A 268,426-nucleotide genomic window follows, 5' to 3' on the forward strand; every position below is an offset into this window, starting at 1 on the left:
TCTGCCAAATAATGAACTGAAGAGTTTTCAGAACAAAAACAATTGGACCAATGGAATGAATTCAGTTAGTGGGCGGAGCTTCAGCCAACATTTTACAAAAACAAGAGAGGTGAACTTTGGCCGTTATCCATACTAAATATTTATTCTCAGCTACAGCACATAGTTTCTTTTTCTTTTTTTTTTTAAACATTTTTATTCATGTGTGTTTCTGAACATTAAAATGTATGAAGACATTTGAAAATGAGGCTGTATGTGTTGCATATGTTTTGTAATGTTGGTTTGTAATGTTTACTGTTTATTTATTGTTTGGAAATTAACATCCATTTCTAACATACGCCATAGACTAGCCTGAAGTGCCAGTGATCTGTTTAATCAGTGAAACTGGTGATGGGAGGTAAATTTGATATTTTATTATTTGTCGTTTGGAGTGCTAGAGGAAATGCACATGCATTGCGCTAACCATGACTACAATGGAAGTTTATAAACCTGCGTATAGGGGCAAAGTAAAAAATGGTACAATGTACTAGGCTAACATGCCTGACATGGTGATGGTGTGGAAGTTCCTTGAACCTAATCTCCACAGCATGTTGCCAAACTGTGCTACCAGTCGGTGCCGTGCTTGACATCTCTGATCTGTGAAGTTCACCCTGGAGGCCTTTGTAGGATCCTTCTTCCATTATATTGCACCACAGGAAGAAAGACTGGTTTGACTGCATCACTCCCTTGGTTGGGCTACATGCGTGGCAGCGCCCCCTGCTGTCATGGACTGATTACATTAGTCTGTGACATGACAAAGACATTTTTACCTGTTGTGTGTTTGAAAAGAAGAGCTAGTTTGAATCTTGGTGTGACTGTCACTTGCTGCGACAGAATCACCATTTTGGAATGTCAGAGAAACTCCGAACTCCAATTCTCAAACCACTGTTTGAGAATTTGAAGGCAGTACCGATTGAGTTTGATCCTTTTAATGCTGACATCTGGACAGTGTTCTTTTGGTTCTGGAGGCATTTGGCCCCTTAAGGAACTTAGTTAAGCTGCAATGCTAAAGGCTTGACCTGAATATCAGAATATGCATGTCATAAAGGCATGGATCCTGTTTCCAAAACTAAGTAAAACGTTGTCTTTCTGTTTTTGTGATGGAGACATGGTGAGACTGGCTTTTGGGGCTTCCAACACGAGATTAATTTTTTTAATTCATGGGATTTAAAATAATCTCTGTTCAAATGTCTTTTTTGTCTGTTTTTTAATTCAGATAAATGCTGTTTACATTTTACACCTAATGTGTATGGCATTCTAAAATAATATTTTGTATGTCTATATTTAATGTCTTAAAAAATACTGAAAATGAAAGTTCATCATTGAGTTGACATTACCTACTGCACTGATATTGTAGTATGTGGTATTGTGTACAGTATTGGACTAGTTTCTTCTAGTGCTAAAAAGGTAAAGCATAATATACTACATGTAAAAGAAGAATAAAATAACTTATTTGCAAATTCTTCATTGTCTTCTTCCACATTTTTACAGTTAAAGGGCAGTTCATATTCCTGTTGCTTAAGTGCAAGCCTTGACTTCTATACACCATACACCAAAAAGGCTGCTTTGAAATTACATGAAGTAAATTTTCTTGCTTTAGACCACAAAGCTCTGAATTCACTGATACATGTGATTGTAAAGCCAACAGATCCTCAGAAACTTTTGTAAGGATCTAAAATATCATTCATCACACATAAAAACTGTCTGGATCACTCAGACATACACAAAAAAATTGGTATCAAAACCTCCATAAAGTGAAGGCAGAAAACCTGTGTGAATAGTTTATGAAACACCTCCATGCTTTGTAAAATACACCCCAGGATTACTGAGCTAGCTGGATAACTGCACTGAGTAAAACCTGGAGCAGCCCTTTTTACTTCAGTCCATCCTACAGATTTGGTGGGGTTCTGGGTTTTACTCAGTGCAGTTATCCACCTAACTCAGTAATCCTGTGACGCGAAACTTGAGCAGAGTGAAATCTTTAAAATACGATTAAGCTGATTAAATAATTGAAAGCAAACTCATAAAATGGATCAGCCCATGTTGTGCACCCCCTGGTTTATACATTTCATAACATGACCACAAGAAAATACAACAGATCTAATTCAACAGTATTCTAACAAGTCTTCATATAAATACAAACAACAAAAACTATAGGCCTACACATGTTCCAAAAATGATATTTCTGGCAAAATGACTGTCAAGAGATCACATTCTATTCAGAAAATCATTACTAGTAGTTCAAAGATGATTAAACCTGTAGGGTGGAAGCAACAAAAAATCAAATACAATGCATACGTAAGTAAGGTGTTAGCATACCATTACATACATTTTGCCTGCTGTGGACATTTATAAGTTGCTCCACAGGAAATAATACACTTCCTCTCAATGAGCAGCTCAGTGGAAACCAAGTGGTTCACGATATAGTTTGCAAAAGCATGACCTCTGCTGGTGACATTTAAGACAACAGACTATATATTTGTCCAAGAAAAAAAAATGAAATAAAAGGAAATAGGGTCTGTACTGCCATGGAGGCCCTAGGCAACATGCAACTCCTCAAAATCTTCGGTATTCTTCATGAAGGTTATCATATTTTTTCAAGAATCTTCATTGTCTGAATTTGTGCCAGACTTGTGCATGGCAAATATTGGCATCAGTACTCAAAACCATTTGGATATTTTGAACACATATCCCATATCAGTCTTTGAGTCTGAGTGACTCAATTCGGTAGACATTTGAATCACAGCACAATCCGTGGTAGTCTAACAATTTCTGTATGAACAAGTCATTGTCAACGTAAATATAAACAACAAAGAAATATTAAACAAACTTTTTGTATGTTGTGTTTAAAAAGTTTAAAATTAATTGGTGAAATAGTAGATCATACTTACACTATAAAATACATCTCTTCCTAAATTTTAAGGACAGTAGGAACATTAGGCCAATGCAATTGGGCACACAAGACAAGAGGCAAACACAGGTTCTTTCCATTATTGTTTTGTAGGAAGATTAAATCAATAAACAATATCAGTTTGGATTTAATTTCAAGGTTGCATTGTTAATTGTGTTGTTAATTTAGTTCTGTTAATTTAAAGAAAACAACTGTTATGACTCAGAAAGGTGGTCACAAAGCAACAATAACTTATGAAGAAATTGTACAAAAGTCCAAATAATTCAGGCTTTTACATTTAAATAACCACTTTTTTTTACTGGTTAATTATTATTATTAATTTATTTTGGGGGGCTGGGGGTTGAGAGAAACCTAGGAGAGTATGTACCTGAAACTTGAAAGTATTAATGATCTGAAACCTGAGAGAGGTAGTACTGATCTGAAACCTGAGAGAGTATTACCAATCTGAAACTGGAGAGAGTATTACTGATCTGAAACCTGAGAGAGTAGTACTGATATGAAACTTGAGAGAGTAATACCAATCTGAAACCTGAGAGAGTATTACCAATCATAAAACTGAGAGAGTAGTACTGATCTGAAACCTGAGAGAGTATTACCAATCTGAAACCTGAGAGAGTATTACCAATCTGAAACCTGAGAGAGTATTACCAATCAGAAACCTGAGAGAGTAGTACTGATCTGAAACCTGAGAGAGTATTACTGATCTGAAACCTGAGAGAGTATTACTGATCTGAAACCGGAGACATATTTGGGACATATGTGTCACATATTTGGGCCAGATGTGCCTCTCAGATAAGCCTGGTGGGTCTGGCAGTGTGAAGTTCCTTGAGCACCTCCTTTTGCATTGTTTTGTATGCAATGGAAATAAAGTAACGCTGGTTTAGTACAGTAATCAATGGTCCTCAGTCAGAAAGCAGGAATCACTCAGCATTAAGGATGCAAACGCCCTCTTAAAAGAGTATGACAGGGCCGTCTGGGTAGTGTAGAGGTATAAGCACTCGCCTACCACCGCAGAGACCCAGTACTTCCGGCTTGGTCAGACATTCCTACGACACAATTGGCAGTGTTCACGGATGGGAAACCGGTGAGGGTATGAGTCCTGATCGTTGCATTAGCGACTCCTACTGGTTTGTCGGGGCGCCTGTTCAGTGGGTAGGGGATCTGGGGGAGATAGCGTGAACCTCCGTGCGCAATACGCTCTCCCAGTGAAACTCCTCGCTGTCAGGTGAAAAGAAGCCTCTGGTGACTCCACATGTAACAGAGGAGGCATGTGGTAGTCTACACCCTCCCCAGACTGACACAGGATAGCGCATTGACCAGGACTGTGTGATACACACAGGGAATTGGTATAACAACTAAAATTGGGGAAAAAATGGGAGAAAATGGAAAAAAAAGAGTAGACAGGAACAGAGAGTGAGACTCTTATTGATATTGGTCAGTCCATGAAGGTAACACCTCTGGATGCTTCACCCTCGTCTGATAAAGAAAAAATACAAATGTTCAAGATTTGTAAGGGTTTTCTGGTGAAGGCCGGAAAGATTCTGGATTTGGTGTGTCGGACAAGGTGTGGCTGTTATCCAGGTCGTACTTCCCAGCTCTCCCAGACAGTCCTGTGGACTCTGGATCTCTGTTGATCAAGGCTGAAAGCAACATAATATACTGTGTCATACATGCCTGTCCTTACTGATTGCACAGACTCCACAGACTTTCCACATGATCAGCTGCATTCTTAACATTGTACATTCTGTCTCTTTACTGAAACATTTGAATTTAACTCTATAAAAACACGAAGGGTGTGTGCAAGTGAAAGACAGGTGGCATAGATGATCCTTGAACATGCCTCTCTATGAAAATTCCTAAATTATAGCATCAAAAACTGTTACCAATTGGAACCTCGAAAGGAAACTTCTACCGGATAGAAGGAATGTAGGAGCTGACCATCTGGTTATAACAAAATCTGCGCTGATAGTCGCAGATAGTCAATTAATGTAAGAATTATGATGGTTTTCCCTACAAATATGATGAGGTAGGACCATTAAAAAACAAGTATTAAAAATCCATAATAATTTAAAAATGTGTCTGACCTGTGTTTGAAAAGTTGAAAAAATCTTCCTTTAGAAACAGAAACCTTCTATCGTTGCCGAACCTGAAAGATGAACCAAACATTTACCAAAATGTTACTAAGTTATGTACTGTGCTAATGCATTTTGGACTAAGTGTATAACAGTTCAAGGCTAGTGTCAGCATATTTAAAATATATTTATAAGAGGATCTCAACACACTCTTGTTGACCCCTCCTCCTCCTCAGAACCAGTACCACCGCTATGAGAGCGATGAAGAGCAGCAGCACGGCTCCCAGCACGCCGAACAGTAGCCCGTAGAACCCTGCTCCCCACTGGAACATCTCACACTGCTGGCCATGGTACTGCACTAGTGGAGACTCATCACAGCTGTGCAAGGAGCAAACAGGAACTCCATCAGCAGGAGAAATGTTTATGCTACCACCAGGGGGCCTCTCAGTCAAATTTGGAAGCGCAAAACATTTTCTGTATGTAAAAAGTTGTGAAAATAAAAAACCTGATAACAGATAAATAGATTTTTGTGTGCACACACACGTATGTCCTTACAAACATGTGGGTCCAGTCTTCATGTTAAAGCACTCTCCATGCTGGTGACAGTAGTCAGGCTGTGTTTTACAGGGGCCCAAACACAGCCAGACTCCACTGATTATCTCCAAGGTGTAGTTGGAAAAATCCAGTGAGCAGAACATGAATGGCCCCAGATCTGAAATGTCTGTACAGAAACACTCAGCACTTTAATATCTCAACTTTACATATTTTTAAGGCACTAATCGCCCCATCCTTGCCCCTTTATGAAGGTACAATGAGCTCTAACAAGGAAAATACTCTATGGATAGAAGAACTATGTTTTAAATATTTAAATTGCAGTGATTTTTCAGTTTGTTTTCATTACATCATTTATTAGATTTTTAAAAAATGTTTTTACAAAGTTTCAGTATTCTGCTACTTCAGCAGACAGCAGACATTTGAATAATATTTTGACATTTAAAGTGAAAAACCCTTAATCATTGCTAGGATATTACAACTACACTTTATTAATATAAAATGGTTTACACCAAAAACTTGTTTTCCTTGTACTCACTCTTTATTTTTGATGGTTGCAGAATGATACTGGTCTCCTGAATGGAGACAGCTCCAACGGCTTGACTCAGGTTTCTCATATTTTCTGTGTTATTAAAAATTGCCACTAATGTGTGCCTCAGACCCTCATTTAGGAACATGATTTCTGTGTTGTTGTTAGGATAGTTGTATTGAGCCACACTCTCAGCAATAATGCTTCCATTCCTGCAAGGGGGGATAAGATAATATGTTTTCTATATTTGTTGATATATGCCTTTACATACTTCACATTACTTACCCTCCCACACACACACACACACACACAAATGCATACACACATTCGCACACACACACACACACACACACACACGTACACCCACACACACATGCATACACAGTTGATTTACTAACACAAAGAAGGAAAGATAAGCAATAATCTGTCCTGGAATTAATACATCTACAGTATAGACAAAAATAGTTAGTAGAGAAAGGGTTTCTGACAATATTATACTGATTTTAAAATAGTCAGATGCCTGTGACATGAACAATTATGTCTATCTTTGGCTTTGGATCCTAGGCAGAGATAAGGTGATTTAGGTAGTACTTCAATAATTCTGTGACAAATACTTTATAATAACTTCCAAGTTAAGCAAAGATGTTTTCTGTTTTAATGGATATCCCTTACTTGAGAGCAACAACTTTCACATCTTTAAAGTTTCGTGGATCCGCTTGTTTACAGAGAACCGCAAGCTGTAGAAACAAAAGTGAGAGTACTCTAAATTCTGCATCATGTTTTCCTCCACATTATGAATTCAGTGACATTTTCACACAGATTTGGAAACATAATACACATACCTGAGGTGTTAAGCGATTGGTGAAATCTATTGATTCGGTTGAATTAATCATTTCATATCCCAAAATGAAATCACTTAAAATTCTGAGTGTGATGTTCACCTTTAGGGTTGGTCTCGATGTGCTGTCTGGAGAGATATTTTTTGTTTTGTTTAAAAAGAGCAATAAATCATGCCAAGATGTCAATAATTCACATTACCCTCAAATATATCAGAAATCTAGACAGTTGGAATGGTGATCAATATGTTTATGCAATTGGAAATGCTGCATATGTGTTGATAAGTTATGAGAAACATAGCGTCTTATTTATCAAACGATTGAATTTTTGTTGTCGAAAATTTGGCGTGTGGGTTACTCAAAATATTTGAAATAAAAGGTCTGCTAAGCATATTCGTTCATTTGTATTTTAAATGACAAAATCCACATTTTACGACAATAGCCTCACCAAAATACCACAATGGCTTTGTGAGTACGTGAGCAGTGGGCAATCAGGTTTGAGTATGATCTCAGACAATGACAAATATGAGCCCATCCTATAGCAGGTTTTACGTATTTAAAATATTCTACTCGCATTGGGTTCTTTATTGTTGGTATAAAACAGTTAAGTGGATCGATTTCTCCTCAGTGCACACATATACTATATGTAATATTTATGAAATGCTATATGTAATATTTATGAAATGCTATATGTAATATTTATGAAATGCTTGTGCCTCAACATTTATTATGATATTTGGAAAGACATGATTTCTTGTTTCTTCAGGGTGTTTTCCTTAACTGGATCATACGCGTTCGGTAAATGGTAAATGTGAACATGTGACACATTTAATCATAGTGTCAAAATGGAAAAGAATGCTAAATTTCTAGGCAATCTGAACAAGGTAAATATTTTTCTTTATTCTTTCACCTGCACTTCATAAATTGTGTGGGGAAACATGTGAATGCACACTTTTTGTTTAAATTTGAGCTCAAGTTCATTTGGTAAATGAGGCATAATTTCTGTCTTGTCGCTTACTGGATTCACCACGACATACTGTATATAAACCTATACCAAAAGAAATAATAAACATGATATTATCATGTGACAGCCACACCAAATTAAGTCTTACCAATCTCGGTATGGGTGACATTGATCCCAAATTGACACGTGTCTCCAAACGTGAGATTTGATGTACAGGTACACTGACATTCTTCAGAGGTCTTGTTAAAAAAACAAGGGCCACCATTGCATTGACACTCTTCGTCAGAACATGTTCTTAATGGCGTCGATTGTGAAGAAATGTTGGAGGTTTTGGTTGTAGAAGATTTGTGTGAGACAGTCATTGCATGGGAGGACATTGCTGAATGTAAGGGTGAAATCAGTGATTGTGTGCTTGCATCTGACATTGAGGGCACAGACAACGTAAATTTTACTGTTGAGGATTCTGTATATTGTGTCGATGTAGCAGTAGATTGTTTATAGATTAAGGCTGACGTTTCTGGTTGTGCAATTGATTGAGACTGTGAACTTGTTTGCAGCGGCAACAAGGACACTTCTGATTTGGAAAATCCTGATGTCTGTGTTGCTTGTTCTGTGGAACTAACTTCGCTACTTGTAGACAACAATCCACGTGTAGTCGTTTCTGCTGAAGAACTTATTGTTGTCGAAGCTGACGTGTTCCGTGTTGTGGTCAAATTTTGAAATGATGATGTAAACGTGTTCCAGTGTCGATTGGAAATTCTGTTAGTGTGATCCTGATGTTTCTGTTGCTTGTTCTGTGGATCTAACTTCACTACTTGTAGACAACAATCCACGTGTAGTCGTTTCTGCTGAAGAACTTATTGTTGTCGAAGCTGACGTTTCCGGTGGTACAATTGATTGAGATGTTAAACGTGTTTCCAGCGTCGATTGGGAAACTTCTTTTGTTGAGAATCCTGATGTTTCTGTTGCTTGTTCTGTGGATTTAACTTCACTACTTGTAGACAAAAATCCATGTGTAGTAATTTCTGCTGAAGAACTTATTGTTGTCGAAGCTGACGTTTCTGGTGGTGCAATTGATTGAGATGTTAATCTTGTTTCCAGTGTCGATTGGGAAACTTCTGGTGTTGAGAATCTTGATGTTTCTGTAGATTTTTCTGTGGATCTCACTTCACCACTTGTGGACGACAGTCCACTTGTAGTCATTTCTGCTGAAGAACTTATTGTTGCTGAGGCTGACGTTTCTGGTTGTGCACTTGATTGAGATGTTAAACTTGTTTCCAGTGTCGATTGGGAACCTTCTTTTGTTGAGAATTCTGATGTTTCTGTTGCTTGTTCGGTGGATGTCACTATACCACTTGGGGAGGACAGTCCATTTGTAGTCATTTCTGATGAAGAACCTACTGTTGATGCGGTTGACATTTCTGGTTGTGCACTTGACTGAGATTGTGAAAAGGCTTCCCGTGTTGCCTGGGACACTTCTGGTGTTGAAAAACCTGATGTTTGTGTTTCCTCTTCTGTGGATCTCACTTCACCACTTGTGGACGACAGTCCATGTGTAGTCATTTCTGCTGAAGAACTTATTGTTGCTTTGGCTGACGTTTCTGGTTGAGAACTTGCCTGAGATTCTGAACTTGTTACCAGTGTCAGCAGGGACACTGCAGGTGTTGAAAAACCTGATGTTTGTGTTTCCTCTTCTGTGGATCTCACTTCACCACTTGTGGACGACAGTCCATGTGTAGTCATTTCTGCTGAAGAACTTATTGTTGCTTTGGCTGACGTTTCTGGTTGTGCACTTGATTGAGATGGTAAACTTGTTTCCAGTGTCGACTGGGAAACTTCTGGTGTTGAAAATCCTGATGATTCTGTTGTTTGTTCTGTAGATCTAACATCACTACTTGTAGACAACAATCCATGTGTAGTCATTTCTGCTGAAGAACTTATTGTTGACGAAGCTGACGTTTCCGGTGGTGCAATTGATTGAGATGTTAAACTTGTTTCCAGTGTCGATTGGGAACCTTCTTTTGTTGAGAATTCTGATGTTTCTGTTGCTTGTTCTGTGGATCTAACTTCACTACTTGTAGACAACAATCCACGTGTCATCATTTCGGCTGAAGAACTTATTGTTGTCGAAGCTGACGTTTCCGGTGGTGCAACTGATTGAGATGTTAAACTTGTTTCCAGTGTCGATTGGGAAACTTCTGGTGTTGAGAATCTTGATGTTTCTGTAGATTTTTCTGTGGATCTCACTTCACCACTTGTGGACGACAGTCCACTTGTAGTCATTTCTGGTGAAGAACGTTTTGTGGTAGAGGAAGTCATGTCATGTTCTGCACTTGATTGAGATTGTGAACTCGTTTCGTGTGTCAATTGGGACACTTCTGGTGTTGAGAATCCTGATGTTTCTGTTGCTTTTTCGGTGGATGTCACTACACCACTTGGGGAGGTCAGTCCATTTGTAGTCATTTCTGATGAAGAACCTACTGTTGATGCGGTTGACATTTCTGGTTGTGCACTTGACTGAGATTGTGAAAAGGCTTCCCGTGTTGCCTGGGACACTTCTGGTGTTGAAAAACCTGATGTTTGTGTTTCCTCTTCTGTGGATCTGCTTTACCCTTGTGAGGACAACCATGTGTAGTCATTTCTGCTGAAGAACTTATTGTTGCTGAGGCTGACGTTTCTGGTTGAGAACTTGACCTTGAGATTGTGAACTTGTTTCCAGTGTCAGCATGGACACTCTGGTGTTGAAAAACCTGATGTTTGTGTTTCCTCTTCTGTGGATCTCACTTCACCACTTGTGGACGACAGTCCATGTGTAGTCATTTCTGCTGAAGAACTTATTGTTGCTTTGGCTGAGGTTTCTGTATGTGCACTGGACTGAGATTCCGAAGTTGTTTCCCTCTTCGATGGGGACTCTTCGGGTGTTGAGTTTCCTGATGTTTGTGTTGTTTGTCTGGTGGATCTAACTTCACTGCTTGTAGATGACAGTCCATGTGTAGTAATTTCTGATGAAGAACTTTCTGTTGCTGTGGCTGACGTTTCTGTATGAGATTCCAAAGTTGTTTCCCTCTTCGTTTGTGACGCTTCTGGTGTTGAGAATCCTGATGTTTGTTTTGGTTGTTCAGATGATCTAACTTCACTACTTGTGAATGGCAGTCCACGTGTAGTCATTTTTGATGACAAACTTTCTTTTGCTGTGGCTGACGTTTCTGTATGTGCACTGGACTGAGATTCCGAAGTTGTATCCCTCTTTGTTTGTGATGCTTCTGGTGTTGAGAATCCTGATGTTTGTGTTGGTTGTTCGGTGGATCTTACTTCACTATTTGTGGATGACAGTCCATGTGTAGTAATTTCTGATGAAGAACTTTCTGTTGCTGTTGCTGACGTTTCTGTATGTGTACTGGATTGAGATTCCGAAGTTGTTTCCCTCTTCGTTTGTGACGCATCTGGTGTTGAGATTCCTGATGTTTGTGTTGGTTGTTCAGATGATCTAACTTCACTACTTGTGGATGACAGTCCATGTGTAGTCATTTCTGATGAAGAACTTTCTTTTGCTGTGGGTGACGTTTCTGTATGTGCAATTGACTGAGATCGTGAAGTTGTTTCTCTCGTTGATTGGTACGATTCTGGTGATGAGAATCCTGATGTTTGTGTTGGTTGTTCAGTGGGTCTAACATCACTATTTGTGGATGACCTTCCAGGTGTAGTCATTTTTGATGAAGAACTTTCTGTTGCTGTGGCTGAGGTTTCTGTATGTGCACTGGACTGAGATTCCGAAGTTGTTTCCCTCTTCGATGGGGACTCTTCTGGTGTTGAGTTTCCTGATGTTTGTGTTGTTTGTCCGGTGGATCTAACTTCACTACTTGTAGATGACAGTCTATGTGTAGTAATTTCTGATGAAGAACTTTCTGTTGCTGTGGCTGACGTTTCTGTATGTGTACTGGATTGAGATTCCGAAGTTGTTTCCCTCTTCGTTTGTGACGCATCTGGTGTTGAGATTCCTGATGTTTGTGTTGGTTGTTCAGATGATCTAACTTCACTACTTGTGGATGACAGTCCATGTGCAGTCATTTCTGATGAAAAACTTTCTTTCGCTGTGGGTGACGTTTTTGTATGTGCAATTGACTGAGATTGTAAAGTTGTTTCCTTCTTCGATTGGGATGCTACTGGTGATGAGAATCCTGATGTTTGTGTTGGTTGTTCGGTGGATGACAGTCCATGTGTAGTCATTTCTGATGAAGAACTTTCTGTTGCTGTGGCTGACGTTTCTGTATGAGATTCCAAAGTTGTTTCCGTCTTCGTTTGTGACGCTTCTGGTGTTGAGAATCCTGATGTTTGTGTTGGTTGTTCAGTGGGTCTAACTTCACCATTTGTGGATGACCTTCCAGGTGTAGTCATTTTTGATGAAGAACTTTCTGTTGCTGTGGCTGAGGTTTCTGTATGTGCACTGGACTGAGATTCCGAAGTTGTTTCCCTGTCCAATGGGGACTCTTCTGGTGTTGAGTTTCCTGATGTTTGTGTTTTTTGTCCGGTGGATCTAACTTCACTACTTGTAGATGACAGTCCATGTGTAGTAATTTCTGACGAAGAACTTTCTGTTGCTGTCGCTGACGTTTCTGTATGTGTACTGGATTGAGATTCCGAAGTTGTTTCCCTCTTCGTTTGTGACGCATCTGGTGTTGAGATTCCTGATGTTTGTGTTGGTTGTTCAGATGATCTAACTTCACTACTTGTGGATGACAGTCCATGTGTAGTCATTTCTGATGAAGAACTTTCTTTCGCTGTGGGTGACGTTTCTGTACGTGCAATTGACTGAGATTTTGAACTTCTTTCCGCTGTCGAATGGTACATTTCTGGCATTGAGGATCCTGATGTTTGTGTTGGCTGTTCGGTGGATCTTACTTTACTACTTGTGGATGTCAGTCCATTTGCTATAATTTCTGGTGAAGTACTTACTGTTGTTGAAGCAGATATTTTTGGTTGTGCACTTGTTTGGGATTTTGAACTTAATTCCAGTGTTGGTTTAGACACTTCTGGAATTGACAGTGCTGATGTATGTGTTAGTTGTTCAGTGAATTCTTTATTTTTTGTGGATGACTGTCCATCTGTAGCCATCTCACGTGAAGAACTTACTGTTTTTGAGGCTGGCATTTCTGTAATTGACATTGACACTTCTTCTTGTGTAGTTGTTTCATATACTGAACTATTTTTTGTTGATATATCAGATTTCATATTTGATTGGGAATTAGAAGTTTTTGGCATTGTTGATGGTTCTTTTGTTGTTGAAGACCACTGGCCTGTCGTTGCAAGAAAAGAAAGTTTCATTAATTATTTGCACATATCTTTTTGATTAAACTGTCAATGCTTATTTTTCTACCAGTAGCAGCTATTTACAGTAGGTTTTATAGCTCTATCATGCCAATTATGCATTTTTGGCCATTATTGTGCTGCTTACCCTGTGGCGGCAGCTTGTTACGACAGGCCCTCGTGCATGATTTTTTTATTACATTACATTACATTACATTCATTTGGCAGACGCTTTTATCCAAAGCGACGTACAAAAAAAGTGCATTTCATGGTCGTAGACAACTGCTAAACACGGGTTCAGTAAGGAATGAATGGGCCCTGTGTCACCCTCATATGCACTCAAACACGTTTAGGCCTACATATATTACAGCAGACAATGTGTTGGGCTGTACTAGTTACTGTAGGCTATTAGGAAAGTAGGTCAAGGTTGACATCAGAACCATGAACAATACTCAGCCAAGACAGTCACCAAAACAAACATCACATCTAGCTAGTTTGATAACTTGCTTAGTGCTACAAACCTATGCGAGCTGTGGCACACAATTTAACATACCAGGAAGTGACACGCTTGCTCCCACAAGCCTCACATCCAGAGACTGTAAAAAATATGGACAAAGCTACTGTGACATCACCCATTGACTCTCCGTGTGTCTCTAAAACACGTTTTGAAGCTCAATGGCGGGGGCGGCCATGTTGTCGATTTGGAGCCAAAACCATAGAGTTAAGCGGCTCTGTGATTTTTACAATGTGATTGACAGTCCGGTGCGGAAAAGCCCATCAACCTGAAGGAACGATTGCAGAACGAACTTGAGGCTAGCTGACTGTCTGCCGTTATGTTTTAAAATATATTATCAGATGTTTACGGAGTTTAATTTCCATCCGTGACTGTACTGTGTCATGTAATCACGTTATATGTATGACATTAAAAATACAATTATGTTCAGTTATCTTCAATTTATGTTTCTCAGCAAAACGAATATGCTTAGCTAGCATATCAGCTTGCCAGTGAGCTAGGTAGGCTATCCGTGGTTAGCTCACGCATTAGCAATATGAACCACAGGGGAAGAACACTGACTACACTGATGGTCAATCAATCAGAGATGTGTAGGCTACTGGTGATTTGACTAGGCTAATTTTCGTATAACTGTCTGGTAGACCTGCTGTTAACCGAGCAAGTTATCGTCGTAGGTTTTCGCCACAGTCAGTTAATGAGCCAGTAACTGCTACTAGCTACTCCATCGTCGTTTGTGGTGTTCACTTGCTGGGTGACGCTAGCTGACCGATCGTTCGCAAGTCACTTTCTACCGAATAAAAATTAACACTGTCAGCGGTGATTAACAAATCTACCAAGTATATTAATAACTGATCTGCAGGCGTGTAAATATGACAACGCGCTTTGTACAGCAAGTTTTCCACCTGGTGCATGAAGACAAAAATAATGTAGCCTACATTGAATTTCTAATTATTATTAGACTTTTATTTTTATTATCAAAACCAATGGAGAAAAGCCAGTATACGCAACGAGCCCCCAGGACCGATTCTGAGAACCACTGTCTTAAATGCTCTTGTCGGTCTCTTAAATGCTAAAAACATGTTCCTTTCTAAATGCCAGTCTTACAAAGATGGTTAATTTCGTTAAATTCTGTGTGTGTGATTTCATCATGTGTTGTATGCTATTCAGCAAATAAACATTAAGACTCTTAATTCGCTTCGTGAAACTGAAAATTTTGCAGTGTTTATCCCAAAATCGGGATTATAGTAGCTTTGTCACATGCGTGAAGCATGGCCCAGGTAGACATTTACGGAATGTAGACGACTGACAAGCCGTCAAACACGTGTGACAGATTGAATATTTGCAGTTTAGGGTTAGCTAGCTAGTCAAATGGCTTGGTAGCCGAAGTTGCGAACTGTTTTAGCATAGGCTACTGGACTACCAAATATAGCAAGCTGATTACGCTTTCTGCCAACTAATTATTTGGTTAAGTAGGCTAAAGGAAATAGTAAAAATGACTCGGCTACCGAAAAACCTAAGAGGAGAATTATTTTATGGTCGTCTAGTGCAGCTGTAAATAGCACACGCCATAATGAAATCACTACGAAATGGGATGCCTGCATTTTCTGACTTCGCACAGGTGGACCGTGGTCGGAGCCGCAATGTCAAGGCCAAGAGGTGCCACCTCCCACCCCAGTGACCATAGACTGTAGCCCTTACTGTAGCTTAGTCCTCCGCAGTAATCAGGAAGTGACGCAAACTGTACCTCATTGGTCCACAACAAATATTATAACAGTGCCCAAATGACACAATAAATCATGAAATCGACCCATGGACAGTCATAAGACGAATAAAATACACATATTGTGACGATTTGTTCTCATGAGAAAAAATTACTGACTTTGTATTTTGACCGCATTTGTACCGTAGACTTACATGGAAACCGGATATGAAAACACCTATACTGGAGCCAACCGTAGTGGCACTAGTGAGCAACTAGGAACAACAAGACCAGGAAATGAGCTTCAAAAACGAAGTCTGGTTTTGGCCGCTTGCTCACATCATGAGGAAGCGCCACCAAATAACTTACATTCACAGACAGCTTTCTATCAATACTTTTCCTTAAAACACATACAAAACAGCCACTACACCAATAGTTATCACAGTTCAAAATAATATTACAGTACAACAAATCGCTCACATGTCTCCCAGTTTGCATAGACTTCAGAGGAAAAGGCCTCTTAACTCAAGGACAGCCTCCCTTTAACCAGATTGGTTAAAACGATAATGGCTTGTATGACAAACATCCATCATCAGTCATCCACTGTGATTAGTAAATGCAGCACACCTGGACTAAAGAGAGAAAATTGTTCCAAATCATTTTCAACACCAGCATAATATCATTGAGCTACAACCCACTCCACAAAGCACACCACTACAATCAAATCCCTGCTCCAACTGACCAGTTTCTTTAATTACCACATGCACATATTACCCAGCATTCTTTGCATATCAGAAAATAACACTAATACTAAAGAAATGACCACAAATTATTTGAATAGTTTAAACAATGCATTTTCTGTAGAACAGGCATATAGGCTAAGTTTGAAATGATCACAGACTATTGTACAAAGTAAGCATAATTACTATGACAAACAGCTTATCAGAGTTCTAAACTGTTGCACTTGTTTTATTTATTGCATTGTTCATTTATACATACAGATTTACATACGTGCACGTGCCCATGTTAAAGCTAACACTACTTTTGACTCCAAATCATTAGTATACAAATGAAACAAAAGCTTAAAGCCATAACAAGATTCACCTGATAGCGAACATGCTAGCTAATGATTGCTACAGCTAAGATGCTAGTGACAGGTTCAGCTAGCTTTAAATATGCTACCCGGGCTGAAACGAATAGAAAATATAAAACCATTGTCAATACATAATATATATGTATATATATAATATATAATACCATATATAATATTATATATATATATATATGAACATAAGGCCAAGTACCTTGGCAGTAAAGCTAATGTGACTTATGACTCAAAATAATTACATTATGAAACAAAACCTTAAAACTGTAGCTAACATGATTCACTCACTACCGAACATGCTAAGGATGAATGCCAGCCTACAGCTAGGATGATAAACTATTTATAAAATATGAAAATAGCTTTTTATGACATTGCAGCATGCTGGATAGGTTACTGCCATTATATTGAAATGGTTGAGGGCTTGTGTAACATTTCTCAGCCTCGTTTGAAACCTTCAATTTAGCCACCATAGCCAGTTGAATAATTCATACCAAATTTAATGAACATATCTAGCTTCTCAATTTTGTGCTGGTGATACCTCAGAAAAATAATTGTCCTAATTGCATTGTCTGTTTACAAGCAACCATTTCAGGCTGTTGCATAGTAGTAGGCCTGACAAAAACCTACAGTTTTGCCTAATGACTGATATACAGTTGTAACTTACGATACCTAACTATTGACAACGTTTTTCCCAATGCTGAGGTCTGAGGATGTCCTATAATGTACCTTTAAGGTGTCTCAACCCATTTTTCTCTTTTTACATACCAACAACAAGTCTTTTCAATACCATAAATTCAGTTTATAGGCATTTCTGTACATTTACATTTCCACATACGGCAGTGACTACCATTCTCTTATTGGCCTACACAGCCATACAAATGGCCACAATTTAACTCCCCCTAATCTTGCAACCCCATGGGTTGCCAACAAAAGACATTTCCACCGTGTGCTATGTTCTCTCTGATTTTAGAATTGCTCTGATGCCCTCAAATCTCAAACATTTATCTGCCAGCTATGCCTATCTCCTGGAGGATTTCATTTAATTTAACAAAGCTAAAATTGAATGCCATTGCTACTCATGAATATTGCAATTAATTACAGCATTAATTGAATTAATTGACAGCGTGTGATTGGGATATTTTCCATCCCAGGAGGCTCGAGTAACAGTGCAGTACAGATTTCGATTCACTCTGCTGATTCCAGGATTGCTTTTGTGATATCTTTCATGCTAACATTAAACAATGATTTTCTCATTTGTTGAATTTGAGACCATGACCTTTTTCACATACTGTTCTGTACAATATCCTCTCTACTCCAGTCTGATGTAAGGCAGTGAGATCTTGTGGATTATTACATAAGCATCTCTTGTGACAAAGGATGCAGTCCCTGTTATAATAACACCAACATAAAGATTATGCCACTTCTATGCTTAAGATATTGGCACTAGATTACATCACGTCAGCAATAATGTATGTGAACTGTTTAAACTAATAAATAACTGCACAAGTTGTAGAAGGCATACATGCTTGTCTGCAATCTCCTGAATGGACAGAGGTTGTTTAAACCTTGGGACCTTCTTAAAATCAATGATTTTAAATGTTTCATGTTGTTACGAAAATATCATTAAAGATGCAATATATAGGTTTGGAGAAATGAGCTAGAGAGCTAAATACTGAAAAAGGTTGTCATGGCAACAAAGGCAAGCAGGGCAGATAACTTTTCTGATTGGTTGTTAAGATTTAGGCACAGTGAAATTTTGAATGATTTATTTTGAGGCTGGGGCAGTCAAAGAAACTTCTCTGACCTTTTAATTTATTGATATTTGTTGGGATATGAAGGAAATTTATCCAAATATGAACAAAAGTATTCTACAACAAGCTTATGTACTGCACCTTTTACTGAATACTGCACGTTTTCAGGGCACAGACAAAACCAAGATTGAGTGTAACAGGAAGTGTGTGATCTAATAAACAAACATGTTAGCCAATAGGATTGAAGGAAATTATAAAAGTGTAAATATAAATGAAAACCAACAGATATACAATAGAATAATCACTGTGATAATCAACTAAAATATTAAAATTAGTGTGAACCAGTAATAAAATAATGCTACGGGCAATTACTACTTTTCATGAAATTCCAGATAACCCTTATATAGTAAACCCAGATAAACCAAGATAATACAATAAAATATAATATAATATAATAAAATATCATGTATCTGTTATTTTAACAATTATATTAAATTAGAACAGATCTCAGTAGAAGCTTGATGTAAAGTTTTGATCTTGGATCTACTTTCCATTTTTACACTTTTTGTTTACCACCATTATAAACATTGATGTGTATTCCATTCTGTTTTAAGAACATAATAATGGTGACCAGTTCAATAGACAAGAAGTTCAAATACTAAATTATCATGTTTAAACAGTATGTATACACTGCCTGGCCAAAAAAAAAGTCACAGATTTTTTGGACAGTGTTCACTGTACAAGCCTCTGGAGACAGTGTTATGATCTGGGGTTGCTTCAATTGGTCAGGTCTAGGTTCAGCAATGTTATGTGGCAATAAAATGAAGTCAGCTGAGTACCTGAATGCACTGAATGACCAGGTTATCCCATCAATGGATTTTTTCTTCCCTGACGGCACGTGCATATTCCAGGACGACCATGCTAAGATGCTAAGATTCATCTGGCTCAAATTGTGAAAGAGTGGTTCTGGGAGCATGAGGAATCATTTTCACACATGAATTGGCCACCAGAGTCCTGACCTTAACCCCATTGAAAGTATTCAGGATGTGCTGGAGAAGACTTTATGGAGTGGTTCGACTCTCTCATCGTCAATACAAGATCTCGGCCAAAAATTAATGCAATTCTGGACGGAAATAAATGTTGTGACGTTGCATGAGGTTGTCGAAACAATGCCACGGCGAATGCGCGCCGTAATCAAAGCTAAAGGCGGTCCAACAAAATATTTTTTTGGCCAGGCAGTGTATATATATATATATATATATATATATATACACTCACCAGCCACTTCATTAGGTACACCTATTCAACTGCTCGTTAACGCAAATATCTAATCAGCCAATCACGTGGCAGCAACTCAATGCATTTAGGCATGTAGATATGGTCAAGATGAACTGCTGAAGTTCAAACCAAGCATCAGAATCGGGAAGAAAGGTGATTTAAGTGACTTTGAATGTGGCGTGGTTGTTGGTGCCAGATGGGCTGGTTTGAGTATTTCAGAAACTGCTGGGATTTCCACGCACAACCATCTCTAGGGTTTACAGAGAATGGTCTGAAAAAGAGAAAATATCCAGTGATCGGCAGTTCTCTGGGCGAAAATGCCTTGTTGATGGCAGAGGTCACAGGAGAATGGCCAGACTGGTTTGAGCTGATAGAAAGGCAACAGTAACTCAAATAACCACTCGTTACAACCGAGGTATGCAGAAGACCATCTCTGAACGCACAACACGTCGAACCTTGAAGCAGATGGGCTACAGCAGCAGAAGACCACACCTGGTACTAGCAAGTACCGAATGAAGTGGCTGGCGAGTGTATATATATATAAATAAAAAATATTCATACTAGAATTGTTGACCAGTCAAACAACTATGTATACTGTATTAAACCTTATCAAGGTCATTTTTTATCACTGATTTATAAATGATCACTGATTTAAGTCAAGCATTAAACAGAAATAAGTTTTACAAATGAAAGTATTTTTTCAAAATAAGGTTACAGTAATTAAAGTAATTATTACAATAAAAAAACTGACAGTAATATTTATTTTCATATCACTTTTGAAGTTACATAAAACATTTCAGAGTTGTTAATGGCCTCCATTCCTCATGCGTTCATATTTCCAATGTTTTGCTGTACTGTGAAATCTTAGTGAAAGTTTTTAAATGGCCATATTTGTTAGTGAAACGTTTTCAGAGGCAAGTTCAAGTTGCCCACATACATGGATTAAGAAATTTAAATGTCATGAAAATCATTCTTGTATAACAGGCATTGAAAGGCAATGTGTTTTCTGTGTGGACATCCATTAAATTCCTGGCAGAGTTCTGTGAATTTCCTTCTACACTCCTGCTTAAGCCTTTCAGTACTTTCAAACCACTAACTCTCCCAGTTGCCACCTGCTCAGCCTCTTCCATTTTCTGATATTCCACATGTAAAATGCTTGTGAATACTTTTAAGATTCGGCATGCACTATGGAACTTTTACTCTTATAATTGCAAAGGACTGGATGGGAATCCTTCTTTACATTTGTCTAACTGTCATTAACTGACAGTATTTGAAATTATATTCATCCACTCAGCATCATCTACCGAAAAGATTTACTCCACTATCTTTAATTTTTATTAAGGCAGGGACTACATGTTCTACTTTTTCCAAGTCTTCTGTGTTACCAATGCATCATGTTCCCTTCTCACTTTAACCTGTGTGGTTTGGCAAAGGAATAAATACCAACATTACTATGAAAAGGCAGAGTCAATATTCTGAGGCTAAAACTGGAATCAGTGCGTGACTTGATTTGAAAATAGAAGTAATGTTCATTTATGTTTGAAATGTTAAGCTAAAAAGAATAGTTGTAATGGGACACTGAAATGTTGTCTTACCTTCTCCGTTATCTGCAGTAGATGGGGCAATGATTAAGATCACGATTGCACACCGCAGGGCGAGAGTCAGATACCCTCTTTCCTGTGAGTGTTTGTCTTGAGTCCCCATGTTCTCCCCAGCGTAGTCAGTCTCCGTCTGGACAGTTTAGATCTATGCTTGGTCTTTTCCCGTTGATTCCATGATCAGTGTAAACTAAGAATGAATCCCATCAAAAATAAATTGAGCTTCATAAAAGAGTAAAAAGTAAATGCATAAATAAATAGAAAGTTGCTGAGCTGTGCTGGTAGTGCTTTTCAAGTTAAATATGTTGCACATCAAGTATTCCTTTCTGTCCTATATCCTTTTATTGCTTCTCATTTTCTTCTAATACTGTACCTTTATATTCCTTGTGCACTCCAACAATCTCTTTAAGGTCATAGCAAGTAACACTTTGAAGTCTGATTTTTAAAGTCAGCTCCGGTCTTAAGTGTCATCTGAAATATAAACACTAGACAGACGCTTGTGAAAGGAGCCAAAGCAGCACACACCTTAACTCAGGCATCACGCCTTATTGTGCTGCCCTGTGAGCTGCTCTTTGGATTACACCACACCTGACTGACCTTGGAAAAAAAATGTTAGCGCTGACTATGACATCAACTGATGACTGACAAAAAAAACAAAAAACAAGAAAAAACAAAAAACAAATGCTTGACCTTGCTTGTATAGGAAAGTTTCCAAATGGAATAGATTTTTATTCAGTATTTCCATGAGAAACCTCCAAGCATGGGACTCGATAGGACAGGAGAGCAGCAAGTTTTTTCTACAACCTACTATTCTCAGAAGTGGAATTCTCATAAATGATATTTTCCATTGTAAGGAATACCCATCAATTTAATAAAGAAAACTCATGCAAGAGCAGTGTCCTGTCTTTCCTTTCTGTTGACTTCATACTCATGATAATTAGTATGCTACAAGGCAATAGGTGAAAAGTATTTTTTCCTGATTTGGCTCTGTATTCTACAATTTCAGATTTGTAATCAAACAATTTGTATGTGGTTAAAATACAGGTTGTTATTAAAGGGTATTTTTATACATTTTGGTTCCACCATGTACAACTTTTTATACATATTCTCCCCATTTCAGGGCACCATATTGTTAGGAACAAATGACTTCACAGGTGTTTGTGATGAGTCAGGTGTGTTCAAGCACAGGTATAAGGGAGCTTTCAGTATAAAGTCTTGATTCTAGGCTTTTGATTGCCTTTGGAGTCGCTATTGCCGTTTGTCAAACCTTGAGCTTACCAAAATCAACTGTTTGGAACAGCTTTAAAAAAGAGAGCACTGGTGAGCTCAGTAATTGCAAAGAGCCTGGTAGGCCAGGGTAGAACCCCACAATCGGTGACCGAAGCCTTCTCACCATAATGAAGAAAAGCCCCCAAGCACCGGTCCAACAGATCAGAAACACTCTTCAGGAAGCAGACATGGATGTGTCAGTGAATACTATCTGCAGAACACTTTACGGACAGAAGAATTTATGAGCTACAGAGGCTACACTGGAAGATGCAAACCACTAGTTATCCGCAAAAACATGGTAGCCAGGTTACAGTTTTCTAAAATATCCTGCAGAATGAATTCTGAAGTGTACAGAAGCATTTTATATGCTCAGGTTCAACCATGTCCCAAAACCCATCCTACAGCAAGACAGTGATCCCAAACATACTGCTAAAGCAGGAAAGGAGCTTTTTAAAGCCAAAAGCTGGGAAATTCCTGACAGGCTAAGTCATTCACCCAAACTGAATCCAATTAAACATCTGTTTCTAATGTTGAAGAGAAAACGTAAAGGCAACTAGCCCCCTAAACAAGCAGGAGCTGAAGATGGCTGGTGTGCAGGCCTGGTAGAGCATCACTACAGAACATACTCAGCAGGTGGAAGCCTGAATTCTTCATAGAATGGATTCAACAAGGTGCTAGAAACATTCCTGTGGGATCTTGGTCCAAGCTGACTTGTTGCCAAGAGTGAGTGCCAAGGGCCACTTCATTATTCTGGGACTGACAAAGTGTTTCCATTTGTATCTAATATTTGTATTCAAACAGTATCTTGAAATTCCCTTAGTAAACAAAATAACACAGTAAGTATTTTGGAGCACTGACAAAAAGCAGGCATTTCCCAAGGAATTAATTGCCTCTTACTTAGGTGTGTTTTCATTACAGGGATTTTCCCACCAAGCAAAACTCAGGCCACAATATGAAACAACCACACTATTGCTGTGGGGCAAATTGAGCCAGTTTACCCTGCACGGCAGGGAATTGTTTTGCCCGCATATTGGTTAGGACAAAATAAATGTAAATATACCATATATGTGCTAGATAGATATGTGTTTCCAAAAAAGTCGCTATGTTGGTACATGATAGCTTTGCCAATGGTTTTAAATGTAATTATATTCGTATTCTGTCTAAAGTGCATGTCAGGCTTTAGAAATATTTTATCCATACAGTAATCATTAACTTCTGTCAATTAATGGTTAAATTTGCTATTTTTTCATCAAGTTTGCAAAAGATCCTTACTACTTGCAGTGTCATCTAACCATTGCATAATATCAAAGTCAATTGGATAAATGAGTTTGCTTTGGACTGAGGGATAGTCATATTTGCCTGTTTTTTGACAGGCCAACAGTTCAAGACAGCAACTGCAACAAGCCCAGGTCTTAAAGATTACTGTATGAAGCCCTTAAGTCTTCAGTTCCTCCAGGCTCAATAAAAGTTTATTGAAGAACATATTTCAGGTTGACTTTTGTCATTAAAACCAAGGCATAGTTTAGTTTTGTCAGTTTTGTACTGGCATTAGAAAGGTTTTGTGGAACTTAACTGTTCATGAAAGCTTACCAGGACTCATAGTAGAAGCAGAGAGCCTAGTTCAAGACCAGTCTTGTGCTGGATACACATTGACCAGTTCTCTTGTTTTATTTTTGTTTTCAGAGCTTGTGGTTCTATGCTGCTGTTCTTTTAATGTAGTTTAATGGGGTAGTTTTCTTGTTTAATTTAGTTTCATGCAGTAGGATAGGTGACAAGTTGTAAACTGAATCTGCATTTTTTGCACTTGCTGTCTCTCATGGGTCTGTACTTTCATACTTCCCCCCTCTACTCCAAACTACTCCATTTTAATCCATGATCTTTGCAAAAGAGCATCAGCTACATGTACGTAAGTTTATTAATACTTAGTTTACCTGAATATAATTGTCAATTGTATTCAGACATACTACTTCCATAACACACACATATTACTCAATAACACATACACACACATGCACACACACAGCACATATAAAATTAGAACTTAAAATATATCTGGATAACTTTTTATACAATAACATCAGGGAAGGATTGCAAACAGGGAAGCAGGAACTCATTTAATATAACATATGGGCACACACATGCAGTATGTGGTTAATTTTATTCACCACTCCCACGTAGTCACTGCATCGTGTATGAACACTTGGTTGATCATTTAGCCTAATATTTACTGAGCAAAACTAGGCAGCGTGATAGGCAATGCATGAGTCAGATCAGTCAGATAAACCAAAGATATTTCAAAGGCTATAAATACAAAGGATTTGTCATGGACATTAAGTGATCAATATCAAGGTTTGTGTTTAAACATTAAATTTCAATAGCTTTTATGTGATGTTGGGCTGTGCTATCTGGTCCACCCCTTTATTCCTAAATATAAAATAAACTTATTAATAGCTTCTTACATACAGAAATATATTGTTTCTGACAGGTATATTCACAGCTGGAATATTGCTTATGGTAGACATGTATTTTACATAGCTTAAAAAGGCCAAAATATAACAAACAGTTCTGAAGCTCTTAAGGTAATTCAAGGGTATTTAAGGTTTTAAGTAATTGGGCAGACAGCAAGCAAATTCAATTTGACAAAAGGTTTCCTTGAGCCCTACAGTAATTTAAGACAGGATTATGTTATGACAGGAACACAATTAGAAAAGGACTTGGGTGCAATAGTTGACCCAAGTCCATATGCATCTGAATATTTCATAAAAGAAAAAGACAGAGATATTACAATAATATAAAACCTTCATCACACCACATTTAAGGTACTGTGTTTTTGTATTTGTGCACCACAATGTACAGACATATAAGCTCACAAAAACGAACACAGAAAGGCTACTAGACCGGCTCCAGGTGTCAAATTTACAGGTTAGAATTTTAAATACACTTGGATATCTTTAGGCTCAGGATATTGGATAGAGGATCTCTCATTTCAAGAAAGGTAAATAAAGTTGATTTAAGAACCTGGAGCAGATTATTTCATATAATAAATTATTGGGGGCATAGATGTTCATAAAAACTTGGAAAGGTAAATATTTCTTCTAACACTTATTAATGCTTGCCCTTTATGACTCATCATAAACAGCAGTGACGTAGCGGGGGGCTTGGGTCTTTGAATGACATTTGATTGATTGAACCTTGTGAGCTTTCTGCTGTCTGCTTGGTTTGAGAAGGGCTGGAGTATTGTGTTTTTAGGTGTGTGTTCCGTTGACATAGGGAGACGCAGCGCTGCTGTGAAAAGCACAAGTATTCAAAAGTGTAGTGTAAACTGTGTAACTATCGCTCTTTCAGAAACCAAAATGTCACACTGAGTGTGATACAGTGTCTCTAGTCCTGCTTTTGCAAAGCATTGCCAGGACTTGAAAACAAAGCATCAACCCAGCCCAGGTCAGGTCAATGGGAACAATGGGAAAGTCAGTTAACATTCTATTTTTACATTCGGGGTTTCCTGTACAATGGCACTGTAATTTGATTGCACAATGTACCCAGCCCTTTGAATGCATTTTTCGTGAAACCATTCATAAGTAAACCTATCTCTTATTAACCCAAGAGCTAGAATAAATTATGCTTACCCCCGTCGTTGAAAAAACATGAATTCAGATTCCAACAATTTCTTAAAAATTGACCAGGAAACAAAGCTTTCACAAAATGGAGACTGTTAGTCTCTTTCCAATTCAGGCTTTGACGATATTTAATATTCTGGTTAATGCTTGATTGCTTTGGTTAATCTCAAGTACTATGCACTCATATGTTCAGAATACATGGTAATTTTTTTTAAGGTATGTGAGATACTTCAATAAAAATACAATTTGTTCAGCTGTCAAAAGTAATTTGTGTTTCTCTGAAAAAACTGATTAATTTCCATCCATTAATTTAAGGTTATACAGCAGAACTCCTAACATGGCTTCTAAAGTTTATTACAGGTAAAAAAAATGATGAAACAAGATTTACCTAGCTCATTTACTCATAATGCTTATTTTTATGATGCTACTTCTTAATATAAAGTCAATTACCCATTACCTTACTTAATAACCAGCTAGCCATGTAGGCCAGCTCCTTCCACAGGTGTGTGGCTGGTGATGCTATAATCTCACTGTCCACTTGTGCTTTGTGCTGACTCAGTTAAGTGCATAACGGCACTGCTGTGGTAAACACATATAATAAAAAGGGACCAGCTGGAATTGCTGCTTATGATTAGATTCTTTTTAGGGCGATGGCTAAGTATTCCAGCGAAGTGCATTGGGTCACACCAACAGTGACATTTACACAGAAAAAATTATTTTTCCATTACACAATCTCACAGAACTGGCGAGGTCCCTATCAGGGGAGTGTCAAGAAAAGGTGGAGCTCTATTAAGATAAACCTTGTTTACTGTTCAATGAATTACACTATTGTGGCAACAGTTATTGTACACTGCCAACAACCTAGATTCTATGGGAAAGTGTCAATGCATCCTCTTAAGAACAATTAATTTGCCCTCTCTTTATCTAAAAAGGCAACACTGCATCTAAACTCCACCACTAGTGGCATAAGCTGTAATATACTGAAAATTTGTTTGAGCCGTATGTTCTACACAACTAGTGCTAAAAAATAAATAAATATCTGATGAAGGAAAAAGCAAACGGTCTATGATATCGGGAAGAATTACTTGACTAAAATCAGAAGGTATAAGTTTGCAGATAAAATGAACTAATAGGCACCCACAAACATTTCTCTAAACCACTGCAACAGTCCACACAGTACAGGGCCTAAAGAACTTTAAATATTTACAGCACTACCAGGCATATTGTTTTTCTGTGGTCATGGTTAAAGTCAAGGTCTATATATGAAGACTTTAATTGAATTGCCTGCCACTGAAATTGTTTTAGTTGCTTCCACTGAGTAATTAAGTTTTGTCATAGGGGTCTCTGGCTGCATATCTTGGTGCTGTACACAGGGATTACCCCTTTAAAAAAGTAATATAATTTCAGTCCAAACTGCAGACCCGATTCCTAGACTACACTGAAATTTAAATAAGATTTTTCCTCAAGCACAATACTTTATTCAACCCCAAGAACAATATCTCTAAATACAATAAAACATTAACAGATCAAATGAAGTATGTGGTATTGGAGCAAAAAACAAAAATCGAACCAAGCCAGGTTATCATATGAAATACATGACGTATCAAAGAGTCTCGGGACCACGCGATACATCCGCACGTAGCTGCTCAGCACAGGAGCCAAAGTGCGAGAAGGCTCCTTCCTGGAACAGACGGCCCGCTCCTTCGGCGGGCTCAGTCTGGGCTGCGGGTTTGGGTTAGGGTTTGGGCTACGCCTCCTCCTCCTCCCTGGTCTCCTGAGCCTGCTCCTCATCGCCTCCTCCCTCGGTCAGAACAGCCGCGTTCTTCCGCCGCTCTGCCTCCGTTATCGTCATTGGGTGCAGAGGGAAGAATCCCGCCAGCCCTGAGCGACAGACATGGGAGACAGACACTTAAAACACGCCGTGAACTAAAGAGCGTCTGCCACTCTCCTTTTAAGGACTGCCCTGCAACCATGGAAACTGCTCAAGAAGGCAAAGCCAAAAAATGGCTCTTTCTTTGTTCAGTCTTCCCTGTGTTTGAAAAACTGAGTCATAAATAAAGAGATTAATGTCGTGTAGCTTTGTTTGCAGTGTGGGCAATGCCGGGGCACACTCCTTAGCTCATTTTTGCATTGGTTTGTACACATCATAAAAATGTATTTCAAGAGCATGGTGGCTCTCGTCTGCTACCTTCCTAAGTCAAACCGGGCTCCGACAAAAGCTTTAGCGTGTTTGCGGCCAAAGACGCAGACTGCTGGCTGTTTGCTCGTCCTGTTAGGCCTCTGAGGTGCCACCCATACAGCCCCTCCTTGGTGTTACCATCATATTCCAATTAAAAGATGGCCTTTTCAATATACAACTTTGAAAACAGGTTACCTGTGACAACCCTGCCCTTGACCAAGACCCCACATCTTTACCCCAATTTGACTGAGGAGATTAGGTGGACCAAAATCAAGGACTGGGGGCATGAAGAGCGTGACTAAAGCCCGGAAGGGACTGAGGAAAAGCAACAAGGACTGGCACACACTAACTCACCCTGCATTACTCCCGCTCTGGGCCTGGCTTCATACACAGAAATTAGGAGACACCTAGCTAAAGAACACTTAAGCTTGGTAGACATCTTAAAAATTATACACAAGCAAAGTCCTGTAGGCGAGCAATAACAGCTTGAGCCAGGATATTTTTCCACAGTACTCTTAATCATTTATTGTTTCTGAAAACAGATATTTTATATTTTTCCTTTAAACTTAATTTTACCCTGATGATTCTCAAGATTGCAGGGTTAACTGGTTTTCATTGCTGAGTGTGTTATTTATCAATCAGTACAGTCCATCAGACCAACTCATCTCACCAGATTTCTTGGTTATTGACTTTAGAGCCTGCTCAACCAAACAGTATGAATTAATTTTTGAATTTTTTATTCGGGTGCCAGTTAAAATGTTATGGCATAAAATAAATAAACAAATTTAAAAAAAACGTAGGGTAGGCCCAGGTCAATTCAACACACTTTTGAACTACATAAGAGATTTTAATGAGATATAGAATGCTTATTTGGTCTTACAAAAAAACCCTGGAACCTGAATTACACTCATCTCAGACTCACCTAGTAGTTTGGCCACGGGTTTAGTGGGGTGAGCACCACAACCGATCCAGTACTTGATTCTCTCGTAATTGCAGCTGACGAGTTTTTCGTTGTGGATGTTTGGGAGGGGGTCAAAGGAGCCCAGTTGCTCGATGTACTTGCTGTCGCGGGCGCGTTTATTGTATGCTGCCACTATTCGGTAGAACGGCCTGTTTGTGCAGCCGCCCAGTGCCAGTCTAATGACGACGTATCCTCCATGATACTGCTTCAGAAGCAAAGGCGCTACGAAAAAACACAATCGGCAGGACCAATTAAATTAAATGGTTTCCTACTGAACGTCGCGGACTAACTACACGACCGGTGTGTCGATACACAGGGCAATGTCAGCCAGAAATATTTAACTGTTAGCTAAGGTTAATTCGTCTGATCGTTTCAAATACGCACGATATTTAACTGGGGGTTTAAACTTACAGAGATGAACCATGTCGTATGACTGCCTTTCCGAACCTGAAAAATAAGTTAATTTATGTTAGAAAAGTAATGCCTGGGCTAACCAATATCAGCTAATGTAGCTAGCGAATAGTCCAGCTACTTAGCCATGCCACATCAAGACGTAACTCATTATAAGTATATGAGACTAAACGTACCTCACGAGGATACAAGGACAACACAGACACAACAATCCCAAAATCTCATTCGTTTTAAGAACTTATGTTTAACATTATACAAGTCACAACAGTCTGCATGTCACATTGACAACTACACCGCAGCCATGTTCGACGCCGACAACTACCCGGAAGTAGTTTGTCATAAGGTCACTTAATCAAACAGAAAGCTCGAACATACTGAAAAGCCAAAGCCCACTGAACTGTATCATTGCCAAAGCCCCAGTGCAGTGTGCACATCTATTCGAGGAGAGCAGGTTTGTATCGATTATCGAGTATTTTCCCTAGCGACGGAAAGCATGAATGTCCAATTTCATGTTACTCCAAATGTTGCACTACATGATTATGATAATTATTATTTCGCTCATTTTTAAAAATATGTCGTCAGTCGTCGTCAACACTTCTGAAACATGGCAAAAATATTTTTATTTCTTGGAAGGATTTGTTACGGGTTTGGAGCCGAGTTGGTGTATGCTTAAGTAAGTGAAAAGTCTCACAGGTGTTGTGATTTCAATGTAGAAGAAATGAAAACACGTAAATCTACAGGAAAAAAGAGAAAAAAAAATGAAAACAATCCTGCTCATTTAAGTGGCCCTAGGTAGCTGGTTTTCCACACACCAACCAATCATTTGCGATTACAGATACAGTACCAAATATTGTGTAGAGGCCCAGCATTCACGTGCACTTTTATTACTCATTTTATATCTAAGCTGATTGTCTTTCCTGTGATTTCCTGTAATTGGCTATATGCCTCATTTTGGCCTGACTATTTTTGTCTTAAAGGTCTTAATCCAGGAGGTTTTCAAACTCAGTTCTGGGGGACCCTTAAGCTTGTTTTCATTCAAATTAACAGCAGCTGCACCAAACAAATAGTGACAAACTCTTAACTGTTCTTAATTCAGCAATTTTAATAGCTGCCGAAGAATGGTTTGTCCACTTAATCCACATTAGGTTATGCCAGAACTGGCTATGAATGACACAAAGAATGAATATCCCATATTCACATCCCAGGACTTTTAATTGTTCCTATCAACTAATGCTTTCATTTCTGTAGTGTACTGTAGTGGCAAATTAAACAGTTAAACGAGTATGGTCCTCCTGGTTGTTGAAACTGGACACCTGGTCACTGAAATTAAATGCACATTTCAAACTTACGTTAAGATAAACCTACGGAAAAATGTTGAAAAGAACCTAAACACCTATTTTCACCATTTTCTATTCATCAAGAGATCGATTTGTTACAAAGATCAGCATACACATTCTGGGTTCCCCCAGACTCAAGTTTGAAAACCGCTGGTCTAATCCATTCAATGAATAATATAATTTGTTCGCACAACACTCATTATGAATTGCCTCTTTGTGGTTATGTTTATGTATAATTGTAGTTATGTCAACTATATTCCGTAGAGGTCAGATTCAAGTTGTCCAAAACGTGTATCCATTGTAAGGTTTACTTTTGTCCACCAGATGGCAATGTCGCATTTTCAGTCTGATTTACCACCTATAATTGTTTTATTTGCCATGTGGGAAAATTACTTTTGTGCTTCACAAATGAACAGGCAGATAAATAATATCATATATGAATTCATTTACCTTTTTCGCATGTAAAGATCTGAAATGATCTGTTTCCTTTCAATGTGTTTATATTTTAAATTGTAGAAAACCATCAATGTTTTTTCATCTTTTTCACATTACGTGAAAGTATCCAAGCTAAAATGTGTTTTCCTCTCTGGTATTTGGATTATGTAAACATGCACATTTTTCATGCATTGAATTAGCTAGTATAAATGTACTCCAGTTCATATCTGTTGTATTCATGAATTTTTCTCTCTTTTTCATAAATTAGAAGAAACTTTGTTTCCTGTTTGTAAAAACTGTGCTCCGTGTCTGGCCCCTGACCTCCTGAACTGTCCTGAGGCAGTGACGCCCTTTGATTCTCAACACTCAGCCATCACATACAGCCATGAAATGGGTGCATCCCCTTTTAATAAATATCAAATACATGTTGAGATAATAGACCGAATGGCAACTCAATTACCCAAGGGTCTGTTTTTTTATGGCAATATGCAGAAGCTTGAAGGAAGTTTAACAGTCACACACATCCTCTGTATTCATTATACATATTTCTCCAGTGAGATCTCATTTATTTTATCATATTGTACTCAACTAGATTAGATCAGGAGTTTGTAAACTCAGTTCTGGGGACACACATCATATCCTGATTTTAGGTCAACCATAATTGTGGCCTGAATTGAATCTGAATTGTAGGGATTTGTTAATTGTTCTTAATTAGACCCCTAATGTCTATTCACAGACTTACCATAATAAGGCCATACAATGTCAGAAATGGTTGTGCATGCCATGGGGAATACATCTATAAATCTATAGTCACATTGGTGCAGTTATATAATCTATCTATCTATCTATCTGTGAATTTATGAGTATTTATTGAATAACAAACAAAAGAAAGAAATTTTTCATTTCTACCTACACTAACACAAAACTGTTTAGAACATTTCAGAAATTTCAGACTAAGTTAGGTAAATGGTAGCAAGCCAAACCTGTATTGTATTAAAACATGTAAAAATTGAAAAAAAGAACTTAAATGGATGTGTTCATTAAACATTAGAAACGTTTTCAAGGTATGGAGCGCCTGTCCTTTTTAAGAAATGATAATATATAATAGTATCTATATATTTTATAATGAATGTTTTTAAATAGAAACACTTCATCAGAGTTAGATCCTCTAGGAGGGCCATGGCCAAGGTTTGAGCTTCCTAGGCCAAATGAGACTCAATAATAACCTGTGGGTCAAAATATAAAACTTCCAAGATGTAAAGATGAAGCAAGTAATCTCTCAATATTATGCTTCAGTGCTTATATAATAAATACCATTAGAGCATGGCCTTACACTGCCAACAGCTGCAGAAAACACTGTACACACAATTGTATGAAATTGAAGTTCGAGTACATATGTGCTGATATTTTTAAAGATATGCATTGAATCAGTCTAACAGGACATATACTTGCCATTTGAATGATCATTTCCCCCATTCACCTAACTATAGGAAGAGTTCTTTTTTAATAACCCCCCTTTTTTTCAAGCCAAATTAAAGGCCTTGTCAGGCCAAGTTTGGCCTTTGGGCCACAGCTTGGGTACCCCCTTTATCCAAACACTAAGAGAAGCACAAGTGGTTCAAGTTATTTGTTTATTTGACAAGCACTCATACACAGAAAAATATATTAGGCCACCTTGGGATAATGCATAATGTCCATGTCAGCTAACATGCCAGTGATGAAGTCACATACAGGATAAACGGCATAAGGTATATAGACTTACAGTATATATACAAGATATAGCCCACTGTTTTTTAAAATTACATATCACATGAGGAACACTGCTGTATGTTATGGAATATATATTATAACATTATATGATACAAATGTGTTCTATCCGGCCTGTGCAACTAATTGGAGAAACATACATTTTCATGAATTTGAAACAGTTTGTAGAGTCACTGAATCTTCACATCTTCTGTGGTATTCCTTCCTGATTTCCTCTGTTATTGCATATTTGTCACACTGAATGGTTTCAGATCTTTGGACAGAATGTAATATTAGAAAAAGGGAAACTGGTGAAACATAAAACATGTTTTTTATTTCTATTTAATTCATTTAATGAAAAGAGTTATCAAACACCCATATCACCCATGTGAGAAAGTAATTGCCCCATTAGTTACTCAATCAACCAATTAACCAAATTGAATTGATAGTTAGATTCAGCTGATTGAACACAATCAGACTTGATTGCAGTCTGCTTTGTTGAATCTAAACCTCACTCATATTGAACCTCACCATCAGAGTGAAGTAGTCATCACAAAGTATATACAAGTACACTATGCCACAATCAAAGGAAATTCCAGAATTTGGGACTTCACTGAACTACTTGAACAATTGGAACAGTCGTGAATCTTCCCAGGAGTGGGAAGTTTGTTTTTGGTGAAAAAACATGGTGCTTGAGCACATGAGTGAGACTTCGTAAAGATAGAACAAGAGCGCAAACACCCATTTATTACTCCACAATATAAATGCTGTACCCACAAAAGACTGGGGATGAGATGGCATTCAGTGGAAAAATGACCATTATCATGCTGATGGCTTGTTCTTGGGAAAAAAAGTCAAACGAATGAAGATGTTGAAAGGACTATTTGGCAGAGAGAATGCATCTTGCATGGTGAATCTGTGTGGCATCGCCTACATAAGGAGGACATTGATACATGCAGGTTGCTCATGTTCTCGTGAGGACCTCATGCTCTCTTTGTCAAGCTGTTTTAACAGTAACCTTCTGTGATTGCCAAGGATAGCACAGTTCAGATCACCTGATAGAGTACCGGGAACTAGCAGCACAGCACACAGCCTTGCATAGAAGGCTTGTCTGTCATATGGTATGAACATAACGGAAATGCTTGTTGCTTTTCTCATATGCTTTTTAGTGATTCAGATCATATAGTGATAATGAATATAATAATCTTGCCAGCACACTTTCATGTACACACACACACACACACACACACACACACACATTTACATATCTATATGTACATGTACCGTGGCTTTTATTAATACTAGATTCTGACCATGTGCCATGTGTTTTTCATCATGTATGCCAGAATGCCTAATCTTGATGCAAACAAAATGGATGGGCCCAAAATGCAGAATGGAACATGCCTAGTTTGGAGTTGTTAATGGAGCACATTTATTATCTGACATTCTTTCATTCATAAGCCTCATCAATACGATCTGTTGTGGAACGTGATAAAAATCTGCCAGCATTAATCTCAACATTATACTGCATCAAATGTTTACTTTTAAGAGGGAAATACTTATGTAGACCGTTGGTAGGATATCCGGTTTCTTTCCTGGCTGTGTCATTACCCGACCATGACTGGGAAAGCAGTTGTAGGACACAGCTGGCTTTACCCCACTGAGATGGGGTGGGCTGAAGCTGGCCAGGGTTCCTCAGGTTGCTTCTGCATACGTGCCCCCAAGCTCAAAATAACACAACTGTAATAATGTTTTAAATTAATAACATATTTTGTGACAGGGAAATTCTTGTCTAAAAATTCTTTTCATGCTGTGCAGGAAAGGAAATGACCGCTGCATGCCTTTCCTGTGCCTCTGTGTTACGAGTGCTGCTGCCAGCCTGTCAGGGCCCAGGGCAGTGTGGGTGTCGCATGCCTTGGTGTGACCACAGAGTAATGCTGCTAATGGCAGCTTTGGAGGAAAGGAAAAGTGTAAAATCCCAATAAACTCTGAGTGAACGGTCTGCATGCTACATTGTACTACAGGAGAGCTTTCAGTCATGTCCCTCAATGATGACAACAGGTAGCCTGTGGAAGCCTGATATGTTATTGGGAAGCAATAATGTTATAGTAACCCACTGAACCTTGGTCAAATGAAACCTCCACCCTTCTGCTCTTTGGATTTAACATGTGCTGCGTGGAGATAACAAACTAACATATACACACATGCTTAAAGTGCACATTCTCAGCTTTTATCTAAGGGTCTTTGGATATACTTTGGTTTCACCATGTAGATATTACAGTACTTTTTATACCTGAACCTTAGTCTCATCTGCCCACAAGACCTTTTTCCAGAACTCTGCAGAACTAGGCACTTCTTAGCAAACTGTAACCTGCTCATCTTATTTTTCTTGGCTAACTAATGGTTTGCATCTTATTTCTCAGCCTGAAAATGGCTTCCTTGACTTTCATTAGCACAACTATGGTCCTCATGTTCACAAAGGTCAATAAGAGACTCTAAAGGCAATCAAAAGCCTAGAATCGACACTAGCTAAAGGTTCTCTTATACAGTACTTGCACGAAGGAAGCAATTGAACACCCCTGATTAATCAGAAACATGTGATGCCATTTGTCCATTTGATACCCTGAAATGAGGGGACTATTTATTTTAAAAATGCTGTAATTTCTACATGGTGAAACCAAAATTAGAAGACTGCCCTTAAATAAATGCCGAGAATGTCACATTTGAGTTGTTGGCTTACAAATCTAAAACTGTTGAGTACAGAGCCAAATCAAAAAAAAATGTCTTTGTCCAAAATATTACGTCAAGCCACACACAAGCTCAAACACCAAGTTAAACACAAACTTGTGATGACACAGACGCACTCACAGGAATGACACACACACACACACACACAAGGAACACAAGCTCAGGAAGCATAGGGCCAACATTAGTTAGGGAAAGTTCACAGGGAGCCATGAAAGGACAAACTGTCCACTTTTATGCTGAACTCACTGATCAATTTTGTGAAACAAATTAGGAGGGCATGTAAAATGGACACATCACTTTCATCCTGATTAAATAGAGTTCTTTGTTTCTCTTGATTCATTTCAACTGATAAGCTGCTAAAACTTTTTTCCACAAAAGAATAAGGAAACACCGACCACTTTGTCACATGCTGTCAGGAACTGTCAAGACTCTTGAGGGAGCCTGGGTCTGAGTGGTAGACAGGCTGAAGATGCATTACTCCAATGTGACAAGAAAACCAAGCCTCTCATGTGCACAAACATGGCAGACTGCGAAGAATCGCTTGTTAACCACAAACAAATAATTTAGCATTTTCTTTTTAGTAAGGACATATTTGCTGTTTTTACCACAGAAGATTAGTGGCTCTTTTCATCATAATCACATTCATGCCATTCAGAATAATACAGGACAGTTTATTATCTGAACATGATGTTTGAGACTTTTTAAGTTCTCTGTGACTGGCTCTGAGAGTGTCTCCTGTACCTCTCTATTGCTCTTATAAACGCATGAGGTGCACTAATGTATTTCACCTTGTGTGTTACCCTGGACATGAGCATGTGCTAAATAGATGTTGGGTACTGTAAATGCTGCCTGTTTTATTTTCTTGATTTCATTAATATGATACAAAAATACCAAATTATTCATGACTTTCTGCAAATGTTGGTTGTGGTTCAGTGCTATGGAAGCCTCCTCAGAAGGACCTTTCCACATAATGTGGCCAATTTTTCTCACATTCCAGCATTTTCCTGCATTTTTGCATTGGTGTCACCCGGACCATTTTCCGCTGAGCTTAAGCTTAAGTCTTAATCAAAGTGCAAGGGCAAATGAACACAGAATTATGATAAAATTGCTTTTGTAGTTTTACGAGGCCACAGTAGGCATAAATAATGGATTGCCTGGGGATTTTATGCACTTCAGATAATAACTTAATTCATTGCAACAAATGTTAGCAAACATGTAGTTAGTTCAAACACGTCTTTCTGATTTGGCAGATCTTAATTTCTCCTTTGGCCCTTGTAGTCTAGTTTCTAGTATACTGGTATACAACCACCTTCTAGTTTATTGAAGGTGGTTGTATACAACCAATCACTTTATGTAATTTTGTATTTTTATTATCACAGAGCCACCCCACGTTACTTTTAAACATTCTACTGCCCCTTAGTGAGCCCTTGTGTCCAGTCAAGGCCAGGACGTATTAAACACGAGAATCCTTTCTCTGTGCACAGGGATCAGGGACTGCCCCACCTGACCTCTGACCCCAGGTCACGACACCCTCATGCTCACACCATGCACTTTCAGCTCTTTTGGAGAGAGCAGAATGAGATGAAAGAGGGGCTTGGACTCAGGATTGGATGTTTTCTTCCCGACACGTGTTTCCAGCTTTTCCCTTGTAACGCATTCACTTACTGTGAACTCACACGAGGCAGATTTTTCTGGAACATTGCTGTAGCCATTGCTGCAACACACTTGCTAAGGATCAAATTAAAGATTTATTTAATGCTGCAGCATATGTTGTCTGTTTGATATGATATAACAGCAATATGTACAGTAGGCAAGAATGAAGTAGAAAGGGTACTGAGTTTTGGGTACAGACTGATGACCACAGGGAACACTGCTGAAAAATAATCTTAATAGAGATCTACACTGTTCATCCATACTGAAAATAATTTTCAGCAGTGTTTATTGTGGTCTTTACAATACGTGTAAACTCATCCATGTCTCTGTTTCTTCCATTGGAGATAAACGGTGAAGTATAAGCTGAATAGGTTTCCTTCTCTGTTTATCCACATTCTGTCCATGCGATTAATTAGAATATTAAGGAAAATCTTGGGACAACTCTTATTTAGTAAATGCTCTCCCACAGCTGAGAAGCTTTAGAACAACGCCTCTCAGATCAAGATAAGATTGGAAATTTGTAACACTGGCATATTATGCTTCTGCCAAAGTCTTCATGGCTAGAAAAAACCCTAAGCGGAAAAATCACTCTTGGATGTCGCATAGGTAAATACATATCAGAAGTGTATGTCTCTCTTAATGGCACCAGTACTTCCTCAGAGGCAAGGATATTTCAGTCAGTTGTTGGATTGACAGTTTCTTTCCCCCACAGATGGAGGGTGTGGCACTTACAGTTCTATACTGCATCCCACCGCCCAGAGGTTTAGGTCGGAGGACCTGTGTTGGGAACATGGAGCTACATGGAACAAGCCGGTGTGGGGATATTTTCTTTTTCTATCAGACTGTCTTTGGTCATTCATATTATATTATATTATATTATATTATATTATATTATATTATATTATATTATATTATATTATATTATATTATATTATATTATATTATGCATATAGTCTAGTCTTGTATATGTATAAACGTGTGTATATAGTCCAGGGTGTATTCCTGCCTATATATATGCAATGTTGAAATATATTTACATGTATGCCCTCATATCACATATGCGAATGTATGTACACAGATAGACACGAGATGTAGCCAGTATGTTTAACAGTCCGAAAAGATTACCTATAGAATACAGGAAAAGCAGCTTTACGTCTTGTCGATTGGCAATGCTTCATGTCTAAATTTAACTTGAAGTTACTGTTAAACTGAAATGACCGTAATGGAGCGGTTACCTAACCTTCAATATTATGTAATGAACTGCAAACTGCCAATATTAAATCAAACATAGGCTAATGTCCTTGACCATATTCTTATCCAACGCGTTGGACAAGAAGTGTTATCTCTTTTTGAAATAAAATACACATTACACACAGCATTACCTGAATATTCAAACGCAATAGAAATAGGAATGGAGATGAATGTAAGCATTGCTTGAGTGTTCGTCCATTTTAACTCTTACAATGTGTAGTTAACATTTCACATAATCGTTTAGGAAGTGTGCAAAAGAACGAACAGTAGGCTATCAAACGATATCAAGTTTCCTAAACGTAGGCTACTTAAACTTTAATTTATACCACCTGGGAGGTTTGAAAATGTTAAAGCATTCAGCTTTATTTTCAATAGTCTACATCCTTTTATTATACATGGGGTCAATTCAATTTCAGTTCAGGAAATGAATCAGAATTACCTTCATTCTAAATTTCTTAAAGAACATCGTGGGTGTTTTCAATTCATTAATTGAATTTCTACAAATTGATGGCATTGCAATAGAATAGACCTTGAGCCTGATATCCCAAATCCGACCTTCAGTCGATATTTTGATATTGAATAGGACATTCGTATGCTTCATAACGCCGAAGTAATGATCCAGTAGCTGGACGAGGGAGTGGTGAAATGAAAGAAATGTACGATTTTTGACGAACGGAGCCACATCAGAAATAGGCCTAGAGCAAATAGCAATTGTGAAAAAACCCGTAATAAAAAAAAACTCTTTAGTGTGAAGAAAAACAACACAGAAGCTATTTTTTAAAAAATATTTGAAACGAACAGGTACATATCTCAGATGAGGCTCAACAAATATTTCTCATCGAAAAATGCGCCTTCTTAAAAACCGAGCGCATAATTAACATTTGGCCTGACAAACAGTTGATAGAATAGAAATAAAATGCTATTAATTTCATTATCAGTCAATATTTGCGATAGGCTACTTTTAATTTTACCTTTGAATAGTTTTGTATAATCACAAGAATGAATAAATATCCTCAGAAATTTAATGATGAAATTAAATTTACAGTGTCTTTACATACAAGCACACCCATCTATCCCAGAGAGAGAGAGAGAGAGAGAGAGAGACGTATACAAAAAAAGTTCTTTTTCAAAGCTCCTTTCACTCTCTTTGACAGAACTCACAGGGTTGTTTTACACGATGGTAGGGTTCTGTGTTGAATTTGGCTTCTCAGAGTTTATACCCGACTTCATCCTTGGGGGCGAAGGGTCCTTTGTGCCTCTTGTACAGTGTTAAGCAAACCAAACCCGCAGAGTGGATTATAGCACCGCGGCTGGGTACCGGGTCTTCCTTACCCACACGCCTGCACGTGAAATTGCCATTTCACCCCTGCGCACTTTCTAATTGTTGAAAAAATTATTTGTGAAATTGCCCTCAACAAGGAATGTTATCCACGGCAGTTTTCACGCAACTTTAATTTACAAGATGTTCTCACGGAATGGACACGTACGCTTACCCTTGTCTCCATTTGCATTGCACGTATACGTTTAGGCTACATACATATCTATATGCGCGTGTGTGTGCGTGTAGTGAACTCTGAGATGACTGCAAGAAACCGCAGAATAAATGTACACTTTGATGCAAGTTGTCACCAGTTAGCCAACTCTTGTGTCAATCTCAATTTTAAATACTTAGCGCAGTTTGTACGATTGCCTTTGTGCTGTCTATTTCAGTATTGTGCAATACGGGCGTTTCAATTAAGAGGCTATGCAGTTAATTGTATTTCCAAAGCAACGTCCAATTTCGTGCTAGCAAATTAATAGGGACACTCAAGCAGTCACGGACGGCCATATGTTCTTGGCAAAAAGCAACTTCTAAATTGTGTCTTTATGCGTTTATTGGACTTTCAATAGGCTAATGTTGTGACCACGTGGATTTATATATTCAGTTGAATTGTACATTTTGTGGCTATAATCATTTTATGAACATCTATAACTTTATGCCTCCTCGACCATACCTACTGTTTTAACTGGTAACATTTCTTGCTGATCTTCATTTATCTCGATACTTTTTCATAGCCTACTCCTGAAACCACAAGATACTTTACAGTTGTGATTTCGAGATTGCAGACAAATAAGTGGCGCTTTGACTTTTTCAAGTTGGACTCTAAAGCGAAATATAATGAAACGGAAATTGTTGTATAGGACAAATGGGACTTAGGTGGAAAAACGAATAATTTCGCCTACACTTTATTGTACACTCGCTATTTGTTGAACTTATTTTTCACTGCCTTTAAAGTGAATGGGGAAGATTTGTGATGCCATAATATCACAAATCGACATAAGTGTGAAAATGTATCGATTTAAAAAAATAAAAACATTAACAAAAAACATAACATAAACAAAAATCGTGTTTAGTGTGGTTTCGTGTCGTAGTCCACTGTGTTCTCAAAGCACTGTTCCTGAGATATTTTTCTCTTCGGACAGTCTAATTTAGAATTTGCATGGGTGCAATGAGTTGATCTGTGGAAGCCATTCAAGACCTCAGTTTTCAGTGACAAATTTAATTATAAAACAATGCATTTTCTTAACTTGTCATTTGATCGGTCTATTAAAAAACAGCTAAATTATTTTAATTATTTTAAGTTACAAATGAAACAACAAGCCCAATCGAATCTCCATCCTGTAAGCACTGGACGCCATTCGGATATCAGGTTTTACAGGTTGCCCTTTATAATTACACAGGTGTTACAGCTTGGCTACACATGATGTTTTTCATACTGTGAGAAGTACCAACTTAAAATGCAAGATTTTTTCGATGGACAGAGAAGCCAGAATATGTTCGTTATTTGTTTGGTTGTGTTTTAATTGAATATGCATATTGCCTTTGTGGTTTGCTTACACACTTTGAGTGGGATTGCAGATTAAATAAAATAAGTCGTATGCCTATACAGTTCACGAGAAAGCTTATCTTTAGATTGGTTAGTCTATGCTATCAAGACGCGCGTTTATATTACTAGATCATACGGAAAACCGAATAAAGTGTCCCAGCTGATAACTTATGCTGAAAAATTGGATGCATTGTTCTTGTCACATTCATTTCTCATTCAGAGGGTGATTTGCCTTGCCCTGAATTAAAAGAAGCGGAATGTGTGTTTGCGTCCCACGTCTTGCCCACCAATTGGTCTACAGACCCGTAGCAATAACCCTCATTCTCTTCATGAATAAAAGAAAGACAGCAGCCTATCGGTGCACGGGGCACCCCCCTCCTGCGTTGTGCTCCAAAGTTGTCTATCGAAACTACTTCCAACATTCAAGCACACTTTGCCGTCAAATACTACTAGATCTAATACGACAAATAATTAAATAAGCGCTATACCTCGTGTTGAATATTCTTTCATTTTACCCCTGCTGGACGCTGAAAAAAATGTCGTTTTGGGAGTTGTAGTATTTTCTAATTGTTTTTCCTGGATGTACGACTTTTAAGATTTGATTTTTCATTCTATTCGGCAGAGGACAACGTCATTAGACTGTATCGACAAGACTTACCATCACCAAGTTTGGACTTTCCACTGAGAAGTTGACTTTTTCTGTGACGGATTTGTGTCTGACAGAGTAGCTGAAATGGCTACGTTACCAGGAACAGTACCGCGAATGATGCGACCAACGCCAGGCCAGAACTATCCACGAACTGGATTTGCCTTGGAAGGTATGAAATATTTAAATCCTTGTGTTGGGGAATTAATTAAATAAAACAAATTATACGCACATTCAACACGTTTGAGAACGATTACGCTTATTTAATGTTATGAGAAAGATATTATTTAAAAAACAGTCTTTCAGTAGAATAAACCAAGGCTTACTTGATATGTGTGTTGAATTCCATATCATATAAACCATGCAATTACGATTGCAGTAATAATGTATAAGTTAGGACTTTGGAAGAGACTTCGTAAGTTATTGTTGTTATCATTATTGGTATTTTAAAGCACATCACAAAATCAAAATTAGTCCCCTCTAAATACCCCTCTAAAGAAATTGATGCGCCTTTATTTTTTTTACTTTAGCCGTACTGTTCCTTAAACATTAAAATACTATATCTTAACCAATCGGATTGATGGGAATGACAACGCGAATACTCAAATAAAAGTGGAACTGAAATAGGCCAATGTATGTCATCAAGCTTATGACACTGCGTTATCTGCGAAAATGGATGTGTTCGCAAAATTCACTTGCACTTGTATAATCGCTGATTTTGTCTGCATATGCTAAGTGACTATTTCAGTTTTTTTAACTGTATAATAATTAATTACATGAAATTACATTTTTATTTGGCAATAATAAACACGCAAACACACGCGCGCGCACACACCCACGCACACACACGTACACACACACACACACACACATTATTTACGTGTATTAGTGCTTTTATCCATACCAAAGTGTTCGTGCTCAAGTGGTTCCGGCAAAACTCCACACAACACGCAGCTCGCTCACTTTTTACACTTGATTTTTCTGAGTCTCTTGGCGATGCAAGAATAATAAAACAGAAAAGAGACGCCTGAAAGGATCACATCAATATCTGTGCAGCATGCCTGCAAATGATGAATGTGGGAAGTACTACAATCTTTAATGCAGAATTGGTCACTTTACCTCCCGGTGAAAATGTAAATGAATTCCCCGTGCTCCCAGGACAAAACACAGCTCCTGCGCCGAGAATCATAGCATTCTGAATATGAAATTAAAATGTCATCCCCAAGCCTGTCCCATTCTAAGATTATGAATATGTATAATTGTGTATAAATTGTGATTTTGACCACGGAGCCCATAATAAGCCATGGATTGTGCATTATTTGCATCTTATAAGGCGGTAATAATAATAATAATACTAATAATAATAATAACAACAAGAACAAGAACAACAACAGTAATAATAATGACAATAATAATAATAATAATAATAATAATAATAATAATAATCTGGCATGGATGTTTTTCTTTTTAAAATTTTTTAAGTCCATGTAGGCTCATTAACTTGTAGATTAGTGTGGAATATTTCAATATGCCGTGGTGAGTGAGTAATTTACAGCTAGTAGATTTATTGGAGATTTCTCAGAGGCAGGTCATAAGCACAACTCATAATGAAATGTTTAAAAAAAGTCTCATGGCGCAAGCCATGTTGGAAAACGGTGTATTCTTCAGTGTATTTTAAGGATCTTAAAGATCGGTTGCACATGCCTTTACTTTTCTCCTCATACTTTTGATGTACTTGTTGTTATTGCTGCTGTTTCTTCCTTAATTTTTTAAATATTATAGAGGGGTTTTAGTGGATGAACTTGAGGGTTGTTTTTTTTTTTTTGCGATACAGTTTCAACCCCACTTGGCCAAGGGCGCGTGAATCAGCTGGGCGGAGTGTTCATCAATGGACGACCGTTGCCAAATCATATTCGACACAAGATAGTGGAAATGGCGCATCACGGCATCCGACCCTGCGTCATCTCGCGACAGCTTCGAGTTTCACACGGCTGCGTGTCAAAAATTCTCTGTCGGTATCAAGAGACCGGGTCTATACGTCCCGGGGCAATAGGGGGAAGCAAGCCCAGGGTGAGTGCAGCAAAAGTTTGGAATGTGAAAAGAAATATGGTCAAATAATATTATCATTACTTCACACTCAGTGACTCGCATAGCACGTGAGTTTTCTCCCATAGCATTCAGGGAAATTGAAAGAGTTGGTGAAACAAACAAGCAAACACACACACATTGAATAACATCCTGTTATTAGGGCTATTACTATATCGATTATGTTTATTTATTTGTTTATTTATTTTTACCGGTAACGATAAGCGTTATAGCTGGAGTTGGAAGTAGGCTAACCTTTAGCATAGCCTTATGCTATTTATATAATATGTTGTATTGTCTGCATTAAATTATCTGAATGAACAGATTTTTGGTCATATACTTATGGTTCAGTTTTATTATAATTTTTAAATCCATCATCTTCGTAAATCTGTAAACTTCTCGTTGTTGAAATACATTATCAGTTGAGAGGTAAATTATTAATACTGAATTCTGGACCCACTGCCGCCAAAGCTACATTACATATATAATTTTCATCCATAATCTTATATTACTGAGTGTCAGTGACCATGACGAGAGTCGTGTTTTCTCTTAAATGAAGTTAAAAGGTGTTTGTTTCCTTTCTGTTTGTGGGGTCGTTTTAAATAATTGCGACCCCAAAGCAAGTAGCAACGCCTGACGTGGAGAAGAGAATTGAAGAGTACAAGCGGGAGAACCCAGGAATGTTCAGCTGGGAGATTAGGGACAAACTGTTAAAAGACGGGATGTGTGACCGGGGCACGGCTCCTTCAGGTGAGGCGTCGTCCGGTAAGCAACTTTATTTATCTACCACCATTGCTTAAAGGGAGTTTTAGTTTCAGTTGAAATGGCAACACAGGATCCTACAAAGAAAACGTGATCAGTGCCTTTTAGCAAGCCTCAATTGAGATCGAATGTTGGAATGTGTTCTTTTCTTTATTAATTTCTTTCATTCTGTAGGCTACATATTAACATACATTAAATATTAACACATTAACATTGTAATAACAACTAAAAGGAGCAACAACAAAGGGTACATTAAATTTAAAAAAGCTTTTTATTTATTACAGTTTTGCTGTTGAAAGCGATTAGACCATGCGACTTCAGTGTTTGGCAGATGCAGGTGTGAACTAATGTCATGGTGCCTTGTGTCCACCAGTCAGTTCGATTAGCCGCGTGCTGCGGGCCCGTTTCGGCCGGAGAGATGAGGAAGACGACTGTGACAAAAAGGATGAGGACGGAGAAAAGAAAACGAAGCACAGCATTGATGGCATTCTGGGTGATAAAGGTAATTAAGTGGGTCTTTATTATTATTATTATTATTATTATTATTATTATTATTATTATTATTATTATTAGCCTGTTATTATTATTATTATTAGTAGTAGTAGCAGTAGTAGTAGTAGCAGTGTTGTTATTATTTATGCATTTGTTCATTATATCTCGGATCTTGGGGGTTAAAAAACATACTTTGCATAAAAGATGGCATGCATAAAACAGTATATGAATTATTATACAAACTCTTATTACCACAATGGTCCTCGAACCACATTGGGATATATCCTTGATCTTCTATGTTAAAATTACAACTATTTGGATTACAGTTAAACCATGGGTACACATATAGGCAAAAAACTGTTTTCTAAGTCAGTTGTCGGTATTTGTAACTATACTCATTTTCGATTCTATCATTGTTATCGACAGAACAGTATGGCATGCACATTTTGTGTGCATATGCTCTGTAGGGAACATTTATCTGTTGGTCATTTAATTATTTATGAGCCTAACGGTGTTTAGAAAATAAATTTGTAGAACAGATACCTCACTCCCTTTTTAAATGGTCCCCTGGAACGGGCCGATTCACCAATCAGCGTGTCAGCTGACAGCTGCTGCAAGAGTGAACTGGGCCTTCAAAAAACTTTACCGTACTGATCTGATTCAGTATGCCAATAAATCATTTGAGCAACTACATAAGAGCTCACTAAAAACAAGCTGACAAAAGATTTAGTTTGCACTTTCCGATGAACACGTGTACCGGTAACATATTTAAGCTACTTACTTTTGACCCACTTAATCTTGATTTATCAGTTCGGCAATGCAGTTTTCATACTTCTCTAATTTTTAAAGTAACTATTTCTCTGTTCACTTTTGTTTGTTTATATCTTTAATATTTCCCTATAAACAAGTGTGGTTGTCGCATTGTTCAGAGGAAAGAGCCTCTCTGTCTACATTCCAACAGTTTTTTGAAAGAGGGGATGGTTCCGAAATAAGATGATCAAACATTTGTATAGAAGGTTAAAATAACCGCTCTTAAAGCCTTTAAAGTTTGAGACCCAGCTTTTATTACTAAACTTGAAGATGAACTTCAGTCGCAAAGAGTTCAATTGAACCTTTTTAAAGGAAAAGATTCCGAGGTACAAAGGCCATTGCAGAGAGCAGGGTCCGTCCATTCTCATTCAAGACTCGCACACAGAGGGAAAGAAAACTCGGGATAAAAGGCCTGGAGTGGAAATAAAGAGAGATGAATTATTCATTACGTCCCGCTGGTAGATAGTTTTGTAATATCATGGAAGTCTGTAGGAATAAAGTGACGGTCGCTGGGCGCAAAACGCTTCTTTCTTGTTTTTGAAATGGCTCAAAATCGTTTAGCCTACTGAGAGCACAAACTGCGGCTATACATTTCGTGTCATGGCAGGATTGGTAGGCGGTCCACACGCGCGCACGCTCACACACGCACGCATGCACACTCACTATAATTTTTATAATTTATGTAATTTATATAAATTGTATTATTGAAAAAGTCTATTAGACCAAACGCTAAGATCCAGAATTATAAATATGCAATATACCCTAGGTAGTCTATCGAATATGCATAATGCGGCGTCTAATATGGGACGTGTAGCCTAATTTTAGCCTACTGAATAGAGGCAACATGTGAAATCAAGACACCTGGCCTCTTTTAATTCTAGAAAAGATTTGTCTTTTCGCTTTCAGTGTGCCATCCGGTTGGCATTTAATAATGTTGAGACTTATGAGAGTTTAGTAATGAAACGGAGTGTGCTGAATGGGTGGCTGTCGGCGCTGAGTGTAATCGCTCTTGCACCCAGTGAGAAACCCGTTTATCCATAGTCAGCCCTCCCTCCCCGAGCCTGTAGCACAAACCTTACGTCGAAGGCTTTAAGGCAGATTAAATTCTGTCTTTTATTTCTTTTTACTTTCATCTCTAAACGGCTTGCTCTGACTCGCCTTGGGCACAGATTCATGAGATTTTAGTTTTCCATTGCATTTCTGAAGGTTTTATTTATGTTTTTATTCATTTACATTTCATGTTAAATGACTGTAAACACACACACGCACTCACGCACGCGCATCAGAAAGTTACTTGTCTTAAAGATGCGAATTATATAATTTAATTCCTTTATTCTGTGTTTTATAAATATACGACCTTTTTCTGTATTAAGCCTAATCTGTTCTGTTATTTTTTCACTATGAAACAATCACCGCAATTTGTCGTCGATGGTGCATTGTTCTTTTCTTTTTTTTTTTTTTGGATAGGCCTACTTTTTCTTCACTCCTTTTTTTTATTTATTTGAGGAAGGGAGGAAGAAATCAGCGGTCCTGCCGTGGAATGTGGCATAACTCCCGAAGGTCCTACTCCTGAAGGAGTAATGAGAGTGGACTGAATGAGGGGGATGGAGTATCACTTCTGTATCGCATCTGCTAATTTGAACTCACTGGCTTCTGTAGGTAGGGTACCTTCTGCAGTCAGTTGACCTTTCTGAATCAGAGGTTTCCTGAGGTTATCTGGGGATTGTGTAGCCACTATCTTCCACTTTGCTTTTGGCTAATGTTTTAGCCTGGACTTTTATTTTAATAGCCTACGTAACGTTTAAGGAACAAATTATGAAGGAACTTAAACACTTGTGTTCAGCAACCTTAATTGAGCAAGAGATTGACTGTAACAGAATCCAGCATACACAGGGGTCCCCGGGACCGTGTTTGAGAACCACTCATCTAACGACTCCTGAGTATGAGAAAATGCGAGGTTTCAATTTCTCAGGAGAATTATGGCATAGTTTTCGTAATATGAACAGAGACACACATAGAACCGGGACCTCGTAGGCTACTGGAGGCGCAGCATCACCCCAATCTGGAAAAGGGACCGGGTGCTTGGGTTTGCTGGAGAACAGAGAAAGTAATGACTTCACCAAACCAAGATACGTAATATCTAAATGTAATTTGTAATCCGTTAAAAATTATGCCAAATGCATAAGTGGCTCAGCTATTACTGATGTATTTTTTCTACTAATAAGAGCGATAAGCCCACTAACACATGGACGTTCTGCATCGCCATTTCGTAGAAACGCAGAGTTGCCTTTGAACTTTTCCAAATATTTACAAATCATTTTGATGATTACTTGTGCAATGATTTCAATGAATTAGAGATGGTAAAGTTATTGCTGGGAAGGTATCCTGCATTCTTAAAATGTATACATCCCGAACATGTTTTGCGATAGTATATCATTGATGCCATGTATTTCACCTCTTTTGCAGCCTATTACAATTTGAGACTGTCTGAGAGCATATCTCGGGTAGAGAGAGTCGGGTAGGCCACTATAAACATTTACACTAAGAAGCCTATATAGATCTGAATAGATTTGAACCAGCTCCGACAAAGCACAGCACGGACGAAATTTCTTGTAGCCTACAAGGAAATTGTGCCAATTTATTTATTTATTCATGTATTTATTTATTATGAGGTGAAGTGATAGTGTTGGAGCGTAACACTTCAGGTGTGTAAAATGACAACATTGTGTCACTTCAGCTTTCAATATTCAAGCGCAAAATTACAGGCTATATCAAAGAGGTAGCCAAGGGGGAGAGGGGGAGTCACGTTTGAAACATAAAAACAATTTCGTCAGTTCGAAGTTCGTTCGGCTCGGAATTTTGACCCCTCCCCCCTCCCCTTGGAAATGCCACTGATCCCAGCACTTCCACTGGAAAAAAAACGTCCCAGTTTGCCTGGAAAAAACATAACCGATGGCCGAACGACGCAGGAGATATTGTAGCCAAATATCAAGATTTAATTGTATGAATGAACAAATAACATACCGTTATTCTTCACTTAAAGGACAAGGAAAATGAACGTTTTAAATGATAGGCAAAAAGAACTGGAACAGTCAAGTTGAATTCGGGATGGTGAGCAAAATGTGAATGAAATCTTTCACTGTTAAAACTGATTTTGTCACGTTCACCCCCTTTAAAAAGAAAATATTCAAGCCAAAAATTGGTTATAATGCAGAAAGTGGAGGAAAGGGAAATCCAGACAAAACCCAAACAGACCATAGACAGACTCTGTCTTTCAAGTTCCGTTTTCCAATTTCAATTTTCGGTTTGGGGAACAGCCTACACTAAAAAAAGCGAAGGGGATAAGGCGAAAGACCACTTCAAATGAACCCATCTGGAACGACGAGAGAGATTTGGAAAAAGTATGGGGAAGTTATAAGCTATTAATAACATTTTTCCTCGGGCATTGGGAGTCCCCCATTCGCACGGTCTCGGAGCTATTTGGCGGGGTTGAAACTGAGGGAGACCGGATGGGGAGACCCAAATGTGGGGGCGAGATAACTGCCTGTCTCCTGTGCTGCGTGACCATATTAAAATTGGATTAACCCCCGCTCTCCTCTCGCGCCTCTGCTCTTATCTCAATGGAGTTTACATGGGGGATTTCTTGGAAGTACAGAAATATCCTCTAGCAAATTGTACATACAGCAACAATCGTAAGCTAACAATTTAATTCGACTACTACTACTATTACTGACGCTACTGCTGCTACTAGTCTACTTAATAATAATAATAACAATAACAATAACAATAATAATAATAATAATAATAATAATAATAATAATAATAATCCTATAGGCTTAATTATCGACAGGTTTGACGCAATTATTATCGAATAGTGTCCTGTAAAATACCCCAGGCTATATAGGCATGATACATAAAATGATACATGAAGAAAATACCAAAAAATCTGCAAATTTCCTTCATTGGGAATTTTTATAGTTTCGTAAAACAGAATTCAGCGCTGCTTATCCCGTGAACAACTGTAGCTGTTACAATTTACGTATGGAAAACAGAATGTATGGGCCATGTTGAAATCTGGATGATTCAACGATTTTTACCTACTGTTACCGACCTTTTTCCATTGCATAATAATGTCAATTCTTATTTTATATAGGCCGCTTAAAAAGCTTGACACGCGAAGTCGGATGTATTTGGAAATAGGTGAGAAAGAAGAGTTGTGTGGGGTGGGGGAATGGTTGCATTCTGTTAAATTATTGTTCTGTAGAATAAATTAGATCTTCCGAAAAGGGACAGTGAAAGTCAGGTGATTTCCAGTCAATCTGAATTTTCATTTTAGAATTTGATATAAATGTCGCTTATAAGATTGTCCTAACCTAAGAACGGGTTTTATATTCCATTATTACTAAAAATGTGTAAAACTTTTTTCTTAGTAATTTTTATCGCGTTAGTGATTTGTGGAACTCCTGGATTCTTCCTTGTTTTACTGAAAAAGGCTGCGCTCTTGCACTGCCCCAAGCTCCACCCATTTGGCTCTGCAGTGAGCAGCCTCTCTCTTTCCAAGTGGTGCTCACTGAACTAGCGCTACCAGTTTGTATGAGTGAGTTGGGGTGGGGCTGGACCTGAGTGCGCCTGGACCTAGAGGTGGAGCTGGACTAGGCCAGTGAGCAGCCCCCCCACCCCCACCCCCACCCCCACTCACTCTCCTGTCTCTGTCAGATCAATGGGCCCTCCCTCTATTGTCAGAAAAAAAAGAAAATAGGCCTTCTGTTGTTCTGGGTGCTCAGATCCATTGCGAGCTGGCAGGCTGATGAACTCCTCGAGAAAGTTTATTAAGAAGATGAAAACAATGAGAACTAAAGCCCTTTGAGTAATTGTGCAGACAGTTTATAAACCCACAGCCATTGTATTCTGAAGTCAGAGGCATGCGTAGTCTTGAATGGCTGCCTCCGTAAGTGACACGGTCGAGCTGGACAACAGCGTGCTAAAAAGAGATGGTATGCGTTCACATGCGTGTCAATTTTAATTTAGGCGTTCATCTATAAATTTATAAATTGCACTTACAATTATTTCATTATTCATTTTTAGTGGTTTTACATTGCTTTGGGCCAATGGATCTGGAAAATGGAAAAGTGCAGCTAATATAAATCTAAAGGGAGATGATGTCCCAAACATTTCCTGAAAATGCACCTCTTGTGGGTTATGTTGATTTGTGACTGTAATCATCCACACTTAATCTTCCTGAAGGGGGAGAGGGGCTCCCTCTGGAGAGGAGAGTTCAGACAGGGCAAAACAGAAGCCCCTCGCACCACACCAGTCCAATCCAATAGTCGTCTAATTTATTAGCAGCATTGTCTGATCCCTATACCCCCTCAATTCCAGTGCCTCTCCTATCAGCTAGGAAGAGGGCTTATAGGGTGATACCTTTATAAAGCTTTTTATATGGCTTTTTAATGAACAAAAATAAAAAAAATTATTTTGCCAAACAGGTCATGAGGGTTCTTCTTTATTTCTTCTTTCCCTGCTGCAACGCTGATATTCTGCATACATTCTTCATCTAATTATTATTTTCTAAATAACATGTTGAATATTTCTTCTTGTTACACTGGGACGTAGTCACTACAGAAGAGACAAATGGGGGGGGTGGGGGGTGGGGGGGATTCCCAGATCCTTAGAAACCTGAGTGGGGATCTGTCTAGACAAGAAAAACAATTTATTTTGTGGAGAGGCATTTAGTTCTCTCTCAGCTGTAATTCTGTACCAGACCACAGAGCGAGACAAGTGGTCTCAGTATCACAGATTAGATCCTAAAGGACTTCTCTCACCTCTCTGGCGTACTTGGGGTTGTGCAACAGACATCTCATTAAATTACCTGATTCAGAATGCTGGCTTTTTGACAAGTGTTATTTCCTCACCATTCAAAGCATCCTTTAGGAAAGAAATAGAATCTAAAAGGCCTCTCACTTTTTTTGTCTTTGAGTGCTGTGTTGGGGTAAGAATTTTTTTTGGATTTGTTTGGAGAACGTTGAACAAGAAAGTGATATTTGCCTCTTTAGATTTATTTGTCCACTCGCTTTGTTTTCACTCCCAGGCAAACTGCAAGGGCTCCCCTGATATGACTTGCATAACGTGAAACTGATATGGACTTGCGCATGAAAATTATAGATGTGACTAAATGAAGTGTTGCAGGTGCCCTTATGTTCACAAGCAGTGCTGTGATTGTTATTCGGGAGCCCAAGACAGCGTTTAGGAGCACAGAGCCAATGTGTCTGCTCTTATGCTGCAGGTGCCTCGGGGCAGCGCAGTGCTGCCAGAGAGCGTTTCAGATCCTAATAACCGCCTGGAGGATAAGGCCCTTCCATGCCAAAAGAGCCGGGGCAGCCCAACCTGCATCGTGCACTCACAGACACACTGAACCTTCACAGAGACTCTGTGCTTTCTCTCATTCAGTCTTTGCATTCACAGGAGCTCTGTGACCTCACTGCTACTCTGCACCTTTACTGAAGCCCTACGATCTCAAAGACACACTGTGCTGTCACATATGCACCATGATATCTGTCTGACATGACACATTCCTGGGCTGCTGCTAAGGTGGTGTGAATCTTAGAGGCATGCCACCCACTCCAAACATTACATTGCATTTATTTGGCAGATACTTTTATTCAAAGCAACATACAATAAGTGCATAGCGAAGGTCATTGGAAAAACTGCAGTCAAAACAGATGGATGGAGTTCGATCTCACAGCATCAATTTCTATGTTTAGCTTTAACAAATCTATAAATTTAGTTACATTTTCAAAGCATAATTGCTTTCCTGTATCTCCCAGATCTTCAGTTTAGCCTTGAAGTGGGACATAACTTAAAGAGAAATCCTGTACTGTTGTGTAAGAAAACAAATTTAGTCTCTCAGCCGGTGAGTGATCTTTCTGATCTCTCCCTTTCTTTGCTCCCCGTAATATGTTCTGATGTACGAATACAAGTATCTGATGTTTAAATCTCCCAACAGCCCCAGGGACTTATTTATATCAAAGCCTCTGGTCAGAGAGATTACATTGTAGCAGATGGATGTTAGTGATATCCAATCAGATCACAGTCACAACTATACACACATTAGGGGCTGTCTGTACAACAAAGTTTTTCTTGTTCATTCCCAAAAGAAAAGAATAGTTACAATGTATGCAATTAAAGATTCATTAAAAATAAAAACAAGCAAAAAAACCAAAAAAAAAAAACAAAGACGAAAGATATACACAATCTCTGTAGCGCATAATGTTAATATAGTGTGTCGTCTACGTACAGCTTATTATTTAGCACAATGCGTCTCCACAAATGGCATAGCCACACAAAGGCACAGGCTGCGTTGCTACTGCTATGCTGATTTTCATCAAAGCATATCTCAGTGGGAATGGACCTGTAATTACTTAATGGGATTTAAAAAATTAAATTAAAAATCATTAGTGATGAAAATTGACACTTATTTGAACATTTTTTTCTCTCAAAGCCATGTTTTATTGGTAAATTGTGGACTATCCGATAGGTATTCTGTATACTTTTCCTTAAACATGCTGTGTTAATCTGGTATTTAGGGTCTGATGTTCGATTGTGTTTTGTTTTTTGTATTTGTGTAATTCCTAAGTATCGTAAGGTAGATGGTAATGGTAATAAAGGACTGAATTGAATTGAATTGAATTGATTTGAATTAATTTGGCTGTAAATACTCATCAAATGATTAGATGGATTATCAACATACTTTAACATTTTACTGGAATTAGAGTAGGGTCATCACAGAGGAATACAATCAAGATGTTACATATTGTTCAAATAGTATATGGTGCAAACTCTTTAAACTTTCTTTTAGAATATATTTTAGAATTCTAATTCTAATTCTAAACACTGACCTTAATCCTTTAATTGGCCTTTTTTATTTTAGTCACAAATGAGTGCGTACTTATGATCAATTTGAGTAATTCATACTAAAATGAAATGGAAATAGTCTAATTTAATTGCCAATCTTTGAACAGAAAGCATAATATCACGTTATAACTCTGTTTACAGCTATCTGTTATTGCTGTTACGTGCTGTGCAGATTCTATGCAAAGCGCATCATGTCTGTGGAACATGATAGTGATACATTTTTTTACAATGCAATTTGAACTGCATTTTTTGAGCAACTGTAGTTTCACAAGCTACATTTCTCTTTGGGATAGCTTGACTCGATTTAAACTACGTTCAGTGTGAAGTACCTGGTAGTTTGTATGACTGTGTTTCTGGTTAGTTTCCCCAATTTAGTTTAGTTAGTTTTTAACTGATTTTGGTTGTGGACTTGGGGAGTGGGGGATGGGGGGTTGAGATTGTGATCGCTGACTGCGGTGGGACTGTACAGGTAGGCTAGAGAACCGTGCAAGCTTGAGGGCAAGATCTGATTTTGGTGGGGAGTAGCACAGTGACGCCATCATAGGGCTGCCCAGCCACCCATGGTGAACTGCCTCTTTAGTGTAATGGTTAAAATGATCACCTTGGCAACTCCAGTTCCTGCCTGCTTGCTGATGAATTCACAACAATAATTTTTAATTCCTAGATTCAAACTAAGGGAGCAAAGTGATCTGATTGGTCAGGCTTTTGTCATATTATATGTATTTTAAAATATATTTTATCCCCAGTTTTATTCCTTGTTTTTCCCAACCCTAACTCAGTTGATATCCCACTCCAACCCTTCCCGCCGAAGTCAGGAGGATAGGGCAGACGCGGGACTCCTCCGAATTTACATGGCGCCTATTCTTGCTGTTTTTCACACTGCAGACGCACCACCAATTAAAGTTGTCTGAGGATAGCAATGTCAGCTGGCACTTCGCATGCGCTTAGTCTGACCAGGAGTGGCCGCCAGAGAGTCATGAGAACGAAACTAGCCAGCTTGCCCCCTATCACTCCCCAGTGAGGCTGGGCCAGTTGTTTGCTTGCTTATGTGGACCTCTGGCCGTAGTCAGCAATGGCGCTACTGGTACTCAAACACCCAGCTGCAGAGTTCATGCTTTTACTTTCGAAACAAGTGTCTCCAGGAGGCCCTTCATTATGTTTCTTAAAAATATAGCTGTATTTCAGTTTTGGTTTATGCACACAAAATAGAAAACATTTTAGTGCCAGTCATATCAAATCATATGCAGAACAATATAACAGTTCCACACATGGTACCAGTCTCAAATGTTGCAACCCACAGGGAGTTGGAGACAAATCCTTTTGCCTTGCTCTTGTAAAAGGCAACATAAGGATATATTTTATGTGTACATATGTACATGCAGTGTATTTTGATGCAAGTGCAGGTCACTTTGGGAGAATCAGGCGGTGCATTAATAGGAGGGAACAGAGCTAATGTAATGATTGCGCTCTAATGTCCCACAGACACACCTAATCTAGTGAGCTCACTGTGAGCTTCAGAGGCTACTAATGTGGACTTCACACAATCCCATAATTCCCTGTTTAATTAAAGAGTGGGAGTGGAGTGGGAGTGGCTTGTGGTTTGCAGGTGGAGTTGCTCTGATGTAAGCTTTGTTGCTGTGGTGAAAGCCTTTGGCTGGTCAGTGCTCCACAACATGTACACACCAATAAAATGTGTACTCCCAAAACTGACAATCCAAGCTAAAAAGACATGGTTTTTTTTTCTTTGAACAGCGATAATTATTTTGAGCCGCTGCATACAGAGCTACAAATTTGCCTGATACAAATTAGTTTGATCCCAAATTAGACCACCAGCTATATATGACCATGAGATTAGAACAACAGGCATCACTAATTTCCATTGGCTGAATTCTGATGTGGACAGAAGTTCATGGTGGCCTTAAACCAGGATAAACACTGTAAACACAGATTAACTCATTTGGAAGCTGCTGAAATGGATGCTGAGTGTTTAACTATAATTTTAGATTTTAGAATTTGTTCTCGTATCAGTAAAAGCTGTGGTATGATAGTGGGTGTATAGAGGTGTCAATCAATTTAACATGCTTTTCTAATTATAGTAAATTAAACTTTATTCTGTACCAATGCTGAACCACACATAACAAATTTTTTTTAACGAGAATCTTAATTACCTGGTTGTGCTATTTGTGTCTTGAGCTGAGCTGCTTATGTTTCCGCACTGTGTGCGTCCTTGTACTTTGTGTGTGTGTGTGTGTGTGTGTGTGTATTTCCCAGCATATGTGTACTGTAGACAACAGACATAATGCAAAGAGGTGCCTTTATCTGTAATGGAGCTGGCTGTGTGAAGGGTAACATTTAAGGAAATAAATCTGTTGCCATTATTTTAAGCTCTGTTTGGAAATACAGTTCAGGGGATTTAATGGATTCCGTGCAGCATTATAGTGGAAATACTTACACGTTGGCACTGCTGTCTCTGTGCCCTGGGCCATTGTAAGAGAATAGTGGCACATGGATCAGCAAGGTGGTGTGAACAGATTACTCCCCCAATGAGCTCTGGGGGCTGTGTGCCTGGGATTGACTTCTCATATATAAATAACCACAAATTAAAATAATATTAGCTGCTTTCCGCTTGCCAATAGTGACAGCCACTGCTTGATATGATTTTTGAATTTCCCCTCCATCTTTTCCTTATCATTCTTCCCTTATGTTCCTCTTTTGCATTCTGACATTTGCCCCTGTTTCTTTCACTCTCATAGAAAGGTCATGACTCAGAAACTGCATTGAGTGCATTGTTTGAACTTTGTGTGGGCAAACTAATGGCAATTTATTCAAGAGGTGGAAGAAATCACTTCAGGGACGTAGCTGTCATTTGCTCTCGATGACTCATTCACCTTTATCTGAGGAGGACAAATGGTCCAAAATAGTTCAGGAATGGCAGCACACGACAGCTCTATTCTACATAGAATTCAATTTTGAGCTAATCCAACTGCCACTCCTTCAGGTAGCCGCACAGACGAGGGCTCAGAGGTGGAGTCAGAGCCAGACCTGCCGCTGAAGCGGAAGCAGAGGCGGAGCCGCACCACCTTCACGGCAGAGCAGCTGGAGGAGCTGGAGAAGGCCTTCGAGAGAACGCACTACCCCGACATCTACACCCGCGAGGAGCTGGCACAGAGGACCAAACTGACTGAGGCTCGTGTGCAGGTTAGATGTTCTATCTTTCTCTCTCTCTCTCTCTCTCTCTCTCTCTCTCTCTCTCTCGCAATTCTATTCAATTCATTTTATTGGCATGACAATGTATTGCCAAAGCTGGTAAGATACATACATACTCTGTCTGTCTCTCTCTCTCATGTCATGCACATATGCATGTTGACATGCAACAGTGCAAGTACACTCACGCTAGTACACAGGCCTTGCATACAGACATTTATTAATACAGGTACAACCCTGACATGTGAGGTCAGCTGGCTCTTCCTTTTCTAGTCTGTAGTCCCAATTACACCACCATAACTACTGCACTTGAGAAATGTTCAACTGCTGGAACTGTCACAGTCACTGACTGTGTGATGAGGTGGATATACTTATTACTAAACTGTTGAGTAAAAAAATGGATACCCTTATGGCTAAACTGTTGAGTAATGAGATGGGTACCCTTATGACTAAACTGTTGAGTAATAAGATGGATACCCTTATAACTAAACTGTTGAGTAATAAGATGGAAACCCTTATGACTAAACTGTAAACTGTTGAGTAATAAGATGGAAAGCCTTATGACTAAACTGTTGAGTAATGAGATAGATACCCTTATGACTAAACTGTTGAGTAATGAGATGGAAACCCTTATGACCAAACTGTTGAGTAACAAGATGGATACCCTTATGACCAAACTGTTGAGTAATAAGATGGATACCCTTATAACTAAACTGTTGAGTAATAAGATGGATACCCTTATAACTAAACTGTTGAGTAATGAGATGGAAACGCTTATGACTAAACTGTTGAGTAATAAGATGGATACCCTTATGACTAAACTGTTGAGTAATAAGATGGAAACCCTTATGACTAAACTGTTGAGTAATGAGATGGAAACCCTTATGACTAAACTGTTGAGTAATAAGATGGATACCCTTATGACTAAACTGTTGAGTAATGAGACAGTTACCCCTTATGACCTGGGGAACAGTTTGGCCAGTATTTAATCAGTATTAGATGGTCAGATATGAATTGAGAACCATGGCAAACTTGTAACAATCTCTCTCTCTCTCTCTCTCTCTCTCTCACATCCAGTTTTTACACTCAAACAAGCTGTATACTCAGCTTTCTTCTCTCACAGTACAGTCAGGTGGTTGCCATAACCAATTTTACATATGTATTCATCATCCATCTCCAGAACTCAGCAAAACTAGGCAGATGTCTAAATCCTTGCTTCCTGCTTTCTTTCAATATTAAACGATTTATGCCTGGCTGCTTTTAGGATAAAATGAGAGCATTCACCACATGGATAATATATTATATTGAAACGGAAAAGAACAGTACTGTGAATGTGCAATGTCACTGGACTCGAAAAGAAATGTTATTGAGTGATTAATACACTGGACCAGGAAGCACTTGACTTTTCCAGCTGGCCACCTTTTCCGCCCATTTATCTGGTGGATTTGAGGAGGCCACGGGGACTGTTATAGACTGATTGTCATTGGCCAGTTGGAGAACATGTGATGGCAAGAATGGTTGTGAATGGTCATTCAGAGGCCATATGAATTTGAGAATCACAGTGATCTTATGTTAATCTTATATTCCTAGCAATACTACAGGCCCAAACAGTTATTTCTTAATTTGTTTTTGAATGATAGAGCTAAACCATGTCATGTATAACCTGTGGTATTTAAACCATGGATATTATTTGTAAATGCAATTTTCTTTTGTAAAATACTTTGAAAATCTCTAGAGGTTGAAAGAAACTTAATTTTCCCCAAGGTCACTTCAAGACAACTACTCCAGTTAACAAAGTAAATAGTATCCTTGGGTCCTCAGTGTTGTTTGAAAAGAGTGTTTGAGGCAAACTAAAGAGTTAATTGCTGATTCCCTTCTATTTTGGTTTTATGTCTTGTTGCCACGTTTGTTTGCTGGATTGTGCCAAATGTGAGTGCCTATTTCTGTCTGTCAGCTGGAAAATGAAGGTCTTGACTCTCACATAGATGAAGGTGTTTTTTCACTGTTGAGGCTGGCTCACATTTACTGCTTGTGCGCTGTAGAGCCGCTCATTTCAGCCTGCTCATTTTACATTATTTTGACTGTAGAACTGGAAAGCAACTGGGTCAGTTATGTCCCTGTCCACTGTAGAGCTGGAACCAGGTGTGCGTGGAGCCAAAAATTGCCAAGTTGGTACAGAATGATTGCTTGTGTAGGAGCTCTTTCAGATGTTATGTCACACATATTTGAATAGCTGTTGGTTGTGGTATGGATGTCAGTACATCTGAAAAAGAGGAAGTAAGGAAGGAATGAAAGAAGGAATGGGAGCCATGGCATCCTGCTGTTTCATCCACCCCAGCAGGCCCAGAGAGATACGTTGCCCCACTTACTTCTGGAAAGGATAGACAATCCATCTCTTTTCTGGGGAGAGGAGCGAGAGAGAGAGAGCGAGGGGATGAAAGGGAAGGAGGGGTGAGGGGAGAGGGGGCAGAGCAGAGGAGAGAGGGAGGAGAGGAGAGGCAGTAAGCCATCAGTCAGATGAAGTGTGCTTGTTGTTCTTCTCCGCAGGAGGCTCTGAGAAAAGCCTGTCCCCATGTTAGCACACTCACGCTGCCTCAATCCCTCCCACAGACTCGCTTTCAAAACCAATAAACAATCTGCGTGTAGTCATTATACATCAGCACAATCTAATAACGGGTAAGCGTTGCCTATTATAAAGCGTAAAAATTCAATTTGGCTAGAAGTTTCTCTCTCTGGGCTTGAGTGTTGCAGACTCGCACTGGTAACATTGTGCCAGGCAGGAATGAAAAAAGGTAATTAAAAAAGAATAATAATTCTATGAATATTCGGTCTTATGATATGTTTCCCTTCAGTATGAATGCTGTGGTATAACATCCATATTTTACGCTGATATGAGGCTAAATATGGGCTAAAATGAAAGCACAATATTGGACTCATATGTACTTGTAGAGTTGAATTAACTGTACATTTACTGTGTGAAATACCATTTTTTACACACATTTCACTTGCATACTTTATCAGATACCTAAAAATACTCATGTATGTCTATTTTAAGTTATCTAAAAATGGTGAACTTTTAATGTGAGCATGGGTAAGTTTTTTCCCTTTTTCACAAACTAGCCAAAATCAGTGTTAACGCTGGATGAACTGCCCCTGGATCTGTTAGGGGTGTTATGGAAGTTGGGGGGTATCCCAGAGTGTCTATGTGTTCAAATAGGACACATGTATAGTGTTCTTATACATGTGGCAGAATGTAGTGAAGCTAAGGTGTATACTGAGTTCACCCCTTACTGTAGGTGTTCTCCTGCAGTCATGAAAAGCAGTTACAGTAGACCTCCAAGAAGGGGAGCCCTCCCTAACTTACAGACTGCCCTACTCCATGGAATCCAGTGCTTTTTGTCGTAAAAGAACAAAGCAGGATTTATGTCGACATTTTAAAAAACAAATTGGTTGAACACATCTCTGCAAATGTTCTATCAGTCTTATTATTACCATTTAAATGGGGTTTCCTCTCAGTCCCTCTTTACTCTCTGTGTTTCCGATGCTTATCAGGATAATCCAAAAGACAGATTCCCATTCCAGTCACGTTAATTAGCACAGAGAGGGAGAGAGAGGAAGGGCACAAAGGGGGAGAGGAAGAGAGAGCAGGGGAAAGCATCAGCCAGAGAACAGAGGTTAGAGAGAGGAAGGACTGTAGAGAAAATGTAGGTCATTTTCCATTGCACTGCAAATTTTGGGCTTTGAAATAAACTTTCTGGAATTAGAATCAACTCCATTTGAGTGTACATGCATGGCCATCAAATGTACCCTTGCCTAGAGTTAAACTAAGTCTTTTCTAGGAGTTGATCTTTTAACTCTCTCCAAGAGTTGAAGCTGAACTCTTGTGGAAGTTGAAAAATGCTGGAGCCTATGCCAGCGCTGGAGCCTATGCCAGCATGCAGTGGGCAAGAGACAGGAATACACCCTGGACAGGTCGCAAATCCACACACCATTCACTTACAAACTCATACCAATGGGCAGTTTAGTCTCCAATTAGTCTAACCTGTCTAACTTTGTCTAACTCCAGATTTTTGAATCCCAGAAATTTGTTGTGTGTCATCATCTTTTAAAGACTTTTACTTTTGTAAGGATGCAGTAATCCCCAAATTCTCCCACGTCACTCCTCTGCTGCGATCACTTCACTGGCTATCGGTCGCTGCCAGGATCCGGTTCAAAGCCCTGACCCTTGCCTACACTGCCGCCAACAGGACAGCCCCCATCTACTTGCAGGACATGACTCAATTCTATGTGCCTGCTCGACCACTCCGCTCTGCGGCATCAGGGCGCCTTGTAACCCCTCCCACCCGCCCAAAGGGATCACAGAGCTTCTCCACCCTAGCTCCCCAGTGGTGGAACGAACTCCCCGTCCCTCTCTGAACCTCCCCCTCACTATCCATCTTCTGCCGTGGCCTGAAGACTCATCTCTTCAGACTATACCTAGACTAACCACCACCACGCTGTATAATAAAAAAAAAATTAAATAAAAAAAAACCTTTTTCCTGTCACTTGTTACATGTTGCCCCATCCCTGCACTTCTTGGTAATTTGTATTTGTCCTAATACTGTAGCTTATTCTTCTGCCTAGTTGGCTTTGCAGATGTTAGACCAGAATAGTGTTCATTGTTCTCGGCTAGAAATAGCTGTACAAAATAAATAATTGTACCTTACTGAACCCGTGTTTAGCAGTTGTCTACGATCATGAAAATGCGCTTTTTTTGTATGTCGCTTTGGATAAAAGCGTCTGCCAAATGAATGTAATGTAATAATATTGTACATTGTCAAATCAATATTGCACATCTTCAGTTTCTCTTTATATGAACATTTTGTGCACATAAAATGCCAATAAGAGTGACTGTGAGAGAGAGAGAGGTCAGACAGAAAATATTATTTGTTTTCTAGTCCTCTAGAAGTTTCTTGAAGTGCGTTTGACCTGCCATCTCATGCATTGTTCTGAAACTGTTTTACATGCCAGCTTATAGGCTGTGATGCAATAAGGCTGTGACATTTAAACCTTATAACATAATGTCCATAATACATTATAATCTAAATAATTCTGAAGAACTCTTGTAGTACATATTACCTGTATGTTTTACTGTAATGTAATACTGCACAATATCAAAGTTATCCTCTCATTACTGAGGGAAACTGATTACTTTGTGCCTTGTTGTTCTCACTGGGTCAATAGTAGACAAACGGAGACCTCCACCAACACAGAGAGAGCAGGAAACAACCAATGTAACGTCAAACCTGTACACTGTGTGTGTATGTGTGTGTGTGTGTGTGTGCGTGTGTGAGAGAGAGAGTATGTCCATCCTTTAAGACCTACTCGTAGCTCTTCCTTCCTAAGTGTCCAGCAGGTTCCCAGATGCACATGCCAGGCAGCTGGCTGACCTCTGAACTTTTAAAGACTTTCATTTCTGAAGAAGCCCAGATGAATCTATTTCCACAGATCACTGCTTCAACCCCTTAAGAATGAACAGCTGTGGGGTTTAAATTCAGTTTTCTAAAGGGAGAAAGCCTTTACCTGGAATGTTAGAGAAATGGGTGGATTAAGCCTTATAATGGCTTATAGAAGTATAGTACAGGTGTTTTTATGGTGCATGCCACACAACAGATTGTTTTGTGAGCACATAAAATTTAGGGGAAGAACATGTCTCTCACACACTGCTCCTCTCTGTCTCCAGGTGTGGTTTAGCAACAGGCGAGCCAGGTGGCGCAAGCAGGCAGGAGCCAATCAGCTGGCGGCATTTAATCACCTGCTGCCTGGTGCATTTCCCCCATCTGGGATGGCGACCCTGTCTACGTATCAGCTCCCAGAGTCGACCTACCCATCCAGCACACTACCACAGGGTAAGGCACTCTACTAACACCCTAACACTAACAGTCTGCTGTTATACAAGTTCAAGGTTTCTTCATTGCATGTTATTACAGAGTTTGGAAGATCTGACTTTTTACTGCAACTTCTATAAATTTTGGTGATTGCAGACTAGCTTTTTCATGCTGGTGCAGGACAAAATAAGGTGATGTAGTAGCGTAAAGCAAATAATTAGTGCAGTGACTGACTAGTCTGAATGTCAATGGAAAGTATATCCAGGCAGCAGTATTGTCACGTGTGTTTGTGATCCCCTTGACCCCTCCCATAACCCACCGTCTACACTAGGGTTGTGAATCACTGGTGGAGAATGTTATTGTTGTGGCTGCGTTGATGGTTACAATTCAGAGCTTGCAATAATGGTCGGAATGAAAACAAGCATACACAGTGTGTCCCCAAGATCCAGTTAGGGCACCACAGTGGTTGCAGTGATTGTATTGGTTCCTGCAGTGGTTGTCCTATTTCTTTTTGCAGTGGAGGGACTGTGTAAGAGGAAGGGCTTTGGCTTTGAGTAACCACTCTCACCCTGGTTATTTTTTCTTTCTCTAGACATCAGCAGTACCTTGCACAGACCCCAGCCCCTGCCCCCTTCGTCCATGCATCAGGGAGGGCTCAACACTGACACCAGCGCCGCCTATGGCCTCCCATCCAGTCGCCATGGCTTCTCCAGCTACTCGGACAGCTTCATGAGCCAATCAGCTTCCGGCAATCACATGAACCCGGTCGGCAACGGGCTATCCCCACAGGTCAGTCTGGGATAAAGGGCACGGGTGAACGTACATGTCGCATTCACAAATGCCAAGCCATCTCCAGATATGCTGACTGTCTTGTAAGCTAACAATTTAATTTGTATAAGCGTCCCTGCACAGTGACTTAATTTAAGTGTCTGATTCATGGAAATAAATACACCAGAACAAATCCCTGTATTTATTTGAGTGTTACTGCTCCACCTCTGTGTTTCAAAGAAAGGGATCCCACATTTGCTTGTCTAGTGAATAATGTGTGTTTAAAATGAGGTTTTGGTTGATTCTTAAATTCCAGAGAATATAAACTGACTGGTTATTTAAGCAAAGCAATGGTGAAGAGTGAATTATATGCAATTATCCATTGATACTGGGCAGTCGTGTCCACCTGCAGGAACAACAAGGGCTAACACGCAGAAAATACGATTGAAATGGTGCAGAAGGAACTGAAAATGAATTTCAATGCTGCGTGCGTCCATAATCACGAGCGCATGTTCAGAGGATTTATTTTCTGTTTGCCACCTCGGATATTTTCTGAAAGTCGATTGGTGACATTCTGGTATTACACACTTTCTCTGAAAGAGGAAATAATTAAGGATTGCATGACAAAAAGGAGCTTTTCTCTTGGCACTGAGAGCTGGAGGATAACATGGGCTTCTCTTAGAGCAGGGCTGACTGTACATTGCAGTGGAGCTGCATTAAGTACTTACATTCTCAATGCAAACCTGGGGAAACACGATGAACGTGGCTGGGTTTTATATTGAGCTAGTTACTGTGTTAATGTTTGCTGTAGAGGTACCGCCCCCACCTTATCCATTCTTCTTCATCAGAAAAGATAAAATCATAAATCATATTTTTATATGTTACAAATTAGGGTGCCAGCTTTAGCTTTGGATTTAAAATGTTTCATTTTCAAATGTTTAATTAAAACTGCATAGTTGGTGGTCAGCCTCTAAGCCATGCAGTAGGGTGAAGTAATCCCCTAACAGAAATTGTATGAATTAATAAATTACATCAAACATTGTATGACATCTCTGTCATCTATTGATGACTATTCAGCGATTATTTCCCTCCTGAACCTGAACTTAGAAAAATGACATCAACCAAAATGTTGATTTTTTGCTGTTCCATGACAAAATATAGGAGACAGTTCTTCATTTGTACAACGCATTTCATTTAAATGATTTTTTTTTACTGTGTAGTATGGGTTATATTTCAAAATGAAAATTAAATTGAGTGTTTACTGTATTTTTTGTTGTCTACGTGTGCACACATGCATGTATGTGTGTGCGTGTGTGTGCGCATGCGTGTGTTTGTGTGTGTATGTGCTGCATTTCCTTTCTTTGTCTGGTTTTGATGGGTGACTGGTCTGCTGGTATGGGATGTGTAGAGTGTGATTTGCAGTAAATGGGTTCTTGCTGTGGTGTAGAGGGTAGTAATGGGATTGCACTGCATTTGTAGAGCCAGCCGGTGCACGCGTCCTCTCTGATTCCAGCCCCTGCCAAACCCTACACATTTTCCCATTACCCCGCATGAAAACACTCGGCTTTTAATGCCGCTGATTCTGAGGATTGGCAGGAGTGTGTTTGACCTGCTAAAGACAATTCGTCCGCGCTACTGGAGTCAACGCCAGGCTTGTGTTGCATGTGAGGAGCATTATAAGTACATGTCAAAACCACAATTGGACGTACACGCAGACAGAAACTTGGTGTAGAAGTATGTTCTCGTATTTTAGGTGTTGGTGAAAAATCAGTTCATTGCATTCTGAGGCAAGCCTACAGTAGAGTATGTTCTGTACCGAATAACTAATTTAATTGAAGGTCATAATATTGAACTTTATTAATGATTTGTGGTGATTTACTACATTTTTAAAGCAGTGATGGTTATTTTCAGTGAATGCAGTACTACAATTTGTAATGTAGTCCCACATGAATATTTTGAGCTTGACAGAGCTTTGACTTTCAAAGCATAGAAAACAGCTTCATTCTATTGTGGGGCGTTTTATAGAGTTTTTACTGTGGGTAGTTTCTGCAGGACTGAAGCACGTAGCAGTGATTTCCTGAAATGCTTCTTTCGCCTTTTCCTCGTATGAATTTTTAAATGGATTTGTCATGATCTTAAAGTTGTCCTCTTTCCCTTCTGTGTGTCCATGTTGATGGTGACAGTGCTGCTGCTGTTCATGGCACAGTACTGTGGTGTAACTGACCGGTAAATTAACCAGTTGCTTTATCTTGAGTAAATAAGCAGCGTAATGCGGGCAGCATCCCTTTAATCATTTCTCACTGTTTTGAGTATTTGCACTAAGCGCTGTGAAATACTGCAAATCTCTCATTGCATTTTGTTTTTCTCTCCGTACTACTCAATTACACACTCTCTGACCATGTCTCATATCAACATGCAGATGTTTGCCATTCTCTGCAAATGTTTTGTGTTCTCTGAAATTTCTGTATTGTGCCAGCTATGAATGACAAGGGATTACTGTACCTCTGAACTCATTCTGTCATGAAGACTGAGGAAGCCTCCAGGTTTTCAAGACTATTATATCTCATTACTATTATAGGGATTTTAAATATTAAATGTTTTTTAGAAACATGTTTTTTAGACTGTTGTCATTGTCCACAATGAAGTTAAGCTTTGTGTTGAAAATGTGGATTTGGACTGCATATATTTCTGTGATATAAAACTACACTGCAGTCCTATAATGTTTTTGTAAAGTAATACAAGATATTTCTATTTGAAATCCTATTTTATTCTGAAGATTCTTTTTCTTCATTTTTATGTGTAATGTAAAAAATATGACGACCTAAATCTGCAAAGGAAGCAATGATTCCAGTCTGCTCTATTTAGGGATAAGCTTTAGGAAATGAAAATGAACAGATCCAGGCTAGCAGAAGGTCCGTATATCAGCACATTGCTGTCATCTCCATGAAAAGTCAGTCAAACCTCTGAATACCACAACAGCAACAGACAATGCATGTCCGCTCGTCACAATATTGCCTTCTCAATTTGAGGCCAAATCTGATAAAGCTACCCTTAATGAAAGTAAGAATAATTCTATTTCTGGTCTTAATTGGCCAAATGAGCATGATTGGCCAAAACAGTGTCCATGGCCGGTATACTGCGGACGAGCACAAGCGCAATGAGAATGGTCTCCACTGTGCGTTGGAAGAAGGCGCTCTGCTTCCTGCTTTTTGGGGGCCGATGGGTGAGATGGGGGAGGGGTAGTACATGGGGACTGGGGGCACAGCCGCGCTCCTCAAACGCTCCCTTTGATCCGTGTCCCCGGGCCTGCGTGACTGCGTGGCTCACGCTGGCCCAGCCCCGCCGATGATTCCTCACGACTGTCTGTCAGAGATAAGGGCGGGGGCCTCTGGACCCCTCTTAGGCATCGCCATGGCAGCGCAGCCTCTTTAAACCGGAGGAATTACACTTAAGAAGCCTGCACTTTTGGGGCTGTCTGAAGAAGAAGTATACATACGGAATGGCTTGTAGTCTTTTTTTTTTGTTGTGTGTGTGCTTGTGTGCGTGTGTGTGTCTTCTGTATTGCTTTTCTTTGTCTAGTTTTAATGGGCAACTGGTTTTCTGGTATGGGTTTTAATTGTATTATTTGCAGATTTGAAATATAGTGTATATATGGGATGATTTGGAGAACGTTGTTACTAATGTGCTCTGCTGTCAGCATATGATGTTCTTTACAGACCAGAGCAGCTTGTTTCATCACCAGTGTAATGAATCTACTGCACAGATCACATTGGTTATATGTTCTCAATCCTCACCAGTGTTTTAACCAATATTGAGTCCACAGTGTGTCAGATCACTTCACTTATAAATCCAAAGAAAAAGCCAGTCAAATGATTCCAAAGCAGTAAGTCAGGAGCTCTGGGGTTTACAGGAGCTCACTGTACATTAACACATTTTAATGCCTTGAGCATGTTGACAGAGCAATAGAGGCCTGGTTAATCAGGAAGTAATACATTTAGCCCCAGACTCGGTGCTGCTCTCCCACTGCTGCACTTCCTGATGCTGAAGGTATGAAAGGGGCCAGGCTGTGTCCAGGCAGCCAATCAGTGAGTGCAGAGAAGTGGGCTGACCTTTTGGAAGTCGCAAGGTCATGGGGTCACAGCCTCATGGCTGTGGAGGCTTTCAAACTACAGTGGAGCTTTCCTGGTTTCTTGGGGGTAGGGACTCAGAGCCTGGAGATCAACTGCTTGTGCTTCCTGTTAGTTCCGGATGCCACCCTGGCAGGTGTGGGGATGTGATTAATACCCCTGGCCCCTCAATTGCTCCCTATATCTCCTGTGACCCCACCACCCAGTGCATTATTCCACCCTCTCAAAAATGCCTGGCTTTACTCCCACTCGGTTATGTCCTCATACCACCCGAGGTTGTCCGATTTTATCTATAGGTTTGTTTCCTCTCCCTTTCCCTCTCTCTGCATGTTTTTGTGTTTGCTTTCCTGTCTTTATCTGTATAGTCTTTTAAAAATTGAAACAGAAGTGTCTCCCTCTCTCTGTCACTATGCCCTTCTGTCTCTACTTGCAGTTGACAATAATAACATAAGATATGGTTGAGCCCCAGCTGACATGGACAGATTCCAGCTGAGAGCTATTTCACTGTTTATTTACATGTGATTATGGCTATGAGGCGCAGATATTAGCTCTGTCAAGAACAATTTGACTTGACATTCTTCACTCGGTCTGCTCCCTCCTGTTTTCTGCAAACAGACCCTCCACCCCACCCTCCTCCTCCTTCAGTCCCTGGTCCATGATGTGCCTCGCATTACTGTCACAGCTAGGCCTCGCTGCACACAAGCTACTGCTGCGGAATCATCATTAAGGCTTGCCATTTGATTGGGGGGGGGGGGGGGTGGGGGGTCAGGGGGAGGGGCATTGTGAGTGGAGGAACTGTCTGGAGGCGGAGAACGAATAGGGGTGATGGGGGAGCTACTTGTTCACAGTTGCTGAATCGCCCCACAGTAACTCAAATACGCATTCTCAGTGAGACTAATCGGATTGTGCCGCACACATTCTCCAATTTCAGCCAAATATACGAGTTAACCTTATGCATTTACCAACCGGTTGGGGGGGGGGGGGGTCATGGTGCGGGGGGGCGCAGGGTAGGGGGGGGGGCATCCTGGGCTGATTTCTGCTGAGAGAGAATCATCATCCTTTAGGCAGAAGAATTTGAAAACTTGTTTCTTTCCTTCTTCATAAAAGTTTAAGCAATGATCTACTTCTTGCCCAGAATACTTTGTTTACAGAAGTTATTTCACAAACCTAACTCTCTGGGAGAGAGCTACGGACTGAATGGGCCTCATTCACAACACCTTTCTTAAATTATTTGTACTTTTGTTCGTAAAAATGTTCCTACGAAAAAACAATTCATGACACTTTTATGAAACATGTGCAGACCTTTGTTTTTGTGCATATCCCAGGTGCATGAGATGAGGAATGCTGGCTGTTTGAAAATTTTTTATGCACAATCCTGCACATGTGATTTGCATAAGGAAACAGCCATGAACAAATTCAGATAAGAAAAAAATGATGAATGCCAAAATGTTCTTGGAAACGTTCTTACTCGCAGTTTGTGATTAAATGTGATCGTACGCATGTTTCATGAATGAGGCCCAATGCCTTTTATTCCCTGGGTGTTCTGCCTGGTGCTGCGTTGGGGAGTAATAAGGAGTGGCGCATAATTACCTGCTGCTGATGTGACGCATACTGATACACAAGTGTAGAGACAGCATGCTGCACCTAGAGCACGCTGTGGACAGAGAGCACGCTGTGGACTGAGAGTACGCTGCACTGAGAGCACACTGCACTGAGAGCACACTGCACTGAGAGCACACTGCACTGAGAGCACACTGCACTGAGAGTACGCTGCACTGAGAGTACGCTGCACTGAGAGTACGCTGCACTGAGAGCACACTGCACTGAGAGTACGCTGCACTGAGAGCACACTGCACTGAGAGTACGCTGCACAGAGAGTACGCTGCACTGAGAGTACGCTGCACTGAGAGCACGCTGCACTGAGAGCACGCTGCACTGAGAGTACGCTGCACTGAGAGCACACTGCACTGAGAGCACGCTGCACTGAGAGCACGCTGCACTGAGAGCACGCTGCACTGAGAGCACGCTGCACTGAGAGTACGCTGCACTGAGAGCACACTGCACTGAGAGTACGCTGCACTGAGAGCACACTGCACTGAGAGTACGCTGCACAGAGAGTACGCTGCACTGAGAGTACGCTGCACTGAGAGTACGCTGCACTGAGAGTACGCTGCACTGAGAGCACACTGCACTGAGAGCACACTGCACTGAGAGACGCGCATGAGAGTACCTGCACTGAGAGCACACTACACTGAGAGTACGCTGCACTGAGAGCACACTACACTGAGAGTACGCTGCACTGAGAGCACGCTGCACTGAGAGCACACTGTGGACTGGTTATGTGCTGTGCACTGAGAGTACGCTGCACTGAGAGCACACTGCACTGAGAGCACACTGCACTGAGAGCACACTGCACTGAGAGCACGCTGCACTGAGAGTACGCTGCACTGAGAGCACACTACACTGAGAGTACGCTGCACTGAGAGCACACTACACTGAGAGTACGCTGCACTGAGAGCACACTACACTGAGAGTACGCTGCACTGAGAGTACGCTGCACTGAGAGCACACTACACTGAGAGTACGCTGCACTGAGAGCACACTACACTGAGAGTACGCTGCACTGAGAGCACGCTGCACTGAGAGTACGCTGCACTGAGAGCACGCTGTGGACTGAGAGCACACTGTGGACTGGTTATGGGCTGTGCTCTGGTGGCATGCTAACGCCGCGCTGTGAAATGATGGTACACAGCGAGCGTCTGCGAGGACCCGACAGCTCATCTGCACACCCGTTAATCAGTCTCATCAACATACAGCTTCTGCCAATCAAATGCATAATTTAACACAATTAAATGCCCCCCATCCCCCCACCTGTGTCAAAGCCTTCTCCAAGCCCCCCCCCCCCCCCCCCCTTCCCTCAGGCTCCCTCAGGCCCCTTCTCCCGTTTTGCAAGCGGATGCCTCTTTTCAGTTGAGATTAACGTGCTGCTACCAATTAGCGTGATGACACGCAGCTGTGGGGGCGGGGCCCTGTCATCTGCACCCTGCCACTGGGCTGGGGGGTTGGAGGGGACCCGTTTATTAACTGTGGCCAAAACGCTCTAATTCAATTTATGCGGCGGTGTTATTTTTAAACAGTCATTTAGTCTGTTCAGATGAGGGCCTAGCTTTTCCCATCAAGCAGTTTCCCCATAGGAGAGGGCACTTATACTTGCAGTATTGCATTAAAGTCACACTATACAACATCCCCCATTTTCTTTTAATATTTAAACAGATATTTTAGTAAAATAACCTACATTTTTCCTGTTTTGTTTGTCCAATTTGAGATAAAGCCAAGTATTTTTAAAAGTGTTTTGCAGTTTTTGATATCATATACTGGCATAATGTGGCATAGTTTTTACTACAATTATTTAAAGTTAAGAATAAAAGGATTTCATTCAAACCGAGCAGAAATAATTGTAATGCAGCATTTCATATCCCGTTCACTGATAAAACAGGTCATTGCTCTGGTTTTTCAGCTTTGCTGATATTGGAATATCAAATTAGTCATTTATCTGTGTTTTTGCTTTAATCAAATTTTCTCTGAATGGGTACAATTTACCCTGAGAAATGTACTTGTACCTGAGAAATGTAAACTGTGGTGCACAGCAGTTTGAGGGAATAGTTATTCTAGAGCTGTGCTGGTTTTAGGTTTTAGGTTTTAAGTTGCAGGTTTGTTTTTTGTATCCTTGAGCAGTGTTTGGTTTGCTTTAATGGTGGCTTTAATTAGTGTTTCTGAAGCACTTTGAATGCTGTGCGTATATTTGTTTTGGTAGAAAAAAAAAAATTAATCATCCCTGCTTGGGCCTGGCTCTCTAATCTCTTGTTACCGGCCCCGGCATCATAACTGGCTTTCTCATTGGCTGAGCTGCCAAATGTTATGTTACGCTGAATGGAGAAGACCAAATGTTAGCAGAGCGTGTCGTGACCAAACAGGAACCTGATGTGGAGAAGTGGTGTGTGTGGGCCTTGCTCTTGCTTACCCCACCTTCCTGTCTTCCCCCTCACTCTCTCTCTCTCAACCCCCTTTCTCTTCTTTCTCACACTCTCTTTCGTGCCCCCCTCCTCATGTGCTAACAGCAGAACCACACTGTGTGAATGAAAGTTTAAACATTGGCTGTAATGTTGTATTAGTCTGTTGCAGTTGCATAGGCTGTGAGGATGAACTCAAGACTCTAGCCCCGCCTCTTCTCTCCCACAGGTGATGAGCATACTCAGTAATCCCAGCACAGTCCCGGCTCAGGCCCAGCACGACTTCTCCATCTCCCCCCTGCACAGCAGCCTGGACTCCTCCAGCCCCATCTCGGCCAGCTGCAGCCAACGCTCCGACCCCATCAAGAGCGTGGAGAGCCTGGCCCAGTCACAGCCTTACTGCCCGCCCACCTACAGCGCCAGCTACAGCGTGGACCCTGTTACTGCAGGCTACCAGTACAGCCAGTACAGCCAGAGTCAGTACACACACACGTGCATGCAAAAATGCACACATGCATATATATATATATATATATATATATATACACACACACACATATGCGCAGACTCATACACACACACTCACAAGCATAAACACACACACCTGCATACAAACACATATAAATACATTCAAACACACAAACAGATTACTGGATAAGATATATGTCCTTCATTTGTCCCTCTGACCTCCTGGTCCAATCACTGCACCTCCCCAATCAGGTACCCCATATCTTATTTGCTCAAAATGTTAAACTGAATCCATGTGAGGGGCGTGGCCATGCTGACCTCTGACCTTAGGCTGGTCCAGGGGTGAGAGCGTACACATGTTTCTGATAAGACTGCCCAAGCAGCCTCAGGTGTTGAATTTGTCACATGTACTGCACCCGGATGAGAGAGGGAAAGGGGTACTACAAAGACGCCTCAGCAGCTAGCAGGATCCCGTACTACATACGCACTTACATGCTTATATACATTCACACAGTACAAACACACACAGACACAGGCAGTCACATTCATATACACAAGGTTCTTGTGTGTGTTAGATCTATATAGGTGTTGTCTTAAAGGCAGATAGAGGCAGAATAGCAAGTCCTGCGTATTCTATAGCTGACTCAGTAAATGACCCTTACAGAACAGGAGAAAGGTAGATATCATGAGGGAAGGAAGAGGAGGGAGGATTAAGCAAAATAAGATAGAGGGAGAGATGGTGAGATAGAGAAGGTGGTGTGTGTTAGAATTGTACTTGTGCGTGCCTTATTTATGCCTACTGTGATGTGACCCATGGCACTCATATGGCATTTTGTGTGTGTGTGTGTGTGTGTGTGTGTGTGTGTGTGTGTCTGGGTTTCAGCAGCGGTGGATTACCTGGCCAAGAACGTGAGTCTGTCCACACAGAGGCGAATGAAGCTGGGGGACCACTCGGCCGTCCTGGGACTGCTGCAGGTGGAGACAGGACAGGCATACTGACCACCCCAGACCACACCCCACCTGCCTCCGCCCCACCCACCAGCATGTACAATCCCTAACATGTACACTACAACACTGTAGCATCCTGCCGAGCCTCAGCTACCGAGCATGTATGAGAGAGAGAGAGAAATACTTTTCAAAATGGAACTAAAGTAATTCTACAAACTATTATGTTTTCAAAAAATTAAATTAATTCCAACAGTAGCCAACAGAGCCCCACCACTCTTTTCTCTGCTCCTACTCCTCCATTACCACAAAAAGAACCAATCAAGGCAGGGGTAGACCTCAAGCTATAGGAAAAGTTCCCTGAGGCTGTTCTTCACTATGCTTCCACCTCACTGTTTATGGAGTCCATTACCGATTGGCTTTATTATTATCATGTCATTTTTATTGTCTTCGTTTTGCTAGTAGTTATTGTATTTCAGTTTCTAAGTTATTTTTCTGTTTTAGCTGGCTGAGAGGACCAGTGTGTTTGGGGGGCAGGGGAGCTAGGAGGGTTTACTGGGAGCCAGACTGCTTTTCATGCCCAACATTCACTGTGCACTAGCTAATCTGTTTCACAAATTTACCACAATAAATTTGACCTTCTGTTCTTCAACGTCACATAGCCACTCCACAAGAAGTCTAGCATGGTGGTTTCATCTGGATTCTTTTATTTTTATTTCTTTTGAGAGAGAGAGACAGAGAGAGAATGACTGACAGTCAGACAAACCCTGTGATGATACCTTGAGTCATCTCTGTTCACAAATGTCATCATTCCTTCTGAAAACTCATTTAATGACCTCCAGTCTACGAGCACACAGGAAGGGTAGCATATTGTCATCATTGTGGTATTAATCACAAAACTTAGATGGTTGTTTAAAACAATCATTCCTAGCTGGGTACGAGTTGCCCACATTGTATCTCTGGACCAAGTATGCATTCCAGAACATTCAGTCTCTCATACGTATTTTATTTGCTGATTCTCATGATGCTAATGGTGTGAAGAGGTGCTATGGAAGAATTGGGTCCCCTGAAAAGGTGTGTGAAGTTCACATGCTTTGGAGGGCACATGCTTGTGTGATCCAAAGTGATAGCAAAGGTTGTGGCAATGAAGCTGATAGGTATGATTAAGCATTCAAAATTGTGGATAAATAAATGTCACCATCTGGCCCCTCCTCCATGGTTAAAAAAAAACAGTAAATTTATTTTTTAAATAAACAAATTCCAATTTATTTAACAGTCCATATAAAAATTTCACCACAAACAAAGTGAATTATTATTTTAGCCTATTTATGAAGGTTTGGTTTTATACTAAAATAAAAGCTGGCATTGCTGGAGTAAGCTGGTGCCCTGTACAGTCTCACAAAATTGATTTTTTTTTGTGTTTTAAATTATGTTGCTTTGTCCCATATTTCTCTATTTAATTTTGGTTTTAGATGTGTTTCTTTATATTAAATGTATTTAACAAAACATAACATATATCGGGGGGTTGTGGAGCACCGTTACTTTCATAAAACATTCAGTTCCATCACATGTTAATGACCTGTACCAGGGGGGAAGAGGTACTGACGCTGAGGGAAAGGGGGCATTTCGGAAAGGAGGCTGATCTGAATTCAGTTTTACATTTTCATCTCCAGGAGTTGCACTGAATGACAGGCTGGGACTTTGCGGACCTGGGTTCACTGTTAATGACTGTGGAGGCTTTTACAGAACACACACCTATTCAAATGTATTCTGTTTGTGTTTTTTAACAGTGTGAAATCTACGCCTCCTGAATATTTGGGCCACTCTTTAGTTATTCTGGAATAATTTTACATTTTATACTTAGAGCAAACAATGAAATTGAAATGAATGAAATGAAATGCTTCCAGTGTGTAGCACCAAACATTATCAGTTACCTTGAAGGTATGTATTGGCAATGCATCCAAACCAAAAAAACACAGATAACACATTGTTGGTCTATACTGATATTTATACATGTTTGAATGCATTTTTCTGGATCGATGACCAATTCCCCCCCCCCCCCCCATCCTAAATCTGTTAATTTGCTGTGTCTGTGTTTTATTTAATGACATTTCTGTTTGGCATGTGTGTATATTACCATGGCCTAATTTATTCTGCTCTTTGGAGTTTTAGAGTAGTGGGGACTTTTACTGCTATTTGCTACCTTCAGTCTGTTGGTGGTGTAACTGTAACACTGGCGTAACTGTTATCAATTAAAACTCTAAACCCCGCCTAAGACTGTGGCTCATCTATGTGTCTCTGCTTACCTTTCATGATGGTTGACTGTGGTCACGTTCATCCTCATCCTCTGCGAGTCAGTCCTTCTCAGGGCTAATGCCAGCACCAGTACTAGCATCAGCATCAACACCAGCGCAGTGACAAACTCCTGCACCCGTATGCCGACAGCAACAATCAGTCGCACCAACGTCAATATCAGCGCCAGGGCGAGAGCCAGTATCAGATTTAATGAGGCTGTCTGATGATGGGACCCTGAGAATCTGACTGGGATACTTGGCTTTCTGTAAGAGTGACCTACACTTGGCTCTGAGACTCTCATTCTTTGACTCTTTGCTATTTGGCTCTGTGACTCACTTTCAGGATGCTACATGCTTAATAGCTAGAAAAGCCCAGAAAGAGTTCTGCTCCACACATCAGCAGGAAGTCATTCATGTTGTCCACAGTTAAGAACATTGCCTCAGTTCCACACCCACCAGGTTTGTCTGCTTCAGCCAGGTATATATATTAGGCTCAGAAAAAGTGGGGAAAGCCATATGCATTCAGCATACAGACATATTGTTGTAAAAATATTATACGTCACACATACATATTAGCTGTCAATTTAACATAAATAGACTGAACAGCTGGATTCAGTGTACACCTGAGCAGGTGTGGTCAGCTATGAGTGAAAAGCCCTCATAGACGGCTCACACATTCTCTTACCCTGTGCAATGTAACTATTATTCTATTGTTCTCTCTTACTCTCACAGAAAGGCAGCACATTGTGCCAACCTTCAGAATCTTGTTTGTGAGTTAGCTAAAAGCTCTATATGTGAGATTTAAGCCAGTTAACATTTACTGTGCTAACGTTTCATGTGGTTTAATGGGTTTCATTGAATCATTTGCTGGTCTCTAACCTGCAGGATAACTGTACATTACTGGGCATGGTTCCCCTCCAAAATATAGTATTTATGCTCACTTTAAAAATAACTTTCTCTACTTTAACACACCCCCAACACACACACACACACACACACAGTCGGTTCAATGTAATTAAGCTTTTAAATATGGAGGTAAACCACATTAGTTGTATTTAAACTAGCTGTGTTAGTCAGACAATGATAGGCTGTTTCCTAGCATTTTTTAAAATAAAGTAGAAATTACTCAATGCAAATGCAAACATAAAAATTATGAGAAGACAAATATTCCTATGAAGACTTACTTTATTTGTGGATGAAAACAGTTTCAGGACTGAATAGCAGTGATAAAGCCTCTAAACTGTGGTAATGGTAAATAACGGACCAATGCCGGTGTGTTTAGGGGAGGTGCGCAGGGACGCTTTCTGAATGTGAGGGGGCCCCTAATACGCGTGACGCCTGGGCATAGCCCTCCGTACACAGAGACAATCTCTCTCCATAATAGCCTCTCACGCAGGATACAATTTAAATTAAAAAATGCAATTTTAACCTTGAAATGAACAAATGATTACAATTTCTATACAAATTAAGGGATCCAGGCATACGCGCACTATTGTGCCCGGGCCATGAAACATGACATAATGACCGTGAAATAAATTTCCAAATACTCGCATTTGGTCTGTAGCTTTAGAACATGTCACCCTGCCTTCTGCAGGCACGCGATCTCACCTTGTGGCGGGAAAACATGAAAAAGAGAGAAAATCGCCAGAGATTAAAAACACTTCTATAGGCAAGATAAAGATGAGAAAAAGAGAAGAAAAACAAATGGTGATTTTTTTTTTGCTGCTCAGCTCAGCAGCCCCTAGAGTTATCTCTGAAAAACAAATTGCAGGTTCTTATCAGGAAATCGTATATAGGCCTACCCTTATCTGCTCCTGTTTCATCCCACCCTCATCTCTCTTTCACCTCTGTTCTGCCCGTCAACACAAATTTGTGAACGTTGACTCCCTTTGAATAAAAGACGTTCATGTTTGTGTGTGGGATCCAAAGTTCTGGCAAATTTCTCAACTTCAGCTCCACGGAAAGGACTCATAATGGAAAGTGTGTAACCAGATAACCAACACAGAGTGCCACTTTTACTTGATGTTATGGCGATGCTTTCTAACTCAAATTGCTATTTAAAATGGCACTTCGGTTTATCCCTGAGGGCAGCTCTATTCCGCCAACTGGAATTTTAGCTTGCTAGCTTGTACGAGTTGAATCCAGTAAAGCCTACAAAGATTCACTGCTTGCTGGCTGAGCAGATGGAAATGGCTACATAGATATCTTGGAACATCAAACAAACATTATGTGTCACATGTCACTGTTCGTTTAGCTCATTTGTTCATGGCTATCAGCACCTGAAGCAAATGTTTCTAGGGATGAGCTGAGCACTGTTGAAGCAGATGTTGCTAGGGAAGAGCTGGGCACTGTTGAAGCAGATGTTGCTAGGGGAGAGCTGGGCACTGTTGAAGCAGATGCTGCTAGGGGAGAGCTGGGCACTGTTGAAGCAGATGCTGCTAGGGGAGAGCTGGGCACTGTTGAAGCAGATGCTGCTAGGGGAGAGCTGGGCACTGTTGAAGCAGATGTTGCTAGGGGAGAGCTGGGCACTGTTGAAGCAGATGTTGCTAGGGGAGAGCTGGGCACTGTTGACTGAAGACATCACATTTAGTTGGCTTTGAAAATCCGAGGAGAAACGGTTTCCGAAAATGCTCACAAGCCACCATGAATTTTCATAAATCATCAAAAAAGGATGAGACCATCCAGACCATGGCGAAACTGTAACCTTTGAAATTAGCTTCAAAATCGAGTCCATCTGTACTCTGTAACAAAGCTACGGCAATCTTACTGCATTCTGATTTTCTGTATGAAAACACAAAAATCCAAGGATAAATCACAAACACACAGATACTCCCATTTCTGTACGGCTCCAAGGATTTTTTTTAACACCCTGCATTTTTTTACACCCTGGGGGCCTAAGTACTTCTGAGTGATACATTTCTAAAGTGAGACTGTCTTGCCTGTCAGATTTATGAATAAGAGATTGGGATTGAAGGGGGTCTATAAATACAGGTTTAGCTCAGTGCTGCAGGAGCAGGCAGTAAAGGGTGTGCGCATGGGGGGTGGGAGGGCTTAGAATTATTCTGCTTTCTGTCCTTAATATCTTCTGTCTGCCCCCCAGCTAGTCCTCCCCCAACATCCTCCGTACTCAAACCCACCCCCCCTTCCTAGGTAGACCCCCTCCCAGCTCCCCTGTCCTAGGGTCCTGGCTGGGTGACACAGCTGCAGAGCTATGGGGGGAGCCTTATTGTGCATTCCTGACTGGCAGTGGGTAAATGAGAAGGCCTATTACCCCCTTAAAGTGTTACTAATGACACTTACCTGCTGCAGAGCACCTCCAGAAATTGAATGTGACACGGAATGGAGGATCTATTTCCCAGCCGAAGCGTTGGGGGCGGTGCCGCGGGCTCAGCGCTCCTCCGCGCGGCCGCCTCGGCCTGCCCCGCCGTCCCCCCGGCTCTGTGAAACCAATATTCACACATCCACAGCCATCATGTCCTACCAGGCCCTCTGCTCCTCCCGCCATGACCTCCGCACCAGCCGAAGCCCCGCAGGAGGGGAGAGAAGGGGAAGGGAGGCGAGCAGGACGGCCCCTCTGGGCTGAAGACGGTGTGGGGGATTAGGAAAACCCACACAGGGCAGGCCCAGCAGCATAAACAAGAGCTACTACATGCCAAATTAATGACAAATGTTAATGCATTTAAATAGTCTATGATATTTATGAATGTTAATGATTAATAAATTATGAATATTTATGTTATATAGACACAAAAAGAAGAATATATGAATATGCACAGCCGTAACCCTTCACAGAGCATAGGATTGCACCAATATTTTTGCTGGAATGTCTTTGTGTCCAAATATGCCATATTACTCCTTGTGTGTTTTTCAGAACCATGCAAATGTGGAAGGCCAGAATACCTTGAGAGCTCACAGCTTAATATACTTTGTTATAGTGAAGGAACCTTTAATCACGGAAAATTACTTTTCTGATTTCTCTGTGGATTTAAAGTTCTGTGGAAATGTGGTACCTAAATGCATTTGTTGAGTAATTAATAACTTTCAATATATAAAATCATAATCCTGTTAAGATGGAAAAATAGTCAGGGTCAAAATAGTCACACTTGTACTCATGTAAACACAAACACATACAAAAACACATACAAACACACACGCACATATCCACACACTCACACACACACGTAAACACAAACACACACAAAAGCACATATAAACACACACACTTGTATGCATATAAGCACACACACACACACACACACACAAACCCAGGTAAAGTGTTCCTGCAGGTCTCTCGCTGCCCAGGAGCCCCCTGGTGTTTAAGCTGGAGTGAACGGAGCCCCCTCGCCTCTTACCCACGGCACTCTAACAGCCACACATCCCAGAGGTGGCCTGCCATTTCACAGCTGTTAAGCGCCGTCTCCCTCATTGTCATGATTAGGGGGATAAACGAATAGATATAGGTTTTGGTAATCGGCTTTCATAGGACCCATCAAGTGCGGAAGAGCAGCTGGGTGCCAGCGGACACGGGTGTGATGGCGGTGACATGGGGCCCCGTGTGTGAGGGGCAGCTGGACGGAGGCCATCAGGGTGGAACTGTGTCAGTGTCACTCCCCTCGATGGGGCCCACTTCACCTGGTGCTCTTTAAATGGACTGTGTAATGCGCTGGGCCCAAATAATTGATTTTTCCTGAGCGCACCAGGCTGTTTAGCGTGTCATCTCCAGAGTGGGATCAGGGTGGCTGATGGACTGGCAGATCTTTGGAGAGTTCCCACGGGTGCAGCTGACACCTGAGACTCAGGGTCAATGAGGTACATCACACACAGGTGAATCACTAAGACTTTAGATTACACACATTCATACACATACACACACACACACACACACACATATATATATATATGAGACTGCATATATCATGACCTCAGATTCTGGGCCCAGCAGTATGTGTTGCTTGGTATCATGTTATATCTGCTTTGAAAATGTTAACATTCAACACAAATTATATACTTTCATAAACTGACTTGACTTTTATCCTCTCTAAATGTGTACAGTGGAACTGTCCTCTCACATATCGCATAAAATTAAGTCTAGTTTTTCACAAAGCTATGTCTTTCCTCAACCACAGCTTAGCCTACCTTCCCATATGGCTTAGCCACACCTTCCATGCAGTTAAGCCCCACCTTCCACAAAACTAATCCCTGCCTCCCACAAAACTAGGGCCCGTCTCTAACAACCCTTTCTGGCTTGCTGCCATCACTGAATTTAATGTACCTGGGTGTATGAGAGGAGGGATGAGGTGATACAGCAGTACTTCAGGATGTACATCCATGAGAGACAGAGATTTTAACACAGCAGAGTGGAGATGAAGGTCTGACACAAACATAGGCAAATGGAGAATCTGAAGCATGGACTGAGTTGTAAAGCTGTAAGGCTGTGGTCAGCAGTGAGAGCACTGTTGTGTGTGCTTAAAGGGGTTGTAGACAGTGGGTGTGCAGCATGCCCTATGAATGCCCCTCCATAAGGTATGTTCTGACTGTTCCATAACACTCATGCAGAGCCAACTCTGTGGATTCACCTGTCCACAGCTCAGACAAAGACTGACAACATTGGCAGCAAACTCTGCAGGTGACTGTATTGAGGACAGTCTGGTATGGATCTGTTACAAACAGGATTCCTGTCCAAATTCAGATCAGTCCAATCAGAAGTGGAGTCCGAAGTGTACACTTTTCTCTAAAGAGAAACAATTACAACAAAAACAATACAAGAAATAATATAAGTAATATATATTATAAATAGCAATATAAAATTGCAAGAGAGCACAGGCCTCTCTCTGTGTAATTAGGGGGAGGAGAGTCTAGGTCGTGAGCCTGTGCATTTTAACATCCCAGTTTGATGCTACATATGGATAATTGATTTATTAGAGCTGAACGCCTACTGTTGGATTTAGATGGTGCTGCCAAAATGTCACCCTTCTGATGTTAGACAGACTGAGATATTAAAGAACCGGAATCAAAGCATTCCATTTTAGTTTCCCTCTCCCTCTGTGTTGAAGAAGAGACGTCTCAGTATCTGCCAAGGTCCTATTTCAGCCCGGCGAATCACACACATACTCACGGTCTTATCTCCACACGACAGTAAACCCTGCATTTCAGATCTCAAACTGGAAGAATGCCGCCTGCGTCTTTTTTTTAGTGAAAGCGGCAATCTGGAAATAGAGATTCTTAATTCAGATACGGGCGGTGCGTTCGTACATAATTGTAAGTAAGAAATGACACGTCAAGCTTTAAAAAAAAAACCCCTTGAGTTGATGATTCGCTTTGCAGTTCACCAAAGCGTAGCGTATACAGCGAGTTTCATATTGTTTGGGACAAACTGTACTCCACAGTTTTAGATTCGTAATCGAACAATACACATGTGCGCCTAACTTTTGGGTATGGATATGAGTTCACCCAAACCAGGTGTCCTAGAACCCTCTGGAACCGGGTTGCATTTCCATTTTTTGTTTATTAACTGTAGCTAACTAAAGTTAACAAGGTACATCCCAGCATCTGACTGAGATATTGAAGAAAGGTACAATACAGCTTTACCTTTGCATAAATGCTCACATAGGTTCTACCCGGACTCTTGTGCTCAACAATGAATAACATCACGCAATTGAATATGCTAGAAAACAAATAGTTTCTTGTTGAAAATTTATATTATCAATCTAGCACCATCTAGTGGAATATTGGTGGAACTTAACATGAGGCCGTTAAGTTCTCAACCGCACAAGTTCATCACTGCCTTTTCTTTCCTCACACACCCTCCAACCCCCATAGAATAACAAAATAAAACTGCTGTGGGACAATGTTGTGATCGATGATCATGATCACTGTGTCCTCTGCCATTCTGTCAGATTCAACCATGGAGTAAAAATGGAAAACCACAGAAGTACTTTTCCAGTCTTTCAACAAACCTGAAATAGACATTTTCAGAATCTTTAGAAACAGGGACTGGTAGCAGTCTTTGGGGTGGCTTTGAGAAGATGTAGCTTTGTAATTTGTAGAACACTCATCCAACTTTATCAAAGCACTTGCAAAGTGCAACTAAGAAATAGTTTTATATTATTTTTGGAAACATTTAAAATGCTTTAATCTCTTCCTGAAAACCAAAAGAGTAGTGTGTAACTGGAAAAGGCAGCCAACATTATATCTCTGCGGCACAGGAGCCTGTACGTGCACAAACACTTCATTTTCATGTTTACACCATTTCATATTCACACCAGCGGTAACAGGATTACCAAGTGACAAATAGGAATTTGTGGAATTCTCTGACGTCTTCCATCTATGCGTTCCCTCTTTTGCGTTACAGAATGCACTTTGGTTAAGTTCTGGAAGCCCTTCAGGGCTCTGAGCAGACCTCTGTTTTGGGCTAGATAAAACCTCTTCTGCACAAGCCCCGCCCTCTGGGAAAAAGGGGGCGTGGTGGGGGATGGTTAAGACACTGAGGGGAAATCGTAATGAGCCATACGGCTCAGAATGGAATGCTCAGGGTCTTTCATTTCCAAAAAAAAACTATCAAAATAATCTAATCTTTAAACTGATGCTATGCTGAAAAAACAAAATCACACACAATCAAACCAGCAAAAAAGAAGAAGAATAAAACCAAACTGGAAAAGAAATATTTGCAGATCTGCCAAGTAGAGATCAAAGGGTCTGACACATGTTCATATCCCTTGTTGCGATTTCTTGCATTCTGTATATTATTAAAACATTATATCTTGGCTCAATTAACAGCACCCAGTTCCACAGTGTGGTGTCATACTCAGTGTGGAGTTCTGGAGGTGTCTGTGGTGATTTGTAGTCACATCAGAAACAGCTAGTGTGGCTTCCTCTCTGGGAATGCAGTTCACGGACCACTAACTGGAAGCAGACAATCTGTACATACATATTTCAGCTAGGTGCACGGTTGTCACCAGACATATGTAAGGCTTACAAAACAAGGCAGGCCTGGCACGTGGCTGGTTAGTGAGGTCACTGGATCTTGTAAGACCAGCTGCCACCTCTGCCTTTATGCTATGAGTGAAGACCTCCAGCATAAGTAAGCTTTTGTAGGGTGATTAAAATGGTTAACAGCAGCCTATAGCTGCAGACCAGAGCTACAGGTAGAGGTGGGGAAGCCCTGCAATGGATTGGTGACCTGTCCAGGGTGTATTCCTGCCTCTTGCACACTGCATGCTGGGATAGGCTCCAGCCCCACCGCAACCCTGACCAGAAATAAGCGGTGTGGGTGTCAGTACAATGAGGCCCCTGGAAATGGTGCTGAAACGATGAAGCAGTCAGCTGGGTACAGTATCGGTCTTTGGCTTCTGAATATAAATTTCTCTTTAGTAGGGCACTGGTCCTCCCAAAACCTCCCAAAACAATACCTATTACCAGATCTTAAAAACAGATTCTTATGCGGATGCTCCAGCAATCCCTGATCACATAGATGTCGCATAGATGGTTCAGGAGGTGAATTTTGCCTCACTGGAGTTTTGTAGCGAAAAAAGGTTTGATCACCTGGTTTACAAGCAACTTTAAAACCAGGGTCCCGTCTCTAACAACCCTTTCTGGCTTGCTGCCATCACTGAATTTAATGTACCTGGGTGTATGAGAGGAGGGATGAGGTGATACAGCAGTACTTCAGGATGTACATCCATGAGAGACAGAGATTTTAACACAGCAGAGTGGAGATGAAGGTCTGACACAAACATAGGCAAATGGAGAATCTGAAGCATGGACTGAGTTGTAAAGCTGTAAGGCTGTGGTCAGCAGTGAGAGCACTGTTGTGTGTGCTTAAAGGGGTTGTAGACAGTGGGTGTGCAGCATGCCCTATGAATGCCCCTCCATAAGGTATGTCCGGTGTATTCCTGCACTCTGCAGACCATGCTGGGATTCACCGCCCAGCTCGCAAAACTGACACAGGAATAAGCTTGCGGTGTCAGTACATGAGGACAGCTCTGGAATGGTCTGAAACAGAGCAGTCCTGTACAGATCAGTCATTGAGTTCTGAATGATAAATTTTCTTAGTAAGGAAAAAGTCTGCCAAAACCTCACAAAAAAATATAGTACAATCTTATAAATAGCAATTAATGCAAGGAGTCCAGCATCCCTGATGCAGAAGAGGTCGGAGCCTGTGATTAACATGTTTGATCTACATTGGTAAGATTATTAGAGCTGAAAGCGCTTTGATTTAGTGGTGCTGCCAAAAGTTTAAAACTCCTCAGTCTGAGTTTGTGCAAAAGTTTGATCACCTGGTTTACAAGCAACTTTAAAACCAGGGGAAATTAATCTAACTCTAAGGCCAGGGATTCTTGGATATATCTGTAATAAATTGTGCTTGTATGAAGTGCGTACAGGTATGACTCCAGGACCCTTTATTTCATGTGCTTGTATGAAGTGCGTACAGGTATGACTCCAGGACCCATGTCCAGGACCCTTTATTTCATCCGACTTTTTTATAGGGCAGAAATAGGAACATTCATATCAACTGCAGAAGCACACAAAATTGGGACAGGCACATTTAAACAAAATAAACGCATTGTTGAGATTCACAATGAAATGTAACACCCTGGTCAAAAAGAAATGTCCTTTGTTAATACAAAGTGGAAGAATCTTTTTTGACTGAAATTTTTAACATTTGAAATTGTATTTAATTGTCACCGTTTGCTTCTTTGAATGATTTACACTGAAAGTATAGTATCTTTTAGAATTAAGACAAAACTCAGGACAAGAAAGAAAAGAGATTCTTGTGTTGTTAGCTCTCTTCAATTAATCGTTTAATTTTTTTTTCAATGCAAAGGGAATTTATAAACCTTGTTCTCAATAGGGAGCCGAAGTTGCCACATCAATGCCCTGGGTGCCCAGGCCCGTAAATTGCCCTATTCATTTTCACATTAACTTTTCTAAACGCTACCAAAGATTTACAATCATTTAAGTAAAGGTACCTGATTATAGGCTTTTTTTTAATTGACAAACGAACAACATAAATGGTGTGTTTGCATAACGTCACTGATCGGACAATGCTCAGTAGTCAATGTTCTGAGAATCGACATGGAGTGGCTTTTCTTATTATTTTCTCCTGTCGCGCCCTCTGATGGCACAGGTGGTTAACACAACGTATCGAACTGAGTGATGCGAGTACGAAAGGAATTAGGCTATCCATCTATATATTTTTAAAGGAATTAAAATAAAAAATAATAATTTACACTTAAATGTTAAATGCAATTTCATTAAATAGCGTGTCTACCTCGATATGAAACCTGAGTAGGTTCGACAGGGACGTCAGGCATGTTTTGTTCGCATGCGCTTGCCGTAGTTGGTTGGGGGGTGTGTACGTATGGTGTGTGCACGCTTGACCGCAGACAGTGCTCAGTTCACGATCTGGTCTTCTGTAACCGTCTAGGCCTGTGGTACTCTTCGCACAGTCATGGCTGGGAAGCGAGCGTTGGTCATTTTATCCAAGGGTGCAGAAGAGATGGAGACTGTCATACCCGTGGACGTCATGCGTAGGGCTGGGGTGTGTAAAACGATTAATGTTAGCTAACATGATTGACGTTTAAGAATTTGGCTCGTTAGCTGGTGCTAACTGCTTTGCTGGCCTGGCTAGTTGCCTGCTGCTACTAGTGAACGTTTCGCATGTTAGTTCTAATCTAACTTTAGTGATTAGCATTACAGATTGTTAAAACTCAATACAACGTTTTTTTTATTGGAAGATGCACTGCTTCAGTTTGCCTAGAAATGTACAGTGGCATAGTTGAGTTAGCTAGCTAGGTGTTTAGTTTCAGTAAAGTTATTTGGCTTTCTATTAATCAAACTTGAACAATTAAAAAGAAATATATTTAATGTGCGAATGTTGCATTTTAAAGTCGTTCAAAATGTAAAGACATAGAAGCACCGCAGTGATTTAAGAAATGTCTGGATCATAGCTACTTGTCCCCCAGGGTCCTCAGACTGGTTTTCGTAAGCTCGCTAGCTGCGCAGAAATAAACCTACGCAGCAGCATTCAGTTCATTGACATTGCTGCTTATACTAATTGAATAAGATGGCTAGCTAGCTGCCTAGCGAAGTTTGTCTTAAAAAACGTTTATACCCCAGTTTACTGTATGAGTGAGCAAACGCTTTGTTTTTAAATGGTAGTTGACCGTATAGACACGGAGATGTAAGGCAACCCCGTTGACTTGAAATATGAGACACAGGCCACTGCAAATGTCAAAGTTTGCAGCCTCTACAACTGGAAATGGTCAGTACATTTATGATTCATAAACGTGTACAACTGGGTAAATCATCTTCCTTTCTGTGCTCAGTGTTTCTCTCCCTTGATGTCTCTGGGCTTTCATTTGAATACCTGATGAATATGGTTGACATCTCATCTTAACATTGTCAATGAATCTTCTTTTTTCCCCCTGCACAGCGAATTATTTGCGGCCGTTTTTATGGGTGTACTTTCGTCCATTGTGATGATGTCATACCTAACACTCCTGTAGATTGCAGTGACTGTGGCAGGTCTGACGGGGAAGGAGCCGGTGCAATGCAGCCGCGATGTTAACATCTGCCCTGACACCAGCCTGGAGGATGCCCGCAAACAGGTAAGTTTTCACCCCTTTAACGCCCATAATCCAATAAATTATTTGTTTTACTTACACACCAAAAAAACAAGACAAAATAATACAAGTCAAAGTTTTCTTCCTATACTGTTGCTATCATCTTTAGTGTCCATAAGTGGACAGGACAGCTGTAGAGGTCACAGCCATTCTCCATATGTGCTTTGGTTTTGTGTTTTGTTCACAGGGTCCATATGATGTTGTGTTGTTACCTGGAGGAGCCCTGGGGGCACAGAACCTCTCTGAGGTGAGCTCTATCACGTCTTCCTACCGGTAATAATAACATCCACTGCCTGTCAAGTGATACGATTGGATGACACAACAAACCTGCACCAGAGAGGCTACATATTTAGTGTGCCACTGATGCTGTAAATTAGGTGAAAATGGTAAGTTCAAAAAGTAGACAAATCATAGTAGTCTGAACCTTTTTAATTAATAATTTTTCCCAGTTCAATTCACAAGCAAAGGTGTAGCCTTGGTAGATCTCTAGAAACAGTAATGTTCTTTGCTTAATAATAAGTATTGGTAAGTAAGTGTAAATATTTGGAAAGCAATTAAAATGTGCTGCATTTTATGTTTTACATTTCAAAAGTTGACATCAGCACTCATCTACTTATTCCATGAATGTTGAAACTGGGTTGCAGTTTGCATTCGCGAAGCTTCAGCCAGTATGGCCAGTCAAATATTGATTACTGATATGTGATCTGTGTCTGTCTGCAGTCTTCTGCTGTGAAGGAGGTGTTGAAGGACCAGGAGGGCAGGAAAGGGCTGATTGCAGCCGTCTGTGCAGGTATTGTGTGCTCAACTTCAGCATTAGGCTCATACACACAAGTCCTTTTTATTCAGCTTCAGTGTAGACTCGTATACAGTATGTCATGTACAGTCAGTCCAGCTTCTGCATATGCTGTGCCCTTAATAATCAAATTGTAACGCTGGATTTTTTTCTACTTGATGGTCAGTGTTTGATTAATATGATTTATTGGGCAGAGATTCAAGGGAAAGAATGAGCCAACAGTACTTCTGGCTCCAGGGATCAGATTTGATTTGAGCATCCCTGGTATGTACTCCAGTGAATGAGTAGCTTTATACCATCCTGTAGCAGTCAGCTGGAAATAATGTTGGTTGGCCACCAGGTGGCAAAATTTTCATTGAACCAAGTTCTAAGGGCCCCAGAACAGGGACAACCTTGCTTTCTTTCACAAGATATTTAAATTGAGGTCCTGACTGGTAATAGTCTTTTAAAGATCCTGGGGCACTTACTGAAAGTTGTGGGTATTAAACCCTGTATCCTCATCAAATTCCTAAACTCAGACCAGCTCAGTCTTGCAACATTCATCCCCATATGTTTGAAAAGGCTACACAATTGACTTGGCTGCTTATCTTGTTCCCCAGGTTTTCACTGTAAATGAGAAATTAGCTCTTATTTCACTTTGCTAATAAAATAGCTTCCTAATTAGAATGTGCATCGCTTACTGTTCATTCAGTTTCTCTACACCTTCATAAATGCCACACGTCCCAGTTTTAGCCTCTGAACATCTGTTCACACATTCAGATACTGTCATCCCACAACCCTTTCTATGGATTCATAGTCCTCTAAACTGTTCTGAAACTCCAGTGCAAGTGAGGGTGTGTGAAATTTGGTGGGAGTGGCACATTTCTTTGAATAAAAAAACCAACTACTTTTTAAGTTTCCAATGCACGTGCGTTTTATACAGGGACATTTGGTGCTGACGATTGCAATGTACTCTTGCAATAAACTTTGCATTGCAGTTTTACTTCAGATACAAAAAAAAATGTTAAACATTGAGACTTGTGTGCAGGTGCCAGCAGTTGCTCGTTTGAATTAGGATGAGATACACCACAGTATTTTAGGCAGAACCGAAAAGTCTATTGTATATAGTGAATAAGCTGTTCACAGTGGTTAGGTTTGAATCGAGTTGTTGTAGGAAGTGTGTTATTGAACTACTGACAGGATATTGTTACTTCCCCCTTTTCATTTTGCACACTGCGTGCTGTATGCTGGGGCGACGGGGGTTCTACTACCGCAGTCAGCCGAGTGAGGCACCCTGTTTCCTGTGTTCTGTGCCTCCGTCCTTCCCCCTGTGTAGCCAACACAGTCTGTCCTGCCATCCCATCCACTGTTCCCATCCTCACCCTTCAAGACACATCCAGGGCCTGGAACAGGAGAAGGGGCGAGAGGGCAGATGACTGCACCTCAGAAACTTGATGCTAACACAGCCAGGAAGCACAATCAATATCTCTGCGATCTGTATTTATGAATGGGTTTATGAGTCTACGTGGTGCTTTTTCCTTGCTGTTTTTATACCTGGAGAGCTGTGTCTGGGGCCCTCCAGGACCCACCTCGTCTGCTTGTGGTGACCAGGTGTCCTCTGTGTTTCAGGCCCCACTGCCCTCTTGGCCCATGGCATCGCCTATGGCAGTACAGTTACGACCCACCCCGGCGCCAAGGACAAGATGATGACCGGAGGTAAGGAACTCCTCCAGGTATCACCCCCCTGGGAGTAGCATGCGCCATGCTGGAGGCCCACCCACAGCCAATCGGCACTCGCCATTGTTTCAGCTCACACAGCTGAGGCCTGCTTGAGTCATACCAATTCTGTTTGGGGGCGTGGTCATTTTGCTTCATAAAGGAAACCCAGTGAGGCACCCAGTGTCTCATTGTAAGCCAGCACCCCGCAGAATGTACCGCATTGTGCTCCAGCAGGCTTCAGTGTACATTTTGCACTGCATTTACCATGCGCAGATGCTGTTATCTAGAGTGAGCTGCAGAAGCGACGTATGTAAGTCACCGCACACGGTGTTGGTTTCTCTCTCGTCCGCTCCAGGTCACTACACGTACTCTGAGGCCCGCGTGCAGAAGGACGGTAAGCTCATAACCAGCCGCGGCCCCGGAACCAGCTTCGAGTTCGCCCTGGCCATAGTGGAGGAGCTCATGGGAGCCGAGGTCGCCGCCCAAGTCAAAGCCCCGCTTATCCTGAAAGACTGAGCCACGCCCACATGCACCCAAGACCACACCCACTGTCATTCAGAAAGGGCACATTAGCCACATCCAGAAAGATGGTAGAATAGGCAACATTATACCTGTCGTATCAGTGATGTGGGACTCGGGTAAAAGGTGTCTCATGACAGGATGTTGCTCAGCACTTGCTGCCCTATCTGATCGAACAGTCCCTTATTTTAGGAAATGCTCGACAAATTGAAATTAGCCCAGTGTTTTGCGCATGTCACTTGCTCAAAATAAACATGCCCTTCTTACTCTTACTGATCTGCTGCAATAAGGGGTGTTGTGTGCTGTGGAATTTTGCACTTAAACGTGGCTGGAAAGCTTTCTATGCTCATGTTAAAAAAAATTATTTGAATTTGTTTTTTCAAGAGCAATTTTGATTGGGTGTTGAGTGTTAAAACATTTTTCACATTAAATTTGCAGTTACTGCAGTACTCTTGGATGAATGACTGAATTCCAAAACATTGCATTTGGGGTACTTGCCAAAATCATGTAATCTATTGATGCAGATTTAAACAATGAAATTACAAAAATATCACTGTCAATAAACTTTGAAGAAATGCCAACCTGCCAGTCTGATCTTAATTTCCAACCCCTTGATTATAGCTCACATACACACAGGTTCTGATTTTTAAAAATTCCTATTTATAACGTAGTTATACAAAAAATATCAAGTTTAAATCATAAATCGTTTTATATTTTTACATATTTACATTTCATTTCATTCCAAGTCTGGCAATGCTTGTCTTAAATCTTTGTATTTCTGAGATGGTTTTTGAATCATTTTAGACAGACCAGGGATGAACTCCGAGCGAGCTCCTCTTGATGTTGGTTTTTGTTCCAACCATTCTTTTAAGGTTACTGAAAATATGGGCAACGGACCATGTTGGGGTTGCAGCCCTGTTTTGATTAATGCCTTTTAATGCAGCATCCACCCCAATGTCACGTAAATGTAATAACAATTTTGCACCGATGTCCGGCAAAAAAATTCGAAACCACCAGTTGCCCACATGCAATTGTGTAATTGATTGTGTTTTCAACCAATGGAAAAACTGTCTCTGGTCTTAAATTGTAAAGTCGGGTATGGCTCTTCTTCAGTGGACCGCAGTGTGTAACAGGAAGTGAAACCAGTGATTCTACGGGTGCACATGAAGGAAATTACCCAATGGCAGCAGTTGCGGTAACAAAAGGGCGGGTGTCAAAAGTAGCGCTGGGTAGGCATGTTAAAGCGGTAAAAACAAGAAGAGGATCTGGCGTGGACCGGGTAGTTCGTTGCTGGGATACAGAAAGGCACCAGTATTTGGTTCTCTGGAGAAAACGGATTTCAGGTAAGAGCAAGAGAGATCACATTTTCCATGTCTTCACAGACCGGCAACCAGCTAGATGGCCAGATGTTGTTTGCATAGACAGACATTGACTGACTAACCAGGTAGCATAGCGTTAGAAAAATAAAAGAAACCCACCAAACTGTCAAGCTGACTTCACTGACACATGGTTCAGCAGCTTTAGCCAAGTAATACAGCGATAGCTAGCTAAACCTAGCGTGTTAACTGGCATTACTTAACTAGCGTGAAGTATAGAACTAGCACAACTCACAACATTAGCTGGCATGTTCCATGTTTTAAATGAACGTTGGATAGTTAACGAGAACGTTATGTCTTTGGCATCGACACAGTGCGCTGCAGCGGTTCCTTTTGTTCTCTATTGCTTGGTTGCTGCCCTGCCAGGTCGTGGTTCGGCAGCCAATTGTATGCAGTTGGCCATATTATACCTACAGTAACGCAATGTCAAAATAACTATCAAATATAGACGTAAAAAAACATTGCATTAAAGTGTTGTGGTTGTCTGATCAAGGAAGTTTCACATTTGAGCAGCGCAGCCAATGTTCAGTGAGCTGAAGCAGAGGTAGCCTGCTACATTAGCGTCTACACTGTAAATTAGGCAGAATCTGCATTTTCTGGTGAGCTCGACCTAGGTATGATCAGTCTCGTAACGTTAACAGTTACTAGCTAAGTTAGTGATTGTCTTGGTTCTGACAGTCTTGGGTCAGTTAGTTGGGATTTATTTCTTATATTGTGTTAGAGTTGACGTTCACATGGCTGCTGTAATATATATATATTATCGATATATATATATGTATATATAAGTTACACTGCAGTCAAAGTTTAGCTTGCAGACCCTGTGAAATATTCTGCCGTAGGATACAGCTAACGCAGTGCAGCTGTAGTCAGCTACGATCGTTTGTAACATTACTCTGCCTTTCGGTATGCTTCGTACCCCAGGGAGCAGTATTGAAATGCAATCGCATATTTTTCCAACCACAAATGCTATTACTCGGCATGGTGCAGTGCAACGCGGTGGGATGGGCTGCTGTTTCTTCTGCCTTGCTGTAGTTCGCAGTCTGGTCGCGGTCTCATGGAAGATCGACCGAACCAAGGACGATTCCCTTGTTCATGCAATATTGGGAAGGTGTAATTTTTTTTAGTGTTCTGTAAGGACCGAGCCATATTTGCGCTGCTAGTTATATGAATGTACAACTTAATTTTACGGAGCACAGGATGATGATTGATGAGAGGCCAGGGACTATATAAAATTGTATACAATACTGCTACCCGTGAATGCCCAGTAATGGAATTAAGGTGAACTAATCTAGGGATGGAAATTAAAGCCTGAGACAGATAAATGTATTTGTAGAAAACAGCAGCCTTTTATGTTTGGTTTGCTAGTGCACACACCTGGGGTTTCTTTCTATGAAGAGTTTTTTTCAGTGTACTGTAAACAAACACCTGCTTCCCCACCCTATAATGAGATTTTTTTAAATTGTATTTGAAAAATACATATTTTATGAAGAGACATGTACAACTCATTCCTCCCATATAATATGCATTGCATGGAGCAATTGGAGCTGGGGTGTTTAACAAAAAAAAAAATGCACACACATTTGTGACCGAGAGCCCTCAGGCGGTATTACTTAACCCCTTAAAACTCTATTAAAACTCAGGGCGTTTTGTAACAATGCCCCCGTCTTAAACCACATTTATCTTCAAAACTACATACAGTACAGACATGGTTCAAACTTGAAATAAAGAGCTGCTGCCGGAGTCTCACTCTGTAAACATACAGGACATATTTACTCTCAAAAATGACAAATAAATCCAAAAAATGTTTAGTATTTTCTTTATTCTATAGTAATTGCATGTACTTCTGATACTGGACAAAACCAGATTTCTTTTTCCAATCGTGTCCCAGGATTTATACAACACCAGGATGAAAGTTTGAAGTGAACTGGACAAAGCTGTCAAATTTGACATGCATTTTCCCAAAGGTGGGCCCAAGTGTCCCCACAGCATCTCCAAATGGCACCAAACCTCTAAAAATTTGAATATTGTGCATATCTTGTTTTTCCCAGCCATATTCCACTTCCAGAAGCTAATTCATCAAAGTGCAAAGAGTCTAAGCTTTACAACAGCATACGTGTTATAGCCCCGCACCTTGAATCAATGTCAGATAAAAGCAATAATTTAAGACAGTGTTATTGTTAGATGCCGTCGTCTAATTTCACGGCCATTGGGCTAAGGATTTAAAATGAATGCCTACTATTTAAAATGTGAACAAGGGGTGAAGAGATGGTGATGTTCATACCATAATTAAAACAATTTGTTGAATGGCAAGGGTGAGGTCAAAAGCGCCCATTATTTTGATTGATGACAGACAAAGTGACCCTGCGCTGATCAGTGCCAGAAGAGGACCGGCCATCGATAAACGTCCTCTCCAGGAAGCTGTTCGCTCGGCTGTGAAGGTGCCCCTGTAGCGGCTCTCTCAATCTGTTCAGCTCAGGACGACGCTGAAGAACGAGCGCATCAATCATCGGCCTTCTTTCTCATAACAGACGGCTTATTTCTCCGTCCCTGAATGGCAGGAGTGCTTCTCTCTTATCACTGCAGGGCGCACTTGAAAAGGTTTGATATTTATACCCCGACTGTCGTCGGTGAAAAGACCTGGCAGCACCATTCTTGTTTTCTGTTAGGGTGGAAGAAGGTGAATCTTTGGGATGGGCCTAAACAGAAGGCCGTTTTCTCTGCAGTAACAGTGGATTGCAGCGCTGTAGAATTACGCTTTTCAGCGCTAATGTCCCCCCGTGGGTTTGATTGCAGTTTCTCACTCGCAATTTATATTGATGGGGACTAAACCCTGGTGCTCCCAGAAAAAGGCAGTACAGTGCTTGCATGTTCTGAGAGGTCAGAGGTAGCTTTACTGATTTCTGTTCAGTTGTGTTATTAGTATTTCCATGTGTACAGAATGTATATATGTGTAGACCATATGATCAGGTCTGTTTTCATGGCAACTCTCTTTAAACAGGAAGTTGTTATCTGTCTGCTTGTGAACACTGCCTCACACTTACGCAAGCAGTTCTTTCAAGCCGTTTTCTCCATGGTCAACTTTTTTCACCACAGCGCCGGTAAATAAAGACACCTATAGAAGTGTGTGATCTCTCAATCATCTATAAGCAAGCAGCAAGAACCAAATTCAACCAGTCAAAAAGAACTTTATTGCACACTGTTTTTTTTCAATGTGCAATAAAGTATTGGATTGCCCACTGTTGCACAGCAGAAAGGAAATGCAACAGAACACATCTCCAGTGGTGTTGCTGCACTTGTTGTAGATTGGTTTCTAGCTGGTTTTGGGGTTGTCTTCATTCCTCAGAGTAGCTAAATTGTGCTTTGCCTGTCGTGCTGTAGCTCATGTGTTTGCAAGCATATTTGAAGGTGAGCATCACTTTGGAAATCTTTTAGTTCTGAAAGCTTTTAAAAATATTACCATTCTCAGTCACCAGAAGATTTGCACAAATAAAATTGAAGGGATTTCCTTTGTGTGAGGTGATTTCCACTGATAATATTGTAATCATTTTTCATCAGCGTTGTAGCAATGGGATATGATTAAATAATGCTTATTATTGTCTACTGTATGCGTGCTATAAACCTTGCCTACTATAAATCTGACCCATCTTCATGGAAAAAATCACAAGTAGAATTCAAACAGGAGCATTTTTTTTATATTAGATTATACAAAACACAAAATTAAAGCATTTTGAGGAAAGAAATCCTTTCAAAACTGGTCATACGAATTATATCACCACTGCTGTCTCAATGTCAGTCTTTCTCGATTTTACATTTTTGTACTTTTAGTAGCCTTTCTCTGGAGGGACAGATGCAGTCGTGATTGTACTTGTGCCCGTGTCCTTGTGACTGAAACCATAGCTCAGAGGTTCTCAAACATGTCTGTCTCAGGGACCCCTAAACTGACCTTCCTGTGGCTGAGGATAAATAAAATGGTTCATGTTTCACACCTTTTGCACCCATCCAACTCCTACTGCATTCAGTGCTGTAGCTGTTTAACACAGCAGTACTTGGAAATAAGTCTAAATTGTGATTTTAACTTGGGTCTGTATAAGACAACCTGCTATTTAAAACTAAGTATTGCACTGCCACAATGATCAGTTTGTCCACGGATCTGCAAAGAAGACTAGATTTAAATCTTCTGACAATCTGAAATATGCAAATTATTCAATCTGCACAAAGTGTTATTAAAATGTGAAGTATTTTTTTCATTGTGCTAAGGCCTCTGTGGGACTTCTGTCATGCTGAGAGGGTCCTCAAGGAATCCCAGTTTGGGAAGGGCTGAGGGAACAGGACGGCCTGTGAGGTGCTTAATACATTCAGCTATTTGCTCTGTAGTGGAGCAGTGTGGGAACTTGGAGGACATGGTTGCAGTTTCTGCAAGATCGTTGCTTAGGACCGATCTTGCGATTGTGTCTTCATGATTGGACTATAAAAGTGTTTTATTGTAGGAGTTATGGCTGCAGGGGTGTAATTACAGTGCCCCGTCAGGGGGGGTTTGGGAACCTTTGCAGTGGGAGGGGTTAATGAGAAAAGCTGAACTCTGTCATCTGCAACACTCTTCATGATGACATTCATTAGCTTGTCTACTCGACGCATATGATCGTATAATTAGCAAGTGCTCCCACAAACAAAATATATCCAGGTCTATTTGCGGACCTGGTGAGTTTGGAGACTTCCCATTGCTCTCTCATAAGCCTGCATGTAGGGTGACTGAACCTGTTCCAGAATGCGCCCTATATTCTTCATCATGTTGTGATATGCAGCTAGAGATGGCTCAGGGTGTAAAAATTGTGTATAGACTGTGACCCCTGACTCCTAACAACTGTGTGAGGTATTGTTAAAATCAAGGGAGGATTTTTCAGGGGTGTGGTTGTTTTGTGACAGACATGCATCTGTGATGGACCTGCAGCTGTGACTAGCCTGCAATTGTAATTGGATCAAACTTGGAATCCAACGAACTTGGAATTCAACCTCTCTATGCATTGCGGTGGTCTCTTGAACACCAGAACTTGAACACTCTTGAACACTCTAAATGTAGCTGAATATATGGAGACGTGTCGAGTTGACAGTGGTGGTAAAGCCGCACTGACCGCAGTCGCTGTCACACAAAGTCACCACCGAAGCCCTGTTCTGAGTCGGGAAAAACCCTGGTTCACGCTCCACGTCCGCGTCCCGAGAGACCCGAGAGGGAACGTAGAGCCGTAGTTCGGTGTCTGCAGACGATAATCTCCAGGCAAAGTGATTTTCACGGCCTCTTTCGTCTGTAGAATTGAGTAAGGGCTCTGTGGGCATTACAGGAGCAGATTATCGGCTAATTCCCCCGGGAACCCTTTACTCAGGAGCCTAATACCCGTCAGTGGCCGTAACACCCGGGAGGGTGCGGACGTGGCGCTCCAGCAGGCCGTGGGGGGCGTTTCGGTGAATCGCGGGCCAGAGTGCCGATCGCAGGGCCGAGAGACGAATGACTCGCACTGCCGGCTGTGTAGGACAGCTGTGTGGCGCAGCCGGTAGTGAATCAGGTTTGGGTCGCAGGCTGAATTCCCAGGTCTTTTAACCCTGGTCTACTCTTGAGCTGGATTTCATCAGTAAATATCTGTGTAACTGGACAGTGTGTAAAATGGAGTGTAAACATTGCGGATCTCAGAAGTAATGCAAAGCCAATCTCCTTGAGTATTCACTACTCCGCCTTCAAGAGTCCGCTGAGATTTGATGAGTTCTCTAGATAAACGCTGAAGTTCACCCTGGTAAAGCAAAACTCACTGGGACCAACGTTTGTGGTGCTCAATGCGTCAAAAATTTATAAAAATATAAATATAAATATAATGCCATGGTTACTCATGAACATCCACAGACCTTCTTGTGTCTCATCGAAAACTACTTTCTACCAAAGTACGCTAGCTGTGGAAATCCACGCAAACAAAGTCTCAAACAAAGCCAGTATTTCTGGAGCTCAGTGTCAATATTGTTTAAACAATGTTGAATCGATTTTATTTGGAAAGAGATGTTGCTGTTTAGTTTTTCAAATGTAAATTTTGGGCTCTGAGGGCAACAAATGCCAAGATAGCACTCCAACTTAAGTGGAAATAGAGCTTTATCTTTGGGTGAACTGCCTCTTTAAGGCTTTATGCATGTCTTACCAATCATGTTTTAACTGTACTGCATAGGTGCTTTATTGGCCAGGTCTCCCTCGGACAAGAGATCTTCAGTCTCAAGGGAGGGATTGCCCGGTTAAATAAATGCTTAATCAAAATGTGTGTGTATTTTGTGAAACATGACTGGAATTTCTGAGAAGTTGATTAAGATCCCGCATTAGTTTTGGGATATGTTTTCTGGGAAATTTAAGGGAGTGCTTTCTGTGGACATGGGACATTGGGTATGCTTAGCCTTATTTTTCTTGATGATGGTTGGCTAGCTGTGACTTTGGTCGTTTTGTAAGACATCTATCTAATAACCCAGGCCCAGTCATGGGCCAATAACATAACAGCTGTTTGTTTTGTTGGGCGGAATATTGTACTTGTCCCAAGGATTGTATTAAGTGGTGTTATTTCAAGTAAACGTGCACCCCATCCACAGTCTCTCTGGGCTACCTTTACTGCCTTAATTAGGCTCATAAGTCAATTCCCACTGAATCCTGGAGTATAATGGAAAACCCATATTGTTGCCATAGGTATCCATCTGAGTAAATGGATAATACCGTATATAAAGTTTTATTGATCATTATCTTGGCAGGTTCACTTATTGAGGGCTGGCTTGAGTAAAGCAGCATTACAAACTGCAGAGTAGAATAAAATGTAGGCTAAACCATACTGGTCATACTTGGGAAATGTTACATGTAATTTTGAGGGGGGCTTTGGCCTTTATTTAGGTCCCTTCTCCTGCTGATTCTGAGATTCCCCCCACCACCATAGGGTCCTGCATTGCCTGCATCACCCCCAGCAGCATCCTTACTGTACAGCTCTCCTCTTTTTAACTGGCTGATCCCGGGTTTTTCCGTCTAACTCTGCAGAATTGCCGTGACGCAAATCCCGGCAGCCAAACCTGCAGCGTCAGGCTGAAGACTTTTGTTTTGGTGCTGCAGTAATTCCGTATGGTCTCCCGCTCTCTAGAGCCACTCTCCCCGCTGGAGCCTGGCCAGGGAGACGCTGAAAAGGGACCAGCTGGCTCTCCCCCCCCCTCTTTTTCCATTTCATTAAAACCGGAGGAACGTCTAGCCGTCAGTTCCTCTGTCTTACCTCACTCTATCGTCAGCTTTCTCTCCCTCTGATTCTGCCCCCTCTCCTGCTGTCTCCCTCCCTCTCTCTCTCTCTCCCCTCTCGTTTCTCTCCCCCTTCTCTCTCTACGTCTACCTCCCTCTCTCTCCTTTCTCTCACCCTCTCTCTACCTCCCTCTCTCTCCTTTCTCTCCCCCTTCTCTCTCTACCTCTGCCTCTCTCTCTTCCTCTCTCTCTTCCTCTCTCTCTCTCTCCCTCTCTATTCCCTATCTAGATTACTATAGGTCTGACGGTGCAGTGTAGAGGTGTGTGTGTGAGTGAGTGAGCGTGTGTGACTGTGTGGGGTGTGGGGGGTGCGTTTTGGTTTTTATCGCTCTGTATCGTTCCCCTGCTTTCACTCTCAGGGCTCGTTCATCTCACCCTAACCGCAGAACGCATCGTCTGTGCCTCTCTTTCACACGCACGCACGCACGCACACGCATGTTCATCCCCACGCAGGAGAACAAGAACGCTGCAAGAGGAGGCTGGGCACCCCCCCTCTTCTCCTTCTCTCCTCTTCTCCCCTCTCTCCTGGCCTCTTGTGAATCTGCTTTCCTCTCCGACCGTATCTGGCTGGGACAATCCTGCTGAAGGCTGATAGAGGTGGGTACTGCAGTGTGAGTGTGTGTGTGTGTGTGTTATGTGTTGTGTGTGTGTGTGCACGCATTTGCGTGTTACGCATGTGTGTGAGCGTGTATGTATGTGCATGCGTGTGTGTGTATGTGTATGTGTGTGTGTTGGCACCAGTAGTGTGTAGCTCTAGCATTTCTTTGCTTCGCTCTGTATCTCTCATCTCCGTTCGGGAGGAATGTTCCTTCTGCCTCCCTTTATGTCTCCCTGTGTCTGTCATGCTTCATGCACAGCAGCTCCTGTCAGACTGGCCTCTGTGTCTCAGCGCATGACAGCGCAGGGGAACGGGGAGCCCCTTCAGGTGTGTGTGTGTGTTACACATTGTGTGTGTGTGCGCGTATGTGTGTTTTACACATAGTGTGTGTGCGTGTGTGTATGTGTGTTTTACACATAGTGTGTGTGCGTGTGTGTATGTGTGTTTTACACATAGTGTGTGTGTGTGTGTGTGTTTTACACATAGTGTGTGTGTGTGTGCACGTGTGTATGTGTGTTTTACATGTAGTGTGTGTGTGTGTGTGTGTTTTACACATAGTGTGTGTGTGTGTGTATGTGTGTGTGTTTTACACATGGTGTGTGTGCGTGTGTGTATGTGTGTTTTACACATAGTGTGTGTGTGTGTGTGTTTTACACAGTGTGTGTGTGTGCACATGTGTGTATGTGTGTTTTACATGTAGTGTGTGTGTGTGTGTGTGTTTTACACATAGTGTGTGTGTGTGTCTACGCTCACCTGCTGCCGCTCGGCCCCTCTGTTAAAGCTGACGCCGGTGTAGCGCCGCTCTCCTCCGCTCGGCGGCTCCCCGCTCTCGCCCCGCCGTCGTCCTGTAGGGCTCCGTGGCGACCGCCGCGCGGCGGACTGGGGCTCCAGAACTGGGCCGGGGGCCAAGCCTGGAGCGGGGCGGTCGGTGGGGGGTGGGGGGTGCGCCGGCGGTTTGGTGCAGTAAGCTGTTGAACGCAGCGGCAGCAGAACGGTCCGGAGCACAGGGGCCTGCTTGCGCATGTGCATTTGCCTTTTTAGCAATGCACCATGGGAATTTTCAACCCCGGGCCCTCGGCTCATCAGCTGAATGATAATTAATGCCATGTTATTCGACATTTAGTATTTTTATAGTGTGATGTTTCTCATCTTTTAAAAAATAATTAGCGGTAATGAATAAGCTGTTTCTTCGTTTGGCAGCGTGCCCTGACCCCTCGTGCTGTTGTGTCTAGCTCGTCTGACTCTGGGCTATATATCCTACGCTGGTCACACTGTTCACTGCCCAGCAGAATGTAGATCTGCAAAATTCAGACTGCAGGAGATGACTGTGCTGAGCTGAGCTCTGCTTCACTGCGGTTCCCTTTGCACTGTCACTGTGGGTCTGCACAGAGTGCCCCCTGCAGGCCGTGCTGAAGACTGCATTTTTCTGCGTATGTGTGTCTATGACCGATCTCCGTAGTACGAATATTTGTCAGTGCATATTGTAGCCGATCTTTATTCGCAGTTTAGGTCATGTTATGATAGACATAGTGCTTTACAGTGACAAAATGAGGGGGTGGGGGGGAGAAACCTATGTGGATCCTGTGGGGAAAAATACCCTGTGGAGTAAAATTTATTCGCTCAGCCTTTGAAAGTAAATGGAGCAGGAGTGTGAGGAGCCTGGAGCTCGTCTGTGGTTGGGTGTTTCTGGGGCGCAGTTGAGGGCCACAGCGATGTTCCTGCACCGGCTTCAGTTCACTCTGCACCACCTGCATCTCTCTCCTCCGCTTCGCGGTGATGAGAGCATGCCGAAGACGTTTCACCCGGCTCATTTTTTCCAGCTGCCTACGATAACAGCAGCCCAGTTTGTGGTCAGTTTCAGATCAGTTTTGTGTCATCAGCATCATAGGAGAAACTCCAGAAGGTGTTTGTGATTCTTTACGAAGGCAGCCGTGGCTTGGCGTGTTTGGCAGCAGAATGGGACAGTCAGCATTGTGATGGTCATGAGTAAATCTCCTGTTTCTATGTACATGCGCTCTGTGTGCTGTGATCCACCTGCATCTCAGATTTATTTGTTGCTTGCTGTTGCAGTGGTTAGGGAGTTGATATCATATTGTTTCTCTTTTTGCCATTGTTCTTTGTCTGTGCAGAAGACTGCTGGTCCTTGAAAAAGCTCACTGGAGATAAGTGCGCTCACAGCATGCAGTTCAGCATTCAGTTCAGCGCTCTTCTATATTTGGGCGCTGAAACACCTTCGCGTTTGGGCGGCACCTTGTTTTGAGCCGGGACGCCTACAGTCTGCACTTCTGCACTTTACACGTACTCTGGCCTATTTATAAATTCGATGTAAGTTTTGTTAAAGTGCTCTGAGATTTCTTTTTTTTCTGTCATAACAGCGGAGTTAAATGAGCAGGCCTCACAAAGCTTTCATGCAGTAACAGGATTTCACTTACTTTTATAGGCTGTCAAATCCTCTTTGAACATGATGGCCTGTTTACCACAGTAATGCAGTCCCGGCCTTCCTCTGGCACTGTAAAGGCTGTTAGCCAAGAGCTTCATTTCTTCAGTCCTGTTGAAATAAAAGCGTGTTTTTTTTCTGCTTTTATGTTGGTGTTCCCCTGGAGCAGAGGAGTATCTTTCATTTACCTTCTTCTGTCTTTGTGCTCTGTGCTGAGAGCACAGGCTCAGTCTCGCTGTGCAGAGAGAGCACAGGCTCAGTCTCTCTGTGCAGAGAGAGCACAGGCTCAGTCTCTCTGTGCAGAGAGAGCACAGGCTCAGTCTCTCTGTGCAGAGAGAGCACAGGCTCAGTCTCTGTGCAGAGAGAGCACAGGCTCAGTCTTACTGTGCTGAGAGAGCACAGGCTCAGTCTTGCGGTGCTGAGAGAGCACAGGCTCAGTCTCTCTGTGCTGAGAGAGCACAGGCTCAGTCTTGCGGTGCTGAGAGAGCACAGGCTCAGTCTCTCTGTGCTGAGAGAGCACAGGCTCAGTCTCTTGTGCTGAGAGAGCACAGGCTCAGTCTTACTGTGCTGAGAGAGCACAGGCTCAGTCTTGCGGTGCTGAGAGAGCACAGGCTCAGTCTTACTGCGCTGAGAGAGCACAGGCTCAGTCTCTCTGTGCTGAGAGAGCACAGGCTCAGTCTTACAGTGCTGAGAGAGCACAGGCTCAGTCTTACTGTGCTGAGAGAGCACAGGCTCAGTCTTGCGGTGCTGAGAGAGCACAGGCTCAGTCTTACCGCGCTGAGACAGCACAGGCTCAGTCTCTCTGTGCTGAGAGAGCACAGGCTCAGTCTTACTGTGCTGAGAGAGCACAGGCTCAGTCTCGCTGTGCTAAGAGCACAGGCTCAGTCTCGCTGTGCTGAGAGCACAGGCTCAGTTTTGCTGTGATTTCTTGGAAGATGAGTTAACATAACATAAAAACCCATGAGTTGGGTTTTTGACCATCGCAGGTAGCCTATTCCACCACCAGAGGCCCAACGGGAGCTGGGGAAGTTAGCAACTCAGTTTTTTTAGTTTTAGTTTTTAGTTTTAAGTTGAACTTCAGGTGGTCCTTTGCCATTCAGTTTGAGAGGTCTAGTAGGCAAGTTGAAATGCACATTGAGTCCAGAGTATCAGCGGTAGAGAAGTTGTATCAGCAGTGTAGCAGTGATAAGACAGACTGTGTTAGAACATGACAGAAGCAAGGAACTTGGTAGGGAAGAGGAGAGGACCAAGGACTGATCCCTGGGGAACACCTGTAGAGAGGAATTTAGGTTTCAAAACTGCTTTGCCCCCATTTGAGAGCTGAGCTGCAGATCCCCAAGGTAATGAAGGAAGACAACAGGATGTGGCCAACTCTGTCTGCAAATGCTACAGAGAGAATGAGGAGGATTAGAATGAGAGAGAGGAGAGAGAACCTACATTTGCAGAGAGGAGCTTGCTGACTCATCCCAGAAGCTAGATTGGTGAGGGACTAGGAGGTCATTGTGAGTGAGAAAGGGAGAGAGTTGGTTGAAAACAGCACATTCTCCTGGACAGAAGGAGAAGAAGGCTGCAGGTACACATCTAGTGGACAGGGATGAGTGCATCAGAGAGGAGATGTATGGCAGGATGTAAGCAGGGATGGAATGAAGGAGCGAGGGATCGGATCCAGGGAGGGGGTGGAAGAAAAGACCAAAAAATAAATAGGTAGTTACCAGTTCACCATTTTTAACAATAAGGAGTGCCTTTAGAGAACATTTCATTTGAGAGGCTGAAGTAAGAGTTCTTTCCCATGTAATCATGTATGGGGTGGGGTTATGTGCTATGTGTTTTTTTTTTTCTTATTATGTGAATTGACTGTTTTGCTGTGATTGTTTGCTGTTCTGTCATGAGCACACTGAGGAAAATTCCTAACAGCTAAGTTGTATGGCAATAAAGTATTGAATCTTGAATCTCTAATCTTTGTTGTACGTCGCTCTGGATAAGAGCGTCTGCCAAATGCCTGTAATGTAATGTAATGTAATCTTGAACCTCATACACGGTACATGACTTTGTAATGTTAAGTTTTGTCCATTGGGGGGAGCTAGAGAGTGTGACCCGTGGAACTTAAAGACCCCCCCACTACCTGACAGCAGTGAAGAGCAGTAAGTCTATGTGGGTTACGTGCCCTCTGTTCCAGCGGACCGCTCCCAGGCGATGAGGATGCCGGTGCTTTAATTACAGTCCCGTGTGTTTTCCGTGCGCAACATGCTTCCTCATCACAGGACGTTTAGCTCCCGCACGTGATGCATGTAGGCAGAGGCCCCGGGCTTCTCAGCTGAAACGCACAGGCTGCCTGTCCTTCACTGTTATTTCCCCGCAGATTGGGCTGTCGTCCAAGAAAAATGTATGCCGCGTTAAAATTTGTGTATTATTTTGTAAAAACCAAATAGGAATAGTTACAGCGTGGAATGTGACAGTTTCTAACAGCTCTCAGAATCCGTTTGTAGCTGTTAAAACCCTGATATTTTTGTGAAACGGATGATTTGGCAGCGGACAGCTTTTGAGCTATGCAAATGCATGATTGATGCGCCGTATTTTTGATGGAGTGAAATCGAGAGAGTGGGAGCTGGGAGAGCAGAAATGTGTAGCTAACCTCTCTGCAGCAGGTCTTTGACCAATGGCGATGCAGCTGCATGGATGAGCTGACCAATCGGATGCGCTCGGTCTCTTGCTGTGTGTGTGGGGGGTGTGACCCTCGTTTCTGTGGAACCTCGCCCACATTGACAGCGTATTGATGCTCGTATTGATAGCAGTGTCACGTGTGCACTGGCAGTCCACTGACGGCACGCTGCCATGTTGTAGACTGGTACAGTACGGTAGCGATGCCCTTGCTAACAGTCCACAGACACACAGCCAACACACTGACTCATATGCTGACAGCTTACTGATGCATGTGGCATACAGCACACTGACAGAGAAATGGTATTTATACATGAGAGCAGACTGATACAAGCACTGATACACTGACAGCACACTGACAGCGCAATGGTATACACTGAGAGCAGACTGATACAAGCACTGATACACTGGCAGTGCAATATTTATACACTGACAGCACACTGATACTCATATTTATACACTGAGAGCAGACTGATACAGGCACTGATACACTGACAGCACAATGATATTCATACACTGACAGCACAATGATATTTATACACTGACTGCACACTGATACTCATATTTATACACTGAGAGCGGACTGATACAAGCACTGATACACTGACAGCACACTGATACACATATTTATACACTGACAGCATACTGAAGGCCAGTTCACAGTTAGGCGATGTATGATCGTTGCCTCCGGCAACACATCTGATCTGTATACAGTACATATATTTGGACACTGACAGCAGACTGATGCAAGCATTGACACACAGACAGCGCTCTGAGATACACAGTTATACCCTGGGAACAGACTGATACCAGTACTGACACACAGACAGCACACTGACACACATGGCATTTACACACAGACAGTACAGTGATACTGGTGTACTGATACATGCTGATAGACATTTATATACATGCTTTCTCAGGAGTAGGGTTAACGGTGTTAATATTTAATATTTTATTGTGTATTTTTCTGGTGGGTTTATTGATAAGTGACCCTGTGGCTGAGATCTAACCTTAGGATAGTGTGTGATGAGGCCTCTGTCCACTCTGTTGCATGATGCATTAGCTGTGTACCCAAATCTGTATGAGTGGATGTAGCTATAGCGCCCCCTGTGCTCCAGAATGGTGCGGTAAAGCTGGCTCTTAAGCTACAAGTTTCTATGCTGTCTGCCTGCTCCCTCTGTGTGCTATATGCTCATGCTGTGCGTGCGTATTTGCATGCGTGCATACATGTGTGTCTGTATCTGTGTGTTTTGAGTGTGTGCATTTGTGTGCGAGTGTGTACATGCGTATGTTGTGTGTTGTGTGTTATGTGTATGTATACGTGTCTGTGCGTCCGTGCATGTGTGTGTGTATGTGTGTGTGTGTTTGTTTTTGTGTGTGTATGTGTGTGTGTGTGTGTGTGTGTGCGCCTGTGTGTATGTGTGTGTGTGTTTTTTTTCGTGTGTGTGTGCGCATATCTGTGTGTGTGTGTGCACCTGTGTGTATGTGTGTGTGTGTGTATGTATGTGCGTGTGTGCATGTGAGTGTGTGTGTGTGTGTATGTGTGTGTGTGTGTATGTATGTGCGTGTGTGCATGTGAGTGCGTGTGTGTGTGTGTGTGTGTGTGTGTGTGTGTGTGTTTGGTCTGTGGTCGTGAGCAGGCTCAGTGTGGGGAAAGGCTTGTTGCTCCTGCAGCAGTGTGCTTTCATTAGGAATTCTGGTCCAGTCTCCCTCCTGGCTTCTCTCCCCTGGCGTAACTGCAGAGCCAAGCTTCAGAGAGCTGGAGGAGGGGGTCCAGAGCGCTTCCCCTCCGGCTGCTACGGCAACTGCTACAGAACCGTACCCCTAAAATACGAATCATCAGAGGAAGGACGGGAGCCTGCATTATTCAGCAGCCTGTGCTCTGTCGGAATGCGGCCGCGTTAATGCAGCGATGGCGTTAATGCAGCGCTGGCGCGGAGCGCGCTCCTGCCGCAGCAGCTCTCCCCCGTCCCCAGGCTGCGGGGGAGCCCCCCGGCGCATTCTCCTGCAGTCTTCCGATCGGGCGCAGCTCACGTCTCCCGTCGTCACGGTTACTGCTGCATTGGCGCTGCAGAGGGGCTGGAAGTGGTTTCCCTGGCGATGGCGCGAGTCGCTGCACGGCAGCGCGTGCTGTCGGTGTTAATGGCCGCGGTCGCTCCGCTGGCCCCGGGGCTCCCCGATCGCACAGCCGGCCACGCGTGTCACATGACTGTGACACCATGAGGGGCTCTGCATGGGGCCATTGAAATGAAGCTCTCTTTCTCTCTCCTTCTCACCCCTCTCCCTCTTTCTTTCTTTTTTTTCTCTCTCTCTCTCTCCCTCCCTCTCCTTCTCCCTACATACTCACCCCTACCTACCACCGTTGTGTGTATGCATATAAATCTCCACACACTAATGATGGCAGACCCTAACACACGTGTGTGTATATATTTGCATTAGTATGTGTCATTAGGGCAGGATTATGTGCTCCTCCAGGTGTCTTTGTCAGGCAGTGGTGTGCAGGATCTCTGCTGCAGGTGACAGCCAGTGGGCGGGATGCCAGTGTGAGGTGATTAAACGGGGGGGTGGGGGGCCCCATGCTGTTGCCCTCCACCGGCGGTGACTCTGCTCTCTTATCCCTGTCCCCGAATGCTATAGTGTTTCGTTATCTTTGGGCACAATCGATGGAGTCACCTCCCCGTGTCCTCGCCGCGTTCCTGTGTGGAGTCCTGCGCCCCTGCCGCCGCGTGACTGGGCTGCAGGGTGCGAAACCCGACACGCCTGCAGAGAGGGTGTGGCTCCCAGCGCGGTGACCCCACCTCTGTGGCCCCAAGGGGACAGTCCCGCCTCTGCGGCCCTGAGGGGAGGGTCCCCCCCTGCCCAGGCACTGGTTTTTTAAAACTTTGTTAGTGTTGTGCTGGGTACAGCGTGTTGGGATATTGCCGGTGTTCCGCCAGGGTTGAAGCATGCGCCCTTTTCAGGCACCTACCTCTTCGACCTGACCAGAGACGCAGTGGCTCACACAGACCTGGGGCCTGTGATGCTGCAAGTGCTGAGATACTGGGGCCATGAAACTGCAATTCAGATTAAACTGAGAGACTGGAATTCAGACTGGCACTTATATTTATACTGTTAGTTAAACCGAGAGAGTGACATTCAGACCAGCGGTATTAATATAGCCTGTGTGTCAGTATCTCGGTTTAACTCTCTAGCAGTATTAATAGAAGTGTCAGTATCTCTGTTTAACTCTCTAGCAGTATTAATAGAAGTGCTAGAGAGTTAAACTGAGAGACTGGCACTTATATTAATACTGTTATAGAGTTAAACTGAGAGACTGGCATTCAGACTTGCACTGTTGGACTGGCTCTGTTGATCTGCTCTGGTTGACCCCTGTTTGATGGCATGTTTATAATCCAGCTGCACCAGCTGTGCGTGAAGTGCAGTGATCCAGTGCAGCGACGTCTCAGCTGTGGGCCGCAGCGAGGAGCGAAGGCTGGCACATGATAGGCTGCTCTCACTGTGACACTTTATGCAGCGACAGGATAGGCTCAACAATAATGCTGGGAATTTTGGGAAATAATAATAGCACATAAGAACTGGTTAGAAATAAATGCAGGGCTAGGCTTCTGAGCAGATTTGGGGTCCTTCCCTGTGCTGTGGACTACATACTCACCACACACTAAAATGTTTTTCCTTTCATGAGGAATTTTTGAGGGAAAATGGGCACATTTGAAATGCCTGTGTCATGTCTGAGGGGGACTGTAGTTTCCCAAAGCTCTATGGAGCCCTGGAGCTGTCCTACAGGACGCTGCATCGATGTGCCCGCGCCTCCGACTTCTGCATTGCGGTGCACTAACCTAGTAAAACCTGGGCTAGCTCAAACTGATGTTCACCGTTTCAGTCCCTGCCTTAGCGTTAGCGCTGCTACATCATGCCGCGGCCTGTCCAGCCCGTGGGTGACCTGCGTTAACCTCTGGCAGCCCTGGGTAATGTCTCCCTTCACCACCAGAGGGGGCATGATCTCCACCTGTGCCCTGCTCAGGAATGACAGCCGCCATCAGCACATGGGTGAAGCGGAGGTCCTGTCTTCTGTCCTTTCGTGTACTAATTGTGTTTACAGCTGTTCGCTGTTTGGGAGCCGTACTGTTGTCGAGTTTAGTGATGCCTGCAGGGGTTTTTGACTTTACATTACGGGCATTCAGCAGACGCTCTTATCCAGAGTGACTTACACAAGTTTTTACATCGCATTTACATTGCATCCATTTATACAGCTGGATATGTACTGAAGCAATGCAGGTTAAATACCTTGCTCAAGCGTACAACGGTAGTGTTCTACCCAGGAATCTAACCTGTAGGCTTTGACTTCCAAATTTGTTTTTGGGCTGGTGTGCATTTTTCATACAGACACATAATATCTATATATTTTTGCCATTTTCGCCGCATTTTCACTCCAATTTTAGTTGTTATACCAATTCCCTGTGTGTATCACACAGTCCTGGTCAATGCGCTACCTGTGTCAGTCTGGGGAGGGTGTAGACTACCACATGCCCCCTCTGTTACATGTGGAGTCACCAGAGGCTTCTTTTCACCTGACAGCGAGGAGTTTCACTGGGAGAGCGTATTGCGCGCGGAGGTTCACGCTATCTCCCCCAGATCCCCTCCCTGCTGAACAGGTGCCCCGACCAACCAGTAGGAGTCGCTATGGCAGCGATTAGCACTCATACCCTCACTGGCTTCCCACCCGCGAACACTGCTAATTGCGTTCGTAGGAACGTCTGACCAAGCCGGAAGTACCGCAGACACAATCTTGTTTGATACCAGATAGAGGGATTCTTTCTATTTCGTACTGGTGTTTATCTCCATGGCTGTGTGCTGGCAGTGGATGATGAATGCCCTCCACAGAGCACCGCTGTGTCACTGAGTGATATCTTTACCCGACGTTTAGGATGTACTGAAGGAAGCGCACTTAAAATGTAGCCTTATAAAAAGCTCCCTCCGCTTTGCTAAAATGTGCTTTGACGTGAAAAGCCTGGTGTTCTGCCTCCAAAGGGAAAAGGCGATGAGATTCAATCTCGTGTCATGCCAGTGTCCCAGAAAAAGCAGTTGGCTTCATAATAGTGTTACCAGTTTCTTTACTAGCACTGCACAGCCAGACATTTCAGGTCTGATGGGGAGCTTGTTTCTGTCATACTGTACATCTGTACTACACTTTGTGTACATGGTGGGTGAAGTATGCCTAAGCCAAGACAGTGGCGCCATCTAATGGCCAACTTTTTCAAATTGCTGTAACATTTGATTTTATTCAGTTTCACATTTTACGGTCTATGGCATCACTGCGTGAATATTTTGCCATTTGTTTTTCGATCTCCATTACCTACAGATGTAGGCAGCTTATAATTTCTAAAAAATTGTACCACTTGGCTTTTCCAATACCTAACCAGTTTATGGATATTAAAGAACAATATTTGTCATCCTTGATAGTGCAGTAAATGTTTTTGTTTGAATAGTTTTATTACTGGCCTGAATGAATAGAAGCCAGAAATACTCAGATGAGCTATAAGTGCAGTCTTCTCTTTTCTCACAGCCCTGCTTGCTGCGGGGCTTCTGACTGTAACTGAGAGGTCAGGTCGACCTTGTTGTTGTTGTTTTTGTCTCTCACAGAGGCGCTGGAAGCGGCAGAGAGAGAGAGAGTGAGAGAGAGACCTCACAGCTGCACTGTGAGAGACTTTGGTGCTGTGAGTGAGACCCCACGTCAGGGCCCCCTCACCTCCACCCCCGTGACCCCATGTATCCCGAATCCACCGCTGACTCGCCTGCTCGCCTCTCGCTCCGCCAGACTGGCTCCCCCGGCATGATCTACAGGTGAGTCCTCCCTCGCTCGCCCGCGCACGCACACACTCACTCATGCACACACACACACGCATGCACTCACGCGCACACTTACCTGCCATGCCCTTTGGAAAATTGGATTGTAGTAGAAGATGGATAATCCCAGGTGGAGATAGATTAACTCAGGGGTCCTCAATCTTATCCAGAAAGGGCTGGTGTGGGTTCAGGTTTTTGTTTCAACCAAGCAATTACACACCTGATTCTACTAATTAACCACTAGCGCCTTTGCTAAAGACCTTGATTCGTTGGAACAGAAGCCTGCACCCACACCAGCCCTTTCTGGATAGAGGACCTCTGGATTAAAATGATGTTCCAGAGATGATCTGTTATTAGTAGGGTATGTAATACTGCAAAACGAGAAACCAAAAAAAAAAAGGTTTGTCTCCCACATTAACCATGACGTGAAAGGACCTGACGCTATCAGTTCCCATGCTACCTTAGCTAGATAACTAGAAGAGTTAGGCAATTAGTTTACATATAAAAAACCCCAGGTATAGCAAATGCACCATTCTGAAACTTTCATTGCTGTTAGCCAGTAAATAACCTTGCCCGATAGCCATTTAAAACCATTTTATTTAAAGCTCTGTTAGTAATGTTCATTTGCTCACTGATTGTGAATATAATTACCAAATGATACAACAGCTTTGCAGATCATATTCTTGTTTCCCAGTTGTTCCTAATGTGAATTATCATTGGCGTTTTATAACAATGGATCACATGCCTTGAGCAGTAGATTATCTTTACTTAAGCCTTTTAGAGGTTGTTTAGGGTTAACTGTAATGTCTTCCGCCAAGGGTAGAGATGCTTGTGTCTTTTTTGCGAATGTGATGTGGTGTCCTGCATGCAGTAGCATGTCAAAACATGGCTGAATGTGATGTATACTATGTGTAGGTGGAATGCCAATTGAAGACTACTTGTTTTTGGTTTTTGCAAAGAATTGTGACACAGACAATGCATATTCCACAGTTGTTTTTAGGATTACAAGAAGTGATGAACTTGAACCACAACAAAGTAATTACTCCTGTTTCTTTACTGCCAGTTGTCTTGTGGTGTCTGACATTTGTGTTATTTATTGATCATATTTACACAGCCGTTAGTAGCATTGTGAGATTCGAAGGGAAAGCGCTTAATTTGAATGAACAGTCGAAAACAAGATGTCTCTCTTAAGGTTTTTAAAATATATTATTAGCCTGCGCAAGGAAATTAGTGCAAAACACAGATTTTGAAATGTCCTGCAATCCACATATGCAGTATTCCGTGGGCTAGCACAACCAATGGGCTGTGTCATGCAGAAGTGCAAGCCATTTACACCACTGCAGATCTTCTGACCTGCTGAAGTGGCACCTGCATGTGCAGTAAGTGTAGTCTTGCTGAAACCCTGCAGAGGGAGCTCTTTTCACTGCTCGCACAGATCCTCATGCCATTTCCCAAAGAACCAGCAGGTGGTGCCAGAAAGCAGTGAAACGCATCAGTTGTTTGTTGTTGAATAAGTTTTGCTCTGAAAAACGAATTTGTGGTTTGGCGCATTTACCAACATCTCTCAAATCCCTCTTATATTTCTTGCGTGCACCTTGTGGACTCTGTGAGAACCATAAAATATGGGGATGTCTTACTGCCCTGACTATGCGTGTAATAATCTTTTTTTGAAGGATCATCGCAAGATTCAAATGCTAAAATGTGACAGTACATTAGTGTGTCTTTCTCCTTTCAGTTTGAATAATGCATGGTCTCCATGGGTTTGCACATTGCAGCCAAATTAAAAAGCTTTTTATTTTCAACTGTAATTACTATCAAAGCCCATGTAATTAGTATCATCGTAGCTCTCATCCAACACATTAGTAATTCATCATTAAGATGCATCACTACTGTTTGTGTGCTTCTCTCTCTGTATCTGACATGCCCTTTCCCTCCTTCCCTCTCTCTCACTCTCCCTTTTTCTCTCTCTCCCTCTCTCTCCTGTCTGCCTCAGTGCGCGCTATGGAAGCCCCAAGCGACAGCTGCAGTTCTACAGGTACCTGTGCTCGCGCTCTTCGGACTCCTGCTCTGCTCTGCTCTGCTGTGTCTCTGCCTTTCTCCCTTTATTCTGGACGCCCTGTTGTATTGGGCTCCTGCCCCGCCTCCCTCTCTCTCCTGGTGCAGGTCTGGGGTGTGGGTGGGGCGGTGGGGTCATGAAGGGCATGTTTATTTATTTGTTTATTTTTATGGTCTTCACAATGGCTCGCCGTTGTCAAAGTGACTGCTGAGTGTATAGTAAAATAACTGTCTGATCAATAAATGAATCGATCAATTTTGTTTTTACCATCAACAAAAATGGTTGTCACATAGGTTGTGCTGTTTTAGAAATGGAAACACTGTTGGCAAATGCAAGACTCAATAGCCTGGTTCTGACTAAGAGATATTTTCTAAATCAGTTGGTACTTTCAGTTTGTTTTTAATAATGATATATCACTGAATAATAAAGAGTCACACTGAACAGAAAGAGTGACAAAGGTCTGAATGCCCTGGCCAATTGGCCTTGAAGCAAGTGTTTGTAGTTCTGCTGACACCCAAACTGTTCAATGAGGAGTGCAGCTTGGGTCGCACGTGTGAATTATCGCAGGGTGTGCTGCTTGTCGTACCGTCTGGAAGAAAAGTTTGTAAAATAGAGGGTTTCCAGACCTGCCCTGAAAGTATAACTGTTATCCCAGAACCACACGGCCAAGGTTGGGCCTGGAACGTTCCAGCGTTTTGCCCAAACCTGCGGTAGAAAGACACCCATCAGAACAGCACAGTGTTCGCCATTTTCAAAATGCACACTGGTAGCTTCTCAGCTGATGCGTGTCTTCCAGCAAGAAACCGGGAGGTGTGTGGAGATATCACAGAGGCATATTAGAGCTCAGAGAGTGAGCGCAGGTAAACGGGGAGGTGCTGGTCCGTCCTGCCGCCCGTGACCTGATGGGGGCGCCGTTTGGGTTCCCGCGGTCCGTTCGAGGAGAACGAGCTCCTTCTTTTTTTTGCTGATGGTTCTGTAAATGCCCTGACTGTGTGAGAGTGCGGTAATGAGCTGGAGACTTTCCTTCTTGTTTGTTCAGCTCATCGCCTTTCGCCCCTTGTAAGTGCAAAGGGAGCAGTTAACCCTCCGAGTTCAGCCAGGTATCGATCTCACGGCGCCGCGTCCGGCTTCCTCTCTTAATCCCTCTCTAATTTTTTCACCGTTAATGGAGACCGCGAGGCAGTATGGAACGGTGAATAACACCCTGGACTGTAGTTACAGGATATGGCGTGAGCCTGCAGTTCGTTTACTGTGGAAACTTTTTAGGAAAAGGCTGATACCGCTGTGCGCAGGCGAGGTGGGTTAGAGAAAACTCCGTGAGTGTGAATGTGTCTGCGTCTGTTGAAAAGGTGACTAAGTTGGCGGTTGTGCGCGTAGCGCCTTGTTGCCGTGTTCTCAGGTGAGTGTGAAGTTGGCGGGGCGGCGGTGTCTCCTGCATAATGCATGCCTGCCTGGCCGCCGTTCGATACGGCAGAGGAAATGGAGTCTTTGCTGGGGGAGGGGTCTCCCTGCTGCGCGTACCGTCAGCAGTATCGCCGTCGCTCGGGCGAGGTGCGTGCGTCTCTCTCTTCCTCCCTCTGTTTTTACGGACTGCAGTGTGTGAGCGCTTCCCCACTTACAGGTCGCTTACGCCCGCCCCGCCCCCCCCATGGTTCTGTTTGACCCTGTTCATGGGACGGCTAAAACTGAGCTACAGTGTCATTGTGCTAATGGTACAGTCTGCTGTACATAGCTTAGTGTTCTAGGGTTAATGGTACAGTCTGCTGTACATAGCTTAGTGTTCTAGGGTTAATGGTACAGTCTGCTGTACATAGCCTAGTGTCCTAGCACTAATAATGCAGTCTGCCGTACATAGCCTAGTGTCCTAGCACTAATGGTATAGTCTGCTGTACATAGCCTAGTGTCCTAGCACTAATGGTATAGTCTGCTGTACATAGCCTAGTGTCCGTAGCGCTAATGGTAGTCTCTGTCTCTGTTGTACATAGCCTAGTGTCATTGCGCTAATGGTACAGTCTCTGCGGTGTATAGCTTATAGTGTAATTGCGTTAATGGTACAATCAGATGTACATAGCCTAGTGTTATAGTGCTAATGGTACAGTCTGCTATGTGTAGCCTATAGTGTCATTGCGCTAATGGTACAGTCTGCTGTGCATAGTGCTAATGGTACAATCAGATGTACATAGCCTAGTGTCATAGCGCTAATGGTACAGTCTCTGCTATGTATAGCCTATGGTGGCTTAGCCTGGTGTTATTTAGCATAGGTTGCAGGCTCACAGTCTCTTATGTGGAACCTGGTGCTGTACAGCTCATGGTATTTACCCTGCCCAGCTCTCTGTCTCTCTGCCGTGGAGTCCGTGATCAGTCTCATCACACTGAAATGGCAATCAGTCACATCACATGTATTATTAGCGGTCTAGCACACGGTCACAGAGCTCTTCACAGAGTGGACTACAAAGAAGAACAGAACATCCAACATGAAGTGTCTGAAGGAAAAATGAAAACGCGAGGAGTTACAAAACTAAACGAACCAATAACCCAGAGCAGGGGTCCACACACTCTATTTTGTGTTTTAGTTCCATCCATAGTTGTAACTCTTGAATTATAACAAGCTGTTTGTTTGTGATTAGACACTTGTGCTGTTTATAGAGGAATGCCCTCTTCAAGCTGTGTTTGCTCAGAAACAGAAATAGAAATGTATACCATAGAAGAATAAAGGTCCAGTATTCACATCCCAAGACTCAACCATTCAGATCAAATATCAAATTGCTTTCTTCACTTTTTCTAATGTGCTGCATGGCAAATGGTTACTTTAGAAAGAAATCACATTTTAATTGATTCAGTTTCAGAATTATATGTTAAATCAGTGGTGTTCTGATCAGTGGTGTGGACACTTTCAAAGGTGAAGCCAGTGGTAACAAGCCAAAGCTGCATCATGTTACAATGCATTTAATTTAAAAAAAACTGTAGAAATGAATGAAACATGTTTTCCAGAGCCTTAATCAAACTAGAGATTAGCGGTAACAAAAACCAGCATACATAGGGGTCCCCGAGGACTCAGTGTGAGGGCCCCTCACCTAGAGTGACATCATCTCCACCAGCTGACTGCCAGTCATTCAGTGAAGAAGCGCTTTCCCTGTTCTAACTTCTGAACTTGAAAACAGTTCCTGTGTGTGTGTGGTTGGAAGGTTTATTGAGAATTACACAGCCATAACTGAAAATACTGAAGGAGTCTGTGAGATCCTGTGGTGTACAGTCCCTAGATTGTGTTGCATATTTTTTACATTGCAAAAGCAAGCTTGGTTTTTTAAATGGTGTAGCATTGTAACAAGTTGGCTTTGATGGAGTAGCAAGTAAGAGATGAACTGTGGGATTAATTTCAGGAGGTCTGTTGTGGTCTGACACAATCTGCTATTCTTTGTGCGTGTGGTTGCTTGTATGCGTGCGTGCACGCCTGTATGTAGCTTTGTACTCTGTATGTGCTTTATATATGCACATATTTCTGTATGCAGACATGGTACTGATTACATGCTAAAAAGTCATAGGATCCTCTCCTTTGGAAGAGTGATCAAAACCTTTTAGCACAAAAGCTGCTGTGAATAATTTAGGGCTGATAATATTTTGCTGTCGTTCGCAAAACTTGCCAGGTCCTAAATCTTGTAAATGGATGAAACCTACCAGGGTGAAGGGGGGAGGGAGGGCGTGTGTGCGTGTGTGTGGGTGGGTTGGGGGGGAGGGTGCGCTCTCTCTCATTCACTAATTGGTTTAGACGCTTCCCAGTCAGACACTCCCAGTTTGGGTGGATCGCTGCATTGCTGTCAGCAGTCAGCGTTTATAAGCATGGCCTCACACCAGGAGCTCTTGTTCATGAGCAGACCCCCCAAGACAGCAGGTAAGCTAGAACCTTGACGGTGTAGGTGTGTGTGTGTGTGCGTGTGTGTGCACGTGTGTGGGTGTGTGTGTGTATGCATACTATATGTCAGACATGTTTTTATTTATTTATTTATTTATTTATTTATTTATTTAATTTTTTATGTGTGTGTGTGTGTGTGTGTGTGAGAGAGAGAGAGAGAGAGAGAGAGCTGAGATGACTGCAGCTGATTACTTGTCTTACAGTAAAAGTGTGTGTTTCGTTTGGGACAGCGAGGATGCTGTGCCTGTGCTACCTCTGGGTCTGGGAGCAGTGTGTGTTTCGTAGCAGCCGGGCGAGACAGTGAGATGTGACCACGCTATTTGTATCGTGTGGGTGTGTGGGTAATGCCTCAGCCTCTTGTATCCTCTGATAAGTGGGAAGCCACTACCTGCAGGAGTATTGGACATGTCTGACAGTCGATAAAGTCGATAATGGTAATGAAGAGACTTTTATTGTTTTCTGTTTATTTGGCAGCTGTACTTATGCAGGGCGACCGGCAGAACATTAGCGAACAGTCAGGAGCACAAATAGGAAGTGAGCGCGTGCAGTAGCAACCTGCGGCGTACACTTAAAGACAGCAGAGAGCCTTCTTGGAGCCCTTCAGTTAATTGCATTTGAATTCTAAACCCATCGCCTTCTACCCTGTCATTTATGTGGAAAACAGGGTGAAGTTTTTTTCTTTTCTTCGTTTCACACTGGTGGCATCTCACCGGTTTTCTGCCATCCAAACAAGCAACAGATTCCCTTTTGTACAAGTGTTCCAAAAAAACGAAAATGAGCTGTAATTCCTGTAAGCCCAGCTGCTGAAAAGGAGACGGCCGGAACGTAGCAATCACGGATGGAGATGGATCGTACTTTGTGCACGCTCTTTAAGATGTGTTGAACTGTGTCCTGCTGTTGGTTTAACTTCACCATCTGCATGTTAGACCAGTTAGCATGTGCTTACTAATGCTTGAAGCCTTTTCAGTGATTTCTGAACAGAATTAAATAAGAACGTATATAAAAGTAAAATATTAAAAGTAAGAAATACATTATATATGCCCCAGCAATTCATTTTTGTTCCCTGGTCTTAATTCTTATATTGTACTATGCTGAATCCTACACAATGGGGGCCATTCAATAAAAATAAAATAAATCATGTTTTTATAATATTTTGCCATCCAAGAAATTTGTATTATGCCAAAAAATTTCATAGATTTCTTTTCTGTCTCGGGAGGATTACAAAAGGTTTATTGGTAATCTTTTGCATTTGTAACCCGCTGATTGAAGTCACAGGTCTGTACCGACATTAAGCGTCTTTGTCTTTTTAATTGGCCGGAGCAGATGAAGTAATCAGCTGCCTGAGGAGGGCGGAGCTGAGCGTTTCCCGACCGTTGGCCGTGGGATGTGTTTGCGAATCCGCCGGTCTGGGAGGAGGGCAAGAGTTCAAAAGCCTGCGATTCTCTCTGCCTCCGCATTAGCCCGAGTAATCGCATCCTGAGTGCAGGGGGGCGGCCGTCGGAATGCTGACGCTTGGCGTGAAAGCTCTCTGTTCCGGCGAAGCCCCTGGAGCCCAGTGCGGATTGTGATCGCGCTCGTTATTACAGGCTGACGGATATCTATGGCTGAAAGGGAAAAAGCCGCAGTCAGAAGAGCTCTGGCTCTCGGTTTGAGCATCGGGTTTGGACAGATGGTCAGGCGAGCATATTTAGACTGAAGAAACTTCAATTGTAGCATCTTCATAACATAGACATTTACAAAAAAATGTATAGTACTGGATATAGGAATGCTGTATTATCAACACATTATCAGAACACAGAAGATCTAGTATCTAGCATATCTAGTATACAGTAGTATGTAAAATAGAATATTATAATACTTTAATCGTAGTGTACCTGAATATAAATAGAATATAGAAATGCTATGAATAGAGCAGGTCTTTGTTTGAACGTTATGTAGTTGGTCTTCATATGAACAGTGGATTTAGTACATTTTTTTACATAATGTATCTAAATATTCTGTTGCCATAATGTTTACTCTTCGCATTATGGGTTGGTTTCATGATTTTGTCCTGATAGTAACCCACCCTGTACCCATGATGCACCGCTTTTTCCCAGTCTTTTCCAGTGCGTGTGTCAACTTTGTGAATCTTAAAGCTAATTGGGGAGTTTAAGCACACAATATCCACACACAGAAAGATGGGAATTGAATCCTAACTGAGATTGAAATTGGGGGATGGAGAGAGAGAGGGCACGCTTGCAGTTTTGATTTGGAGATTGCTTAGTTCTTAACAGCTCCAGGTTAGCGGGTAGCTGCAGAGTTTCCAGCGTCCCAGCTTTGCCGATGAGACCCTTTACACCTCACCAGTCCTCAGAAGTGCTAGAAATACACACTGTTCCCCCAAGAGAGGTCCTCACCTTTTCTCCATTTTATCTAGTCTTCTGATTTGTGTATGTGGTGAGCTGCATCATTTTTCGGTTGCGGTGTGTGTGCATGCATTTGTGTGTACGAGCGTGTGTGTGTTTGTGCTTTTGAGTGTGTGCGATTTTATCATGTATGTACAGTTCACAAGTCTTTATGTGATTAGTGTGATGTGTGTGTGTGTGTGTGGGTGTGTGTGCGAGCCTCTGCATATACAGTTAAATGCAAAAGTATTGGGACAGTGACACAATGTGTATTTTGGCTCTGTATTCCAGCACATTGGATTTGAAATAAAACAATGAGTATGTGGTCAAACTGCAGACTGTCAGCTTTTGTTTGAGGGTATGTTCATCCTTATCCGGTGATCCATGTACGAATTACAGTCCTTTTCATAGCCCCCTGTTTTGGGGGAGTAATAGTGATCGGACAGATTTCCATAATCTTAAGTATTTATTTAGGACTTGGTTGCAAATCCTTCGCATTTGATAACTGCCTGAGTCTACGACCCACAGACGTCACCAGGCGCTGGGTATGTTCCCTGCTGATTCTCTGTAAGGCCTGTACTGCAGCCGCCTTTGGCTCCTCTTTTAGCAGTGCGTCTCGGGTCATTGTCCTGCTGCAAAGTGAATTGCCATCCAATTAGTTTTGAGACATTTGGTTGGATCTGAGCAGGTAAGATGTTTCTGTACACTTAAGACTTCATCTGGCTGCAGCTGTCAGTAGTCACATCAATGAAGACAAGTGAGCTTGTTCCACTGGCAGCCATACATGCACAACCCATAACACTACCCATAACAGACTCCAAATGCAAATTCCACACCTAGAATCAACTAGACCTTCTGTTAGCTTGTTTGTGCCTGAAATAATGATGCAAAGATTCACAGCTGGCCAGGGAAAGCCAACTGTCCAATTACTTTTGCTCCTTAGGGGACTAAGTACAGTATAAAAAGGGCTGTGATTCCTACACAGATCTCTCAATATGGATGTACATACCCTCAAAATGAAGCTGACACTTTGACCTCATATCCGTTGTTTCATTTCAAAGCCAATATGCTGGAGTACAGTGCCAAAATGACAAACTGTGTCCCTGTCCCAATACTTTTTCACTCAGCTGTGTGCGGGTGCTTGTGTGTGTGTGCGTGTGTGTATGTGCGTGCATGTGTGCGTGTGTGTAGAAGTGGGTACAGAGTAGCTCCAGTTACTGTAAGCATAGCCTGGTTGCGGGAGAGCAGGTGCTATTTAAGGAGGTGCCCTGCCTGCCCGTCTCAGACTCCCAGCTCTCCTGCTGCACGGTGGCCACAGTGCCAGTAGGTTGGGCCGGGCCAGCCGTGAGGGGGTAGGATGTTCGCGGGGGGGTACGCCGGGAGGCCCCTCAGCCTCAGACCCAATGTCCATGCCGAAAATCCGCAGATCCCCGAGCCGGGCGTGGGCGTGAGAAAGAGCAGCAGCGCGGGTAGCAGGATGTTGTCCATGTCGTATAGCGAGAGCATCCGGAGCGGGATCAACCGCTACCACTCGGACCAGGGCCTGAGTGGGCCGCGCCCCCCCGACCAGGCCCAGCTCCAGCGCCAGCGCGAGCAGCGGGCCGCCGCCCAGGTGCGCAACATGGAGGACTTCCTCAGAATGAACTGTCTGGTGCTGGAGGATTGCGTCTCCTACCAGACCGGTATGAAGTACAGGTAAGGGAGCCGTTTGACCAGACTGAAGTATAGAAGGTAATGAATCGGGTGACCACGGTTACCTGTGTGGGATGTCTTACCAGACCAGACTGAAGTATAGAAGGTAATGAATCGGGTGACCACGGTTACCTGTGTGGGATGTCTTTGCAGACCAAACTGAAGTATATAAGCTAATAAATTGGGTGACCAGTTACCTGTGCAGACTCACTATACAGGAACCGCAGGTACTGTGTAATAGACAAGAGACCAGCTGTCATAAAGGCACTGTAGAAGTGGTGGTCTCGTCTGTAGATCGGTCCGCTTGATGAGACTAGAGCACAGCGACTGTCTGGCGTGCCGGTTGGGTTGGGTTCATCTCTGCTCAGCTAGACCGCTGTACGTGGGTTCTTTTGATTGAGATTGTAGGTCACGGCGCTTTTTTTGCTTACAGTGGTTGAGGGTCTCTGGGAATTTTTTAAGCAAGCTGCTACCTCCTTCTTCTCAATGTGGGTTGTACTGAGGGACATTGTGAATGACCCATGTGCTATATGTGCTTTAGCGCAATTGATGGCTTAGAACAGTGATGAGAAAAAGGGGGGGGGGGGGGGGTAGATTGTAAAAACTGCCCAACTTCTACCCCAGACTGAAAACACGCCTGGTTAAACCTTGGCTCACCTGATGCTGACATTTTAATGTTGTATGGGTTTAGTAGCCATGCCCAGACCAAATCTAAAACAATGTCCACTAAACCATTTGCTTCCTAATAATACTATTCTTAATTTCCCTCTTGCAGCTACTATGGCATCTAATTTCATGTTGTCAGATGATGTATTGACTATTGTTATCGGTTGTGGGCCTGATGACGTAACATCAGCACTGTTCATTATCTAAACGTAGATCTGTGCACTTCGGCAAGTCACTCTGGAGAAGAGTGTTAAATGGCTAACTGTTAATGTAAAATGGCTGATTTGTTTATGTCTGAGTCTAATAGGTCTGTGGCGATAACCACCACGTAGCTCTGTTGGCTGTGGTTTTCAGTTGCTGCAGAACCGGAGGTAAATTGGACCCGTGCCATTGCTGGAGAATCGGTCTGTGGTTCTGAGCCACCGCAGGCGGTCTGAAAAGAGCGCCCGCGAGTTCTGGGATTAGACGTGTCGTTTCGCAGACGTCGGCCCGTCTGAGGAGAACGCGAGTTTGGCTTTCGTGAGCCGTCGGCAGGACGTTCCGTTTGGTCCTGCAGCATTGAGACGCTGCGATGAGCTGGAGGAGGAAGAACGGCCCTGTCCTCGCCGTCAGGCTCCGCCGCGGTGTTTCCGCCATCGATCTGAGCAGTCGCTCACTCCCAAAAAGAATGTGTACTTCATATGTGTTGTACATCCCAGAACCTCTGTGTGACACGGAGGCTGGTGGGGTGGGCCAAGGGATGGGGTTATTATGGGTGGGGTTCAGTGTGAGGGGGATGGTAGCGAGGCGGGTGGGGGGCTGGGTGTGGTTTTGACAGAGCGCATGGTTGTATGTCAAGCAAGCGGTGGCGGCTATACCTTTCCTGCAAAGTGCAGTCACCCTTGCACGAATAGCCATTGGATCACCTCAGGTTGGCCGAGAGTTGGGCTACTCCCGGGGCGGTGGGGCGCGGCTCGCTGTGTACATTCAAGCAGAGAGATGTAAGGAAGCCCCACCCCCCCTGCCCGGACCCGCCCAGCTGTCGGTGGTTCGCATTTACAGATCTGCGAGTCGTTAGAAGGGACCACTTGAGAAGTGGAGGCGGCCGCGGTCACGCCATTGTCAGCGGCTGCTTTTAATCTGCAGCGAAGGGCAGCGGGTATAGCATGCGGCTTTGCATGATTGCATGCCGGTGTTGGTTTCTCATGGAAACATTACCTGCTTTACCTGAATGGAGTCCAGAGGAGGCTCTCAGCTCTAATTGAGTTGCTGTATCTTGATCAGGCCTCGTGTTTAATGAGAGTGGAATCAGGTCAGAGACGGAGCCCCTGCCCCACAGCCGTAACACACCTGTGATACGGCTGGGCAACAGAAACCCGCCCTTGCTAAGGTCCCCGTAGCTGTTGGCAGTCGCCGTAGCTGGCATCTGTCAGTGTGACGCACAGAGCTGCATTGTGACCTTTACACACCTGTAACAATTTTAACTAACATGCATCAGCTGCTGATACAGCTGTAACTTAACTGCACCCAACTGCAGTGCACACTTGTAACATACATCTGTAACATTTCCGGGGGCAACTTAACCCTTTATTAATGCACCTGAAACTGTTCCACACCTTCCACTGTATTTTGCGTCTAACGGCAGTACTTTTTTGAGCGATACCATTGCAGATATTGCAGTACAGCTGTGACCGGAGGAAGGTACGTGTTGGGAACGGCTGGTGTCAAAGCTGGCTGAATGGAACACAAAACTGACAGGCAGTAGCGCTCCCTCCCAGTGATCTTAACCCGACAGCCTCTCATTGACATTAAGAGGCTCATGTAGCCAGCTTGGAACTATGGGGTAAACAGATCTGGGTATTTACAAAATGGTATCGCAGTTCCTGTGTTACCTGGAGGTCTTCATTTACATTGGCTGCATACCTAATAGTTTGCCAGGGAAGGAAACATTGAGAATGGGGAGAACTGAAATACAGGATCGGTCTGGGTAATTTGGACAGTTCGGTTCTAATAGGAAATCATTTTTCTGCCGAGAGAACATTGTCCACAACGTCTTTGCTGAGTGGTGCCTTTTAATGCTGTGGGCAGTCTTCACTGAGGCCGAGTTATTGATTTTTCCAGAGTGGCCGTGCCTGGTTTCATCGTATCGGGCCAGCGCTAATGGACGCTGAGCACGCCCTGCCTTTACACTCATTGAATACAGCTCTCCTCCCTGTCTGCAGGTCTCGGTGCCAGGCCTCTGATCCAGGCGGTTCCTCTCAGAAAAGTTCTCTCCGCACTAAGTCTCCCTCTACGCTGGTAATCCCTGCAGCGTTCTCATAGTCAGAGTGAGGAGATTTAGATGCCTATTTTAATTCCGCTGGATTTGCGAGGTTCCATTCTCACTCATTCGCCATAAGCGAGTTTTGAGCGCACATGCCAACGCGCGTTTGGGAGTGCGGCGTGCGTGGTCGTCTCTGTGAGACTCACCCCACGTAGACACCGCTTCGTCGGTGTCGGGTGAGAAGTTAACAGGTTTAAGCCTTTTTTACATGGCGATAATGGTAGGTGGTCTGCGGCAAGATGTTTCTGACACTACAGCAAAAAAATAAAATCGAAAAATATATTTTTAAAAATTCCCTGGCAGAAATGCGACCCTTTCCAGCCTAGAATTAATGGAGGAAGCTGAGCGATGAGACGGACCTTGAAATACGACTGCGCATTTCAGACAGACAAAAGGAAACTCATTTTAAAATGAATTTCTTAGTCTTCAAAGAAGCACGTTGACAACGGTGAAGAGGATTTAGTCGGCTAAGCCAGCTGAATCCCGTTCTCGCAAACTCACGCGCCGCCCGTGTCTGAAATTAATTTCAGTGAGTTCTGATAGTAATTATTTTAGAACGGTCCTAATTCTCGTTTTCAACATTACGCATAAACCGATTTGGTGGCTGTAATTGAACGTTTGTTCGCTGTTCAGTGCTGACAGTGGCACCTGCAACCCTTTGTAATTTTGTGCTGCAGTCAGAGATGGCATTTCGTCTTTACTGCTCGATTTATGGCTTGTGTGATTCATTTAATTTTTTTCATCGAGTTCTCCATTGTTAGCGCATTTTCTCACTGCGTAGCTGCCGGCAATCGTCGAGCAGGTCTTCCGTGTTGCTTGTTCACACACACAAGCGCCTTCCTGGTGTGCTAACTGGAATTAATAACTTTTTGCTGCCTTCTTCCGAAAAGACGCTGCTTTGGTGCTACCTGCTGAGTGCTTAGGGGAACTCGCACCCCTATTGTGTCAGTTTATCTGTGGTGTGAACAGAGCCTGATTTATTTTTCAGTTCCCTCTATTCTGTAGTGCACGTGCCAAATTATTTCTGCTGCTTCGGTTTGGTAATAAAATCTTCTGTTAATAAAGGTTAAAATGATAAAAGCAGAGCAAACGTTATTCCATTCAGTTTACCTTTTAGGTCTGAAAGGAAACAAACCAGGAGTGTAAAATATTTATTTTGAAGGTAACAAATATGTAGAATGATGATAAAAATCACTGAAAAGGAAAACCCCACACTGTCCTTAAGAACGCCTTGAGAAGTGGTGATGCAGTGTGCATATTTCTTGCCGCTTGTTTGAATGCAGTTACAAAATGTGTGGTCCAGAGAAAAAATAAGTCCCATCTGAACTTTTTTTATGAGGAGGCTTTTAAATGTGGACTTTTGAATGCATACCTAAACTCTGCACACCGCAGTAACATGAAAAATGGATATCCACGAGAAATCACAAGCAACCAGCCCAATGAGTGTTATGCTACTGGTGTGGTGCTAAATTATGCTGCGTAAATAAGGAAAGCTAAATGTGCCTTACCTTAGCTGTGTACACCACACGTGAGCTACCTCTACTAAAGATGTAGGTTACTAAACTACTTTTATTTATTATTTTTAGTTTTGTCTTTTATTTATCTATGTGAGCCCCATTAAGACAGCACCCTTTTCACTAGACCCCTGGCTATTGTTTAATATATGATGAATATTAATATATTGCTCCCACAAACATTGTTCCTGTCTGCTGTAACCCCAAATCATACTGAACTGCCCGCCTTGCTTATTCAGAATAGAGATCTGGCACCACCTAGTGGAATGTGCATCTAGTCCATTTCCCTCTTCATGCTGTGAAAGCTGAACCCTTTAAACTTTAATTCACAAGACTCGTATTCTAGTTACTCCATGCAAACACAGGGCTTAAAGGCTTAAGCCTTTGTGTTATTGGCCAGGGTAGCGGTTAAATGGGAGAAGTGGTGCCTGTCTCTGTATCCAGTATGGACTCTGTTGGGTCCGGTGATGGTGGAGGTGGTATTGATTGCAGCTGGGATTTTAACCCTCAGTTCCGGTGCTTTCATCCTTTGGGATCCGTTAGCTTGGCCCTTAATGTTTACAGTCAATTGCTTCTGAAAACATTAGTAGCTGAACAGTTTTCCTTGCGCTACCCGTTACTGACAATTTTGTAGATGCACAATATTGACATTAAAAGCTCATTAAAGGCCAGCGCTGTAAACCGTCAGTATAAAGCCAGTGCTCTACACTGGTACTGTATGGAGTCGGAACCTGTTCCTTTCTAGGTAGCAAGTGATGTGCTGATTGCATCAGATGACAGCAGAATTTAGTTTCAATGCCTTTTTGCACCACTAGGTGGCATAGAATGTCCATGTTATCACATTAATGTAGTACGAGTGATTTGGATACACGTACTGTACAGTGAGTGTGCAAACATGAACCCGGGTCTCAAGTGTTCATACTATCTGCTTTTTTGCAACCAGAACCCTTAACATTTACTTGGTATTGTTCTGATTAAGTGGTAATGTTCTGATTTGCAATGCTTTGGCAGAGCTTGCTGTAAATTCATACCTACTTTCAAGGGAAAACGAGCTGGTCTGAATAACTGTAATAATTTATCAAGATCAACTTTCTGTTTTTCAATTCCCATGTCTCAGATACCCGAACCCTAAGGCTGTTGACTGTGTTTTCCATATCACAGGTTCTCTTGCACTACACCAGTAGCGTCAGTCGTTACTGGCATGGTGCCTGCCTGGGACCCAAGAGGTCGTCGGCATGTTCAGAGTCCAGTATTCCAGAAATGAATCTACCCAGTGCTTTATAATTACATTAACAACCTTCTTGTGGAATTTGGCTGCCTGTTCCACACTAAATTTTAACAGAAATATTCAACCTATCGTATTTTGTGCATTGTTCCATGTTGGCGTGTGACTGCCTGTCATAAGTTTGAGTACCGATTCACTCAACCACCTTAATACCGCCACTGGTTCCTGACTCTCCCATCTCTCCTCTTTGTGTGCGTGTGTGTGTGTGTGTGTGTGTGCGCGTATGCATGTGTTGTTGTATCAGTTATATGAGTGAAAATACACCTAAGAGTTTACGTGGGTGTGCGTGTTTGTTTGTGTGTGGTGTTGTGCATTTGGGGTTTCAGGGATCTGAAAGTATAAGGTTACTTTTTCTGCTAATGTGATTTTGTCATACTGGCACAGTGCCGATTGGCTCAGATAATGGTTCATGTCTCTTATTGTACCTCCACCAATCAAGAATCTTTATTTGTTAGGTTTTTTATTGAATAGGTGATATCCCTGTCCCATGTCCCAGATACAAAGCCAGATATAAATTAAGCATAGACCCTAAATTACTGCCTAAACACAACCCGATCTAATATAGATCAGCCTTGTATGCGCCCCTAAAATATGAATGTCTGTTTTTCTCCTCTACTGAGCCTGCCCTCACTCTCCTGTGTGGGAGGGGACAAGGGGTAGTCCAGAGCTTGTTGATCTGCTGACGAATGAGAGGCCTAATAGGTACTGTTATGACCTGCTTCTTTTCCTCTGGTGTAGGAGGGGTTGGTTAAACCCATATGAAAAGACACATATAATCTTTGCATGTTCGTGTGTGTCGAAAACAAAAAAGAAACCCAGAGTTGAGGCTGTTCCTCACCCCAGTCCCCACAATGCAATGGAGGGGGAAAAGCAGACTCACCCATCCTGTCAATAACCGCATTCATCCCACAGTCCACCTGACCTTAGTCTCAGCCACAGGGTCTGGGTTCCTTTCCTTTTGTTAGTTTGTTAAACACAGTCACAGTGAAAGGTGCTGCGCAGTGCCCGTAGACTGCGCTCAGGTTGTCTAAACCCCCAGACGGCACAGGACACAGGGAAAAGGGCGAGACATCTGCAGCATGTCTCCAGATCTTCTTTTTTCATTGCACACTTCGTTCCAAACTCTGTCAGTCTGCTAATGGTGTTCAGAGTAAGGCACAGAAAACAGCTACACAATGGAATGTCACACTGATAAGTGTTCCCTTCAAAGCCATTCATCCTCAGAATGGAGTTGCTCCCAACAGATAGTCACCTGAAACAGTTTATAGAAAGAATTCTCACTCATCCTTATCTTAACTCTTAAGACTCCTTATTTTTCCTCTTATGGTGACTTAAGACACCGTTATGCCTCTGGTCATGACAATGGTATTCTTGCAAAAGTAAAGAAGGGAGTGTGTCAGATAGTGTACAGGGCCCTAATCCTGACCGTATATACACGCTGTGTAGAGCTACTGAGTAATTACAATACTTCTAGTACTGCAAAGCAGTTGTAAACTTTGAGCAGCAAATTGCACATTGAGAAACATCTGGAAAGGGCTTTCACAGAAATGATGCATTCTATAGGATAAAGACCCTTAATAGTACAGTGTTCTTTATGACAGGCTTTTAGGACAACGAAAGATGTACATTGGCGCACTCTGACCTGTGAAATGAGGTGCTGTATATTGGCATCGGAAGTCGATTTAAGAAAGATCTGAGTAGGCAGCCAGTTATCAGGGTACAGCATGCACATTGGCTGAGCATTACCAGTGACTCGAGCTTCATACCACTCAGTACCAGACTGTAAGGGCACTCATCGTTTGCCCCCCCATCGCAACCCCCTTTTCCTTTCCATCCTCGTCTCTACCCCCTCTTTGCCCTTTGTGCCTCTCTCTCTCTTCTCTTTCCTCTCTCTCCATAGTGTCTTCACGTCCGCTCTTGCGTTTCTGCTCTACTTCCTCCACAGAAGATTTGTCTCTTTTTTTTCCTCCCTGTGTTTTCTCTTTGCTGTATTATTCATGCGTCTCTCCCTCCAGGGGAGGCATAGTGTATGAAACCTGGCAGCGGCCGCTCTCCAGGCCTTGCGTAACGCTGCGGAAGAGAGAGAGCGGCGAGAGAGGCGCCCACTCGCCCGGTCTTACCGAAGGCCCGCGCTACGGAGAGCCGTCCGCCCTCCTCCTCCTCTTCCGCCTCCTACAGGGGACCGTATCAGCGTGCTGGGAGCTGGCAGGCGAGGGGAGCTTCGTACCGTGTTGGAAAACTTGGTATCAGATGTCATTTGAGCGAATCTCCGTCGGTTATTTTCCGTTGTTTCTGTTTGTTTGGCAGGAGGGGGAGGGGCGGGTTTTTTGGCAAACGTCGAGGTGGGTTGTTCGTTGTTTTGGGCCGGTAACCGTATACTCCAGTGACATTCGATACGGATGGCTTTGTGGCTGTGATTGGCCTGGGGGGGTCAGGTGTCGCCTGTCCTCTAGTGACTCAGTGCTTCAGAGCCGCACCAGCGTTTGCACTAAGCAGTGGGGAGGGAGGCAGGGTGGTTCCTCAACGGGGAACTACGTATCCCAGTACCCACGGACTGCTGCTCATGGTTCTTTGAGTGCATATCTGACCGTTTGGCTTAGTCTGTTAGGCAGTATCATGCTGGGTGGGTAATTGGTGTCAATACACATGCTGGTGATCTTGAACACACAGCACATGGCCTGCATTCAGAGTTTCAATGAACATAAATAACCTATAAAAATTTTAATGACAGTGAGTCTGGCTGTGCAGGAGTTGAATATTCATGGATTATTTACGGAGATTAAAAGCTTGTGTTATTTTGGGGAAGGAGTATCTGGATTGACGGCAAGCTTCAGAAATGTCTCTCACCTGAAGGTCTGTTGGGAGTCATGGGACGTCCCAGGTGGTTTTTGTCATAGATTCTCCTCTGCTGCGGTCTGGTACCTAGGTGCCATACACATGCCTTTTTCCCCCTCGTCTCAACCCCAGACTCTATCTCTAGAGCATCCAGGAATGGAAGTTAGTTTGTGAGATTGCACATATATTTGGGAGAAACCCATATGTTTAGCTCTAGCCAGCGTTGAGTTGACTTGGATCACCATGAACGATTAGTTCCGTCTACAGGAGGTCGTGCTTGCTGACCATTGGTTTATTAGCGGAATATGTTCCTGGAAGTCAGACCGGCTTCCCTAACACTGGTGGGTCAACCTGGTCAGTCTCAGAGCCAGCTTCATTCTTGCAGAACTCCTCGTAGGTTTCTATGGTGATTAACGTTGGTGTATTTCTTTGGCAATTAAATAATGTAGGTTTTTGTTTCTGTGGCAAATAAAGAGGAGTGCTTCGGTCCTGGTGATGTGGGATGAAGGAGGAGCGAGAATGCAGCAGTGCACCCTGGGAAAGAATTGAGCGTTTGGGGGAGATATGATTCAGGCTCAGAAAAAAAGCCCCATCTGAGCTGTCCATCTGGACAGTGTGCGTATTAAATCATCATCCTCAGAGCCTTGTTTCAGATGCACCCTTTTACTGAAACGACCTTTGACCCCTGTGGACCTTTGACCTCTTGGACCATGTGGTCTCTGACCTCTGTTGTCCCATCCTCCGCCCGCTGTTGTCACTGCCACCCAACACAGCTCAGCACTTTTGACTCCACATCTGTGGGTGTGGACCTGCGGGCGAGGTATATTCCGTGACCAGAAGCTTGGTATTTGTGTAAATTTCTGGTAGAAAACGCCTGCTTGGAACACGATTCAGTGTTTTTCTGTGGGTAAAGAGAGAGGGGCCATTTCCATGCCTAACATTTACTGCGTGACTGAGTTTATTCCGAGCGTGATCTGCCTGGCATCTTGCTCAGTTAATGACTTAGGAATGACTAAGAGGCAAATTATTTCTGCACGGAATGTCTCTACCATGACATATTTTAACATTTTATTGTAGGCAGTATGTTGTTAGCCTCTCTGTTTGTAGCGAGGTTGCAGATGGTAGATTATCTGCACCCCTTACGGCGGTGAAGGATCATACACACACAGTGAGGAGGGGGGTGGCTGTTTACTGTATACTCTAATAGTTTAGTGGGGACATACACAGACGCAGATCCCCAGGACGCAGTAGCTGACCTGCATTGTGTGAACGTGCCCTGGATGGATTACAGGGGTGATATGCAATACGAATGAGCGTTCCCCCGCCCGGCCCGAGCGGCAGGTCCCATTGTGAGCCCCGACTCCCAGCCCCCTCCACCGGAACGTGTCCCTGTGTTCTTTTGGCCAGCTAGTACAGGCAATACAGCGAACGCAATGGGGCCGTGTAGGGCCGAGAGAGAGAAAGAGAGAGATTTCTGTGAGGGCAGCACAGCTATATCAAGTAGCGAGAAACGTTTCTGTGAGTGTGGCGCAGGTATCTTGGATTGTGTGAGGGACATCTCTGTGAGCGCGGTGGGACTGTGTCTGACTGTGACAGAGAAGGAGACATCTCTGTGAGCACAGCACCACTGTCAGGCAGTCTCTGTGAGCTCAGGCAGAACTGTGAACATCGCACGATGGGTTGTCAGACATGGCATCTGGGCTCAGTTCAACTGTCAAATCATCAGAGAGAATGCGTATGTGTGTGCACAGTGTGACTGTGCTCAGTTTGCAGGGAGAATGTGTTTCTGTGCTCAGTGTGACTGCTGAGTTAGCAGTGAGATGGATCTCTGTGCTGTGCTCCCTTGTGAGCAGGGATGAGACAGGAGTCAGATTCCGTTCTGCAGTCTCTTAATCAGCCTTCGGCGCCCATAGGAAAGGACCTTCTGCCCCCTTTCTTCTTCATGTCTGCGATGCGTATTTTAACTTCTATTTTTGTTTCTGTTTGAACTCAGAGGTTCATTGTCTAAATTTAGCCCCGTCAGTATGGTGCAGCCTGTCGGGATTCAGCCTGTCCTCTGATGGACTGGCTTCCGTGTGGCCGAGTGCGTTTGCAGGTGTGTGTGTACACTGCACGTGTGCTCACACCTCTATGCGGATGCATTTGTGTGTTGTGTGTTTCTTAATTTTTTTTAAAGCATCTATTTGTGGATTGTTAAGGAAAATATAACTTTCTAAGCATAATTCTGTGCTTATCTGCTTACTCCTGTGTCACCAGTTATTCTTTTGGTTTTGATAAGAATGAGGATTCTCCCTTTTTCAGTTGCACTTTAGAAGTTGGCGGTGAATGACCATTCAGATGCACACACCAGGACAGATGGGGTTACATAATAAATATTTCACACCCTCAAGCACAAAGACATGTTCATGCAGACGCACGCACACACGCACAAACACATACTCACACACACACACACACACACACACACACGCGGTAAGGGGACTCCTGCTCGGCTTGGTTTTTGTCGGTGCCAGTAATGGTGGTCAGTATTGTACCCCTCCGAAGTCCACCGCTCCTCTGATTGGCCGAGGAACTCTTGTGGAGAATGAGGTGAACTGACAAAAACCCTCCGGCCAGCTGAGAGACAACTGAGCACTTCTCTCTCTTTCTGTCTCTCCCTCTCTTCCTTCCTCTTGGTAAGCTCTGCTCATTCCACCCACCCTCTCTCCATCTCTCTCTCCTCCCTCTCTCCATCTCTCCCTGCCTCTCGCTCTGTCTTGTGAGTGGCAGGCACGTGTAGGATTAATCTGTGGGAAGGAGGAGGGATTTGTGTGTGTGTGTGTGTGTGTGTGTGTGTGTGCCGCGCGTTTGCGTTTTGTGATCGCTGGAGCGCTGAAGCAGCCGGGCATCTCTCCTCCTCCTCCCCGTGTGTGTGTGTGCGCGCGTGTGTGTGCGTTTACGCAGACGCGCACACACGGGTCCTCCTCAGTGCCGCGCGGACGCAGGGCTGAGCTCGCATCGGCAGCTGGGACCCCGTCCCTCAGAGAGGCAGGGGGGAATACCGCCGGGAGGTGAGCGGGGCGCTCCGAGGAGATGCTGCACGTAGAGGGAGAAGCTGAGGGAGAAGCAGGAGAGCGCGGATAGTGTGCCTCTGTGCGCGTGCAGAAGCTTTTTACAGGGGGGTATCACCGTCTCCAAACACTCGAGATCCACGGTGCGTCTCGCCCTAATCGGACGGGGGGAGCGACAGACTGCAGAGGGGAAGTTGAGCCCCATCACTCCCGACTCCAGGGGGGTGTCCCGGCCTCGGACTTGTGGGGATTAGGAATTCTGCTGTGTGGGGACTTGGAATTCCGTCGTGTGGGGACTAGGAATTTGGGCTGTGAGGAACACCGCTTTCTCTCCGTCCCGAGGGCTCTTCCCGCCTTTCCCGGCGGCCTCTCCCGTGATTCTTCCCACGCGCGGCCGGCCGTAGCGGCCCCAGACCGGGATGCAGGTCTCGTTCGTGTGCACGGACCACCGGGCCGTGAGCCGGAGCACGGAGGACCGGCTGAACAGGCAGAACGCCAACAGCCCCGGCACCGGCACGCGCAGCAAGTTCCGCACGGTCGCCATGGTGGCCCGCAGCCTCGGCCAGCTGTCGCTCCAGAGCCAGCCCTCCTCCAGCGACCAGAGCATTCGCACCGGCATGAAGTATCGGTAGGGCAGAGCCTTTAATACACCACTGGAGAGGTCCTCATTAAGTAGCACAGTAGGTTTGGGCATAGAGAGGTCTTCTTTAAATACCACAGTAGGTTTGGGCATAGAGAGGTCTTCTTTAAATACCACAGTAGGTTTGGGCTTAGAGAGGTCTTCTTTAAATACCACAGTAGGTTTGGGCTTAGAGAGGTCTTCTTTAAATACCACAGTAGGTTTGGGCATAGAGAGGTCTTCTTTAAATACCACAGTAGGTTTGGGCTTAGAGAGTCTTCTTTAAATACACAGTAGGTATGAGCTTAGAGAGGTCTTCTTTAAATACCACAGTAGGTTTGGGCATAGAGAGGTCTTCTTTAAATACCACAGTAGGTATGGGCTTAGAGAGGTCTTCTTTAAGTACCTCAGTAGGTTTGGGCATAGAGAGGTCTTCTTTAAATACCACAGTAGGTTTGGGCATAGAGAGGTCTTCTTTAAATACCACAGTAGGTATGGGCATAGAGAGGTCTTCTTTAAGTACCTCAGTAGGTTTGGACTTAGAGAGGTCTTCTTTAAGTACCTCAGTTGGTTTGGGCTTGGGTCTTTCTTGTGTTGTACAGTCTGAAAAAGGAGGTCTTCATTGTGTAGTGAAGGAGTGGTTTTAACTTCTCATCATTTAATGTGTCGAAATATTGGAAAGACCGAATTGTACTTTGTTTGATCCAAAAAAAAGTATACTACAAATAGGAGAGAGGTCATTGTTAAATACCACATGAGCTATAGATAAGAGTGAGGTCTTTATAATTAAGTACAGCATGAGATATTGGAGCGAGCTCTTTTATAGTTTAATACTGTATGAGGTATATAGGAAGGAGTATGATGCAGTATGATGTGAGACATAAGTGGACACACTGTAGGTCTTCGTTGTTTATATGTTTAGCTATTATTGGGAGAGCAGGCTCTGATCGATTGATCAGCTTGAGGAATGGATCAGATGGATGACCCCATTGATCGACAGACTTCATTGTTTGATACAGCTTGACATATAGGTAGGCAGAAGTCTTCATTGATTGATACAACATAAGGTATGGGGGTGGAGAGGTCTTTATAGTTTAATAAAACCTACCGATTAGATAGGAGATAAGACTGCATTTTGCAATGCAGGACAGGATATTTGTAGGAAATACTGGATGTGGACATGATACTGTATCTTTTATTTCCGTTGACACACACACACACACACACACACACGTCTACCTACATCCGTCTTCAGTTCCTCATAAGGAATGGAGTGCTGTGGGATGGAGTCTAACAGTAAAATGTGCTTTCTTTTGGCTTAGTGATCATTTGGATCGAGCGCTGTGCGATTTTCACTGGAAAATAGGCTGACTCCCAGTGTGGAGCGTATCGGTAACATGTGAAGGTTTGCCTGTGTGTGGGCATTTCTGCATGGGAGTGCACAGGGTGTGATACAGACTTGGTGTCTGTGTAAATCTCCCGTCCTGGGACCGTTCCGGTCTGTTGCTGAGGGCCGGTGGAGGAGAGCGGGCAGACTGCCCCTGTGCCGGGGAGAGGCGGCGGTGCAGAGAGGGCGGCTGCCTGAGGCTCTGCTCACTGGGGAATCTCTGCAGAGGCCATCCCTGCGGTGTGGGGCTTCCCCCCTTACTGTCAGGAGATCCAGCTCTGTTTGCTCCTGTAAATGCACCCTCCCCCTCCCTCCCCATGAGGCTCAGTTCTGACTTCACTAAACGAGCTCCGCGTGAACGCGCGACTCGGTTCCGCAGTGTGAGCGCGGCTGACCCTATGAGCTCTGTGAATCTCTCAGTCTGGGAGGCGCAGGCTGTATCTCAGACCGTCCCATCTGCGCTCATGAAGAGTCAGTGTGTTAGTGCAGACCTGCTTCAGTACGGCATCTAGTGAGCCCCTGCAGCACTGCACTGCACTGCACACTGTCCTTTACAATAAGGGAGAGTCAGTGCTGCAATGCAGACCTGTACACTACAGCAGAATGTCTTTGCTGGGAAGAGTAAGTACTGCAGTAGTGAGTCCTTTGCAGTGAAACTCAGTCCTGCACTACAGACTTACTTTTTTATAGTAAGGGTAAGTCAGTGCTGCACTACAGACCCACTCCCTTTATAGAGAGTCAATACTACAATACAGACCCACTCCTTTATATTGAGTCAGTGATGCTCTACAGACACATTCCTTTATGGTGAGACAGTGCTTTACCACAGACCCACTCCTTTATAGTGTGAGGGTTTGTGCTGCACTACAGACCCACCCCTTTATAGTGAGTCAGTGCTGCACTACAGACCCACTCTTGTAGCGTAACAGAGTTGGTGTTGTTCTGCAGACCTGCTCTGGGTCGTTCCTGGTTTGGCCCCGCTGTGGATAAGGCCCGTGGGCTTTTCAGTCTGAGCTAGCAGAGGGAGGCTCGAGCAGTGGTTGCCATGTTCTGTTCTTACCTGAGTGAATTCCTCTCTTACATCATTCATTTCTGTAGGAGCGCCAGGCATTGCTTCAGAGCTGCAGCTCGGGCCTGTTCAGAGGAGCCTCGTCAAAGACTGGCGACTTGATTCCGTTTGCCTCTCCCCGTGTGATTACAGAACAGCTTTACGGTGCTAATGGTTCTGGGGATTACGCTGAGCGCATGATGTAGTTTCAGCTTCGGCTCTAATTCATAACAGCTGTTCAGCCGAGACAGATGGCGTTTACTGTACATTCGAGCATCAGCAAGGCCGTGATCTACTGACAGGAAAACTAGCATTGATGGCTCTCTATCAGGATTTTATGCGAGTTCCCTATACACTTCCTGTGCAGGAACCAGCGACTGCAGAATTTGGATGGGGGGGATTGCGAAATGGGTCACCTTAAAAAAGGTGCAGTTTTTTTGGTCCGCCAAATGACATGACCACTCGCACACACACACACACACACACACACACTTGCACAGGGGTCACCTGTAAAATTGCTCTCAAATCCTCAATGACAGGAGGGGATGTGAGGTAAGGTTGAACTAAGGACGGTTAAGGGCTTTGCAGTAGGTTATGGTTAAGTCAGCTCTGCAGTCGTGCTCTGATGTTGGGTGAGCCTCTGGTAGTAGATTGTGGGTGGTATCTTGAGAGCTCCTCAGTGATGTGCCTTTAGATCTGTCAGTGTGTTTATGTAATAAAGACTCTGTGCCTGCTGTATGCATCTTTCTGTCACACACAGCCACAATTGCACAGCCTCTGATTCTATTGCATAAAAATACTGGTCTTCTCAAAGGCTGTTTTCTGTGTGCAATGTGTACTTAAGATCTTTTTGGTGTCACTTTTCACAACCAGAGATCAAGCTTCTATCTCTCTTTAGTGCATTAATTTAATTCTTTACACGTAGTTTCCTTATGTTTCCGCCTGGCGTTCCGTGAGTGTTAGCGTTACAGTACGTTTATTAATCCTTCACATTTCCTCTCCAGTAGCTGTGAGCAAGCAGCTGGTCATCAGCCTTTGACGTATTAACTTGGCGGAATGATCTGTAATTATGTCCAGTGACTTTACAGCACATTCGTTTCCAGTGGCGGTTGATGAGCTGATAATTGGTCGGGCGAAAAACTGATTATGGGTCTCGACTTCATCCCTTTCCGTGACTATCAATTCAATGATTAATTCACAAAGCAGGCCTACTCGGTGCCATCAGATGTAGGCATCTCTCCCCAGTTAGGCTATCCGGTTAATAAAATTATTTTTACTTTTTTTTGCAAAACTTTCCCCATTTATCAACATTATTTGTGGGCACATGAAGACCTCTTCCTTCGCCGCACTAACAAAATATTCAGGGCAAAGACCTGCAATGCGACGTGCAGGTTTTGTTATTGTTGGTTATACGGAAAGCCAACGCGGTAAAGAGTGTTATGTATCTTTTAGTTAAGTGTACATGGTGATTTAAACATATTTTTCAATTGTGAATTTGTCATTTAATCTCCCTAAGACGACGTGAAGAAGCTGTGTGTTACTTGCCAATTTATTAAATCGTGTGCACGTTTGTTAATCAAAGAAAATGAATAAAAACCAGTTGAGACAAATGGTCAATGAGTTTAAAGGACAGTTTTCCGCCCCACCAATTTTCAGCTCACCGACTGCCGTTGTTCGTTTCATATTTTAAATGAATCTGATGCGACTGCAAGTAGACACTTATTTTAATGCGGGGGTTGTGAAAGTCCTTTGTTTCAGCGTGTTTATTTTAGCGAATGCAGAAAATAAACACATTAATTAAGCCGGGTCCTGCCGGAAATAGACAGTCGGCTTTCGTCCTGCCTCAGACCGAAGCTTCCCAGAACACTGATGCGAAGCCTTGATTTATTTATAGACCCTTATGCCTCAAATGCTGTCCTATCCGCATTCGCCTTCTCCACCGTTTCTGCTCTGCCTTTCAAAATGAAATGCGTCAGTCCAATATCCACCCCGACGGTCAATCTACCATCCCGCGTCTGTAAAACCCGCCCGTCCCGCTGGCAATAAGGAGAATCGGTCGTGCCGCTGAAGGCTCCCGACTAAGTCGGCTGAAGTGAGTTCAGCAGTAGCCTACAGCTTTCTGCTGTCTTTTTAGTTGTGTTTGTGGCCAGCATTTAATTTTTTACCAGGATATATGTATGGATACCACAGAGCTTTGTTGAATAATTAAGCCGAGTGCTGCATTTTAGGCTGTTTTGTATGGTACATGTTACTGTATATTAAATATGCTTTTTATGCATTGTCATTTCTATGTCAGTGAATAAATGTATCTGTCATATAAATGAATAACAACATTAAGAATGTATTATTATTTAATCCTTCTTAACCCTACTTCATTCATAATGGCTATACATAATTTATCTAAGGACTGTAGTTAGTTCTGACAAGGATGGAATGGGGGAAGCAAGATATTACTACTTTTTATACAGTCAGTGTCATCGGCCACATTTAGAAATGCAAGCATAGACCTAGAAACATTTCAGTGGGAAATGCCCGAATTTGCTGTCTGTTTTGGTGCTTGAATTTAGTTTCATTACAGACTTATAAAAAATCTAAATTATGATTAAAGGCTTTGAGTGCTCTAAGACAATGTGTACAGTGTGTCTTCATTGGCTTTAAAGTCAAAAGTAAAGAATGCATTTTTAATGATGTATAATGCTTTCCTTAATAATTTATGGAGCATTTATAAGTTCACCATAGTCTAATGTTACCCAGCGGCTCCAAAACGTAGAATTTTCCCCCATAATGCTTTGCCACGCATTCACGGTAGAACTTCTAATTTTGGCTTGCTGAGCTGGGCAGTTGCTCAGATTGCCTGACTTCGGGTAAAATAGCTCTTCAATAAATTATGCAGCGTAGTCCTAGCGTGGAAGTAACTTCAGGGCCATACTGCTAAGCTATATGTCTGGGAATAAAAAATGAGGCAGCTATCTCTCCTCAACCACACATAACAGATTGATAGATCAGAATGAAGAAGTGGCCAGATGAGAGTTTGGAATTGATGTGTAACCATTTAAACATTTTGCATGAGGGCTGCAATGAGAAGTCAGAATGGTTCTGGAAAAGCTGGCTTGCAAATGTCTTAGCAATAACTGACATAAGCCTAAAGTATGTAGCAAGGCTGCCTTCCTATCCATTTGCCATCACGGTAGTTCATCCTCCAGCCTTGCGGTAGCCCTGGAACAACATGTCGAACAACATGTTGCTGGCTGTTAGTTGCTCTCATCTCCATTGGCAAGGTAGCATTATGAGCTAGGTAAGACTGTTAAACAATATTATTTTAAATTGGGTAGTCTGGTTCAAATTAATTGCAGTCCCGGGTGTCAAGACTGGCGGTTTGTCCCACAAGCTCCCCCTCCCCCCCGCCCCCGCCCCCGCCCTGTGTCCTGTGTTCATATCACAAGCTGGTTTTTAATCAAAGCAGATGTCACTGGTGCATCAAAATTACACGCGCTACTATGCAGCGTATTCGTCCTCCAATCAGCACCTGTCTGAGCTTGACAGGGCCTCTCCCTCTCCCTACTGAAAGCGGTGGCTTCAGTGCCCTCATCCGTGCTCTGAAATGCCGCGTCTTCTGGCGGTCAGCCATCCGCTCTCCGGAGAGAACGGGGCTGGCTAACTTCCCCCATGATCAATCGATTTTGGGGGTCAGTACGAGAGGCGCTGCTCGCAGTTCCGCGGAATCCCATTGGAATGATTTAGAAATCACTCCTGGAAGGGTCAGTCACCGCCAGAGAGGGTAACGGGCTGCGTTTGAGCCCTGCCCCGCCCGCCTCCGTAAGGAGAGCCGGTCGTGAGCGGCGGGGCGATCGGCTCCCCATGCAGTATTCATCCCGCGGGCGAAGCGTCCAGCGCCGCGCCGTGTCGACAGCGGGTTTTACAAGCACGCGAAATGGAGCCTCTCAGAGCCGCGTTCAGCAGCCGCACGCGGGAGTCAACGCCGCGCGGCTCCGGTTCCGCCGCGGCTCGACTGCGTCGCGCGCCGAGCGCCCCCGATCTGGGGGACGCTCCCGAGTGAACCTACTTAACGCGCCGGGCTGACTCGTCACACAGAGGGGAGAGGAAGTGATGCGCGTGTCTGGAGACTCGCGCGTGAAACTGTTTACCGGGGGAGATTTGATCCGTGTCTGTAGTCCTCGCTTCAGTGCGGAGACGCGCGGCTGAATCCGGGCGTCGCCTCTGCTGACGGGGGATGCGGTTGAGCCCCCCCGGTCCGGCTACGCCGCGGGAGTTGGTGGGGTGGGTTTGGGAGAAGGCACCGTTGCCTGAGTCAGTTTTCCCATAATTTCTCGGTTTCTCGCCTTCATTTCTGCATTGCCTTAACTTCTAATCGCCCTAATTCTCTGTTGAACATTGGGAACCGGCTCAGCTTGGCGTTCTCTTGTGCTTCACGGGGATTTGCTCGTGTGGAGACGGGGTGATGCTGTACGGTACAGCGGGGCTTTTTAACCGGTGAAGCCGTCCCTGAGGGCCCCCCAGGACTGGCCCCCCAGGACTGGCCGCACGCAGTGAGGGTGGCTGCGGAGAGCAGAACAGCTGAACCATCTGGAAATTATATTCTGCGATGATCTCTGTGCAGGGAGCTTTCAGGGGCTTTTGTGGCCTTTTTGAAAAAAAAATACAATGGCTTCTGAGGAAGGACGCATGGTGTTTGGAGAGGGAGAGCTCTGAAATAAAGACGTGTTTGATGGCTGAGTAGGGACATGCAGGGTTGGTGTTAAGCACTGATTCTCAGTGTAGGAGGTGCGTTGGTGTGCTGATACCGGGCTGCCTGGTATTGTGTTGCTGAATGCATTTGTCAGCCAGCCTCAGCGATGAACAGGACTCTACTCTCAGAGCCCAGAATGCTTTGCTCCTTCAGTCTGAGCGCTCCACCAAGGCAGCTATCCGGGCTGTGGGTCGGCAGCCACTGGAACCAACCAGCACTACATCTTAGATGTGCTTTCTGTACACACACATGGTGCACGGTGCACGCACACACATACACAGGCACACACGCACACATGCATGTTTTCCTTCTGTCCGTTCAGTGGAATGTTGCATCTCCAATGTCTGTGCTGAGTTCAGTATGAAGGAAAGTACGGTGGTTGTCTGGTCTGTGGCTGTCTATCTTCCTCTGAGATTAAGACCGTAGTGGAGGGGATTATTTGTTCCCTGTAATCCAGTGTGATTGTATATCCCTTCAAATGACTACACTAGTGCTTCCCTCCCCACAAATTTGTACACATGCACACAGACATGTTTTTCTAACTACTGTGCTAGGTACATTCGGCTAGAAGTCTGCCATTTTCTCTCATTGACATAACTTCAGGTGCAAGCCTCGCCCTCTTCTGCTGTTCTGTTGAATAGAAGCCGATAGTGTTGTTTGTTGAACAGGTCCAGATGGTGTCCTCTCTGCACGCCCCTAGTCTTGGAGTTTGGCTGTCTGCACAGTGCTGAGACTTCAGCTGTGGGGATGGTGATTTGCTCATGAATTCTTCAGAGGACAATGATTGGCTCCTAGGAGCTGTGCAGTCCAGTGATTTGCTCATTCTGGCCTGACCAAATACAGGCGTTACCTCCTGGTGTGTCACACTTTCTCTCCCTCCTCCTGCTCATTTCACCAGACGCCAGTCCAGGTCCCCTCAGATGCACTGGGTTCCTTTTCAGGAGGGGGGGGGTGTGTAATTCATGAATTCCACAGCCAGTGACTGGAGCCGATAGCTACATGCTAGCCACTTTTCTCAGGCCCTGGCTGTTCCCCAGAGCTCAGAGACTCCTATCCTTGGAGAACAGGCATTTGAGCAGCAAACCTCTGAACCTCTCACTGGAAAAAAACCACCGTTAATGAACGACACTACGATCATGAATTAAACAGGGTCCCCACGACCCAGTGCACCGAAATGACGGTGAATGGAGTCTGCAGCGCTGACAGAGCACTCGACACAGAGCTAATGCCCGTTCTGTATGTTCTTTTCACAGAAACCTCGGGAAATCTGGGCTGAGGGTATCATGTCTCGGACTGGGTGAGTAAATTATGGATGCGAGGAATGGCAGCACATCGCATTCTGCTTTATTCTTGGGGGCCATGATTATTGTATGGAAGGCGAGGAGACCTGGAGCCAGAGGGATTTGCAGAGACGTCTGCCGCTTAGCATGCAGTTGAACGCTCGGTGCTGAAGCTCAGAGTTAATGTTCTGTGTGAATGTTATGCGTTGAGTCACACAGCGGTCCTCTCTGGTCTGTCTCCGCAGGGACGTGGGTGACCTTCGGTGGGCAGATCACAGACGAGGTAAGGGAGGCAGGCTGTGTGTTCACCCTGTCCCCCCCCCCCCCCCTTCCGCTTCTTTACACAGCACTCGCTCATTTATATAACCGCAAATGCTCCGGTGATTAAAACAATCTCACTTTCTTTGCTCGGTCTTCTAGTTTTCTCTCCTCTTTCGTGTTTACTCATCTTCCTGTGATCTCACACATTCTCTATGGGCGAGAGTTTGCCGAGCTTTTGAGAGTGAGGGTTAAAGCCACGTTCGTAATGTGCTTAAATCCTTCGAATGAGAGAATGAGCCGATTGAGTCGATAAATTAACATTGTCTTGTTTTTCATCTGATGCTTCGGCGAAGGCCTGAACCACCAAATTGAAGGTTTGCTGAAGCTCCCCCTCTCTCCCCCCTCCCCCCTGCGTCTGTTCCAGATGGCGGAGCAGTTGTTGACTCTGGCCTATGAGAACGGGATCAATCTGTTTGACACGGCCGAGGTCTACGCGGCAGGGAAGTGAGTGCCCCCCCACCCCACCCCGGCCGCCGCACCAGCCCGCACGTTACTGGCTCCCTGACCGCACACGCACTTTCACAGCATCACAGACGTTTGTGGCTGAGCTTGGCGGTGACCTCTCGTCCACTGGTGAGCTCTCACGAGCAGGCAGGCACGGAGGGCGGGCTGATGTTTAGACGCCCTTCCAGAAGCTTAACCCCTGTAAGGGGAAATGAATGAATCACGTCATTACACTGTTTACAAGCAAAGATTAAGTACCCCTCGCAGATTGAGGATTCCCATATACAATCTGAGGGGTAATCCCTTAATGACAATAGGCCAGATTGACAGTAAGGAAAACCACTTTCACCATGCAAGTGTGGTATAATTGGGAAACACTAAACACTTTGGATTACTTTTTGTCTATAAAAACCAGACACGCCACATTAAATCATAAGACCACTTCCAAATTGATTCAAAGGATATTTAAACTCCACATATTTTTTACCATTTTAGTTTCAAGTATTTGAACATGTAACGACTTCAGCTTTTAACAGAAACCTCATGAACAGTTAAGTGCAGTACAGTGTGACCAGGGACCCAAAGCACACGATTCCTCTTGCACGTTTCGAAAAGGAGATTTTTTTTGGCGTCTCTTTTACAAAGATGAATGCTAGTCTCGTGCCCTCTGAAGAAGGCGGATGTTCTATAAATGCTACTGCAGTTTCCTGTACAAACCCAGGGCTATAGTACCATGGGCTGTGTCTGCGTTTCTGCCTCTCCTCGCATGTGCTGGCTGAAAGCATTCACTGTGGGTTTTCTCCTCTAATGGGGGCGAAAGGATGCGGTCATGGGGAAGACATTGGCGTAGGGGGTGGAGGAGCAGCTGCTGGCGTCGGGCTTTATTCAGCGTTCGCTCAGGGGGGCAGTAGACCCCCCCTCCCACCCCCCCACGTGCGAGGCGGGAACGTTGCGGGGTCAGCAGCTCGCTCCTTTTATTTGACGTGCGAAGAGCCAGGAGTCCCCGCAGATCGCACGGAGCGGAGTGGGACGGTCACTGCGGTGAGCGGGCCCCGAGTCCTTCGCAGTGATTGGCCGCCGCTCGTTTGCGGCGAGCTGCTGGACCGTGCGCTGCGAGTGGGCTCGGCCCCCTCAAGGCGAGCGGCGGCAGTCCTCCCGCTACGATGAGCTGACAGCCGCCGCAGCGCCGCTCCGACGCCGCAGCCGCAGAGTACAGAGTACAGTCTGACAGGAGAGGCCGTTACGCTTCATTTAAGCATCTGCACTGAACGTTACGTGTCCGTGTATTCCTCGCCCTGCACTTCCCCGCTCCCAAATTTACGTTTCTTATTTTTTTAAAATGTGAGGCTCTGCCCAGCAATGTGAAACAAAGTGGTGTTTTCTCCCAAATGCTGCATGACGTTGGTTTCCAAGCCTCAGCCTGGCGTTTGCTCAGTTAAACCAAGGCCTCACCCAGCCTGCGCTATGCATGGTGGGGCGCCAGTGCGAACGCAGCGTTACTCTGCCTCAGAACATTAGGAACGTTTTGTGTTTTTAATTAGTGAGTTAAAAGCTCATAGTAACGGTCTGTGCTTTCTCTCTCCTCTCTCTCTTTCTCTTCCTCTCCCCCAGAGCAGAGGTGGTGCTGGGAAATGTCATAAAGAAGAAAGGATGGAGGTAGTTTTTATTAAAGAAGGACTTTCATTTCCTCTCTCTTATCTCTCACTTTCACGGGCCCGAGTAGCGGCGGAGGCCGAGAGGGCCGATGGAGACAGGAAGCGTTAAAGCGGGAGTGTCTCGACACTTCTGTAGATTACAGACCGCGGGACAGCGTGTCTGTGTGTTTAGGGGGGAGGGCGGGGGTGGGGGCGTAAATATTAATATTTACTGTCAGAATATGGCTGCTTTGCTTTGATTTATGAGTGTTTTTTTTTCTTTGTTTTGCAGGCGTTCCAGTCTGGTGATCACAACTAAGATTTTCTGGGGTGGAAAGTATGTGATTTGATTCTCTTTACGTGCATCTGTGGCGGTGACGGGCGGGGAGTCCGTGTGTCCGAGCGGGACCGTGTGTGTGTGCGTGTGCGTGTGCATGCGTGCGTGCGTGTCCATTTGTGTGTGTGCGTGTGTCTGTTTGTGCGTGTGTGTGTGTGTGTGTGTGTGTGCGTGTCCATTTGTGTGTGTGCGTGTCCATTTGTGTGTATGTGTGTGTGTGTGTGTGTGTGCGCGTGTGTCCATTTGTGTGTGTGCGTGTCCATTTGTGTGTATGTGTGTGTGTGTGTGTGTGTGTGTGTGCGTGTCCATTTGTGTGTGTGTGTGTGTGTGTGTGTGTGTGCGCGTGTCCGTTTGTGTGTGTGTGTGTGTATGTGTGTGTGTGTGTGTGCGTTTGTGTGTGCCTTTGTGTGTGGGCCTGCATGCGTGCCGTAATGAAAGTAAAGAGCCTCTGGTATCAGCGTGCTAATTATTACACCCCACTGCTGTCCTATTTTAAATATTCCTGCTTTAGCTGTACTCTGACCACGTGGATCTTTTTTTTATAGCCGTTGCGTGACAGAGTGGGTGCTTTCTCGAATATCGCTGATTTAGTCATGGTGTATGAGAGTGGTTTTCTTTACTGAATATTGCTTCTTTTAGGCATAGCGTGACAGTCAGTGTTCAGTATTGAATGTTCCTGTTTTAGCTGTGTTGTGAGAGAGTGAATACACTGCGTTCAATATTACTGTTTCACTCATGGTGTGAGAGAGTGAATGTTCTGTGTTCAATATTACTGTTTCACTCATGGTGTGAGAGAGTGAATGTTCTGTGTTTAATACTGTTTTATTCATGGTGTGAGAGAGTGAATGTTCTGTGTTTAATACTGTTTTAGTCATGGCTCAAGTGTGGATGTTCTGTGTTTAATATTATTGATTTACTCATGGTTTAAGAGAGCAGATGTAATTTAAATATCTGCTATTTTGTCTTGGCGTAACAGTGGATGCTGTCTTGAATATTACTACTGTTGCTGAGTTGTGATTTACTGGATGTTCTGTGATAATTTTCCAGAGCAGAGACAGAAAGAGGACTGTCCAGGAAGCATATCATAGAAGGTGAGGCTGCAGCAGTGTCACATGGGGAAGACACAGTGTGGTGGGGACTGCATGCAATGGTGTCCTGGCTGTGGTTGGCCTAACTTAATAGAATGAGACTTAACATTAAAGGCATACTATGCGGGATTTTTTAGCCTTCCTGTGGTCCTGTTTACAATCATAGTCTCCTCCTTTGTCTTCAACCCCACCCACTCACTCCAAGTTTCCCACCTAACATAGCTAACTGGGTAGCTAGAGATAACGTAAGTACTGTGAAATGAGCGGCTGTGAGAGACCGAAGACTGGTTTAATTTTGACTTAATTAATTACATACATTATATTGAATGTCATCCTGGTTTTATCATTGGAACTTTTATGTTGAAAATTTCAGACCCTCGCAAAAGTCCTTATTGTAGCTAGCGTCACACTGCAGGTCACATCACTCACAGGTCCAACAGAAAACAGGCCAACTCTGTGTCGCTTTTCATCCCCGTGGTGAACTTCAGCTGACGCCACCGAGGAAAAGCAATTCCCGGATTAACTCTCGTTCTTGAACGAGCCCTGTTGGCTTGTATTTGCTTTGCTGTGTCTGGGCTTCTTCTCTAAATCTGACCCCAAACCACAAAAGAGCATCGCCCATCGCCCAGAAATGTCCCAAACACATTTTAGAATAACAAATCATAGATCATAGATATACCTTTTACAATATTTTCAAGGTAAAAGTCCTGTGTAGTATGTCTTTAAGGGAGACGTGTGGCATAAGATGGTATTGCAACATACTGCATCCTTTTCTTGTCACACGTATTTATGAACTGACATTTCATGGTTGTCTCGTGCAGATGTGAAGACAAACATGTAGAGAATGCCAGGAGCCCCATACTGATAATGAGACATTTACATCCGAATTTGCCACATGGAATCATCAATCACGCATGCGCACACTCGTACATGCACACCCACAGCCATATTTCCCGGTTGTTCCTGGTTGTTAAAAATGTGCTCTGAGATTTGTCTATTGCTTGCTGTGCACCCACATGTGCAAATGTGCTGTTGACCGCTCATACTGGCATACTGAGAAAATAATACTTCTTTAGCATAAATTTACATTGATTTCTAAGAAAAAGCCAAGGCAGCTTATGAACTAATTTTATTTTGTTTAAATGTGAAGTGAATGTGTGTGTGGTCCATAAAAATCAACAGCCCCACATGTCCAAGCACATACAATGGACATTAAAGCATTCTCCAGCAGAATACCTACTGCACATTTTTGACAATATGTCCCTCTTGAAGTTTGAAACCACCAAAGACCGTGCGCTTCAAATGAATAATTTAAAGAGTGAACATTCTTGCTGGTCCAGTGGGGGTAGGGGGGTTTCATCCTCTTAGTCAGATAAAATGGGGGGGAAAACCAGCACGCCAAATATCTAGCACTTGAAGCCATCTTTCAAATGAATTAGTAATGATAAGTCCTATATGGAGAGAAGGTGGGCTGCGTTTTATGGCAGAGAACGGTTTGGGATTTTTGAAACAGTATTTGTGCTCAGGATTGTGCTACAGGACCCTGAGCTATAGGGCCTGGCTACAGAATGATCTCTAGAACCAGTGCACTGTGTTTCCCAGGTCTCAAGGCCTCACTGGAGAGACTACAGTTGGAGTACGTGGACGTGGTCTTTGCCAACCGACCGGACCCCAACACGCCCATGGAAGGTACTGTGAGCTCCCCCTTCTCTTTTCTCCCCGCCTGTCTCTGTCTCTGAGGGTGTTTCTCAGATCTTTTCTCTGATTTACAGCGGGCAGCTTAGTGTCAAAGGTTAAGAGTAGTACTCTGATGACAGAGGGAAGAGTACTGTATGTGTACGTACACACACACGCATGCCTCCACACACACACACACACAGGCACACACATGCCTCCACACACATATACACACACACAGGCACACACATGCCTCCACACACACACACACACACAGGCGCGCACACACACACACACATGCCTCCACACACACACGCGCCTCAGTCTCAGTCTCTTGTGCTGGTTGCTCTGAAGGACGGAGGCGTATGACTGGATCTGGCTGAGCTAAGCTGAGCGCTGCACTTTGAACAGGAGATGGTAACGCATGGCTGAGCACACATCTGTGTTTCTGCCGCGGAGCGGGCCAGAATGGCCGTTAACACTGCACCTCGTGCAAACGGGTCAGATTTGGATTCCTGTTCCTCACTGGATGGACCAGCGTTCCGCCGCCTGTCTTCTGCTGTCACTTCTGGACTTCTCTGCATCCTCCTTTTTCTCTTTATATCAAAACAAAAAATACACTTCCCATAATTCCGTAGCAGCTTGCACAGTGACGTCATAGGTCCTGTGGCTGTGAACATCAGCTCATTCATTTCATAACATTAATTCGCTATTATGAACGTCGATATCTGTTTGTATGTCATGCCAGTGCTTCTTTGCTTCTGTTGAGCACAGCAGTTTTGAGTTGTTTAATCTTATTTTCGGTTAGAACAAACGTAATTTTTGAAAATGAATCGGGCTATACACATACATACATCCTCTGGAGGCATAAGTTCACTGTGGAATTATGTGAAGGATAGTCGTTTTTTTTTGTTTCAAACTTCAAACCTGCCAATGACCCTTTTGTGAAGTCTGTAATTTATATAAATATCTAAAATATCCTTTATTCTGCACAAAATCTTTCTGGACCAATCCAAAACATTCATTAAAACTGAACTAATGTCACAAAATAAAGTGTGCTATCCCTTTAAGTTAATTTTGTAATTCTTCAATCCAGTAAGGCCATTAATATGCCTTTCATCGTACCCCCCCCCCTCAACATTTCCTCGTTGCATTGTGGGATTGGTAGGCTGGCAGCAGATCTGTGCCTTTTTACCAAGTTAACAGCCTTTGCACATTTCTGGGAACTGTGACCTTGGGAGATTCTGCCATCTGTTGGGTTTTTCTTAGCTCACAGCCAGAGGGTAAAACGTTCGTCTTTCAGTCTTTTTCAGTCGGTTTGCTATTTGTTTCTCCTCTTAATCTCTCCGCCTGTCCGCTCTCTCTCTCTCCTTCCCTCTCTGCCTCTTTCTCTCTCTCTCTCTCTGCACTTTGCAGTGAGCTCCTGTGGCCAACAGGGCAGCAGTTGCTGACACCTCAGCGGTCAGTGTAGAAAAGAGCAGCTTCAGCTTGCAGAAAGCTTCCATTTTTTCACCATTTTAAAACCATGTGAAAGCTCTATGAAGAACTTTTCAAGAACTTTCTCTCTCATCCACACCCCTCCCCCCGATCTTGATACCTGCGTTTTGATTGGCAGAGACGGTGCGGGCGATGACACACGTGATCAATCAGGGAATGGCCATGTACTGGGGGACGTCTCGCTGGAGCCCCATGGAGATCATGGTGAGCCACGCCCCGCTCTCTCTCTCTCTCTCTCTCCATCGCCTCTATCCATCACGCAGCTCACAGTATAGAAGAGTCTGTCCTTAAATGAGATTCGGGAGAGGGGGGGGGGGGGTGTCGGCAGTGCCAGACCTGGGGGGGATTAGGTTAGGAGGTGGGATGGAATGAAGGCCTGGGGAGGTTCTTCAGGACTGGGTTCAGCCCCAAGTGCAAATCCTGCTTCACTTATCCGGGATTTGGGGCTTGATAATCAGCGATAAACCGTCCATACTCTTGAGTAGCCGCCAAACGGACTACATCTGGTGTGAAATCCCGCTAAGCTGGCAGTGGGTAGGGATGAACGGTGTATTTCTACAGGGAAGCTGGACGTACAGTACAATCCCCAAGCACACGTCATCCCCTGTACTGTAGTAGGGCCGTGTCGACCAGCAGCGCTGTCTCAGGGAAAGTTAACGGAGAGGGAATTGCACTGTTCCCTGTGTGCCCTGCAGGAGGCGTACTCGGTGGCGCGGCAGTTCAACCAGATCCCCCCGATCTGCGAGCAGGCCGAGTACCACATGTTCCAGAGGGAGAAGGTGGAGGTGCAGCTGCCCGAGCTCTTCCACAAGATCGGTGAGTGGGCTCCCCCTGCAGGCCCGGAGGACCGCGTGCGGCGGAGGGGGGCGAGGCTGACCCTCTGCTCCGTCCCTCCTCAGGTGTGGGTGCCATGACGTGGTCCCCGCTGGCCTGCGGGATCATCTCAGGGAAATACGACAGCGGCGTGCCGCCCTACTCCCGCGCCTCTCTGAAGGTACTGCAGCCCCCTGCCCCCTGGCGCCTCTGCCTCCACCTCTCCTCCACCCACCTGTCTCACACATCTACCCCTGCCTCTGCCTCTCCTCCACCCACCTGCCACACCACACTCTGCTCTGCTCTCCTCACCCACCTGTCTACCATCTACTCTGCCTTGCTCTCCTCCACCTGTCTCTGTCCCCTACCCGTCTACCTCTGCCTTCACCTCTGCCTCTCCTCCATCTGTGTTTGTACTCTACCCGTCTACCTCTGCCTCTACTCCACCTGTCTCCACTCCACCTTGTCCTGTCCCCTACCCTCACCTCTGCCTCTTCTCCATCTGTCTGTCCCCTACCTCTACCTTGCCTCCCTCCACCTGCCTCTCTCTTCTCTATCTGTGTCTTCCCTCACCTCACCTGAACTTCTGTCTTTCCTCCACCTGTGTCTCCTCTGTCCTCTACTTCTCTCTTCCTGCTCCCTCCACCTGCTTTCTCCTTCTCCACCTGTGTCTCCCTCTCTTACTGCTCCTGTCCTCTACTCTCTTTTCTCCTTTTCCTCCATCGTTAACTCTCTTTCGTGTCTCCTAGGTTATTGTGTCCCATAGGTGTGTGTGTCTCCCCTCCTGTGAGGCTGTGCCTGCTGCTTCAAATCTCAGGGGCCTTCAAGCACACACGTGTACACACACACACACTTACGTGCGCACACAAACTCACACACACTCACACGCATACACACTCACATACACACAAAAACTTGCACACACACACAGACACAGTCACATGCACACACACAAACTTGCAAACACGCATACACACACACACACTGTTTCCCCATCCACCTTCACTGATTCTATTGTCTTTCATTGTTGGTTTGTCTTCCTACACTGATGGTCATTGTGAGGTCATTTTGTTTTGAAATGCATATGTATATGTATAAAAATCATCAGTTTTATGCCTTAGTTTGGAGAACATGGGGTAACATTTAATCAGAACCAAAAGGAAATGAATGTGCGAGAGTCAGTGACCTGAACAATGATGGAGCTTTTCATTTTGTTCAGATTTAAACTGCAGTTATCTTATCTGTCTTTTACATCCCTAATGAGCTTTTACAATGAAATTCTGTCAAGCATAAAAATGCTTTTTGAGGGCTGGTTCAAGGAGAATTGTTTCACTAATACAAATATAGCATGTATAAAAAGACTTGTTTTATATTCAAATTAAATTTAGGTTTCCACTATGATAGAGAGATTATACTTAACATTATAAAATTAGAATTAGAAGTGTAAAATGATTATGAATGTTTGAAGGTTTCATTTTGAAAAGGAATATATATTTTGAAAATGAATGTGAACGTGGGGCTAATTTATAGTGTTTCCTGTGGGGCTTCTGTGTGTACATGTTTGTGTGCATGCGAGAGAGGGAGGGGGAGTGAGAGAGTGAGCGAGTGTGTGTGAGAGAGAGAGTGAGATAGTGAAGTGAGTGGGAGAGAGAGAGAGCAAGAGAGGCTGAACAGACAGCACCTCTACTGTTTGAGCTGTAGTGAAGGGAAGTCGCCCGGTTAAAAGTGGCCCCACTCACACCAGCGCTGCCTGCCAGGGGGGCTCATCTTCTCCACCATACCGTGTCAATAGTGTTAGGGTGTATCCCTCAGAATAATGAAATATGATTTCATTCAATATGAGAGCTTTTCCTCCGATTTTCTCTCATCATAGGAAAAAACTCTTTGCTGTGAAATTTTCTCAGATCAGTCTGGTCTTCTCTCAGATCAATATTTTTATTATCTTAAAATAAAAATATAAAGCGACAACCACAGGATTGAGAAAATACTTTAAAAATGTATCATTGTGAATCCTATGTTGGTGGATAAATGATCTTGGAAAAAGGAAGAACAGATGAATGATCATAAGAGGGAATTAAGAACACGTAGAGTGGTGTTTATTTTGGCGTGTGGTGGCGGAGGTGTGGCCCCCCCCCCCCCGGGGGGAGGGCGGGGCTGTGGGCGGGGCCGGCCTTTTAAGCGGGGCGTGCTGTGTGTCCGGCAGGGCTACCAGTGGTTGAAGGATAAGATTCTGAGCGAGGAGGGACGCCGCCAGCAGGCGAAGCTGAAAGAGCTGCAGGTGATCGCGGAGCGGCTGGGCTGCACCCTGCCGCAGCTGGCCATCGGTACGCACCGCGCTGCCGCTCTCTCTCTTCCTGTCCGTCTGTCCGTCCGTCCCGTCCGTCCCGCTCGCCCGTGTCCGGCGTCCGGCGTCTGTCCGTCCGGCCCGCCGCGGCGTCTGTCCGTCTGTGGTCAGTCTGTTGCTGTCAGGGTGTGTGGTGTAGGAGGCAGCGTTGTGTAACGCGCCACAGAGCGACTGCTCGCTAAATCTGTGTGCTGAGTCCAGCCAATCCCCGCTGACCCCTGTACCCGGGCTGGTACGCAGGCCAGAGGGGATTATGGGTAAACAGCAAACATCTGTCTTTTTTTTCTTTTCTTTCTTTGCCCTGAGCGAGGGCAGCAGGGAACAGGCTCAGGATGAGCTCTGTAATGCGCTTTGCGCCAGTCTCTCCTGAGCACTGAAATAAAGACAGGATTTACACCCAGACATCAGCTCAGGACATCATGTACATGAGCTAGTGCAGGTAGGTAGGTAGTGCCACACCCTCATTATGCAAACATGCACAAATCCACATCCACATGCCTCTTCCTTGCTGTCATTGGGAATGCATCACTTTCTCTGGGTGGATCTCTCAGGTGTGTCGTGTCCAGGGTAACAGGATATCCCGGTGAACTGATGAATTTGTATATCCGTTTGCGGTAGGATACACTTTTTGTGGAGATAAATGTATTGTGTGTGTGTTTGTGTTTGCGCGCATGTGTGGGAGGGAGGGAGTGTTGTGTTTGGTGTGGGCGGAGCTGTGAAACGCTTTCCCAGGATGCATCACTGCTGTGTGCTGGTCTCTCTCAGCATGGTGTCTGCGGAACGAGGGGGTGAGCTCTGTACTGCTGGGGGCTTCCAACACTGACCAGCTGATGGAGAACATAGGAGCCATACAGGTGAGACCGCAGCGTGTGTGTGTGTTTTCACCGGAGTGTCAGGCGGGTACTCCCAGCCTGACCATGCAAACCTGTGCAGTTCATGTGGTCTGTTGTGCCTGTGGTCTGCCTGCACCAGTGACAATAATAATAATAATAATAATAATAATAACTACAAAAGTGAAAAGGTCTAAAATCACTGACTCCAGTAATCAGAAGTGAGCGATAGGTAAGCCATGCGCAGGGTGCAAAAGGTGCGTTCGCAGGATAGATCTGAAATATGGATGCCCTGTGTGTTCCCTCCACTCCCTTTATGAGCACAACTCACACATCATAAATAAGGCAGGCCCAGGGAAAGGTGGTGTGTGCATGCCTGCGCGCTCGTGTGCGTTTAGGAGACCTGCGCTGAAATCGGCTCAGTTCGCAGAGCAGCACCTCCCCACGCCAGACTGAGCATCTGGGGCAGCCGCGCGGCGTAATGGACAGAGAGCCGGGCTCGCCACTCCAAAATCACAGGACGAGCTCCTGGGCGGGGCGCTGCCGTCGGCTTTGAATCAAGCCACTGAGCCCGAACGGCTTCCGGAAATATCCGTCCGTATAAATGGATGCATGTGAAGGATTTGAAAATGTGAATCGCTTCGGATAAGATCGTCTGCCGCATCCCAGAAATGCGGATATACATTGTAAGATTGAATGGAAGTCCCAGTAAATTTGTCTGTGAAATAAAGTAGTGTAGCCATTCTGGCTCAGGCTGTGTACGGCACTGCGCTTATGTGCTTTATTGTGTGAGCTAGTGAGGTCAGGGAGAGGGAAAGCGCTCGCTCTGCCAGATAACACACGTGCAACACACTGGCACTTAATAGGATTTTAGCCTCAATCACAACAGTTCAATGTGTGCTCCTAACGCTGTGTTTGGCCTGGTGTAAATTCTATATTTACTCTCTAAATTCTGTCTTTTCTTTCTCTTACTCTCTTTCCCTCTCTTGCTCGCTCGTTCTCCCTCTCCATCTTTCTTACTCTCTCGCTTTGGCTTTCTCTCTTGCTTGTGCTCTCTCTCTCTCTCTCTGAGGGGGCAGTTGTGGGCTGTGTGATGATCTGTTTGTTTTCCCCATCACGCGTTTGGCATTTGAGGTATTAAATGTTTCATCGGCGCAGGGCCGCAGTCACGCACCGGCTCGCCGTGTCCCCTCAGGCGGCCGCGCTCTCGGAGCGAGGAACTTTGGGAACGCCCCCCCGCCCCCGCCCCGTCTGAAACGCTGCTCTCCTTCCTCACGCAGGTCCTTCCCAAGCTGTCGTCCTCCATCGTGCACGAGGTGGACAGCATCCTGGGGAACAAGCCCTACAGTAAAAAGGACTACCGGGCCTAACGAGGGGCCTAACGCGGGGCCTAACGCGGGGCCTAACGCGGGGCCCTCCAGGGACCGGGATCCGGGGCCGGTCGCTACCGGGGTTTGTGCCTGCCGTAAAGTTTGCTTGAGCTTTTATTTATTTTATTTTTTACGAATAGAAACTGGCACATGGGGCGAGCGGAGGCTCAGTGCTATAGGGAGAGGTGGGGGGGGGGGGGATCCCCAGAGGTCCGGGAGAAGGGCAGGTGGTGGGGCGGGGGGAGAGTAGAGGGATCTTGTGCACGAGTACTTAAATCGGCAGTTCGTTTTTAAAACGAGAAGAAAAAATATACTAAAAAGCTAAACAAAAAACAAAAAAAGCACACGCTTGCTTGCCCGTTGAAATATTCTTGTTTTATTTCTTTAGTGTTTTTTTTATACTGAATGCATATAAACAGAAGTATTATCGGTATGAGCGTTTGATATGATCTGTTGCACTTGCACCATTGTAACTTGCTCAGTTAGGTTTGGTTCGTTGGCGGCCACAAAGGTGTGGGTGGCGTTTTCTCGATTGGCGGTTCCTCGTGTCTGTCGGTGAATTGGGGAAACGGCCTCCTGCGTTAGCCTGCGTCCATCCTGAAGGCCCTTTCGCCAATTCAAATAAATACCATGTGACCAAAGTTAGCTTTCCTTCCATTGAACTGGTCTGCGCTGAGCTGTGCTGAGATGTATTGAGCTGAAGACGCACTGACTGCTAAAGCCAGAGATAATGTTAGCGCAACTCAGTGCTGAGATGGGTCACAAACATTCTTCATGCTACCAAATATGGTCCTGGCCTGGATAGACGTGGTCCTCTTACAGGTTTTGGTCACAGGGTTGGTTTTAACTGGCTATACCAGAGCACGCCACAGGTTTAGCTGTTGGACCTGGTTCTGTTATGAGTTCACCTGGTTTGACCTGGTCCTCTTATGGGTTCACCTGTTGAGTCTGGTTAATTTTTATCAGTGTTCATCGAAGTAGCCTACTGGGTGAGACTCCAGGTGTTTAACATGCCACGCTGTTGGAGTCTGAATATACCACATGTACATTCTGGCCAATAGGAGCACTACTTCTTGTCAGAAGCTCAGGGATTGGAGCATAGTTGCGTGCGCGTGTGGCTTAAGGAAGCCGTTTCCCTACCGTACAGAGTGACGTGTCACCTGGCTCAAGCCAAAGACTCCGACATCTGTGTGTTCCTGGCGTCCGAATGGAACCATTCACTTATTCATTTACACCATGTCCAATCTGATCCATCCTTTCTATATATATATATATGTATTATAATGTGCATTATATATGTGTATATATTGACACAGATATTGTACACAAGATATACATATAAATGCAAATATGTACTGCAGCTCATTCTTCTTTCTGTGAAGTTCATTTATTTTTTTAAGGTCCTTCAGGGTTGTCTTCATTTTTTCTCTTAGAGACTGGAGCATCTGTCTTACTGTATGATGTGGTGTGTGTATATACAGAGAGAGAGATGTAAATGTACTGTATATAGACAATGTATATCTCCACATGTGCAACACACATTCATCCAGTTCATTCCATGGATCTTGCTCATCATCCAGCCATTTAACCAAAGGAAGTGTGTGTGTGTGTGTTCTTCAAGGGGGGGTCAAACAAGTCGTACATCACATAAATACAGGAATACGCACAATTGCAGCACACTACAATTCAGTATACTCCTGCACTCACACACACACATGCTATATCACATAAATGCAAGAATTCTCTCACACACACACGCTGTATCGCATAAATGCCAGAATACACACACTCACACTCACAGACATTCCGGTTTGCATTCATCCAGGCAGACATACCTTCGTACGGTTTCCGGATTTCAGAAATGAGCTGGGATGTAAAAACTTGATAGTGGATGGGAAGGTTTCAATACACAAACTAACTCTTCAGCAAAAGAGATTCAAACTGATAAAACACAAGACTTCAGTGTTCCATGAGTATTCACTTCAGCATTCCTGCATTTTCCATTTCATATAAGAATATTGCACTGATTTAACAGGCCTTAATGAAAAAGTGTGACTGTCCGAACTTTGACCTTAGTTCAGTTTAGTCCAGTTGAATGATAATGTTGCTTACTGTTCTTTCTTCCTAGAGTAATGCAGATTCAGTTGAAAGATATTTAACATGGCTCTGGCCTCATGGTTATGAGAGTATTATTGTACTGAACTGTTTTGACCAATGATGTTAGGCTGCATTTATTAGCTGTAGGAGAATATAGGAAATTAGCATAATCTAGTTATGTTATTGAGGTCTTTTTTTCTTCTATCATATTTGTATTTGATCATATCAGAAGGAAGGTGGGAGGGGGAGGGGGTTGAAAGTGTGTCAGTATTCATGTCAGGCACTTAAAGCACCATGTTGTTCTCGTCATGTGGACAGGGAGGTAGGAGATGAAATGGAGTGGGAGAGATAGAGAGATTCCATGTCTCACATTCTATCCAGTAGCTGCTGTACCCATGTTCAGTAATATTGTTCCCTGTCTGGTCTCTGTTTCCCCCATGTGGCCACTGTGGGTAGTGCAGTACAACAGCCAAGGTGTAAAAGTCTACCCTGTGGTACTGAATGCTGAATACCTGTATTAACAAATCTGCACAACTGATCCAAACCCCAGTTGAATTTGTCTGTGGCCTCTGGCTCCCCCTACTGGCCAAAGAGAACAGCGCCGTTAAATGCATCCCAGCTGCATGTCCACCTGGAAGCTCTTTACTCTGTACATATTTAAACGTCAGTTTAAAACAAACACAAAAACAAAAACCAACCTTCTGTTTAAAAAAATTTAAAAGTTTTCTTAAAAAAAGTTGTGATAATCTGCCGCATGTTTGCCGAAATAACTTTTGAGGCCAACGCCTTTTCATGAAGATTTAACCGGGTGTTTCCACCATCAGTCTATGCATGAGGATTCCATCACAATAAGCACTTTCAGTTTCTGTACTTTGTGCTGCACTGTGAGAATATAACAGTACAGAACAGTCACACAATGCGCAGAGATCCATAATATGTGTTGTTTCTGTCATGTTATTGTTCTTCCCCCTCCATGTTTGCATGTGACCTTAGACCGTATGTGTGCAGTGTGAGTCCCGTCCCCCTCCCTGTGTTTGAATAGTCCTTACAGCACATTGGCGCAGGTCAGCAGGCAGGGAAGCTGAAGGTGTGACCTGTAGCTGGTGTGCTCGGCTAACACTAAACCTGCCCGAGATGGGTGCATAAATCCCAGTGTCCCATCCCAGTGCTTGGTACACACATGCATGTGTGCACGTGTGTGTGTGTGTGTCAGACGTGGGTCAGACGTTTAAAGCTTTTCAGCCGTGTTGAAACGTTTCGCTGAGAAGCCGCACGGGTCTTTGCGTTTTCCGCCTGAATCTCAGTCCTCCTCTGTTTCCCCTCTGTTTTTACATATATATTTTTGAGGGCCTCTTGTCAGTGTGCAGAAATGTCTGAAGGGGTGTGTGTTGAGTGCTGGATGTGCTCAGTCTGAGCACTGAAGTGCACCTCACAGCACAGTCCCACATTGCAGTCAGGCAGCTGCGGCTGAACCCTTGAGAAATCCGAGTTAAAAACAGAAAATGGCTGCCGCTCCCCCGCTCCCCCTGTCAGCATGTTCAGTTTGTCTTTGCTTTAATGCGGATGAATACACCCCCCCAAATGACTTCTTTCATCGCGGGGTTTTCGGTTGGCTGAGTGCATAGTGTTAAATGTGACCTTGGCATTAAAAGGCATCTACTCTCTCACGGTCGGTAGCTAACGGCTGTGACTGGTACTGGTCTGAGGTGTTTTCGCACTGTGACTTGGCTTGCACGGGGACTGGACGTTCTGCGTTGTGTGAGGCCAATAAATGAACCAATCAGACCTTGGCTGTAGACGAGCAAAATCGTAGGCAATAGAGTTTTTATAGTTTTATTTTGGTAACATGCTGCATTTTATTCTGTTTGTAATAAGGTGATGATGACTGAAGGAAATGATCTGTATTGTACATGCCTTCAGACTAATTCTTCTCTTAAAATGCTTAGCACTGCTGGATACACATTTCACTCTTTCTAGGTACCTGATGGAGTGTCACAACAGCTTCTGAATGTACATAGTTTGATCTTTGTATATAATAACGGCTGTGATCACTTCTGCCCGTTTAATTTTTAAGACTTTAAGACTTTTATTTCCATTGGCAGGCACTGCTTAACTGCATTCTGCTTGAATCTGAGCATACGACATATGTACAGCTTCTGTATTTATGACATGAAAATTAAAGTTATGAAGAAGTGACAATTAACAGTTGTGTTCGGTCTGTTCTTTGACTTTCTCTCGCACTTCAATCAGTGATTGATTGAAGTTGGTTTGTTTTAATCCTTAATTTCTGAGAATGTAAGTAACTTTTTTTTTGGCGGGGGGGCTCGAAGGGGTGCTTTTCTGCTTTTGTAATTATTTTGTTATTATGAAATTAGCTGTCCTTAAAATACGGATTTTCAGTCACTTTTAGTCAATATTTTAATCATGACTACCTGACATAATAAACCGTTAGCTTGTCTCAGTTATGTTTGCAGGCCGCTCTGTTCAGCAGTGTGCTAACCTGCTTCTGTTTGAATGCTTGCTGTCACTGTCTCAGTAATGTTGCTAAATTACCCCCTTCGTCTTACCTGACGGGGTTGCATAGCACAGTGCAGGCCCAGATAGCATGCATAGGTTGGGTCCTTTGGCCATACTTTGCCTTTTGGACTCAGGCCAATGCGATTTAGTTGTTTGGCCAAGGTTGGCAACAGCTTATTTTGACCTAACTATTCTTGGTCCAATGTTGACCGAAGGTACAGTGTAGTATTTTTCAATGGGTTTGAAATAAGATGGTTTTATCAGCTTAAACTTCATGTTAAGGTGTTTCACAGAAGCTCTTATTCAGATTACTTATACAGTGTGCGTTATTGTAAGATGCAATCCAGTTATACAGCAGGGTATTTACTGAAGGAATTCAGGTTCAGCACCTTGCCCAGGAACAAGGGCAGTGCCCTACCTGGTATTCAAATGTACAACCTTACAGCTGCAGGCAGTATGCTACACTGCTGCAGATTTTAATTACATGCTGTAAATATTGTACAAAATATCAGCATGCCATTGAAGCAACAGCAACCATCGTTACGAATTTTAATTGGCATACACAATTAAAAAGCCACATTTACATAAATGTAGTCATTTACATAACACATTAGCAACCTTACTGCCAACCGCTTACATATGGCCAAAACTGGGACAATTTATGCTTGTTATCTGGATTCTATCAGTTTTTGGTGTTGGGTTTATGTTAAGTGGAATTCTGCTGTGAACTTACCTAAAACAGTGAGAAGTTTAACCAATATATGTGAGCTTGCTGTCTAGAGTATTCACTGGGATGAGTTTGCTACATAAGGTATCCCATGCTTTTACTCATGAGTATGAGTGTGTAAGGCGTCTGGCTATAGGTGAGTGTTTTTGAGTGTGAGTGTATAAGGTGTCTGGCTGTAGTTGAGTGTGTTTGAGTGTGAGTGTGCAAGGTGTCTGGCTGTAGGTGAGTGTGTTTTTGAGAGAGTGTGTAAGGTGTCTGGCTGTAGGTGAGTGTGTTTTTGAGAGAGTGTGTAAGGTGTCTGGCTGTAGGTGAGTGTGTTTTTGAGTGAGTGTGTAAGGTGTCTGGCTGTAGGTGAGTGTGTTTTTGAGTGAGTGTGTAAGGTGTCTGGCTGTAGGTGAGTGTGTTTTTGAGTGAGTGTGTAAGGTGTCTGGCTGTAGGTGAGTGTGTTTTTGAGAGAGTGTGTAAGGTGTCTGGCTGTAGGTGAGTGTGTTTGAGTGTGTCAGGTATCAGGTGGGCTGCTCTGGACTGACTCAGATCCAGCAGGACACTGAGCAGCTGTGTGAGGGCCGGCAGCGGCGGGAGATGGAGCGCCACGCCCTGATGCGGGACCTGCAGGCGCAGCAGCAGGCCGCTGAGAAAAGGGCTCATGCGTGTAATGCGCAGGCCACCGCAGCCACCAAGATCCTGGACCAAGTCAGGACAGGTACACGCGCACACCGTAGCGGGCGGGGGGGGGGGGGTACAGTAAACTCCCACATAACGGCTACACTGGGATTAGAGGGGAGACCATCACGGCAGCTGACGCTGTTTCAACATGTGTATATTTAAAAAATTTAATTCAGAAAACTGTTGAGAAGGCCTATTTATCATCGTAATGTTTGATTTACAATATGAATTTTTTTCCTAAATAAAAATGGGCATAACGTGAACATGAAGCAAAAAAACAAATTTCATTTACCAACGACAATGTTTAAACAAATTTGTCAACACGAAACGCAATGAATATGCAAAAGATTGTCGGTTGATGCAGTACGAGGTGAATCAGAGCATTTTTTGACCAAGAGCTTAAACACTAACAAAACAAAATTGGCACTTCGCCAGGCTGACGATCTTGATAAAAGTACATTAACATTTAAATTAGGATTTAGGATAATCCAGCAGTTTATGCGTGAGTTAATTATATTGTAAATTAATTAGTGCATACAAATTGAAGTCAATACAAAATACTTTATACTTGCTACTTCCCAGCATTGGTCTTGGATGGCCACAGTCCAGAAGTGTTAATAGCTTAACTGAGCCGGTTCAGTGCTTGACAATAATGAAAACTTTCAGATAGATATAAAATAATTATTTTTGTTCATTAAAATTAACTCAAATTACAACTGGGGTATGTCTGATGCATTCTATTACTGTACTTGTTTCTTTTTCTAAGCGGATTTCTAGCTGATTGAATCTAGACACACACTGGATTCAATGAGAATTTCCTCTCAACTGTGACCCATAACTAAAGGTTTTTTTTTTTTTTAAAGTTTTTTTTTACCCCATGCACTGCTTGGCAAGTTAATGACTAACACTTGCATTTAATTTTGAATCAAATTAATTGAACACAAGCTTAATGTCAGTTGAATACAAGCCTGATTGGCAGAGGTTGCAACTGCAGTCCCTAACACATACTATTCAGCACCACAATTAACTTGTTCCTCATGAGGCATGCTTTTCACTGGAGCCAGAGGAAAAGGGATGGACCAAAGCACAGGGAGTTGGTATGAGACAGGCTGTGCTGTATGTCATTTAATGGTTTGGCAGTTTGGGGCATACGATCAGTGAAGCACATCTGACTAAACTGTGTAACATGCACTGACCACAGACCGCAAATGACTGACTGAGGTATCCTGTTCTTCTGTATTATATCCATTATTATTTGCCTGAATTGCTTTCAGAATTGATGCGTATGCAATACCAGTGATTTAAGCATTCATACATACTTTTCATACAGTATGTACATTAATAAATATACTGAATACTATACTAATCCATACTTCAATTAAGATGCCAATGAGGAAATATTCAGCAAATTATAAATCTGTACTGCAGTCACTGATATCAGAATGGTGATCAAGTATGATTGAAATAGTGCCACAGAATTGCAGTAAGAGAGAGGTATACAATGGGTTTTCCACGAAAACAATACACTGAATATTTCACTCCTTTGAAATGTTCTTCTTTAAACCCATTTCCTCTTGCACACACTCTTCGTTATGCTGTAAACATCCACACAGTCCAAGAGAAATCTGCAATAAAAGGCGCTATTCATTCTCATTTTCCCCTGAACTCTGACCCTTGACCCCTGCCAGCAGGGAGTGGGGTCTCATGATCCACAAAATAATACTGGGGACCTGGCCACTGGACCCATGACTGTCACTTAATCTCCACCACCAAGGGGATGGTGAGTGCATATACAGTGAGCTCCATAATATCTGGAACAGAGACATATTTATTTCTTGATTTAGCTCTGTACTCCACAATTTTAGATTTGTAATCAAACCATTTACATTCCTTGTGGTTAAAGTGCACATCCTCAGCTTTTATTTAAGGGTATTTTATACACTTTGGTTTCACCATGAGGAAATTGCAGAACTTTTATACCTAGCCCTGCACTAAGGATGCAATTGACCACACTTGACTTATCAGACACACCTGTGAAGCCATTTGTCTCAAACATTATGGTGCCCTAAAATGGGGGGACTATGTATAAAAAGTGTGGTAATTTCTACATGGTGAAACCAAGATTCCCTTTAATAAAATCTGAGAATGTGCTCTTAAACCACACGTGAATTGTTAATAAACTACATATCACAAATTGTGGGGTTCAGAGCCAAATGAAGAAAGAAAAAAAAAAAACTCTTTGTCCCAAACAGTATGGAGCTCACTGTATGTTTGTCTACCTGTGCGTGTGTGGGTGTGTGCGCATTGGAACTGTAGTCAAATGGTATGTATGTCACAGATTATGTCTTGGGTCTTCTCACTGAGATGCACAAGATCTTCCCAGGTCTGTAGAGGCTGCCTTGTTCCCACACACACTGCCTGACAACAACTTCAGTCCAGCGTCAGGTTTCCAGAGTGCAGTCTGACTTCTGTATTTAAAAAATGTCTGTTTAACGTAATTCAGCTCTCTGGCTCAGTTTAGCCTATAATCTGTGCCCCTGTAAGAGTGAAAGGCCAGAGAGGTCAATTATGGCTGGCCAGCAGGGTGCGCTACACAGTGTTGCCTCGATGCGATCTGTCCGACCTCCTACTTCCTTCAGGCTGGCGTGGGGGCCCCCCTGTGGTGAAAAGAATGATTTAACTCAAACAAGCACTTTTTACATGAATTATGGGGTCATATTGTGCTGGGTGAGATCTGTGACACATTTGTGTATATTCATTGATCTGGAAATCAGCTGGATAGCGCTTCCCTTCCATTGAGCTGATCTAGTTCAGATGAAGATCTGTGTAGACTGAACATAAATCTGACTTAGTAGAATGCAACCAGGGTTCTCTCAGGCGAGTGAGCCATGGGCGTGGCTGTCATAGGTGGGCGGGGTAATTCACCTTCCTGACAGGTGAGCCCTATCCAGTCCTGAAGGCAGGTGCAGCGGCCATTCCGCGGGTCACACTGCGCTCTGTTCTCACACGCACAGCTGTAAGTGCAGTTGGGTCCGTACTGACTCACCCTGCAATCTGACACACACACACACACACAAACACATGTGCAAGTGCTCCTGACCAATGCATTGCCTATATGCACAGAAACATTCATGCACATATTTATATAGTACAGAACAGCACCAATCGCTTTTCTGTTATTTTCTAAAGACCACATGAATACACAGTTTACTCTTGGTTTAGAATTTCTGGCTGGGATATGCTTGCCCTCCCCTTACCTATATCACACCTGGCTCCAGTCTTCCCTGGGGGACACAGGCACCTGCCACTCAAAGGGTCACATGGGGCATCTCCATCACAGTCACATGACCTGGCACAGCCCTCCCCAAACCGGCCCTTTTCACACCCTGAGAGGGAATATGGAGGGAGGGAGAGGGCAAGCAAAACAGAAGGATAGATGAAAAACATACAAGTTTATTACACCCTGACAAGACTAAGATACAACAACAGTCTTCACCCTGTTTGCTCACCTCTCTCACAGCGAGGACCCTGGTATCCTGCAGGGCAGATGCAGTGGCCTGAACTTGGGTGGCAGGGGACCCCACTCCTGCAGTCACAGTGCAGCTGGCAGCCAGAGCCGAAAAAACCAGGGGGGCACGCTGGGGGGGGCAGGTCAATAGGGCTCTTATATCAGTACCACCAGGTAGGTATGTGTGTGTGTATCTCTATGTGCTGTTAGTCGTAGCATGCTGTTGTGTGTGTGTGCTCATTGGGCTGTTGTGTGTGTGTGTGTGTGCTCATTGTGCTGTTGTGTGTGTGCAAATGCCTCACCGTGTTCACAGCGATGTCCGTAGTAGCCCGAGCCGCACTGGCACGCCCCCGTCGCTCTGTCGCATGTCGCGTTGTTCTGACAGTCGCACTGGTGCTGACAGTGCGGTCCGTATCGCCCCGGTGGGCACGCTAACTCACAGTGGAGAGACAGAGAAACAGCACTGCACGATGCATAGGGGCCACACTGTCCTAAAAGGATAGGAGTCACTGATGTCATTTGTTCACTTGGTCGCATGTACTTACTGCTCTCACAGTGAGGTCCAGTCCAGCCCAGACCGCAGATGCAGACCCCAGAGATGGAGTCACACGGCCCCCCATTACTGCAGTTACAGCGCTCAGCGCAGTCCTGTCCGAACCAGCCCGCAGCACAGCCTGCAACAAGCACACACACACACACGTAGACACACATGCACACACACACACACAAACAAAACACTGTACTGCTATCTCTCTGAAACACAGATGTGTGTACGCACACACGGTGCTCTTAGACCTATAATGCTCATTCACCCATGCAAATGCACACATTGCTTTTTGGCAGTAAGGTGCTCAGACGGACGCGCACTCGTTCACACGCACCTTGTTCACAGTGCTCTCCTCTGCGTCCAGGGCCGCACACACACCTGCCAGTGACGTGGTCGTTCCTCGCCCCCCTAGCGCAAAGCGCCACCCGGGCACAGTCCTGTCCGTAGCGGCCAGCCGGGCATGCTGGGAAGACGGCACAGCCCAGTGAAACATAGCAATTCTGTAGAGCCCAGGCCAATACAGCTGACTGATGGTACATAGGACAGCCTATCAAATGGACTGGCAGTATAGAGACCAACCCAATCAAACTCACCGAAGCTCAGGTATTACAGGGTTTTGTGTGTAATGAGTGGGAAGTACTTGCCTGAGGTGAGATTTGAACCAATGATGAACACGTTAGCAGTCAACTAAAGGGCGAGATCCCCCCTAGCCAAGGGCAGCATCATTACTGAACCTCACTGTACTTACTAGCTAACTATATAGCCAAGCTATAGCTGCTACACTTGTACTGCAATTATAGTGCAAAGTGTACTGTAAGTGTACTTCAGGTCCAGTGCAGTTGTGGATTAGATACAGAGCTGGGTGTAATGGAACTGCAGGGCAGGAGCAGTGAAGCTGTGCAGTAGGTACAGAGCCTGTGCCCACTAGGTGTACTCACTCGTGTTGCAGTGGGCTCCTATGTACCCAGGTGGGCACTCGCAGGCTCCTGTGGTACGCTGGCACACTGCCCCATTCAGACACTGGCACTGACGCTCACAGTTTGGCCCGTAACGGCCCTCCTCACATTCTACACGCCCAAACACGCAGAAAGGAATTGTGGGGAACTGGTCTCTAGTATTAATCATCATTATAGAACTTGCAGAAACTAGATGTAATAAAACTGATTATATTATTTCAAGGATTTGGGTTCACGGTGCTTAGTGTATTATGGGGTTTTCATGCAAATTTATGAATGACTTATTTCAGTATTCATTTTCCTTCTGTAAGTGTGCAAATCTAGGGTGCTGTTGCAGAGACTGACCAAGTCGGCAGTCGGGCCCATGGTAGCCAGGGGCGCAGTAGCAGAGCCCCGTCACCGGGTGGCAGCGCTGGTTAGCTTCTGAGCACTGGCAGACCTGGTTACAGTTGAGTCCATAGGTGCCAGGCAGACAAGCTGCGAAGGCATGCGAAACGCATGGAACAAACACAACATGCAGCACACAATCCATATTCAACAAAAGTAACTCACCTAAATTCTGCTTGTAAAGGAAAAAGTAGACTAATGAATTTGCAAAGCATGTATTAGTCATAATTTATGACAAATGTTGATTGAATCCAGTTCACAGGCATTTCTGCTCTATAGAAAATGTGTGTTTGCATCTGGAGCAGGCAGAACTGGATGGAGGGCCTCCGCTACTTTGCTCACGGATAAGCCCCGCCCACTCTGGCTAGTGTGCACAGACATAGCTGAGGTGTAGGTGAGAGACTCACTCTGCTCACAGCCGTTGCCCGTGAACCCCGGGGGACAGCCACACTCTCCAGACACGTGGTGACAGGAAGTGCCCTGGGGACAAGAGCAGCGCTGCGCACAGCCCTCCCCGAACGTGCCGGGCAGACAGGCTGAAACACACAGCGAGTGAGAGGCTGCACACAGAGCCTTATACCAGCAGGGGGCGACAAATCATGTTCTACAAGGGGGTAAGGGGGAGAAAGAAAGAAAGAGGGGAAAGGACATGAAGACATCCTCCTTGAGAGGAGAGGGATAAAGAGGTTAAAGAGGGGTGTACCGGCTGGACTGACCTCTGTCGCACGCCGCTCCCCTCCAGCCGGGAGGACACACGCAGGCTCCGGTGACGTGGTGACAGAGGGCGCCGCGGTCGCACTGGCAGCGTTCTCCGCACCCCGCGCCGAACCTCCCCGCCTCGCACGCTGTCCCGCGCCGACAGGGCACCGGAAAACACCAAACAGGGGAGGGGCTGTGGGTAAACGCTCCACGCGGTCGCAACGGGGACATCGCGCTCGGAGACGACCGGTCGCCTCTCACCTGTCTGGCAGCGGCCCCCGACCCAGCCGGGACGGCAGGAGCAGCGGCCGCTCCGCCGATCGCACTGTCCCCCGTTCTCACACGCGCACCTCCTCTTACAGCCCGGCCCAAACTGGCCCTCAGCACACTCTGGAGAGAGCGATGACAGGGAGGGGCGCTTTTAAAAGACATTGATTTCAAACCGTGTTACGAGCAGGATTACTAACGAACCCCTCAACAGCACAGGTGATGACGGCACCATATCCGATACAAAAATATAAATATACACACTGCAAAACCCAAAAAATAAGTCAAACCTAAGCAGAACTTTAGTCTTATATTTACAATTAAAATCATATTTCTATTTCTTTTTGGCTAAATAAGACAAAAAGATCGGCAATTAAATGGGATGAGATTTAAGTTTGACGCATTTCAAGATTTGCAAATGGGGTGAGACAATTTCACTTCTCGGGCCAAAAAATAACTAAAAACAAGATAATGGTGCGCACCACATTCATGAAAGCACCGTAGGCTACTCACGCCAAACAACCGCTACCATAAGCAGATAGTTAAAACGCGAACGTTTTTTATTTTTTATTTTAATTTTTAAATTGTCCCAGCAGGAACGGAGGGTTCACTCCATTTCACAGTGCATTCATACTTATGCTGTGAGAGCACTAACTCAAATGAAGTTTGACTTGGTCATTAGGCTGTGTGCTGGGCTGTACAGTACTGTCTATCATTGACACGTACATAAAGTAGTGAGTCTTGAGGAAGCCAAATTAACGTGGAGGGGCGGGGTCACTCACCCAGCTCACAGCCCGCCCCGGTCCACCCGTCAGGACAGGCACAGCGCCCGCTCGCCCGGTCACACGCGCCCCCGTTCTGGCACGAACAGCGCTGGCTGCAGTCCGACCCATAAAACCCCACCGAGCATGCTGGGAATCCAGGCAAGACACAGCTGCATTGTGTTGTTCATTTACAGGAGGGACACTGACTGATAGCACGTATTATTATGGTGTAGTTATGGACATGACCCTGATCAACGGCTCCGCAGCTGCACTGTAAATCTGTTATTTCAGTGCACATTCACAGACCTGAACCAGAATGACCTCCTATGGTGTTGTATTGTCAAATTATGAGCTAATCCCTGTCCAAAGGGCTGCGATATTAAACTGTAAAACTGCAGGCTCAATTGGTTAATTGGTACCTGTAGTGTGACATTTCAGAGCAGTGAATGACAGGCATCATGCACAGTACACACGTGCCATTACTTATTATTTGTGCCCAGGCAGCAGTTCGGTCACCTTGTTGGCAGCCTGATCCAGTCCACCCGGGTACACACTGGCACCGCCCGCTCACCGGGTGACAGCTGGCATTGTTGTGGCAAGTGCAGGTCTGGTTACAGCCGTCACCATAGTAACCAGTCGGGCATGCTGTATAATAGCATGGCAACAGAGACACAATTTGCACTGTTACAGACACTATCAGCCAGGTGAATGGGCTCTGTGAATTTAGTAGTTTTGAGCTAGAATCACCTAATATGGCAATTTCAGTGTTGCCATTTTTCTCTGAAAGCAATAATACACTGTCCCCCTGGTTTTGTTTCTGTTTTTTAGAGAGCATCACTTAGTCAATCTGCAGTTTACAGTATTTGGTGAGTACTTGCGGTGCTGACTGCTCAGTGTGTTTGACTCACTCAGGTTGCATTGTGGGCCGACCCAGCCAGCGGGGCAGAGACACGCCCCTGTCAGGTGATCACAGCGCCCTCCGTTCAGACACAAACACTTCTCCCGGCACTCCAGGCCAAAAAAGCCCTGCGGACAGGCTGTAGGACACAGGGCTGGGGTTACAGTTACTGCAGGGTCAGTGTTAATATAGGGAGTGATAGTGTTAGTGTTGAGTTAGTTACTGCAGGGTCAGTGTTAATATAGGGAGTGATAGTGTTAGTGTTGAGTTAGTTACTGCAGGGTCAGTGTTAATATAGGGAGTGATAGTGTTAGTGTTGAGTTAGTTACTGCAGGGTCAGTGTTAATATAGGGAGTGTTACTGTAGGATCTGTTCTGATAGGGTCAATGATGAGGTCTTACGTTTCTCACAGAAAGTTCCGGTCCAGCCTGCCAGACAGGTGCAGGCGCCGCTCACATGGTCACACGCTGCCTGGTTGTCACACTGACATCTGTGCCGACAGCCCGATCCGAAGGAGCCCGGCGGGCACTCTGTGGCAGCGCGGGGGGGGGTGGGGGGTTAGATATAGGAGAGAAGATGAGGATAATTCCATAATTTGGAATGCCCAATCACCTGCAACCGCAGCCATGTAATCATGCTGCGAACCCCACTGCGGATTCGGGAGAGCATAGATATCCACAGTTCTCCTCCAAATCACTGTCACTGTGGCACTATCAGGATTCGACCCGAGACCATCCATGCGCAGGAATGCATTTTATATGAATAGATATCACGGGTGAAATTGGTCACATGGTATCGCCATATTGCAGTCCTGAGATACTTCCTGCATGCTCTGCAGGGTGTGAGGTAGAAGAGGCAGTCGGCCACACGTACTCTGATGGCAGCGGGTCCCGCTGAAGCCGGGCTCACAGAGGCACTGTCCCGTCACCGCGTCACAACCCCCGTCACCGGTCCTGCAGTCACAGGCGCTGGCGCAGCCCAGCCCCCAGCGACCGGCGTCACACGCTACCATGGAAACGACAGCGCATGCGTTACAGGATGAGACATAACTCTCCTTCTGATACTATGCAGTACTATGCAGTACAGAACATTTAAAAAGTGTGTTTAAGCAAGCGGGTCGACTGAGAAAGCAGTGCACATTCGTAATACAATTACATTTTTTAATACAATTAAACTCGTATCCAAGTACTAATCAAACCCTGTTTAAGCTCAGCTGTTTGAAAAGAGAAGGCTACAGGTTGGTTTGACTGCTGGGTTAATGCATGCTGACTTCCCACTATTCGGCATGGAAAGGGTTAACTTGCGGCACCGCCCACCTCTCCTGCAGTTGTGCCCGGTCCAGCCAGGGCCACAGGTACAGCGCCCGCTGACAGGATGGCACCGCCCGCTGCCCTCGCAAACACACCTCAGCTGGCATCCCAGGCCAAACCGCCCGGCCGGGCACACTACACACGGGTACAGAGAGAGACAGCACACACAGACATATATGACAATGCATGTGTACAACTCAGTCAAACACTACACATAGAGACGGAATACAGCACTGTCAGACAGCACACACAGACATATAGCACAGCTCCAAATTACAAACATGAAAACACATGTGCACAACACAGTCACACACTACACACGGGTATTCAGCTCAGTCACTGTTCATATCCACAAATACACAACACGGTCAAACAATACACACATTCACACAATTAGCCTGGACATTCGCATTGACATCAATGTGAACATGAGCACATAGCATGCGTGGCAGGCAGATAAACAAGAGACAGGCTGTGATCTGATTCGTTAGTACGTCGGTACCCACCGTTCTGGCACAGCCTGCCCATGTAGCCAGGAGGGCAGTGGCACGTGCCGTTCTGTTTGTCACACACTCCTCCATTCTCACAGGCTGGGCACAGCTCCTTACAGCCCTGCCCCCAATAACCATCTGAACATACTGCAGAGAGAGAGAGAGAGAGAGAGCTTTAGCTGTAATGTTAATAATGATAATGACTTTGACAGTTTCTTTACTCAACAAAGCATATTATCTTTGAATTTGAATTTTAGACAGGGAGAGAGAAATGCCAGAGGTTTAGACACACACAATTTTATGGCAATAATTTCCTCTATATGTGCTACTGCATAATTTATTTAATGTCTAAAAACATGACATTTATGTTGCCAGATTCTCCCTCTCACCTTTCTCACAGCGCTCCCCGGTGGTCCCTGCAGGGCACTGGCACTGGCCGGTCACCTTGTCACACAGTGACCCCGAACAGTCACAGGAGTGGGTGCACCCCTCCCCAAAGCTCCCCTCCGGGCAGTCTGTCAGAGAGGCGGAGAGAGGAGACTGAGTCCACACCAGCAGCCACACACACGCCGGCAGCCACACACACACCTGCAGCCACACACACGCCAGCAGCCACACACACACCGGCAGCCACACACACACCGGCAGCCACACACAACGGCAGAAACGTACACACCGGCAGTCACACACTCACCGGCAGCCACACACACACCGGCAGCCACACACACACCGGAAGCCACACACCCCCCGCCCCGCGCCCTGCTCGCGTCAGACTGCTCAATCTAAGCTGGCGCTGGGCAGGGCTGCACCCACCTTCATCACAGTCTTCCCCTCTCCGGCCAGCCGGGCACCGACGCTGGCAGTCTCCGGTCACATGATTGCACACCACGCCCGACGGACACTTGCACTTGTGTTTGCAGCCCAGCCCGTAGAATCCCACACTGCATTCTGGGAGATATCAAGGGAGGAAACATTTTACTGAGCATCCAATGGACAGCAGTACAGAGTAGTACACAGTAGTGAGTAGGAGTAACTGTGAGTGCTGTACTGTGAGTTCAGCAGCAGTAGTCAGTAGAGTTTTAGTGGGCACTGATGTAGTTGTGAGTGCATTAGCATTAATATTAGTGTACATCTGTAATACAGCCCTGTGGCTTTCTGTACTTACCTTCCTTGCATGTCTCTCCACGGTAACCAGGCTTGCAGATGCAGGTGCCATGGCTACGGTGGCACTCCAGGGTGTTCTGCTGGAAACACTGGCACTCCTCCGAACAGCCGGGCCCAAACGCCCACTTAGGGCACTCTGCGGGTGAGGGAGGAGGAGGGATGAGGGAGCGGTGGAGGAGTCATGGAAAGACAGAACAAGGAGGAGAGAGAAAGAGAGGAAAGGGCCTAGGGAGCCACACCCACAGAGCAGAAGAGAAACAGTAGAGAGTGACAAAGACAGACGGGCTGATGACATCATCAAACACGTATGAGCAACTTCTGATTCGAAAAGTCACATTTATTTTAAAAAGGTGTCAAAAAACAGAAATCGGAATTACATTAGACAGAGAAAGAAAAGGAGACAGAAGGAGAGAGAAAGAGTGAGGAGAAAAAAATCAGAAGAGGACAGAGAGAGACCATACAGTGTTTGAAGGAAGTGAAGGTGAGACACAGAGGGAGAGAATGAATAAAGAGGGAGAGAGAGAGAGAATGAAGAGGCAGAGAGTGAATGAAAAGGGAGAAAGAATGAAGAGGGAGAGAGAGAGAGAGAATGAAGAGGCAGAGAGTGAATGAAAAGGGAGAGAGAGTGAATGAAGAGGGAGATAGAATAAAGAAGGAGAGTGACCGAACAGAGAGAGAGAGAATGAAGGCATGCCCCCTGGCACAGCGCGGTGGGCGTGACTCACGCAGGTGGCAGAAGCGCCCGTAGAGCCCCGGGTCGCACAGGCAGGCGCCGTAGGTGCGGTGGCAGCGCCCGTTGTTGGCGCAGCTGCACTTCTTGTTGCACTGTTTCCCGTACAGGCCTTTGGGACAGCCTGCGTGGCAGAGGGGGAGGGGCCTGTGTGAGTCCGCCTGCCTGACTCCTGCACGCATCGCGCTCAAAGCTCCCACTCACCGTCCTGGCATAGGTCTCCGCTCACTCCCGGTGGGCACCGGCAGATCCCCGTCACTGGGTCACAGGGGGCGCCGTTCTTACACAGGCAGGACGAGGAGCAGTTCCTGCCAAAAGTCCCCTCGGGACAGGCTGTGATGTCATAGGATGGGGAAAGGGTGGGGGAGGGGAGGTCAATTATAAGGACTCTGTATGTGTGTGTGTGTGCGTGTATGCATGTATGTGTGTGACCCTCACTCTGGTTGCAGATGACTCCAGTCCAGCCATTGGGACAGTCACAGCCATTTCGCCCCTCAGTGCACCTCCCCCCATTGGAGCAGTCTTCACAGGTCAGGCTGCAGTCATGGCCAAAGGTGTGGTTTAGACAAACTGTGACCAGATAGAGAGAGAGAAAGACAGCCAAATCCCTCAATAGGCTGGATAGTTATTTGACTATGTTTGGGCAGCTAATTATTCTAATATTAGGGTTGAGCAGCACCACTTAAAGCCGGGCACCCACCGCACGCGTATCGGCCGCGAGCGCACTACGCGCGTATTACGCGCGTAACTGAAGCGTAGTTGAAGTACTGTTATTACAACGGCAGCGGGCGACGTCGTCTCCACCAGATGCGAACGCGTCGCGTACCGGCTGCGAAGCTCGCGCGACACAAGCGAACTGAAGCGTAGTTTTTCGCTTCTGTTCTATTTTTTCGGCTTGTCGCGCGTCACGTTGGCCTGTTTATACACAGAAATATGCTCTAAAATGCTAGGTATACATGCTCTGATTTATATTTCATTCTTATATTACTGGGGGTGTGTCCCTAGTTACCTCCCAGATATTTTTTAAGCAGCTAAAAAAATACAAGCCTTTTCGTTTTGTAAAAATAAATAAATAACTGGAACCTGGGGGAAAGGCAAACTTAGTTTCGCTGTCTTATTTTGCGGAGGGGGTGGGGTAAATTTGAAAATACACCACAGAAAGACGTAGGCTATTGAGTGACGTAAAAGGGAATGCACCGAGCAGCGGTTTGTTAGCTCGAGTATTGGAAGTTTTTAACCAACCATTGCTCAGCCTATTTGACTTCTCCGATGTCTTCGTTCGCCGTGCTTTCAAAAAGGGCTTGTTAATAAAAATCAGATAATCCACAGAGCTTTAAAAAATCAGATTATTTAGTGGTCTTGCCGATGAAAATGCACCTATTTTATAAATGAAGTTGTAAGCAAGCCTTTATTGCACTTGTACTTCAAAGCTTCCGGTGTTCATGGCGTTGTGGTGTTCATATCCCTTCAAGATTAAAACTGTTACTGACTTTTTCATGATTAGCTGATTTTACTAAATCTGATCCTATAAATGTTTTGACGTGAATGGCAAGACAACACGGGAATTCCCAATGGTTGATTACGGATTATTTATTATTATTATGATCATTACATATTCTTCATGAAATTGGCACGCTTGTTAACCAAGCAAATAAATTAATACAGTTTGAGATTGATTGTTATGCAGGCTACGTTGCGATTTAAGTTTATGGTACTTCTTGAAAGCGTTTACTTTCTCACGTAGGCTATTTACGAGTTAACGAAATATTACCAAATTAACAAACTGAAAAAGGTCTCTCACCAAAGTATTCACTTAACCCATAATCAACAGTCGTGAACAAACGTGAAATACACGATGTAAAAGCCCACTGCAGACTGCGAGAGCTACTAGGAATATATAGCTTTTACGCAAGCCTTTGCGCGACACAAACGGAACCAGTGGAGACACCCTACGCGTCGCGCCGTGCTGCTTCGCCCTGCTGTTTACGCGACGCATACGCGACGCGTGCGGTGGGTGCCCGGCTTAACTGGTTCTAAATGTTCATTTCCTTTTCTGAAGTAATAAAGACTCCTAAACCCATAAACCTACTGAACGCAGTTATGTAGTTTATTTTGCAAATTGCTCTGCGTAAGACTGCTAAACAGATGCTATGTAATGTAGCTAATCAGCACCTACTAATGAGCAACAGTGGCTTAGACTCCCCTTAATGAGCCGTTCGCTCTCTGCTCACTCACCAAACTTCTCTGCCAGGCTGCTCTCTGCTCGCAGATCTCCTAGCTTCACTGGCTCCTCCTCATAGTCGCCATAGCGCCCGGGGCCATGGCTGGAGTCCTGCAGCAGGGTCAGCTGAAGCCGGGGCCTGTCCGGCTCCTCCATGGCACTGCCCAGGGCCTCTACTGCCCCCTCCAGTGCTGGAGGTTATATTAATACAGTTAATGCAATAATACCGTACAATAATCACAGTGTTTGTCTTGTTCACTGAGCCCATTGGTATAAAAATGTTATTTGGTTTCGCACCTATCAATTACTGTGTATTTCAGTATTTTTCAAATGCATATTTAATGGAAACAAAAGCTGATTTGAATTCAATTCAGTCAGAATTAACTGAATGCTACACACACTGTCAAATTTTCTCATGGCTAATTAAATTGGCTGTTACCTGGTATGTCATATTGTTTTCAAACACAGTGCAAACTGGTCCATATTTAGCCATCTAGGTCACATGGGGTGTGACGGCAGTGCACACTGTAAAGAAGGAGAATGCTCGAGACTGCCCATACTCCCTGACTGGAGTCCGCAGGGCACGGGGCTGGAGCAGGGCCTGATGGACTCACGGTGACAGGAGCGCCGGTCCTCGTCCAGGCGGTGGGCCCGGTGGCAGGAGCACTGGAAGGACCCGGCGCTGTTCTGGCAGGTGTGCTCACACCCCCCGTTCTCCGAGAGACACTCGTCCACGTCTGCACGGCACAGTGAGCGCGGGCATCGTGACCAATGAACAGCAATCATAGCTCCACATAAGGAGAATGCAACCGTGATATAGCCAGGGTCAGAGTGACCAAGACTAACAAGTGTGTTACTATGGTAACCACAACTCAGTGAGTCTCACTTTTGTAACAAGTCAACAATACCATTTCCACCAAACAGCCAGGGTGACAATGCTACAAGCTTAATGTCAACAGCATCTTCATTTCAACACCATAGCTGACACCATAACCAGAACACAGTGTCAATACCATTACAGCACTTGTCATCTAACACCAAAAATGAATATGGCTCATTCTTATCTTATTCAGAGTTTATGGAAGATTAAAGTGAGGGGTTTTACGTTATATATTGGGACAGAACCAAAATGAATAAACATCAATTTTGGATGTGCGGACGATTAAGGTCTACTATGAAAGTGATGACAGCAATTCCTGTCAGAACAAATCAAACTTGGATCGTACCATCACAGCCACAGCCAGATTTATTGAGGCGATATCCTGCCCTGCAGTAACACTCGTACCCCCCTGGGTAGTTGGTACAGTCTTGCTCGCAACAAGAATTCCCCGCTCCACACTCGTCCACATCTGCGAAAACAAACATGCATACCCAAATATGAATATGTACATGAACGGGTACACACAGGGTGACAGGACTGGGGTTTATTCTGGGCAGTGAAACAGGAAGTGGAGGTATGAGTGGTCGTGTGTGAAAGTAAGCCCTAATGCTGAAACTGCTAACATCTGGCTTCCAGTAACATAAGAAAAGGCTGTGTGATTATAGCTGTGAGAGTATATAAACAGGGTCAGCTTGCACTGCTCTCGGTGGGTCCGCGGTTGGGGTCGGGTTCCAGACCCACGCCCAGGCTCCTGTGCTACTCCCTGCTTACCCACGCATGTCCGCAAGTCGTCTCCCAGCTGGTAGCCGTGGTTACAGCTGCAGACAGGCCCGTTGGTGGAGTGCTGGCAGTGGTGAGAGCAGCCACCGTTCTCAGCCTCACAGCTGTTAACGATCTCCATCTCGATCCCTGCCAGAGACTCACGCTGAGACTGGAAACACACTGCTATACACACAGTCTATTACTGATAACACCGACACACAGACACTGTCTCACTGCTGCCAACTGCACTGCAAAGATACAGTACGTATTTCTTACACATGTCTTATGTATGTATGTACTCATAATATACTTACATGTGGGTATATCTTGTAGTTCTGCAATAATGCTGTGTACACTGTATGGCAGTGAAAGTTCTGTTATTTGTAAAATTATAGATACAAGACAGAAGTACTGTATATTGCTTAAAGACCTAGGCTCACTTCTCAGGAGGGGCATTGCTCCTGTACCCTTCAGTAAGTCACTCACTCTGAATTGCTTCACTAAATATCTGCCTGTATAATTGGACTGTATGTAAAGTGCGTAAGCTGTGTAGGCTGCTCTGGAAAATAATGTGTAATGTAAATGAACGGTGTATGTGATTGACGGGCAGTGCTGCTGAGGTGTGTGTGTGCGTGTGTGTATACACGGGAGGGGACTCACTGTAGCACTGCTTGCCATCCGCACCCAGCTCGTAGGCGTGGTCGCAGGTGCAAATGAAGGAGCCGCGAGTGTTGCGGCAGCCATGGGCACAGGATGCCTCTCCTGTTTGGCACTCATCAATGTCTGTCACACACACACACACACACACACACGCACACGCACACAGCTATGTATCCACAGTACTGAACGGCAGTCTTACAAAATGCTATATGAAGCCTAAATGCTAATTATGACAGAACTATGTACAAAAACAACATAATAATATCAATCGATGTGTAATGACTTATGAACAAGTCAAGTCAAGTAGGACGGAGTGTGGCACAGTGGGTAAGGAACTGGGCTTGTAACCGAAAGGTCGCAGGTTTGATTCCCGGGTAAGGACACTGCCGTTGTACCCTTGAGCAAGGTACTTAAGCTGCATTGCTTCAGTATATACCCAGCTGTATAAATGGATACAATGTAAAGTGCTATGTAAAAAAGTTGTGTAAGTCGCTCTGGATAAGAGCGTCTGCTAAATGCCTGTAATGTAATGTAATGTAATAATGAACAAGAAAACGGAAGCATTCTGAACTAGGAAGGTGTGCTATGAACCAAGTTATGGATTGGTGGGCCATATCCCATACCTATATTATATCATACAGTGCATATACATTCACAGCATAGCATATAATGATAGTTGAAAAGTGCTCATGATAACTTAAATAGTTTTCCAATACAAAAAATGGCAGAAAACATCAGTAGTGAAAGAATGTTCCAGAAGGACAGGCCTGGTGACACTGAGCAGCTGTAGTTGGCAGGATGAAAGGTGGTGAGTCATGTGATGGCTGTGCTCATGCCAGACGGGTGCCCCACCTTCGCAGGCCTTGCCATCCGCAGCCAGCCTGTACCCAGGGTGGCAGTCGCAGTGAACCCGCCCCCCCTCGTTCTGACAGCGGTGCATGCAGCCTCCATTCTGCTCTTCGCACACACTGCGCACTGCAACGATACACAGCACTCACTGAAACCACTGCACACATACTGTTACTGTACAGTACACCAGTCCTTACACACGCACACTCACACACACACTCGATTCTACTCTTCACTGCGTACTGCAACGATACACAACACTCACTGAAATCATCGCACATATACGGTTACTGTATACTGTTACAACAGTCCTTACACACACACACACACACACACACACACAAATGCAAATGGCAATTTCAGACTCTTCCCCTTTGTTTGGCGCCCTCCAGATGTATGTCACACTAGGCAACCACCCTGACCACCCTGGTCGCCTTTTCCTAGAACCAGCCCTGAATATAAACATTACAGCTAAAATGTCTGTTGTATTTAGTGCCTTATCCATATCTGTGGTTAGCACTCTTGATACTCATCCTCATGACAAAAAAGAATACTTTAAAAAGGATGGTCTGAATATTAATAATAGGTTGACCCAGCATATTTGTCTTGGATCAGAGAACAGTGAAACAAGATTTATTAGTCCTGATCAGGTGATTAGCTGCATTTTTAGTTGTCAGGTGTCAGTGGAGCTCACTTCAAGTGTATTTACATTTGACTAATACCTGTATCACATTGATCTTGTGTGCTAGAGAAATCTGTCAGTGCTGTGTGTGAGTGGCAGTAAGTCTAATGTATAATGTTATGTAGAGCACACGGGACAGGGGGGCGGGGGTGTACTTACGTGTGCAGTGCTTGCTGTCCTGGGCCAGCTCGTAGTTATGTCTGCAGCGGCACTGGAACTGTGCAGGGGTCAGCTGAACACACACGTGCTCACAGCCCCCGTTACTGACCGCGCAGGAGTGCACCGCTGGACGGACAGACGGACAGACAGACAAGTGAAAACATGAATGAACAGAACAGGTAGCAGGATAATAGCAGAGACGGGAAAGGCACATACTGTGCAGTAAATAGACAGACTGACACAGACAGGCAGACTAGTAAATAGGCTGAAAAACACAGGCAGACAGACTAGATCGAAAAATAGACCAGTGGAAAACCAGGCCAGCTGGCTATTGTAGACAGATGGACTGAGGAAAAGAAATGAAATATTTAAACATGTTTGCTCTCAGCCTTATGCTCAGTGAAAGCAAGTAAACACACACAACAAAACAGGAAAAGCAAACAAAACTCATGGGTTCCAAGGGTTTCAAGGAAATAAAAAGCACATTTCTAATACATTTTTATATATAATGAATATGTACTGAATTACATATTTAATTTGCTTTGGGAGATTTTCTTTGTACACTTCAGACATGTGCTTTGCCAGAAGTAAATGAATTTCACACATTCCTGATTTATATGTCAAGAAATTTCCAGACGATACTCAGGGTAGGAGTGCTTGTGACCCCTCCCACAGTAATTCTCCCATGAGCATGTTTTGCCGCTTGTTAGGCTGCAGGTGGTTATTTTTCTTGCTGTTACCTATCCATATTCCAGACTCAAATATCTCAGCGCATTATAAGGGTCATTCAGTATCTGACCCTGAAAAGCAGGTATGTGGGATATGCACGGGGCTCTGCCGATGACAGTCATTTGCATGTCCTCTGTGATTGGCTGTGTGGTCAGCCAGCGGTGAACATAGCATGTGGCGTGCACGCAGCCTTCCTGTGTCCGTCCCATTCCAGTCGCCACACCAGGGCTTACTATAGCCTGGACCCGTCATGAGCTGTCATTTTTATTTAAAGAAACAACACGTCACCACTCTTTTCCAAGATTAGGATCAGATGAGCTGGAAAAGTGGTAATAAAATGTGACTTGTCTCACTTCAAATGAGAGGAATTCAAGATTTAAAGAGAACATTACTTTGCATGAGAAGTTGTCAAGATTGTACACATTTTAAATCACATTGAAGGTATTCATGAATGTAGAAAAATGTTGAATATAATTTCAATTTAATCCAAAAGATAATCTGCCAAATAATAACATATATGAATCATAAATATGTAAATACATTTGTCTCACCTCTTTCCCATGAAATAAGATTCTAATATTAAAGTATAAAATATATTTAGAGAAAAGGGGAGCTTTACACCAGTAACAGTATGGTTAACCTGTGCATGCAGTTTGCGTGCACAAACCACAAACGTGACCCATGTCACAAATCACTCAATGGTCACATCTGTCTCCCTGTTCTCATACTGAACTTGATGTGGTTTACTGCAAAGACCCCAATGGCTTAATCCATGTGCTACGGTACGTACAGTATAAGTGTGATGGCGTCAAATCGCCCTGTGACTAAACTTTTCGCATAGTTTCAAGTGTAATCAAGGATTTTCATATGAAATCAATGCAATATGTGTTATGACCACACCCGGCCCCAGGCTTCCAGACCGGCGGTGGAAGAAAGGACGCTGGAGAAGGACCCATTTAAGGTTCGGTAAAGCTGACCCGAGTGACCCGGGCGTGTCTCACCGATGCAGGTGCGGGCGTCGACATGCAGCCGTGACCCCGCGTTGCACTCGCAGCGGTATGAGCCCCTGGTGTTCACACACGTGTGCTGGCAGCCTCCATTGTGGACCTGGCATTCGTCAACATCTGCAGGAGGGGACAGGTGAGGAGAACTGCTGTTAACATGGCTATTGACATGACTTCAGAGGGGGAAAAAAAAGTCATTGGAGCAGAGGACAGCAAAACCTCACATTGTCAGACAGACAGGCAAATACTGGACACCTGGGACTGTCTGTTAAGGTGTGTAGTTACAATTATAAATTAAATGCATAAACTGAATCTATTTTACATTTTAGAACAATAAAAATGTAAAGACCCCCTTTGTTGACTTGGCCCTAATAATAACAAAAACAAAACTAACAAAAAAAGGAAATGCCAGTTATTTAGGTTTCACATTAACAGTGCCTTAAGGTATTGCAAGTAATGTTTAAATTAATTTTTATAGGGAACAAAGAACATATAACTTGAACATAACAATTTACTTACTGAAACTTGCCTGTTAACTTGGACTTGAAAGTTAACTTGACTCGGACTGGAAAGTTAAGACTTGAGACTTATTTGTGACTTGCATAACTGTGACTCAGTCCCATCTATGCTGGCGGTTACTGCTGGCAGAGGTATGCCCCCCTGCCAAGTAGCTTTCTCGTCTGCTTTGCCCCCGGTAATCAAATCCAACATTAATCTCCCAGCAATGTCATATACAGCAAACACTCCACCGAACAGTTGTATTGAAACAATCAATACTTCTAAGAATTTGTTTTCACAATGTTGAATTCGAGAAACAGCACAGTCTTATTCCTGCCTTTCAAGAGATGTCTCTGGTCAGATACAGATTCTCTGTATTAACTAGAGGATCAGCTCCTTTGTTTTTTCTTTCATTTTTCTTATGCAGGAGTCAATATTTAATTAATCAATTCAAGTTGATACTATCACAGTTAATGAATGCTCAAGGCCATGTATCACGACTCATATTCTTCTTGGACACATCTCTTCATGGATGCTTCTGAATGACGGAATTAAGTATATGGAGCTGAGGTTAGTCTATGGAGCTGTGGTTAGTCTATAGAAGGTGGTTATGTTTACTGTGTGGACGTACTCCTACCCCACTTAATACATGGTGATGTCTGTGTCTATGCCTATGTGACATGCCTCACTTACTTGGATTCAGGTGTCGTGCACCCATGGTGGTATCCATTATATCCATGGAAGAAAGTATAGCAGTTGATGTGATGGTATCTAGAACACTAGGTGCTGTCAGTACCTGGAGTCGGACTAAACCTACTCCAGAACCACACGAGAAACACCAACGACTGTCTAACAGTCACTATGACTCCAGCAGTGCCAGGTTCCAGTATTACCAATGAACAATTTGGGAAGAAAACAGCATGACACCATACAGGTGCCATGGGATCCAAATGAGCAGTTTTTACAGTGAGAGGTTACATCAGTGGTAATCAACCCTGTTCCTGGAGATCTACCATCCTGTAGGTTTTCACTCCAAACATAACAAAGCACATTCAACGGCTGAATGTCTGCATTGAGAGGATGGTAGATCTCCAAGAACAGGGTTGGTTACCACTGGGTTACATCAACAACACCTGCCAGTTCCCATCTACCTGGTTTCTGGCACAGCAAAGAAGCTCAGAGTAGAAGAGTTTCAGAGTAGTATCAGCACATTAGGGGGAACTCTCAGAATCTTTCTTTCATTCTCACTTGTATCTCTCATTTTCCAGTGCATTCCAAGGGGCAGAGTGGTTCAGTACTGCCCTATTTCTGAGTTATCAGTCATATTCAGGGTTTAATTTTTTGTCAAGAGAACTCAAATTAAGAATTTCAATGCTGTGTTTTCATAGTGTGGACCTGCTGGAGGATCAACTTTAGAGCAAAAACCAGCAATGAGTCAAACGAACACATATGAAGTAAGTACAGACCTTTGCATCTACATGCATCCTGTTATAGATGCTGAAGGAAGCAATCAGTCCTTTCGAGAGCAGTCACTGTACACCTCAAATAGCCCAACCCCACAGCCACTATGCACCTCTAACCCACAGCATCTGGGTTCCAGCATCTGTCTACAGCCTCCTTGTCTTCAGGTCTCAGGAATGTCTATGCTCAGTGACCCACAGAAGTCATCTCTTCCAGATGCCAAAACCTGTGCTACAATTAACCTTAAATACTTTTGTGAAAGGCAGATTCCAACTTTATGGGTTTGAAAAAAGCCTGAAAATGGATTGTTTTCTTCAGCTCCACCCCAAAACCACAATTGTGCTGATCACAAACTTCCAATGTTCAGAGGTTATCTCAGTGGCAGAAAAAAACTTTACTGGGCTGTGTTATAAACCAGCAAGATTGTGGATCACCACACCACCACCTTCACCACACTATATAGCCCCTAACAGAAATGACCTCAAATGACCTCAAATACAGGCTGCAGCAGACATCCCAGAAACATAGCAGGTCTGAACACATAGACTCCTGTCTCATGTGTAGTGAACTGGTAATTCCTGGGAATGTGACTGTGAAACCATAGCGATTTCAGGGTCATTGTTGTTGACCCTCATGCAAAGAAATTTTTTTAAAATAAATTTGAAGTGACAAAACAGCCAGGCAGAAATGAAAAGAAACAAATATCTGAGCTAACAGACGGTTATCACAAACGCAAAGACTGAAATGGTTCAACACCAGTAATTTAATGACAGATGCTTTCTGACAGCTTGAATCAGTATGATGCTTGATAGCACTGCCTCGAAGGTAAAGTGGCTTTCATAAAGTTTGTGTGAGGGGCAGAGACTGGTGCAGTAATTACAGGGAGCTACAGTTTCCTGGCTGAACCCTGGACACCACGCAGCCTCGCACTCCTTAGGCTTGGCGCCCACAGGCAAGACGCTACTGGTCAGTGACATCATTAAAAATATCAATCTAGAGTAGCAATGTTCCAAATAATCATCTTGGAGCTATTACTCCCTTTATTAGGAGGATACTCCTATCCTTCCCACACATTCTACAACTTCCAGAGGCTCACAAATCAGGGACAGTTAAAAAGTATGTGCAGCAAACAAAACATTTGACATTTTAACAGCTAAAAATATTCTCTTAATGGGAACCATGCTGACATAAAGATTTAATGTGAAGATTTTATGAGCTTAAGTGCATTTTTTACAAACTGTTTTGGGAACATTCTGCGCATGGTTGTAAATAGCCGCTGAATGACTACATGGCTACTTCCTGGAAGCCATCAGTGTCATACAAAAGGCTGCTGAATGTGTACTGAAGGCACCACATTTACAACAGGAGCGCTGCTTGCTTGGAACAGGATGGGGCCTTCTGTTGTATACTTCTAATGAGGAAATAGTGTGAGTAATGGGCAATGAATGTTAATGGACAAATGGGGATTGTGGATAATGAGAGCAATGGCCATAAGGATGTAATGACAGTATTGGAGGTAATAAGAGTAGTGGGACTTACCCTGACATGTCTTGCCATCCTCCTTCAGCTCCTGGCCACTGGGGCATTTGCAGTAGAAGCTGCCAATGGTGTTGCAGCACAGAGCCTCACAGCCTCCGTTAGTCTCCTCGCACTCGTTCACATCTGAAAAGACAGCGGGGAGAAATCAGCCAGAGAAGCACTGAAACTGCAGCTCAACCGCTGGCCACTGACACTATAGCCACGGACACTCAGAGTAAGTCTCACAAACACTGACACTGTGTGTCGATCAGAGAGCCACTGACATTGAATAAATCTTGAGCGGCATGCTGATCTGCAGACCTCAAGGGAAACCAAACATGGTGAAACCCTCACTGTCATCGCAAACATATTAACTGAGAGAAAGCAGAGCCTGTGTATGACCCTCCTACCCTTCACCAAAAACCCCTAAAAGCTTTATGTTTAACTTAAACATACAGCCTCTCAATCTTACTCTCAATTCACTTATTCACCCCTCGAAAACAGTCTGATCCCTGGGTCAGTGGCAGAGATTATATATCTACTTGCGCTGAAGTTGGAATTCTGAATTCCTGTACTGTAATTCATTGTGGATTATGGATGTCATAATTAGTACTGTGTATGTTTGGGGCTGGTTCTCTCTCGCTCTCTCTCTCTCTCACACACACACACCTTCCAATAAGCTGCTGGCCCTTTGACTAATCTGGGGCCTGTTCCTGTCCTATGGGATGGAAGATAGCTGTGGCAACGATGGAAGATGCAAGATGATCTGTTACCTGTTGAAACTGACACTTGCAACAAGTGTAAATTTGCTCACCAAATGAATAGTTATATAGCAGTCAGCTATGGTTTTAAGATAGGTAGAGTTGGCTGCATAAAAAAAATAGGGTCCATGATAAACACATCACTAAATTAGGACTTATTTATCTTGAACGATGGGCTTTGATTGAGTTGAGGCATCCAATCCTAGTATGATCGTCAGACACTTCTATATTATTTTTACTGAAATACCCAATTCCTAGTTATAATTACCAGTTGGATGTAGACATGAATGCTATTTACTGGTTGGAAGATGGTAATTACGCTAAATGCCATATGACATGAACGCCCCATGAACTCTTGTTCATTGGGGGAAACAAGGGGCCCTCTGGGGTCTCCCGCGTGTGTCAGTTCTGGTGCGGTTTATTTTTCCCCCAGCAAAGTTTCATCGGCGACGGGATTTCGTACGAACTTGAAGCCTCTCACACGTTGCTGAGTTTTGTGCGCAAGATTGAGCACAGCGGGCGGGGTGGTCAAAGGTCAGGGTCTACAGCATGTGAGGTCACGAAGGCCCTGTCCATTCCGATTATAAGGCGAAGGACCGGCCATGGGGACTGGAGTGTGAAGGGCGGAGGTTGAGAGCGATGACAAGAAGACACGCCCCACCACACACGGTGTACTGAGGTTAGACTGCCTAGGACCCCTCTCGAGGGATGATGGCAGCAGCCGCCAACATCGCCACCACCACACCCAACTGTTTCTCAGGCCTTTGCGCAATCAAACTCTTTGGTCAGTCCCACCCCCAAAGTTAGAGTGCGGCTCCTGCGATATACCCTCATTCTTGCATTCTTATATTCTTTGTAGCATGAAGAATTCTGAATGAAGAAGTAAACTTGTACACAGGGGAGGCAGGCTGGCCAAATGCTTTGTTAACAATTATGGTTTATTATGGTATAACTACTCTGTCTCAGCTGCGTTCAGATTCCGTTGAACTTAAGTGGGCTGCTTTATTTATTTATTAAAGTTATTTCACATTTTTCCTCCATCCTGTTTCAAATAAACCATTAACAGACCTCATGAATCTAACTGCAGTAGTTATTGTTTATTGAGAAAGGTGAAAATACATTTTGCTCATTTTCATACATTCAGATAAAGGCTAGATATTGAGATGAGTTTTGCTGCAGGTCCAAATCAGTGTTGCATGTAACTAAGGAGAGATGACCAACGGGCAATGGCACTCTCAGAGTGATGGTCGGGGGGGATAATGAAACCAATTTCAAATTCTTCTAATACATCACATTATTACAGATGGTCTGCATGGTGATGACCCCAGTGACCTCTGAAATCATGAGTGGGTCGCCTGACTGTTTGGAAACGGGCTACACCCACCCCTGACCCCAAGGGGCAGTACTGGGATTTTTCGCTCTGCTCCACTGTAGGTCAGCTTTCATGCCCTACAGTACTTCCCTGATCCTGGTAATCTCAGAGAAACCTATATTTTTCATCTTTGACCTTGAGGGGGAGCTGTAAAAACCTTTAATATAGTGAACTTATTCCAGGTCAGTGATACAGTATCTCCCACCTAAGGCATTGCGCTAGTAATAAAGAGATACAATGAGATGGAGAGGCCCTGGTGTACAGGTGCTCAGACCCAAAGTGACCTTGAAGTTTTGTTCTTTATTCACCTGTTAGAGGTACCTCAGGCACACTGAAATGTAAATCACCATTCCCATTTAATGGTTAATGGTCTGGAATCCCAGTTACAGTCAATAAAGACAATAAATCTCAGATCTGAGCTTGAGAGGAATTTAAGATTATCAACAGAATCTACCTTCAGATCCTTCCAGAATCGTTCAGATTTTCAGTTGATATAAAATGTAATCAGCAAAACAAAATGTAATACTTTATTTCCTTGTGGGTTGATTTTATGATCAAGGTCAAATGCGATCACACTGGAGAAAAAAGGTCAGTCAGAATTCACCGATTGGATATTCAAATGTTTTTTGTCATAAGCTCTACATAAATATTTTACCAGTTATAGTACATGGTCCCAACAAGATTGAGGTACATGGCAGGACAGAGGTTTAATCTCCATAGGTGTGTAGTATGACTTCTGAGATCATCATTACAGTAACACTTCACTGCTGACACTCTGGGCCAAGAAAAATGTGTACGCTATCAGCAGACCACGTGCTGATGCATTAACCCATCACTCACAGAAACCTGTCTTCAGAGCACTGCCCTATCTGTCTGTCTGTCATCTATGGTTAACTAAGCTCACGGCCACACCAGAGGCAGACCTCTTCCTTAGTCCTTGTTTAATTATCTCTGTTGTGGCTACTCTGTAGTCCCTGCAGTAATGATAAGAAATAATCTTTTACAAAAAATGTAACAAATTCCTTTTTTTTTTGTTAAATGTATTGTAATGCATTTTGTTAAATGTATTCTAATGCATTTTTACAAATGATCATCATGAAGTTTATTGCAGCAGTTCAGGTTCAGCATTTTGCTCACAGACAGCAGGGCTTTTTGCCCACTTTGTGCCACAGCACAGTCTTTACTCTAGCCTCTGGACAGTGTGTCAGCATTTAACCGGTTTAGCAGAGGCTGTGCACTAGACTTAGCCTCTATAGTGATAGCCTCAACTCAGTCTCTATTCGGGCCATAGCCCCAGTGTTGTAAGCTGTAGTCCTTTTAGAAAGAAGATTTCCAAAGTCTGACAAATATAAATACTTGCTTTCACCATTTTTAAAAAATCAATGAATCTATGAATTCACTAATATAATCTACTGTGCTCCAGGTCAGCGTCATCCTTAGAGTACACTGAACAGTTTTCTCTGGGGTTCATTGAACTGTTTTCAGAAGAGTAGCTCTCTGTGGATCTGCTCACCTTGGACCTAGGGCACCAAACCCACTTTTGTTACATTCCAATGAAACACGCAACTCTACTATTATACAGGACTCAAATCACTTCTTTAAAATAACTTGAGCAAAAAACTGTGCGTGGGCACCAGAAAGCTGTGAAAACCACAAGTTAACCACGATGTTACATTACAGGCATTCGATGTGTGAAAATTAATGACAGGAGATGAAGAAGTGAACAGAAAAGTTATTTCTAGAAGCTTCAATCACTAATCCTATCCACTTGTGACCAAGGGGCTGTAATTGGTGTGTGTTTCCTTTGCAGCCGTTTAATTGTGGACAGATTTTCACAGGGAGCGGTTCTTTTGGTTCCTTGGAAAATCGGATGTGCCATTTAAAGTATTTCCTCTCAAACATTTAAATGACATGAGTAGGCCTAGAACTGACCCATAAACTGTGGAAAAGGAGCTTTGATAAAGTACTGTACTGGAAAACAGCTCTTAAAATATACTGCAATCACAATGCAGCTGGCTTGGAAGGTAGTCACAAATATATATTTATCTATTCTTAATCCCAAACTAAAGCTACTCCAGGTATACAGATATTCTGAGAGCGGATGGGCCCCTGGTCAAGACATGAGGGGCATGTGCTGGTACTATATCAGTATAATATACCATTTCCAAACTGTTCTCTTGCTACAAAGCTTTACCTCAACCTAGTATGACAAAATATATTTGGTTAATTGTAACATTTATGACAGTATTTAAATTAAACTAATTATTAAAGATACAAAGCAAAGTGAAACTAAGTACTGGATAAGTGAGAAAAAAACTCATTAACGGTTTTCAGGTCTGACTCTTGAAATAAGGAAAACAATAGACAATAGAGTGTTTGTCTAAGAGTTCTCATGTGAAGAGCTTACACAGACAGAATGTGCCCAAATTCCCCACATATTTGTCTTTCAAAACAGCTGTCTTCTGTTCGACTGTTTCGTTTCCCAGGGCATGTGTTGACAAGATGCATGCAGACAAATGACTGATCCCAAAGAGACCCATCAGCAAATCAGCCTTATCATTCACTCAGTCGTCTCTTTTTATGCCATACAACACGCCCTCCCCCTCCCCTTACTACATCAGTGTTTCTAAATACAGTTTTTCCTGCGGGCTATAGAAAATGAATCTACACCCTCTCAACCAATAATGAACTGGTATATATTGTGCTGTGTGTGAACATCATATGTTTGCATTAGATTATCTTAAACTTGTCCCATTTTAACCAGAATTACTTGATAGTCACGTAAGTCAGAGAGAGAAATTTGATGACTGAATCTGCAAAGTAAAGATAATGCAGTCAGTGTCAATCATTCATTTTTTTCATATTAAAAATGCCATATTTGATACCTTTTCATGATGACTTTTTTGTAGAAATATTAATTCAATGTGTTTGCATTCTGTAATTGCTCCTCCATACAGTATACTATTTTCAACCAGTGGTGTGACAATCCTGACAAAAATTTAAATGCAATGATGCACAAACAGGAACTTGCAAGCCGAAGGCGAAAGAGCAAGCACCTAAAATCCAAAAAGCGTCTTTAAAACTAGGTTTGATATGGTGCTCAATGGTTGTCTCTCTGTAGTCATCTTTCTGCAAAATACACTACCTCTGGATTATCTTCTAAGAAAAATAAGGACTCAAACTGCTCCTAGTAATAGCTTAGTTCTGAATGGAACTCTGGTATTTGGAGTGTGAAAATGAACCTTTGTGACCACCTGTCACCAGAAATGTAAACAAATCCACCAAAACTGACAAATTAATGATAAACAATTTAATTGATATCTCTAAAAAGTAGAGTAGCTGAGTAATTAAAAAGGCAAATTAATTAACTGGTACAAACTGGAAAAAAGTATGAGGATGGAGAGTCAGAAAGGGCTAAATGGCTTTTGCCAAAATAGAATAGAATACCAATCAGTTTCATTGTTGTGACATTCTAATAGAGAACAATAAACATGACCTCTGACCGCCCTGCTGTGCCCTGTGTCGACAGACAGAGAAAATGTCTAATGTCAGTTTGACCCCATTGAAAGCATTCTTTATTTGAGGTTTTTTCACATTTTCGTTGTATGGTGTAACAGATGGTGTGTAAACACAAGTACATGCACTTTCGCCATTGGGCATGAACATGTTGAATGTACTTTGGCTGTGAGTTGAATATTTAATCTCACTTTTGCCATGGAGTGTACATATACATTTCAATCTTGCAGTGGTCAAGAGCATAAATGGACCTTTTAATGTTACTTTCTTCATGAGGCATAAATGAATATGGGTCTGGGTGGTTTCTACGATCGATTCAAAGACATGGAGACTGTGGACCTCTGCCCTTGTGATCAATGCTGCAGATAATACAAATCTCTACTTAGACCCCTCAGTTTGACCCCTGACCCTCTACATGAGCAGTGCCCCCGTGGTATTCGTCAGGGCCTGACTGTTTGACCTCTGGCCTTGGGAGATGCCCAGCTAGGGTCTGCCTACCCTGGGTGTGACAGAGAGGTCATGGTGAATTCCAGAAGGTCTCTCTGGTTTTAAACTTTCCCCTCTCCTTAACTGGTCATTGAGTGATCTGGGAAGGAACGTTCCAAAGTCAGTGTATCAGCTACCCGGTTCTAGGTCCTAATATTACTCTGTATCTACAGTGCTTAAAAGAGATGGAATGAGAGATTACATAGTACAGCGTTTTGTTTAACTTATTTTTTTATTTTGTGCATATGAGACCAAATGTTCTATGAACCAGTAGGCTGATGATCCCTTGATCTTAGAAGACAGACCAGCATTTGGAGGGCTGGAATGATAGGGTGGGATCTCCCTTTGGACGCGAAAAATTATATCATTCTCCACTAACACTAAGGTCTTAGATTCTATTAATCTCTCTGGTCAGAAATATTCAGGTAATGAAAGGTTTTCATTTCATTTCCTTGACATTTCCAATGAAGAGATCATGATGCTTTTATCCTACAGGGGACAAACTAGCCTGAAAATTAATGCTATATGTCTTCATGCTATATTAGAATTTTGGTGCTTGTGTTCTGCACCTGGGGTCTGTAAGATGTAATACAAGCTATTTTGACAGATAAGACTTTTTTTCATGAAATAGCACAGAGCAAAAAACTACAGCTGGGAAACATCTCCCACATGATGCATGGTACTCTCTTCATCATAAGACTGTTTAGATAAACAGGGGTGTGTGGAGAATCCCAGGATCACTCATCATACCATGTACATCATGATATCCCAGAAATCTCCACTCCATCTGTCTGCATTGAAATCTCAGAACAGATGAAGGTCTCAGCACCCAAAGGCCAGACCTGAAAAACCAGAAATAAACAAGGTTTCCTGATTTCACATCTCACAGCCACAGCCTCCTTCATCGGATCCCCTGATTTTAGCTACAATCAGCCTCATCCAAGTTCCTAATCTCCACAGGTATAACCAGCTTTATCTAATCTCTTGATCATGACTGTAGCCAACTTAGTCTGATCCACAGATATCCCCATGTACATGTGATATCTCACGCTGACAGCTATACTCAACTTAATCAGATCTCCTAATCTCCACAGATATAACCAGCATCATCTGAGCTCCTGCTATCCACAGACAGACTGCATTTGACTCCAACACATCTAAAATGATCTTGGTCCTATGAGAAGGTAAAGTGTGAGTGATCCGCTTTGGCGTCACTGCAGACTCATGCCACAGTGGTCTCGGATGACAGCTGGTGTTCGGATGGGTGGGCTGCTGGGGGTCTGTATGAAGCGGGTGGATCACCCGCTGGGGTCTGGTTTGCGTGTGACCGCACTCTCAGCAGGTGGACTCTCGGAAAGGTCAAAGGAGCTGTTGGTTTAACAGCAAGGCAGCAGGGTAGAAAAGAGCCCTAATTCCTCACTCCGGGTTCATGTTCTGTGGGCTTTCATCTCATAAAGGAGGGTGTCAGATTCTGCTTGTGTCACCTTCACTGTCAAAGAATGGGCCGTCACTTTGTCTCTGGCTAGCACCATGGCAATTTGACAAGATACAAGATGCAGACAGTATGACCCCTGACCTCTGACCCCGTGACCAGAGGCCTCTGATTTACTGTAGCACCACCCCAGAAGAAACAGGAAGCTGGTTCTAAAATTTCAAAAATGGAGAAATACATTTCCCAGATATTGTTATGCTAAAATGTTTTTCTTGTTTAAAGTCTGCAGTTGAAATCGTATTACAAGAGTTAACTGAGATGTAGTGGATTCTGAAAACACATACCTGGAGTAACGGCGCATTAAATGTTAGAAACTGAAATGCTGAAATCCGATCAGGAATCAAACTTTGATTCAATCAACATTTTGTAACATAACATAGTAATTCTTGAACCTCTCTTTGTTCTCTCATTCCAAAGTGTGAATAAAAATAATTCCTTGATACTATAAATTTACATTCACTTCATACACTGAAATGTGTGTACACTTTAGTCCAAAGGAATTGGCATGCACGTTGAATGACAAACAAATATGCCCAGGTATGCTTGTACTGTAAATAATTCAGTTTTGTGGAAAATTATGTCTGCTGGCTCTTAAAGTTCAATATGCCAGAGGCAAGCACTGAAGGATTCTTTGAGTCTGTTGACACTGTTTTCCCTGTAGATAAACTTCCTGTGATTGATTAGGGCAATTATAGCCATAAATTATGTAAAACATCGAAAGGTCATGTTAAATTGACTCTGCGTGGCCCCTACTGACGTAAATACGTATTCTGGGTTAGAAAATAAATGAACCAGAAGTAACCGTTGTCAACATTTTTTGGATGGCCTGCGAATGAGTTAATGAGACCAAGAGATAAGTGTAGAGAAGGGGAGATAGGGAAGAGAGGTGATGAACAGACAAAAAGAATGGGAAAGATGGGTATGTAGAGGTGTACGCTTCAGAGAGGTATTTAGAACAGGAGATCTGAACCAGAGACTGTTTGCTAATAATGTTTTGCAAACGTCTGTCAGATTAAACTCAAATTCATTTGATACATGTGACCCCCAGAGCGTAATCAGCTGCAAGTTTTCATCGTTGCAGCTGTAAGATGTCTAATGAGGTGAGTCCAAGCGATACACAGCAGGTAGTTTCCACAATTAGGAGAGATTAGGAAGTGCGGGAAAGGCCGACCGGGAGAACACACACAGGGCTGTCGTTGGTATGCTGGTTCAACATGGAGAGACGGACACTGGAGCTCCAGCTCCCAATCATCTCCCGAAAAGGTGAGGGTATTAGGAACGAGGATTTCCTGTTTGTTGCAAAAGCAAAAAAGGGCAAATAGCTGCTCTGTATTACACTCGTTCGGTAACTGGCCTTGTAGATCAGAAGCTGCTGGTTAAATTGCCATGAGGGGCCAGTGTACCCTTGAACAAGGTGCTTGCTCTGAATTGCTCCATAAACATCCACTGAGTGTGAGTGTGTGTGTAAAGCAAAAGTAAGCATTTTAAGATCTGAATAAGGGTGTCTACTAATACATTATTTAATAATGCAACTGACCAGTCACACTGATGTTGTTCAACTCAACTTTTTTTTAACCTTTATTCAACTCATTACTGTATATTAACTGAGAATCTAATTCTTGATTGCAGTGCTTGTCTATGTAATCAAATTTGACGGACGTAGGGCATAAATAAACAGTCGGGTGTACAGTTTTGTAGAAAGATAATCTGAACACAGGGGTTAACAGCTAACTTTCAAAAGTTCTGTGGAATGGTTAATGACCACACATAGGACCACAAAGAATGGAAATTTCTTATCAGAATAAGGCTGTGTAACAAAAGAGAACCCCGAAAAAAGAATAAGACTGAAGAGAGAGGAGACCCAGAAGAGAGCTGCCTTTGGTGAGGCAAGAGCCAGGCCAGACCACAGCTGGCCTTAGTGCAGGATGCTGGTGGAAGTGGTCGAGGTAGTAGAAGAGGCCAACTTTGGTACACTGTTGGTTGTGTTAGGATCAAACAACCTTTGCTAATCTGTTAGCAGCCAGCTGTGGCCCAGTAATACCTACATTATTCCCTCAGTGTATTTAATTCAGCAGTCAGTGTGGGACAGCCCTGTTGTCTGGCAGCAATAAGCGATAAGTACTCTCAGCAGGTGCAAAAGGCCCATGAATGTTTCTTGTGCAAATTCCACTGAAGCACGGCAGTCCGGAGATAAAGAACTCGCTGAAAGATGTTCGAAACATTCAACAGAAAGCTTTTTCCTGTCCATCTTTAGCTGACAGATGCACTTTAGAAAGATAGCTGTCCAGACAACAACAAAAAAACACTGAAACGTCAGTCTGTATCACTTATTGCGTCTTGGAATTCCTTTCCAACCAGATGAGAAAACAAACAGGACCCTGGCCTTTCTAATGGCCTCCTGTTGGACACGTGAAAATTGTGCGATGGACACTACTTTTGAATACTGATTCCTTAACTAAGGAGAATGGTGGGAGCATTCCAGATTTTATTTCTAGTGAGGACAGGAGTGCAACAAATATACAATTCTATATTATTTCTTAAGGCCTAATAGTATAATGTGCACCCTCACACACTATTGAGTGCTTGATTCAATACATGCATTTCTCAGATTCAGTACATACCATTGGAAGTTTGATATGTACCGAGTTTAAAAGTTAATTGTTTGAAAAAGATTTGTTTGTGCAATTTGGAACAACACTGGATCCCACTACAACCGTACTGTCAGGAATGACATGAGGCTGACATGTCACTCAATGAGGATGATGTCACCAAGGCTTTCATCAGCTCACACTCCCTTAACTGTCACCAAGGATCCAGGCTGGACATATAATCATGAAGGAGAATGTACACCTACACATGGGACTCATGGATCTGCCTGGACCTGCAATGACTTAGAGGCGATGTGTCACAAACACACACACAAACACACAAAGGTTTTCTGGCATGCTTTATAGCACCTTATAAAGTGACTGGAGGGTCCTATTCAGTGCTGAGCCCCCGATTGTGTTTCAGATACAGGAAGGCTCAGATTGTTCTGAAGTAGCTTCAGCCATTGCACTCCAAACATAGAAACATGTCCGCCACAAAATGTCACAACATTGAACAGCCCAGTTATTCTGTTTGACTGCACAGGACAGGAATCAAATCAGGAATCAAATCTGGAGGTCTTTAGTGGAAAGTACACACTTCAAAAAATTGCCTGTCATGTATAGCTATCATGAAAAACAACAACATCCTCCTCCTTTGTAACACATTGTTCCACTGACTGGACTACCACAGTGCCAACAAATAACATTCCTGGGTTCCCACTTTGCCTGACAGAAGGCACTCATTTTATTGGGGAGGGCAAAAGACTCTTTTCTACAAAGTACAACATTTAGAGTAAGAAAATGGCCTGGAATTATCCATGGAAAGAGCTAAAATAAAGAAAATGTATGAGAAAGAATTAATGAAAAGGGTAATACTGCCTCAGGCATATTACAGGAAGTACAGACTTAACTGATTCACGGTAAGATCCTTAACTTAAGACCCATAAATTATTTGAATTAAAAAGACAGGAGAATTATATGGAGCAATAAAGCAACCATAGTCAAACTAAGGGAGGAGATGCAGTATGGCACATCAGCCTTGAGAATCGTTCTTCAGCAAAACCCCAAATTCAATGTAATACCCTAGAGGCTGTTTCACTGAAAATCCACCATTACCACAACCCACTGCTGTGGCTGGATGGCTGGAGAAACAGAGGTGAGGCCTAGTCACCATCCAACCGTATTTATTGTAAAGCGGTATGTTGGCATGCATTCAGCTTTGATGGAGAAGAGGTAAGGGAGGCGGAACCCTCAGTTCTTTATGACGTTGATAGACACCGTAGAGACTGTAGGCATAGTGAACGGTGTAGACACATTGAGGTGTTAACTCGATAGGCACCGATGTTCTACTCACCGTACTGGCAGCTGGGCCCATTGAAGCCAGGAGGGCAGTCGCAGAGCTGGGAGGAGCTTTGTCCACATTGTCCTCCATTGAAACACACACCATAGCTGCAGACCGCTGAGAAAGAAAGAGAGAGAAAGAGGTGGGCCTTCAGCGGAAGGAAAATGTACTCTTCCAATACAAATTGGAAATTAAATTATACTTTAATAAAAAGCAACACAGAACAAACAGCACCTTTACAGGACAAAGGACTCATTTATAATGATATAACTGTACAGGACAGAAGCACTCACAAAACAGCTCTTAGTAGCTTGCAAGGGAAATTATCACAGTTTGTGGGCATCAACACAATTTTTAAAATGCAATTTGCCAGGCTTCTTGGTGCCACTGATGTACAAATGCTGTATAAGCCAGAGAGAGTGATGTCAGGGGCTGAAGTGCGCATTGTCAATCTGACGACATCACGGTTCAGCTCAACTTAAATACCACATTCCCAAAGGCAGGGCCACTCTAAATAAGCAAATACTATGTACAGAGGGAAAGCAGTGAATGAAGTAATAACTGTATGTTTGTCACATTCCACACACCACATTGTTCCCTTCCCACTACCGCATCACAAGGCATACATCCTCTACAGCAACCACACAAACCCGAGCTCTGCTGCACATATGCTGCTGTGTGCCAACACACAGTGTGTTCTATGGGAGTGGTTTCCACACTGTGGATAATGTGATACTTGCAACAAAAAAAAGAAAAGAAAAAAGAAGTACACTCATAAGAGTCATTCAAACCAGACAAATTGAATACTGCACAGCAATACTTATAGTGGAAATGGTGTGGTTTTGTGCTGGGAAATATACTTCAGTCTTCAGAGAAAAAATGAAAAACGTTGGTTGGTTTCTGTATTTTCACTCAACAGGCAACAAATTCATCCAAGTGTTGACACGCTGTCCGAACATCCAGACAGCTGGCCCTGTCTTAGGTTGCCTGGCTGACCCATCTCTCCAATCAAACATCACAACTCCACTGCTTCCACGGTAACCATACATGTTTGAATCAAAGGTACCTTCCACAGTTCCATTTGCATTGGGTGCTCACATGCGACATAGCAGTTGCTGCTTGAGAAATCCCCTTTCCATTAGAGTGCAGATGTACACACTCTCGAGGAAACGGAGATTAGAGGCCACTGTTTGCCTTGGCAAGGACAGAGCGCAGACAGAGAGGGTGTAATTACAATGATTCACCGCCTCACAGATCCAGTCTCTTGGAGTTGGTAACAATTCTGACTCAGCGGATCAGGTTTCATTTTATTGAGGAATGTGTCAAATCAAAGAGCTCTCGCTGTACTAATTAGAAGGCTCGTCCTAAAAGGCACTTACAAATATCACGTGGAAATGGCTTCATTTGAAAACATGCTAATGAAGTACAAATATAGAAGCTTAAAAATGACCTGCCATCTAAAAAAGTACAGTATATTCTATATCAGCAACTGTATTAAAATAAGCCAACTGATTCAGCAATTATTCACCTGTTCTGTTCTATTTTATTACTGTATATTACTGTATATTGATGCCAGGCTGGTAACAGCATTGTTAATAGGAAAATTACTGTTACTATTATATATACTGAGGTTTGAGCTCTGTCATACCACACATACACACAGCTGTTTTGTGAGATTCACACAGAGAAGACTACAAATCAATCTGATCATTATTAAACCTGTTTTTCCTCTCTTTACTTTGATTAAGATTCTGCTAATGTAGTGATTCTGCTTCTGTGAGTCAGGCTTCCAAAAAAGCTCAAACAATAGCATAAGCATTTGCACTGGCTTGGACTCACAGGTGCCTAAATAGCCTTTTATACTACAATATGGCGGAATCGCTCTGGGGAAGGAAGCTCTGAAACTACAGTACTCGAGAGGCCCTTATAAGAGACAGGTGTAATGGTTTTAGTAAAAGTTGGCTGTGGGAGATCTGGATAAATAGCTAGATCCTTGCTGCCCTGTCACTATGACAACTGCATTGGCATTTCATGGTGGCAGGCGATCCCAGTGAGGACATATTGAAACTCAGACTGTCTGTGGGATGACACAGCACCCAGCACTCTTCTCCCATCGCTGGGCTCAAACAGGGCCTGTCCCCTTGAAATAATGTCCCTGTTCGCATGCAGTGGTAAATGAGGGCACCAGACCGGTTTGTGCTTTGTTCACAGCCACTGCTCCTGTTAGAGTCAAACCGCTGCCCCCAGCTCTACAAACTGGAAATCTCATGGGCTCCTGGATGGACCACAGAGAAAATGTTGAGAGAGGCTCCCCTCAGGAACATCAGATGGATATCAAACTAAACGGGGTACTTTTACACACTTAAACAATGGGCAAAAACAGCAGAACACTTCCTAACATTTCAAGGGCTTCTGTATCAGAACCATTGAGACATTGTAATGCACTCTCAGAGAAAAATAACCCAAAAAAGCACATTAACACACTCCCACATTGACAAACCCAACAAGGCACTCTAACACTAGAGGTATCAAACCCAGTGTTTCTTTTACAATATGCTGTTTTAAAGACAGTTAAATCATTTAATTTACATGAAAAACTCATCTCAATTTCACAACACATTATATTTAGCATTTAGCATGTGTGTTATGAGACATAGCTCAGGAGGTAAGAGCGGTTGTCTGGCAGTCGGAGGGTTGCCGGTTCGATCCCCGCCCTGGGTGTGTCGTAGTGTCCCTGAGCAAGACTCCTAACTGCTCTGGTGAATGCGAGGTATCAAGTGTAAAGCACTTTGGATAAAAGCGCTATATAAATGCAGTCCATTTACCATTTACCATGAGAGTTAGAAGCAGAGACAGTGAGCACAATGCTCTGGCTTGTGGCCTTCATCAAGCAGCCTGTCGCTGATCTTGTGAACACCGTTTGAGGGAGAAAAGAAAACTGCACCTTTAGCACTAACAAATGGGGTCTCATTTAAAGGCAACAGAGCCCTCCCCTCTTTCCTCAGAGCAACTGATCCAGTCGAGGAATGAAGAGTGATTCAAGTACGTGAAGGCCCCACGCTGGGAGAAAAAGTAAAACTGCAAGTCGGGGGTGAAGAGCAGAGGAATGAGAAAAGATTCAAAGGGAAGAAAGAAGACACTTACGGTACAGACAGCCCGCCTCCCCATTCAGCTGAGACCAGCCTGGGCAGCACTTATATACAGTCTGGTAGTCCTGTCTGTACACCTGCCTGTAAGCCGTGTAATAGGCAGTCCTGCAAGGAGATGGGGATCGATCATTCATTCATTCTCTTCAACTATCCATGCTCCACTCTCCATTCTATCTAAATTAATGCATTTTACATGGTGAGAATGCAGTTTTTTTTATTTCTACAACGAACACTTCCTCCTTCAAAGATGGTTGCTTTGGCACAAACACCCTACGGCCCCCCTCCCTACCCCCAAAGTTGTGTGCGTTAGGTGGTTCTGTTTTGTCTGAAGCTGCGTACTTTGTTTTGAGTGACTGTTTCAGTGCGTAAATTAAATACGCCAGGAGAACACAGCATATTTCCCCCACTCTTTGATGGTTTGTTTTCAGTGTGAAAGACAGAATGTTTGCAGGCCATGAATTTCAGCACTAAGTGTGGAGTGTCTGATCCTGTAGTTGTACACCTCTCCTGCAGCCTTGCTAGTTATTATCCAGTAAAGACAGCACAAACTTTAAGGCCTGTAATTGAAACCCTGCCTATCATCAAAGCAAGCTGCAGTTCTGTACCATGGGAGACACTGCAGAGAATGGGAATCTGTGCAGTTCTTACTCTTTTCCCATTATTACCCTTTTGTTTTTGTCTTTTCTCTGAAATTCATAATTGCAATTTTATGCCATTTCATTGCTGCAATCTCTATCAATTCAGTAACATGCAGATAAGCAGCTCCTCAAATTGATTTGAATGAGTGAGCCGATACAGAGTGAGTGAGTGAATGAGTGTGTGAGTGAGTGAATAAGCAAGTCAGTGAGTGAGTGAGTGAATGAGTGAGCATTAGACTGGGACAGAATGTGTCAGCAAGCGAGAGAGAGAGAGTAAGGAAGCGAGTCAGGGACACTTTCCAGAACTCACCTCCTTTCATAGCCCAGACAGCGGCTCTGTCCAGCACAGCCCTGTTTCCACACCTTGACCATTCGTGTGAAGGCTTGGACACAGGGCTGCCTCTGGGCCACTAGCATCACTTCACGCTCCATACACACATTTGGCCTGTGGTGGGAGATAGAGAGCCACAGTCACACACCGCACAAGCTCCTTGCAGATTGGGTAGCCTATTCATGGTCACATAACATTTCAGACACACATATATAGCATGTCCCTGCACTCTTACAGATTCCTATACACAGCATATTCATCAGCCCCCTGACTCAGATAGGGGTTAACAACAGATATGCATTTTCCTGAAGAATGTAGTTGTACACCAGAATGAAAAGGCTTGATCTATTTTGTTCACACAGCCCTCACCTTCTTAAAAAAGCTATTTGGAATGAATGCTTGAATCCTGAAAACTCTTTTCCAGTACATTTCATTCAATTCTTGTATCTTGCAATGGCTGGTAACTCACAGAAGATATGAGCATCTGACTAATACATTAATTACAATGATTGCCTAAGAGAATCTGCCAACCCACACAGCAAAAGAATATAAGAATATTTCATTCTGGTTAGACACAGCTGCAGGCATTATACCTTAAAAAGAAATCTGTTTTGCAGGTTTTCGGCAAGTCTGAACTGTTATTGATAATAATTACAGACTGTCAGCATCTTCACATTTTCAGTAAGTCATTTTAAAATCATATGAGCTTCAAAATAAAATGCCCCAACCATTAAATGTCCCTTCTTATCCTCAGTATGCATGAATTCAAAAGGAGTTTAATCATAAAAATTGTACAAAATGAATCCTGCTACTTTGTTTTGTTTGTTTTTAATCATGTCTTCACGATGGGAAGAGTATTAATAGCAACCCTTCATACCAAGGACCAGGTCAAAAACCTTGGGCTTATCCTTGATTCTGACCTCAGTTTTGAAGCCCGCTTTAGAAATGTCACCAAAGTGTCCTTTTATCATCTTAGAAACATTTCTAAGGTTAGACCATTTCTCTCTCAAGCTGACACAGAAAAACTAATGCATGCTTTTATAACCTCTAGGCTTGACTATTGCAATGCTCTCTTGTTTGGTCTACCTAAAAAAGCTACAACTTGTTCAGAATGCTGCAGCTCGAGTACTGACGAAGACAAGACAGAGAGCACATATAACACCTATTTTAAAGTCATTGCATTGGTTGCCTATCTGTTTTAGAATAGATTTTAAGATTTTCTTACTAGTTTTTAAATCACTGAATGGCCTGGCATCAGCCACTCTCTCAGAGATGCTTTTTAGATAGGTACCTAGCAGATCCATCAGATCCTCTGCAGCTGGCCTCCTAGTCGTCCCAAGGATTTCAACAAAAATGCATGGGGAAACAGCTTTTAGCCACTGTGGCCCTAGTCTCTGGAACTCTGCCTAAGGATCTGAGGGACTCCTCTGTGGACATTTTTAAAAGAAACCTTAAGACATATTTTTAGCCTGGCTTGTACTTAAGGTGCCTTGTCATTTGTTGTTTTATTCATCTATTGTTGTTTTACTGGCTTTTACTTAAGGTGCCTCGTCATTTGTTGTTTTATTCTTTTATTTGTTGTTTAGCTTATTTTGTGCCTTTGCTCACCTCTGTTTGTTTACTTTTGTTTTTGTAGCATTGTCTTTCGGACATGTGCAGCACATTGGGCTACAGCCACTGTATGAAATGTGCTATATAAATAAAGACTGATTGATTGATTACTCGCCCATTCTAGCTACCTTATGGCTACATCCTAAATTTAAAAAAGGGGTAAAATTATGACTGCCAGGATGATACATACCTAACCACGGCTACAGAACTAACACGTGTGTGACCTTTTGGAAAGCACATCATAGAAAAGTATGGGTAATGGGCCAGCTGGTTTGTCCTGCATGGGAAAAAGTCCCTGTTCTGTAATTACCATGCCGAAGTCTGCTGTGAGATGACACTTCAGCTGAAGTTTAACTGTGAAATTGTTGTATTTTTAAATTTTTTTTTTAACCATTGACAACTTCTCTCTTGCTGAAATGCTTATCGTCCAAATGTAAGCACAGCATAATTTATCAGTTTTGCCAACACACTTTTCTCGAGTCATGGGGCATACATAATTTAAGATTGTCTGTGTGACAGTAAAATTGCTTGGATGAATTTTATTCATAAAACACATCTATGAAATATAAAGTTAACATTACTTTATCTCATATATAACTTTGAGGAGGCTTTTGATTGCACACTTATAAAATAGAACTTTTTTTTCCCCATAAACATGCAATATTTAAAATGATAAAGTTGCTGTATACACACCTATGTTTGTGAACATATACGGTTTAGTATGGATAGATAAAGTGCTGAATTAAGTGAGGCGAATCAAGTAATAAAAAACTTGAAATATTTGTTAGAGTTGGCGTTTTTTCTGGGATACATGAATGTTTGAAATATTACATTTGCAACTGCTACATATTGTAATCTTTGCAATATGAAAAATTATAGATATTTTCTGGTTAAATGTTTCTTCAATTACTTGTTTTGGTTTACAAGTGGGCAAAAGTGCTGGCTTGCTTAAATTTGAGGGGAAATGTGCCCTCAGATACATTTTAATGCATTTTCAGCATAACTGGGCAGCCTAGTTAGATAGGGTATCGTTCCTATTTCCACAGCAAGTAAGTAAATAATAATCTTTGCCTCTAGTGGTTGGGGACCGCTGCCTTGCTACTTGCCCCAAAGGACGTGAAATATAATCTCAATACCGATGCAGGAGAAACTGATTGAAAACAACACATCCCCATTTGACCAGATCCAGTTTCAGTGAGGAAATTCCCGTTGGACTGGCGATAATCATTTTGTCACTGCACCAGAAGATAACTTTTCCTTTCAACTTTACGCGACAAGAACGGCTATTTGAGTCGATAGTCATTTAGGATATTAGTCAAACATTTGGTCATGTTTAATCGGCCATGATTACTTGAGCTGGTTTAGCAGGCATAAAAATGTTTGGTTTCACTGTCCATCCAAATACAGAATGCAATAAGATTTGAGAGGCTAGTTGATGCAAAAAGCTATTTTATAAATAAACAGGCCGACCTTCAACCTGTTCTGCATTTCAATACAACTGGCTCCAGGCCAAAGAATGACTTAAATGTAAAGAAATCACTTACATATAAGGCTGTAGATTCCTTCCTTGGTGAGATAATACCACATTTCCGTTAATTATAATAAATAGTACTGTACAGATGTTCAGATGCATTATTAGGCAGTCAGAGAAATGTTCAGAATAATAACTTTTTCAGTTATTTAAAAATCCTTCATAACATTTTCTTCCTTGTAATGTGCGCTTTAAAGCGTCGCGTTCGCTTTCTGGGGAAAAAATCCAAATCCAAACAGCTGAACAAAAAATCCGTGTTACACCCTCAGAAGACAAATCTATCTAACCCACTGTAGCGCTGCGCCATGCTGCCAGAGTTCGCAAAGACCTTTCGGCAGTTGTCAGTAACGAGTGTTAAAAGCGTGTCTTTGGCATAATTAACCCCTGGTGTTTTAGAGGGAATGCAGTGTTTTTGTCCCGGCAAAGATAGCGCAGCCTCCTTTGATCAGGGTTAGGGGGGATAGGGAGGAGACGCTGGGCAGGTTGAGCACATATTTCTTCTGAAGTCCTAAGCATCTTTTCAAACAAATCGTTTCTGATCACTAACTTTATACCTGTCTCCCGTCTGACGCGCAAAGCCGTTAGTTTATCTTTTACTGTGAGATGAAAAGCGCGATAAAAGCGATTAGGCTACTATCAAATGAAAGAGGGCAGTTTCTGATCCCACACACAAGTACAACGTTTCCGAACAGCGTTCGGTTAATATGCAGGCTAACACATTTAATATATTTATGACAAAATAGAGAAGAGCACTGGCCTTTGCCTTGTTACATATTTATAACTTGAGGTTTCTGCAGAATGAATCGTATCCGTATTGTATCATCGGAGCACCTGCGACGAACATTAACGCAGACACTGTATCGAGAATTCCCTTAGGCGTTACTCAGGCGGTTCAATTAGGCCTATGAATTCTCATATTCGGATTATCATATCAAACTGCCAACACTACAACAAACCAATACCGTATGCGAGTGTCGTTATAAAGATAACAGACAGAACATAATTGCCCTCAGAATTTTCCAGGAGTGTATCAACGATGAAAACTTGAGAACTTTCTTTACCAAGAGACTCCAAGGTTTAATCTGTTTATCTATAAATCTGAAAAAGAAAGCTCTTTGAGGTTTACGTCAAAAGGTAAAAGAAAACCCGACTTATTGCAATCTAAAAGTCACTGCCAATAAATATTTTCCTTGTATGCCTTGTGCCTATTTGATTTTTGACTCCTGCCATGTAAGAGGGTTGCCATGTACCATCTGGGATAATGTTGAATTTGTCCAGTGTCTGTGTGGCAGTTGGGTTTATTGTATTCCAGATCCACTCAAAATATGTGGCTCAGTCTGGAGACCACAGACTCTTAATCCCCATTCAGTGAGGGTGGTCAGACAGTCTGCTAATTATGTGTTGAATGACAGTAGTCATCATATAGGGGGAGTTTGTTTGGGGGTTACAATGGGGTCAGGTTACTTTACATGAACACAGTTCTAAATCCCTGGTTTTAGGCAGTTAGAACTTGTGCTGTTCCAAGCCCTTCACCACAGAGAACAGAGGATGTGTTAAGCACAGGATATGAGGAGATTACAGAATAGACTGGGGTGGGCTGAAGCAATTGAATGAAGGAAGGTGCATATACTGCTTTTTATTCTCTATTCTTTTTTGAAAAGCATTTTGAACACCTTGTAAACATAGCAAGTGTACATGATACTGCCATTACTACTACTGCCACTACCACTACTACTACTACTACTACTAATTATAACAATAAATGTAGCCGCAAGCGGAGATGATCGGATTCAAGCAGATTGGGAACATTTGGATGCTTGTTTGTTATTTAATTGTTAATGAAATGTGGTTTTCATGAATGCAAGCTGAAATGAGACAGTCAGCCCAAGAACTTGAAGATTTAGCATTAAGACCAGGTGAAGTAAGGCAAAGGCATGGTTTGAACCCTCAACCTTTGGATTGGGAACCTTTGGATTTGTCAGAGTTACTGACAAAGTCAATGTTGAGCGCATGTATGCATGAACAAAAAAAATATGAAAGTGTGTAATTCCAAAGTTTTTGAAACACACGAGATACATTATGAATTGAATGAATTTTACAGTTTAGATACTTAGGTTAATTGTATACTTTTAGCACATTTTGATGTACATATTTTAAAATGGAGATGAATGGAGCATTTCTTAAATGTAATTGTTTGTATTCATTCATGTGTTCATTTGAAATAGAGTCTGGTCTTAAATATTTAACAAATTAAATGATATGTATGTACATGTATGTCTATTTATTTTACCAAGACAAAAATACTCCAATGGACCATTTTCACATGCCATATTTAATTCCAAAATAAAGAAAATTTTGCCTATTGTGAAACACACAATGGAAACACAAAGGGACATCAGGCACAAAAACACTAATGCAATTTTTTTTTTTAAAAAGACATTTTTATTTAAGTTAAAGCACCATCATCGTCACATGGATTTTTCCTGTATGTATTGTGCCCATCCTGGGAAAAAAAAAAAAATCAATATGATATGAAGATTTGAAGCAGTTGATACCACCACTGGGATTTGAAACCTCAACCAAAGGATTGAGAGACAAACAGTTTACCACTGCACTATGTGGGAAGGCATATTCCAGTACATCTTTGGGCACACAAAAAATACTCAAGGCCCAGGAAACTGACACATGCTAAGTAATGAGGTAACTTTTCTTTACACAGCCTTGGTACTTGGGTTGTGCGTGTACTTTTTGTGCAATTTGATGCAAATTAGAGATTGGAGATTTGGCACTGGAAATTGGTGATTTTGATTTGAAAGCCCCTGGTCATTACAGTCATTGGAGTCAAATGGGAAAAGGAGCAACAACATTGGTAATTGACCATATTGGAAAAAAATCATATGCTTTTCTAATTTTATTTTATTTTTTTAAAATATATATATATATTTTTTTAACTGGCTACGGTAAGCTCACTGATGCAGCAGCATGGTTTCCCTTTCACCAGTCGTTCAGAAGGCCAAGCCTGTTGGGATTCAAACTGGTAACCTCCGGCATGTCATGTGGGGTTAACCCCCGGCACCACGGAGAATCCTTGATCAGACCTACCGAATTCACGCACTCAAACTATTTAATTGTCAAGGCTCCAGGCAACGTAAACATTTATGACCGTATTAACCATTTTAATAGTAGGTTAAGTGACTTAACATTTTTAAGAAAAAAAAGAGTGTTAAAGAACTTAATTGCTTTCAATTACATTACATTTATTTAGCGGGCACTTTCATCCAAAGCAACGTACAAAGGTGCATATCATGGTCATTGGACAACTACAAAACACAGGTTCAAATAAGGTACGATACTCATTTCGTACAGCTATTTCTAGCCAGGAACACAGTTCAGTTCAACAGTTAACACTATTCTGACCTAACTTATGCCAAGCCAAACTAGGGAGAAGAACAAGCTACAATATTAGGACAAATACAAATTATAAAATGTGCTGGAATGGGGGTACATGTAACATGAGTGTCATGAATGGGGGGATTTAAAGTAAAATTCACAGAGTGGTGGCAGTTAGTCCAGGTATAGTCCGTGAAGCTCCGTGATCCCTTTACTCGGGTGGGAGGGGGTGCAAGACGCCCTGCTGCTGCAGAGCGGAGTGATCGAGCAGGCACATAGGATCGAATCCTGTCCTGCGAGTAGATGGGGGCTGTCCTGTTGGCTGCAGTGTAGGCAAGGGTCAGGGCTTTGAACCGGATCCTGGCAGCTACCGGTAGCCAGTAGAGTGATCCCAGCAGAGGAGTGATGTGGGAGAATTTGGGATGGTTGAAGATGAGTCGGGCAGCAGCATTTTGAATCATCTGTAGTGGCTGTATGGCACAATCTGGCAGGCTTGCCAGGAGAGAGTTGCAGTAATTAAGGCGGGAGGTCACCATAGCTTGGACAAGCAGCTGGGTGGAGTGCGTAGTCAGGTATGGTCGAATCCTCCTGACGTTGTACAGAAGGAATCTGCAGGACCGTGATGTTGCCTTGATGTGCTCCTTGAGGTCCAGTTGGTCATCCAGGACCACCCCCCAGGCTCTTTGCAGAGTGAGAGGCAGTCACTGTGGTGCCATCAACCGTGATTGATAGCTCACGTAGCAGGGAGGTCTTGTGTGGGAAAAACAGCAGCTCAGTTTTGTTGAGGTTGAGCTTCAGGTGGTGGATGGCCATCCAGGTAGAGATGTCAGCCAGGCAGGAAGATATTTCATCAACCTGTGAGGCAGAGGGGGGGAAAGAGAAGAGTTGAGTGTTGTCTGCATAACAATGATAGGAGAAGCCGTGTGAATTAACTAAACCAAGAGATCTGGTGTATATGGAAAACAGCAGAGGACCCAGTACAGATCCCTGTGGTACTCTTGTAACAATTACCAGTAGCGGCTGTAACATCAGCATTAGAAAGATCAGTTAAGAACATTCTAATCACGCATGTGATCTTTCAGTTTAAAAGGGTGAAAGTAAGTGAAATATGAGTCAAAATTCTCTCAAGACACAAAACCAAAAACCCCACTGGAGCTGAAAACATGGATGGTGTGATTAGCTGAGAAATGTCAGCATAGTAGTAACACTGTCCCCTCATGGTCACACCCTCACCAATAAATATCATGCAGGGATGCTCATAGCATCTATTATAAAGAGTGGTATAATAAATATGTCAAGTGCTGTTATCCATTATAACACCTTATGTAGCATGTCACATTATGAATGACATAATGAATAACATCTCACATGCACACAGCATATGAAAAAGGACATAATTTGATGTATTCCTTTTTTAGCCTTTAAAAATGCTGATTTGGAGTATGTAAACCATACAATTTGACTTTCATGTCAAATGTCCAGTGTCAGGCAAGCCAGTCAGCCTAGCAACCATGGCCCAGGCTGGAAATTGGGATGGCAGGCATGCCACCCAGCCAAGTTACGTCTTGGCGGGGCAGCATGCCCCATACCTATACAGCAACGAGAGTTTGTTTCTGTGGGGAACCCTGAAAAGTGCCAATCACAACAGCCACTGACACTCAGCCCTTAAAAACATTAATTTCTATACATTCTTACACCATTTCAGAGAGAATGCATAAACAACTTCACATGTCCACACAATAAAGCCCCAAACTAAGGGGATTTTGCCTTCTTTTTTCCCCCTGCCTCCTAGCCTACAAACAAAATGTCTCCCCATTGGACATTTTACCAACACCAGCCAATCCTTCACCTTCCTGAACCTATCAAAATCGTGGCTCAGTGGTCAATGTTACAGTCTATGGATGATAGGGTCCTAGGTTCAAGCCCAGCCAGGAACAAGTTTCTTTAACCTGCTTTTTTCCTCAATATTAATTGTCTATTACTTCTCAATTATTGCTTTTGCACCACATCCACCCGCCGTTCACCAAACGTATACACTGCATTATGATGTACTGTCTACACATTCAGTTAACCGGCTACAATATTGCCAGGCCATTATGGATTCAACGGGAGCTCTATTGTGTATACTGGCCTGTCTTCTTTAAAACCACAGACACATTTGACTAAGACAACTCACTTATTGAACGGTTATATCATGGTGGCGCACTGACAAAGTTACGGAATGGAGAGCGTGAGGTTGAATTGTTCAGTGTATTTTAACTGCACTGTGTTTAGTGTACCTCTGCACACCCTATTAGCATACAACAGCTACAAACCCAAAGCAAAGTTTAACTCGGCATCTGCTGGTGTTTGGTGCAGTCTGTTAAATTTGGCAAAACCTTACTTCATATAAAACATATACAATTTGCAATGTCATGAGATTATACCACAAACCAAACATGTAAAACATTTCAGCCACTATAATACAAGTAATTCCTTATAATAAAAACTGAAATAAAGTGTGAGGGTCTTACCTGAAATAATGCCATGATCCTGGTGATGCAGGAGTTTTTCCATTCCTGCAGTAAAATCAACTGAAAAATGAAAGGTTCTTTTTTTTTTGTCAAACTAGTGGCAGGGGGGGGGGGCATGAACAATGTGGAAAAACTGCCCTCACCAAATAAAATTACATTTACATATTTACCCTTCAAATGTGCACAACAGAATGACTCTACTGCCTCTGGTTTAATCCTCAGATGAGGTCCTTTCATCAGTAGTTGTTCTGGTGCCATCACACATACTTTCTGAAGGATGCACAGACTGGGTTGATCAGGCCCAGAATGAACTATATGGCTGATCCAATGCCCCTGCCACTGTTTCCGACTGGCTTTTTGAAGAATTTGAATCCATTCTCAACCCATATTGAATCTGAAGTCATCCATTTAACAATACTTGTTGGCATGTTTTGGATCTATTCTTGCCCACCACCCCCCCCCTCCTCTTTGGGGGACATCTTTGTTATTGCAAGTCTGGCCTGAACCAAGTAGTTAATCCACTGTTACGCACTCTTCAGCTAAAGCCAGTGTGGTGCTGTCTTACTCCTGTTCAGCGGTGTTACACATGATCTTGTCCTTTGTTTTTCTTGCCCACCACCACCCCCCCTCATCGGGGGACATCTTTATTATTGCTGTAGTCTGAGCCAAATAGCTAATCCATTGCTCCACACTCTTCAGTATGAACCTCTTACTTCCTTCTGTTTGGCGGTTTTGCACATCGTCTTGTATGTTGCCCTCTTTACTCCGGTTTTTTTTTTTTTTTTTTTCCCCTGTATCGACTGTCTTTAGAAAGTTCTTATCCCACTTTCATTATTAAGCACCGAGCTGTCCAGCTGTTCTCCTTGCACCCAACCATAAGTGATTGGCAGTTCCTCAGCAGTACTTCAGTTGTTTTCATTGGCTTGCTCAAACCTCTCTTCCCATGGCACAATCAGCTTCAACATAAGTGTTCCTTTGTGCTCCTTCACTCCTACCAATCCTACCCTGAGAGCGGTGATGTTCCAGTGGAAAAAGGCAAGACTCTTCTTCATCCACTACCAACCACAGTAAGCCACAGACCTGGAGTGTTTGTCCATGCAGTCACAGTCCTCAATGTCATCTCTGAAGGGTAGCTTGTCCTGAATCTTTGGGAAGCTCCGATCCATTGTTGAAGTAGGAATGTCAGCATCTCACCTCAATGTGTATACTGGAAGGGGTTAGAGGAGCTTGAGGAGGAACGTGTGCTGACAGCACCATGCCGTATGTTACACAGGTGCACCACCTTTCCCCACCCTCTGCACTCAGTCAGGTGCACGGACTGTTGTCCTCTTCACACTCATCATAGCTGCCGTTTACATACTTGTGGACTCTGCTGAAAGACCAAGCAGAGGGCCAAAGACAAAATCCAAGGTGTGGCAACCACAGACATGAACTTTCAGACAGCATGACCATCACTACATAGTCCGTGAAAGAGGAGAGATCAGTGTTTGAAGACCTGGACAGATCCACTGCCTAACCAAGAATGAGCTTCAGACCCAGCGATTCAAGGACGCTGGTACTGAAGAGGCAAGGACAAGGCAGATGACAATTATTTGGTTCAAAGTGGGTAGAGAGCAGATTCCAGCACAAACAGAGAAGCCAGTCAAAAACCTTGGGAGGTAGCTCAACTGCTCACCCTGTGACACAATGACTGTGAAAAGGACAAGACATCACTCAGATGACTAGATGCAGAAAGTGGAGAAAGGTGGTGTTCCTGAGACCCAAGGCCTAGTGCTGTCAGCACAGTCTTCTCCAGGCTCGTTTAGCCCCTTCCGATGAACAAAGTCCTTCCAGTCTCAATGAGGGACCCAGGGCCGGGAGGAGGCGGAGGCTATGGTCTGGGAGAAGTTAGCAGCAGCCAAGATCTGTCCAACCAAGAGTCACTGCGAGTCCCTAACAGTTCTGGTGTGGAATAAAAATATCTCCCTCCAATTCTGTGTGGACAACAGGCAGTTGAACAGAGTGACTTGCAAAGCTTTGTAGCCTTTTCCTAGCATTGACTACATCCTGGACAGCATAGCAGGTGCCAACTGGTTCAGCTCATTCAACCCACACAGCAGTTATTGGCAGGTCCCTATCCTGGCACCGGCTCATCCCAAGACAGCCCAGCAATGTTCAAATGGCTGATGGAAAAGATACTTCAGGACATTCCAGCAACAGCCTGCAGTGTCTACCTTGACAAGATCCTGGTCCAAACCTTCAATGTAGTGCAAGCCAACCTCTGCATCGAGCCAGGTCATGCCTAGTTCTACAGCGCAATGATCCATCTTGTCATGTTCACCAGAAAAACATGACACTTCTACAGCAGGATAACAAAGCTCTTCTCCTCCATCTGCATCCACTCAAGCATCTCTTCCACAAGTGAATAGCACATCAGCAGCTTATTTTCATCAGATCTATTTCCATGATATGGTCAGCTCCAGTGTGAGGATTTCTCCCACTCAACTTGTCCACTTCTGTCTCATTCTATTCATACTCACCTTTTCTCACCAGAGAGGGGGGTGATAGGGGCGATGGGAGGGGAGGGAGTTGATTGGAGCCTATCCCATCATGAATTGGGCTAGAGGTGTATCTATCTCAGGGCACATACTATGGACATAAGCAAACTCTGATCCTCAGTCAGTAAGCCAGTCATACCACTCAAAAATCCTATTTACATGTTTACTACAGACAATCATCTGCAACACAACCGCCAAGCCCTTCTAAGCTGAAAGCTAAAATCTGCAAGCATCTACAAACTACTCTGCCAGTAAAATTTCCTACACCTTCTCTAAAAACCAGCACAACAAAAAAAGCAACCAATGCCCTTCACTAAAAAAAACCTGAAACCATTCTAATAAATTCCAAGTTCCTATATTCCTTTAAGACCATGAAACAATCAAACATCACCACTGTAGCATCACCGTTTTCCATCACTGCAGCAGCATTATTAAAAAAACAAAAAAAAACAGCATCACCATTTGAACAAAGCAGGAAAAACCAGCTTTGAAATTAAGCATGCCCGACGCACCAAAATGGAAATCAAAATAATCTACACATTTTGACCTAATTAAAAATACAATCTTCCCTCCTCAACAACAATTCTCACCTAGTGTAGCATAAGCAACTATCTCCAAAAAGCCAAAAAAAACACAGCAGCATTCTACCAGTGAAAAGTACATAACCAGCCCCTTACCTTTGATGTCTTCTGGCAGACGAACCTACAACCCACCACCAACACCAACTGTGCAGCAGCAGCACTGCTTCTAACTTCTCATGTAAACTACTCTAAAATGCCACTCTCAAATCAGCAACACACAGCTAAGATCTCTACACCTATAATTAATTCACATCATATTATCACACAGCATAATCAGTTCAGAAAAAACAATGACAGCACCAAAATGGAAATCAAAATAATCTACACATTTTGCCCTAATTAAAAATACAATCTTCCCTCCTCAACAACAATTCTCACCTAGTGTAGCATAAGCAACAATCTCCAAAAAGCCAAAATAAAACACAGCACTTCAGCACAGCAGCATTCCACCAGTGAAAGTACGTAACCAGCTCCTTACCTTTGATGTCTTCTGGCAGACGCACCTACAACCCACCACCAACACCAACCGTGCAGCAGCAGCAGCAGCAGCACTGCTTCTAGCTTCTCACCTAAACTACTCTCAAATGCCACTAACTCAAATCAGCAGCACACAGCTAAGATCTCTACACCTATAATTCAACATCATAAAATTTTATTACAGAATAATCAGTCCAGAAAAACAATGACAGAACCAAAATGGAAATCAAAATAATCTACACATTTTCCCTAATTAAAAATATAATCTTCACTCCTCCAAAAAGCCAAAAGAAACACAGCACTTCAGCACAGCAGCATTCCACCAGTGAAAGTACGTAACCAGCTCCTTACCTTTGATGTCTTCTGGCAGACGCATCTACAACCCACCACCAACACCAACCGTGCAGCAGCATTGCTTCTAGCTTCTCATCTGAACTACTCTCCAATGCCACGAACTCTCAAACCAGCAACAAACAGCTGAGATCTCTACACCTATAATTAATACACAACGCCATCATAATATTATTATCACAGCATAATCAGTCCAGAAAAACAATGACCGCACCAAAATGGAAATCAAAATAATCTACACATTTTGACCCAATTAAAATACAATCTTCCCTCCTCAACAACAATTCTCACCTAGTGTAGCATAAGCAACAATCTCCAAAAAGCCAAAAGAAAACACAGCGGCATTCCACCAGTGAAAGTACAGAACCAGTTCCTTACTTTTGATGTCTTCTGGCAGACGCACCTACAACCCACCACCAACACCAACCGTGCAGCAGCAGCACTGCTTCTAGCTTCTCACCTAACTTCTCTCTCAAATACTACTAGTCAGTACCAGGGCTTTGGCAACAACACCGCTAAAATCTATACACCTACAATTAATTCACAACATCACAATATCACCAGATCACTACATTATCAGTCCAGAAAATAAGACAGCAGCAATTTCCAGTCAGCAGCAATCGCTTCTGAACAGCACAACAGCAACGCAGCCATGATCCAGAAGAAAATGATATCAAAATCACTACAAATTCCTCACAGGAATCAAGAACTGGAGATCCAAACTAAAAAATATATAATCTTCACTTCTTGTCAACAACTCTCACCAATCATAAGCAACAATCTCCACACAGCCAAAAAAAAAAAAAAAAAGCAGAAGTCTTGAGCACAGCGGCATCCAACCAGTTAAAAATACATAACCATGGTCTTACTTGGAGTCGATTGATTGATGCATCCAGGTGGGTTTTACACAGGCTGCTGGGCTGTAATTGGCTGTAGGAATTTGAATTTGATTCAGCCAATTAAGAAGCGCGAGTGGCAGTCAGTGGGTAGATACCTGTTGATTGATTGATTGAAATTCTTTATTGATCATTAAAATACAAGTCTAGCCAGAGATGCCCCAGATACAGAAATCATCAAAAGGATAAATTACAATAAAGCCCAAAGGCTTATTTCCATTGTGGTCCTTTCTTATTTATTATTTGTGCATAGGGGTGCATGGGCTATTTTGATTTATGATAATCTGTTGGATTGTGCCCACCTGTCAATTTAAATGGTTTAATTTTGTCTTGACAGCTGATTCTCTTATCTCATTACATCCCAGGTTAATGCAGAAATTGCTATTTGTTTACCACTAGAGGGCAGAAGCATACACAAAACTAAGGCATATCCATTGATAAATGGATCTTCATGCAAGATTTGGTTCTGCTAAAGTAAATGCTATTCAGTAAATAGTGCTGCTGTAATCACTGTCCATTTAACCCACAAGCATTGTCAGAAAAATGAGAAGTAAAGTGGGGATGGCTGAGTTTTGAGTGATTTTTCACTCCAAGCTGAGTGAAAGTCTCTAGTATAATTGCTGGCAGCAATTGATGCCACGATGCTTTAAATGGTTCTTAAATTAGGGCAGGGGTGGCCAACTCTGGTCCTGGGGAGCCGCAGGATCTGCAGGTTTTTGTTTTGACCTTAACTCCAACAACCACTTACACAAAATAAACCAGATTGATTTTACTCTTTTACATTTGTTCCATTATTCTGAGATAATTCTTTTTATTCTAATAAAGCCATATATCTTATCAGTGAGAGATTGCAATGGCAATTAGGATGTCATTGCCAATTGGAGAACCACAGATTTATTGCACATTTGTTGCACTTCCCAGTGGAAACCAACATACACAATAGCCATGCATCTGACTTCAATTAAAACTGTTGTGGACATCCTGTTGCCACACTGCAAATACACATACACCATTGGCATTGTACTATTCACTAATCATAAATTGTGCGAAATGCAAGCTCAATTTTACCAGTACCATTTGTACAATGACTTCTGTATATATAAAAGTGTCATGAAAAGCACACTCCTAAACTACATAACACTCCACAGACAGGCTAGAATTGTCATGTTGATAGTAAAATAAACTGTGGGAATCTGTGATGTATTACCTTAAGATGAAAGGGAGATAAACGCCTGAGAAATAGTTTGGATTCAGACAGGCCTGTATGCAGAAATCTGAGAAGAGAAATCTGCGACTTCGGCAAAACCCATGAGATAATGATTGAAATATTCACCAATTTGGTGATAACGATCAAAATCAAGGCACTCGGTTGGATTTGGTCAGAGAAATCACTCCCTGTACCACATAATTATGTACCATGGCAAGGAGTTTAACAAGGTCTCTTGCTTGGTACAGGTTCTTGCACAACAATGTAAACATGAAAATAATGTTGACAAAGTTAAGCAGAACAATACAGTCTCTAGAGACACTGATGCACCATATTGTTATAGTACTTCAAGACATCAGACATATCGTATGTTATGGGTTAACTAAATTTGATATTTACAAGCATGAGCTGACCAAACAGTAGGCAATTTTGCTCTGTTCATGCATATAAATTTAACAGCATTTTTGGGGGGTACTTACACATCTGTGATAACCACATTTTAGGACAGGCCCAGTTTCAATGATCTCTTTCTAAAAAATTAACACAAAATATTTCTCCCACCACGAGGACCCTGCTGTGTTACCATGCAGGGTTAAAGGTCACAAACCCCTGCCTTTCTCACCCCCACTGATCTCACAGCAGCTGAAAGGGTGGGCGGAAACATCTGTCATGGAAGTCAATGTGACAGCTAACGCACTGCAACTACTCTACCATTAATTGTAGAAGAAAAATCAAACCTTTTCTACAAACCAAATAACTTTACTGCTGCATTTGATTTGTCCTTCATACATGTTTAAAAAACAAAGTATCATAGTTCTTTCTTGATTTTTGTTTTGTGTTTAATGTGTTATCTCAAAACGTCACTGAACTGACAGTCAATCCAAATTAAGCACTGCCCAGTGCATGCAGTTGTTTTGAAATTAATTTCATATTTGAGCATATATTAGACACACTGTAGTAAGGCCTGGAACACAGAACCATTTCTTCTTAATTGGTTTCTGAGCTCAGAAAGTTTTTGGAACATCTGGTCTAGAGCAGTCTAGAGTAGTGCATTCAAAATGGTGGGTCACAACCCACTGGTGCATCATGGGAGGATGAGTTGAATTGGGTCATGAGATGACATGAGACGACATATTTATTGCATATAATACACTATTTAATGACATTGATTCCAGTTAAACGCTGAACCTGTTATGTACACTACACTGGTAACAGTCTACGTGCATTTTGACAAATGTTTAAAAAAGAATCTTTAATTCCATATTAGCCTACCTGCATGCCGTACCAAAGACATGCAGGTAGGCTAATTGGAGACTCTAAATTGACCATAGGTATGAGTGTGTGAGTGAATGGTGTATGAGCCCTGTGATAGATTGGCGGCCTGTCCTGCCTCTTGCCCAATGCAAGTTGGGACAGGCTCCAGCACCCCCTGAAACCCTGCTCAGAATAAGCGGGTATAGATAATGGATGGATGTCTTGATTGACATTTGCATAAGCACAAGCTATGGCTGCAGACAGCAAGTGTATTCTGAAGATCTTACTGTGCTGAAGTACCTCAGTAAACCAGCATATTTTATAGAACTGTCCGAAAATGAAAACAAGGGAAATTGGTTGGAACAAATACCAGCACTTAGACTTTCTCTCCAGTACCGGAGTTACACTCCCTTGACTTAAGCAAGTAAGTTGAACAAATGCACATAGGTCAGTGTTTCGCGCGTTTACATGTGTTTTACTGACATCTTGTGGTTTTATTGAGAATTGCAGTATTCTTTCGAGGGAACGTTCATAACTGCGACGGATACAAACGCAAACAGAAGCGAACGAACAAAACTTTTATTTAAAAACTTGCCGTTAGTATGGTCGGGGAGTTTTTCCAATGCATTTGATGCAGCAAAGGCGAAGCAACATATAAATGTGATGATTGCATCACCACTGGATGACTACACCATAGACCATTGTTCTGAAACTGGTGTAGATGCTTTCTTGAAAACAATTTGTTTATCATTTCACTATACGTCCAACAAACCACGTAAACCTGCCTGTTATGGTCTTCAGAGTTGTAAACCACCCCCATTAATGTATATGATTTAACGAGGTTAGTTAAGTTCATTTTTTTTGAAAGGAGAAGAAAGGTGATTAATTTAGTTGTGTTAACACACCTCTTTTCGATTGCCCACTGTGTATACTGGTTTTCAACCTGGGTATTTAATATATTAGGTATATGTGAGCTATTAATTGAACACTGACATAAACACATTTTCCATTAAACTTGAATTTCACACATACATCAGTTCTTTGGGCTTTATATGTATTTTTTATTGAAGTGAAGCATATAATTGAAAGTTTTTTCTCTAGCATTCATATTTATTTAAGAAGATACACAAATTATAAATACAAAAAGTTGTTAATGTCCATTATAGGTAATTAATCGTTTTTTATTTATTTAAAAAAATACATCTACAAAAATACACACATTTCACTCTATGAATAAAAGATCCTAAGATAGATAGATAGATAGCAAAAACAGTATGATCTAAATTACAAAACAGAGACCCAGCACTGAACTTTGTACTGCTCATTACTCAGTCAGCGTCCACCCCCAAATTCAGACCAATGGTACAGTATTTTCGTAGAGCGAAGCCACCCCTTTCCGTCCTAGTGTAGGCACGAAATTTTGACACACTCCCTTTCTTCACTCAGCTTGCGTGTCCTTTGCACTCGGCTATTCTGCTGACTCGTGGTTTTTATTATGCTGTGGGGTGCGAGAGCAGGCCTATGCGTAATCCAACGAACATTCACGACCAGAATCAAGCATTTGTCTTTAGTCCCACATCGAAACATGTCTTCGTTAGATGGAACTCCCTCTAAAATCCCCGCCACCCTACTAGGGACGATGGCGTTTGGGGGGCGTGCAGACGCGGAAAAGAGCACGGCTATGGTACGGGTTTATCTGGAGCGTGGCCACAATGAACTGGACACAGCCTTTATGTATACAGAAGGACGGGCGGAGACAATCATTGGCGCTATGGGACTTCCCAAGACAGGTAAATAAGTGTTAACATTGGGTACTGTTAAGCAAACAAAATGTATCGCTTTAAATGCATGTCAAAACGACATGCATATACAATAGTCTAATTCAGCTTTTGTTAGCTACCAAACTTTTTCCTCCAGCCAAAATCAGGCAACCATTCACCTGACTACACCATTTCAAATTAACGTTATTGTCATTTGTTTAACCTTGAATAAAGACAGCTTGGTTACTGATTGTGTCAAATTGGCTGGCTACACGTTTTTAACCAGAAAACAACACTTATAAATTGTATCCATTAAACAGAGACGAGTCATAAAAGTTGCAGGGGAACAAATAATACATTAACAGGATATGATGTGTGAAAAACTCCAGGTTAACAACACTTAACACTCATAAAGTGTCCTGTCTCATCAGTGAAGATCGCCACAAAGGCAAACCCCTGGGATGGGAAAACCCTGAAGCCTGAGAGTGTGCGTTCCCAGCTGGACACCTCTCTGCACAGGCTCCAGACCCAGAGTGTGGACATCTTCTATCTGCACGCGCCCGACCATAACAACCCTGTTCAGGAAACCCTGCAGGCCTGCAATGAGCTGCACAAGGAGGTTCCACAATGCTTGAGAAAACATCTGTTCACTCATGATCAGTGCCAACCCCTCCATTACATGATTTTATTAAAAAAAGTGTGCACCGCTACAGTCTGCTATCTCTTACTATTTTTTAAATGAAGCCTAAAATGCCTGAGTGTTCAGTTCTTCTTTGTTCTCAGGGCAAATACAAGGAGCTGGGCTTGTCTAACTACGCCTCATGGGAAGTGGCAGAGATCTACTGCATCTGTAAGCACAACGGATGGGTGCTTCCGACGGTTTACCAGGTGAAATGGGCGATCCTCAGTGTTCTTTTCGGGCGTCCTCTCAGCGCCTCATTGCAAGCTGTCCACAACACACAAAATATGGGTTATGCTGGACTCAGTCACATTTACATAGAGTTTGTGCAGATCCGCTGGTCTTCACCTGTTACGGATCGCCTTGGTGAATGGAATTTGCTATTCGCCTGCTTTCAAGATCATTGAATCTGACCAGATGCCACCCCCGTATCCTGTCTAGCAGGATGTGACCATACATTTTGGGCCAGGCAACAAATATTCGGTCACCATGCAACGATGAGTCGTGAGGATTCAACACTTGTTTATAAAATAACTGGGAATGTTTTTCCTACTGCTGCCTAATTTGTGATTTCTGAATTTACCATTTATACTAAATGTAATTGGAAAAAAGTCATTTTATTCATGATTGGGATATCCTTAGATGGCTTATGCAGCTTTAGTTGCATGTGTGTACATTAATGTACGCATTACTGTACACAGTCTTGCCGAAAAGTACTGCTGTGGCATTTGTGTCTGGCTATTCAGTGTGTATTTTGTGTGTTTCAAATCCAGCCCCCAGTGAGATGGCACGAGCAATTCATTTTGTATTCGATTATCGCATAATATAGCATCATCATATACATTTAGGACTACAATCTCAAATGTGATTCATTAATCTCTTTTTACATTTGAGCCTTGACAGTACCTCTTCCTCCCCATTGCCCCCTTGATACAGGGCATGTACAATGCCACTACACGGCAAGTGGAGACAGAACTGCTGCCCTGCCTGAAAAACTATGGCATTCGCTTCTATGCCTACAACCCCCTGGCAGGTAGGGTGTGCTCTATGGTTTTCTTTTTTTTGCAAAAATGGCTGTGGATATACTTTGGGCCTGATTGACAGAGCCTGGCAGGTAGAGAATTAAAACCGTAGTAAAACTAACTCAAGGTAGTGGCTGACATGGTGGAAACGGGTGTGGTTCCTCAGTTAAGCAGTAGATATCCCAGCATGTTCAGGGTCTTGTGCAAAAATGTTGGAGGTATTTGGGGATGTCAGATGCAAGGTGTAAGTCTCCTTCGCTGTTCCTCCCACACAGGGGGTCTCCTCACAGGGAAGTACCAATACCAGGACCAGAACGTCCAGCCCGAGGGGCGCTTCTTTGGGAACAGTTGGGCCGGTGCCTACCGGGACAGGTAAGTGACCTGCACCTGTCAGACTGCTGGATTCACATAACGGCTGTGAACGATGGGCAGCTGGGGGAGACATCCGTTTAGAAAGACGGGCGCGGTGGGATGCGTCAGTTTCACAGATCACAAAACACGAGTCAAGAGAAACAGTTGTGATTGATTTGATGTGGAACGACAGCTTTTAAGATGTGTTGTTATCCTTAGTGTGCCAGATTGACTTGAAGATCTGTAATTTGCTCTTCAAATCATTTTCTTCCAGGATTGGGTGCAATCCTGATTTTCAAACTAATATCATCCTTGAAAAACACTGATTTTATACAACATACCATTTAAAAAATACATATGAGAATACACACATAATAGTACATTAATTGTTTGGACAGTACTGAAAAATACTATAACTGCTTTTATATTACCTGATATATGGCATTGCTGGATGTTGGCCCAACCATAATTACAGCATGTTGTGTTGTGCTACTGTAAAAATAGCAATTGTCATTCTGTTAAAGCATATTTCTGTTACATTTTATTGAGGCTGTCAATCGGTATTGAAGGCCTTGCGGATGGTGATATTAGTGGGTGTTGTTGGATGGGGAGGTTGGCATTAATGGACATTGATGGTTCATTCTTGTTGGTGTGGTGAGCCAGGTACTGGAAGAAGAGTCACTTCCAGGGCATAGATCTGGTAAACGAGGCTCTGGAGGCAGCGTACGGTGCACAGAAGCCCACTATGACCTCTGCCGCCCTGCGCTGGCTGTACCACCACTCCAAGCTACAGGTACGTCACAAATGGGAGCATCACTGAAGCCCAGGGGCCGAATGTGGCCTACTACAGCCACCCCTCTCTCATTTAAAGGTTCTAATTTCCCTCCAGGGTTTGACATGAGAAAGCTTGGTGTGGATGCTGAAATCGTACCACAGCTTAAAACCTTTACACACATAGTGTATTGTGCCCTACAAGTGCCCACAATTGCTGGCACATAATTGCAGACGCTTTGGTTTTCCTTTTCACTGGGTTAGTGCTGAAATGCTCATTTTAATGTGTAAAATGGTGTGTAACCAAGATGCAGTTTTTCAAATTCCGTGACAGTTGCCCGTAAAAATAGCCAAGTGTGACCCATTTACACTGTAATCAGTTGCCATGAATTGCCTCGCAGTTTGAAGTCTTATGATGTTGTGGAATCACCTCTAAGACTGGGTACATAATTTTCATCATTAGCAAAACACAGGATGAGCACACCTGTATGAGGTTACTATTGTTTCTGTGCGTGTTTCTTCTGTGCCAGAGATTGGTTTAGCAACCGTTTCCTTGCAGGGGGATCTTGGCGATGGCGTCATCATTGGCATGTCCTCCATGGAGCAGCTGGAGCAGAACCTGTCTGCCACCCAGGAGGGTCCCTTAGACCCAGTGGTGGTACAGGCCTTCAAACAGGCTTGGGACCTGGTAGCCCATGAATGCCCCAACTACTTCCGCTAAAAGAATTCTCTGCTCGGAAGACACCCCCTCTACCCTCTTCACAGTCGGCGAGGGACAACAGTGGATAAAACTAAAAAGTTTCATAATCCACCAGATAGGCTATTCACTATTCCATTGATCTTTAAGTCTTTGATTGACTTAAATAGAATTTTCTAAACTTAAGGCCTCATAAAGTAAATGTATATTACATTTGATATATTTGATGTGACTGGGAGATAACTACATTGCAATTCTGCAACAACAATGTGCAAGTGTGGCAGATTGGTCCACGTGCAAATGAAAAACTGGAGAGAGTGGAATGGAGAAGACTGAAACTAGCGAAGAGACTGGAGACAGCCTCCACTGCCTGTGCTGAGAGCAAAAGATTTTGTTGCCCAATAAAACCAGGCTACTTTTGACAGCCTAATAAAATGTAGAGCCTCATGTAGCACTCTAACAAGCTTGCTTCTTGCATTTATTAGCTAGCTGGATGGCTGGCTTGCTACATATGCTTAGACCATATGAACATGTTTAGTTCATTTTCTTTGTTTTTTATATTGATACAATTGTTAGCAAATGGACAAAGTGATTGGGCAGGTTATAGCCCAATGTGTTAAACTAGATGGTAAAATAGAAAGTCCATGCAAACATTTAATGCTTCTATTAAAATTGGTTCATTTTCAAGTAATTAGAATATTGCTATCATCTCTCTATATCATTGCTAAAACTCATTGCTATCACCATATCATGCTTATTAATACCAGAATAAAACTATATGCTAAGGACCTTGCACGTTTAGAAACTTATATGGGCTCTCATCCACCCTGATCAAACTGGGTTTATGAAATCCCTATTAGCAACTGATAATGTCCATCACTTGCTGCATAGTATTGATTCTACAACAGATGCATACTCCTCACTACCTCAATACTATTCCTTCACTTGATATTAAAAAAACTTTTGACTGTGTAGAGTGGCACTACCTATGGCCAGTTCTGGATAACATGGGCTGTTGTCAGACCTCAACAGATATGATTAAAATAGTGTGATGCCAGGAAGGGAGTTCAGGCACTGTCCACCAGGGGGCAGTGCAGACCCTATGCACGGGTATGGCAGAGGTTGTGGCTGTGGCTGTGGCTGGTTGCTATCAGTGCAGCTGCTGCCTATTGCCTAATCATTAGGCCTAATAACAGGACTGGCTCCCAGGCCTAAAGGCCAGTTTGAGGGCTGGTTTCTAGTGGACTTTGCTGAATGTCGGTGTCTCTTTCCTTTTGTGACTTTCTACCTGTCCAGTTTCATGGAATTTTGGTTCCCAGATAGTCATTTTCCTTGTTTTGAAAATTTTTGTCATTTTTAGTTTATAGCCTAATTAAAAGGCAACAGGTTAAATGTACGTTGTCTTTCTGTGTCTGTTTGTCACGTGATGCAAGGGCCATCTCCAGCAGTGCATCACTGTACTGTGTTCTCTTCCCATTTGTTCAACAAATTCCAGATTAGTCATTTTACAGCAAACCAAAGCATAATCTCCTTTTATTATGAGTAGACTGCTAATATACATAATACTTAATTCAGTTAATTACTTGGAAAAATTGGAAATTTTGTGTAAAACTACCTTCAAACGCAAATGAACACCAACCAGAGGTTGAAAAGGACACAGTTTATTACAATGGCCCTGATTATGCACATCACCACAGCAAAATTCACCGCACTATGGTAGACTGCAAAACAGAACATTCACAAGGGCTTCTAGAGTACAGTTCTACCACGATTCCATTGCTGGCGATGTAAAAGTGAGGAATAGGGCAGTTACAGGCGGTGTTGCTCTATTCTGTCCATCTCTGACTTAAGGGAATTCAATTGCATCGCTATGCTTTAACAATGTGCGCTTTAAGTCACATCATCGTTGTTCGCAGAAATGCCTCCCTGTTGCAGAATTTACTGAATAGTTACCACGACCGGTACACACCATAAATGTACACACGAATACTAACGCCATCCCTTCATATCGCTCTCAGTATGGCCTCCCTCATCCCCCACGAGTTACCCAATTTAATATTCATTTATCAGAGATTATGCTCTAATGTCTGCACTACTGGTTACAAACCATTTACAGTAAATACAGCAAACTGGGAAAATCCCTTGAGTTGAACCACTCAACAGCTTTCTGTATTCATCTTTCCAAAGTCAGCAGAATTAAGCATTTGGGGGGAAATTACAACATTTTGTACCGTCCCTGGAATATGCTGAAAAGTCACAAGTATTTGGTGAAATTCACGTTTAACAGGCAATTCCATGATGGAACACCATATCCTCCAATTGAAGATATTCATCTGGATGCACATCCACCTGTTACAGCATTCTTGTGTAAAAAAATTTTAATAAAAAAAAAAAAACCCTTGCCATTTGGGTTTTAGACCGCTGGTCCAACACACTGGCCTGTTGTAAAAACAAAGCTCTGACAATTTAGTCTAATCTCATTCAGCCTCCTCTTCCTCTTCAACTTCATCACCCTGCATGGCCTCTTCATCCTCTTCCTCCTCCTGCAGTTTCTCAAAGTCTCCAGTCTCAGAGTTCCACATGCACTTTATTGTCACTTTGAATTCCACCATCTCAATATTGAAGAGTTTCTGTAAAGAGGACGTTGTATTGGTCACACAAGGCTGAGTGATACTGTTCAGTGCACACAGTTATATGAGTTTTACTAGTCTGCCATGTATTAAGTCTATGCGAGATCTCTACATATTTTCTTAACTGGCAATCCGGCAAGTAACAGGTTACTCAAGTGAAGGTGTGGTGAACCCGCTGGAAGTGTAGTAGCAACAGACGGCGTTCCACTCACCAAGATCCGCGCCTGCTCTGGTGTCAGTGTATCCCCATCTTTACACACCCCATGATCCTTCAGCAGTGTCACCACACCTAAGGAATGAACAGCGCAATAAGGACTCTTTCTGGAGAAGTCAGAAAGAAATGTTGCCATGACCACATGTGCTGTTCTTAGAAACTGTTCAGTGTTTGTATAATGTTATTGCATAATGTTATGGCCTGTTTAACTGGTTTAAGATACGTTTTTAATCAAATAATGCACCCAAAGTGAAGACCGATGGCCAGACTTCACCTTTCTTGAGGGCTGTGGGTAGTCCCAACTGCCTCAATTGAGGCTCCATAGAGTGGGGGAACTGAGTGAGGGGTCCTTCATCCAGAGTGATGGCCATGTGTGCTTTGTTTCCTGCCCGAGCAAAATCCTTCTCCTTGAAGTTACTGAAATACCTGAGAAATATGCACAGTGGGTAAAACAAAGTAAAAAACATCACATTGCTGACGCCACAGTTAAACAAGCTCTTATTTAACCTTAAAGAAGCAAAGAAATGTACATCCAAAAGTATCAGACCACAGTAATATACCAGCCATTAACGACAATTCACTACTCACTCTTGCACCTCATCCTTGGTTTTATTAGTGAACAGGACCCCCACTTCGCCTTTCAGGTACTTGCTGATCTACAAGATACACATACTCAGACACACTGGACATTCGAACCTGCCGGAGTTTAGCACTGGCTACGGAGTACAAAAGTATTTGTTTCGGAAACTCGGGACAAACGGTTGAAAGCAAATCCTTAGATCTCACATACACACCTTGTGCAAATTGTCCTTGTACTCGTCCGTTGGTCCTTTCCCCAGAGCGATCATCATGACTTTGTTTTTACCAAAAAAGAATCTGAAAACAACAACGAGGCTGAGTGATGGAATATGTACACAGCTCGCTAGAAAAATGGAGCAGCGTTCTCGAGATTATGCCAGCAGGTTGTAATCCTTACTTTAGCGATGCGCATCAGTGAATCTGTGTTTTAAACCACTTTAAGTAAACGTTACTCACCTACTGTGTTTCCATGCCGTCCGTATGTCTTTCAGTTTGTTGTTCCTCATGTTGGCAACGGAGAAAACGAAGACGTACCTGTACGTGTCCACACATTTCCGCAACTACAGGATCAGAGACAAAACCGTTTATCCCAAAAGGTACTGGGTACCTAGTTAGCCAAATGGAAAACGAAATATAAAAATGAATAGAATTAAATTAAGTTATGGCATACCTCCTCCATTAAGTTCTGTTTCGCTTCCAATCCCTTTTTAGTCGTTTTTGTTAAGGAAACTGAAAACAAATGGGTTTTTAGTAAGCAGGCCAGCTATAGCAATACTAGGCTAACGGTTTAGCTTGTAATAGCCATATACTCCGTACATGTACTGGCATAAAATAATATGCAGCCATTTCGGAAACAGCTGTAAAATGTTCGGGCTATAAGTGTCAATAGCGAAATAAATCTCACAACAAGTTAGCTATCGATAAATGGATATTTCAGTAACACGTGCGGGTAGCCTAATCGCTCGCTACAGTAACGTTAACAGTAACAACACAAACTAACTGAATGCCAACATACAGTAAAACTCCACTATAAAGTCATAAATTATCATCAAATTATTCCAGCAAAATGCACCAATAAATATTTTAAAACATACTTTTCTTGTCCCTCTTTGATTTCGGCATGGTTGTCACGCTGGGCTGTATGACCACTGCAGGAAGGACCCCGTAATGTTTCTCTTGTCAGAAAAGGGCAACCTTAGAATTGCCTGAGTATAATTGTGCGAAAATGTATCAGTAACCTACACTGATACCATGTCTCCCTCCCTGGTAGATTCCCATGCGTGTTGCCTAAAAGAACGGACACATGCTTTTTAAATATAAGTTTTGAATATTTAAATAATTCTGGAAAAATTACAAACCTTAATCATCTGAAACCGCTGTAAATAACCTACATTCAGGTTAAGTGATGTTGATTTATTGATAACAGAAAGGTCCCATTTTCTTTTGCATAAAGCAAAACTGTGAAACATCACTGAAATTTGTTCAGAATCACACATTTTATAAATTTTGTTTGGTTACAGTAAATGCAGTTTACTTTTGAGTTAAGTCAACACCGATATAATGTTCATAAATCAATTCATCTCTTTGTCTTTGGTGCAAAACTGGAGTTTTAACAGGGGTAGAAGAACCAGATTTATTTCAATTGATCACACCATTTTTACTACTTTGAGGCATACAGAACTCCGATGCTTGCGTCCAAAACGGTCTGTGCAGTTGTGGTATAATTTGTTTCAGCTAGTTAGCTTCGGAGTTCTTTTAAAAAAAATAAAGAACCCTTTCAAATGTACGAATGGCACAGTATTTCACAGTATAGTAAGAATGCAGATACTGGTCCTAATAAGAGACTTAGTGCTTACCAACCTAAAGAGGTTGTTCTGGAAACAAATTGCTGTCAAGTTCCAAAGATTTCTTCTGCATAATGCACTAAAGGTATTGAATTTATGTCACATATCCAAAATATTGCATCTCATCTTTCCTGCCACACTTAGTTCAAGCTCAGCAGATGCATGGAACATATATAACCAATGCAATATCGATTTCCCAAAATTGTCGTTTCATTACTGGTAGACGTGTAGAAGTTTAATACATTTGTGCGCTGAAATTATGCGTTAGCTTGTATAGTACATGCTTAAAATGTTTGATGTCTGACATTCTTTAAACCCAGGATTGGCAGTCAAATTTTTCTAGCTTAATTTTGCCTTAGTGTGGTAAACAATGTTTTTCCTGTAAATTGCTGTCTGTTTTCATGCTAATCACATGAAATTTTGGTTGGAGCTCGAATAATGTAGCCTACCTCCTAACGAATACAAATATCAATAGAAATACAAGTTATCACATAGGCAGACAAAAAGCATCCATTAAGCCAATACACAATATATAAATACGTCACAAATTAAACAGCTGAATCGGTATAATATCAAGCCTACATGATCCCATACAGGACACCTACAAGTCCTATTTATTGAGACTTAAAATGCCAACACGCGTGTGCAGTGATGATGGTTGATCCCAGCCATTTAAAAATAGAGCCTCCAAAATAAAAAACGAGTGCTCTATGATTGGCTGTGGAGTTTTTCTCCTTCGCTGAATGGCCATGCACAGACTCGCCCACTAAGCCTCTCGTACTTTCCATTTAGAAAAAAAAAACAGGTGTGGAGGAATCTTAGGTCCATCGCAAGAAAAATTGAATATGAAACAAAACCAGATTAACTTTACAATAAATGACTAACGATGCTGTTGTTTAAAAGCAACCTTTACTGAATGTGAATAATTTGGCACGCTTTTGGTCTTAATTAAAACGGTCAATTATAATGGAATTCCCCTTAATTGTAGTGGTATAGTCTAAAATAGTCTGCACTCGCGATACAGGAAGGCAGTTTTACTTTCAGGACAGTTGGGGCGGGTTGTGTATCTTATCGATTAGGTGCAACACAGTGAAATAGCATCATTTTAGACAGATTTTTAACCCTTATTTTTATTTATTATTTGCCTGTTGTGTTTAATCTTCTCTGAAGCATGCTGCGAATGAGAGCGGTGCTGTATCAGTCTTTGAGAAGGTACGTATCCTCACGCGAGCGCAAACGACCCTCATTCACCTAGACTACTTACGTTTCAGAATGGCTAATGCATCATAGTTAACGTTTGCTCGCTAATTTAGCTGCGTTCATGCTGGGAATATGGCCAACCCAGCGCCCGTTTCTGCAAGTCAAATTCATTGAATTGGCAGTACCACTTGCCAACAGTTGTAAGTCAGGTCCTGTTGGTATTACGCAACGACCATTTTAGCAACTTTGCAATTCCAGAAACACCAAGAAAAATGTCTAAATCTGGTTATTCGGTTTAGTATAGCACGTGTAAATATTGTATTGTTCGTGGGTACTACAGTAAATCTATGTGGTTACCCAGGTTCCTTTGCTAGGATACCTTTATTGTCTCATATGTTTAAACCACTCGTTCATAGGGGCAATTCGACGGTAGCAATTATAAACTTCGTGCTCAGAAGACCAAGAAGTAGGTGACAAGCTAGTGTTTAAAGAAAGCCCCCCCCACTCCAAAAGAAGGAAAATAAATAAATTGGGATAATTTACCTGATCTGCAATTTGGTGAGAAAAAAATGAACTAATGTTACGCTAGTTACTTGCAGAACCTCAATTCATCCTAAACCATAGCATCGTTCTGGACTAACTAGTTTGCTTAAACTGTCATTGCTAAGGTCAGTAGGTATAAGTAATCTCTCAGATTTTGTCCTCTTGGTGTGCTTAGTCTGTTACATTTGAATTTGAAAAAATATCAAGCTGCTGCAAAGAGAGTAAATCTTTTTGCTTGTATATTATATGTAAAAACAGTGCTGGACACGTTCAGTCTTTGCTACATTATTTCCAGTATTAGCTAGCCTATGTTGTGTCCTGTTGAGTTTTTGATATCCTTCTGTTCCAGTCCTGATAATGTATTGACACAGAAAAAATGCTTTAACCATTATACTCTTATACTCTTGGGCCGCTCCTATACTCTTGGGGCATAGTTAAGTACAGTTAGACAATTTTTTTGCTGACAGAAGAGCTTTTGAGCCAAAAACTAACTGGTGACATTTGGAAAGCAAACAGGACTGGACTGAACTGTGCCTGCTGCGGTATCAGAGGTCAGACAGCTTGGTAGCATGCTTAACTGATTTGTGGTGCCATTAAAAATGTTTTTGAAGGAGAGGAGATAGTTTGCCCTTGTATTTTTTTCTCGCTTTGTTTAGGTAGGGAAAGAAGGGTGGGCACAATACATAGAAGACTTGTATATGGGTTTAGAGTTGGCCACCCTACTGACTGTGCAACAGTGGTCTCCCCTTTGGTGCCAGAAACACCAATCTAAAACCCGGCTGAAAAGGACAATTGTTGGTTGTTGTATGTTTTGGACTGGATCGTGGGTCTTGTATTTTAGGATTTTCAGCAGTTTAACTAGCTATAAATACATACACTCACACACATGCAACATCTGTATTTGTACATATCAGTGACAATAATTAAACATATATCATATTCCTTATGGAGAGTTTTTGAGGCTACAGAAAGGCTGTAGTGCAGATCAGAGTCTTTGGACCAGGCAGTGAGTCAGTTGAAAGTGCACGACAGACCACTGTATGTTGAAGGTCAGCCAGTTACTGTGTGTGGAAGCGCTTACTCCGCGAACAGTTGATAATGCGAGATCTGAGGAGCGACCAGATTACTGATTGTGAGTGTATGTGCGTGTGTGTGTGTGTGTGTGCGTGCATGCATGCATACATGTGTGTGTGTGTGTGCGCATGCATGTGTGTGCGCCTGTGTGTGTGATCATGTGTGTGTTTGTTTGTTTGTGTGTGTAGTTTCAGGACGTTTCCCTGTGCAGCTGTTGAAGTGAAGAATGAACCCATCCTGGGGTTTAAGGAGGGGAGCAAAGAGAGGGCGGAGCTACTAAAGGTGAACAAGCATACACTCTCATACACATGCATGCACGGAGTTGTCCATAGCGGTAGGGGTCCTACTCACTGCAGAGAAGATTATATTGAGCCCAGCTGAATCAATAGGCTTCAATAGCAAACAACTCCATCATGCTGGTGGGAAGACAGTTTTACGTCAACCAGTATTGATGGCCCATTTATTTTTCCTTTGTTCTAATTTGCATTGAGTTCAGACCAACATGCATCTTCTCTGAAGTGTGTGCTGCCACCTGCTACCTTTCTCACTCTGCAGTCCACCAGCTGAGTTGTGCTGTCATTGCATCAGTGGAGTAGACATTGTGCCCTTGTTGGCATGGACAGAGTGCAGGTGCCTGATCAATTGCAGGAGTTGCTCTTGTGAAAAAAAAACATGGGACAACCCTGTTGGCTGAAACCTTCCTCTCTTAGTGGTGCTACAGCCAATCATGTGCTTCTCAGTCTGACCACACTTCTGTTCTGTGCCTATGGGCAGCAGCACTACACGGAAGTCTGTGTGTTTTAGCAGGGCATACTGTCAGGCAGCCCAGAAAAGATTTTTTTTTTTCAAAACAACAAAAAAAACTTTTCTGTCCCTGCCTCGTATACCACTAGGGTCTGATATATACCCGAGGAAAGTGACAGCTGTGGTGTGGTGTATGAATACTAGAATCATTTAGTATTTCTGTGGTGTATCAAACCTGAAATCATTAAATATTGTATTGCTATTCTATTAATACTCCCACGATGGCGTTTGGTTGGCAGGCCCTGCAGGAGCTGAAGGGTAAGACTGAGGAAATTCCCTGTGTGGTGGGAGACGAGCATGTCTGGACCAAAGACATCAGATACCAGCTGTCGGTGAGCAATGCCAATCAGCTGCCAAGCCTGTCAGATACTGCAGCAAAATGACCCCACTGTGTGCTCTGTGCAGGCCTTAGGATCAGGGACATAACATTCGCTCCTAGACTGAGGAGTATGCTTCTGAGCACTGATGGGGTACTCAATTTTGGAGAACAGTGTTCTTGAAATGTCTGAAGTGACTGCCTGTGTGGTCAGTAATGGTGCAGAACCTGTTGTTTCTGGTTTCGTTATTTTAATAGAAGATTACATATTTTTGACACTTTGAGGCATAATAAAGCTTTTTGGCCTATCTTGGGTGATATTACCTTCTTTGCAACATATTGCATGTTTATGTTGTACTAAATGCATTTTTTATTTTGATAGTATGTTATGTCCTGTTTTATACATGGTTCTGTATATTAATGTGTTAAATAGCCGCTGCAGCCTGCAGTGGATGTTGGATAAAATCTTTTCTTTTTTTTTTTGCGGATGGCAGGTACTCGGTCACAGCGTGGTCATTTTGGTTTTGTTTTTCTTGCTATTGTTGTTCCAAAAAAAGTCTCATCTTTTAATACATTTTTGCTTTTGTTTTAGCCCTTCAATCACTCTCACAAAGTGGCCAAGTTTTGCTATGCTGACAAGGTAAGCTAAATGTGTTCTGTCAATTACTGAAAAGGCGAGGAGTCTATCATAGTTATCATGAATCTGCAAGGTTTCTGCAAATGCAGCTACTGTATAATATCCTGTATGAGATTCTGTTTATGCATCTGCTATTCTGCATTCACACAGTAACCATTCCTTAACGGTATATTACGTTTGAATAGGGAACTGAAGATTTTTGCAGTGAATAGGGACTGTATGAACACTTTTAAAGTACTGAATATGAAACCTTTTCTCTATGTAAAACTGTCCTATTTATACTCCCTTATACACCCTTACCCCTGTTGGTTCTGTTTCTCCAGGACCTCCTGAATCGGGCCATATTGGCCTCAGTAGCTGCCCGCAGGGAATGGGACCTGAAGCCCGTCCAGGACCGAGCCCAGGTTCTCTTCAAGGCTGCTGACATGATCAGTGGGCCCAGGAGGGCTGAGGTGCTGGCTAAGACTATGATTGGGCAGGTACTGTGCCACACCCTCTTCTTTGAAAGTGCTTTGACTGTGATGGGCTAGGGTTGTTGCAATGCCCCGCTGGACAGCCAGTTATCCCAGATTAGGTGCTTTCTCTGTAGCTTGCTGCTTTCTTCACAAAATTGGGCAGTTCTTGTCTGTACTGTGTAAATGTAGCTGATAATGGGTTACTTACTGTTTGAGCATTGGGGAGGTCGGGCATAGGATATGCATAGGATATGTTGGCAGCGCAGAAGAGGGGTGATCTGGGAGATGTTGGAGTGTAGATGTACTGTGGGTGATGTTGGAGTGTAGATGTACTGTGAGAGATGTTGGAGTGTAGATGTACTGTGAGAGATATTGGAGTGTAGATGTACTGTGGGAGATGTTGGATTGTAGATGTACTGTGGGAGATGTTGGATTGTAGATGTACTGTAGGAGATGTTGGATTGTAGATGTGGGTGTTGTGTGGGGCATGTTGGGAGTATATAACACTTGCCCTGGCTCTGCCCTGCAGGGTAAGACGGTTGTGCAGGCGGAGATCGACGCTGCTGCAGAGCTGATCGATTTCTTCCGCTTCAACGCCAAGTACGCCGTGGAGCTGGAGCAGCAGCAGCCTCTGGACAGCGACGGCAGCACCAACACCATGCTGTACCGAGGTCTGGAGGTGAGTGCCCTCAGCTCTGCCTGTCACATGACACTTCACTGTATGATTACACCTTCAGTCACTAACGGCATTAAATGAATATGAGCTTCTTATTTTTAATAACTTCAATCTTAATAAAGCTGACACATTGTTTTTTCTTTTGTATGTTTTCAAAAAACTGTCCTCCTCCTTCCCAAGTAGCAGTTTCATATATTTCTGTATTATTTTGAAGGAATTTTGTCTTTAAAGTAGGAATATGGAATTTAGTGTTGGAAAAACCTATTAATAATATTGATTTAGCCAATTCACTATTCATTTGTATTGTAATCCGAGTGATCATAAAATATATTATTGATTTCACACTATCTATGGTTTTTTTAGGTCTTGTTACGGCACAATGAAGGCAGTTGCACACTGTGCTCAGCTCTTTTGTTTTTTGCTTTTGAGAGGGCTTGCGTGTGGTTTCATTTTGTCTTCTACGCGGAAAGCGCTGGCTCCGCTCACGTTTGATTGGCTGATCCGCTCTCCTCCAGGGCTTCGTAGCCGCTGTCGCCCCCTTTAACTTCACGGCCATCGGAGGGAACCTGGCGGGGACCCCGGCCCTCATGGTGAGTCTCGTTCAGGTCTTTCACAGAACGCAACGACTGAAATGCATACAGCGGAGGATCACTGCGCAATGATAAGTCGGCTGGTGAAGTTTATTTCAGGTGTTCAGGTGTTGTGTTTCTTGTGGCTCGCCGCTGTGTGAGAAGGCTTGTGGGTTTGCTGGGCGATGCTCTGGGGGAGGGAGAGCGCTGCTTTGAACGCTAACAGAAGAGTTCAGTCGGTTCAGCTGGGACAATGATTGCGGTAGCTGAAACAGGATGGTAAATCCGTGGCAGAAAGGAAAGCCGAGGTTGAGCAGCCATGCATGGTGCAGCTGTCCAGGTCGTGGGTCAATTAGCCCCGGGACTAAATGGCTCTGTGTGGTTGCCAGGGTAACGTGGTCCTGTGGAAGCCCAGCGACACGGCCATGTCTGCCAGCTACGCCGTCTACAAGATTCTGAGGGAGTCCGGCCTCCCGCCAAACATCATCCAGTTTGTGCCGGCCGACGGGCCCGTGTTCGGGGACACCATCACCGCTTCTGAGCACCTGGCAGGCATCAACTTCACTGGCAGCGTCCCGTATGTCCCTGTCTATGACTCTTTATACCGACCTATGTCATGATACCCCTGTGTACTGGTCATTACCCCTCTGTACCTGCATATGTCACGATACCCCTAAGTATTAGTCATTACCCCTCTATAACTGCATATGTCGCGATACCAAAAAGTACTTGTCATTAGCCCTCTGTGTCTGCCTATGTTACAGGATCCCTCTGTACCCATGTACCTCTCTCTGCCTGCCTATATTGCAGTTCTACCTGTTTATACCCATCTGTACTCGTATTATGTATGGATATGTCTGCAGGTATTTGTGTATCCCTCTGTACCATTCTCCCAGTCTGTACCAGTCTGAATGACTTAAATCTGTGGTTTATACTCTGTGTGGCCAGGGACCAGGTCAAAGTTCAACATGTTTGAACACCATTTGACCAATAACAATAGTCAATACAAATATGAATTGTATTTCGTATAGCCAAAGTATAACTGTGTACAATGTCAGCCAGGCAAAATACCCTTTATTACAGGCACCATAGTGAGTAAGGTACCACATGCCTCTTTATTGCACAAATTCAGGTCTTACATTTTGTTGTTCTGGAGGCAATAAAAGCCTATTCCTTCTTCCCAGAACCTTCAAGCGGCTGTGGAAGCAGGTAGCCCAGAACCTGGATCACTACAGGAACTTCCCGCGAGTGGGAGGAGGTGGGTTCTGTCAGGAGCGTACGCAGAGAGATAATGGCCTCATTCCCCTCTAGCCTTATCTTCACTTTTTAAAGATTTAGATAATCTATCTTTCCTAGCCTTTAGAAGCTTAGATAATGTTTCTTATGACCCCCTGTCCCCATTAGAAGGTGTACACAGTGAAACAATGGAAAGTGGAGGACTGTGTTTGGGGCTATCAGAAATATTGGCTCCCTTTTGACTGTTGCACACATGGCCACACAGCAAAATATTTTGTGTTAATTCAACTTAAGCATTTAAAATATTTTTATATTTAATTTCAAGGGGGTAAAATGTACGCAGGTCCCCCCTAGTGAAAGAGGTTTCATTCTCTTTCAAGGGCTTTTTCATGGTAAAATAACTAACCTGGATAAATAATTAAAATGTGCTCTGTCATAGTTGTTTTAACACCGAATGTTTGACTATGTAAAGCCAGGCTGTATTATTGTTGTTTTGCGTGGCTGATGCTGTAAGACTCTCCCAGTTGGTGCGATGTGAAGTGTTTGTGCATTTCTCGCGGTGCAGAGTGCGGGGGGAAGAACTTTCACTTCGTGCACAAGTCGGCGGACGTGCGGAGCGTGGTGACGGGGACCATCCGCTCGGCGTTCGAGTACGGGGGGCAGAAGTGCTCGGCCTGCTCCAGGATGTACGTGCCGGACTCTCTGTGGCCCCAGATCAAGCAGGAGATCCTGGCTTTGCACAAAGAGCTCAAAGTGGGAGACGTGAGTGAGACGACAATGCATGCGCTCGCTTTCGCTGGGCCTGACCCCGTTTCTCTCCACCCCTGCAGTACCCCTTAGTGTAATAGCTTGCAAAGCAGACACCCCTCCCTTGGGAGCCCCTGGTTTTTGTTGTGTCCAAGGCCTTGATCAGTTCAGGTTGTTTTAAACACGGGTATGTTTTTCCCTTATTCTTTCCCCTCACTGCTCAGGCAGCGTTTTTTATTCAATTAAACTGAATTTTAAAGGAGCCATTTGCTACATAGCACATTACAAAAAAAACGAAAGAACTGAACTGTTTTGAGAACTGATCTGACATAATGGCCTTAAGAGTGTAAGTTATCCTTCAGCAGACTTTAAAAGTGATTTCATTAAGAACAAATACGCTCCAGTTAAAATTCAGGAGCTGTACTTATGGTTGGAACAAAAGGCAGCATACACAGGAGGAGCCCAAGGCCCAGTCTGGGCTTGTCTTGGAAAATGGCCACTTTCTGTTTAGGGCTGTTAGGCTTCTTTATGACATGCAGCATAGAGAAATCTCTGCACTCAGGAGTGCAAAACATCTCTGGGGGGAGGCAATGCAGGCTTTTTTTATAGTATGTCTGCATATGTAAAGAGTACCCCAAAGTTAGGATAGTAGAAAAATAAGGAGTGCTATGGACAGTTCAAGGGCGCTTGTTGGCACAGGTGGATAAACAATAGATGTTTTGCTTACCAGGGCAAAACAGAACATACACCTTAGTTCATCTACAGGACAGTGCTTTTTCTCTTTTATTTTCTCTTTTCATTAAGTTGTATAGTGAACAAAGCATGTGAGGCAGCAGTGTAGTATAATGGGTAAGGAGCTGGTCTTGTAACCTAAAGGTTACAGGTTCGATTCCCAGGACACTGCCATTGTACCCTTGAGCAAGGTACTTAACCTGTATATATACAGCTGTATACATGGGTGCAATGTAAATGCTATGTAAAAAGTTGTGTAAGTCACTCTGGATAAGAGCGTCTGCTAACTTCCTGTAAATGTAATATGAAACTTTCAGTGGATGCACTGGCCTAAAGCAGCTTCTGTACTAGTGCTATGTGTTTTTGCACGTTAGTTTCATACAGCTCATTTTGCAAATCACTCACATTGTTAGCAATGACAGGAAACAAAGTACCTTGTTATGCTCTGGGTGATTTACCTTTATGGCTTGAAGAAAATCAGAATTTCCAAAATAGACACTTTCAGAAGAATTCTGAAACATTTATGGCCTCGCTGTTCCTCATACTGCACACACTATTCATCAGTGAATAAGATTAAGGGAAAAGGCTTTTTTTAACACACGTGGATGACACTTCTTTAAAATCACTGAAGAGCCATTCAATTTCCCTGCTTTGTTGTTCTCCAGCCCCTCTCAACCGACTTCACCATAGCAGTTAAACATCAACTGTCAAGAGGACACGGTTATATGCTAGTTAATATAGTTAACAAGATACTATGTGATGCAAAAAGTTAATTTTGTGACCTGTCTGTCTGTCCGCCCGCCCCCTTCCATCCCTCCCTCCAGCCTGTGGATGACTTCAGCACCTTCTTCTCTGCAGTCATTGATGACAAGGTATGTACCCCCATGCAAATCCAGTGCTAATGTGTACAACGCTTTTGTGTAATCCGTCTTGGTCCATGGATTTTTAATAAGAGGTATTCCCTCCTCTGCCTCCTCCAGTCCTTTGCCCGTATTTCAAAGTGGCTGGACCACGCCAAGTCTTCCCCTAACCTGACTGTCATTGCTGGGGGAAACTGTGACAGCAGCAAGGGTTACTTTGTGGAGCCAACCATCATCGAGACGAAGGACCCACGGGACGCTATCATGAACGAGGTACGGGAGGGGGGATCCATGTATGCTGTTACGCTTGAGATTTTCCGAGGCTGCCGGCAGGTGCATTGTGGGATATGGCTGTTGAAAGGAGTGGGATGAGGAGGCAGAATCCCGGACCACCGCGGCGGTGAGCTCGTGGCGAGAGGCGGCAGGCTTAACCGGGCGATTGCACCCGGCCGCTGGGCTCGCTGGCGCTCGGGGCTCTGCCTGACCTGTTTATTTAGCGGAAGCCTCCGTGACCTGCGGATTTCACGCTTGGGTGCGCAGGCAGGCCGCCGCTGCATAACGGCCATCTTCCCAGCGCGTGTGTGTCCAGCTCCTACTTAGAGTCTGCCCTCCCCTTTTTCAGGAAGGGGACAGTGAAATGTCTGCAGCAGTGTGCACTGAAATGAGTTTGGAAGTTTTATTTAAGTTTGCTTGATCCAGCTTCTGCATATGAAAATCCATGTCCTTGTTTTATATGTTTGTTTGCAACAGTGGTATATAAGACGACTGATATCAGCGTCTGCAGTTTGATATCAGTTGTACTGTCCTCTGCAGGAAATTTTTGGCCCCGTCCTGACCGTTTACGTGTACCCTGAGAATGAGTACAAAGACGTGCTGAAGCTGATCGACAGCACTTCCCCCTACGCTCTGACGGGAGCCGTCTTCGCCCTTGATAAGTATGTCATCCACTCATATATTTGCAAAGATATATTTAACACTGTTGAGCAAGTAGTAAAATAGTGCTGTCTCTGTTGTTAAACCTGACTAACTTATACTTGTTGTAAAGAATGACTCTCACAGTGCCAGCTGTTGCAGTCGTATAAAAGCCTCTGTTCGGTAAGAGAGCGTGACTCATTACTCTGGCCCTGTGCCAAAGAATAACCCACTCCCGCCATTTCTTTCAGGAATGTGGTGGATGAAGCTGCCAAGGCCCTGCGGAATGCTGCCGGGAACTACTACGTGAATGACAAATCCACTGGGTCCGTTGTTGCCCAGCAACCATTCGGGGGTGCGAGAGCGTCAGGTAAGCATGGCAAAACCATTCGTTCTGCACGAAATCTAGATATGTAAGGCTATACAAGCAGTGTGTCATCTAGGAGTCCAGCACACAGCCTAAGGTTCAAAGAGAAGTCGAGGTTCAGACCACTGCATTGTCAGCTGCCCTGTTTACAGCTGACATATTTTCACTTTGTGCACCAGATCATAGTATAACCCTGTCTCAAACTCTCGCTCGTACACAGGCACTAATGACAAGCCCGGTGGTCCAAACTACGTCCTAAGGTGGACCTCTCCGCAGGTTGTCAAGGCGACCCATGTTCCGCTGACAGAATGGAAGTACCCCTACATGGGTTGAGAGGGAACTTGATTTTCCCCTTTCTCCCCACACCCCCACCCTACCTTGCCTAACCCCAAAACTGCAGAACAGCAGTGAACCCCCATCCTCTTCCGCCTTATCTTTTCTACCTATCACTGGAGACACAGAAAAATGTATCTACTTGTTACAGGAGCCCCCCTTCCTCTGGAACAGAGCTTACACTGACCTGTAGCTGAGCCAGCTAAAGAGGGAGGGGGGTCCACAGTCCCCCAGCACTGCGTGGTACAAATATGGGATGATGCAGTATTTATGAAAAGGGATCGCTAATCCAACCTCCTCTCATTGTGTCTGAGAGGGGAGAAGGAACAGACTCTGCCTGGCTTGCCTGGCCACTGTACTCACCTCAGTGTGAACTGGCACAGAGGTGAGCGGTCTAGCATGGTTCTACAGACGTAGGACTCCACTCCAGGTAATGCTGAAGAAGAGCGCCACTGCTGGCTTGGCTTGGAAACAGGAAGGAATGTCAACGGGCCGTGCCGTAAACTACCGCTCCGTGCGCCTGGAAAAATGCTGAAAAACCTGCAGACTTAAGTCATTTAGCGTCTCACCCTTTGTCCTCAGAAGGTACTCCTGGCTTTTATATTAAAGTTTTAACTGTGCCCCTGGCACAACAAAAGGTAAATTGAAGATGTTACTTAGCCAAGGAAATGTCCTGAGGTTATTTTTGGGAAAAAAAGAAAACTAAAACATGCGCCTGTATATTAATATCTTAATTGGGAAGAAACACATTTGGAAAAGTTGTATTGTAGCATTGGACTGCAAAATGTTGTACTATCTTTGCTTTTAGAAATATTGGCCTTGAGCAGAAAGTTAATGGTTTACCTCGCTAACCTCACTGCCAAACAGCAGTTTGTTCAGTTAACATTTTGTCTGGGAGATGTTGGTTCATTTTAGGCGGTAGCAGAATAAAATATAAATTCTGTGATTGGTCCTTTGTTGCTTAAAATATTCAAGACTTTTCAGAAGCGTCTGTGTTCAGTGTATACGTATTTGTTTTTCAAAGCAAAATTAACAAATGGCTTTTCTGAGACATATCCTCATCAGCGCCCTGTGCCTCTCCAACCCTAAATTTTTAATTGGTGGAGTCAGGCATCCTGACCTCTGACCCTTTGCCCCTGGGCTGTGACTGTTGTGGGCGGTTACCTTTTCCACTTTGGCAGACAGCTTACACATTTACCATGATGATTGCAGCTATGATTTCTTGATTAAGCGAATAAGGCAAGTGGATTATGCAGGCAATGTTACTCAAATGAAAGTTGCAAATTATTTTTATATTTGTCCTTTAAACTGCTGAACTTGCTCCCTGAACGGCAATTTATTTTCTTAGTTTTTAAATTTTTAATTATGGTTAATTAACTTATTCATCATAAAGTCATTTATTAATAAATAAACTATACAGCAATGCAATATAGTAACTGAACATGTGCCTGAATGAATGATTCTGAGATGGGTGATATTTGGAATATGAAACATTCTTCTTCATTTGTTTTAGTAAAATTACAAAATGGCTTGGTCAAATAGTTGTTTTGCTGTGTTATGTGTCTTTTCTTTGTTTTTATTATTATAGACTGTCCTTTCTGAATGCTGTTGACAAATTGGAACATCATAAACGTGTGTGTCTTCCTCAGAAAATAAATGCTGTTAATTCATCACCCTGACCATGGCTCAGCAGTTTTATTACCGGTTTGCTTATAACGAGCCTGTAAACACAATTAAACGTCTTTCATCAGTTGAGCAGTTATTTCCAGCACATGTGCATAAGAGTGTGAGAGCTCTGTAGATTGAAGTCTTCCCTGGGCAAAGCCTTGGCCAGTTACTCATTGATTAGTACAGGAGTTCTCCGACCTGCTCTGGAGCATTCCCTGTTTTGCTGATTTGTGTCACACCCAGTATGTACAAATCCGTACGGATGGATTATCACCTATGAAGATTTTTTTTTAAAAAAGGACACGCTGCATCAATTAGCACCAGCATGGCCATTTTCAGTCGGTCCTGTATGGTGACTGTAAGTATTCAGAGCACTTTTGAAAACAGGATTGTATATGTACAATGGCTCAAATTTTGGATGCCCAGTGCTTGTCTTGTAGGGCCACAGGTTTTGCTGGTTTTCTTTCACCTTAAGATCTGCAAACCAGTTTGATCCCACGGAAGCAAGGAAGGTGTAGTGAATTATCTGTGTGATCAACTGCTTTAATGAATCCATTATGTATCGACTATCAACAAAAACAGATTGACAATGCTAAACATTTATAAGATTTCTGCCTTATTTTTCGCAATGGCCGAATCGTGCTCCCATTGCATATCTGTTTGAGCCACTCCATGTTTAACAGAAACAGGTCTTTTGGGTGGATGCCTATAACGAATGGCTGCAACCCATTACATACACCTACCGTTAGTGAGACCTTGACTGTCTGAAACTGATAAGCATTTAGTAAAGCTCAGCTTTCCCAGGTTGAACATCAGCCCATCATACATGAAGTACACTGGCACCTGTTCTATAAATTAATATTCATATACTCATAGTAAAGTTGATTTGGTGTGAAAATCGTGAGATGTCCCTGGGCTTGTAGGAAATGATGCGTAAGACTATTCCACTGTCTCAGATGTCTAGCTTGTCTCTCTCCCCTACAGTAAAGTTGAGTGAACTCTTTCAGAGCAGTATCCCTCTGTTTTTTTGCCAGGAAATATTAATAATTCACAGCCACGTGTTCAACCAGTTGGTGTGTGTGGAGACTGGATCACCATGCTGCCCCCAGAGGCGACGATGACAGGCTCTGATTTGACACCTGGTTGACTATTCAAAAAAATTGAGGTAACATTGCAGGTAGCTATGCTTACTGTGGAATAGTAATTTAGTGTGGTGTGAGAATGTTGCAACTATGGATTTCTGTACTTGTTTCAAGTTCAAAAAGCTCCCAGCAGGTGGCGCACAGTACCTATTTTCCCTTTGTTATTTTTGAACTACAGTTGAGTGGATATCACTGGGTAATACATGCTACTGCTGCTATGGCCACCAGTTCTGGTACTGCCTCTGCCACTGCTGTTCTCTTATGTTTGAAGTGCTCCTGATACAACTGGAGTGTAAAAAATTGGCCCTGCTTTGTGAAGTGTTATTCAGGAATATATGTCATATATGTGTCTTTGTATCAGCGATGAGAAAATGTTTCAAGTCAAAGAGATTAAATCGAGAACCGTAACCAACCGTCTTGTCCGTTTTAAGAGCAGGCGCTGGTCATGTGAGCGTCCCCCTTTGTGTTCCCCCATGGGTCCACGTCTGCGCGCTCTGTCCGTCTCTGTATAGGGCAGAAGAATGGGACATTGTGCGGACAGACCGGGTAAACGTGACCGTGCCTTCTGTTGGCGCTGCCAACAGCCGGTGCCCCTTGTGCCGGTGGGCATGTGTGCCCGGGGTTGGCAGAGCAGAGTGGCTCGTGGGCTGAATGGGCAGGCTTGATTCATGCCCTGGTCCTCCCACAATGTCTCCACAGATGTCCCAGAATCCTCTTTGTGTTTCACATGGATTCACTGGAAGCCGTGGGTGACCCGCCCAAACTGGCTGACCTCAGATAGAGACCCCAAGCAGCTGCAAGACAACTGCTAACCAACAGACACACACAGCACTGAGAAACACTCACTTAACCATCAGGAGAACCACCTTCCCTGTTTATAAACACTCAACAATATTTGCACTGAACTGAATTTACAGTGGTTATCAGTTTACTCCGAACAAGGCTTTGAAAACATTTTCCACACTATTAGACTAAGCATTAACTTATAACTTCACAAGTGCATCTACTGTGGTTTTTGTCTTCCCATCTCTCAGCACTGACTCTTGAGTGAATTTTAAATCTCAATGTGGCTTATTCGCATTATGATTATATAATTGCCATTGTGTATTGCCAAAGAATGCACAATACATTAAAATACAATACAATATTTACAAAATAAATACAGTACTTGACAATGAAACAGAATCTCTCTCTTTCTGTCTCTCTTACACACCCACACCCACACACACTTGTGTCCCACGCAGCCAGTCATAGCAGTAAATAGGGTTTTGGTCTCAGAGTGATTGTGTATATCTGGGAAAGAACACCTTTGGTAAAACCTTTGTCTGATGAGAGCACAGGTGTGGTCTCGTTTATCACTGTTGTGTACAGTAACCGGCAGTCCACACGCACCCTTCACTTTGATCTGTAAGCCACAGTGCTGCTCCGGGCACCTGCCCGTGCGTGTCTGTCTGTCTGTCTGTCCCTCCCTCTCCGGCCTTGCTTTATGCCATAGCTCCCATGTTGCCAGCACTAAACTGCAATGACTATGCTCGCATCACCTCCCCCAGTCCTACACCCTCACAATACACTTTGCCGCCAGGTGTCCATACACCTGTCCCACCTGCCAGACACACCGCATTACACAAAACAACCAAGACTCACCAATGTTCTCAGTCTGGCTGAAAACCACAAAAGGCAGGCACAGGGCACTGCCTGTTTGTTTAAACATTCTCACGGGCAGGTCATTCAAATCCGTGATCCTTGTGAATTCTGGCCAAACTATTTAATCAGCACTTACATTTAATTGGTAGTCAAAGAGGAAATTTGAGGGACAGTTACACTCACTGAGAAGTTCTCACAGTATCATGAAGGATAAAAGATGGAGATTAAACCTGCACTTTAATTTACCACCAGGGAATAACCGTCCATCAAATGATTCTTGAAATCATCCTGCATACACACACCATAGGTCTAGTCTTACAATGCAGCAGGTGTTGGATTGGGTAACAACTGGAAAAAAAGGCACTGGGATTTTTTCATATCAAAAATGTATTTCAGTACTTAAATAGTATTTACGTGTACAAGTGCTTAGCTTTTTCACGTGTCTTATATTTAATAAATGTCATAGGCGACTCTTTAATGCTTAAAGTCACCTTATTTTACACTAATATTTGTCTCCATGGGTTCCAGTAGCCTGTTTCTTACATGCCTGATAACTGTAATAGGCTAGAATAGCTTCTACAGGTGTATTATTCTTGCATTTATTTATTCGCATCACTGGTAAACTCTATTTTCAGTTGGACATTATAGACGACTTAGCATCCCTTGGGGAATCAAACCGTGTATTGAATTGCGAAATAGGGCACACTTCTTTTGTCCGGCGTTTGAAAGCACTGAATGTGGAGGGAGTGTGGGAAAGCCGTTTAAGCTGGAGCTCATGCCCTTCTGGAGACGGGTGCTGCTGCTTTGTTTAGGATGGCGGCAGCTGGATTAGCCCCCTTTGAAAACGTGAACCTCAACAGACTTTGTCAACATGCTCCCTTGCTTTTCCCGCCCAAAATTTCTCTTCATGCCTCAAAGTTAATTTAATAAGATCAGGCCATTTAATCGACGAAAAGACAAACAACTCTTGTCCAAAAAATATTTGCCTCAATATTGCCAGTGAATTTAAATTAAAGTTAAATATGAATGCAGATGAAGTAACTATAAGTTATTTTTGTGTATGTTTTTTAACACTCGTATTATGAAATAAAATACTTGTGTTATTCCTGAGGCAGGTTACGGGCTACTACTGTTAAGGCAGTGACTTTAACTTTGCGCTCTAGGCCTAATATTTTATTCTTCACATGAAGACCAGTGACACTCAACTTATGGTGATAATGTCAATTTGGTAACGTAATGAGCAGTGTATGCAACAACTACTACCTTCCCACACCTTAACCAATTTTGACAACAGCTGCACATATAAAACCTCAGAAGGAAACAAAAGTCATTAATTTGTTTTAAATGATTTATTTTTCTTCACACAAGATTGCATGATAGAAATAAGTGCAAAAATACTATCAATATGATAAATGCACGATCACACAGGAAGCACAAGCCAGAAGCTGGGGATCTAGATCTGAATACAAAGCGTAAAAATCCCCCCTCAGAAGAACCCTGAGATAGGCAATGACAACATTTTTTACAATATGTAAAGAAAAAAAATCTCTTCACAGCAGTGAAGTTAGTAGTACAGCATTGTTAAATGCAAACGTGTACAAAATAAACCATTCTATACAGAATATTAGAATTTACGACAACTTTTGTCTACAAGTGTTAGATTTAAAAATGGGAATAAACATTTCCTACTCATTAGAGAACGATTTAACTATGGCTGCACAAGAAGCCAATGCGTCCTCTGGAATTTTACATGGACATAGTCTTAAATTGTGACGAAGACGCGTTCACCACGGCCTCCACAGCGGATTTCTGTCGCTTGTTCCAGCGCGTTTTGGAGCACGGACGGCGGTAGGGCAATGCTCTGCGACCGCCGGGCTGCGCTGGTCTCTGTCACCCTTCCATTCCGCCCGGTGAAAGTGTTTCAGCAGTTTGTGTTGAGAGTCTTTGGATCGCTCGTGCATGGACAGGAAGTGCAGAGTTTCCTCCAGGCATTTGGTGAATCCCTCCGTGTAACTCTGGCGGGGAGCAGGCGAGTGGCATTGGGTAGTTGGATACGCACTGCCCCGCAAATAAAACACGGCCATTTCGAGAACGTCTGCTTTCTCGAGCTTGGAGCTGGACTGATTCGCTTTGAACTCGTTTTCAAGCAGCGCTTTCAGCTGCTCGATGCTATTGTTGATACGGTCTCTGCGCATCTTCTCCACAACAGGTTTTCTCATCTGGAGGAAAATAAATTATAGGACAAGATTAGACAACTGCACGCGTACAACACACACGTTAGCCTGCAGCTAAATAAACTTAACATTACATTATATACCATGTTTGTAAATGTGTACTTACTTTAATTTTTTCTTTCGTTGTCAGGGCTGTGTTATACACTTTGACAGGAGCCATACTGATTGTAGACTGCGAACTCTTCGGTCTGTGCAAGTTGAGTAGCGAAAGCAGTTGTCTGGTCTCCAGCTTGCTCAGAGACCTGTATTTATACTTCTTGGCCGGAGTAAAACACTGTGGGTTTAAACCGGACAGGGGTTTCCCACACTCCACAGCCAATGAGAAACCAGAACAGGCAGGACAATAGAGATGGCTTCAATTACTTCATGGTAAATTGACAGCATATTGCCTGCGGATAATAGACGTCTTCCACATGAACAGGTGGAGGGTGGACGATAATGGGGAGCACCCGTGGAATCGTGTAGAATCTGGGAAATAGTTGACCACCAAAGGACCCTTCAGCCCCCAGCCCCAAACAATTTTCCCTGCGACCACATTCCGAGACCACACGACCAACCATTCAAGTAAAAAAGATATGCGCAGAAGGCGGGAAAATGACAAAAAGCAAATTCAAACGAAAGTCCAGAGGGGACCCATTATTCCTGATTAAGGGATTTCAGGCATTTATTATTTCCCGCCAAAAATAATCTAATCCTATAGTTGTCACTGAGTCAGTCCTTTGGGGCGATGATTTAATAGGCTATATGTATGCTACATATTTAGGTTACTACATATATGTATCGTGCTAATGATAGGCTACCTGTTACAGACAATACAGTAGGCAATTTAAAACCGAAAATGTGTGATGTTAATTAAATCAATTTAAGTTAGGCCTATAGCCCATAATTATACGACGATGGTATGGATTTGATTTGTTACTGATTAGTTGAATCAACTGTTTTAAATGTAAAACAGATTATGCCAATAATCTGTTTTACATAAATAAAATGTCAAACATTTTCATCCCACGATTAATCATATCATATCAAAACAAACACAACATTTGATGCAAGGGCTAGTCTATACTGCATCTGGAACAGGAGGTGTTTTTAGATGATAAAAGGTGGGGGAAACTTGCACCAACCTGATACTTTTTCCAGATGTCCAACTGGGAAGTGGATAGGCTACTAAATAGCACCACTGCGAATGCTACACTGAACACGGCACACTTCCATTGTGCTGGTATTGAATGTGGTGTGTGGGAAAGTTGGGGCATCGCGGTCTCCAGGGCTCCTTTTAAAAGACGACATCCGTCGGCTCAAAAGAGCAGCTGCCTTCTGCGCGCGGGAATCTTAAGTAGGTGCTGACTGCTGTCATCAAAGGCAAGCATAACAACGCGTTTTTTTCGCGGACACCCTTCACCATACCGCCTCAATATTCAGCGTTAGATATTCCGCGTGTTCTGGGCTCGTGTTTACGCTTATGGGCAGAATGCCTCCTATGCCTAATAAAAACGAATGGATTTTCACAAGTCCAATATCTAGTTATCTTCAGAGAAACTTGCTGTATTAAAGTATGGCTCCTGTACAACCCAGTTTTCTGTTTCCCAGCAGGAGTAATTAAATGTTTAGTGTCGTATTAACAGTCTTATTAATAATTTAACCTCATAAATGTAATATTTATTAATATAATTTCAAACAAACATTTACCCTAAAATAAACATTACCAGGTCAATCAAATCCAGTCTTTCCCCCCAAAAAGAATAGGTGGTATCATGAAATTCAACAAATAATAGTTACAAAGCCATGTGTTAGTGTGTACTAACACCAGGTTCTACAGTTCCCCCAACAACCATATGAATTCACTACACACTCTAGTCTAGTCCCCCTATGGCTTAAAATGTAGGCTCTACCTGTCTATGTCTTATTGTCCTATAAACCCAGGGATTACACCACTGAAATGTGTGTCTCCACCTGAGCTATGTTTCCCACACTTCTTGCTTTGAATGCTGCTAAACAGGCTTTGGTGTGGCTTGCCATGCATGGTCCTATACAGAGGGGCAGGTGTGTGGCATTGAATGGAATATGAGCACTGGCATAAGCGTGACCCGGGCACTCGCGTGGGACCTGGGAAGTTCCTGACTCCCCGTGGGAAGGTTGAATTATTCTCCCTATCTGTGTGCTCTTCAATGGCATTCCAGTATCACATGATCTTCATGCTCACATTAAAGCCATGAAAGGGAGAAAAGAGGCGGGAAACTGTTCAATGCTCACTGCTACCATTAAAGAAGGCCCTGTTTGGAATGCTGTGATATGTGTGTGGTCAGGTCATGTTTTTTTGTGAGATGGAGGTACCTTTTAAGCATTTTTCACCTCATTTAAAAGATCCTTATTTCTCTTCTCAGTAACCATAATCATTGTTTTCAATATCACAATTCAGCCTAACCACCTGCTCAATGCAAATACATAGAGATAAAACAATGTTGATAGCTTATCGCTTTTTTGTGTTGAGTGTGATATATACCTACATATTAATATCGGCCTATACCGGCGGTACCATGGGCTGGTCTGCATTTCAGGATATTGTTTTCTTTACCAGTATTTTGATTAATTTATTCATTCTCATTCATCCAAATTAAGACAAACAGTATCAAGTCCACGTGTTTTTAAGGAGAGATTATCCAGCTCCATCTCCCTGTGCCCTCTACTAAGGTGTGCGAAGCGCGCAAGCGGGCTTGGCTCGTGCAGCGGATGTCCAGATGGCCTATTGAGGGAGAGACACAATGCAGGCCTCGGGGCAACCGGGGCACACTTGTTTTGGGACAATATGAATGGGCACGAATTGTGGGAAAGCGGTGCAGGTCCGAGCTCCCACACATTCCTGACTGGCTAGTCGAGTGGTTCTCTTGCGGTGTTTAAACACCAGGGCAGCTGGAGTTGTTTGGTGTGTGTGTGTGTGTGTGTGTGTGTGTGTGGGATGGGGAGGGAGGGGGGGGGGGGATATGTGGCTTTTCTTCATGAATGAAAAGAATGTATTCATTGGAATGCCTTAATACCCAGATGATGTCTTTTTATCAGAATCGTGTGTTCCAATTCACTGTTGGGATACTATACAGGCTCTGAGCACAGAACAAAAAGAGAAGTGAAGTGGTGTTTTCCCTCCAAAATGGACCTCTGGCATCTGCCTTTGTAAACACTGGATGTTATTGTATGTTCCACAAGTAATTCAATTTTCGCTTGATTAAAATTTTGGCTATAATAAAATTAGAACCTATGCATTTATTGATTTGTACAGTATATGCTGCAGATGCTGGAACCATTATTTGATATTATTTAGATTACAAAAAATTCAAACTGCAGAAGATCTATTTTCACGCAGGTCTCCAAAATGGATATGCAATATAGAGATGTGTGGAAAAACAAGGCTCTAAATTTTAAAGTTTGTTATGTTTTGTTTTACTTTTACCAAAACTCAGAATTCAGGTCAACTTTGATGACCAAGTTACAAAACTACCGTTTGCTAAAGCATACTAGCATACCTTTTGTGGGAAAATATACATTTTCTGATTTTGTAGGCTCACAGACACAGCTGAAACTTCTTCCCTGTGGCAAAAAAGTCTATGTATGATCTGGACCTATTCATAACTGAGTAGAAGGAAAGTTCGAAATTGTGGGTTATAAAAACAGAAACCTAAAAAAAAGTAGCCATAGTGTTATTTATTACTACTATACACAACCTTACTGCAGCATTGTAAAAAATGTGGTAGAATTTTGTACCAAGTAAAGCAACAAGAACAGTAACAGTAGTAATTATCATAACCATTAGTAGAAGATGTAATTATAAGAGTGTCTTGTGTTTTTTCTATCAACAATAATAGCTCCCACAGAAAAAGAAATCTTCTATTAAACCAATATATTGCTGTCAGCATTATAGTATTCTGTCATCTTCTTGTTTATAACTCCAGATTTCAGCTAGTGGCAGATGTTGGAGCGGCTCTGCAGTCCATAAAAAACCAGAGAGGGTGGGGCAGTCGGGTGAGGACAGCGGTGTAATCACAGAAAGATTAGTTCTCCGGAGATACAGAGAGCAGGTGATGGGTGGGGGCCGCAGAGTGAACACACACTCATTCTAGGGTGTGTCGGTGCTTCTGATCTCAACTGTGTGTGTGTGTGTGTCTGTGGGGGTGTGGATGGGGGGGGGCTCTATTGATGAGAGGACGTGTGAGCAGGAGTCCTCCCAGGTTTCCCACACTATCCACTCTTTCACCACTCAATATTCTCAGGGTGGACAACAATGGGAGTGTGCCGTCACTGAAGGGGCTGGATAATTGCATTTAATTGGCAGTCCCCCGCAGAAATGTGTGTGTGTGAGTGTGTATGCGCACGTGTGTGTCTGTGTGCCTGAGAGAGAGTGTGTGCGCGCACGTGTGTGTTTGCGCATGTGTGCATGTGCATGCGTGAGTCTGTGTTTTGATTATGGGTGTTTGAGTAGAAGGGGAAACAATGGGCAGAATGAGAACTTTGACGATGATTTCAGTCAGGTGAATAGTCTAGGATCTTATCTATATGGCTCAAATGACCCATGCAGTGATGTAGCTACTGTCTCACACACTCCCCATCTGTGCAGAGTGTGTGTGTGTGTGTGTGTGTGTCTGTGTCTGAGGCTGAGAAAGGAGTGTTCCCAGGTAATAAAATAGCAGTGGCCTGATTGTGGTGTTTATCAGTCTGTGCCACTGTAAGGATGATTGCTCCTCCCTCTGGGCGAACACACAGCCAGTTATCCGTGAGATAACGGATGACTCTCCCATTGTTGTGAAGGCCACGCGCACAGTGCTGTGAGTGTGGGAACCCTAATCCTGGAGGGGCCCCATGGCTTTGTAATGCTAATCTCCAGCTATAAATGAGGGAGAGGGGGCCCTGCCGCAGATCACAGTCAACCTCCTCACACTCTGATAGCCTCACTGATACCAGTATGGCTCCAAGCTCACCCAGCAGTGACTACACAGGCCTCCAGCACTTCCACAGAGAAAAAAGAAAAGTAAGTTTCATTATCATTATGAAAATCTAACTGAATACTGAGATGATTTTGCCTACTAATTGTTATATGCTGAGAAGCGGTCACTGACAGAGCTGCTCTCTCTCTCTCTCTCTCTCTCTCTCTCCACAGCTGAGAAAGCCTGCAGTGGAGAAGATGCGCAGGGATCGCATGAACAGCAGCATCGAGCAGCTCAGGATCTTGCTGCAGGAGGAGTTCCACAGGGGAGACCCCAACGGCAAGCTGGAGAAGGCCGACGTCCTGGAGCTGGCGGTCAGCTTCCTGAAGCAGAGACTGCGGCGTGGGGCTGCAGTCAGTCAGAGGGCTCACAGTGAGGGTCACTCTCAGTGCTGGAGGGACACCCTGCACTTCCTGTCGGCGAGCTCTGAGAGAGAAGTGCCGCTCCAGCAGCTACACCGTTTCCATGACACCCAGAGAGACACCCAGGAGTTCCACCTGAAATCTCCAGTCATTCCAAAACACAGCCTGATCCCAGCAAAACAAGACACAACCACCCAGATGACCGTATGGAGGCCCTGGTAGAGTCTGTACAGGCACATCAGAAAAAGACTGTGACAGACATATCTGGTAGAGTCTGTACTGATGTATGTGAGTCTTCATTGATTGCCTAATAGGGTCTGTACTGACATATCTAAATAGTCCATACTGGTGCACCTGTTAAAGACTGGACTGTACAGACTTACCTGGTAGAGCTTACCTGCTTTGTAAACTAGAAAGGCACTTGATGACTCTCAAGGTGCCTGAAATATAAATTTACAATATTCTTCATTGTTAATATTTGTACTGAGTATGATTTGAATTGCTTTGTAAATTATTTTTACATTTGGAGAAAGCTTTTTTGGTTCAATGAAAAGCTTGATTCAAGTTACATATGTATCAGTGGCCTATGCTTTCAGTGTCTAACAGACCTATGCTGATAGTACCCTTTATCAGAAGTGTGTTGTTGCATAAGAACACAATGTTCAAGTTACTGTGTCAATTTTAAAGCTGTTTGCAATGCAAACTCACATCCCTGAAATTCACCCATTTTATGAAACCATTTCTTTGTGTAAAAGAACAGTGTTCATTTTATTGCTGACACCACTGTGTGGTTAAATTATTTGTTAACATTTTGTGATCTTCACTATGCCTTAATAAAATGTTAAAGGTAAAATGTTACTCAGTTGCATACCCTTTCATTTGCTCCTTTCACCTGTCTCTTTCCTGTCTGAAATGACATCATAAAGAGCCTAATTGAGGTTTCCCACGTAAACTTAATTATTTAGTATTATAATTGCGACATAGCTCAGGAGGTAAGACTGATTGTCTGGCAGTCGGAGGGTTGCCGGTTCAAACCCCGCCCTGGGCGTGTCGAAGTGTCCTTGAGCAAGACACCTAACCCCTAACCCCTAACTGCTCTGGCAAATGAGAGGCATCAATTGTAAAGCGCTTTGGATAAAAGTGCTATATAAATGCAGTCCATTTACCAATTGCCCATATTATCTAAAAATATGTTTTTGCTCTCTAATTGTCATTTTGAGAACAGTATTGACGTTGGTGCAAATAGCATCAAATGTATAAGGCCCTGAATTTTATGAAAGTTGCCATTCATAGACTCCCAAGTGTCTCAGTTGGTAATGGAGCTCAAATGACATGTACAGTTGCTTCCACAGCTGTTTGGATGCTCTTATTTAGAAATGTCATTGGGTGGGCCTGTGGCAGCCATGTTTCTTCTTGTTTCCACTTTGTTTAGCATTTACACATTTTTAGAGTATTTACACATGTATTAATGTGCAAAGGAGTTAAATGTGATATAAATTAGATTCATGGTAATGCTTTATAATGCAAACATGTTTTAAGATAAATGAAGATATCTTAAGATACATTTAATGCATGAGCGCACCTTACAGCAGATCGTGCAGAAATGCTTAAAATGTACCTTTAAATTTGCTTAATTTGACCCAAACCAGTCAACTGGCTGTTCGTGGAAGCATGCCAATTCAGTAGTGCAGCTAAAGGCTCAGACATAGGGCTGCAGATTAAATCAGGAAATAGCCTGTACAAATGGGCGTGAGGAAAGTAGCAGATGAAAGACTGCTGTCCTGAAGGGGGTGATTAGCTCATTTCACCACAAGGGGGCAGCAGCAGATTAGTGCAGAAGAGAGTGCTGAAATATGTGTTATGAGTTCAATTGCATGTATGTAAGAGAAAGAGATTTTGTTTTTGTAAAAAAAAATAAGGAGGGTTTCTTTTAAACTGCATAACTAAACAAAAGAGCAAGCAAGCTTTAACCCTTCCTGTAGAATTTCTCGACAAAAAATAATTCTGATATTATTGTAGTTCTTCTTTGAACTGTGACATTTAAATAATTGAAATTATTGAACAGCATTGAACATTTGGGACCCACACACCCAATGATAAAACATTCAACTTCACCCAGAAATTATATTAACAAGCAATGTTTATTTGCAGATGTATGTGGGCTTGGATTGGTTGCACTGGATGCCTGAAGTTTTGATGATGTCACAGCACTGACCCACTAACCGGAGAGCCCCTGACTTTGCCATCCGAAGGCCTGGAGTTCAAACACAGTGTGCTCTCCCACACCTTGCAGCTCACCAGAGAGCAGGGTCACGGAAGATAACCTTAATCGCTTTGCTCTGAATTGAGCCAGTCGTCGCCTGAGGGCATGCCTGCAGTGGCAGGGGTGTGAAGTGTGTCTGCTGGGGATGATTGGAGCTGGAAGAAGAAATACTGGCACCTGTGTGAAGGGCTACAGCTCCCGCCTCTGGGAATCAAAAAACATTCGCCAGCACCACAGGCAGGATGTCCTAACAAGTCGACGGGTGGGTGTGATATAACTCTGCCTTTTTAAAAACATTGTATTTATTGGTTTTCCATTGAGACAGCAGCAATGAGACATACAACAAATTAACAAAATGTGAAAATGATCACTTTTAATGTGAATTAAAATGAGAATGTTTTCACAGTTAAAAAAGGCTGAAATAGGGACAAGACAAGGGAGATCACAGGGGCAATAACTTTTCACAGGAAACAGGAAAGATTTGCCATCGGTAGTGGCGTGTTAGTGTGAATTGCACGTGAATCACCCCTCCACTACAAACCATTTTCTCAGTCATTTGCTACTGCAGACTCATACTATTGAAGAAAATACACTCTTTGATGAATGTAAGTTCATATAACCAAGTTTTACTGTTGATAAAAATGCACATGCATTATTATTTCATCATATTTGTTATATTTATCATAATGGCAGGCAATATGATCTATGATGGAATACAAGCAATAGGCCGTGAAAACTGCCTCAATCACAAGAAGGCATTTTTTCAGATTATTGTGCATATTAAAATAATTATATAATAATAGCTGCACTGGAAATCGACGTCACATACCCGTCTAACTATTGTGAACTGTAAAAAATAGTCCAGTAATACTGAGCATATTTAACTGTAATGAGGGTACCCTGTAAAAAAATTTTTTTCCAACATATGGGTTAGATAGGCTTTAATACAGCAGTCTAAAGAGCATTAAAAATCTTGTGCAAATGGCAACCACAATTTGATTTGAGAGTTACAGATGAGTTTTCCATGCTCAGTGACCTTTTGCTTTGCAGTATCAGTCACATGTCAATTATAAATGACAGACCAATTCCTATTCTGCCCCCCAGAGAGATATTTCTTGAGGCATGGGGTCAAAGGCGTCGGAATTGCCACTTTTGCCCCATGGGGGAATTGGTGCGGCACACTTCTTTTGTCCTGTGGCTGAAAGGGGAGAGAGTGTGGGAACCCCTGAGTGGAAGTGACCTCACACGTGAGACAGTGAGAGCACTGTGCTCCACTCCACTCTGTCTGCGCTCACAAACTGTTAAATACAACATGACTGTAGTCATGGACACTGTGCCCATGCAAGTACTCTAAACATTCACCGGTAGTGTGCATGTTTGCGTGTGTGTGGTGTGGGCGTGATGTGCATGTGTCTGTGTATGTCCTGCAGCTCCAGGACGTCGGCCTTCTCCAGTTTGCCGTTGGGGTCTCCCCTGTGGAACTCCTCCTGCAGCAAGATCCTGAGCTGCTCGATGCTGCTGTTCATGCTGTTCAGTGACTGCTGCTCAGCACATAACACTTAGCACTTAGCAATGATCTCAGTTTGATTTCCATAATCATGATAAAACTTACTGTTTTATTTTCTCTGTGGGAGTGCTGGAGGCCTGTGTAGTCACTGCTGGGGGAGCTTGGAGCCATACTGGTATCAGTGAGGCTATCAGAGTGTGAGGAGGTTGACTGTGATCTGCGGCAGGGCCCCCTCTCCCTCATTTATAGCTGGAGATTAGCATTACAAAGCCATGGGGCCCATCCAGGATTAGGGTTCCCACACTCACAGCACTGTGCGCGTGGCCTTCACAACAATGGGAGAGTCATCCGTTATCTCACGGATAACTGGCTGTGTGTTCGCCCAGAGGGAGGAGCAATCATCCTTACAGTGGAACAGACTGATAAACACCACAATCAGGCCAGCAGTTTTATTTCCTGGGAACACTCCATTCTCTGTCTGTCTGTCTCTCTCTCTCTCTCTCTCTCTCTCTCACACACACACACACACACACACATGCACTTACTCTCACTCACACACACATACACACTCCTGTACAGATGGGGAGTGTGTGCGACAGTGGCTACATCATCGCATGGGTCATTAGAGCCATATAGATAAGATCACAAACTCTTTATCTGACAGAAGACCAGAGCTCTACTGCAGGGGTGGGGAATGGCCCTCTAGTCAATATCACACGGCCCGCTGGATGTTCCCGAAATTTGATATAGCTAGTATATTTTTCCTGTTTTGAAAAACAAACAAAAGTCGGTATAACATAACAGCAATTTGCAAAACAAAATAAACCGTTGCCCTCGAAGATTAAGAAATACGAAAGATAGGAAAAAGGCAACAGTTTCATCATCCTATTAAAACTAGCAACGTCACTCGTGCAAGCCCTCAAATAGTCATATCTCAAGTGTAGGCTACTTTTTAATTGGTGAAAATGGCAAAGCGAAGAAAAGTTGATGCCGGAAGTGATGGGCAAGCCCGTTTGTTTAATTTGTGGAGAAGCTGTTGTCGTTCTCAAAAAGCGCAATCTCGAGAGACATGACACCTGCAGACATGCAATATATGTTACTCCTGAAGGAATGGTGCGAGTGGAGAAAATCAAGGCGTTGTCGCTGCACAACAAGTGTCTTATCCTGCGGCCTGAAAAGGAGCTGGGCTGTGTCTCAGAGGCAAGTTACGTGGTGAGTGAACTGATAGCTAAAAGACCGTATTCCGAAGGCGAATTTTTAAAGGAGTGCATGGTTGCTACTGCGCAAATACTTGCTCCAGAAAACTGAAATTGTTTCGGAACCTTAGCTTAACACAATTAAACATTAAAAAACATACTTAAAATATAATATATTCACTCGTCTGTCGTGAGCAACTGTAATGAGACGGATTTTAACTGCTAGTCGGTGTGCTTTATGGGTCAAGGTGGGAGTATACTTGCAGTGAAAACAGACTTTGGATAGCTCATACAAACTAAATGACCTGAATGACACATTTGGTGTGCACGTCTCTGCTGGCCGAACTAGTCAAAATGTTCGCAGATGGACAGATATTGCCTACAATTGGTCTAAAATATCACAAGGGTGCCTGCATTGGCTGCATCCCATTTCCTACTCTGATTGCGGGGATAAATATACCATTTCCTCTTTCTTCTTTGGTTTGTTGCAGTGCTAAATAAACTAAAGAGATTTTTTATTAAATCATCAACCTCTATCTGACAGAGTTTCTGCTTCTTCACCGCAGCCATTGTTGGTTTCTGTATTTGGTGCACCAAATGGTGTCAATTCCATGTTTCCCATGGTTATCACAACCGCATGATCTGAATCTGCACCCCTCACTGATGTGGAGTGTCACTAAATGAACAGTTTGAAGCCGCAGTAAGTGTACACACATTTGCATGCAGTGCCATGTTTGGCTGTGGTTCAGTTTTGGCTGAGTTCTTTTCAAGTATACACCTGTCTTTAATGTATACATTTAAGAACATCATGACAGAAATATGACATTAGAAAGATCCACTTTAGAATGTGATTTATTAATGGCTATTACACAGCTCTTTTTTAACACTCAGAATCTTGAACATCCTCTATTGGGGCCTCTTCAGCCACTTCGTCCTGCGCTGCCATTGGCTTGGTCTGCTGTTTGTCTGCAGGTACATGCAGTTTGGTGCTGTCAAACTCCAGGCATTTCACAGATTCGCTCAGCTGCTTGATGGTGTTTTCCATTCCCAGGCCCTTTAACACAAGCTTATACAGCCTCCTGAAGAAGTCCTTCTCCTCGAGCTGCATGTTCTCCCAGGCGCTCTTCAGCTGGTGGATGTTGCGCTGCGTCTCCACGTATTTCTCCTCGCTCTCCTTCAGCTTGCCCTCGAGCCGTTCCATCTCCTTCTGCATGGACAGCTTCTCCTTTAGCATGTCCCTGCGGCGGCGGGTGTTGAGCTCCAGCCGCGCCTCGCACATCGCCAGCTTCCTCTGCGTGTCAGCCAGCTCGTCCTGCAGTCGCCACTGAGCGCTGTCTCCCTCTTTCCTCCTAGAGTCCGCAAATTTGGCAGATGTAGCTGCTAGCGCCTCGCCCTCGTCTGCCACGTGGATATTTTCCTTAACGTAAGATATTATCTTGCCTAGCCTGTCATTTATAGACTTTCTCTTCACAGTTTTGCCTTCTAGCTGCTCTTGGAGAAAAATGACTTCACTTTGTCCTTGTAAGGCCTGTTCAGCTACGGGCGGCGCCTCCTCCCCAACTTGTGCTGCCTTTCTTTCTTCTTCTGCCTGTGCATGGACCTCCTCATACTCTGTGTTCATCTCTGCCTGTTCACAAACTCCCTGTGTTTGAATGTCTTTGTCCATCACTGGCATAGCTAAGAGAGAGCAGGAATTCTTATACTCTGCACTGAGGCAAACAATGCCTTCAGTAAGCATAACAATACCACTTGTAACATCACAATACAATACCTTGGAATTCTGCTTATGAACATTCTCTGTGGCACAATTCTAAGAGCCATAACTCCATGTGTACTTGCTGACTCGGATAGTACAATACTGATATCATTATTTTTTTTTAGATGAATGTAAATTTATTTAGCCTATTTAGTTAAAACTCTTTACAGATTATCTTTGGGACTTGGCCTGTGGCCTCTTGCCCACAACCAAACCAAGTATAACAGCAGTCCCTCTCATTTAATATTGCTTATTTAAATGGTGTGTTTGAGTTTGAAATGCTGAACAGTGGTAACAAGGAATGCAAGGAAAAAACATATTTTTTGAACATTTATTTTCCTTAAATATTGCTGTTACAATTTTTAAACAAATGAATCAGTCATTCTTGAAATAAATCCAAAAATCAAAATCCCTTCATAGAAGGTGACAACATATTCCCAGTAAAATTTAAACAGTGGTGGATCACCACATCGATTGCTTGGAGACATCTCCAAAAGATGACACTCCTAATAGAATGTCCAGTACACATTGATTAAAAGACTTTATAGAAGACATATCGATGCAGACAGCTCCAACCTTTAAACAGCCGTGAGACTGCTGACGCATCAATAATATTTCAGTTTAAAACAGAACTAGACATAATTTGTAGTCACAAAATACACATAAAGTAAAAAATTCCATATCATTGCAGATGATAATGTAATCTATTTTCAGTTTAAAAAAACCACTACCTTTGCTTGAAGACATCTCCAAGACATGAACACACTCTTAATAGAGTGTACAATACAATGTTGCAGGCCTTTATAAATACAGGCAACGTTAACACTTCCACATTTCTCAAATAACTGTGACAATAATCATAGGTCAGTGTAATATACACATCTTTTATACCATGCTGTAATCCATATCATTATAGCAAAACAGACAGATATCAGTCTTTCCCGCACAAAGCACATGCTACAAGATTCCATTATTCTGTCAAATAAGGTTACATTTCATAAAATTCAAATGAAAATAAGATTTAAAATGATCCAAATATGGAAACATAATCTTCATAGAAGAACACCTTTAGTATTGAACAAATCCTTAGTGGATGAAATACAATGGAAAGAACTTCATAACAAAGAAGAGATTGAAAAAGATATGCTAGACATTTAGCAACACTCATACTGGATAGTCTTACACCTTCTCATTGAGAACATATCTTCAACCTTCTGCACAAGTAGTTGGGGAGAATTTCTACATACAGAGAATAACTGTCCAGGCCCACCTTCGATAGGTCTCTTCAATTCTGTTTGACTGAGTACCCAGTGACAGTTTGTAAGACTCTACCAGGGTCTCCAGAGGGCACTGTTGGCTGGGGTCTCCTCTTTCCTGGTTGTGTGCCCAGCTGGGGGAACACGCCCTGACTCTTGATTGCATCAGAGGAAGGTGGCAGGTTCTGGAAATGGTTCATCTTTTCTGGGACTGAAACGTCACTTCCTCCCTGGACAGGAAATGCTTGATTTCTTGGCCACCAGAAGAGCTGCTCACAGACTGCTGCTGCTGTTGACGTGTGAGGAAGAAAATGGCCATCTCCAGGATGTCTGCTTTCTCCAGCTTGGAGTCTGGCTGCTGCTGCAGGAATGCTGGTCCAAGGAGAGACTTGAGCTGCTCAATGCTGCTGTTGATACGATCTCTGCGCATCTTCTCCCCCATCGGTTTTCTCAGCTGCACGAACAAGACAGGAAATCTGTTAATAATCTGGATCTGGAATACAACATGACTGAAGCTAATGAAAAATGACATACGCATTTCTTCAGAGATCAAGTTCTGAATTTACCTTATTGGTCAGAATCAGGTGCTCCTTAGGGCAGGTCATTGCTGCAGGTACTGTAGGTGCCATGGCTGTGTGTCTGTGCTGTAGAGGTCTCTGTGTAGAGTGAGTCTGATCTGTGCTGGCTTCACCTCTCTTATTTATAGTCCCAAATCTACATACCAATGTGTGGGTCTTGCTCTTGTTGGAGTTTCCCACAGTATGCAGCCAATGGGAGAGCTTGTGGGGACAATGAGGCACGTGTGGCTGTCACATGCTGAATGAAGTGCTTATTGCTGGGGGACAATGGCTGTGTCTCAGGGGAACAGGTGGAGGGGTGGGGGTGATGGAGAGAGAGTCACAGAGAGCTGAGAGAATCTGGGAATATGGTGACCCTTGAGAGAGCAGATCTGCTGCCTGATGTTGGGATCAATGATACAGACAGAGCACACGCTCATCATCTCCATGTACACGTGTGGGACTGACACACATCTCCAGCATCACACTTTACTCTGCTCCATGATCCAACATGACATCTGCATTCTTCACTGTAGCCTTCTCTCACACATATATACACTGTCAGTCAGATTTTACAGCTTTCAGATGGATTTGACCTCAAAGAAAACTGCAGGTGCTTCACACTTCACACTTGGAGCTTTTCAACCATCAATATTTTATTGATTGTGCATATTTGGGATTCATATTTTAAAAATAAAAGAAATTGATGTTTTGGCTATCACTGTCTATGCTCAGTGTCTAAAGGAGTACTATTCATTAGTAGTCACATTTTCTGTGTTTCTGGTAATATTTTTCCATGATTGCAAATGCCAGGAAATTACATTTCTTGATGACATTTAAAAAAAAAAAATGTTCATAACACTGACTGTGCAAATGAGACGAAGCTATAGGCCTAAGTTCAGGAAATATGTGTAGTCTTAATGGATAAGCGTGATATATCACTGGCTATGAACACATTATTCCAACATCTCCTCTGCTCTGTTAGTTGACAGTGGACACTCAGCGGTGTGAGACCAGATGTCACAGATGTGTTCTCAGTCTTGTGGCTGGTGGTCAGTGTGAGTAGAGAGCTGATCTGTGTTTCCCACACTGAGTCCTGTGTGCTGGGATCAATGCACAACAAAAGCTGCTCCACGCACTGAATGGACCATTAGTGATGGCTATTGGCTCTGTGGTGTAGGACAGACACAGCCTGACGTCACAGACCATCTGGAGGGAAGGATTATCAGTGACTGAAACTGACTTTGGCCAGCCCATATTTCCTGTTTAATTTAACATGTTGTGCATCAAATAGCAAAACACAACATGAAGATCTATGATTTATGCTCAAAAGAGAATATTAACTTCAACTTGGTCTCACATGCTTAAAAAACATAACTATGGTTATTAATTTGCAAAGTAGCTGCCCTCATTCAGTGCTGTTTGGATAGCATTGATGTTTTTAAAAAAATCAGTTCTTTCAAATTACTGTTTCACTACGGAAATTCAAGTACAGCAGCAAAAGCCCACATGGACATCAAATCTACAGAAATCATTTTTGGAAGAATTATTTTTTTAGATAAATTCACCAGTAACTTTTATGTGGAGTAAGATTTACACATTAATGATTACAATCATTATATCCTGTATTCTTAGTACATACACTCTTCTGCACTGCGAATAGGAGAGGTGATTTTCACTTATGGTTTTTTTTATCCAGTTGATCAATTTAAATTTACTGAATAGGCTCAGGGCAATTACAGTAACTGTAATGTACAGTTCTAGAAATCAGACCACAAACATTATGCTTGCAAGTCTACCATTAATTCAAAGACCAAAACTATTGCTGCTTTAAATGGATATTCTGAAACGACCGTTTTCATTCGAATGTACCCTCCTTAGAATCGCCTTTGCTTAATGGATATTTTTATTGGCTATTTGCTTTGGAACATATTTACCATGATTTCATCAGACTAATGTGTGTATATATTCCTTAATATTCCAGTGTAGAGGCCTACCTGTGTCCAGCTGCTGCTGGGATTGAAGATGTTAATGACAGTGGAACTGGGACTCTGCTCTCCAGAGCTTTCCCACACTTTGTCCATTGAGATCATCCTATTGAACAGTATAAGTGTGCCTTTTTAAATGCTAATTCATCTGTCCACAAGCAGCCTTCAACAGGACCCTGGGGGTAAATACTACAAGTTAAATAATCCTCAATCAGGCGCCAGGTAAACAAGGCACTGAGACAATGAGGTCCAGCAGTAGTAGTTGCTTTCGTGGACATCAGAGCGAAGAGAAACAACAAGCTAATAACAACAGCACCAAGTTCAGTATTTTTTCAACTAATGCTTTACTATTAACTGTTTCAAGGTGGACAAAGTCAAGTCAGTTCAAGTTTTCTTTTGAAATGGATCTGGTAAATCTTAAGAATTCATTCTGAAACCAATGTTTGAACATTAATAGTGCTTATGAAATATAATATTGGTTTGTAATGTTTGTATGAAGTACTCTCTGGGTGCAGCTCCCAGTATCCATTGTCCCAGTGGGGCTCTGTGACTGAGTCTGACTCTGTTTCCCACACTCTCTCTATTCACTGTGTTCTATGGGGGAACAAAAGAAGTGTGTCTCATTACACATCACATTAGCCACAGGGTTTGATCTCCTAGTGATGGAGAGGGGCACCTTCCTCCCACTGAGACCATCTGGACTACAGTTAGTGAGACAAGTCTAGGCTGGCCACACATCCACGACTGCTACACATACATGAATTGCATTTTAAACCCTGGCTTAACATTATCTTTTGTGACACGCGTTTCCTAAGACACATAAAGACTGACATTTCACTTTTACGATTGTATATCCTTGTGGAAAACCCAGTCCTGCCAGAAGGTAAAATGTACCTTTTATGCTTAATAATTTGTCCTTCTGTCGTGTCTAGGAAACGACAGAGTTCCACGCCAATCGCCAATCTGTAGAAAACAATTTCAGGAGGGAAAAGACACAACAGCAGCAAGCTCTTCAGAAAGTTCAGACTTTATTGCACAGGTGCACAAAGCCGGATCAATTCAGCAGAATTGAACCTCGATTGTCAGTTTTGCATACATTTTATACACAATTTGTGCCCACAACCCCCCTTTAACACATTTCTAAAAATATCAGCCCTCTGGTCTTTTCTGGCACAGCAAGGAGTTTCACTTTCCTGTTCGTGGGTCAACTTGACCTTTTTGGCATAAAGATGATTTTCGGTCCTTATGATGTTCTTAATGTATCAGTAAGTATTCTTATCATAGTGGACAGGTGCCCCAAAACTGATTTTTAGTTCTATTGATGTCTTTAATTAGTCTATTGATGTTCTTAATTAATCTTCATCAGTGGACAGGTACCCCAATTTTCCCTTACTTTGTACTTTCCCACTTACGCATACACCACGTCATTGCTGTCTGTATTTTTCCAATTTTCCCTTACTCTGTGTTTTTTCACTATGCATACACGTCATTGCTTTCTGTATTTTTCCATTTACACATACAAGTTCATAGAGTTTATAGCCTCCTGTACTTTTTCTTTTTTATTCAGGTTACACAGGGGTCACTGTAAAGTATTAGTTTTCTAAGTTTTCTAGCATATTTCTATTGGGTAATAACGCTTTGTTAGTTTTTTGGATTATATTTTTAGTAATATATGATTAGTTTTTGGTTAGTGTTATCTGCTGGAATTATTATTCGATTAGTGTTTTCTGCTTAATGAGTAAGTATGATTTTTCTTAAGCCTTCTGCGTTTGCCTTTTTTCTACAGTGGATACTGTGGTTTCTTGCGTTACCATAAGCTTTGCTGCAACTACTGATATAGAGTTATTGGATTACATATTGATTATATTAGTATATAGTTATACATGTGATATATGAGTGTATATAATTTTTATCATGAAGCATTGAGAGTTTGGAGGAAACAGTCTGATCAACATTGACAGGAATACCCTTTAACAAAAAAACTTTAACATGTGACGTCATCACACTCATGGGGAGTCTCAAAATTCTCCTACACTTCATCTTACTAGGAATGCCTCATTGAAATAAATAAATATTTTACAAGTGTCTCCTGAATAAAATACAATACATATTTTTAAAAACACAAATGATTGGAGAATACAATGAAAAATTCCACAGGCTAAATATCACTTCATTTGGTTGTTAGAATCATGATCCTATCCCAGTTAATGTGCTTTCAGCCGAATCTTTGAATTCTGCCAAAGTAACAGGACTGTCAGTCTTTAGGCCTATTTGTTTTTTTGCAGCATGTTGCAAGATAAGCATATATTGTAATTAAAAGTCATATTTCTGAATTATGAAAAAATAATTATTTAAGAATCAAAATAGAATTGGAACACAGATTTCAAGTACTTCTATTGTCTGTCAAATTAGCAGATAATTTGGAGGTTTACTTAAAATATCTTTGTAAATGAAGTACCCATAACACAATCTGCGATTGTTTAGAGTAGTTAGACCCACCCTCTGATAAAGGAGGCAATGATGGTTAAGTGACCTGGCATTTGTTATTACCCATAATGCACGATGATGCACTGTGTGTAACAATGGTGTGTAACGCATGCAATATTTTAGTCATTTAAATATCCTAGTCTTATAAAAAGCAACTGACACAGCTTACAATCTTTTCACACAGAATCCATTGATAATGCTGGATAGTTACTTATGAGGTTACATGCATTGTTAAAAGGTACAGTGATAATATCCCTCCTGAAAATCGAACCTACAACACTGTAGCATTCGGTCCGCCGGAGAATCGGATTACTCACGGCTGCGCCGGCAGGTGGAGAGAGCACACGCACCTGGGTTGCGTTAGCTAATCAGCCCAGGTGCTTAAAGGTGTTCTGCTCTTCACAGTTCGGGCTCGAGACCAGGAGTTCACACCGAGAGTGCATTTATTATTTTAGTTTCTTTATATCTTGGAGCTTGGTTCGAGCAAAAAAAAAGAAGAAAGTAATCCGCCACTGAGAAGTTGGAGTAGCTGGCGCCGGCTGGAAGGCAGGCCAGCTACGGGCGGCGCACTGGAAAGTGGTCGCGCCATTTTACTTTCTTTTGTCTTTGTTACTTTAGCTTGTTGTTTTAGTTTATTGTTTTTGCCTGGAACCCGTGATGGGGAAGGGTGAAGATGGGTATTTATTTTATTTTGTGTTTCTGTGGGAGCGCGCTCTCTCTCCAACCGGCAACCAACGGTGGTTCCCGGAACTGCCGAATCTCCCTCCCAAGGATTATCACACTGGCGTGTGTCACTCTCAGAACAAAGTGTACAAAAAAGTGCTTAAAGGGCACACACACTTGTCACTTGGGCAGTATCGTTCAGGTACATAAAACTCTTCCCCTAGCTAGCAATACATAATTAATTTATACCCTTTTCAAATAGATCATTTTTGCACTTTTAGGGTACATTAGGAAATGTATTCCTAAAATAACAACAAGGTACCTCAGTTTCTGAGAGTGAACTTCAGTGTTCACCCAGTTCTGTAATCATTGTTTCCCTGCTGCTCTGCTGCCCTGTTCACAAAAACAGTGAAATACTGATGATATCCGACTTGTGTGCAAAAGCCTCTGAAGAAATGGAAAAACATGCAAATATGATGACAGAATTTTAAATGTATGCGTAATTTATCAACAGTTTATTACTTTGATTAACTTGAAAAATAACAGGTGTTACAGAATAATTTCAGTACTTCATTTAGATGTTGCAACTAGCCAAGAATCATTTCTGTTTTCTGTTTTTTGGTGTCAGTTTGAATTAAGGAAGAAAACAAGGTATTTTTGACCATTTATTTTTCTTTTCTGAAACAATGCTTGTATGAAAATGTTTCATGCAAATAAATCCACAATTTTCCCAGAAAAATCTACATGTAAACTTGCCATCACAGAAGGCAACAAAAAATATTCTCTGCAAAACATAAACGATGAAAACTTTTCACTGCTATTGCTTGAAGGCAACTTGAAGGCAGGAGAACACACCAAACAGTGCATTCATTAAAGACCTGTATTAAAGATCAAGCAATACAGAAACCATTAACACAGTAATGGCTCTCAACCATAATGAGAAGAATTATACTTAAGTGCATGTAATGACATGCAATTTTTGTGTGATTATTCAGATAAGTACCACAAACTAACTCTTACCATGTACATTTTAAGAATTATACAAATATTTCCTTCACTGAGCATATGCATGCTACAAGATTTCATCTTTCCTTCACGGAAGGTTACATTTTGTGTTAACTGAACCATACACCTCATAATCCAGTAAATTAAGTGCAGAATATCCACAGTGGAAAAAGAATACTCAATCTGAGTAATAATAATCATAGATGCTTTTTAAAAAAATGTGATGTAACATGTTGTGGTACAAACTAGAATTTTTGTAGCAAATTGAACATGTTTTTGTAACAAATTAAAAATTTAAAATCCTCTATAGGAAAAATATATAACTGACTTCAAGAAAAATACACTTTCTCAGAATGTCCTAGAGAAGAAAAGGAGAATTCTGAATACAATCTTTCAGTTAGAACCAACACTGGTTAGCCTTATTCTGTCTCATTGAGAGCATATATTTAACCTCCTGCACATGCAGAAGAGGAAGATAAACACTTCCTACAAGCTAAGAATTACTGTCCAGGCCCATATTAGACAAGCCTTTTTAATTCTGTTAGTCTGAGTGTCCAGTGAGCATCTGCAGGACTCTACCACGGCCTCCAGAGGGCGCCTTTGACTGGAGTCTCCTCTTTGCTGGTGGTCTGTCTGGCTGGAGAGTTCAGCTGAGGCAACACACTCTGACTCTTGGTCATATCAGAGGAAGATGGCAGGCTCTGGAAATGGTTCAGGAGTCTTTTCTGGGATTGCGACATCACTTCCTCCCTGGACAGGAAATGCTTGATCTCTTGGACACACCTGGAGTACCCCTGACTGACAGGTGAGGAGGAGCTGCTCACTGGCTGCTGCTGTCGTTTGAGGAAGAAAACTGCCATCTCCAGGATGTCTGCTTTCTCCAGCTTGGAGTCTGGCTGCTGCTGCAGGAATGCTGGTCCAAGGAGAGACTTGAGCTGCTCAATGCTGCTGTTGATACGATCTCTGCGCATCTTCTCCACCACTGGCTTTCTCAGCTGCACAAACAAAACAGGAAATCTGTTAATAATCTGGATCTGGAATACAACACGACTGAAGATAATGAAAAATTACATAAACAATTCTGCAGAGATCAAGTTCTCAATTTACCTTGTTGGTCAGAATCAGGTGCTCCTTAGAGTAGGTCATTGCTGCAGGTACTGTAGGTGCCATGGCTGTGTGTCTGTGCTGTAGAGGTCTCTGTGTAGAGTGGGTGTGATCTGTGCTGGCTTCACCTCTCTTATTTATAGTCCCAAATCTCCATACCAATGTGTGGGTCTTGCTCTTGTTGGACTTTCCCACAGTGTGTAGCCAATGGGAGAGCTTGTGAGGACAATGAGGCGTGCGTGGCTGTCACATGCTGAATTAAGTGCTTATTGCTGGGGGACAATGGCTGTGTCTCAGGGGAACAGGTGGAGGGGTGGGGGTGAGGGAGAGAGAGTCACAGAGAGCTGAGAGAATCTGGGAATATGGTGACCCTTGAGAGAGCAGATCTGCTGCCTGATGTTGGGATCAATGATACTGACAGAGCACACGCTCATCATCCCAATGTACATGTGTGGAACTGACACACATCTTCAGCATCACACTTTACTCTGCTCCATGATCCAGCATGACATCTGCATTCTTTACTGCAGACCTCTCTCACACATATTTACGCTGTCAGTCACATTTTACAGCTTTCAGATGGATTTGACCTCAGAGAAAACTGCATGTGCTGCGGACTTTACATATGTGCAGCTGTTCAACCATGAATATGTTATTGAGTATACATGTATATATGGGAACCACTTTACATTGTATATGATTTGTGTCTAGAATGGGTTAGAGTATTCTTTTAATATTTTCTGCTTTTCAGGAAATATCTTTCCCGATTGCAAATGTCATTGATAAAACATTTGATGACACTGAATGTGAAAATTAAACAAAACTAAAAGTTCTGAGACACTTATAATGTGTAAATGTATAAGAGCCATATATCAAAGAGTGATGTATCACTGGCTGGAAATACATTATTCCAACATCTCTTCTGCTCTGCTAGTGGACAGTGGACAGTCAGTGGTGTGAGACCAGATGTCACAGATGTGTTCTCAGTCTTGTGGCTGGTGGTCAGTGTGAGTAGAGAGCTGATCTGTGTTTCCCACACTGAGTCCTGTGTGCTGGAATCAATGCACAACAAAAGCTGCTCCATGCACTGAATGGGCCATTAGTGATGGCTATTGGCTCTGTGCTGTAGGACAGACACAGCCTGACGTCACAGATCATCTGGAAGGAAGGATTATCAGTGACTGAAACTGACACTGACTGGAAGATATATTCTGTTTCACATATAATACACATATAAGTTTAATTTTTATTGTAATTTCATATTTTAAGTAATTTGTATGTGAAAACCTGTTTTGTTTTTAAATAAAGATAAACTTAATTAACTACACTCCTGCCTCCAAAAAATAAGTTTTACTTTTGTAACAATGCCATCGCCTATGCATTGTGGTTGTAAATGTGCCTTCCCACTGGGAGAGAAAATCCATAATTTCAGTGGTGCTTATCAATATATTCCATAGTAGCCCAGCAGTGGCCCAGTTGTCCAGCCACTGCTGGGATTGAGGATGTTAATGACACTGGAACTGGGAGTCTACTCTCTAGAGCTTTCCCACACTTCGTCCATTAAGATCATCCTATTGAACAGTATAAGTGTGCCTTTTTAAATGCTAATTCATCTGTCCACAAGCAGCCTTCAACAGGACCCTGGGGGGTAAATACTACAAGTTAAATAATACTCAACCAGGGGCCAGATAAGCAAGGCACTCAGAGATTTAGGATTTTAGGATTTTATTAGGATCCCCATCAGCTGATGCAGAACATCAGCTACTCTTCCTGGGGTCCACACAAAAACATCACAACAGATAAGCCACTTGCAGACAAAACAACCACATGAAATAAAAATCAAAAAAGTATAACTAACAATATTCTTTCTCACAAACATATTACTATACGATAGTAATATGTATAGTATAGAGAGACAACGCGGTCTAGCCATAGGTATTTTTATGGATGTCAGACCCCAAGAAATAAAAGTAACAACCCACTATAGACAATGCATGATCATCTTAAATATTCCATTTGAAATATCTGCTATGATAGGTACATTCTAGAATAGGTGAATGATGCTTATTAACAGTCATATTACATTGTAAATTAAATTTTACTTAACCCATTAAAAGTATTTCTTTCAATTCTTTCAGGGTACCCATCACTTTATATTATTACAACTGGTCCCTAAACATGGAATATATTTATCTGCAGATGTAAGCCACCCTAAAGAATGTTCTGGAGTAAGACTGTCCACATACAGTATAACCCTGAGTCCTGTACTCTCGGGGTGCAGCTCCCAGTATCCATTGACCCAGTGGGGCTCTGTGACTGAATCTGACTCTGTTTCCCACACTCTCTCTATTCACTGTGTTCTATGGGGGAACAAAAGAAGTGTGTCTCATTACACATCACATTATCCACAGGGTTTGATCTCCTAGTGATGGAGAGGGGCACCTTCCTCCCACTGAGACCATCTGGACTACAGTTAGTGAGACAAGTCCAGGCAAACTTCTCATAGTCTTCTGCCACACTGAGGCTGTATACTGTGTTTCCAATGCTTAGTCCTAATTGCCCTCATAGTTCTGAAACTCATTGATGCAGATGCAATGCAGAGTAAAATAACCTGGATTTTAATCTTCTGGATGATTATATGAGAACCTGCAAGTGGTTGAACAGTTTAAATTTAACTGTTGGAAAGTATAACATATTGTGGCATTTGGTCCACCGAAGTGGCCGATTGATCTCGGTTGCGCCGGCTGGTGGAGAGAGCACACTCACCTGGGCTGCGTTAGCTAATCAGCCCAAGTGCTTAAAGGTGTGTTGTTCTCCACAGTTCAGGGCCGAGACCAGGAGCATGTTTATTTATTTGAGTTGCATTTAATTTCATTTTTGTTTTTTTTTAATAAGACAGGGAAAAGTGAACTGCCACTGAAAAGTAGGAGGAGCTGGTCTGCTGGAAAGCAGTCCAGCTACAGAGTGGGGAACTGAAATAGTTGTCGCTCTGTTTTACTTTATTTTCTCTTCGTTATTTTAGCTTGTTGTTTTAGTTTATTGTTTTTGCCTGGAACCCGTGAGGGGGAAGGGTGAATGTGTCCGTTTATTTGATTTCGGATTTGTGTTGGTGCACTCACTCTCTCTCCATGCGGCAACCAATGGCGTTCCCCGGCACTACCGCATCTCCCTCCCAGGGGTGTCACGCTGGCATGTGACACACATGTTAACATTATACACTCCATTTCTAAAACTGTGGACACCCTTTCTAATTAGTGGTCTTTGCAATTTCAGCCACACCCATTGCTAACAGGTGCATGAAATCAAACATTCAGCCAGCAATCTCCATTGACAAACATTGGTAGTAGAATGGGTTGTACTGAAGAGCTCAGTGACTTTCAACATGGCACTGTCATAGGATGCCACCTTTTCATCTTTGTGGCAACAGTTTTGGGAAGGCTTTTTCCTGTTTCA

General features: G+C 43.0%; 13 protein-coding genes, 1 long non-coding RNA gene and 1 pseudogene across 22 annotated transcripts in view; 8 read left to right on the plus strand and 7 right to left on the minus strand.

Moving 5' to 3' along the window:
* errfi1a (ERBB receptor feedback inhibitor 1a) overlaps positions 1-179 on the plus strand; it is a 9,209-nt gene extending 9,030 nt beyond the window's left edge. For both annotated transcript variants that reach the window (XM_064304941.1, XM_064304940.1), the window contains exon 4: positions 1-179. This exon is cut by the window's left edge and continues 2,921 nt beyond it. The gene's annotated coding sequence lies outside the window, so the exon portion shown is untranslated.
* Positions 180-2,414: 2,235 nt separating this feature from the next.
* LOC135238327 (mucin-4) lies at positions 2,415-7,089 on the minus strand (the record flags this gene model as incomplete). Its single annotated transcript, XM_064306110.1, has 7 exons — positions 2,415-4,587; positions 5,032-5,093; positions 5,230-5,397; positions 5,575-5,740; positions 6,110-6,312; positions 6,773-6,837; positions 6,943-7,089. Coding segments are annotated over 7 exons (951 nt in total), but the record flags the coding sequence as incomplete, so codon positions are not given.
* Positions 7,090-24,511: 17,422 nt separating this feature from the next.
* On the minus strand, positions 24,512-29,925 carry mrps16 (mitochondrial ribosomal protein S16). Its single transcript, XM_064305009.1, has 4 exons — positions 29,763-29,925; positions 29,587-29,622; positions 29,137-29,397; positions 24,512-27,916 (listed from the first exon to the last, which is right to left on the minus strand). The coding sequence occupies exons 2-4, from the start codon at positions 29,597-29,599 to the stop codon at positions 27,783-27,785; spliced, it is 408 nt and encodes a 135-aa protein (XP_064161079.1). The 5' UTR covers positions 29,600-29,622; positions 29,763-29,925; the 3' UTR covers positions 24,512-27,782.
* A 12,046-nt stretch (positions 29,926-41,971) lies between these two features.
* pax7a (paired box 7a) lies at positions 41,972-73,942 on the plus strand. Of its 3 annotated transcripts, none has more exons than XM_064305881.1 (9): positions 41,972-42,441; positions 44,104-44,339; positions 44,975-45,119; positions 45,490-45,618; positions 57,328-57,527; positions 63,256-63,421; positions 63,993-64,189; positions 72,535-72,781; positions 73,657-73,942. In XM_064305881.1, the coding sequence occupies exons 1-9, from the start codon at positions 42,357-42,359 to the stop codon at positions 73,770-73,772; spliced, it is 1,521 nt and encodes a 506-aa protein (XP_064161951.1). In that variant the 5' UTR covers positions 41,972-42,356; the 3' UTR covers positions 73,773-73,942. The 3 variants fall into 3 exon arrangements, with proteins under 3 accessions (XP_064161951.1, XP_064161952.1, XP_064161953.1); XM_064305882.1 differs by having other exon boundaries at positions 73,660-73,942; XM_064305883.1 differs by having other exon boundaries at positions 44,975-45,104.
* Positions 73,943-86,358: 12,416 nt separating this feature from the next.
* park7 (parkinson protein 7) lies at positions 86,359-91,227 on the plus strand. Its single transcript, XM_064306254.1, has 6 exons — positions 86,359-86,552; positions 87,520-87,621; positions 87,824-87,883; positions 88,357-88,426; positions 90,038-90,124; positions 90,483-91,227. The coding sequence occupies exons 1-6, from the start codon at positions 86,463-86,465 to the stop codon at positions 90,641-90,643; spliced, it is 570 nt and encodes a 189-aa protein (XP_064162324.1). The 5' UTR covers positions 86,359-86,462; the 3' UTR covers positions 90,644-91,227.
* A 137-nt stretch (positions 91,228-91,364) lies between these two features.
* kcnab2a (potassium voltage-gated channel subfamily A regulatory beta subunit 2a) lies at positions 91,365-158,286 on the plus strand. 5 transcript variants are annotated; one of them, XM_064306249.1, is made up of 16 exons: positions 91,365-91,989; positions 110,653-110,853; positions 120,633-120,901; positions 141,605-141,648; positions 141,877-141,914; positions 142,317-142,396; positions 144,008-144,052; positions 144,323-144,367; positions 145,415-145,458; positions 147,058-147,144; positions 148,748-148,833; positions 149,325-149,445; positions 149,529-149,623; positions 151,646-151,766; positions 152,552-152,640; positions 153,897-158,286. In XM_064306249.1, the coding sequence occupies exons 3-16, from the start codon at positions 120,684-120,686 to the stop codon at positions 153,984-153,986; spliced, it is 1,203 nt and encodes a 400-aa protein (XP_064162319.1). In that variant the 5' UTR covers positions 91,365-91,989; positions 110,653-110,853; positions 120,633-120,683; the 3' UTR covers positions 153,987-158,286. The 5 variants fall into 5 exon arrangements, with proteins under 5 accessions (XP_064162319.1, XP_064162322.1, XP_064162323.1 ...); XM_064306252.1 differs by lacking the exon at positions 120,633-120,901 and adding an exon at positions 112,850-112,891 and having other exon boundaries at positions 91,761-91,989; XM_064306250.1 differs by lacking the exon at positions 91,365-91,989 and adding an exon at positions 99,385-99,913.
* An 849-nt stretch (positions 158,287-159,135) lies between these two features.
* megf6b (multiple EGF-like-domains 6b) lies at positions 159,136-202,377 on the minus strand. Its single transcript, XM_064306248.1, has 38 exons — positions 201,968-202,377; positions 198,792-198,926; positions 197,839-197,948; positions 194,707-194,811; positions 183,159-183,281; positions 179,658-179,780; positions 177,928-178,053; positions 177,090-177,212; positions 176,238-176,360; positions 175,587-175,724; positions 175,162-175,284; positions 174,550-174,672; positions 173,950-174,126; positions 172,153-172,284; positions 171,919-172,047; positions 171,710-171,838; positions 170,986-171,120; positions 170,634-170,768; positions 170,210-170,335; positions 169,836-169,967; positions 169,336-169,464; positions 168,893-169,024; positions 168,421-168,549; positions 168,030-168,158; positions 167,638-167,766; positions 167,140-167,268; positions 166,352-166,480; positions 166,108-166,236; positions 165,799-165,927; positions 165,350-165,481; positions 164,987-165,115; positions 164,383-164,511; positions 164,047-164,175; positions 163,804-163,932; positions 163,503-163,631; positions 163,251-163,379; positions 162,919-163,047; positions 159,136-162,650 (listed from the first exon to the last, which is right to left on the minus strand). Exons 1-38 carry the CDS (start codon positions 202,054-202,056, stop codon positions 162,583-162,585), a joined length of 4,803 nt encoding a protein of 1,600 aa, XP_064162318.1. The 5' UTR covers positions 202,057-202,377; the 3' UTR covers positions 159,136-162,582.
* A 14,197-nt stretch (positions 202,378-216,574) lies between these two features.
* akr7a3 (aldo-keto reductase family 7, member A3 (aflatoxin aldehyde reductase)) lies at positions 216,575-221,131 on the plus strand. Its single transcript, XM_064304672.1, has 7 exons — positions 216,575-216,950; positions 217,352-217,539; positions 217,704-217,808; positions 218,536-218,632; positions 218,897-218,993; positions 219,636-219,765; positions 220,303-221,131. Exons 1-7 carry the CDS (start codon positions 216,656-216,658, stop codon positions 220,462-220,464), a joined length of 1,074 nt encoding a protein of 357 aa, XP_064160742.1. The 5' UTR covers positions 216,575-216,655; the 3' UTR covers positions 220,465-221,131.
* A 954-nt stretch (positions 221,132-222,085) lies between these two features.
* mrto4 (MRT4 homolog, ribosome maturation factor) lies at positions 222,086-225,110 on the minus strand. Its single transcript, XM_064304673.1, has 8 exons — positions 224,958-225,110; positions 224,534-224,592; positions 224,320-224,423; positions 224,079-224,160; positions 223,873-223,940; positions 223,559-223,710; positions 223,283-223,359; positions 222,086-223,070 (listed from the first exon to the last, which is right to left on the minus strand). The coding sequence occupies exons 1-8, from the start codon at positions 224,983-224,985 to the stop codon at positions 222,918-222,920; spliced, it is 723 nt and encodes a 240-aa protein (XP_064160743.1). The 5' UTR covers positions 224,986-225,110; the 3' UTR covers positions 222,086-222,917.
* A 1,410-nt stretch (positions 225,111-226,520) lies between these two features.
* Positions 226,521-238,847, plus strand: aldh4a1 (aldehyde dehydrogenase 4 family, member A1). 2 transcript variants are annotated; one of them, XM_064304647.1, is made up of 15 exons: positions 226,521-226,919; positions 228,713-228,806; positions 229,568-229,660; positions 230,237-230,284; positions 230,605-230,760; positions 231,266-231,415; positions 231,928-232,002; positions 232,371-232,558; positions 233,166-233,239; positions 233,783-233,979; positions 235,521-235,568; positions 235,677-235,829; positions 236,370-236,491; positions 236,602-236,651; positions 236,720-236,838. In XM_064304647.1, exons 1-14 carry the CDS (start codon positions 226,879-226,881, stop codon positions 236,636-236,638), a joined length of 1,476 nt encoding a protein of 491 aa, XP_064160717.1. In that variant the 5' UTR covers positions 226,521-226,878; the 3' UTR covers positions 236,639-236,651; positions 236,720-236,838. The 2 variants fall into 2 exon arrangements, with proteins under 2 accessions (XP_064160717.1, XP_064160716.1); XM_064304646.1 differs by lacking the exon at positions 236,602-236,651 and adding an exon at positions 237,056-238,847 and having other exon boundaries at positions 226,524-226,919.
* A 4,559-nt stretch (positions 238,848-243,406) lies between these two features.
* Positions 243,407-243,841, minus strand: her2 (hairy-related 2). Its single transcript, XM_064306111.1, has one exon. The coding sequence runs from the start codon at positions 243,839-243,841 to the stop codon at positions 243,407-243,409; it is 435 nt and encodes a 144-aa protein (XP_064162181.1).
* A 4,697-nt stretch (positions 243,842-248,538) lies between these two features.
* her15.1 (hairy and enhancer of split-related 15, tandem duplicate 1) lies at positions 248,539-250,032 on the plus strand. The gene is made up of 2 exons (XM_064306305.1): positions 248,539-248,873; positions 249,003-250,032. Exons 1-2 carry the CDS (start codon positions 248,736-248,738, stop codon positions 249,411-249,413), a joined length of 549 nt encoding a protein of 182 aa, XP_064162375.1. The 5' UTR covers positions 248,539-248,735; the 3' UTR covers positions 249,414-250,032.
* A 3,912-nt stretch (positions 250,033-253,944) lies between these two features.
* On the plus strand, positions 253,945-258,444 carry LOC135237906 (uncharacterized). Its single transcript, XR_010324965.1, has 2 exons — positions 253,945-254,173; positions 257,408-258,444. It is a non-coding gene; the product is annotated as an uncharacterized LOC135237906 (long non-coding RNA).
* On the minus strand, positions 256,231-257,813 carry LOC135237905 (transcription factor HES-5-like; annotated as a pseudogene).
* Positions 258,445-263,516: 5,072 nt separating the features above from the next.
* LOC135237904 (transcription factor HES-5-like) lies at positions 263,517-265,070 on the minus strand. Its single transcript, XM_064305457.1, has 2 exons — positions 264,977-265,070; positions 263,517-264,864 (listed from the first exon to the last, which is right to left on the minus strand). The coding sequence occupies exons 1-2, from the start codon at positions 265,037-265,039 to the stop codon at positions 264,445-264,447; spliced, it is 483 nt and encodes a 160-aa protein (XP_064161527.1). The 5' UTR covers positions 265,040-265,070; the 3' UTR covers positions 263,517-264,444.
* Between the last annotated feature and the right edge of the window lie 3,356 nt (positions 265,071-268,426).

Source organism: Anguilla rostrata, chromosome 13, assembly GCF_018555375.3.
Source record: "Anguilla rostrata isolate EN2019 chromosome 13, ASM1855537v3, whole genome shotgun sequence".
Classification (NCBI taxonomy): Eukaryota; Metazoa; Chordata; class Actinopteri; order Anguilliformes; family Anguillidae; genus Anguilla; species Anguilla rostrata.

Coding starts and splice junctions, on each gene's coding strand:
- mrps16 (XM_064305009.1), bottom strand. Junction 27,917..29,136: donor ACCCGTGGCCAAACTACTAG/GTGAGTCTGAGA, acceptor TCTGTCGCTCAG/GGCTGGCGGGATTCTTCCCT.
- pax7a (XM_064305881.1), top strand. CDS start 42,357: ATGGCTACGTTACCAGGAACAGTACCGCGAATGATGCGACCAACGCCA. Junction 42,442..44,103: donor AACTGGATTTGCCTTGGAAG/GTATGAAATATT, acceptor TTTGCGATACAG/TTTCAACCCCACTTGGCCAA. Junction 45,120..45,489: donor TTCAGGTGAGGCGTCGTCCG/GTAAGCAACTTT, acceptor TGTGTCCACCAG/TCAGTTCGATTAGCCGCGTG.
- park7 (XM_064306254.1), top strand. CDS start 86,463: ATGGCTGGGAAGCGAGCGTTGGTCATTTTATCCAAGGGTGCAGAAGAG. Junction 86,553..87,519: donor ACGTCATGCGTAGGGCTGGG/GTGTGTAAAACG, acceptor ACACTCCTGTAG/ATTGCAGTGACTGTGGCAGG. Junction 90,125..90,482: donor GGACAAGATGATGACCGGAG/GTAAGGAACTCC, acceptor CGTCCGCTCCAG/GTCACTACACGTACTCTGAG.
- kcnab2a (XM_064306249.1), top strand. CDS start 120,684: ATGTTGTCCATGTCGTATAGCGAGAGCATCCGGAGCGGGATCAACCGC. Junction 144,053..144,322: donor ATAAAGAAGAAAGGATGGAG/GTAGTTTTTATT, acceptor TTTGTTTTGCAG/GCGTTCCAGTCTGGTGATCA. Junction 149,624..151,645: donor ACTCCCGCGCCTCTCTGAAG/GTACTGCAGCCC, acceptor TGTGTCCGGCAG/GGCTACCAGTGGTTGAAGGA.
- megf6b (XM_064306248.1), bottom strand. CDS start 202,056: ATGCATCTGAACATCTGTACAGTACTATTTATTATAATTAACGGAAAT. Junction 198,927..201,967: donor AGGAATCTACAGCCTTATAT/GTAAGTGATTTC, acceptor CTCCCACCACAG/GCCAAATGTGTGTATGGAGC. Junction 175,725..176,237: donor GGATGGCAAGCAGTGCTACA/GTGAGTCCCCTC, acceptor AGTCTCTGGCAG/GGATCGAGATGGAGATCGTT.
- akr7a3 (XM_064304672.1), top strand. CDS start 216,656: ATGCTGTGGGGTGCGAGAGCAGGCCTATGCGTAATCCAACGAACATTC. Junction 218,994..219,635: donor GCCGGTGCCTACCGGGACAG/GTAAGTGACCTG, acceptor GTGGTGAGCCAG/GTACTGGAAGAAGAGTCACT. Junction 219,766..220,302: donor ACCACCACTCCAAGCTACAG/GTACGTCACAAA, acceptor GTTTCCTTGCAG/GGGGATCTTGGCGATGGCGT.
- mrto4 (XM_064304673.1), bottom strand. CDS start 224,985: ATGCCGAAATCAAAGAGGGACAAGAAAA. Junction 223,941..224,078: donor ACAAGGACAATTTGCACAAG/GTGTGTATGTGA, acceptor TGTATCTTGTAG/ATCAGCAAGTACCTGAAAGG. Junction 223,360..223,558: donor ACCCACAGCCCTCAAGAAAG/GTGAAGTCTGGC, acceptor TTCATTCCTTAG/GTGTGGTGACACTGCTGAAG.
- aldh4a1 (XM_064304646.1), top strand. CDS start 226,879: ATGCTGCGAATGAGAGCGGTGCTGTATCAGTCTTTGAGAAG. Junction 226,920..228,712: donor CTGTATCAGTCTTTGAGAAG/GTACGTATCCTC, acceptor TTGTGTGTGTAG/TTTCAGGACGTTTCCCTGTG. Junction 233,980..235,520: donor AAGAGCTCAAAGTGGGAGAC/GTGAGTGAGACG, acceptor CCCTCCCTCCAG/CCTGTGGATGACTTCAGCAC.
- her2 (XM_064306111.1), bottom strand. CDS start 243,841: ATGAGAAAACCTGTTGTGGAGAAGATGCGCAGAGACCGTATCAACAAT.
- her15.1 (XM_064306305.1), top strand. CDS start 248,736: ATGAGGGAGAGGGGGCCCTGCCGCAGATCACAGTCAACCTCCTCACAC. Junction 248,874..249,002: donor TCCACAGAGAAAAAAGAAAA/GTAAGTTTCATT, acceptor CTCTCTCCACAG/CTGAGAAAGCCTGCAGTGGA.
- LOC135237904 (XM_064305457.1), bottom strand. CDS start 265,039: ATGGCACCTACAGTACCTGCAGCAATGACCTACTCTAAGGAGCACCTG. Junction 264,865..264,976: donor ACCTGATTCTGACCAACAAG/GTAAATTGAGAA, acceptor TTGTTTGTGCAG/CTGAGAAAGCCAGTGGTGGA.